Source organism: Bubalus kerabau, chromosome 2, assembly GCF_029407905.1.
Source record: "Bubalus kerabau isolate K-KA32 ecotype Philippines breed swamp buffalo chromosome 2, PCC_UOA_SB_1v2, whole genome shotgun sequence".
Taxonomy (NCBI): Eukaryota; Metazoa; Chordata; class Mammalia; order Artiodactyla; family Bovidae; genus Bubalus; species Bubalus kerabau.
In genome coordinates this window covers 164368564-164603906 of record NC_073625.1, presented here as the reverse complement: position 1 = coordinate 164603906, position 235343 = coordinate 164368564, and the positions used below count along the sequence as shown (strand labels likewise).

The 235343-nt window shown below is 39.0% G+C and overlaps 2 protein-coding genes and 1 long non-coding RNA gene across 5 annotated transcripts; 1 reads left to right on the top strand and 2 right to left on the bottom strand.

The window, feature by feature from the left end:
• The first annotated feature begins 13614 nt into the window (after window positions 1-13614).
• Window positions 13615-143422, top strand: RNF13 (ring finger protein 13). 2 transcript variants are annotated; one of them, XM_055569383.1, is made up of 10 exons: window positions 13615-13868; window positions 38400-38529; window positions 44858-44938; window positions 60119-60244; window positions 79661-79748; window positions 86148-86238; window positions 91256-91361; window positions 104722-104815; window positions 141737-141817; window positions 142060-143422. In XM_055569383.1, exons 2-10 carry the CDS (start codon window positions 38416-38418, stop codon window positions 142419-142421), a joined length of 1143 nt encoding a protein of 380 aa, XP_055425358.1. In that variant the 5' UTR covers window positions 13615-13868; window positions 38400-38415; the 3' UTR covers window positions 142422-143422. The 2 variants fall into 2 exon arrangements, with proteins under 2 accessions (XP_055425358.1, XP_055425359.1); XM_055569384.1 differs by lacking the exons at window positions 13615-13868; window positions 38400-38529; window positions 44858-44938 and having other exon boundaries at window positions 79661-79758.
• A 2937-nt stretch (window positions 143423-146359) lies between these two features.
• On the bottom strand, window positions 146360-153309 carry PFN2 (profilin 2). 2 transcript variants are annotated; one of them, XM_055569386.1, is made up of 3 exons: window positions 152883-153309; window positions 150599-150791; window positions 146360-147722 (listed from the first exon to the last, which is right to left on the bottom strand). In XM_055569386.1, the coding sequence occupies exons 1-3, from the start codon at window positions 153012-153014 to the stop codon at window positions 147625-147627; spliced, it is 423 nt and encodes a 140-aa protein (XP_055425361.1). In that variant the 5' UTR covers window positions 153015-153309; the 3' UTR covers window positions 146360-147624. The 2 variants fall into 2 exon arrangements, with proteins under 2 accessions (XP_055425361.1, XP_055425360.1); XM_055569385.1 differs by having other exon boundaries at window positions 146360-148045; window positions 152883-153303.
• A 14478-nt stretch (window positions 153310-167787) lies between these two features.
• Window positions 167788-168909, bottom strand: LOC129644975 (uncharacterized). Its single transcript, XR_008711096.1, has 2 exons — window positions 168729-168909; window positions 167788-167830 (listed from the first exon to the last, which is right to left on the bottom strand). It is a non-coding gene; the product is annotated as an uncharacterized LOC129644975 (long non-coding RNA).
• Between the last annotated feature and the right edge of the window lie 66434 nt (window positions 168910-235343).

Sequence of the window (235343 nt, the reverse complement as noted above, 5' to 3'; positions counted from 1 at the left end):
GCTTAGTGTCAGTACACTTGTGTGTGGGTTTGAGTCCTGAGCCCTCTGATGGACCAGGCTGTGTCCTATGGAGACTGTGGACTCAAGGGTTCCTTTAGGCAGCCTGCCTGTTGGTGGGTGGAGCTGTGTTCCTGCTCAGCCAGTTGCCTGGCCTGAGGCATCCTAGTATGTACTGGTGTTTACTGTACCAGTGGTTGGGGCTGGGTGCCAGTTTGGGTAAGCTAGAGGAAGGATTCCAAAATGGCACTTGCCAGCACCAGAGCCCTCCTGGTAGAATGGAACTCCCAAAGTGGCTATCACCAGGGTGAGCTTCAGCTACTCCTGACTCTGGGAGACTCTCCAAGATCAGCAAGTGAGTCTGACCCAGGCTCCTTTCAGATTACCGCTTCTGCTCTGGGTCCTGGAGTGTTGAGATTTTGTTGTACCTGCTTTAAGAATGGAGTCTCTGTTTCCTACAATCCTCTGGCTCTCCTGAAAATAAGCCCTCTGGCCTTCAAAGCCAAATGTTCTGGGGGCTCATCTTCTCAGTGTGGGAACCCTGGGTTGAAGCCTGATGTGGGACTGGAAACCCTTGCTCCCCAGGGAGAACCTCTACAATTGTCATGATCTCTCATTTGTCAGTCACCTGCCCAGGGGTTTTGAATCTTGACTATAGTGCATCTCTACCCATCTCCTTGCGGTTCCTTCTTTATATCTTTAGGTGTAGACGATCTTTTCTGCTAGATTACAGTCTTTCTCATCTATAGTTGCTCTGTAAATTGTTCTAATTTTGGTGTGCTTCTGAGAGGAAGTGAATTCAGGGTCTTCCTACTCTACCATCTTGGTCATTTAGCCAAAATGTTCGGACAAGAGAAATAAAATTGAAAAGAGCAAGTAAAATTACCCCATCATAGAAGACATAATTATAAACCAATAAATCATGGCAATCAAAAATTTTAAAAATATTTATTTATTTATTTGGCTCTGTCGGATCTTAATTGCAGCAAACGGTATTGATCTTTTGTTGAGGTACACAGACTCTCTAGTTGTGGTGCATGGGCTTAGTTGCTCCGTAGCATGTAGGATCTGAGTTCCCTGACCAGGGATTAAACCAGTGTCCCTTGCATTGTAAGGTGGATTCTTAACCACCTTCCCTGGACCACCCGGGAAGTACTGAACTTTTAAGACTACTACAAATAATAAAGTAATTCAATTAGGTGGCTGTGTTTATATTAATACACAGAAATTAATAGTTTTCTAGAAACAAAAGACTGATATAGAATATAATGGAAGAAAATACTCCATTTAGAAGAAGAAAAAAAAGATAATATGTTAGGAGTAAACAGCAGGAAACATGTAAGAAATGTATAAAATTTAAAACTTAACCAATAAACATAAAAGACTTGAAGAAGTGGACTGGCATACCATGACTTCAGAAGAAAGGTTCAAAACCATTAAGTCATCAATTTTTCTAAAGTGAAAAGTCAAGTGAAGTTGTTAGTTGCTCAGATGTGTCCAACCTTTTTACCATGGACTGTAGTTCAACCTATGGACTGTATCCCACCAGACTTTTCTGTCCAGGGGACTTCCCAGGCAAGAATACTGGAATGGGTTGCCATTCCCTTATTCAGGGGATCTTCCCAACCCAGGGATTGAACATGGGTCTCCTGCATTGTAGGCAGATACTTTACCATCTGAGCCACCAGGGAAGCATTCTAAAGTTAATATAAAAGTAACTTCCTGAGCTAGTATATAAATTTAAAACATAAATTTAAAAATCCTAACACGGGCTTTCCCCAGCTTTATTGAATGTAAAGGTGTAATGGTATATGTATATACCATTTTGAGATGATTACCACAATAAAGTTAGTTAACACATCCATCATCTCATACACTATTTCTTTTAATAGTGAGAACATTTAAGATCTACTTTTAGCAACTTTCAAATATATAATACAGGACTTCCCTAGTGGTCTAGTGGTCAAGAATCTATCTGCCTGCCAATGTAGGGGACACGGGTTCAATCCCTGGTCTGGGAAGATTCCACATCCAGTGGGCCATCTAAGCCTATGTGCCACAAGTACTTGAGCCTGTGCATTCTAGAGCCCGAGCCCTGCTACAAGAGAAATCACCGCAAGGAGAAGCCTGTGCATCACAACTAGAGAGTAGCCCCCTCCCACCGCAACACCGCAACTGCAGAAGGCCCTCGCACAGCAATGAGAATCCAGCACAGTCCCCAAAATATACACAGCAATATATATGTGTGTGTGTGTGTATATATATATATATATATATATATATATATATTTAATGTCACATGGTAAATAGTATTGTAAAGGAATGCTGAGTAATCAATGGTCCTCTACAGTAAAATTTACCTTAGTAGTATAGGCTTTGGGTTGAAAATTCTCAATGCTGATGTGTTGAGAAAAACTGATAGCATCTGTTTTTAATATACAATTATGCTTTTATGGTTGTAACTTAAAATATGTTACTGAATTCCATTCTTTTCATTATGCATTAATATGCATTAATAATACATTATGCATTAATACTTTTCATTTATGCATTAAGAAAGCATAAATGTGCACTTGAATTACCTGATAATCCTCTTAATATATGGATTTTCATTGAATGGTTCTCAAGTGGGCCTGAGATTTTCAATTCTAATTCAATTCATGGACCAAACTTTAAATGGCAAGGAACTGGAAGCTATATGGAGAATTTTTAAAAATAATTATAAAGAAAAACATATTTTGATTCAGCTGCCTTCCAATTAAATATAAAGAAAATCAAAGGAAAACTATTATTTAAAATTTCACTAGAAATAGTCTTACAAAACAGATTTCAATCTTGCATTCCTTAGTTTTCTTGAATATGGTAAAAGACATAAGCCAAATCCATTGTTATATGACTGATATCAATAAGCATTTTTCATTTGTAGTTTAATAAAAGTAAAATGAGCTACCTTAAGTTTAAAATTCATGAGTTTTTAAAATCATATTTATTAAAAAATAAATATAAAAGATGCAAGCTTGTTTTGACCACAAAGCTTGTTTCATATTTCTTAACCCCTGAGAAGTTTAAGAACCAGTAGTCTTTGTTACAACTATGAATAGATGTGATGACTTACTGTACTGCTACCACTTTTGAGTAGCTCTTGATAACTGAAAAAGGCTTTCACAGAAAGCATTTGTCTGTAGTGACAGGTTGCACTTTATGTTTCAAATAGGCCAGCTTTTAGAGAATAAAAACAAGTTTGAAAAAAGTAAATAGACTTCTTAATTCTAAATATTCTTCCTGTCCTTATATTATTCCTGATTCTTTTAAGGTACTGTTTTAGTTTTTTTAAGAAAGTAATTTATGATTATTTTTATTTTAACTGGAAAAACAATCATGTGCATTTGGGCAACCCTAAAACCCTTAGATATATTTAGCTAAATATAATACATCTTCATAAGCACAGAACTTGCAAGGAAGTAAGGAATATCCTCTTGGGTCAGACAAAGAGGAAACTAAAAATCAGATCTTACTGTTTCCCAAATTTGCTACTTAGCAAAGAAAAACAAGAAAATAATCAAAGATGAAAGAAAATGGACTTAACTCTAAAAGAAATGGATGATTTAGAAGTTTGGTCTGGTGATCAGCAGTATCAGTATCACCTGGGCACTTGCTGGACCTAGACTCTCAGGCTCCTTTGCAGAACTGTGATGGAACCAGAATCTGCATTTGGATAAATGCTCAGGTGTTTCTATGATAGTAGTTTAAGGATCACTGGTCTACGAGATGTCATAATTGAGGGGTACTAGGAGCCTGGTGGGCTGCAGTCCATGGGGTCGCTGAGGGTCAGACACGACTGAGCGCCTTTACTTTCACTTTTCACTTTCATGCATTGGAGAAGGAAATGGCAACCCACTCCAGTGTTCTTGCCTGGAGAATGCCAGGGACGACGGAGCCTGGTGGGCTGGCATCTATGGGGTCGCACAGAGTTGGACACGACTGAAGCGACTTAGCATCAGAAGCAGCAGCAGAAAGATTTCCCTTGACCATCAAGTTTTTCAATCATTCTTTTCATTATCTAAAATTTTGTTTTCATTTAAGATGTGGTTTTGAAAGCTGCTTTATAAAACATGCAACTCCAACAAGGCTAGTACTACTGTATTCATTTTCTAACAAGTTTTCTAAATGATAGTTAACTGGAAGTGGAGCTTTGAAGATCTAAGGTAAATTTTAGGTATTCAGAGAGAAGCATACGCTCAGATAAGTGGTGCTATTAGGCAGGACAGCTAGGCATAGACAGAGAATGTGGTGGAATCTATGAATAAGAAGTTGCATTGATGCCCCAGATTATACAGGAGAGAGTCATTTGGTTCCAACTTGAGCCCTCTCTCTCCTGTAATACTGGCTACTCATTGTTTGTCATTTCAGTTCAAAGTTCAGGCTCTGAAACTTTTGGATGGACTTGCATTCAAGTTCCAGTTTCAGAGCCCAAGAGGTCTATTTAATTTCTCACAGCTGTGTGTGTTTGGATGAGTTATTTAATTTCTTGGAACCTTACAGTTTCCTGATCTGTGAAAAGGAATACAATAGTAGGACCTAAGGTTGTTATGAGATTTATAACATAGCATATAAAAGAGCTTAAAATAGTGGTGTTGCCACTACTGTTATTGTTATTATTATTAGTGAAGGGAGCAGGGGGAACAAGGAAAAGTCTGGGAATATTTTAAGAGCACTGATCTCCTGGGGATAGAGAGTTTGATATGGGAAATAACAATGTTGAAAGGAAAGACTGGAAAGGTTTAAGAGTAAAGTGTGCCTAATTAAAAGTTTTACTTGGCACCAAATGTGAAGAGATCAATGTAAGGTCCTTATACAGCTCTCCAAAAAAGACAAGCAGATGGCCAATAAACACAGGAAAAGATGCTCAACATCACTAATTATTAGAGAAGTGGAAATCAAAACTATTAATACAATGAGGTATCACTTCACACCAGTCAGAAGGGTCATCATCAAAAAATCTACAAACAATAAATGCTGGAAAGGATGTGGAGAAGAGGGAACCCTCCTACGCTATTGGTGAGAATGTAAACTGATACAGCCATTATGGAAAACACTATGGAGATTCCTTAAAAAAGTAGGAATAAATTTACCATATGACCCAGCAACCCCATTACTGGGCATATACCCTGAGAAAACCACAATTCTAAAAGACACATGTACTATTTACAATAGCCAGGACATGGAAGCAACCTAGATTTCCATCCACAAATGAATGGATAAATAAGATGTGGTACATATAAACAACGGAATATTACTCAGCCATTAAAAAAACCAAATTTGGGTCAGTATTAATGAGGTGGATGAACCTAGGGCCCGTTATACAGAATGGAGTCAGAAAGAGAAAAATAAATATCGTATATTAATGTATATATATATATGGAAACTAGAAAAATGGTATCGATGAACCTATTTGCAGGGAAGGAATGGAGATGAAGATGTAGAGAATGCACTTGAGGGCACAGTGGAGGATGGAGAGGGTGGGATGAATGGAGAAAATAGCATCAACATATGTACACTATCATATGAAAAATGGATAGCTGGTGAGAAGTTGCTGTATAACACAGCCTAGTCTGGTGCTCTATTATGACCTGGAGGGGTGGGAGGTTCAAGTGGGAGGGGATATGTGTGTAGTTGTGGCTGATTTGCTGTGTTGTATGACAGAAGCCAACACAACATTGTAAAAATTAAAAAACAACAACAAAAAGTAAAGTCATTATGAAGTAGCAGAGAGGTAAGCCAGAGAAGACTGTAAGTAAAAATTGGAGAAAGCTAAGGACTTCACTCAGAGAAGGCGATGGCACCCCACTCCAGTACTCTTGCCTGGAAAATCTCATGGATGGAGGAGCCTGGTAGGCTGCAGTCCATGGGGTCGCAAAGAGTCGGACACGACTGAGTGACTTCACTTTCCCTTTTTACTTTCATGCATTGGAGAAGGAAATGGCAACCCACTCCAGTGTTCTTGCCTGGAGAATCCCAGGGACAGGGGGACCTGGTGGGCTGCCATCTATGGGGTCGCACAGAGTTGGACACGACTGACGTGACTTAGCAGCAGCAGCAGCAAGGACTTCGCTGGTGGTCCACTGATTAAGTCTGCAAGCTTCCACTGCTGTGGGTACAGGTTTGATCCCTGATCAGGGAAATGGCAACCCATTCCAATATCTTGCCTGGAAAATCCCATGGACAGAGGAGCCTGGCAGGCTACGGTCCATGGGGTCGCAAAGAGTTGGACACGACTGAGCGACTTCACTTCTCTTCAGGGAATTAAGATCCCACACACTGCGTGCCTACATGCTCATTCGCTTCAGTCATGTCCAACTCTTTGCGACTACATGGACTGGAGCCCACCAGGCTCTTCTGTCCATGAGATTCTCCAGGCAAGAATACTGGAGCAGGTTGTCATGCCCTCCTCCAGGGGATCTTCCAGTCCTAGGGATTGTACCCACTTCTCCTGCATGTCCTGCACTGCAGGCAGATTCTTTACCCATTGAGCTTCCTGGGAAGCCCCATATGCTGTGTCTCAGGGCCAGAAAAAAGAAGAAAGGCTAAAAAAAGCAATCAATTCAAGCAATTCTCATATACTATCTGTCTTTTTTTCCCATTTACTGGTTATTATTACTATCTAACATGGTGGTGGTGGTGGTGGTTTAGTCGCTAAGTTGTGTCCAACTTTTGCAACCCCATGGACTGTATCCTGCCAGGCTCCTCTGTCCATGGGATTTTTCAGGCAAGAATACTGGAATGGGTTGCCATTTCCTTCTCCAGGGGATCTTCCCAACCCAGGGATTGAACCCAGGTCTCCTGAACTGCAGGCAAATTCTTTACCAACTGAGCCATAAGGGAAGACACTAACATACCTAGTGCTTTAATTGGATCATCTGAACACATGCACGTGTAATTCAGTGGTTCCCCCACATCTTTATTTTTAGAAATGAACAAACTAAAGGCTGATGCATTTCATTACATTGCCAAGTTGATTAGATTTAGCCACAATCACGATGGAAGCTGGGAGAATTTCCAGATTATAGAGCTCGTCACCAGATGCTAAGCCTCTATCAAGGAAGTGAAATTGTGTGATTGATGGCTGGAATAAATTCATGCGTGAAACAGGAAATAACAAGCAGTGAACAGAAAAGAAATCTACAATCTGGGAAAACAAGCAGTATTGGAGGAAATAGCAATTATATAACAGCGTATTGTCAACTGAAACAGAACAAACAGTAGGCTAATTAAAGTACTGTTTAAGTACCATTGTGTTAGTTGGAGTGTTTTATATCATGACAGAATTTTAAATTAAATTCTAACTTTAACTGCTGCCCCATTTAGTAAAATCAAGGGTATCATGCCTGTCTCTCCCCTTCTGCTGGTACATGGTATTGTTTTGTCTCCTGTTCTGTGTCTAAATTGTGGAGAAAACTTTGACATTTTCATCCAGGCTCCACAGATGAGGACAGTGCTGTCTCAGATCTGTGTTCTCATCTTTTCTGTTGTATTTTCTCTTCTGTAGAGTATCCTTCTCTGCCTGAAAAATGTATTTGATCTTGCAGTTTGCAAGAGAGTGGCAGGGGAGGGGAGAATTTGTGAAATATGAGGTGTCAGTGGCTGACAATGAAATCTCCAGTATCCACTCTTCTGAGTCTAAGGAAAATAATTAGTGCATGAATTGAGGATTTCATTGAAAGGGTTCCATATGGAAAAAACTGGGGGACATGAGCCAAGGATTCTCAGAATATAACATGTAGATGGCAAATATTAGTTTAGTTGTTTTTTTTAAAGTACTGCAAAGGAGGCTGCCTGTAAATGATTTCATACACTCCTGTGTATTTAATGCTACTTTTACAATGAAGATTCCTAAATTTATATCTGCTGTTATTATGCCCCACTTTACATTCAGATGCCTCCTGGACATCTCCATTTAGATATCTCGGTCTTAATATATACAAAAACGAATGTGTGCTTTTTCCTCTCCGATTTTTTCTCTTTATCACCCAGTTTTCTCTGTGTCATAAATGGTACCACCAGTCACGCAGCTGCTCAAATCAGAAACCTGGCAGTCATCGTTTTTCCTTTTTCTCTCAGCTTCCACACCCATCATCAAATCCTCATTATTTAAACTCCAAAATATATCTTCACTCTGACTTCTTTCCATCTCTACTGCCACAACTTTGGTCCTGCCTATTATTATCTTCTTGGATTATTGCAGCAACCCCCTGACTGGCCTTCTTGTTTTCGCTCATGTCTTTCTTCAGTCTCTTTCCTACATAGTTGCAGGGTGGTTCTCTTGAAATGCAAATTAGATCATGTCATTTCTTGGCTTGAAATTCCCAATTGCCTTAATGATAGAACTGGAACCTTTTGAGAATTCCCTGGCAGTCCAGTGGTTAGAACTTGGCACTTTGATGGCCTTAGACCCAGGGTTCAATCCCTGGCGGGGGAGCTAAGATCCTGCAAGATGCATGGTGTGGTCGACTCTCCCCTTCTACCCCCTCCCCCTGCAAACAAACAAACAAAAGACAACAACTGAAAAACTGGGACCTTTATTATGCTCTACACACCTCCACATCAGTGATTTTCAAATGTAAGCATTTTAAAGAATCACTTGGAGTTAAAACACAGATCCCTAGGCCTGACTCTCAGAAAAATCTGATTCTCTGCCTGGGCCTGAGAACTGAGATTTCTAACAAGCTCCCAGATGAGGCTGATTTGGCTAGTCGAGAAGCTCGCCTTGAATAGTAGTGTCCAATTAAACCTCTTCTTTTACCTCCCATCCCTTCCCTCACTAAATTCCAGCCCCAGTGGTTCCCATACCCTCAATTATGCTAGACTTGCTCCAGCCTCAGGGCCTTTGAATATGCTTTCTAGGTGCCCTTACTGGGATTTATTCTATCTTTTTCTGATGACATCATCCCAATTTCCTTACTTCTCTCCTGTGGTGTGTGATCTCATGAAACAGTTAATTAAGGCATCAAGGGATGAACATGTGCCTCAGGATAAGCCAGTGGAAAACACAATTCAAACAATTGGAGTTTGAATTGTGAGCAGAATGATGAAAATGGCTGGAGTAGTACTGCCTGAGGAGGCAATGGCACCCCACTCCAGTACTCTTGCCTGGAGAGTCCCATGGACGGAGGAGCCTGGTAGGCTGCAGTCCATGGGGTCGCTAAGAGTTAGACATGACTGAGCGACTTCACTTTCACTTTTCACTTTGATGCATTGGAGAAGGAAATGGCAACCCACTCCAGTGTTCTTGCCTGGAGAATCCCAGGGTCGGGGAAGCCTGGTGGGCTGCCGTCTATGGGGTCGCACAGAGTCGGACACGACTGAAGCGACTTAGCAGCAGCAGCAGCAGTACTGCCAGGATGACAATATTGATTCAGTGGGACAATTAGAGCCACTGGTTATTGACCTTTACAAGACTATACTTCAGGCATCCCTTTAATCCTGTAAGTATTGTCATATTCTTCAAGTAAATTGCCTTTTTTTAACTTAAATTGATCAGAATTGGTTCCTGTGAAGTTCTGTTCTTTAAATTTTGACTTATGTCAGCTTTTCAGAAAGTTTCTTTGATAATTTTGTACAATATAGGTCCCTCCTTTAATTCTCAAATGATTGTTTTGCATATATTAAGATAAACTTTTCAGTTTAAATATATTAATGTGGTGAATCGTAGCAATCAATTTTATAATGTTATCTTAAATTCAACATTTTTTGGTCATAGTATTTATTTTTAAAGCTTTGCTAGTTTTATTTGGGATTTTAGCAATATTCATTCAAAGTGAGACTGGCCTATGATTTTTCTTTACCTGTATTGTCTTTGTTCAGTTTTTAAAAAGGGGGTATTTATTTATTATAATTTTATTTGTTTATTTTTGGCTGTGCTGGGTCTTTATTGCTGCATCGGATCTTCTCTAGTTGCAGTGAGCAGAGGCTACTCTCAATTTGCAATGCGTGGGCTAATTTCAGTGGTTTCTTTTCTAGAGCACAGGCTCTAGAGTGCACACTTCAGTAGTTGTGGAGCACAGGCTTAGTGACCTCGTGGCATATGGAATCTTCCAGATCAGGGATCGAACCCATGTCTCCTGCATTGATAGGCAGATTCTTTACCACTGAGTCACCAGGGAAGCCTCTGCCCTCATTTTTAAATGATGGCTTAACTTGACACAATAAATTCTAGGTTGATAATTGTTAACTATTTATTTTAGTATTTGAGAATATTATTTCATTGACTCCTGGTTTCTTGTGTGCCTATTGAGAAGCCAGCTGCCATTCCTTTGCATTTCATTTTTCTGTTTATTTAAGAATGTCTACTTTTTTTTCCTTTAAATTTCCCCACAATGAACCTATTATGAATTTATTTTGTGCCTCTTTAGGGACACCTAGATAGGAATTGTTGTGTCATATAAAATATTACTTTCCAGTCTTTTCAGATAATGCCAAATCGTTTCCCAAAATGACTGTCTTGATCCATATTCCTGAGTTCTTACATCTTTATATTATGTCATCTGAATTTTCATGTGCTTATTTTTGTGATAATTTTTTTAGCAAATGAAGGAAGACTGCTTCTCAATGACCCAACTAAGAAAGGAAAAGTTGAAATTGTATGTCAGTCATCTGCAACTCATCTTAAGGGAAACAATGACCAGATCATTTTTTAAGGCATTTAGATTTAAAAAGAACTTTTTTGGGGTCTGACCTTTCTTAAATCCTTGAAAATAAACTTATTGAAATACCTTTTAATACCTGTTTGTGTGTGTGTTCTGAACTTTTCTTCATTAGATTAACTTATTAATTAGTTTAGAATTTGGTAAAGAAATGGGAGACTTTCTAATCTTTGGCTAAAAATTTCCTCAAGCAATTTTTAGAAGTCCTGTTTAGTACTTTTTCAAATGTGGGTATTCCATGCATATATGGATTCCTATGGATGCTTTATGGACTTCCCAGGTTGTTCAGTGGTAAAGAATCCACCTACTAAGGCAGGAGACTCGGGTTCAATCCCTGGGTGGGGAAGATCCCCTGGAGGAGGAAATGGCAAGCCGTTTCAGTATTCTTGCCTGGGAAATCCCTTGGACAGAGGAGCCTGGCGGGCTACAGTCCATGGGGTCACATGACTTAGCTAATGAACAACAACATTAACAATGGATTCTAATCCTTCTTCTATCACAGTAATAATTTTACTTTCTTCTTTTCAAAAATCGTTTTATCTGAATCAAAAATTACTTTTTTTCTGATTCTAAATATAATAACAATTAGAGTAATTTTAATGTCTCTAGTTGATCTTAGTGATTAAAGAAACTGCCTGCATTATTTTCATTATTTAGGAAAAACTACTTCTAAACCATTTTAGACAATTAGGTTGTTTGGTATCTTTTTTTTTAGTTGTTGCTGTTTTACACTATATTTTGTCTAGTCGCTAAGCTGTGTCTGACTCTTTGTGACCCCATGGTCTGTAGCCTGAGAGGCTCCTCTGTCCACGGGATTCTCTAGGCAAGAATACTAGAGTGGGTTGCCATTTCCTTCTCCATACAGTATATTGGAGTTAGGAAATTCTACAGTTTTATATGCTATTTGTACTTTTAGGAGGATATAAAAAATAAAAAGCTGTCAGTGTCTGACTTTTCTTTTGTCTATATAAGGAGATAATTAGTGGCTATTAATATCAGGTGCCACATTAGCCCTTCATGCTCTGGAAAACCATAATTAAGATGTTTATCAACCTTACTGTCTAACCTACTTAAACAAATTAGTACATTTTCCCAATCTATTTTCTTCCAGTTTGCCTTCATTCAACACAGTGGGGAGAATAAATGCTTCTGCAGGATGTAGCACAATTCATCTAATTGCAGAATAATACATTACCTTGTTTGTAACTGAAAGAACTATATCTATTGTGATTTGAAGAGCACAATAAAGTCAGATTAAAATGTTCTGTATCCAGTGTGTCTTTATTTTTAAAAAAGATTTATTTGGCTGCATTAGGCCTTAGCTGTGGCATGTGGGATCTATTTCCCTGACCAGGGATCAGACCCCAGCCCCCAACAAAGGGAGTGCAGAGTCTTAGCCACTGGACCATCAGGGAAATCCCCCAGTGTGTCTTTATTTAAAGAATGAACAAAGCTATTCTTTTTAACCTGTAAAATGTGGGCATTATTATTTTTTACTTTTCTTTGATGTCATGCAAGGAATCTCTGATTTAATATAAAGCCAGATTGGGATAATTTGATGAAAAAATGCTTACAGGGATATTCTAACTATACTTACACCTATTACACTAGCCTTCATAATACTATTCCCCATTCTGACTTTTCCTTATGACTTTCTTAAAGGCAGGACTGTTTATGAAGTATTGAATGTCTTTACAACTGATGAGAATCTAAGAATATATAGAATGTATAGTCAGGGATACACTGAAGAGGAAAGTACCTTTGATAACCTTTATTTTATTGCAACTTGATTTAGACTTTTTGTATTTAAATTTTGAGTGGGTATTACTCTAAAGGTACAAAAGTTGAAAGGCACAAAAGGATACACAATAGGGAGTCCTCCTGTTCCTCAGGTCTCCCCAGAGCAATCCAGGTAACAAGCTGCAGCCAAGGGTATTCTGCAGGTGCTCCAGGGCATAACTCCCTCTCGGCTCTCCTTTTTCTAAAACTGAGGTTGAAGAAGTGAAGACTGTCACTGGCTCTTAGAGGCGCCTTATTTTGAAGCAGAAGCAGAGCCAGAATCCCTGGCATTCTAGATCATAACTCTTTGCAATCCTTGCAGTAAGCCCACCATTACCTCTTTACAGTGTCTAGTTGTTAACTGGCTCATCAGCGTGGATGTTGGATGTTTCAATCCGGATAATTCAAGTTTAAAAGTAGCTTGGTTTAAAACCGGAGTACTTGGGGCAAGGAAGTCTTATCAGAAGGCAACATTTTTGTTGTTGTTATTGTTGTTCATTAAAGGAAAGAAGGGTTTTAAAAGGCTGACCTAGGGTTTAATCACACGGTTTGACTTTTGTTGAGTCTCGGGGATGGCGCGTGTCAGACCCAAAGCGCAGACGTCAGCACGGTTTCCACTCTGGCATCGGGGGACTAGTGTTCAGCCCAAGGGCTGCTTGCTCCTCTAACAAGGCGACCGGGACTCTAAGGCGCTGGCCTTGGCTCCATCCTTCTAGATCTCGGCCTGGACGTGGTGCAGAAGGGATAAGGCGTCGTCCTCGCCTCTTCCACTGGTCCGGTGAGTGCGGCAACAGGAAAGAGTCGCGATGGCTCCAGAGCAGGCCCGCCCAGGGGGAGCCCGCCAGCTGGGTCTCGGGCTCCTTCGGCCCAAACAGCCCGAACGGTCTAGGCCAGCCAGCTCTGGTCGCTCGGTCCGATCCCCTCCTGATCCGCGGCCTCCACTCCTGGGGGGACGCAGCAGGATTCCATAGCCAATCTCCTCGGCCATGCTACCCCTTTCCCCGCCAAAAGTAGATCCTTCTGCCTCGCTCCACAAGCCAGCCCCACCCTGTCCTGCCCTTCCATTCCAGAGAGGAACGGTCACGAGGCCAAGAACGCGACTCCGCGCACTAGACATCTCTCGGAGCTGGACCCGAGCAAGCAGCTAGACTCTGCGAGAGAGTGGGAAGGAGCCTTAGCGAGCAGTTCTATGGCCCAATGGCTTTCCTCTACCTTCGGGTGCGGGCCAATGAGGAGCAAGGGGCGGGACTTCCGCCTCGCCTTCGGTGTTGTCGTACGCGCTCTGACTCTGGGCTGTGGGGGTCGGTGCGGAGATTCAGTCATGAAGTCGGGGTAGAGACTTCTGCAGCGACGCGGCTGGTTGCCTGTTTGTGTTGCAAGGTCAGCTTCCAGGTAAGAGCCTCTCCTGCGTCTCGACGGCCGGACTGCAGGTTTCCCCTCCGTGGGGCCTGCCGGGGAGAACACACCCCCTCGCCCGCCCTGAAGCTCGGAGGCGGCCCCGCCGCCGTGCTCTTGGCTGCTCCTCAAGCTGGTTGCGGAGGAAATTAGTTTAGTTTTGTTTTGTTTTGTAGAAGATAAAATAAAAAACCCTGCGCTCAGAGGCCGAGTCTCCCTTGCATTCCTGCGCCATGAGTTTGTGTGTATCTAAAGTTGTTGGGTTATCTGTTTTGCTTCTTGCATTCCACTCTTGAGGTGTCTTGAGCCTGGGAAGCTGTGCGGAAGTCGTCTCTTTCCGGGCGTCCCCGGGCGAAGTCGCTTGAATTTAGTTGTGGGCTTTAATCTTTGGGAAAAAAGAGGGCAGTCGCCTCTTTTCTTTCTAACCTTCCTGCCACCCCCACCCCCACCCCCACCCCGGAAGCTCGATAGAAGGTGGGATGTGATTCTGCTAGGGACAGATAACCACGTCCCTGCCCCCTAAAGTTGGCAGCTCTGCCGGGACGCCTATTGAGTTGACCCGCACTGATGACAGGACTTTATCTCAGAGAGGGAGAGGGCAAACACCGAAGCCAAGCGATCCCAGAAGCACTCATGCATATTTGGTGGCAGTCACTGAGTGTTCTCTGTCAGCTTTTGGGTAAATTCCTCTATTTTGTCCTAATTTGGCAATAGTAGATTTCCAAAACCATCGTTTCATCTTCAGTTTCAGCACCGTGGGCAGCTGCTTAGGTTCTTTGTTGTTACCCCAAACTAGCCTGACAAGTGTTCCTCAGTGATGCTGCAGGAACAGGGAAAACTCATGCATTCCTTTCCACAATGATCTGTTGTTCTCCAAGGAGAACATCTGCAGTATTTGATACAATGTAAATAAATAAGATGGGTGTGCTGTCGGAGAGTTCTAGTTAGAGATACATCAATTCAGGGTTTAAGGAAGGGCTTTCAAGGATTTAATCTTTTTAGGGATACATTTTAATGGGTCTATGAGATTAGCTTCATTTTGGAGTAACAAAACTGGGCTGTAGTAGCAGGTTTTTTGTTTGTTTTTGTATTTTTGATTGAACAGCATGTGGGATCTTAGTTCCCGTACTTTATGGTAGCAGTTTAAAAGAACTTTAAATAGTAGATAAGAAATGTAGTGGGCGTCTCTGGTGACTCAGTGGTAAAGAATCCTCCTGCCAGTGAAGGAGTCGCGGGTTCGATCCTTGGATGGGGAAGATCCCCTGGAGGAGGGAATGGCAACCCACTCCAGTATTCTTGCCTGGAAATCCCGTGGACAGAGGAGCCTGGCGGGCTACAGTCCATGGGGTCCCAACGAGTCAGGTGAGACTCAACGACAGTAACAAGTGTAGTGCAGGGCTCATGGGAATTTTGAAATCAATTTAGTGCATTGACATTAATGTTAGAAAAAAACAAATAGCATAGGACATCCTATGGAGTAAGAGTAAATATTATTTCATGAAGCTTTTGTTTCAGGTTTTAAAAAATGTATGACTGTGAAGAGGAAGATGTAAATGTATACCGTATTATTGTGGATTGTGGCAAAACACTGGATCCCAAATTTGGGAGTCAGACTGGGTTCAGCCTTCAGCTCTGCCATTTACTAATTCTGTGACATTGTTTGTGAATAAGGGAAGAATTATAAGAATTAATTGATATAAAATATGTCTGTTACATAGTTAAGCCTCAAAGTAGTTGTTTTTGTTGTTGTTATTTTTTGGAAATGTTGGCTAGAAGTGCAGTTAATTCTCTCTGTAAGGAATGACAACTACTGTTTTAATAATATATTTTTTTTTACCCCTGCCTTTATTTGAAGCCAGCAAGCTTCATGTCTCCGTGTATAACAGTAAATAATGTGGACAAAAATGTTAATTTGCAGCGTTTAATATTGAAGGATTGGGAGTAAGTTCTCATCTATCCTTGTTTAAAGCTCATTTCTTGTAGGCATTTTGCAGGGGCCTAACTGTTACGGCATTCAGCACCCTTACTTTGATGTTTTTCTGCATCCCAGAGTAACATAGATTTATCAAAAGTTTTCCAGGCACTAATTTTAGCAAAGTAAGGGCAGGACTAAGGGTATGATAGGTTTGTGTCTTTGAACAAAATTGGATAGGAAGGCATTTTATGTTTTATAGTTTTTGCCATAAAGATATGTGAAATAGCATGGTCAAATATCATGGTGTACTTATTTCATGTTGGTATGACCTAAAAATGGTTGATGTTTAAGTAAAAAGTGTGGTTTTGGACATTTTGAAATCTGGGAATGTTTAGCAGAAGTCAAAATGAGTTTGGATCAAAGTAGTGTTTTGTACCATTTGACATATTACTGCCATATGGCATTGCATATGGTAATTTCACATGACATAAAAAAGGGAAGAACTAAGGATTGTTAGTTTTTTCAAAAGAAGAAACAGAATTAATAGACATTTCTTTTAATTAGGTCATGGTGGATAATCATTGTTTCAAAATTCATGTATTCTACAAATATTTATTGAGCATTTATCAAAAATGCTAGTTTTCATAATCCTTTTACATTACATAAAAGCTAATTTAGGAACAATGAGAATGTATAATCAGTATTGTCAGTTTACGTATCATAGTACATAGATAAAAATCACAGTCATAATAACTAACATTGTTTACTACAGGCAGACAATTTAAGCACTTAATATTTGTGATTCTCTTTTTATAGATAGGGAAATGAAGGCATCGAAAATACATAACTTTCTGAGTTCACACAGGTTGTTAGTGGAGTAACTGAAATTTGAATCTAGGCATTCTGATTGTAAAGCCTGTCTTGTATAATGTTTTATTAAAAAATACAAAATGCTGAGGAGTTATTTTGGATTCTTGCTTATTTGGATGACTTTGGGTAAGCTCTTTTGATCCTTGGTTTCCTCAGCTCCTTCCTCAAATATATATTATTAAGCCATTATGTTTTTGTGGGGTAAGGATAATTTGTAAAGTTCTAGACAGAGAATGTGTTCGATAAATCATATGCCTCAGCCTTTTCCTTTCATATTGAGGATGTGGCCATTTGAAAGATTGTTAGCAACTGGAGGAGGACGATAGAAGAAAGAATTTCACCTAAGGACACTGCTGAAGCAAAGGTATGGAAGTAGGAAAGCAGAGAACATTTGTCAAGGTAGTATGTTTAAGGAACAGGCTGTTATAAAGATAGATGGATAGAGTTTACAGGAATCCTTAAAGGAACCAGGTTAAGGATTTTGTACTTGATTCTATAAAGAGGAAGAATCCCTCTTTATAGATACTAGTCTGGAACAAAGTCCAGCGAAGGAATGGAAGCCTGGAGGTAGAATACCCCCAGAGTTTAATAACAGTGGTTGAGGCAGGAAGTGATGATGGTGGGGTTGTTGTGAAGGGTTTGGGTTGAGAATGTTAAGTGACCCTGGGAATCCACAGAAGTATGAGCTTTATTTTTGGGGAGGGTATTATGATGAAGAACAGATGTTGATGGTGGAAGGGGATTTAGGAGAAGAATTCATGATACAGTCTTTGGCTTTGGAGCTGAGGATTAGTTCAGATGTTTAGAAATGTAAAATGGAACCTGGGAGCTCTGTGTACTTCATAAAAAGAGAAGAGACCAGTTGCTCACATTGTGAGGAAGTTGTCTAAAGCCACAGTCCCCCGTGGGTCAGTTTCACAGGAGGGATGTGACTCCAGAAGACCCTCAGAAATGCAGATTTCTCACTTTAGATAGAGTTCTACCCATTGTTTTCCCTTGTAATGTTTTTTTGTGTCCTGGGAGGATAGGGGTAAGGTAGTGGGGAGGGAAATTTTTGGAAAATTAGCAAGGCTCTCATTTATTATTTCAAAAGAGAGCCAGTAAATTGAAGACTAGGGATTCTCACATTAATAATTTGGAAAGCTGCTGTGATTTTTATATAGTACCAGACACTTATACACTTGTGTTGTATGTTGCATTGTAACATCTCCAGATTTCTTATTTTGTGTCATCCCCTCTTTGTTACCCTGCATTGATTAATAGCAAAACCTTTAAAATCAGAGAATCTCTGCGCTTGTTATGGGTCAGCAATGAAGAGGGAATCTAGAAAGACTGTATTCTACTTAAGCTGAGACTGTGGGAGAAGCAGCTCAGAGGATGAGAGGAGAAGGCTGCCTGGTGTGGTAGGAAGTCTAGCAATTCTGTGAATTTTTGAACCCATTCTCTGGCTTCAGTTTCCTTATTTTGTAAGATGATTATGATGATAACACCAGTTCTGTCTTGTTGCAAGGAAGAAACACGCCTAGAGGCCCTTTTATAGCTCAAAAATGGAGAAGGAAGTGGCAACCCACTCCAGTATTCTTGCCTGGAGAATCCTGTGGACAGAGGAGCCTGGTGGGCTGCTGTCCATGGGGTCTCACAGAGTCAGACACGACTGAAGCGACTTAACATGCATGCACACATTGGAGAAGGAAATGGCAACCCACTCCAGTATTCTTGCCTGGAGAATCCCAGGGATGGAGGAGCCTGGTGGGCTGCCTTCTATGGGGTCGCACAGAGTGGGACACGACTGAAGCGACTTAGCAGCAGCAGCAGCAGCAGCAGCATACTTCAAAAAGGGCTCAGATCTAAGTAGAATGGCCTGTGGTTTCCTTTCTTGGCAGATTTTCTAGAGTTTGGTGCAGTTAGGTAGTGGCATGATATTAAATTAAGCAGTATAGTAATTTACTGATCTCTGAACTGTTTTTCAGTTTCCTGTAATGCAAGGCCCAAGTAGCTGGCCAGTCAAATAAAAAATTGGTCATTAGGCATAAGCATTAAGACAAGGAAGGTTTATATAATCTGTTACTCCATTGGTGGAAACATTACTTGGACTCCACTACTTATGAATTTTTCTATCACAATCATTCACTCAACAAATATTGAGGTATTTTTTATATCAGGTGTTGTTCTAGGCATGCGGAGTATGTTAGTGAACCAAAAATAAATTTAAAAATAAAAAATCCTTGTCCTCATGGAGCTTATTTTAAAATAAGGTTAATTTTAATAGTTGAAAGTAGTTAGATTTTTCTTGTATTCTGTGTTTAATATAAAGTCATGATTCTGAACAGATAAAGTACGAGTACTGTAGCAGATTGTAACTAATTTTGTAGAGCACTTTAAAGGAAGGGACTGCATCATTCTGACTCATGCATGTCTCCCCATTTCCCCTTTTCCTAATGAAATGACTTTAATGTATTTAATACTCAGCAGATGTAGGTACTCATTAAATATTTATGATGGGGAGAAGGAAGTTGTGTTAAGGCAAGGGCCGGATCTTAAAGAGAGAGGAATCGGTTGAGTGTAACAAATATTAAGGGACCCGTGTGCTCACTAGATTGAAGATACAGAGAAAGACAAGTGTGCTGTGAATTGCATTGCCTGGCTTATGCATTGCCTATGAGATTGAAGTGGAAATACAGTTATATTGTAGCTGAAAGCATCACCATTAAAAGAATTTGGGTATCTGGGTGTTCCCCAACTTGCCCAATAAGTAGCTTGGTGACTTTGCATAAATAATTTGACCTCTCAGTTCATTTCCTCACTTGTAAAATGAAGCACTTTGAATTTTCCACTTAAAAAAGTCTGCTTTTAAGACTTACAAAATGTCTTCTATCATTTCACTTTACTAATATTGATAAAACAGAGCCAATCATGAACTTCCATTGAATAATAATCACACTGAATTTATGCTTTTAGTTAACAAACTAGATGTTTAAAAAGGATGTCTGCAAAACTAGTGCTACCTATTTGATGTTATTTCCTAAGAAGACTACATTGTAATTTTAAAAAACAAGGCAAAATATAGCCTAACGTGTAGTTTCCCCTCTTGCTATTATGAAGGAAAAATAAGCCATAATATTTTAGACCCCAGTAGAGGATGTTACTAGTTGTTCATACTTTAGTTTTACAACAGCCTTTGATTACTGTGCTAGGTGCTAAGTATCTCAAATCTGAAACCACATAGTCCCTAACTTCAAGGAGTGATGAACAAATTAAATGTTTCATTATACCGAGATGGCCCAGAGAAGGCACATAATGAGAGTCTGAGAGAAGAGAAAGTTCAGACAGTTAGAGGTTAGAGGAGACTGAGGAGGAATGGCAAGGGACAAAACTGGAGCAGTTGATGAACTTTTTAGTTTTCAACTTTATTCTAAAAGTTGTTTAATCTATTAAGGAATTTTAGGCAGGGAGAAATGTGATCAGGTATCTTTATATCTATTTTTATATTCCTTTTAAGAGAATGATCCATGGGGAAGATATTTATCTTGCTTCCATTTATTTCAGTGGTATAAATCCTATTTGAGGAACTCTGTCTTTTATGCTGAGGAACAATGTTAATTGTGTGGTTTTAGGGTATCAGTAACCTTAAAATATTTGGACATTAAAACTTACTTATGTCCATAGCCACATTAATGTAAATTGAGAAGACAGCTGAAAATTAAAGGTATTCTGCTTATTGAAATGAGAGAGCTTCTGGTAAGAATTTGACTTAGGGTTATTTCTAAGGGGCTAGAAAATTTTGTCAAAGTTAGATTGAATATGACTCTAGTTTGGGCTCATTTTCTAATGATCAGTATATCCAGTTAAACTTTTAGAGGGAATGTATCTTCAGGGAAAAATAATCCCACCTGATGATAGGTAAATATTTCTAAATCAAGTCATAAGAGAGTAGGAGTTGAATTTCTGCTTTGCTTAGGTGTAAAACACCTCATTGAAGAATAATTTGTCTAATCACTGTCCTTGTAATTTACATATTTGACCTTCAAAAAAGAAGAACTGTGCTTGTAAGTTATACATTTATATAACAAGTATTATAAATATTAATCGCTTAACATTTTTTGAGGTGAAGTTCATACAACATAAAATTAACAATTTTAAAGTTAATAATTGGGTGGTACTTAGTAAATCACAGTGTTGTGCAACCACCACTCTCTATCTAACATTTTTATCACTAGAAGTTAAAACCTTGTACCCATTCTCTGCTGCCACCAGCCCCTGGCAGCACCAGTTTGCTGTCTCTATGGATTTACTGGAGATCTCATTTATTCTGGAAATCTTATATAAATAGAACCATACAATATGTATGGTTTATTGTCTGGCTTCTTTCACTTAGCATAATGTTTTCAAGGTTCTGCAAGGTTGTTGCAAGCTACATTGCTGTATGTATGAATCTTTCCTTTTTACAGCTTAATTATTTTATTGTATATATGCAGCATCTGTTGAAGGACATTTGGGTTCTTTGCATCTTTTGACTATTGTGAATATTGTTGCCATGAACATTCATTTACAACAGTTTGTCTGAGAACTAGTTTTCATTTTTTCTGGGTATATGTAAGGAATGGAATTGCTGGATCATCTGGTGATCCTATGTTTAGCCTTTTGAGTTCTTGCTAAATTATTTTCCACAGTGACTGAACCATTTTACATTCCTACCAGCAACGTATGAGGGTTCCAGTTTCTCTTCATTGTCATCAACACTTGTTCTTTCCCAGTTAAAAAAAAAATTAGTGCTATTGCTAACATTTGAATGCAGAGTTCCAAAGAATAGCAAGGAGAGATAAGAAAGCCTTCCTCAGCGATAAATGCAAAGAAATAGAGGAAAACAATAGAATGGGAAAGACTAGAGATCTCTTCAAAAAAATTAGAGACACCAAGGGGAACATTTCATGCAAAGATGGGCTCAATAAAGGACAGAAATGGTATGGACCTAGCAGAAGCAGAAGATATTAAGAAGAGGTGGCAAGAATACACGGAAGAACTGTACAAAAAAGATCTTCACAACCCAGATAATCACAATGGTGTGACCTCTCACCTAGAGCCAGACATCCTGGAATGTGAAGTCAAGTGGGCCTTAGGAGGCATCACTGTGAGCAAAGCTAGTGGAGGTGATGGAATTCCAGTTGAGCTATTTCAAATCCTAAAAGATGATGCTGTGAAAGTGCTGCACTCGACATGCCAGTAAATTTGGAAAACTCAGCAGTGGACACAGGACTGGAAAAGGTCAGTTTTCATTCTAGTCCCTAAGAAAGGTAATGCCAAAGAATGCTCAAACTGCTGCACAATTGCACTCATCTCACACAATTTTGAGCAAGCTCAAAATTCTCCAAGCCAGGCTTCAACAATACGTGAACTGTGAGCTTCCTGATGTTCAAGCTTGTTTTAGAAAAGGCAGAGGAACCAGAGATCAAATTGCCAACATCCTCTGGATCATGGAGAAAGCAAGAGAATTTCCAGAAAAACATCTATTTCTGTTGTATTGACTATGCCAAAGCCTTTGACTGTGTGGATCACAATAAACTGTGGAAAATTCTGAAAGAGATGGGAATACCAGACCACCTGACCTGCCTATTGAGAAATCTGTATGCAGGTCAGGAAGCAACAGTTAGAACTGGACATGGAACAACAGACTGGTTCCAAACAGGGAAAGGAGTACGTCAAGGCTGTATATTGTCACCCTGCTTATTTAACTTCTATGCAGAGTACATCATGAGAAACACTGGGCTGGATGAAGCACAAGCTGGAATCAAGATTGCTGGGAGAAATATCAATAACCTCAGATATGCAAATGACACCACCCTTATTTATGGCAGAAAGTGAAGAAGAACTAAAGAACCTCTTGATGAAAGTGAAAGAGAAGAGTGAAAAAGTTGGCTTCAAACTCAGCATTCAGAAAATGAAGATCATGGCATCCGGTCCCATCACTTCATGGCAAATAGAGGGGGAAACGGTGGACACAGTGTCAGACTTTATTTTTCTGGACTCCAAAATCACTGCAGATGGTGATTGCAGCCATGAAATTAAAAGATGCTTACTCCTTGGAAGGAAAGTTATGACCAACCTAGACAGCATATTGAAAAGCAGAGACAATACTTTGCCAACAAAGGTCTGTCTCATCAAGGCTATGCTTTTTCCAATAGTCTTGTATGGATGTGAGAGTTGGACTATAAAGAAAGCTGAGCGCCAAAGAATTGATGCTTTTGAACTGAGGTGTTGGAGAAGACTCTTGAGAGTCCCTTGGACTGCAAGAAGATCCAACCACTCCATCCTAAAGGAGATCAGTTCTGAGTGTTCATTGGAAGGACTGATGTTGAAGTTGAAACACCAATAATTTGGCCACCTGATGCAAAGAGCTGACTCATTTGAAAAGACCCTGATGTTGGGAAAGATTGAAGGCAGGAGGAGAAGGGGACGACAGAGGATGAGATGGTTGGATGGCATCATCGACTAATGGACATGAGTTTGGGTGGACTCCGGGAGTTGGTGATGGACAGGGAGGCCTGGTGTGCTGCAGTCCATGTGGTCGCAGAGAGTCGGACACGACTGAGTGACTGAACTGAACTGATTGCTATCTGTGTGAATGTGAGGCAGTATCTCACTGTGGTTTTGATTCACATTTCCCTAAGGGCTGATGACGGTGAGCATCTTTTTATGTGCTTGTTTGACCAATTGTGTGTCGTCTTTGGAGAAATGTCTATTCTAATTTTTTGCCCATGTATTAGTTGCATTCTTTGTTTTTTTATTATTGTTATGTTTTATGTATTCTGAATACTAGATCCTATCAGATGTATGATTTGCAAGTATTTTCTTCCATTTTGTGGGCTTTTCATTTTGTTATTAATATCCTTTGATGCATGAAAGTTTTAAATTTTGATCAAGCTCAATTTATTTTTGTTTCTTATACTTTTGGTGTCATATTTAAGAATCCATTGTGGAATCCAAGATCATGGAGATTTACTCCTTTATTTTCTTCTAAGAGTTTTATCATTTTTGCTCTTACATTTAGGTCATTTAATTACTTTGAGTTAAATTTTGCATATTGTGAATTTAGGGTTACAGCTTCATTGTTTTGCATGTGACTATCCAGTTGTTCCAGTACCACTTGTTGAAGAAAGTGTTATTTCCTTGTTGAATGATCTTGGCACCTTTATTTCTAATCTTTTAGGCCATAGAACTATGGATTTATTTTTGGACTCTCAATTCTGTTCCTTTGGTCTATATGTCTATCCTTATGCCCATACCACATTGTTTTGATTATGGCTCTATAGTAAGATTTTAAAATTGGGACGTGTGAGTCCTCTAGCTTTGTACTTCTTTTTCAAATTTATTTTGAACTATTCAGGGCCCCTTGTGGTTTCATATGAATTTGACGATTGACTTAACCATGTCTGCGTTAAAAAGGCTGTTGGAATTTTGATAGGGAATGTATTAAATCTGTAGATTGGTTTGGGTAGTATCGCCATCTTAGCAATATATAGTCTTTTTTTTTTTTTTTTTTTTTTTGGTCACACCATGTGGCTTGCAGGGTCTCAGTTCCCTCACCAGGGATAGAACGTGGACCACAGCAGTAAAAGTCTGGAATCCTAGCCACTGGGCCACCAGGGAATGCCTCAACAATATTTAGTCTTATAATACAGGGGTTATCTTTCCATTTATTTAGGTCTTTGATTTCATTCAGCAATGTTTTGTGGTTTTCTGTGTACAAGTCTTTCACTTCCTTATTAAATTTATTCCTGGGTATTTTATTCTTTCAGATACCTTTATAAATACAATTGTTTTCTTTTGGATTATTCATTGCTGATATATAGAAGCATGACTAATTTTTGTGTGTAGCATTAATTTCTTTTAATGGTCATTTACCTTCTTCTTTAACTTTATAAGCTGGATCACATAGGTAAATAAGAAAGTGGGAAGTGGAACACTAAAGAATTTTAATCTCAATGATGTATGATTATTGTGAATATTAATAGTATGGGATGTCCTTTTAGCATAGTGTTGAATAATTATCTACTTAACACTTTTGCATTCCTGGTATCAGATTACATACCCTTGGTCATTATAATATAGATAATATTTTATTTAAGCTTGAAGAAAGGTGGGGATATTTATTTTTAAAGTCAATTTTTTTGCAACTGAATTCTGATGTTATGGAGAAAGCCTTAGGGATAAACCATATTTATCATTAAATCTAGTTCAGAAATCCATGAATAATAAAAGTAAGGCTGGAATGGTGGTTGTTGTTTAGCCACTGAGCTGTGTCTGATTCTTTTTGCGAGCCCATGGACTGTAGCCCACTAGCCCCTCTATCCGTGGAAATACAGGAGTATTCAGTATACAGGCAAGAAAACAGGAGTGGGTTGCCACTTTCTTCTCCAGCGGATCTTCCTGACCCGGGGATTGAATCTCCATCTCCTACGTTGCAGGTGAATTCTTTACCACTGAGCCACCAGGGAAGCCCTTGAAATGGTAGCTGATTTGAATATGTAAATTATCATTTATATACATTAGTTTACCTTTCTTAGTTTTCCTTGAAAGAGGGTTTCAAATATTTAGCCTTAAAATTTCATTATGAACAATTTCATCTGTTCAAATTTCATATGAACAATTTCAATCTCACACATAATTAAATAAGTGCAAATTTATACAGTAATCAGATGGTCTGAAAGGGTTGGCATTTCATGATATTCACCTGTATTTGAATCGTAGCACCATTATTTAAGAGGTAAGCATCGTTGGGCAAGTTACTTAAGAAAGTGAATACTTTTAATGTGCTTGCTATATCCTCAGCACTGCTATAAGCACTTAAAGTTATGTATCTAATTCTCAGTTTCCTATATTTGTGGAAAGATAGTAAGACCTTCCACCATCTATTGATACTGTTTGGATTATTAAAAGAAATAATGCATATTAAGTACATAGCCAAGCATTTAAAAAATCATTTACAGCATATATAACTTATTATCTAACACCAACAAAGATGAGAAAAGGAAAATCAGTGTTTGAAATGTACATTTATTTGGAATTATAAATATTAATAGGAATATTCTCTTTGGAAAGCAATTTGGCTACATGTATAAAGTTTTAGATTGTTTCCTTGGCATAGTGATTCCACATTTAGGAATCTATACTAAGGAAACAATCTGAAATATGGAAAGAGATTTATATTTATAATGGAATTATTTATAATTGCAATAGGTAAATTCAACTTAATATTAAACAGTAGAGAGATAGAGAAAGTCATGATTTATATAATGTAACATTCAACATTTGTTATAAATAAAATGTTTATGAAGAGTTTTAATAACAAGGGAAAATGATACAACTTTAATAAAAAAGCATACAAGTCATAATACAATAAGTATAAAAATGATAATAAAATATGGATTGGAAAAAAAACTGATAGTAGTGGTTGGATCAGAGAAGTAGAGCCAGTGTGAATGATGTGGGTGATACAGAATAAGGGAATAAACTTTTAAGAAATTGTGGTATCTGATTAAGGAGTGTATCGATCACAGTGCTCTTGCTGTTGTGCCGTAATATGTTAGCTTGGCTGGGTGGTGGTGAGGAAGGAGAGCTGAAAGGTTGGAGAGCGAGGGTGTATAGGGACCTGGGAGAATGAACCGCAGCACATGAGGATGAACTCTCCTGTCATCTGTGAATGTTAACCTTTGGGTAATCAGTATTTTCTTCATATCTTCTACTGAGCATTATTTTTAATATTAGAAAAAACCATAAACATTTTATTAGATAACAATAAATGAATAATGTATAAGGATTAGAGGCTGATTACAGTGACCTTAACTTAAATCAGTAAATGGTGGATTTACCGGGCTGAGAACTTTGATCTGTATTTTACAACTCTCCTCATAGTCTTTGCAGTTCCAACTTCAAAAGCTGAGTTCAGTTCGTGAGGTTCTGAGAGGAATCACAGTGATTTTTATAGCTGGTAAATTTTCATTCATCTGTACGGCTAGTATTTAGACAAGCCTCAAATAATTTGTTCTGAGCTTTGGAAGAAATTGTGTTGATTAATGTAAAATATATATGTGTATATTTTAATTTTGAAATGATCTCATTTCTAGAACAGTACAGGAACCTTTTCTTTCCTTCCTTAATCATTTGAGAGTAATTTGTTAACCTCATATTCTGTACTCACCAAAAACTTTAGTGTAAGATCCTACAAACAAGGATATCTTCCTTTGAGAAGTGACTGATTTGGGGGCTACAGCAAGGAAAGTGCAAGATGGGACAAGAAAATCTTGTGCCAGGAAACAGAGACATGCTCAAACATGATGTGATTGTTGTTGGTTAGTCGCTAAGTCATATCTGACTTTTGCAACGCCATGGGCTGTAGCCCGCCAGGCTCCACTGTCCATGGGATTTTCCAGGCAAGAACTCTGGAGTGGGTTGCCATTTCCTTCTGCAGGGGATCTCCCTGACCCAGGGATCAAACCTATCTCTTGCATTTGGAGGTGAATTCTTCCCACTGAGCCACCAGGGAAGCTGGGGGTTATTCACATAGGCCCAGTGTAATCACATGATTTCCTGAAAGTGGCAGAGGAGGAGTTTGGAATGAAGTGATATGAGAAGGAATTGATATACCATTGCTGGCTTTGAAGATGGGGCATGGGTCACCTGAGTGAAGGAACGTGGGCAACCCCTAGAAACTGATAAGCATAACAATCAGTTGTTGCATAATTTAAAACATTTTGTTTTAAAACATACATGGATAATAACCTAGACTAGAATAAGAAATTTGTGTGACTTTAGAAATAAGTGATATGTCAAAGACTGTGGGTGCTCTTTCAGATTCTGCACCAGTGGCCATGATGAAGACTCATGGCCATGTACTCACTTTCCTTTTTCCCTGTTATTAAGTGAGAGAAGCACTGGCTCACTTAAATACTGTTAAGAGCAGAAAGATAACTGTGTAAATTATCAATTCATTTTCTTTCTGCTCCAGATTCACGCTTCAGTACCTGCTCTGCAGTAATGGACTGGACTCGAACCATTTCTCCTTTACAAAGAGCATGATGTTAAGCTTTACTAGGTGCTACAGGGGTCAGGATGCTGGAGGGGAAGGGATTTTTTTCCTTCTTAGTTTCCTAGTGTTCCTTTCCTAGTTTCCTCAAGACCTTTGTGTGTCCTGTTCCCCTCTCCCATTCCCTGGGGACATCTGTGCTCTGCCTCAGCCACATGCCCAGAGTAAACGCCCTCACTGGTCCTGCAGTCCCGGTCCAGACCTGCTTTGCCATGGCTCTTCTAAAGTGGACACCATGTACGTCAGGCCTTGTGCAGGCAGTGCCTTGACTCCGTCTGCATGCCTGTGCACCAACCTTGGCTTGCTTTTACCCAGGGGATTGTTTCCTGCAGTTCTCTTCACACGAGTACTGTGCATTCCAGGTCTTGTGCCTGTAGCAGTGTCCTGATTACCTCTGCACACTTGCTCAGCAGCCTCATAACACCTGCATTCCAGAGAATGGTTTCCTGCTTATCTGGCAGTGTTGGACCAGCTCTGGTTTGCACAGTCTGGTGAAATCATTATTTCGTGTGCTGCAACTGTACCTTCGCCAGTGAGAAGCTCTGGGTTTGAGGAGGGGACTCTTCTCCCAGGTTAGTCTTTTTGGGTACTCTCCCTCAGCCTTATTTTTCCCCTCAGAATTTTAATTATTTTTCTTTAAAAAATTACAGATGGCTTTATTGACTTACAACTGGCAAATAATACATACTTAAAGCTTATGCTTTTATTAGCTTTGACATATTTGTATAACTGTGAAACCATCGCCATACTGAAGTTAATGTTTTTGTTTGGTATATGTTATATAAAATGAAATAAACTTTAGAAAGTTTATTTTGAAATGTGCAGGTAAGTGTAAAATAAAATCATGAGAGTCCCACCACCCAGAGTTTACACATACATGTTAACAGGTTGTTTTATTTCATAGTATTTATGCATCTTATTAATGTAAACATGAAATATTTTTAACAGTAATACACAAAAGAAGCCAAGACCCGAGTCTTGAAGTGATATTTTAAGAAGCAATTGTTATTATCAGTGCGAATGGGATGCCTTAATCTGGCACCCCATACTCTTACACCATTGATTTAGTAGGATAAATTTCATGCCCCAAACAGTGTATGGGGCATTGGGCATGCTCAGCTTTTTGTTCAGAAATTATGCATAAATTAAAGGAAAAGGGTGGAGTGGGAATAATGGATATGAGAATTGGTTCATTTATTCTAGTATTTACACTTAAAAATTGAGTCCCCTAAAATAGGAAACTGGAATGATAATACAAGTTACTTTTCGCTGCAGTGTTTTTGTTTTACTTGACAGGGTTGTTCTGAGGATTAGATGGAAAAACATTCACATCAAATACTTGGCAGAGTGCTTATGTCAAAATTAGTAAGTTCTCTACTGATCTGTGTATAGTGGTGATACTGATATTTGTGTGAAGCATCATAAAAAAATTTGATTCAGAAGATTGATATTTTGAAGTGTAGATACACTGGGCATGAAGTATTGATGCATTTTTTAAAATATTTATTTATTTGGCTGTGCCCGGTCTTGGTTGTGGCATTGGGGATCTTCAGTTTTAGTTGCAGCATGTGGGACCTTTAGCTGTAGCATGTGAACTCTTAGTTCCCTGACCAGGGTGCATGGAGTCTGAGCGCTGGAAGCTCACAGTCTTAACCACTGGACCACCAGGGAAGTCTCTGCTGGGCCTGATTTGATACCCTAGAAAACCATAATTTTCTAGAATGTTTCTCCAAATGATGCTTAAGAGTCTAATGTTAGGAAAGCAGTTCATTGTCAATTGTCTCTCTTGTTTGCTGCGTGGCTTGTTGCTGGGGTTGGCATTGGCACTGGTGACAACAGTGGTATTGAAGAGAAATATGTTTATTTTTTGTTTACGTTCCTACTTCCCTCCCTGCCTTCTTTCTCTTCCTCCCTTCCTTTCTCTCTCCTTTTTCTTGCTCTAATTTGACCCTCTACCCCACTCCTCTTTGACTTACAAGAAGTTTATAAATAATGACTTGCTATAGTATTTGCCAATCTATAGTTGAGAACAGTGTTTTTCAGATTTGGTTTGATCATGTGGATTCACTAGGGGACGTTTTTAAGAAGTAAAATTATAAGTCTTCTGTCTGAATCTCTGGGGAGGGACCTGGGAATATTTATTTTTACACAAGCCCCTGGATGATATGTACTATAGACACATTGCTAAGTCGATTCAGTCGTGTCCAACTCTGTGCAACTCCATAGACGGCAGCCCACCAGGCTCCCCCCGTCCCTGGGATTCTCCAGGCAAGAACACTGGAGTGGGTTGCCATTTCCTTCTCCAACGCATGAAAGTGAAAAGTGAAGGTGAAGTTGCTCAGTCGTGTCCTACTCTGTGCGACCCCATGGACTGCGGCCCACCAGGCTCCTCTGTCCATGGGATTTTCCAGGCAAGAGTGCTGGAGTGGGGTGCCATTGCCTTCTCTGATAGACACATTACTAGATCCCATCTCACATCCACTGAATGAGAAGATAACAACTCTGGGTTGAACATTCTGGTTTTTAGTAGTTGCTTGTTGTTTGTTGATTTGGTATGTGTGATCTTAATAGGCTTCTGCTCGCTAGCTTTCATAATATCTCCATGTCATCAGAAAAACAAAGCAAAACAGTCTTCTTTTAAAGGCAAGCTGCTTTATTTTTGCTTTTTTTCCTTTTAAAAATAGAGGGAGATTTCCCTGGTGGTCCAGTGGTTAAGACTTCGAGCTTCCAATGTGGGGGGCATGGTTTTATCCCTGATTGAGGAACTAGGATCCCACTTACAGCATTGCGTGGCCAAAAAAAAAAAAAAAATTCGATATCATAGATAGAAGAAAATGCATAAAACATTTGTATATGGCTTCAAGAACAATTATAATGCAAATTCCCATCTCATCACAGCCCAGGTTGAGGTGTGGACTATTGCTGGCATCCCAGAAGCATCTGTTTCTTGGTCACACCCGCTTCCTTACCTTTCTTGCCCTCAAGGTATCACAATCTTGATTTTTATGATGATAATGTCCTCATTTTTCTTTACCTTTTTACCTCTTAAATATGAATCTGTACAGAATATCTTCTATTTTGTCTTTTAAAGAACTTCATGTGAGTAGAATCATAGTGTTCGCCTTTTTGTGACTTGCTTCCTTTGCTCAGGGTTATTCTTATGAAATTCATCTGTATTAGTCATACAGCTGTGATTTGTTTTCCTTATTGTAGGGAACTACATTATATGCCCATGCAAAAATTTAATTCTACTTTAATGTATAATGCTCAATAAAGTTTATTATCAAAAAGGATAACTCATTGCTTATGTCTGTATAAGGACAAGGGAGGTAATAGATTGGAGGAAGAACAGGACCTGACTTTTCGCCACTTAATAGTAGAAATATCCTTGATTATATTATGTCGATGTATTTTTAAATTGAGGTAACATTGGATTATGCTTACATTATATTTCATGCTTACATTATTTTTTGATCTCTGTACATAGTACAGGATGCTCACCACTGAAAGTTTGGTTTTCATCTGTCACCTTGCATTTGACCCATTTTCCCATTTTGTCTTTCCTCAGCCCCTTTCCACTCTGGTAACTACTGATCGGTTCTCCGTATCTGTGCATTTGTTTTATCTTCATTTGGTTTGTTCCTTTAGTTGGTTAGTTACAATCCACATCGCGTGAAATCATATAGTACTTCTCTTTCTCCATCTGACTTATTTCACTTACATAATATCCTCAAGGTCCATGTGTCTTGTTGTAAGTGGTAAGACTTCATTTTTTTTTTTAATGGCTTAGCAGTATTCTGTATGCTTACCAAATCTTTTTTATCCATGTGTTGCTAGGCATTTAGGTTGTTTCATATCTTGGTTATTATAAATAATGCTGCAGTGAACATAGGGGTACATATATCTTTTTGAATTAGTGTTTTCATATTCTTTGGATAAATATCCAAAAGTGTAGCTGGATCATATGGTAGTTCTCTTAATTTTTTGAGGCCTCTCCATATTATTTTCCATATTATTTCCATAAAATGACTGCATCAATTTACATTCCCAGTAACAGTGTTTGAGGGTTCACTTTTCTCCACGTCTTCACTAACACTTATTATTGCTTGCCTTTTTGATAATAGTCATTCTGATGGGTGTGAGGTGTTATCTCATTGTGGTTTTGATTTGCATTTCCCTGATAATTAGTGATGTTGATCATCTCTTCATATGCCTTTTCGTCATCTGTGTGTCTTCTTTGGAAAGATGTTGCTTCATATCCTGTATTCATGTCATCTGCAAATAGTGATGGTTTTACTTCTTCCTTTCCAGTTTGGATGCCTTTTATTTCTTTTTCTTGCCTAATTGCTCTGGCTAGGACTTCCAGTACTATGTTGAATAAGAGTGGCAAAAGTGGGCATTTTGTCTGATTCCTCATCTTAGAGGTATAGCTTTCAGGAATTTTTTGCTGTTGAGTGTGATGTTAATTGTGGATTTGTTTTTTATAACCTCTGTTATGTTGAAATACATTCCTTCTACACCTATTTTATTGAGTTTTTATGTAAATGAGTTTTGAATCTTGTCAAATGCTTTTTCTGTATCTGTTGAAATGATCAAATGACTTTTATCTTTCATTTATTAATATCATGTAATTGCATTAATTTGTAGATGTTGAACCATTCTTTCTTCCCTGAAATAAATTCCACTTCATTATGGTTTTAATCAATATGGTTTGAATATGTTTTTAAATGTTGCCGCATTCAGTTTGCTGGAATATTGTAGAGGATTTTGTATCTGTGTTTTATCTACCTATCTATTGGCCTATAACTTTTTTTGCATATATGTGTTGTCCTTGTCTGGTTTGGGGATCATGGTACACGCTAAACAACGGGAATAGTTTGTATGAGTCCCAGAGGGAGAAACCTGTTTGCCTACCTCTTAAAGTTTTGGTTTGTTTCATTTGTTTGAAAAATCAATTTGTCATGGGATCTGAAAAAAGCTTGCATTGATTGACAGTAAAAGTAAAAAATCTTAGGTGAGGCTTGCTTTTAGTTTAGATGACTTCATGTTAAAAGAAATTAGCCAGGCAACCTTCAGCTCCTCTGCAAAGAACTATTGAGTATCTTATTTTTGCTTAAAAAGTTAAGCCCTGATGTTGTCATTTTTTTCCCCATTGTAACACTTTTGCTCATGATAGTGTCTCAACCATTTCTTTAAAAGCATTAAAAAGTATGCTTTATGGGAACTTAACTGTAGATATCGGAGAAGGCGATGGCACCCCACTCCAGTACTCTTGCTTGGAAAATCCCATGGACGGCGGAGCCTGGTGGGCTGCAGTCCATGGGATTGCGAAGAGTCAGACACGACTGAGCGACTTCACTTTCACTTTTCAATTTCTTGCATTGGAGAAGGAAATGGCAACCCACTCTAGTGTTCTTGCCTGGAGAATCCCAGGGACGGGGGAGCCTGGTAGGCTGCCGTCTGTGGGGTCGCACAGAGTCGGACACGACTGAAGCGACTTAGCAGCAGCAGCAGCAGCAACTGTAGATATGTTCAGTAGTTCTCAGTTGAACTCTTAGAAGTCATATTATGAAGTTATTGATATATTCACTTGTATGAATTGAGAACACTGTTCTGGAGGAAATTTTATAGTATAATAGATAGGTAAACAACATGACGAGCACATTGGGTTTTAAAATTTTTTTACAAGTCTTTACTAAAATGTGATTTGGCTATTATAAATTTTACAGTAAAATAGTTAACTAGCTGTTTCAGATTTTTTTCTGTTAGTGCTTTCTATAGTACATACTCTTTTGATGTGGTTTTGAAGTATAAGATACATTTTTGGAGAAAAATAAATTGAAATTACTACCTAGTAAATCATTTTTCAAGTTAGGAAAAGATTACCATTATTTTAGCAGTGGGTTATTTTGGTCAAGTTTTTGAAATCCTAGTGATACGCAAGAATAGTTTGAGAACCAATGGAATATGAGCTTATTCAGAGTCATTCTTATGGAGATGGTTAGCTGTTTTATGAGTGTTTTTTGGCACTGAGCCAGTTGATGTCAGATATGTCATCTTCGGAGTTAAAGGTTGTTTGAAAAGCAAATTCCTGAAAGTAATGTTGGTCTTAAACACTTACTAAATGCATCTCCATCTGTAACATTTAGAATGTAAAAAGTTTATAATGAATTTTTTATAGATGAGTTGCATGGTATTGTCACAAATTTAAATGTGAGGTTAGGATTTATTCTACTGCTTGGGGAAGTTTTAAATTTTGCAATTATCAGAATAGCATTTGATGAATAACTGGCATCTGTGCTCTTAAGCCATATGGATAATCACATGTAGCCGCCAAGGTACTCAAATTCAGAAGGCCAAGAGAAAATTAACAGAATTAAGGGTTGGTTCCTCAAAATTAAATTATTAGTGTTATTACTCTTTTGGCTGTGCTGCCTGGCATGTGGGGCCTTATTCCCCAACCAGGGATTGAATCCACACCCTCTTGCTTTGAAAGTGTGGAGTCTTAACCACTATACCACCAGGGAAGTCCCTGGTTAAGAACTTGTGCATCAAAGGACACTATGAAGGGTGAAAAGAAAACCCATGGAATTGGTGAAAATGTTTTTCAATCATATATCTTACAAGGGAAATACATGCAGAATATATAAAGAACTTTTACAGCTGAACAGCAACTACTACCCAATTAAAAATGGACAATGAAGCAGTCTAAGTGTCCATTGACAAATAAATGGATAAATAATATGTGGTATATGTATATACAATGAAATATTGCTTAGCTATTAAAAAGAATGAAATAATGCCATTTGCAGCAACATGGATGGACCTGGAGATTGTCATATTCAGTGAAGTAAGTCAGAGAAAGAGATAATATTGCTTATATGTAGAATCTAAAAAAAAAAAAAATACAAATGAACTTTTTTACAAAACAGACTCAGACTTAGAGAACATACTTACGGTTACTGGAGGAAGGGTAGGGAGGAGGGGTAGTTAGGGAGTTTGGGATTGACATGTATACTCTGCTGTATTTAAAATGGATAACCAACAAGGACTGACTGTATAGCACAGGGAACTTTGCTCAATATTCTGTAACATTCTAAATGGGAAAATAATTTGAAAAAGAATAGGTACATGTGTATGTTTAACTGAATCACTTTGCTTTACACCTGAAACTAACATAACATTGTTAACCAACTATACTCCAATATAAAATAAAAAGTTTAAAGCAAGAAGCTAATCCAGCCTCCAGTAATGGGGATTCCATTAAATCTATTACAGAATATCTGTACAAGGTATCTTGTGGTCATTATACGTCACGTTTTAGACCAGTAATTTTCATTTTATATATCAGTCAGATATGCGGACCCAATATATGAAATGATTTTAAAAGATTTGAAAGGGGTGGAAGCCCTAGAGGGCCTCATGTACTATTAGGGTTCTTGAGGGGATGTTAATGGTACAGGGTTCGTGATTTAATTTTTTTTTGGATGTAGTAATTAGGAGAAGGCAGTGGCACCCCACTCCAGTACTCTTGCCTGGAAAATCCCATGGACAGAGGAGCCTGGTGGGCTGCAGTCCATGGGGTCTCGAGGAGTCGGACACGACTGAGCGACGTCACTTTCACTTTTCACTTTCCTGCATTGGAGAAGGAAATGGCAACCCACTCCAGTGTTCTTGCCTGGAAGAATCCCAGGGATGGCGGAGCCTGGTGGGCTGCCGTCTATGGGGTGCACAGAGTCGGACACGACTGAAGTGACTTAGCAGCAGCAGCAGCAGCAGTAATTAGGAAAATACTCATAAGGCAGTAAATGAAAATAATAGTTAACAAAACATGTATAGTGTAGTGTATTCCAGTTTTGCTAAATATATATGTTTAAATTTGCATATAGCTAAAAGAATGGGAGGTTATACCTCAAAATATAGACACTGGTTATTCTTTTATTTGGTGATTATGAATGATTTCAATTTTTCTCCCATTTTCTACAGTGGAATTAGAATAAGAATTAGTTTTGTAAATAGACTTTAGAAACTCCTGAATGTGTTATTTTGAAAAAGGCGGCAAAAGCAAAAACGAATAGCCAAAACCTACTTGATGTTATTAAAAACACACACAGACACACACACAGCAAAAGAAGTTGATACCACAGTGACCACTGTGCCATGAGCATTGGACTGAAGTCCTTGAGTGCCTGTTTGAGCATAGGTCCATTCCTCTACCTTTTGGACACTGGCCTTGGGTATTGATGCTGTTTTCAGTTGGGCTTTAGCATGTAGACTTCAGAGGCAGAGTGCCTGGGATTGAATACTGGCTCTGCTATTACTCATTGTTTGATCTTGGACAAGTTACTTAATAGGGCCCGAGTTTTCCCAACTATGGAATGACACCTAATAGTGTGTTGTTAGGATTAGATGAGTTAAATTCAATAACATGCCTAGAGCAATGCCTGGCACTTAGTAAGTGGTCAGTTATAGTTGTTGGGATTATTATTATTCCTATCATTAGAGTTATTTTCCCTCTAAACTCTCTCTTCCTCTCCCTCCTCTAAAGTTAGCTGGGAATTCCAAAAATTTACGAGTGAAGTCATACTTCTTATTCACCTTTGCCAAACAGGTCAGTGGTCAGTATATTGTATACTAATTCTTTCTAGTAAAATTTAGTAGCAGCCACACTTTATTTTATAAGGATTTTTATGTTTTTATGGTGTGATTTCTGCCCAGAAATGGTATACTGTGGTTATGATGGGGGTCCCCAAGACCACCCCCAAGTTCACTGCTTCGCTATCTTAGTGGACTTACGGGACTCAGCATATGACTACTCATGATTCTGATTTATTACAGTGAAAGGGTACAGAGCAGAATCAGCAAAGGGAAGAGGTGCATGGAGTAAAAGTCCAGAAGAAACCAGGCGTGAGCTTATAAGAGTCTCTGGAGTCACAGGGGATATGGTTAATTTCTCAGCAATGAGTTATGATGACACATGTGAAATGTCTACCAAGGAAGCTCATTAGAGATTCAGTGCTCAGGGTTTGTACTGAATGACGGCTGTTCAGGTAGGCGCCCTCCACCCAGCATGCACCAAATTCTCAGACTCCCAGAAAGGAAGAAGGTGTCCACCATAAACCACATTGTTTGCAGCGTTTAGACACAATGAGCTGTTCTTATCAGGGACTGATAGCAATCCTCCTGAAATCTTAAGTTCTCAGATGCCAACAATTGGCCAACCTTGCAAGCAGATCTTTCTAAGGACAGCAGTCTCAGGCCTGCTGTGTTTAACTTTTTTCTCAACAGAGATATATTATAAAAATGTATTTTACCTAAGACATTCATATTAGTAAATCTATAAATCTTGAAAACAGCTTTATTGAATTATATAATACACCATAAAATTTACCCATTTAAAGTAAAAAGTGCAGTTATTTTTAGTAAATTTATAGAGTTGTGCAATCATCGGCCCAGTCTTAATTTTAGAACATTTTCATTGTCTTGAAAAGAAACCCCATTTTCATGAGCAGTCATTTCCATTCCTGTCTGTCCCCCTGTCTCCCTCTTAGCCCCATCCCAGGAAACCACTAATTTATTTTTTGTCTTTGTTGAACAAATCTATACATTTAATATATTTTTACCTTTATTTAATTTCTGCTATTAATGGCTTTTGCAAGACAGTAGTTCAAAAATTATTCAAGAATATTTCTCTTTCAGTGTGTTTGAGAGTCAGAGTTTGAGTCTATCTGGTAGACTCTAAGTCTAAAGCCTTACAAGCATCAGTCGTCATCAGAATTGTTATTTTATGAATTGTGATAGTTAAAGAAGTAATTCATTATATAGGCTCTTGTCTTTGCATACTTCATTCTCACCATTTAAAAAATATACTATACAGTTGGTTGAGGCTTCCCAATGAGAATTTTGATACTTAACCATTTAGTTCTTTCATGGCATCTTTTTGCTGTAAGATAGATAAAGATTCGTGTAGAAAATTGGATGAGGTTGGGAGAGGTAGCTACACTAGTGCCATTGGGAGATAGAGAGGCAAAAAGGTGTGTTATGTATTGTTACGAGGGAAAGGACAAAAAGTATTACTTTATAATAAATGGCTATTTTTTCAAAAAATTCTCTAATGTGGGTATAATATTCAAAGATACGTAAAACGTACATTTACAAATTATATTTTAAAATTACCGTAATTCTTTAAGATTGTAAAAAATGTTAAGTAAAAGGTGCTTGTGTATTTTTCAATCATTATTTTGATTGAAATCTAGTTTCTCCCACAATTGAGTTAGTAGACAAGCTGTACTGTACCCACTCCAGTATTCTTGCCTGGGAAATCCCACCGACAGAGGAGCCTGGTGGGCTAGGGTCACATAAAGTCAGAAACGACTGAGCAACCAATACACACTATAAACCGAGAACTGCGGGAAGGTCTTTATTATGTAGCTAAAACAGAACTTCCTCTCCATGAGTTAAGTAGGTATTAAAACTGAGTGTTTACTTAAATGTCCAAATCTGTGTAAACAGTTACGCTTTTGAAATACTAGTTTCATTTTAATGTTAATCCATGTTTATAATTTAAAAGATATTTTTGGGCATCGGGAATGAATCTATCATATAACTTATTTTCAGAGACAAAGCCCCAGAACTTACTGTTGCTCCTCTGCTTCTCTTATAGGTGATTTTACAGCGAGATGCTGCTCTCCATAGGGATGCTCATGCTGTCGGCCACACAAGTCTATACCATCTTGACTGTCCAGCTCTTTGCATTCTTAAACCTCCTGCCTGTAGAAGCCGACATTTTAGCAGTAAGTAAATTTAAACAGTAAAATTTATTCATGTCTAAAAACATCCCTTAAAGAAAGTTTTTTTTTTTAAGTTCTAAATGATAGAGTGAATAATGAAATAATGAAATCTTACAAAGTGTTTACCTACAAACATGTAAGTTCATACACATATTTGTTACTTGCGAGTGTAAGTGCTCATTTTTTAGTTGGTTGATCTCTAACATAAGATCTCATGTACAATAAGTACCTGATAAATGTTGCTTGTGAGAGTGTTTGCACTCTTTTTGAGTGCTGGTGTCCACATTGATTTACATGCTATGTGTTTACATAGAATCTTGCTGTTTTTTCTTGCTCACTAGTGTATCTGTAATGACTTTGATAGTGATATTTTAAAAAATTGTACAAATGGCCATAAATGTTTTTAACTTAATGTTAATGAGTCCAGAGGAGAAGCCTAATGATTTTGTCTTTGATGGTGGGTAGAAAAATTTTTAGAGAAGAAGGCTGCTCATCAAAATCTTTTAGTTCTTTCTGAGCTACTGTCTCACTGTCCTCTGTACTAGGGAGTGTATATACTTATTATTTCTCATTTCTGTGAAGCTAGAAAAAGAAGAATTAACTGTATCTGTACATGTGATATGTTTGTGTGGATACACCTATACTCTTGGTACTATGCTAAGGATTTATTGGTTTTTCTTTCTGGGCACAAGCAGTTTGCTTATTAATATTAGGTAAGAAAGAGAAGGGCCAAAGTTGTTGCTGACCAAACTTTATTGTGGTCCTCAGCCATGCTTCTTCATACTGTGGCACTTGTGGAAGGGCCTAAAATCACTGCAGAACTTTAGAGAGCCAGGCTGGTTTCCATACCGTTTTTCCCCTCTGTTTTACTGACATCTGCCACTCCTTGTCTTTCTTTCTTTCTTTTTCACCTGAGGTAGAAGTGTTAATTGCTCAGTGGTGTCCGACTCTTTGTGACCCTATGGGCTGTAGCCCACCAGGTTCCTCAGTCCATGGGATTCTCCAGGAAAGAATACTGGAGTGGATTGCCAGGGGATCTTCTCAACCCAGGGCTCGAACTGGGGTCTCCTGCATTGTAGGCAGATTCTTTTTTTTTTTTTTCTTAACCTGAAGTGAATTGTTCACCTATTCTATGGTTCAGCTGTGTGAAAGGTTAAATGATTTTCAGTGGATTGCTCTGGGAATATGACTGGCTATGTGATATGGATCAAAATACTTGGTCATTCTAAATGCCTCCATTTTTAATCTTTTAACTGGAGTGTTATAATGATTAAATAAACTGTTTAGAATAGTATCTACACATAGTAAATGTTTTATCTTTTTATCTTCATTAGAATTATCATTCTCATCATCTTTCAGTCACTCCCTTGGTCTTATGTTACTGTTTAAGTTGTATGTAAAAATATGTATTTATTTATTTATTTAGCTGTGCCAAGTCTTAGTTGCCGTGTGTGGGAGGGAGCTTTCATTGCAGTATATGGGATCTAGTTTCGCAACCAGGGATGGAACCTGTGCCCCCTGCATTGGAAGCACGGATTCTTAACCGCTGGACAACCAGAGAAGTCCCTTAAATAGTATTTTTTAATTTAGATGCAGCACAAAATATTAGAGAGAGAAGAACAAGCAGTCCTTGCCAGCAGTGCTGCCTGTGCCTCAGGCAGGTTAGTGTGGAATGTATGTTGCTGTCTTCTTGTGAAGGAACTGTTCAGCATGAGAGCTACTTAAATCTGGTCTTTATATTGACATTAACGATAGAGGCTGACAGGAATGCAGAGATAGCTGGTGGGGAGTCAGTTGTGGGGTTATGTGTCTAGGAAAAAAGGGGAACTAAAAATTGAGGCAGAGGAACCAGATGTGGTAACACAGTCATTCAGAGGAAGTGAGTTAAAAGGTTGAAAACATTAGCTCTTTCTTTTAATTGAATAAGAACATCACTGTAATCTGTATCTGTAATAATAAAATTTAAGTAAGTTGGAAATCAGATTGATTCTGGCTCCATTTTGGACAGGTGTTAGAATGTTGCTTTTGAAAAGCTATAGTCAGTGTTAAGTCATGCTGTTTGTATGCCAGATGATTTTGTTTTTGGCAGTTAAACTCTCCCACTTGACTGTTAATTTGCTGGCAACAGTTTTGTCCAACTAGTTGGTGAGTTCTGAGAGGATATGGGGGGCTTCCCTCATGGCTCAGTGGGTAAAGAATCTGCCTGCAGTGCAGGAGACAGAGGAGACGCGGGTTCAAGCCAAGGTCAGGAAGGTCCTCAGGAGGAGGAAATGGCAACCCACTCCAGAAATCCTGCCTAAAAAATCCCATAGACAGAGGAGCCTGGCAGGCTACAGTTCAAAGGGTCGCAAAGAGCTGGACACGACTGAGACTGACACACACACAGGATATGGAGATGCTACTGTATCGTGTATCGCTGACTGGTCAGTAAGTGCCCCAGGTCATGGGTATGTGGAAGACAGGACTCTGTCCTACTAAACTTTATGTTTCTGGTACCTGGTAAGAGTCACACAGTAGGAGTTCACTAAATATTTGAGTTGATTAATAGTTTTTTCCTTGGAGATTTCCTTCTTTTATATATTTTTTAATAGCATTTATTCCTTGGAACTCTAGATTATTGTTATTTTTACTAGCAATTCATTCTCTTTTCATCTATCTCTTTTCTCTTTTCTTTAACCCAAAAGGAAATATGAAGTTATTAATTATGTAAGTTTATATCTAGAAACATGGAGCTTTAGAATTGGCAGGGACCTTATACTTTAGAGACAACCAGATAAATGTTGAATGTTCCGAGGTCTGTAGGCTACAGTGACTAGTTAGCTTCAAGCTGGACCATGATCTTGTTGAGAAGTAGTATTCATCTTCTGTATTTCAGAGAGTCAAACAACCCAATTTTGTTTATTTCCAATCTGCCCTTTGATTCTGTTGTAGAGATTTGTTAGAGACATTTCATTGCTTGGTAGGTGTCCGGGGGTCAATGGGCAGAGTTGGGAGAGAAGCCCCTAGTGCTTTGTAAAGTGGATGGATTGGATCCTCCAGAAAGGTAAGTTCAGAGCTCCAGCGATGGAATTACAGTCTGGGCTGAATTCCACTTCTACCACTCTGTGACTCCATGTCCTTGGACAAGTGATATAACATCTCTTAAATTTCACTTTACTTATGAAAATGAGATTGGAGAAGAGACAGTATAGGGCAGTGGGTTAAAAGCCAGGGATCTGAGGCCAGACTGCCTGGATTAGAATCCTGGTTCTTCTTATTTACGAGAGCAAGTTATTTTCAAGCAGGGTATTTTATTCTATAGTCAGTCTGTAAAATTAGACTGATGATAATAATAGATGACTTTATAGTATTGTCCTAAAGATTAAATAAGTGAATACCTGAATAAATGTTTAGCAGGATGTCTTAAATGTTCCATAATTGTTAGCCATTTGTTGCTTTTTAAATTGAATTAAAATACACTGATGCTGGGAAAGATTGAAAGCAAAAGGAGAAAGGAGTAGCAGAGGATGAGGTGGTTAGATAGCATCACCGACTCAATGGATATGAATTTGAGCAACTCTGGGAGATGGTGGAGGACAGAGGAGCCTTGCATGCTGCAGTCCATGGGGTCACAAAGAGTCAGACACAACTTGGCGAGTGAACAACAGAATTGAATTGAATTTCTGTTAGGGCTGCTGTCAAGGAGAACTAGTTAGGAAGAGGCTTTTTCAAAATAAGTAGATTAAAACTAAAGCACAGTAATCATTGAGCCTGAGATTCCAGAGAGGAATAATTTTATTTCTATTTTAACAGTGAGTGTGTTTTAATTTCATGAGCAGTAGTGGCCCCCTTGCTCCCCACTGTACTAAAAAAGTAAAGCACTTTTGTACTAAAGATTTTTCTGTTTGTCTTGTTCATGATAGAAACTTTTTTTTTTTTTTTTTTAACAATGTGATTGTAAAAAGCAGTGTAAGCAAAGTAACATTTGCTTTCCTGAGGAAAGGCAAAGCAATTTCAAAATGACTCTCACTCACTAACAAAACTTGGATTCCAAGTCCCAGTATTACAAGTACTATATATAGTTCAAGCTAGATATTTTATTTCTGAAATTCTAGCCAAAAGCATGAAACTCCTCAGTAATAGGAAGTTATAAAAGAGTACTTGAGCACAGCTGTAGGTTTTTCATTTCCTAATCTTAAAAGTACACTTTAGAAAAAGTACTGCCTGTACACATCTACCTTTTTCTTTGTGTTGATCTAGATCTGTTTCCTTAAATAGAGGCCAAGTGTGTTTGGCCTTGGAGGAGTTAAATGGCTGTTTCAAGCTCAAAGCTGATCAAAATTTAATCAAATCAATTAAAGAAGGATGTTTTAATTAAGAGATTAAATGATACATTGTGATAATGGAGGTAAAAGCACTTTGTTGACTAAAGCACTTTGTAAACCATAAAGGGAAGTCACTCAGTCGTGTCCGACTCTTTGCAGCCTCATGGACTGTAGCCTGTCAGGTTCCTTGGTCCATGGTACTTTGCAGGCAAGAGTATTGGAGTGGGTTGCCATTTCCTTCTCCATATGTAAACCATAAAGCACTCTGCAAATATGAATTGTTTTTAAAATAAGAATTTACTCTGAAGCATTGCTGGCTTTCAAGTATACTTCCAGGCTGATTATCCCAGAGGTAACAGAATAAATAGGTTCAGTGATCAAATTTGGATAGTTGAGTTACAATTTATTGAATTTATTACAAACATACAGTGAGAAGCATAGATAAAAGATGGGTATGTTAATACACAGGATAGGGTGAAGAGTCACACTACCCGAATCCTGTGTTTTCTGATATTAGTTTGTCCAGTCTCTATGCTGGGCTTCCCTGATAACTCAGTGGTAAACAATCCACCTGCTAATGCAGGGGACAAGGGTTTGATCCCTGGGTTGGGAAGATCCCATCGAGAAGGAAATGGCAACCCATTCCAGTATTCTTTCCTGGGAAGTCCCATGGACAGAAGGAGCCTGATGGGTTGCAGGCCGTGGGATCACAAAGCATCTGACACCACTTAGCGACTGAACAATAACAAGTCTGTATGCTGCATCCACTTTCCCTGGTGACAGTATGTTTACAGTATAGTTGAGGATGAACAAGGGGACTTAACAGATGGAAAGTGTCTGGATCCAGTGTTTGCTTGCTCTGTTGGAGAGACCTGAGGTATTTACATCTGAACGCAGCTGTAATTTGCTGTTAACCTGCAGAGCTGTTGATCCACCTGTCTCTGGCAAATGACACATGAGGCTAGAATGAGGATCCCCAGTGGGTGTTTGATTTAAGGACAGCAATCTGGATGTGTGATCTAATCCATGTTGTGAATATTTAAGATTTGCATCATCCTTCTGTCTTGCGCTGTCTATACATAGCACTCTTGCTTTATTCCATCCTTTTAATCTATATTCAAACTGACTGTGTTCACTTTTTTCTGTCTCTGGCCTACAGTTTACTGACAGCTACCTTAACTTTTGTTTCACTGTTTAAATTTCACCTATGTTTCAAAAGTTACTTATTTACCATTTTTGTTTAGTTTCATGTCTTCCTTGTTTCTTTTGTTTTCCTTAAAGCACATTGAACACAACATCTTAAATAATACAGTAAGCTCACTTTACAATTATCATTACTGTTATCTTTCATTATAAAAGTATAGCAGATCCTTGTTTTGTTCTGTTTTGGTGGAGGACTGAAATACTGTAGAATAGGAATCTGTATCTATAAGGAATGGGGGGGGTAGTTATTAAAGAGATTGAATACCTTCAGCTTTCTGTGTGTATGTATTTCATTGAGTTTAGATCTTTCATTTTCAGTCCTGGACAAAAGTGTTCAGATTACGTAAAAAATGGCAGTCTTAAAAGGATGGTTTGATACTCCTTTCTCTGGGGAAAAGGCATCTTTCAAAGCTAGATCCAGAAATCCAGTAAATCACTTGCTTTATATCTAGACCCTTATAATATAGAGAAAATAAAATGGAATTCTTGCTGGAAAATAATCTGTCTAAAAAATTCCTTGCTAGGGAATTGTCTATGGGGAAAAAGTGAGGAAAACAGTAGGTAGTTAAATGTTAACAGAATTATTGCTTCTGTTTAATAATAATTACATGAAATCAGAATCAATTGAAACAGTTGTATGTGGAGTAAATTTTATCAATATATTCCTTTCTTAGTGGATATGCGTTTACAAAGTTGAATTGTGATAAGCTGTGATAGTAAATCAGAATCGTGGAAATGACAATTTAAATAATTTAACAAACTTTTTGTTTTTAATGTTATGTGTACATTGGTTGTAACCTGATTGTTTTTAATTTTATATTTAGTATAATTTTGAAAATGCATCTCAGACATTTGATGACCTTCCAGCAAGGTTTGGTTATAGACTTCCAGCTGAAGGTTTAAAGGTAAGAAAATAGTAATATATGATTAAAATTACAGGATATTTAATAAAGTTATCTTTATTGCTCTTTGTTTAAAGAATGAAAATATTTCTTACTGTTACTTATAAAACCTATATGTATTCATTCATAAAGGGCTCAGACTATTGACAAGGTATGAAAAAGAAAGTGAAAATTACTTGTGATTGTATTTTATTATTCTGAACTAGCTGCTATTAGCATTTGGCATTTGCTATTTCAGATCTGTTCTTCTATGTGCTATGTGTTTGTTGAGATATATGTACGAATATTTGTGCATATATATTTATGTACATATAATGAACCTATGTTTAATACTAATAGAAATATGTCACTTGGTTACCTGCCGTTTTTAATTAATTGTAAACTAGAACATCTTTTCATGCTAATAGACAAGGATCTGCCTTTTAGTTTGCTGTGACTGCATGGTTTTGCAATATCATGAAATACTATGGATTTTTGAATAATTTTGTTTAATTTTTTTACTGTGGATATTTAGCTTGTCCAATTTTTGCTAATGCACTTTGCCCATTTTTAAATTAAAATGTCCATTCGTATTGCTATGTAAGAATATATATTGAAAGTATTAATCTGTTATTTGCCTTATATGCCTCAGATCGTTGTCCTTCATCTTTTAACTTTAAAGTTTCAGAAGTTATATTTGTGTATTATAGTTGCATATTATTATCTTTCTCTTCTACCTCTGGAGTCATGCTTAAAAAAATCTTTCTGTGCTCTAATATAAGGTTTTTATGTTATGTAAGTGAGAATACATGAAATTGCGTATATATGTACCACAGAATGTTTTCAGTTTGTTCTAATTTTTTAAAATTCCGTACTTAAGTGCCATAAAAATGTTATTCTCAACTAGGATACCAGGCATCTCTGGGTAGGATGTACCAGTTTTTAAGTTTTTCAAAGATTTTAAATTATTAAAAAATCCTAGTATTATACAACTGTTTGTCATTGTAAAAATATTTATTTATTTATTTATTTATTTTTGTAAAAATATTTAAACAGAAAAGAGGTATGTAGAGGGAAAAAGGAAAAAGCTTTGCTGTACCCTCTTCCTCACCTATACATATTTCTTCTTTAGAGTTCATTATCAGGTTGTTATGTGCTCTCACAGTCTTCAGATCCTTTTCTAAATATGTAGTGTTTTTTAGTTCATACATTTATGAACTTGTAAAGTTCATAAGTGGTTATCATTATGTATATGAAAGGTTTCTTAATTTTTATAATGAAACCCATTCTAGCTAATTTATCCAGAAAGGAATTTATGAAGGGATAGAGATGTTGAGAGTATCGTAGCCTGGAGAAGCAGTTTCCAGACTGTTTCAGCAATAAAACCCAGAAGTGCCTCGTAGAACTGCCATGATAAAAGATTGATGGCAGCCACTGACCGCCAGAGAAAAGCACAGACCCTTGTCTCTGACCAAGAAGCTTCTGTGGTCTTAAAACAATCTGCTTCTATGTCTACTCAAGCTGGTCAAAGAGATACCCTTTGCCAAACTGTTTCCTCAAATCTATCACCTGGATTTTTCTAATTGACAGACTCTAGACCACACAGTCTAGAAAAGCTATGCAGACGCTTTAACGTCTGAGCCACCAGGGAAGCCCATGACAAACTTAGACAGCATATTAAAAAGCAGAGGCATTACTTTGCCGACGAAGGTCCGTCTAGTCAAAGCTATGGTTTTTCCAGTAGTTGTGTATGGATGTGAGAGTCGGACCATAAAGAAACCTGAGTGCTGAAGAATTGATGCTTTTGAATTGCAGGAAATTCAAACCAGGTTTGAATATCAAACCAGATATTCAAGGAAATCAGTCCCAAATATTCACTGGAAGGACTGATGCTGAAGCTGAAACTCCAATACTTTGTCCACCTAATGCGAAGAACTGACTTGTTAGAAAAGACCGTGATGGTGGAAAAGATTGAAGGCAGAAGGAGAAGGGGACGACAGAGGATGAGATGGTTGGATGGCATCACCAATTCAATGGATATGAGTTTGAGCAAGCTCCGGGAGTTGGTGATGGACAGGAAAGCCTAGCGTGTTGCAGTTCATGGGGTCACAAAGAGTTGGACCCAACTGAGCAACTGAACTGAGATCACACAGTTACTAGCTATATATTAATACTTTAGCGAAATACCTGGCTGTGAGGGAGGCTGGATAATATAGTTGTTGTTATTGTTATTTTTGTTGTTTTGGTCTACTTTGGGAAGGTAGGATCATAGTGTGGGAACAGTGGTTTCAAAAAATATGGGCACTATGAAAGAAAGGTATCCACTATAGTATTCACATTTGATTCCCCCACCTCCCCATATTAGCATTATGTCTTAGAGATCTTTGCGCAGCCTTGCTTGGTATTCTGTAACATGAATGACCACCGTTTATTAGTCATATTCTATTAATAAATATTCAGATATTTTGGTTTCTTATCTAAGCCAGTTATTTTGCTAAGATAGAGGTTTGGACGTGTAATAAATGAGTGCATGGGTATTTATATATAAAATTTTCTTAGATGCACTAAATTACTTTTCTAAAAAGCTGTACTGATGGGTATGAGAATATCCATTTTCCCACACCCTTGCCAATCCTGGATATTATCAGTCTTTTAAACTTTTGCCAATGTGATGGGCAAAAGAATTATCTTGTTTTAATTTGTATTTCTCTGATTATCAGTGATTTTGAGTTGGCAGCCTTTCTTCCATTCAGCATAAAGAGTCCAACCATCTCTTTTCACTGAAGAACCTTTCTGCTTAGTAAGCTTGTTTTAAAGAGTTTCATTAACTCCTGATAACCATAGTCTTATTGTAGCTCTTCTGTGCTATTGTAAATTTTGTTGGTTAGTCAAAAAGTTATGTCCGACTCTTTGCGACCCCATGGATCATAGCCTTCCAGGCTCCTCTGTGCATGGGATTTCCTAGACAAGAATATTGGAGTGGGTTGCCATTTTCTTCTCCAGGGGATCTTCCAGACCTAGGGGCTGAACCAGAGTCTCCTGCTTTAGCAGGTTAATTGTTTACCACTGAACCACCGGGGAAGCTCATTGTACATTTAGTTTACGTTTAAAAGGTATTTTGACAACTGTGTTTATTCATTGCCTGGGGAAAAAAAAATAGTGTTAAATATCTGCCTGCTTTTACCCTGTAATTATAGGGCAAGCCCAATAGGTGAAATACAGTGATAGTAAAGAGAGTATTCTAACAAATTGCAAATTGTTGGATCATTATGGATAGCTTTTATAGTTGCATGACTGGCTTGCCATTGCCCAGAATCAGAATTCACAAATGCTAGCCTACTTCTTATTGTTTACAAGGAGGACTTGACGATAAAGTGGACATGGCTCACAGTAGTGTAATGTCTATAAAACTGATTAAACAGATGTGTTAAAAATATAACCAAGTTAATTTAAAAGTATTGTATGGTTATAGCATTAAGAGACATAGCTGAGAAATATTATTACTTTTGAGCTTTGTCCAGAGTGTTTGGTTGGGATAGTTTTTGTAGGCTTATGTTCTGTAGATAGAATCTGTATATTTTATAATAGTATAAAATATTAGTATAAAATATAGTAAAAAATTCTGTAGATTTTATAATAGTATCACTGAATTCCACCATTTATAAAAGCTTAGATATGTATGATATAACATATCAATTGAAATTGTTTGATTCAATTTACATATGCACCAATTAAGCTAATAGGGACAAAAGAAAATTTTAGCTTTAATGTAAAAATGTGAATCTTACAAGAATTAAAATATGTCTTGTTAGTGTTGTTGAAGTTTTAAAAGAAAGATTTGATATTTTTACCTGGGGGAAACTCTTTGTTTTTGGTTATATATTTTAATTGGCTGTTTTAGCCAGTACCTTTAACAGAAAACCTTTTTTTTTTTGAGACCTTATTGGCTGTGCCTCAGATCCAAAAGGAAGATGTATGACATCAGTATGTTCCTTTAAGTCTGAATACATTATGAGAGACCTGACAATGACATATTGTATGGTGTGTTCATTGTCCAGAGTTAGATTCTCACAAGAAGTTCCTAGACACTGCAGAAAGTCTTTAACCTCTCAGTTTGATGTTGTAATTCCATTCTCTCTCCTGCCTCACTAAAATAAAAACTTACAAGTAAGCGTTACTCTTTTGCCATATTCTTGCCAAGACTTATTATCAGAATTAAAGGATTTCCAACTTGATGGGGTATGAAGTGCTATCTTACTGCTTTTACATGGGATTTCTTGAATAATTAGTGATAGCAAGCATTAGTGAGATGTGCGTGTATGTGTGCTAAGTTACTTCAGTCATGTCTGACTCTTTGTGACCCTATGGACTGTAGCCCACTAGGTTCCTCTGTCTATGGATTCTCCAGGCAAGAATACTGGAGTGGGTCGCCATGCCCTCCTCTTGAAGGTCTTCCCGACCCAGGGATTGAACCCACATCTCTTACGTCTACCTGCATGTAGCATTATATAATTATTAGTGAGATATAGCATTATTGGTCAAGCAGGCTTTTAGTTTGTCTGTTTTTTAACCCATTTTTGTATTGGTTTGTAAATTTTTTATTTTTATTGACTTTTAGGAGTCCAGACATTAATCTTTTAGTTCAGTTTAGTCCAGTCGCTCAGTTGTGTCCGACTCTTTGCGACCCTATGAACAGCAGCACTCCAGGCTTCCCTGTCCATCACCAACTCCCAAAGCTTGCTCAAACTCATGTCCATTGAGTTGGTGATGCTGTCCAACCATCTCATCCTCTGTCATCCCCTTCTCCTCCTGCCCCCAATCCCTCCCAGCATCAGAGTCTTTTCCAATGAGTCAACTCTTCGCATGAGGTGGCCAAAGTACTGGAGTTTCAGCTTTAGCATCATTCCTTCCAAAGAAATCCCAGGGCTGATCTCCTTTAGAATGGACTGGTTGGATCTCCTTGCAGTCCACAGGACTCTCAAGTGTCTTCTCCAACACCTCAGTTCAAAAGCATCAATTCTTCGGCGCTCAGCTTTCTTAATCTTTTAGTTACGTTGCCTTATAAATATTTTCTTCTTTGTGCTTTTTAACTTAAAATTGTCTTTTAAAATTATGCCTAAGTTTAAATTAATGTAGACATCTTTTTTGATGTTTTGAGTTTTCTGTATCTTAAGTAATCCTTCCCTACCCTGAGGTCTTGAAATATTTTTCTCTGTTTACTGCAAAATTTGTAAATTTTTCCCATGCCCTTCACTCCATGCTTGGGAGGTCTTTAATCTGCCCAGGATTATTTTATTGTATAGTGTAAAATAGGCCCCTATTTTTACCTTTTTGAAAGAATACCCAACTACTGAAGCATCATTATTGCATAGTCAAGATTTTATCATGTAGATTAGTAATGCTAGCAGAGTTTCTGATTAGATTCTCTGTATATTATCAGTATCATTGGAATAATTCAGTTATACACCAAAGGCCAGTCTCAGGGGGATCAAACTTTTCTAGGTTTCTTGTTTCTTTGCTTTTAAGAAGTACCTTGACAAGTAGAGGGAACAATAATGATTATTAAAAATTCAAATCAAGATTATCTCTGAAAAGTAAGCCTAGTATTTGGGGTTTCCGGAGATCCAACCAGTCCATTCTGAAGGAGATCAGCCCTGGGTGCTCTTTGGAGGGAATGATGCTAAAGCTGAAGCTCCAGTACTTTGGCCACCTCATGCAAAGAGTTGACTCATTGGAAAAGACTGACGCTGGGAGGGATTGGGGGCAGGAGGAGAAGGGGACGACAGAGGATGAGATGGCTAGATGGCATCACCGACTCAATGGATGTGAGTTTGAGTGAATTCTGGGAGTTGGTGATGAACAGGGAGGCCTGGAGTCCTGCGGTTCATGGGGTGGCAAAGAGTCAGACTCGACTGAGTGACTGAACTGAACTGAACTGAGTATTCCTGTCAATGGCAAATCTTGTTTTCAGCAAAACGCCTTTTGGGCTGGATTTACCATGATCGTTTTTTGTTTGTTTTTTTTTGACATATATTTATTTATTTGGCTGCGTGAGGTCTTAGTTGAGAGAGATAAACTCTTAGTTAAAGTATGTGGGATCTAGTGCCCTAGCCAGGAATCGAACCAGGGCCCCCAGCACTGGGAGCACAGAGTCTCAGTCACTGGACCACCAGGGAAATCTGGTACCATGATGTTTGTATACAGTGTTTTTGTAACCTGATACCAGCCTAAGTTCTTCATGTGAATGAGAAGACAGAGAGGATAAAAATGTTGGCAGGCAGATTCGTCCTTGACTGCCTTTCCTCATACATAGACAGACAAAGGTACAAATAAAAGGATTTCCTCTTACAATTAGTTTTTTTTTTTTCTGATCTTTATTCTTAAATTAGTGCCTTATAGCATCATTACCAGTTAATTTTTCACAAACTATACTATTCTTTGAAAATAAATTTACTAGTTAAATTTTAGGATTATTTTATAAGAAATCATTTTGTTTAATGTAAAGATGAGGTTAGAAAAGAGTGGGTGTTTTTTGTTTTTTGTTTTTTTGCTGTGAAGGAAAATGCAAATATTGCAAGGAAATGTGTGGTTGTTTCTGAGACTTCCTTTGCTTCCTTTGCAGCAGATACTCAAGACAGATTCAGGACTGCTGCTGTGTTTTTCTTCCCAGACACTTGACAGTTTTGTGATAGGAAGAAGTCTTGGTTAAGGCTGAATGTGCATGGCTGCCTCTCTCCTAAGAACTATGAACAGTTGCAATGTCACCTTCAATTTGTTGGCTAAAACAGAGGTCAGAGTTTCCTATTTGAAGGAAAAATAAGGAATTAGGGCCATCAAAATAAGGAATAAAACCACCTGGCTATACATAAAAGGAGAATTCTAAAATACAAAGGCATTTTCAATTGTACAGACTTTGATCATATTCAAAGAATGCTTCTTCAGTGACTTTTGAACATATAAAATAAGCCTTTACCTGTTAATTTCAAAGGTGATGATTGCTTATTCATGTATTACTGAATCAAGGAATATAGAATCTCGTTAGAGATAGAAAATAATGAAGAATTATTTCATTATGGTAGCTTATCACTTAGATGTGGGGCAGCTGGGAGAGAGCATAAAAGGGAGGGCCTGAAAAGAGTGCATGAGAAAATCCATGGCATCTCACCCATCTTATGTGGAATTCCTAAAATCCAACCTTGGTTCCTTTCCCTTGTTCCACAGTTTGGGCCCTCGTCTCTTCCACCATCCTTGGACCCACTCGCATTGTCCTGTTTGTTCTCTTGCCACCTTGGAAGTGAAAGGAGGCTTAGGTTCTGATACTGTAAATCAACGTAGTCAGCCTACATGCATCCCTGCTTCACTGCTGGGCATTTCTGTTGTCGTTCACTTAGTAGTTTTCATTAGATTTTCTTGCTGGCTTTATCAATTTGATATGGTAAAAATTGGTAATTACCTAAAAAGTACTTTTTTATTCCTTTGCCCATGAAAACCTATTTTTCTGGTTATAAGAGTTAATATATGGTCACTATACAAATTAAGATGATGTAGGATGTGAAAAGAAGAATTTGAAAATCATCCATTTGTATATATTACTTTGCAACTTCTTAAAATTTGGCAATATCATAACATACCCAATATCATGGGTATCTTTTCATGTAAAAATATATGTATTCATAGCATCACTAGAAATTCTGTAATTTATTGCAGTACTGGAATTATACCATAATGTACCAATCCCTTGTGTCATAATACATTTAGGTTGCTCTTAATTTTAAAAATTATGAAATATTGGAAACAGAGTAGGGAAACAACAGAATATCCAATATACCTACTACTTAGATGCGAATAGTTTACCATTTTTTAAAGAAGAAATAAAGTGTTACCAATACCACTGAAACATTCTTTCTATGCTCCCAATTAGGTTCCCTTATCTTCCCTCTCATAGATAATAATTACCCTGAAATTTATATTTCCCATTTAATGTCATAAAACATGTTACCTTATAAACACTGTTGTGCGTGCTTTTATATGTTTCATGAGGCTTTTAAACTTGCCTTTTTCATCCTACAATGTATTTGAAATTCATGTTATTATATAGTCTTAATTCATTTCAAAGAATAGTACTTCATTTTATGACTATGCTATAATTTATTTTTTTATTCTTTTGTTGGTAGATATGTAAGATTCCCGTTTTTAGCTATTATAGTGTTACACTGAGTAGCCTTAAAATTATCTCCTTGCGTACAGTATAATTAAAGGTTGTTTCACAGTCATCAAATCAGTGGGGAAAAAAAAAGTCTTATCAATGGCTGACAAGGAAATGGGAAACCAAGTATTCTTGTGTATGGCTGGTATATGAACTTCTGACCACTTTGGAGAGATTGATAGTATCAAGCTTCTTTAAATTAGAGTTTGCCATGGTGAAATAATTTATTTTTTCCCATACTTAACTGTATTTTTTATTTCATTTAATAAAGAAATCGGTGATCATCATCTTTGAAGTTAACCAAAAATCCAATACCAATACCAACACTTATTATTTTGTATTGTTCTCCTTAATTTTATCTGTGTACCTGCACCACCCCTTCCTGCTATTCACCATTCTCTTTGAATACTGTATACTGAGACAATTTCAGTAGTTAGGATCTGACCATTGCTATCAGTAATTTTAAGTTCTGACCCCCTTAATCAGCCTGATAACCAGATTATATTCAACTTTAGTTAACTAGATTGTGCTCAACTATAACTGAGTTATTGTAGAAGGAAATGACTACCCACTCCAGTATTCTTGTGTGGGAAATCCCATAGAAAGAGGAGCTTGGCAGGCCACAGCCCATAGGGTTGTAAAGAGTCGGACATGACTTAGATACTGAGCACATGACTGACTTGTGATAATGACAAATTGTAAACAGTTATGATGACATATTACTCAGGATTCACTTTGGTTTGTAAAACTGAAGGAGAATTTCTTTGCTGTCTTTTAAGTTTTCACAGATTTACTTTCTGTATTTGTTTCTGAACTTTTTGTTATCAAAGATTTTGTTAAGAACTGTGTAATTGATTAACACATTTAAAGCTTTTATGTTCTTAGAGGATTTGCCAAGTACTACGGACTATAAAATATGAATAAATATTCCTTACTGATGTGTATTGATTATATGGCAATATAGAAGACTGTCCTAAAGGACATATAATTACAGTGTAAGCTCAATTCACTTAAAATTCCTCAGTTTTAAAGAAACCATCTTGTTGGATATATCAAGTCCTGCAAGTGTACCAGTCTTTTGAGCTTTTAATTTTCCACTTTGTTGATTCACCGTATGTGTACTAAAGTCACTTCCGTCATGTCCAAGTCTGTGACTCTGTGGACTACAGCCAGCAAGGCTTCTCTGTCCATGGAGGTTCTCCAGGCGAGAATACTTAAGCGATTGCCGTGTCCTCCTCCAGGGGATCTTCCTGACCTAGGGATCAAACCTGTGTCTCAGTATGTCTCCTGCATTGGCAAGTGGATTGTTTACCACTAACTCCACCATGTAAACCTCTGTTTGTTCAGACTGAAGTGACAATTTTTAATTTTTCTTAAGAATGATAATGGTATGAGTGGGTATTCTGGTGAAATAGTATGCAGCCTATTACTAACTAAAAAGCATTGTCCACCAGAGGGTGCAGTGATTTTGTTTTCTAAAATGTCAAAATACACCCCCTGAGTGAAGCAATATCTCTGCATGCTGAATGAGAAGCATGTACCAGGTGACTTTTCCTCATAGAGCTTGAGAGTTACAAAATCAAAATCCTGACAAATAACTACTTCTATGTTAAGTAAAACTCAAGGCAACAGTCTTTACATTTTTATATATTATGTTGTTATTTTTAAGAATTAAATTTGATACTAGAATTAAATCTGCCCTTAAGTCTTAAAAGATAGGTTCTGAAAAGAGAAGAAATATAGCTTAGTAGCAGCATGTCAAAATTTTGTTGAAAGGACTGTAATGTGTTTGTCAGAAACCTAATTTGGTTTTATGGCACATCAATTGACATATAGTATCTAGAAAAGGTTAAATTTAGTGTGATATTTCCTGTCTGTTGTTGTATTGGTCAGATCACTTATAGTAGTATATTAGGTTTGGGCACCAGACTGAACTATAGTAAAGTTTAAGAACCAAGTCAAACATCACCTTTTCTGTTACTGCCTCACATAGAATAATTATCTCTGATCTGTGCATTTGTACTTCATGTTGTTTTTATTTTGTTTTATCTTATTGAACTTAATGAGTAATGGTTAAGGGGTGTTTTACTGCCTAAGAGGAGAGTAATCTCCAGCAATTTGTGAAAAGGGAATTAAATGTACCTTGTATGTGAAAGTTACTGGTAGATTTTAGAAGAATGGTCTAACAAAGCATTAGAGAAAATGGCAGTGGATCTTTTTAACATCCTAGAAACAAATTAATCTGTCACACATTAGGAAAATGTTAGCTGATAAAGTCTGATTGATCAGTGTGACTCTTTTTGTCTGTGTTTGAATGTAAAAGTTATGACAGGTTCTATTGACATCTTTATGATTTGAAATGGTTGTATTAAATTTTGGAATCAACCTTAACTGCCTTTTAGATGAACGATTTGTTCATTTTTGTAAATGTGCCTTTCTCTTCTTATTGCCCATTTTGTTCTTCACCTGGTTTTTTTTTTTTTCTGTCCAGCAGTGGGGGTATGGCAGAGTGGTTGAGAATGTAGGGTCCGGAGCCAGACTTCCTGGGATTACATGCCTGCTCTGTGTAACCTTAGACAAGTTACCTAACTCTTTTGAGACTCAGTTTCCTCCTCTTTACAATAGGGATCTAACAATAGGAGTTACCTCATAGGGTTATTGAAAAGATTAAATGAATTAGGGCATTTAAAGGGCATAGTGCATGACACACAGTGCTCAGCGCCATGGCTCAACGAATGTTAACTGCCTGCTATTACTGCAGTTGTTAATTATTAATAACCTCAGGTATTCACTAACAAAACAGCTCACCACTTTTTTTTCTTCATGCTTTTACTTTTATATTCTTACAAAGGGAATGATGCTCTGTTCCCTTGCTTTCAGCATTTTTGTTGACATTATCATTGCATATACTCTCCTTAACCTAGGTCAAGAAGATTCCCTGGAGGAGGGCATGGCAACCCACTCCAGTATTCTTGCCTGAAAAATCCCATGGACAGAGGAACCTGGTGGACTACAGTCCATAGGGTCGCAAAGAGCTAGACATGACTAAAGATACTGAGCACACACACATACTCTTCTTAATTTTGTTCATTGTATGGTTGCCATTCAAACTGAAGGGAGGAAAGTCTAAGGCTTTTCAGCCTGAAACAGTCTTTTAAATAAAACCATTTTTTAAAATTATCCGTCTCTTTTTTACTTCATTAACAGTGTAATTTATCAGCCAAAGTAATTCTCTCATAACACTTACCCTGCAGTTTCACAGTTCTAAATACTTTGAAAGTGTTAAAACAAAATTATATTCAGTATGATTTTTAAGTTTAGGTTATTTGAATATTCCAGTTAAAACATGGTAACTCAGACCACTTTGGAAAACTGAATTACTTGGTGGTATTTACTAAAGCTTGAAACTGTGATCCAGCTTGATATCCTATGGTTCTTCTTTGTACATAAACATCATGCGCATGTGTTCATGAAAGTACTTGTACTGGAAAGTTTATAACAGCACTGTTTGTAATAGTGCCTACTATAAATTACCCGAATGCTCATCAGTAGAATACATTTTGGTATATTCATACCATGTAATACTATAGAGAAATGAAAATGTAAGATCTGCCAAATACATCTTAACAATATGGTTGCTGAAGAGCAGGAATGAGTCTGAGAAATACAGTACTGAGAGAAAGAAGTCTAAAAGAGAATCTGCTGTATGTCTGGTTCTGCTTATGTTAAGTATAAAATTAGGCAAAATCTGATCTAAGCTCTTCAAAGTCCATGTAGTGACATTGCTGATTGGTTGGGGGGACGGGTAGTGACTGACAGGGATGATGAAGGGAGCTCATGGAGTGCTGTTAATACCTGTTTCCTGATACAGGTATGTTCAGTTTGGGAACACTCATCAAGCTGAAAAACCATCTTTTGTGCACTCTGCTTCATGTATTGCCATAAAAGCTTTTTAAAAAATCCATAAATATATATACCACAAACCTATTCTGTTATACATTTGATGATACTGAGGTGCCAGTCTGAATGCACTATTTTTGTCCTGACTCCTTGTTTCATCATCAGAGAATTACAGCAACAATGGTAAGAAAGATGGGCATCCCCTCTGAGTCTCCTCGACATTGGTAGTTTTCTTGGGCTTCCTACATATTGGTGTAAACTGCCCCATCAGTAAATAAGGATAAGGAGGATCCTTGATCACAGAGCAAGCATCCTTTTAATAAAAAGGAATTGGCTGTAGAGGGAAACTTGAGGCATGTGGACCTGGAATAAAGCAGCACCTTCTTGGCCACTCTTTAAAGGACTAGAGAGTTCTGCTAAATTAATTGGCAAACTCCATTACACTGCCTTGTAGACTTTGTGGATGAAACAAAATAAATTTTCACTGTTTTAAGTGACATATCTGGGGGAGGGATAGGAACTGGTAGGCTATTTTATCAAGTTACTGTTTTTAGCATAGTCCACAGGAAAAATAATATTCAATAATTTTAAGACCTGTTTTGGGGAATTCCCTGGTGGCCCAGTGTGTGCTTTCACTGCCAGGTATTCTGGTTTGATCCTTGGTTAAGAAACTAAGATCCCATGAGCCATGTGCCCCCCCTCCCCAAACAAAACAAAACAAAAACCTGTTTTTTTTCTTTTTTAGGCTTCAGTTTCTGTTAATACAAATAGATTTTTTTTTAATTTTTAGCTTATGTGTATTTAAGTTTTATAAATTATCTTATGTCTAAAAATAATACATAATAATAATATATACATTATAATACATACACAAAATAATACATAACAGATTCATCAATACAGAAATGATTAAAAAGCAAAAGCCTTTTCCTGGTTCCACTCGTAGACCTTTTTGTGTTCCTGTACGTACTATACATTTATTGATTCTAAAGTGAAGTTGCTCAGTCATTTCCAACTCTTTGCGAACCGTGGACTGTAGCCTGCCAGGCTCCTCCGTCCATGGAATTTTCCAAGCAAGGATACCAGAGTGGGTTGCCATTTCCTTCTCCAGGGGATCTTCCCGACCCAGAGATCGAGCCTGGGTCTTCCGCACTGCAGGCAGACTCTTTACTGTATGGATCACTAGGGAAGTCCCATGTTGATACATTGATTCTAAGATTCTAAGCCCCGTATTGATTCCAAGATAACACTTTATTACCCCATGTTTTAACGTATCTGAAATTGGGATGTGTCTTTCACTGTTATCCGCTAGATGGCGATCATGATGGAGTTGTCCTCACAGGAAATTTGGTCATAGCTGTTCATATTGTCTTCACTTCAGTTGAGTTATATACCCCCTTGCCGCCACATGGCTTGAGTTTAATTGCTGTTATAAGTGTCTTGAAAAGAACTGTGGTATGTGATTTGGTTTTAAGACATAAAGTTAGTTTGTGTGCAGAAAGGCACAGGAAAGGCAGCAGGGAGCAAATTTAATATGAATGAAGTAAGTATTCTTTGTTGGGAGGATAACCACAGTTCTGTTTCCTTGCAAAGTAAAAACCAAGTGCTTTATGGAGTCAAGAAAGGGAGTTATTCTTTGAGTAAGTGAAGGTATGCTGTATTTTATTCCTGAAACATGTGCAAAAACATTCTCTCACAAGCCAGGCAATTCATTTAAGTCAGGAGAAGTTACCAAATCCTGTAGAATAGATGGTTGGTGCAACCAGTTCATGTACCATACAGGACTGTTTTAAGACACTGTATCATAGCCTTGATTATTCAGTTCAGTCGCTTAGTCGTGTCCAACTCTGAGACCCCATGGACTGTAGCACGCCAGGCCTCCCTGTCCGTCACCAACGCCCGGAGCCTACTCAAACTCATGTCCATTGCATCAGTGATGCCATCCAACTATCTAATCCTCTGTTGTCCCTTCTCCTCCTGCCTTCAGTCTTTCGCAGCATCAGGGTCTTTTCAAATGAGTCAGTTCTTCGCATCAGGTGGCCAAAGTATTGGAGTTTCAGCTTCGGCATCAGTCCTTCCAGTGAATATTCAGGACTGATTTCCTTTAGGATGGACTGGTTGGATCTCCTTGCAGTCCAAGGGTCTCTCAAGAGTCTTCTCCAATACCACAGTTCAAAAGCATCAGTTCTTCAGCGCTCAGTTTTCTTTATGGTCCAACTCTCACATCCGTACATGACTACTGGAAAAACCATAGCTTTGACTAGACGGACCTTTGTTGATAAAGTTATAAAATTACTCACTTCTTATAAATGAATTTGAAGACTTTGATAATATCTTTATGTGTTTATTCAGTGTTTTATATCTATTATTTTGGTTTTTCTGTTTTAAACTATTAATATAGCATTTTATATTAATACATTTTAGATGTCAAACCATTCTGTATTTTTGGGAGAGCAACTTGCTGTTTTTTTTTTTAAATTGGTAGTTATTTTGTGAATGCCTTTTCAGTTTAATATGTATAGATTTATCTTATTCCTTTTAGTGATTCTATTATTTTCCACTGAAAGAATATATTATAATTTCTTAAATGGCTGCCATATTGATGTGCATAATTTCTGGTTAAAAGCAATGTAAGAGGGAACATCTTGCTACATACACCTTTATATACCCAGACTAGTGATTCTATAGAATAAATTCCTAGAAATGCTGTGCATTTTCATTGTTTGATGAAAGAAAATCAATAGTTAACTTTTTAAAAAGTATTCACTTGATTTAGAAATGTGAATCATTGTTGGAAAATATATCAACATACTAACAGTGGTTGTCTCTGGGGTGATGGACTTATGTGTCCATTATTTTTTTTTATGTTTAATAGTAAAAATGGAATTTTAAAAAATGCTTAGGAAACCAAATACTACTTTAGTAGTTCTGAGGTTGTGAGCAGTTTGCAGGTAGAAACTGTTGTAGTTGCCAGATAATTCATCTAGCGTAATGCAAAATGTGGGGAGCAAATTCAAAAGGTGTTTATAGAAGTACGTTGAATTCTTTTTTTTTTATTTTTAGTTTAACAGAAAACTTACTGCTAATTCTTTTTTTAGGGTTTTTTGATTAACTCAAAACCAGAGAATGCCTGTGAACCCATAGTGCCTCCGCCAGTAAGAGATAATTCATCTGGCACTTTCATCGTGTTAATTAGAAGACTTGATTGTAATTTTGATGAAAAGGTAATGTTTCTGTTTTCATTTTTTGGTTACTGTTTGTTTAGCCAGCTAGTTTAAATTCTCTCTTGTTTCAGAAAGGATTTAAGAAAGTTTACACAATTCATTCAGATTAAATAAAGGAGTAAGGACAGAAACAAAATGAGACAATGAAAGGAAAGACAAGAATGAGTTTACTTAACTTTTATTCATTTGCTATAAAATTTAAGCTTTTAGCTGCCAGTACAAAGAGGAAAACACCATCAGTTTTATGATTCGCAGTTTTACCTAATAACTATTCATTCTAAGACTTTTCATGTGGTTATTGGGCATCTTAAACTGTGGTTTAATAGTGGTCTTGCTTGATCTAACCTAGAAATGGAAATGTTAGTCTTTATGTCTTCACCCTCCAGTATGATTACAACTTCTGTATCTATATCTTTGTTGATGCTGGGATTCTCTTTTGTAATAAGCTGGCTGTCACATGTATAAAGTTTGTCTCCATGAAGTGGGTTACGCTGGCATTTCAAATAGTTAAAGTTTGCCATAGGACTTCCCTCACTATCATCAATTCAGCTCTAAAGATGTGAGATTTTAAGGTTTGTTTTTTGTTTTTTTATTTATTTTGTTTTTTTGTTTTTTAATACTATCTTTAAAAATCTGCTTTTGGATTGTCTCCTTGTAAGGCGAGCCAGATTGAGGCCTGTTACTTTTATTGAACCATCTCAAACTTGAGTGTCTTACATGTTTAGAGAAGAGACGTGGGATATCATTTCATGTACTTTCCATGCTTGATCTTAGATGATTTATCTGTTAAGTAAGGCTACTCTGACTCCTGCTGTGCCTGCCTTTTTGTCTCTGCTCCTTTCATTTCATGAAAGAAATTACACTTCCATAATAAACTTTTTAAATGAATAAAATAATAACTGTAAAGGAGTTTGCAAATGTAGAGCACTTTGTAAATAATAAATGTTTTTATATTGTATATTAGTTCCAAATTTAAACTCTCGATTGCCTTTAAATGGGAAATAGAGCTTGAAGTCAAATGTGTTAGATTTCCTTCTCTTTCTAATTGTTATGCTTTTATAGTAGTTTGAATTTAAACTGTTTTAAGATTTGATCTAGAACTAAATTATAATAATTACAGATTGTTCCAACAAAAATGATTATATTTTTTAAAATATTATATTAATAATAAAAATTATATTAATATTTGATAATTTCATGCCACTAAGAAATGGAAAGTAAGCTAATTCTGCTGATTTCAAGGTTTATTGCATCATTAAGGTATGTAATATTTGTCTTAGTCCAGTCTTTGGTAATTCAAAACTAAAATACCTTTTATTTTTTTAAAGTAACTTTCTTTTTAGGTGGTGATGGGAGGTGTTGCACTACAACATTTAGGGAAATACTGTCATTAAATAATTATTTTGGGGGTTAAAACCCAACTCAGGAATGGATAGGAGGGCTTGTTTGTCCTCCGATCCCTTCAGTGGATCCTCATCACATACATGTCTGAGTATTTCTAATGGAATTTCCTGATTTAGCTAATATTCCAGCTCATCACTTTCCACTTCCTGTCTTGAATTTTGTGCTGTAGCCATATCACCTACTGAAATCTCTCAACTTGCTGTGTTTTTGTGCCTTCACACATACTGTTTTCTCTGTCCAAGATCTCTAAGATGACCTTTATCGCCTGTATTTCTGGCCATTTCATTTAAGTGCTAACTGAGACCATTACCTCTTCTGGAAGCCTTACTTTTCTTTCTCCCCTCCCTCGGGCAGAACAAATCATTCCAGCTCAATGTGCCTTTATATCTCTTTATCACATTGTTGTTTTCTGTTATATATATTTCACTTATATGCAGGCTTACTGTGTTTAGAATTCATGTTTTAACTATATTTAAATATCTAATTTGTATTATAGTGCATAGTAGGAGAGCAATGAAAGTTTGTTAAACTATGTAGTATAGTAAGTCTTCTACTTGTGTGTATAATGTATTCTTTAAAAGCACTTGCACATAAAGAATATGTAAAAACGTTTTAATTTAGGATTCTAATCTTAGAAAAAAAACGTTAAAATCTTTCTTATATAACTCATTGTGTAGACAGTCTTAATGGATAAAGTTCTATTCTGTACATATTCTTTAACTTCGTTAATTTTCCTTCACAAATATACAACAGAATATATTATAGACATTTAAAGTGAAAGATTTCTTACTCATATTATTTCTAATGATTTATTTCAGTTATATTAAATTTACAAGACATTAATTTACTGAGGGAGACATATTAGTTGTATTCAAGATCTGGAAACAGATTGCATACATTTGAATCACATCTTTATCATTTATAGTAGTGTGATCTTAGACAAGTTATTTTTATCTGTGTGCCTCAATTTCTTTATCTGTAAAATATAATTATAAATGTTCCTAGAATTGTTACAAGGATCAAATGAAATAATCAGTGTTGAATGCTTGTCAGACAATGCCTTGCACACAGTGACTAAGCAGTAGTTATTAACCATCAATGTTTTATTGATTCTTTCATTATTGGTATAAAATAGAATAAGGGTAAAGCTGGCAAAGGTGCTGACTGTACTAGGCTGAGAGGTCCTGTAATCTACTGTCTGCAAGCTGGATAACTAGGAAAACCAGTGGTGTAATTCAGTTAGGGTCTGAAAGCCAGAGAACCAGGGGATCTGATGGTATAATCCTAGAGTCCAGAGACCCAAGAACTAAGAGCTCTGAAGTTTAAGGGCAGGAGAATGTGGATGTCAAGAACAGAGAGAGGGAATTCACCCTTCCCTTCATCTTTTGTTCTGTTTGGAACCTCTAGGAATTTGATGATTCCTATTCACATTGTTGAGGGTGGATCGTCTTTCCTCAGTCTACTGAATGAAATGATAAACATTTCAAAAACCCCCCTCACAGACACCTGCCTAAATATTTTACCAGCTCTCTGGACATCTCTTAGCCCAGTCAAATTAACACATGTATTCAGTTCTCACCTTTCAGAAACTAATCATTGGCTGATAAGTCACACTGTGATATCGTAACTCATGTCAACTGATGTGTAAAATTTTTAATTTGGCTTATAAAGGACAGTGTTATCATGCCAGTGTATAATGTATACAAAATAAGTTTCATAAATACACAAGCTTATGAATTACAGATCACCTGTCAAGGTAGGGTGAGTGGATAAAGTCATCATGATTACTGGGAAAACAACTGGAATCTCATTCCAAAGAAAATTTCTTTTCTAATGGTGATCACTGGTAAACAGGCTATTAGCTTTATTAGCTATAATCTTCAGATCAGAAATCCATGACTGTACTTTTCTGACTTCCAAATTGATGATTAAGTTTTGTAGTAAGTGTGTTACAGAAACCAATCATTTACAATTTATATATGGTACTTCTTTTCTGAATTGCAAATTAATAGCTCTTTGTGGATACTCAGTAGTGGTTCATTCATGTGTAGCCACAATTTTTTATGAATAAATTGACTTAAGAAAATAGTTGGAAAAAGAGCTCATTTTCTTATTCCTGATGTAGCGTGCTAGGACTGAATACTGACAAAAGCTTAATTCAGCACCATACCGTATGCTACAGTATATTGAGAATAGTTACAAAGTGGTTTTTTTGCTATGCCTCCTATCCAAAGTGAAACCCAAATTATCTCAGACAAATGAGAATTGGCACCATCTTACAGAGCTTTCTTTGGTGAAACGAGCCCTTTCCATTGTAGATAGCAGAAGAGAAAAGAAGTAAAAAATATAATTCTCTCAAGATTCTTCAAATGATTAATGGTGGTGGGTATTTCAAGGTTTACTTATTATAAATCTTTAGACTTTTTTTGAAGAACATTATGCTATAATTAAAGAAACCTAAACTTCTCTTATTCCCTCTTAAAAGTAAAAGAGTGAAAGCTCTATGTTACAATAAAGGAGATGACAGATTTTCTACGCAAACTATCCCAAGTGGTTTGTGACTCAAGGTAGCTAATAAGACACTGAAATGCAATTAACAGTTTTTGGAAGGTAGAAAATTGAATTGTTTGTACCATTTTAAAATAGACTACTGTTTTAATTTTTTTTTTAATCTTTTGTCAAAAGAAGCACATTTGAGCCTTTTAGTCTTCTTGCCCTGGAGAGATAATAGCAGAACCCATACTCAGAATTAGTATTTGGATATGTGGAATGTCCAGAAGGCCAGTAATAACTATTGATTACATGCCAGCTGCTTAATCTGAAAACAGTCACTTTTACTTACACTGACAAAAACTGTATCTTCTGAGAAATACAGCTCTTTAGAGGAAAAGCAGAACAATGTTATTTTGTTTATCTTTGTGCACTTGTGCTTCACTGTGACAAAATATAATTGTTTGAAAATGTTAGTTTTTGGTGAGTGTTTGAAATTAGGAAAACATTTCTGGCTTTCTGGTAAATAAATTAAGGCTTTATTAAATCTTCTAGTTAGAAAAATGACTTCATAGCATTCTGAGGCAGAGAGTTCTCAAAAGACTTGAATTGGCATCCCAGTGGGAAATAACATTTAAAAATTTTTGTAAAAATACTTGGTTATTTCAAGAACATTAAAATAATCACTTAAAATAGAACTTTTCTAAACTACACAGATTTCTGTGTTTATAGTAAAAAAATCATTAGTTATCAAAAATCTGTTCATTGCAGTCCAAAATGTTACCTTGTGGTTTTAATGCTAAGTCAACTTCTTCAAATAGTTGATTTGCTTTATTTCAACTGAACTCAAGGGAAGCTTGGTAAACAGAAATGGTGTAGTGCATGTACTTCTGTTGAATCTTATTACTGCTTAATGCTCTAGTGATTATTTTCGAAAAATGTAGCTAGCTGCAGGAGGCTGAAAGGACTTAGATATTATTCCCTCCATATTTCAGGGAGGGGGTTCATTAGATTGGATTGCAGATGAATACAATCCAAGGAATATGTTGGTACTCATTTTCTGTTGGATTGAGACTTTTACAAAACCTAACTGGGGCACAAACCCCTACTTGACCTGTCTTCTGTCTCTGTCAAGTCACATCTGTACTTTGCCTGTCCCCCTACCTTAACCATGAAGAATTTACAAGTCCCAGTAGGTGCTGAGCAGTCTCTTCCCCTCTGTCTTGGTTTCTACCGTGTCCTTCATTTGAGTATCTTCCCTCGCTTGTCTGCCTGGCTTGTTTTAGGTCTCAGATGAAGTTTCATCTCCTACCTGAAACCTTCCCTAATCTTCAAGGCAGAGCAGATCACTTCTTTTATATATTGCTTGTTTAATCCTCTGTCAGCCTCTGTGAGGGAAAAGATCATGTTTTTGTTTCTACAACTCAAATTCCTAATACATTGTGTGGCACTTGGTAGATGATTAATAAATATTTGCTGAATTTAGAATATTTAGAAAATCCTAATGGCTTAAAATTAAATTTAAGTAGATTAGGGAATAAACAGTATTATTGGAACATTCTGTTGGCTTCATTTTCATTTCACTTAATGTTCTTGGAATGCCCTTGTAAGTATTTCTAAATCTAGATAGTCATGTATCCCACATTTTTCTCTGGGTCTAAATATTTTATGATAATTAAAAAATTAACTTAAACATTTTTGGGTTATTTGTGTGATCTTATTATTATAATAACAAATAATAAAAATTTTGGAGTGAAATTCGGTCTTCTTACAAAATAGGCATCTAGTTTTTCTTTCTAAGCTTACCTTTCATTCTCCTCTCTCAGGCCTCCAGGCTGATACAGTATATGGTATTCTCAGAATTGCACTTTTATTTCAGGAGTACTAAGCAAGTAGATATGAACTTAATTAGAAGTTTAACTCATATATTGAAGTCATCTATAATATCATTATTTAAATTTTCTTACTCTTTTCTATATTTCTATAAAGTAACCTATAATGTTTGTCACTAATCTACTTTGGAATCCTGTATAAAAGATTTCACCAAAGAAACATGTTAAATAATACTCAGTAGATGGAAGCATTTCTACCCATATAGGATTCAGATAGCTCTGTGCTACTAGTGCATTAATTTTTTCATTTCTTTCTTCCACCCTTTGGTGAAAATATCTGTGTGTTAATAATTAGGTTCCTTTATATAAAAATTCATTCAGTATTAAAACAGTGAAACATTCTCTTCTTTTACAAGGAAAGTAATATTTAATGAAAGAAAAAGCTGAAAAACAGTAAATTACGTGTACTTTATCCTAACCTAGTGAAAACATATAATGCCAGTAACTGCATTTACATAGCTCTTTAACACACATTCTTTTATTGGAAGTATAGTTGATTTACAATATTATATTGGTTTCAGGTGTACAACACAGTGATTCAAAACTTTTAAGAATTATACTCCCATTTAATGTTATTATAAAATATTAGCTTTATTTTCCTGTGCTGTACAATATATCTTTGTTGCTTACCTATTTTAATCCCATATCCCTATCTTGCCCCTTCTCTCTGCAATCAAGTGACCAACTGAAGTGGCTCAGTCATGTCTGACTCTTTGCGACCCAAGGACTGTAGCCTACCACACTTCTCTATCCATGGGATTTTCCAGGCAAGAGTACTGTAGTGGGTTGCCATTTCCTTCTCCAGAGGACCTTCCCGACCCAGGGATTGAACCCGGGTCTCCTGCATTGTAGGCAGACGCTTTACCGTCTGAGCCACTGTCTACTGATATTTTGTTATATACATTCGTTTCATTGTTTAGATTCCATACATAAGTGATAACATAAAGTATTTGTCTTGTTCTGTCTGAGTTATTTCACTAGTATTACACTCTCTAGGACCATCCATGTTTTTGCAAATGGGACAATTTCATTATTTTTTCATTTTTAGTTGTATACTGCATCTTCTTTAGCCATTCATCTATTGACGGACATTTAGGTTGCTTCCATACCTTGGCTATTGTAAATAATTCTGCTGCAAACATTGGGATGCATGTATCTTTTCAAATTAGTGTTTTCGTTTTTTTCAGATATAGTCCCAGGAATGGGATTGCTGGATCATATGGTAATTCTATTTATAGTTTTTTGATGAGCTTCCATAGTATTCTCCATAGTGGCTGAACCAATTTACATTCCCACCAACAGTGTATGAGGGTTCCCTTTTCTCTACATTGTTGACAACATTTGTTACTTGTAAACTTTTTGATGATAGCCATTCTGACAAAAGGGGCTTCCCTGGTAGCTCAGCTGGTAAGGAATCTGCCGGTAATGCAGGAGACCCAGATTCAATCCCTGGGTTGGGAAGATCCCCTGGAGAAGGGAATGGCTACCCACTCCCGTATTCTGGCCTGGAGAATTCACTATACAGTCCATGGGGTCACAAAGAGTCGGACACAAGTGACTTTCACTTTCATCTTTCCTTCTGACAAATATTAGGTGATATCTCATTGTGGTTTTTATTTGCCTTTCCCTTATAATTAACTATTATGAGGGAAATTGAGCATAATTGAGCATCTTTTCATGTACCTGTTAGACATTTGTATGTCTTCTTTGGAAAAATGTCTATTCAGGTCTTCTGCCCAATTTTCAATTGGGTTCTTTGTTTTTGATACTGAGTTGTATGCAGTTTATATACTTGAGATATTAAGCCCCTATTGATCATATCATTTGCAAATATTTTCTCCCACTCAGTGGGTTATCTTTTTGTTTTAGCAGTGATTTCCTTTGCTATGCAAAAGCCTTAAGTTTAATTCAGTCCCGTTGGTTTATTTTTGCTTTTTATTTCTTTTGTCTTAGGAGGCAAATCCAAAACACCATTGATCTGATTTATATCAAAGAATATTCTGCTTGTGTTCTCTTCTAGGAGTTTTATGATTTCAGGTTTTAAATCTAGGTCTCAAGTCCTTTTTGAGTTTATTTTAGTATGTGGTATGAGGGGATGTTCTAATCTCATTGTTTTCTGTGTAGCCGTCAAATTTTCCCAGCACCAGTTATTTATGAGACTCTCTTTTCTCCATTGTATATTCTTAACTCCTCTGTCTTAGATTCCACACACATTGTTTCCTTTAAAATAAAGTTATTCAGATTATTCAGGTACACATTAAATGAAGAATGTCTAGTTAAGAAGATGGAATCTAAAGAAAGAGGGAAAGATGGCTTATGTCACTGAATTCCTTTTAATGAGAGTGAAAACATCAGACAGATAGATGATACTCCGTGAACACCGTACACCCATCCCCTGCAGATGCCCCGTGTTTCTGATGTTACCCGCTCTCAGGTGAAGTAGCTCTTCCAGTGTGTACTGTAGTGATTCTGAAATATGTGCTGGAAAGAATGATGTTGGATTTAATCTTGGTAGGATTGCCACAGTTCTGGATCTTATTTCAACAATTGCTTATTCCCTACTGTACTGTAATGTTTCCAGAAATTTTTATCCTATAGATAGAATTAACAGTTTTTACATTAAACCTGAATTGCCTACTGTTGTTTCATTCTCATCGTCATTGATTTGATCATTTGACAAAGAAATTTTACTTCTTGATTTCTTCTTACTTCTTCAGATGAAAGAACATAGCTACATTTTGACAGTTATCTCTGTCCTCTAAGTCTCCTCTATGAGTTTCTTTACTTCATCTCTTTCCCTTACAGGGAAAACAGTTTCTTTCCCTGTGTTAGATATCCACATTGGGAAAGAGTGTAGTTTGTGTCCAGGCTGATGGTTGAGTTATTGTTGTTTCCTGTTGGCAATTCTGAGAGAAAAGAAAATCCGTTTTCCAGAGAATTTTTTTTTCAGTTGGCATTTGGAAATACTTAGAAGCAGAGTTACACTACATTTTCTGCAGAGGCTCTATAGAGGCTGGACAGTAAAGTAGTGCTCCAGTTCTCAGATTACAACTGGAAGTGCCAAAACCCACTGTACAGCCAGGGTGGACAGAAGAGTCCAGGCTCCACAACCACCCAGCATCCGTGTGATGCTTTTTTGACTTTTTACCTTTTGTGTTTTCAAACATAGCATAACACAGAAAAACTGTTCATAATGTATGTATGTACCATTTAAGTTGCAATTTAAATAGTAAAATAAATATCTGAGCACTCACTATTTAGCTTAAGAGAGACCTGTTACTTACTAACGTAACCAGACTTCATTGGAGACTTTGTTAGGTAAATCTTTTAGATTTTATTTCATTTACAGATTATATTAGACTTGTATTAATAGCTTGTTTTCGTGCAGGAACTTCCTATTTGGAGAATTCTTATGATAATTTCAGATGTTTTAATAAAATGATGTTAAGTGTACCACAAAGTGACTGCTAATTAAAACTGCTCATTTTCTGTCCTGTGTTTGAAAAGTTTGTGATAGGAAAGATTCTTGGCTGAAGCCAGAGCAAATCCCAGCCAGCATTACTGTGCATTTCCTCTTTCTTTAGAGATTCTTTCTTTTTGCCCCATAATATTTTACCCCCTCTTGCTTGATTCTAGCCTAAAAAAAAAAAAGCCCCATGGGTATATCTTTTCTCACTTCAGTTTCTTGGGAGTAGGACTTATATTTTTATGCAGATCTGTGTGCTGAGCTTACAGTATAGTGCTTAGAGCCCCCAAATGAGTAGGCAGTAGAGGGAGGAGTATATGCAGAGATCTGTCACTAGGGGGCGCTGAGCACCAGAATTCATTCCTAGTAGGCTGATAGCAAGTTTAGATTTATCCTTTTGTTTCACAATAATTTCTTCCAAAAAACTTTATTAACCGTGGTGATTGGGTTAAAATGGAGCTACTGCTGTTGTTAGGATGAGAAATAAGATTTGATTGGAATATGAATCCTGTTAGTATCTAAAAAATCGGAACTTAGTTTGGATCCTTTGTTTTAATATGCACTTTAATATACATAGATAACTAGAGGATACTTTAGGGATACTTTTGTTAAATTTAAATTGCGATTCTCAAAATTAAATATTTAGGCAGCTTTTAACTAATATAGTTTAATTGGTATAGTTCATTATATAAAAGTTTTTTAAAGAAAAGCTTCTTTAATAGCAAGCATCAGAAATAGCTACGTAAAGGTTTATTTGGGTTTTCTTAATGACACCAAGAGAAAAGCATCACTTTTAGTTTTAATCTTTAGTACTAATCATGTGCTAGGTATAATATTAAAACTACATTGGAAACCGCCACATTCAACGACCTATACATTAATGACTTTGATTTTGTGATGGTATGCTACACAATAATATTGTTGGAAAAGCACAATCTATTTTCTGATTGCCGACAATCTACAGAACATTAAAAACTCACTATATGGGTTTCAAACTTTTTTGACTGCAATCTATATTAAGAAATTTATTTTTACACATGTCCCCCTAGTATATATATAGCACACAGCCTATAATAAATTTCATAAAACAGTACTTACCTATATTAGCTAAAATACTTTGGTATATGAAATTTCCTTTTATTAAAAAAAGTTCACCCAGGTTCACTAAATTATTTTATTATCTACAGTGTTCAGTACCTTCAGTATTTAGAATTGCTTTCCCATGTACAAAGATTGACGTTAAAATCTATCACAAGGATATAACATAAGATCTTTAATTAATTTTTAAAGTTCCATGGATTCTGGCTTGTTTTCTGGTCTACTTGAAACGAGTAAGTATGGCTTTGCTGATTTTGCAAATTTTACCAGCCCTGCACCCCCCCAAATTTTCTAATGAAACAAATTCAATTTATCTCTCAGCCTAAGTAAGAAATAAACTTGTTTGTTTGTAACATGCCATTTATCAAAAGGTCAGTGCTCTTAGTATATAACCTAAAATAAAAGAAGGAAGCATGCCTTTGTACCACCATAATGTCATAAAATTCCAGCTTTTAAAACCATGTACTTTTCCTGATGACTTTTTCTTGGAACTTTTTCTGTACTTTTTTTTTTTTTTTTAAGAATAGAATTCTAATCAGGTTTTCTCCTTTGCTTCTGTATTGTAGAAAAGAATGTAAGAGTGGAGCAAGGTTAATGACTACTAGTTGTCTAAATACAGAGAGAGAGGAAGTGACACTTAACATTGAGGAGAAAAACCAGCTAGGATCTAGTAAAGATGTTCATGATGATCCCAAGTCACTGGAAAAGGTCAAATCACATTTGTTGTCTTTTAATTGAGACAGCTAGCAAGATGCAAAATATTTCAGAAAAATTTTTTATCCACAATGACTGAAGTAAAATTTTTGGTATGTTTTTAAGAGGGAACTAAGACATAAATGCATTTTTATGGCATATATCTTTCTGGGTAGGACTTGATAGATAGTTGCCTTAGTTATGATTTAGTTTGACTAAATAAGTATTTATCTAGGCTGGAGATACATGCTAGTGAACAAGATGGTTCCTTAGGAAACATGAAGTCTGGCATTCAAAGAGCTCTAAATGTTATTTTATCAGATCTCTTATTTTTCAAGGTGATGTCAGGATTAATTTTCTGATAATTAATTCTTTTTATTGACACACATGAAACAATGATCTTTTGTTAATTTTTAAGGTAATACTTTAAATTATCACAAATTTAGATTTCTAATATTGTGATTTCTATTAAGACAGCGGGACTTTGGCTTTATTATATTTTTGAGAACATGCTGAGATTAGTGTACATTTATGTCATTTAATGAACTGTGGAAGTTGAAAATTATTCTGTGTAAGGTTAATTATGTGACATTGGCTTGATTAAAATGTATCAGGTTGTTAAAGTACCCAGATGGGTATTAAAAACATAACTCATTCAAGACAAAAGCTTGTGGTGTATATAATAACAAAGATGAAAACAGAGGTATCCTGAAGAAGTTAACATTGTTAATAATTCCCAAGTATTGATATTTTGTCTTTAACTATTTTAAGAGTTGAATCTTTTATGCCTTATTCCTCTCTTTCCCACAGCAGCATTCTCCTCCATGTTCACAAAATGCAGTTACCATGCTTAGGAAATTTATTATTGATAATTGATGAATAACTATATCTAATAATATAGAGTATTAGTATATATGTTTTGTGTGTGTGTGTGTGACATGCACATAATTAGGTAGTATATCCTATCTGATTATATGGAGTACATACCCTTTGGCAGGGAAGCAGATTGAGAGCAAGAAGAAAATACAGTGCTTTTTAATCACTGAAGGTATCACCTGATTGATGGGAGTTTAAGAATATCTCGTCATTCTCTTCCTGGTGTTAATTAAGCAGTCAATTACATCTCTAGATAGATGTATTTTTCTTATTTATACATAAGCCAGAATAGTTGAATTTCCCTAATATTTATTATGTCTTTCTCTACTTCTGTTCTTTCTTTCTTTCTTTTTTTTTTGGTCCTGCTGTGCTGCAAATGGGATTTAGTCCCCCAACCAGAGATCAAACCCACACTCTCTGTATTGGGAGAGCCAATTCTTAACCCCTGGACTACCAGGGAAGTCCCTCTACTTCTAGTCTTATTACTTCTTTAGTAAATAAAACTATAAGTCATCACTGAAATTTCCCCCTAGATCACATTTTTGTTTTGTTTTTATTAAAGTATAGTTGATTTACAATGCTGTGTTAATTACTGCCATATAGCAAAATGACTCAGCTGTACATATACACATTCTTTTCCATTATGGTTTATCACAGGATATTGAATATAGTTCCCTGTGCTCTGCAGTAGGGCCTTGTGTTTATTCTATATATACCAGTTTGCATCTGCTGATCCCAAAATCCCCATCCATCCCTCTCCTACCACTCTCCCCGCTTGGCAACCACTAATCTATTTTCTGTGTCCCTGATTCTGTTTCTGTTTCATAGATAGGTTCATTTGTGTCATATATTAGATTCCACATATAAATCACATAAAAATTTTAATTCTGCATGAATTACAATCTGAAATATTTCAGTATAGTATTTTCTTTCAACCTCCTAATTAAAATTAATGACCTTTTAACACTTAATAAAAATGTTGAAATAATGAACTAAAGGTTGTATTATCATTCAAATTAGAAGAGGATATATTTTAAATGGCTACTACTCTCAAACATCTTTTGCCCGGCACCTGAAGGCAGATAACATCAGAAACACGGGGCATCTGTAGGGGGTGCATGTACGGTGTTCATGGAGTATCGTCTGTCTGAAATAATCTTGGTTTTTAGCTTGCCTTTTCACTATTGTTCAAACATTAAAATTATTCCTTATGCAAGGGAAAAATAACACTAGAATTCAGTTAAAGACTTCAGAACTTTAAATACATTTCAAATAAAAAAATGTTTCAAATGTGTCTCATTTTACACGAACATCCAGACTACTGTCTGATATAATAATGAGGTTCTTTTCATGGTTCTCTTTCATCAAGAAAAGTTACCTCATAACATTTTTAGCATTCTTGCAGGTATACTAGAAATAAGTATACACAGATTTACTTATTTGTAGTGTATCCTCTCAGGGGAAAATTAAAGTGTACTTAAGTTTAGTTCATGTATAGAACTTAAAGGACATTGAAGACTGTAAGATATATAAAACTGAAGGGATGATATTTTATTAGAAGTTTAATTATTTTTCACAACCAGGCAGCAATCTTTATTCCAGATATTTGTTGAATGAATTAATTTGCTGAAAATATGTACATTTAAATCTCAGGTCCTGATATTTTATATTCTACCTATATAGAAACCTCCCTACCTCTCAAATTTAGTGTACTCAGAACCATTCTCTTGTTTTTCCTTATGAAAACAAGCTCTGTTTCTCAGCTTTCACATTTTTGGTTAAGTACATTCCTAAGTTCCCTAGATTCAAAAGTTGGTTTTGAAGAAGAATGAAAATATTGTTCTTTCAGATCATTGCAATCATCCTGCCTTGTCAGAACAGCTTCCAAATCTTCAGTCTTATCTTCTCCATATCAAAGTATTACCAGATTGTTCTAAAACATTGTTTTAGCCATGTCACCTCCTTATTCAAGTGCCTGTTGTGAACCTTTAAGGTTCCTGGTGACTCAGATGGTAAAGAGTCTGCCTGCAATGCGGGAGACCTGTGTTCGATCCCTGGTTGAGAAGATCCCCTGGAGAAGGAAATGTGAACCCTTAATGGGGAAGACCCCACATCTACTTTACTGAATGGCCTTCAAGATACAGTACTATCTGTCCTTTTTTCCCATCTCTCCTAACCTCTGACTTTCCAACAGCAGCTGTAAAATTGAACAGCAATGACAGTAATCATAACTAGCACTTATTTAATATGTGCCAGGCACTGTTTAAGCACTATTTTAAGTGCTTGCCATGTATTTAGTAATTTAATCCTCAGAATGACTCTTTGAGTGTATTATTATGCTCATTTTACAGAAGTTATTTGCTTAAGTTTATACAGCTTGTATATAACAGAGTCAGAATTTGAATCCAAATAATCTCCTTCCAAGAGTATAATTTTAACTCCTCTGCTGGAATTAGAGAGTCTTCCTTTCTGTAACACTCTTTTTCACTTATTAAGGTCCTTCTTTGTGTTTTGTTTTTAGTATGCCTTGCTCAGTCCTGCCTTTTGCCTTCTTATTTCTCTCTTCCTCTCACATGAGAAATTTCCCAACAACTCTTTCCTGTTGACGCAGATTTCATCTCTATTAAAATGTTTCAGGTCCTATAAAATCTGCCATAGGTACTTCAATATAACTTTTCCCTCTCTAAGTTTTTATAAACTCTACCACACTATTTGAGCACTTTTCTTTTTGGCTTATACTCTGATTTGTATATGTTTTATTTTGCCCATAAGATTTTAAGATTAATGTCCTGTGAGTTTTGGTACTTTCTTAGTATCAAAGAAAGTAATCCCTTAAAGTGATCTCTTTCTTAATCCCTCTTTTTAGACATTTGTAAAATGTTAAACCAGGTTAGTGATCCTATTTCTCATTCTGATTCATTGGGAAACTCCATGCTTCTCTATCTAATCAAATAAAATTGTTTTCAAATCTCAGCTCTGCCTAAGTGTGACTTTAGGGTATATTCATTTCTAGAATATCGAAAAGAATATCTACATGGTAGAGTTCTATCAGATATTAGAGATAGTATATGTAAGGGACCAGCACATAGAGGCTTCTTTTATTCATAGATAGAGCCTTTGGTCTGGAACCTTGTTGTATATATTCTGTCAACAGTTTCCTCCACCTCCTCATGCCTGTGTGTCCCTTAAAAAATTTCTGCTTATGATCATCTTGACAGCACAGTGAATTCTTTCTTCTTACAAGGTCTGTTTATTAGTGTCAATATCACCAGTTCGTCCAATCTGGAAATAAGATGAACTATTATTTCATTCCCAGGATTCCTTTTAGAACCTGTCTCATTGAAGGTTCTTCCATTAGCAGTCGCTGTCTTCAGGTATACCGGCTATTTACAATAACAAGTCGGCAGTCCCATATTTCTTTAAAATTTGTGGTCAGGTGCTACCTGGTCTACATAATTTAGTTGCAGTTAATTGGTTGATTAGATGTAAACTAGTACATTTAGCACAACTTGAGTCTCCTTAAAAAGGCACGTTTGCAGTTCAATTCAGAAGGTCTTTTTGTGCAATTTTCTGTTTGATCGCTATTTTGAAATTTAGGTTTGTTCACTGTGTCTGCTTTTTATTAATGAATCTTTGAGTTCTCTGCTTCCATCTGACAACATGTTTGAGATTGCATTTTATGAATGTGAAACCTTGCACATGCTTACTGATGATTTAGGCCTTATTTCTGCCTCCTGTGTTTTTGAAAATACCAGCTGCTGTATAGTTAAAAATGTAATTTAATTTGATTGACACATGATTTTTGCAGTTCATAACATGCATATATTTTCCTTGTTTGTATTCGTAAGCCCATTGGTCCATATGTTAATGTGTTTCTTTGATTTAATTTCATTATTTTAAAAATCAGTAACAACAACAACAAAAGTCTTGGGGAAGCCTTCTTATTAAATTTTTGAAACATGTTTCTATTTTCTGGAATTCACACTTGTGCTTACAAAACTCCTTCCTATTTTAGTGGTTTTCTATTTTAAGAATTTTATTTTTTAATTAGAGAACAGCTTTTGATATTAATCTAATTTTATATTGTATTTATGGAACCAATTGCATTTTGGATACGTGAAAGAAACATATTTCCTCAGTTGCTCAATGCAGTTTTCAGAAACTGCTGGCTAGACTTAGTTACACACATAGCAGATTGCTGTAAAGCCATTAATTTATATTGGTGATTTTTAACAATGCAGTTCAGAAAGCCTCTTTTAAGAGTAATGATATTTTGTCCCTTCTTTACACATAGACAACTGCAGAAGATTAAAGAACCCCATAAAGCCTTGTTTTATAAATGGGGTAGTATGTATAATGCATAAATATAAGATACTATAGAAGATCTTTAAGAACAGTATAACAGGTATAAATACCAAGTGGGAAGCAGCTATATGGGTGCTTGGGACAACATGTGGACCAGGGCATTAGAATAGGGCATGGAACAGGACAGGCTTCATGGAGGTAATGGAATTTGAAGCCTGATTAGGGATTCAGAACCCGAAGGCTGTTCCAGGCAGAGATGGTAGCTTGAGCAAATAGAGAAGCTAGAAAGCACCTGACCTGTTTGGATGTCCAGGAGTATTGAGTCTCTTTGAGGATAATGATTGTTTCTGATTCACCTTTAAGTTCTGCATTGTGCCCAATACACAGTACCTTACATGTTATGTAAATTCAACAAATATTTACTAAACTGAACTATGTTGTTTTACATACACTTGATCATGGTTCCCGGGACCACTTTTCTCTGTATCCTAACATGTTGTATCTTTGCTCACAAATACATATTTTTCAGGGAAACAAGTCAATTTGTAATATCAGTGACTTTGTGTATTAGTTGGCTTTAAAAAGAAAAGTAAAAGTTAAGTTTTATATAAGGAGAGAACAGCTTTTGATATAAATTTTGTATTTCTTAAATTGTATCTCTGGAAACACTTGCTTTTTGGATTTGTGAGAGAAATATTTCTCTGTAGTTACTTGTCTAGCTTTTTTAGGAACAATTAAATGGTCATTAAAGCATCAGATAAATTAATAGCAACCCCAACCAAGTATACTTTAGTTTAAATAAAAGCTAAGTGAAGTCTGTCCTGCTATGAAAATGTAATGAATAAATAATAGGTTAATAAATAAGTAGCAGATAAGGTTTAGAAACTATTATGTCCTTCTTGAGAGATTTTTTTTTTCTTCCCTTGGAAAGCAATAAAATCTATGGGTAAAAGACTGTAGAGGTTGGCGTTTTTAAAGTTTTAGTTGGGTAACAAAATCCACCTAAAATTAAAACATGCACACACAGGCAAAAAGTAGTAAACTTATTTATTTATTTATTTATTTTTGGTTGTTGACTTTTCCTTGCATGACTACAGAACATTCCTTGTAACGGTTCTGTTGGCTGGTTGGTTTTCTTGTCATTATTCCAAACATCAGAGCAGTAGGTCCTATGTTGGTGAACTATTTATGCTATTTTAATTCATTAAAAAAACTTAGAGTCCCAGGTTTGATCCCTGGGTCAGGAATATCTCCTGGAAAAGGAAATGGCTGCCCACAACAATATTCTTAACTGGAGTATTCCATGGACAGACAACCCTGACCGGCTATAATCCATGGGGTTGCAAAGAGTTGGACACGACTGAGCAACTAACACACACACACAATTTTCTCTCTTGTATTTGTAATGTTATAATATGAGCTATTAATTTAAGCACTTACACATTTTCTCATTCTAGAAATATTTAATGAGTGCTTACTCTGTGTCAGCCTGCTATTTCATAGGAGTCATAGAGACTATAAAGGCTTCCCTAGTGGCTCAGTGGTTAAGAACTTGCCTGCCAATGCAGGAGATGTGGGTTTGATCCCTGGGTCAGGAAGATCCCCTGGAAAAGGAAAAGGCATCCCACTTCAGTATTCTTGCTTGGAAAATCCCCTGGGCAGAGGAGTCTGGTAGGCTACAGTCCATGGGGTTTCAGAATCAGACATGTCTTAGTGACTAAGCGCACCCACAGAGAGACAAAATATTAATTCTTTGAGGCATTTGCAGCTTTATATTTTTTTTTGTTTGGTGGTAAGATAAAATTATTCTGATTAACCCACATTATTATCTCTTTCAGAATTCCAACTTTCATTGGTGAGGTAGTTTTAGAGTCAGGGTAATGTAGAAGGGAATTTTACTCTCGCCTGAGTAGGGTTGACTACATGAGCCTCATTTCTCTCACCTACCATTCAAGTCCAGTCTGCTGAACACTTGGGCATTCCTTTTATTCTTAGGAACTTGACTTTTTGGGCTTTCCCTTAGTCTTTGCAGCTTGATGCAGGTCTTTGTTGAATTACTGTAGAATTTTGAATCATTGTTATGCTGATACCTAAAACAGAGCTAATATTAGACCTTCTGGGAATTATTTTTAAAATTAATTTTAGAAGTATTGATATTATAAAGAAACTTTGAGACATATCACTATGCAGTGATTATAAGGTGATATATTTCAAATTTCTTGCCATAGTAAGTATTTAGAATTATATGTATATAGTTTTCAAAGTATTCAAAACTATTATATATATTTACATACCCAATTTTCATTTTATTTAACCAGTATGCAAATAATAACCCTCAATTTTACCAAATGGTTGAAAGGTGGTACAATAAGGGGTTAGTCTGTGTTTATTTTTATTTAAAAAAAACTGTTACTTTAAAAGTGAAGTGTGGTAACATGTGTTAGATACTTTTCAGATCTTTGTTTTAAGAAAATTCTACTACATATCTAGCCATATTCTTATGGTGTGAAACTATTAATATTTCGGAAACTAGTTTTAGGAAAGATTATATAGCTAAATAGAACCAGAGTAAGCAACTTCAGGCTGGAGTATTTTTATTTTTAATTTTTTCAAAGCTTTAGAAAAGCTTTCTAAAGAAAATGGTTGTTGATGAAGCTAATAAGAATAGCTTTTATTTTACCTATTTCTTTGTATCATCATGGTGTTAAGCATTTTAAAATTATTTTACATATGAGAAAAATATTGTTGCTATTTTGTCTTAAACTTGGGGAAACTGAGGATTAAGGAAGAAAAGCAATTTGCTCCAAGTTTATTGCACTAAGTAGTGGAGGTAGATTTGACTTCTCAAGGGCTGATGGCTCTTGAGTATGGTCCCAAGTCTGTATCCCGTTAGAGCTAGACAGGGTTAGTGCTTTGGATCCTTTTGGTAGGTAGCTTATATCTCTGTCCTTTATTTGCCTCTCATTTCACTTAATACCTTGAGTGAAATAAAAAAGATATCTAAAGAAGTCCTTGATAATCAATTGTAAAAGGTTCTGTTTCAAGAACACACTTGAGATCTGTTTATATATATATATTATATATATACATAATCTAGTCTGTCCTTTATGGAGTTGTTGATCTATGTTCGTTGAAGTCGAGGGACCTTATGGCACTTTCTTCCTCATATCATGACTGTTTTCTGACTTGCAGGTTTTAAATGCACAGAGAGCAGGATACAAAGCAGCCATAGTTCACAATGTTGACTCTGATGACCTCATCAGCATGGGATCCAACGACAGTAAGTACAGGTATCACTTTTCTTCTCTCCTGTTTGACCAATCGTTCGAAACTAAAATTTACCAGAGTCTCTCTTCTTTGATTTTCTGTTTTAGAAAGCAAAATTTCGTCCCCATCAGAAAGATAATTTCCACTTCTTAAACCTCTTGGGATAATTTTGCTCACAGTATAAGTGGAATTGACTTGTTCTTTTCTGAACAGTTTGTTGTTGTTGCCGGTTTGTTTTTTTTAACCTATGTGTTTCATTTTTGAGGATGTGTTGTTATTTTGGTAAAAGCTAAAGGAAAACCAAAGCTTTAAATAGAGATAAGCATGTTGAGTTTAGGATGCCATAGGAGAATTTTTGTGATTTATTTAGAGATTCACAACGTTAAATTTTAGAATACGCAGAAATACTAAGTAGCTGCTGTATTCCTGTGGAGTGTCAGAGCCGCGTACTTGTCCTCTCTTACACCAGTTGGTTATTATTAGCCCCTTAATATTTATTGGCATGCCTATAGCTTTTTGTTCAAAATGGCAATATCTTTCCTTATTCTCTATGAAATATTAGCTTGTAGGGAAAATGAGCCAATTTTAATGAAATAACTGGCTTTAATCAGACTGATTTTTAAGCTGTATGCTTTCACTTAATTTATTGAGAGTGATAAAGGTGTCTCCTTTATGTTAATGAGGCTACTTTTGGGCCCCACCAAATGATGGGGCTGGTTGCTAGGAGAACTAAGTAGGTGATTAGAGGATTGGAACTTTCAGTCCTACCCCCTAACCTCAGTGGCCAGTGGTTTAATCATTCATGCCTATGTAGTGAAGCCACCATGAAAACCTACAAGGACAGGTTCAAAGAGCTTCTGGGTTGGTGAAGGTGTGGAGATGCTGGGAAAGTTGCACTCCTGGAGAGGGCACAGAACCTCTGCATCCCTTCCCATATACCTTGCCCTATACATCTCTTTCATCTGCTTGTTTCTGAATTATGTCTTTTCTTAATAAACTGGTAATCAAGTAAATAAAATGTTTCTTTGAGTTCTGTGGACTGCTCTAGCAAATTAATTGAACCCATGGGGTAAGGATTGTTGAAACCTCCAGTCTATAACTGGTAGGTCAGAAGCAAAGTCAACAACTTAGACTTGGTGGCTGGCGTCTGAAGTTGGGGGTGGGAATTCTTGTGAAAGCATACCCTTAGCCTGTGGAATCTGATGCTATCTCGAGGTAGATAATGTCAGAATTGAATTGAGTTGTTTGATGCTGTGGGGAAGATGCCCACATACGTTGGCAGTTGGGATCAGAATCCAAGATACACTAAATAAACTGCCAACATTCATGATTAAGTATTTTGTTTTTCTTTTTTTTTAGTATATATCCATAATACCGCTTGTTATTAAGTTGCATTGAGTCACATATGCAAGAAAGAGTTTGCAGCAAAGAGCAGACATATCAGGCATGGATTAATATACTCCACTGAAATGTATTTAGGACTTTAACCGTATCCTCAACAGGAAATTTGTTGGATTTCTCGACCAAAAAAATCTTTTTATAACCTTGGACATTATTTGTTGTTGCTGTGCTCAGTCGTGTCCAACTCTTTGCGACCCCATGGACTGTAGCCCACCAGGTTGCTCTGTCCATGGAATTTCCCAGGCAAGAATACTGGACTGGGTTGTCATTTCCAACTCCAGGGGATCTTCCTGACCCAGGGATCAAACCCATGTCTTCTGCAACTCTTTTCCTTCTTATGCCTAATACAATCTACGGTAAAATTACAATACATAAAAAGTAAAACTTAGTGATAAGTTCCTTACTTTCTTTATATTTTAAATGATTATTTTAATCTTCTGGCTGGTTAAATCGTAACTGTAGAATGCATGAAGTGTCCATAAGAGCTTCTGGCACTTCCCCGAAAGTTTAACAACCACTGATAGGAATTAGAGGAATTGATTAAGGGATTTTACTTATCAAATAAACTAGTACTGTTGGTACTGCACACTTGTTGGTACTCCTCCTTTAATCACCTCCCTTAAAAAATGATCCTACACCATACCTCCACGTTAGTCATTTTTATGACCCGTACACGTTACTGACAAAATGGAAAGCATAGACACTCTGATAAATAGGCCTGAATTCAAGTCCAAGCTCCTGCTTGAATTGACTGTATAATTTTGAGCAAGTTACTTACTCTGTGTGTGTTTTGCTGAAAACCTGGGCTTAGGGTTTAGCAACCCTCAAGACGTTCTCAAGGGTTATGGGTTGAATAAAATAATTAGTATTTGTAAGCTGTTTATTCTTTTAACACGCTTTTAATAAAAAGTTTTCAAGTTGAAATTGTCAGTTCCCTTGGACACCTGGTTTGTCTTCATGTCAATAATAAATCCTTTTTGTGATAATCATGTCAGTTCCTAAGGAAAGTATGCTAAATATTAGAAGTAGCACATAACCATGTAATCCTGTTGTTGCTATGGTAATGTTCCAACTGAGTTATTTTATTTCAAAGATTGTTCAGAATTTTGGTTCTTGACTTTATTGCTTTGATTACTTTCCATGACATTTTGCTCTGTCCTTGAGTATGTATGTTTTTGAACATTTCATATATCCAACACACTGTAAAGATATTTCCCATTTTCATCTTTGCTGTCACTGGTAGAGGAAAGAAAGCATGGATTTATTAAAATAAGCATGTATCTGTCACTCTTTTTAGGTTTAGATATAACCACAAGGAAAATACTGCATGTATACTCCTAATACATGGTTCTGACATCAGGAAACAAAAGGAAGTTTTAAAGACCTCTTGTTGCCAGCATTTCACACAGGAATGTGTCTGTTTTTTTTATTTCAGGTAGGACATAGGATGAGTTCACTTTGAGTCAGTCACATTTGTCATCTTCAGGAGGCAGGAGAATGTGATGACGATGAACTTCAAGACTAGGAAATGTGGGTTTATTTCAGTCTAGTTCATAAAAGTTACTAATCTTTCCAAGCCCTTTATTTTCATCTGTAAAAGTGTGAATAGGTTTAATTTTTTTTAACCCAACAAGATTGTGAAGATCATATGAAAGAAGGTATATGAGAAAAACCCAAGATAAGGCAGAGTGGAAGGAGTCTAGATTAGGAGTCTGAGCCTCAAGTTTGGGTCTAGGTTGTGCAGATTGCTGTATAAACAGGGCAAGTTATCAATATGTCTGGGCTTGTTTCTTTTTTCTTCCTTGCTTGCTTGCTTCATCAAATACTTTTTGGTAGCCTACTCCGCATCAAGTACTCTCTTAGGCATCAGGACTACAGAGGAAATAATACAGTTTTAAGGCTTGCTCATACTTTTCATTGAGGTAGCAGAATGGTGTAGTTAAGAGTGTGGTTTCTGGGTATGGTCTTACAAGGTTTGAATCCCAGCTCCACCACCTACCAGTTGTGTGGCCTTGGGAACATTACCTAACATCTCTGTGCCTCACTTTTCTGATATGTTAAATGTGGATAATAATAGTATTCAAGTCATTGGTTTGTTGCTTATGACATATAAATATCTAGATGACTTCCTGGTTCTTAATAGCCATTTAATGATCCTTTAGCTGCTATTAATTATTATTGCTGCAGTTACTGTCATTACATTCTAGAGTGGGAATAATACTCAAAGAGGTATGATATATGTCAAGTAGTGAGTGGTAAGTGCTATGAAGAAAAACATGCCAGGTTAAAGGGATACAGGGTGACAGGGATGAGAGGGGGAGAATGGCTGTTCTAGATAGGGTATTCAGAGAAGGTTTCTTGAGGCTTTGACATTTGAGCATAGGTCTGAAGTGAAAGGCTACACCATGCAGATTTCTGGAGGAGGATATTTCAAGGAAAGGGAACAGCAGACAAATGCAAAGGCACACCTTTATCAGAGATAAAGCAGGTGTGACAGAAAATCATGGTGGCTGCAGTCAGAGTGAACAAGGGAGGGAGAGAATTGTAGGGGATGAAGTTAGAGGGGAACCAGAGGCTAGAGCATGTTGAGTGTTGTAGGACTTTAGAATTTGTTTTATATAGGTTCTGAATAGAGGTGTGAGATGATCTGACAGTTTTAAAAGGATCACTTTGGTTGTTCTTAGGAGAACAGACTGAAGGTGAAAGATGAGCAAGAGTGCCGGCTGAGAGGCCAGTTAGAACATTGTTGCAGCAGCCAGGCAAGAGCTGACGGCAGTGGAGTACTAGCAGTGACTGTGATGGCGAGTGATAGAATTATGGATGTATTTTGAAGTTGATAGGGTTTGACCTAAGGATAAAAGGGAGGAGTAAAGGAGAACTCCAAAATGTTTAACTTGAGAAACTAGAAGAAAATAGTTATGCTGTTTACAGAGACAAGGAAGAGTAGGACTGATGAAGGGAAAAGAGATATTGAGAGATTTTGAGAAACATTAAGTTTGAAACATCTATTGTGCATTCAAATGGATATATTGAACAGGCAGTTGGAATATGCATCTAGAGAGGTTGGGGTTGACCACTTAAATTATAACCTGTCTATGGTATGATAATACTACTTGGCATGTATACTTTACAGTTATTTTGTGGATCAGAATTAAAATTAGTATTTTTAAAGTATTTTGTGAATGAAAACATTTGGTTTTGTTTTCAGTAGATAAACAATGTGGCAGAATCTCCAAGGTGGCTATTCATATTTGTGTACATCATTTCCCTCCTCTTCCTAACTTTCTGACTGAAGTGAGGAGCTTTTAACATCTCATTAGATATCATAACTCAAAGAAGTTATGTTACTTCCAATAATTATAAGCCAGTAGTTACAAGCCAAAATTTCCTCCTTGAGTTTATCAGAATATCTTTCTGAAAGAGTAGAACATTTTACAAAGGGTATTCAATTCCAAACTTTAATTACCGAATAAAATAAAATTTAAACTGTTATGTGAAGGAGAAAGATCTCTTAGCATGCAGCTATTAAAAATTATGAGGTGGATATTTATTTAGTGACATGACAGGATATCTGAGATATACCATTGAGTAGGAAAAAAAACCTATACTTTTTCCCGTTATTATATGATCCCATTAATACAAAATTTTAAATATTTATTGATCTTATTAATATAAAGATAGTGATTAAATATTGCTCTGCTAACCATTTTGGCTCCTTCCCTTTTAGGGCTTATATGATGTTGGAGTATGTGGGTGTATGTGTGTGAGAGAGACAGAGACAGACACAGTGTGTGAAATAGATGATTTTATTTGCGTAAATCCAATCTGAAAACGAAAAAACATGTATTCTATTAAGGATACTAATATTTTAAAACTAAAGAAAAATATATCAGTGGTTGCTGAGGTTGTGGTGAGGGCTTGACTGTAAAGGGGCATGAGAGAATTTGGACGGATGATAACGTATTTTTTTTATCTTGGTTGTGCTGGTTACATAATGGAACCTATTTGTCAAAGCATATAGAACTGTTTCTGTTGCTTCAAATAAAGCCTTATCTTTGGGTGGGAAGGGTTATGCTTGTGTTCTGTTCTTCTTCATGTGTATCCACCCCCCTCTTTTAAATAAATAATAAATATGCAGTTTTTAAAAGAAATGTAGAACAAAGTTGTTGTGCAGAATGTAACAAAAGAAAACAAATGGACTTTCTCTAAAGCCAAATGTGTTAAAGTAACTCATAGTTAAAAGTATGGCTGTTTTCTGTGGTGACAGTAAGATGATTGTTTTTACTTCTCTTCTTGAGTAATGGGTAATTTTTACAAAGTTCTTTTTTTGTTGGCATTTGATTTTGGGTTTTTAATATAGATAATAGAAGTAAATTTTGTAAGGTACTGGTCAAAACACAATGCTTTAACATGCACTCTGAGCTTAGGAGGAAGTAGAAATTTACCAAGCTTCCCTATCCAGTGCCCTTTCTGAACTCTTGTCAGCCCTTCACTCTGAAAACCCTTAGATGCGTGATGTCATTTTTCAGACTGTTGTAAAGTGGTCTTTTCTTACATTCTTTGGCTTACACCTCTCCTGGGAATGGGTATGTAAAAAAAGCTTTTTCACTTTTTAATTTAGGAATTAAGTTATGTGTGGAAAAAATACTTTACATTTCTTCCTCTTATTTCTTTTCTAATAGTTAAGTATGTCTGTACGGGAATAAATCAAGTAAATCAAAATGGAAATAGAGTAAGATTTATATTTCAATCTCATAGGACTATTGAGATAGTGTGGTAGTGTATATATGCAAAATGTTATTAGCTTTTGTTGTTGTAAATGTCATCATGTTTCTCAGCCATTTGGATCTTGGTATAAATCTGCAATCTGGAAAATCAACTAACAGACAATTCAAATTGATTATAGTTATTTCCACCTACATTGATATTTGCTGTTATTATAAAGAAAGTTAAGTTGATTTTACACTAAGTATGGGCTTTGAAGAATAACTTTTACTATTGTTTTATACAGTTGAGGTACTAAAGAAAATTGACATTCCATCTGTTTTTATTGGTGAATCATCAGCTAATTCCCTGAAAGATGAATTCACATATGAAAAAGGGTAAGTAATGGATATATAAAATAATCATGTAGCTTAAATTCTTTTCTGGGTGAGGGTAGAATTATATAAGATTAGTTGTAATCAAAATTATGTTTTAGAATGTACTCTATTGTGCTAAATTATGTCTTCTTAAGTCATGATTTTAAGACTTTACTTTTCTTCTGTGTATGATTACATACTGAAAATATATTTATGCTAGAGAGATTAAGGCACCCGTGTTGCTAAAAAGAGAACTTTCCCTTTTATAGTTTAGTCAAACCATTGGTATTTAGAAGCAATGTGATTTACATTTATATGATACTTTAAGACATATTTGTATTTTATTAAATGGAAATGTTTTATAAACAAAGAATCTAACATGCGATGTGTTTGGTGACTAACTTTTACAAACACAGTTTGTTTTCAAGTTTAAAAAGTTTGATTTGGATTTTAAAACTTCCTATGGAATTTCTCCCCAAATTCTCATTACCATGGTAAAATTCAGACTGAAACTAACCTAAGACACAACTGTCTTATCTAATATAGAAAACAGTGCAGTTCAATTAACACTTTAGAGCTTCTTCTAAAAAACGAGTACCAAAACATACTGGACAGGAACAGTCATTTGACCAAGGGAACAATAGTAATAATAAAAGCGGTAATATTGTAATATAATAAATATCAAGGATTTAGCAAGTGCCAGGCACTCATGAAACAAAGCTTTTATATTTGTTATCCATTTAATTCTAACAACAACACTCTAGAAGTTATTATTATTATCTCTTAGCATCTACATTTGCCAGAAGAGGAAACTGGCACAATGAAATGCAATTCTAATTATTTGGGGGGCGGGGGGAATGCATGATTATTTGAGTTTGAATATGAATTAAAAAAAGAGAGGGTAAGAGTGTCTGTTTACATTTTTTGACCTTTTCCCTATATGGTTTTGATATTTAGAATACTGTTCACATATTTTGTGCTCAGAACATATTTATTAAGTTAGGGAATATAATTTGGGATATTGTATTAAAAATAGTTAAGCAAGATCCTATTTTGCCAGCCATATTTGTGTAGTTAATGGGGGTGAGGAGAACTACAACTTGCTTTTATCTCAGTATTATTCCCTCGTATAGAAAAATTGTGTGTATTTTAAAGAGTCTTTTTGTTTTATTTATTTATTTATTTTTTTTTTTTTGGAGAAAATAAAATTCTGGTTTATTATTTCATAAAATGGAATAATATTCTGAAGATAAAATGACTAAACTGGAGCTAATCAATTCTAAAGCAACACTGCTTAAATGCATACTTATTACAAGGGGGAAGAGACAGCACAGTATAATGCAGTTAATACAAAGCTTAAAATTTCCAAAATACTGTATATTGTATAGGTCGATGCAATATACATATGCTGTAAAAGTATAAATATGTAAGTAGGCACTGACTTTATCTGGGGAGAAAGGGAAAGGAATGTTTGGTCAGGAAGATAAAGTAGATATAAATTATACTAGTAAATCTTTCATTTCTGTAATAATAAAATACAAATACAGCACAATGTCAACGTTTCTTAAACCTGGTGACAGACACATGGAATTTATTGTTATTCTTTGCATGTTTTGTGTATTTCAAGTATTTCATAATAAATGAAACAAACATGGAAGGAAACTCTAGAACACCAGGAACTGCTGACAAGTAAGAAGTTATCTCTGAACCAATGTTCCTAGCAAATGCAAACAAGGACTTTACCAGTAATTCTTGCCCTGTACTAGGAGAAGGGATTCACAGAATTCCTAATTCTTTGCATTCAATTCTCTGTTGCAACCTAGGCTAATTTTCCTATCACTTTGACTTGTAAAACCATTTCTTTTTAAATTAAGAAGTAATAGATACCTGCTGATAAAATATGGAAAAATTCAGAAATAGAAAACATTTAAACAAAAGTCCCTATGATGCTCTTCACTTACAGCTTAATTTTTTCCCCATGTTTGAATGCTGACCTTAACTAGAGATACCCTGCTCATAAAACAGTGCCTTGTAATACTCAGTATTTTGTTACATACTTTATTTACTTAATATTTAGACCCTTTCCATGTTAATGCAAGGCCACAAAATCTCTTATCCCAGCTCTTTGGGACAGATATAATGTGGAATTGAAGCATTTTCAGATTTTTAAAAGTTAAGTAATATTCCAAGGGATAGAATTTGAGGTTTGAGGCAGCATTCTATAATCAAATAACACATATATCTGTAATAAATGTATGAGTGTTTGATCATGTCAGTTAGGTTCAGGTTGACTATCAAATGAATTGCAAACATTACTTTTTAAAGCTTTTTAGGTTTCAGAATTCTGCTTGAAGGATTGTAGACCTGTGCAGACTGGCTTGTATCATCTGTCTGTTGACTGGCCAGTTGGTCAGCCTGCTTGCCTACCTACCTACCTATTAATTTATTATTTATTTGTTTAGTTTAAAACTAGAGATGGGTATGATGAATATCATTCAGTCTCAGAATTATCAACTATGGCCAATTTTGTTTGGACTGTCCACTCTTTAAGTGCCATCTTCCCATTTTTCCCCATGCCATGATTATTTTAAATCAAGTGCTAGATACCCTGTGATCTAAACTGTAAACATCTCAAAAGATATCACTAGAAAATAAAGTTATATATAAAAAATATAATGGCATTTTCATTATTTTCAGTTCAGTTCAGTCGCTCAGTCATGTCTGACTCTTTACGACCCCATGAACCGTGGCACGCCAGGCCTCCCTGTCCATCACCATCTCCCGGAGTTCACACAAACCATGTCCATCGAGTAGGTGATGCCATCCAATCATCTCATCCTCTGTCATCCCCTTCTCCTCCTGCCTTCAGTCTTTCCCAGCATCAGGGTCTTTCCAAATGAATCAGCTCTTCGCATCTGGTGGCTAAAGGATTGGAGTTTCAGTTTCAACATCAGTCCTTCCAAAGAACACCCAGGACTGATTTCCTTTAGGATGGACTGGTTGGATCTCCCTGCAGTCCAAGGGACTCTCAAGAGTCTTCTTCAACACCACAGTTCAAAAGCATCAATTCTTCGACGCTCAGCTGTCTTCACAGTCCAACTCTCACTTCCATACATGACTACTGGAAAAACCATAGCCTTGACTAGACAGACCTTTGTTGGCAAAGTAATGTCTCTGGTTTTTAATATGCTGTCTAGGTTGGTCATAACTTTTCTTCCAAGGAGTAAGCATTTTTTAATTTCATGGCTGCAATCATTATCTGCAGTAATTTTGGAGCCCGGAAAAATAAAGTCAGCCACTGTTTCCACTGTTTCCCCATCTATTTGCCATGAAGTGATGGGACCAGATGCCATGATCTTAGTTTTCTGAATGTTGAGCTTTAAGCAAACTTTTTCACTCTCTTCTTTCACTTTCATCAAGAGGCTCTTTAGTTATCCTTTTTTAAATTAAGAAAAGTAAACATTAATTCAATATCAAGACATTTCAATCTTTAGATTTGTTTCAGAGCAAATAAGGACATATGACTACCCTATTTTTAATCTATAAATTTGCTGTGCCTCTTTTTTTTTTTTCCCCTACGCATTTATTTATTGAAGAAACAGGGCCATTTGTCCTGTAAAATTTTACCACTGTCTGGACTTTTCTGACTGCATCCTTGGTGTATTGTCTAGAGATTTCCTCTGTTACTTATTTTCCCTGTAAATTGCTAGTTAGATCTAGAGGGCTGCTCAAATTCAAGTATGGCTTGGGGACCAGGAGGATAGATAAGGCAAGAATAATTTATATGTATTATTATGTATTTTCATCAGGAAACATAATATTTGGTTCTCTCTTTGTGATGTGAGCAATCATTAATAATCATTGTCTGAAGCCATTGGTTCTTTAGGATTTGCAAGTAGTCTTATTTTATAATTCCTCATTAATTTATTATCTGAACTAACTCCATAAAGAGGAATCACACCTCATCAATTATTTGATTACCTTGATGTACAGTGTGTGATACAAAGTCCCTGGAGTCGGTCCCTAAAAAATCACCCAGCTGTGGATAACAATATAATGTTGCTGACACGATACTAGTTGAGTAGCACAGGAGTACAATGGGGAAATCAACCATCTTAGTGACCACTATACAGACCCTTCCCTAGGCTGAGGAAATTTTCTATTGCAAGATTTGCTGCTATATAAAATTTGCTCATGTAGCACAAATAGTGTGCTTATTCTGTTCAGTTTCATTTCTTGATTCCCTGTCAATTTTTATAATACTAGTATTGTATAGTTGATAACCATATAACTGTATTAAACATGGTTAATAACGAGGAGACTAGGGCCTTTGGTTATTTTCCCCCCCAACCCCCACAGTATACACATTTTTGTAGTTTTTTTGCCCCCTTTTTTTTTTTTTTTCAGTCAAGCAGTGGAGGTTTAGAATAGAAAAGAAGCTAGAACTCTTGTGAATTTCTTTGCCAGTTTTCCATTCTGTATCTCACAGATGAGTGTGCAGTATGGGGTTATATCCATTGTACTTGGTACAACAAATTCCCATAAAGCATAAAAGGAATAGGGAGTTCATTTTTGTCAGTAGTGGCTCCAGAGTTTTTTCATGGGAGAAACTGATGAAAAGTAATTTGGTGTGTGTGTGGGGCGTGTGGTTCTTGTTGACATACTGCCTGACGTACTGCCAGTTTTAAATACGGATGTTTGCTTGTGAAATATGCTAACTTTCATCCAGGTTACTAAATTCAGTAAACACGTGTTCTTAGGAGGGACACAAGAAGTATTGCTTAACTGATTTCCTCTAACCAGTCTAAAAGTTTCTTTTAATTAAATGGCAAATTATTTTGGTAAATATGTAAATCTGATTTAAAAATGGAGAAAACATCCCTTAACTTAATGGAAATCATCTATTAGAAAATGAGATGGGTCTAGTGGATTAAATTGTAATGTCTAAATGCTTTAAAAATATTTTTCTTTGTTTTCAATTAACATCATAATTTGACAAGTCAATATTTCCTAATTATTAATTTTTGTTTTCTTGCAGGGGCCACATTATCTTAGTTCCGGAATTTAGCCTTCCTCTGGAATACTACCTAATCCCCTTCCTTATCATAGTGGGCATCTGTCTGATCTTGATAGTCATTTTCATGGTAGGTAAATTAATTTTAAATACTTAAAAAAATAATGAGTGGCTCTAAAACACATTGTACTGAGAGGCCGTACATAGAAGAGTACATGTTGTATGAGTCCATTTACGTGACTCGTTCTGGAAAAGGCAGAAATAATCTGGGTTGAAAAAAACCAGAACAGTGATTTCTTTGGGGGGCCTAGGTGCAGAAAGGAAAGGAGGTGAGGGATTTACTCAGAAGAGTATGAGGGAATTTCCTGGAGAGTGAGAATCATGTTGTCTATCTTGTTTGGGTTGCACAATGTCTCATTCACCAAATTGCATACTTAAATTTTGTGCATTTCATTGTATGTAAAGTTTACCTAAAAGAAAAATAAAAAAGAGCTTTAAAAAATACTAAACTCTAAGTAATGAGTTTACATGCTGAACTATTTGAGGGAAAGTATATTGATATTTGCAACTTACCTTGAAATGCATTGTAAAAAATAAAGAGAAAAAATATATTGATGGGTAAATAGTGGGATAAATAGATATGTGATTAAAAAATATAGTAAAATGCTAATTGTAGAATCTAGGTAGGAGATATATGCATATTTATTATAAAAATTCTCTTAACTCTTCTCTGATTTGGAGTTTTTCATATTAAAATGTAAATAAAGAATACTATGAGGCCTCAAGGTTAAAAGGGTGACACATCGTTTCCAAAGTAGTGGTTATCAAGTATGGTCCCAGGACTCTTGGTGGGTCTGCAAGGTCAAAATTATTTCCATAATGATGCTAAGCTATGGTTTGCCTTTGTCACTCTCATTCTCTTGGGGTTTATAGAAGAGGTTTCTAGAGGCTACATGGTCTGAGATATCAAAACAAATTGAATGCAGAAGCACATGTGAGAATCTCTCTGTATTCTATTAAGATAGATATTAAAAGAGATTTACAAAAATAGAAAACAATCCCACTATTGTCCCTAACTTTTTTATTTTTCATAAAGAATATTTATAGTAACATCCAATGAGTTTATTATTATATTGAATTAATAGAATAAAGATTAAACACTGTCTGAAATAGTCTTCCTATGATGTGGTATTTATTTTCATCTGTTGGTTTTTCATATCCATAAGTTTAATAATTTTTTTCTGTAAACATTTATCATGTCTTTTGTTAGATTTTTTTTAAAATTATATTTTCTAATTAGATATTACTGAGGTATAGGAGCGTTATTGATATTTTAAACTTTTAATTTTGTAATAATGTTAAGATTCACAGAAAAATTGCAAAGAAGAGAGTTCCTGTGCTTTCCTCATTTAGTTGTCCCCATTGTTAACATTTTACTTTACCATGATACATTTGTCAAAACTAAGAAACTAACACAGTTAACATTACTGTTACCGAAGTCCAGACTGGATAGATTTTACATTTTTCCATTAATGCTTTCTTTCTGTTCCAGGACCCAGTCCAGATTACCACATTTTTTTGTTATCATGTATTCCCAATCTCCTCTTAATTTCTTAATCTCTCCTTGTTTTTCATGACCTTAATAGTCTTGAGGAGTCCTGGTCAGGTATCCTGTAGAATGTTCCTCAATCTGATATTTTTCTTATGATTAGAATGGGTTGGTTATAGGTTTTTATAAAGAGTATCAGTAAAGCAAATTGCCCTTCTCATCCTAACATGTCAGCCAGGGGTACATGATACTTGCATTACATCACTGATGATGTTACTTAGTTTAGGTAATGTTTGCCAGTGTTTTCCACTATGAAGTTAATATTTTTTTCTCTTTCTCTATTCTATTCTTCCTTTGGAAGTGAGGCACTAACTATAGCCAGTCTTAAAAGTGGGGAGGGGCAGGAATTAAGCTCCACTTCCTGGAGGGAGGGAAGTATCTACATACATTATTTAGAATTCTTTTGTAAGGAAGATTTGTCTTTTTTTGGCATTTATTTATTTGTTCAATCACATTTATATTGGTATGTGCTCTGTATATTTCTTTTATACTTTGGGTAATAATCCAGTACTACATTATTTTTGTTGTTTAATTGTTTGAGCTTTGGCCATTGGGAGCTCTGCGGTCTGGGTCTTGGGTCTCGTTCCTTCTGTTTCATAGTATACTTCTTTAGTGTTTGGTCCTATAAGAAACTCCAGGCTCATCATTTCTTTTCCTTGTCCTAGCCCTAAAATCAGACATTACCCCCAAGGAGCCCTGGATTTGTTTTTTTTTTTAATTGAAGATTAGTATTCACGAAACCACTATTTGGACAGTGGACAATTATTGATTTTTATATGTTAATTTTATCGCTACAGACTTACTGAATTCTCCTATTCCGGTTTTTTGAATTTTTTGATTCCCTTGAGTTTTCAGTGTATAAGGAAATATGGAAAGTTAGAACAACAAAAAGTATCCTTGGCAAATTAGGAGTAAATACCTTTAAGCCAATAAAGATTACTGACTAAAAACTTAAATGAACAACATTATGTAGTGAATTATTAGAAGCCTTCCCATAAATGTTAAAAAAAAAAAAAGATGCCTATTGTACTTCCTGTTTAATGTTGTGCTATATTTTCTGTTAAGAAAAAAAAGGTATAAGAATTAGAAATAAGGAAACAAAATTTTTCTTTGCCATCTTTTTAAATAAACAATGAGTGATGCCTCATACGTCTTTTTTTCTATCATGATGATCATTGTTTTTTCTTTTACTCTATTCTTATGTTGGATTACATGAATTTGTTTTGTAAATTCTAAAAACCCTTGTATCTTATGTACACTCTTTTGACTATGATATATAAATTTTGCCTTTGCATATTGGGTTATCAAATTTCCAATATGGATCAGCCAGTTTTACACTTTGGACATAGGTGCAAAAATCCTAAATACTAGCAACCTGAATGTCCAGGTAAGAGAAATTTAGTTTTATGGGACTAGAGTAATCTTGACATCAAAACTAGATAATCCCTTGAGCACTGCTGGTGGGACTGTTAAATGGAGCTATCGCTATAGAAAACAAACAGTACAGCAAAAAAAATTGAACATAAATTTACCATATGATCTAATTCTAGCTCTGGGTATATACTCAAAAGAATTTAAAGCTGGAAGTTAGATATTTGCATGCTTATGTTCATCACAGCATTATTTCAATAGCCGAAGGTGAAAGTAACCCAATTGTCCATTGATGGATGTATAGACAGACAAAATGTGGTATATACATGTGATGGAATACTGTTCAGCCTTAAAAAGGAAGGAAGTTCTGACAGATGGTACAACATTGATGATCTTTAAGACATGTTAAGTGAAATAAGCAAGTGCTAAAGGACAAATGCTGTATGATTCTATTTATGTGTGGTACCTGGAGTAGTGAGATTCAGAGACAGAAAATAGAATGATGATTGCCAAGGGCTATGGAGAGGGGAGGTTAGGCAATTACAGTTTAATGTGTACAGAGTTCCAGTTTTGGGAAATGTAAAGAGTTTGGTGGATGGATGGTGGTGATGGTAGCATAACAATGTACTTAATGCCACAGAAAGTGAAGTTGCTCAGTCGTGTCCGACTCTTTGCAACCCCATGGACTGTAGCCTACCACGCTCCTCTGTCCATAGGATTTTCCAGGCAAGAGTACTGGAGTGGGTTGCCATTTCCTTCTCCAGAGGATCTTCCCAACCCAGGGATCAAACCCAGGTTTCCCACATCATAAGCAAGACGCTTTACCGTCTGAGCCACTACAGAACTCTATACTTAAAAATGGTTAAGATAGTAAATTTTATGTTTTGTATATTTTGCCATAATTTAAAATAACTAGACAAGATAAGTTTGAGCATTCTTTGGCATTGCCTTGAGAAACCTATATGCAGGTCAGGAAGCAACAGTTAGAACTGGACATGGAACAAAAGACTGGTTCCAAATAGGAAAAGGAGTACGTCAAGGCTGTATATTGTCACCCTGCTTATTTAACTTATATGCAGAGTACATCATGAGAAATGCTGGGCTGGAAGAAGCACAGCTGGAATCAAGATTGCCGGGAGAAATATCAATAACCTCAGATATGCAGATGACACCACCCTTATGGCAGAAACTGAAGAGGAACTAAAAAGTCTGTTGATGAAAGTGAAAGAGGAGAGTGAAAAAGTTGGCTTAAAGCTCAACATTCAGAAAACGAAGATCATGGCATCTGGTCCCATCACTTCATGGGAAACAGATGGGGAAACAGTGGAAACAGTATCAGACTTTATTTTTTTGGGCTCCAAAATCACTGCAGATGGTGATTGCAGCCATGAAATTAAAAGACCCTTACTCCTTGGAAGAAAAGTTATGACCAACCTAGATAGCATATTCAAAAGCAGAGACATTTCTTTGCCAACAAAGGTCCATCTAGTCAAGGCTCTGGTTTTTCCAGTTGTCATGTATGGATGCGAGAGTTGGACTATGAAGAAAGCTGAGCACCGAAGAATTGATGCTTTTGAACTGTGGTGTTGGAGAAGACTCTTGAGAGTCCCTTGGACTGCAAGGAGATCCAACCAGTCCATTCTAAAGGAGATCAGCCCTGGGTGTTCTTTGGAAGGAATGATGCTAAAGCTGAAACTCTAGTACTTTGGCCACCTCGTGCGAAGAGTTGACTCATTGGAAAAGACTCTGATGCTGGGAGGGATTGGGGGCAGGAGGAAAAGGTGACGACAGAGGATGAGTTGGCTGGATGGCATCACCGACTTGATGGATGTGACTTTGAGTGAACTCCAGGAGATGGTGATGGACAGGGAGGCCTGGCGTGCTGTGATTCATGGGGTCGCAAAGAGTCGGACACGACTGAGCGACTGAACTGAACTGAACTGAGACAAGATAAAGCTAGTCCCATAAAACTAAAATTTTCTTTTACTTTTTATTTTCTAAAAGGTTTTTTTTTTGTTTGTTTGTTTTTAAATAAAATTGGGATTGTCTTTTTCCTGGAAGTTTTGGTGAAGGTTGCCTGTAAAATTATCTAAATCTGCTGGTTCCCCCCACCCACACATAATTACATGGGTATATAAATGGTTGTCTTCTTCTTTATACCAAATTATATTTCTAAGAAATTTTCTGTTTTGTCTGTTTTCAAGTATTGTATAAAGTGATTTATAACATGTATGTACTCCTATAGCAACTTAAAGAGAATTCCTACTAAATGTGGGATGAGTTCTGGTTTATTCATATCCACCCATGCCTTGCACAATGTTGTCAGAAGTTTGTCTTTGTCTTTTAGAGGAGTGGATTTTGCGATTTTCTTTTTTCCTTTCATTCAACAAATGGTTGTTCTGCACCTCCAGACCTAGCCACTCCTCTAGGGTCTGAAGTTTCCTCAGTGAATAAAATAGGTAAAAATCCCTGATCTCAAGCAGCTTACATTCCAGTGGGACATGTATTCTAATGTCCTTACTCTCCTTTTTAATCCAGGTGGTGAAGGGACATGCTGATTGTGGTTAAAATGTATAAACTTTCCCCATGTGTGTGCAAAGCATTGTAGCGTGTAAAATTTTATATATGTCCATTAACTTGAGCTTGTGTATTTGTCTTGTCTAGCTTTTTTTTTAGTATTTTGAAGAGAGTTTGAGATATACTTCACATAACATAAAATTGGCCCTTAAATTTAAATCATACAGTTCAGTGGTTTTTAGTATATTCACAGAATGGTGCAACTACAATGTGCAATAATCATTGCAGTTGTCTGCAGTTTTCTGCACTCCTCTGTCTTCTGAAGAAGTGCTCTGTGATAGAATGATATTGTGAGCCACATTTACTGTAATTTAGAATTTTCTGGTAGCCAAATTAAAAAAGGTAAAAGGAAATATTTCTGTGAGATTAACTTAATATTGTATTTATTTAACTTGGTAAATCCAAAATAGTTATAAAATATATTCTACATCCTTTTTGTACTAAGTCTTTGCAGTCTGGTGTATATTTTATACTTTCACAGTAAATCTCAATTGAGATTAGCCACATTTCAAGTGCTCAGTAGCTGCCTGTATACATTGGTTGCCATAGTCGGCATCTTGGCTCTGTGGTCTTTACTTTTTTTTTTGTCTGCTTGACCTAAAAATTACCAAGCTTGTGAATTTATGTATTCTTCCACAATTTTGTCATTTTCTAGGTGAAGTGTCCTTTTTATCATTGTGATAACTATTTCCTAATGATGACTTTTGTCTTATACCCTACTTTACTTGATAAACCAAATTTTACTTGATATTATCATAACTATCTACCCCTGTATTTTTTACTTTTATTTTTGTCTTAATGTGTCATTAAGTTTTAATCTTGTACCTTGTAAATAGCATATGTTGGGATTTTTTCTTTATCCAATATGATACACTTTAAATTTTAAAACTGATGAATTGAATCCATTTCAGTTCAGTTCAGTTCAGTTCAGTTGCTCAGTCGTGTCCAACTCTTTGTGACCCCATGAACCGCAGCACGCCAAGCCTCCCTGTCCATCATCAACTCTAGGAGTTTACCCAAACTCATGTCCATTAAGTCGGTGATGCCATCCAGCCATCTCATCCTCTGTCATCCCCTTTCCTCCTGCCCTCAATCTTTCACAGAATCAGGGTCTTTTCAAATGAGTCAGCTCTTCGCATCAAGTGGCCAAAGTATTGGAGTTTCAGCTTCAACATCCGTCCTTCCAGTGAACACCCAGGACTGACCTCCTTTAGGATAGACTGGTTGGATCTCCCTGCAGTCCAAGGGACTCTCAAGAGTCTTCTCCAACACCACAGTTCAAAAGCATCAATTCTTCGGTGCTCAGCTTTCTTTATAATACAACTCTCACATCCATACATTACCACTGGAAAAACAATAGCCTTGACTAGACGGACCTTTGTTGGCAAAGTAATGTCTCTGCTTTTTAATGTGGTGTCTAGGTTGGTCATAACTTTCCTTCCAAGGAGTAAGTGTCTTTTAATTTCATGGCTGCAATCACCATCTGCAGTGATTTTGGAGCTTAGAAAAATGAAGTCAGCACTGTTTCCACTGTTCCCCATCTATTTGCCATGAAGTGGTGGGACCGGATGCCATGATCTTAGTTTTCTGAATGTTGAGCTTTAATCCAACTTTTTCACTCTCCTCTTTCACTTTCATCAGGAGGCTTTTTAGTTCCTCTTCACTTTCTGCCATAAGGATGGTGTCATCTGCATATCTGAGGTTATTGATATTTCTCCCAGCAATCTTGATTCCAGCTTGTGCTTCTTCCAGTCCAGCGTTTCTCATGATGTACTTTGCATATAAGTTAAATAAGCAGGGTGACAATATTCAGCCTTGACGTACTCCTTTTCCTATTTGGAACCAGTGTGTTGTTCCATGTCCAGTTCTAACTGTTGCTTCCTGACCTGTATACAGGTTTCTCAAGAGGTAGGTCAAGTGGTCTGGTATTCCCAACTCTTTCAGAATTTTCCACAGTTTATTGTGATTCACACAGTCAACCCTTTGGCATAGTCGATAAAGCAGAAATAGATGTTTTTCTGTAACTCTCTTGCTTTTTCCATGATCCAGCGGATGTTGGCAATTTGATCTCTGGTTCCTCTGCCTTTTCTAAAACCAGCTGGAACATCAGGAAGTTCACGGTTCATGTATTGCTGTGATTTTAACTAACTTCTCTTGTTGACTTTTTATTCTGTTTTTTTCTACTGTGCAGATTTGGATTACCCAACTTTTTTTCTCTTTAGCCCTCTCTCCATTTTCCTGCTAGTTTGAAAGCTTATATTATATTGTTAGTCTTCTAGTGGTTACTATTAAATTTTTAAAATAAACCTGTACTGAAATATAATTAATATATTAATAAACTGAACATACTTAATCATACAGTCTGGTAAATTTTGATATACATATATGGATATGTATGAAACTCTATGATTAAGATAATGAAATATCAACTCACTCAAAAAGTTTCCTTATACTCTAATCACTTTCTTTTTACCCCTTCCAAATTTCTCCTTCATTTCTTCCCTTCCCACCATCCCTGGGCAACCACAGATTGGCTTTTGGTCACTAAGATTAATTTGCATTTTCTACAAGTTTGTATAAAGGGACTCATAAATTATGTACTCTTTTGTGTCTGCCTTCTTTCTCTCAGAATACTTATTTCAGGACTCATAAATGTTATTGAATATGTTGATATTCCATGGGGACGGTCTTGATCCCTGTCTCCTGTACAATGTCACGAACCTCATTCCATAGTTCATCAGGCACTCTATCTATCAGATCTAGGCCCTTAAATCTATTTCTCACTTCCACTGTATAATCATAAGGGATTTGATTTAGGTCATACCTGAATGGTCTAGTGGTTTTCCCTACTTTCTTCAATTTCAGTCTGAATTTGGCAATAAGGAACTCATGATCTGAGCCACAGTCAGCTCCTGGTCTTGTTTTTGTTGACTGTATAGAGCTTCTCCATCTTTGGCTGCAAAGAATATACTCAATCTGATTTCGGTGTTGACCTTCTGGTGATGTCTGTGTGTACAGTCTTCTCTTGTGTTGTTGGAAAGGGTATTTGTTATGACCAGTGTATTTTCTTGGCAAAACTCTATTAGCCTTTGCCCTGCTTCATTTCGTATTCCAAGGCCAAATTGGCCTGTTATTCCAGGTGTTTCTTGACTTCCTACTTTTGCATTCCAGTCCCCTATAATGAAAAGGACATCTTTTTTGGGTGTTAGTTCTAAAAGGTCTTGTAGGTCCTCATAGAACCGTTCAACTTCAGCTTCTTCAGTGTTACTGGTTGGGGCATAGACTTGCATTACTGTGATATTGAATGGTTTGCCTTGGAAATGAACAGAGATCATTCTGTCGTTTTTGAGATTGCATCCAAGTACTGCATTTCGGACTCTTATGTTGACCATAATGGCTACTCCATTTCTTCTGAGGGATTCCTGCCCGCGGTAGTAGATATAATGGTCATCTGAGTTAAATTCACCCTTTCCAGTCCATTTTAGTTCGCTGATTCCTAGAATGTCGACGTTCACTCTTGCCATCTCCTGTTTGACCACTTCCAGTTTGCCTCGATTCATGGACCTGACATTCCAGGTTCCTATGCAATATTGCTCTTTACAGCATTGGACCTTGCTTCTATCACCAGTCACATCCACAACTGGGTATTGTTTTTGCTTTGGCTCCATCCCTTCATTCTTTCTGGAGTTATTTCTCCACTGATCTCCAGTAGCATATTGGGCACCTACCGACCCGGGGAGTTCCTCTTTCAGTATCCTATCATTTTGCCTTTTCATACTGTTCATGGGGTTCTCAAGGCAAGAATACTGAAGTGGTTTGCCATTCCCTTCTCCAGTGGACCACATTCTGTCAGACCTCTCCACCATGACCCACCCGTCTTGGGTTGCCCCACGGGCATTGCTTAGTTTCATTGAATTAGACAAGGCTGTGGTCCTAGTGTGATTAGATTGACTAGTTTTCTGTGATTATGGTTTCAGTGTGTCTGCCCTCTGATGCCCTCTTGCAACACCTACCATCTTACTTGGGTTTCTCTTACCTTGGACGTGGGGTATCTCCTCACCGCCGCCCCTTCTGACATTGAACGTGGAATAGTTCCTCTAGGCCCTCCTGCGCCCGTTTACCCACCGCTTCTTGGAGGTGGGGTTGCTCCTCCCGTCCGCCACCCCTGGCCTCGGGTGTGGGGTAGGTCCTCCTGGCCGCAGCCCCTGGCCTCAGGCGTTGGGTAGCTCCTCCTGGCCGCTGCCCCTAGCCTCGGACGTGGGGTAGCTCCTCTCGGCCGCTGCCCCTGACTTCGGACGCGGGGTAGCTCCTCCTGGCCGCTGCCCCTGACCTTGGACGTGGGGTAGCTCCTCTCGGCTGTTCCTGTGCTGTCACAGCCTGGCACTCTCGGCCACCGCCCCTGACCTTGGACGTGTAGTAACTCCTCTTGGCTGCCTCCTCTCGGGCATGGGGTCTTCCCGGCCTCTGTCCCTGATCTTGGACGTGGGGCAGCCGCCCGCGCAAAATGCGCCAGTCACAAAGCCCACACTAAAAGCCTTACAAATAGCTGTGAAAAGAAGAAAAGCAAAAAGCAAAGGAGAAAATAAAAGATATAAGCATCTGAATGCAGAGTTCCAAAGAATCACAAGAAGAGATGAGAAAGCCTTCCTCAGCGATCAGTGCAAAGAAATAGAGGAAAACAACAGAATGGGAAAGACTAGAGATGTCTTCAAGAAAATTAGAGATACCAAGGGAACATTTCATGCAATGATGGGCTCGATAAAGGACAGAAATGGTATGGACCCAACAGAAGCAGAAGATATTAAGAAGAGGTGGCAAGAATACACAGAAGAACTGTACAAAAAAGATCTTCATGACCCAGATAATCATGATGGTGTGATCACTGACCTAGAGCCAGACATCCTGGAATGTGAAGTCAAGTGGGCCTTAGAAAGCATCACTATGAACAAAGCTAGTGGAGGTGATGGAATTCCCTTTGAGCTCTTTCAAATCCTGAAAGATGATGCTGTGAAAGTGCTGCACTCAGTATGCCAGCAAATTTGGAAAACTCAGCAGTGGCCACAGGACTGGAAAAGGTCAGTTTTTATTCCAATCCCAAAGAAAGGCAATGCCAAAGAATGCTCAAACTACCGCACAATTGCACTCATCACACACGCTAGTAAAGTAATGCTCAAAATTCTCCAAGCCAGGCTTCAGCAATTCATGAACAGTGAACTTCCAGTTGTTAAAGCTGGTTTTAGAAAAGGCAGAGGAACTGGAGACCAAATTGCTAACATCCGCTGGATCACTGAAAAAGCAAGAGAGTTCCAGAAAAACATCTATTTCTGTTTTATGGACTATGGCAAAGCCCTGACTGTGCAGATCACAATAAACTGTGGAAAATTCTGAAAGAGATGGGAATACCAGACCACCTGAGCTGCCTCTTGAGAAATCTGTATGCAGGTCAGGAAGCAACCGTTAGAACTGGACATGGAACAACAGACTGGTTCCAAATAGGAAAAGGAGTACATCAAGGCTGTATATCGTCACCCTGCTTATTTAACTTATATGCAGAGTATATCATGAGAAACGCTGGGCTGGAAGAAGCACAAGCTGGAATCAAGATTGCCGGGAGAAATACTGATAGCCTCAGATATGCAGATGACACCACCCTTATGGCAGAAACTGAAGAGGAACTTAAAAGCCTCTTGATGAAGGTGAAAGAGGAGTGTGAAAAAGTTGACTTAAAACTCAACATTCAGAAAACGAAGATCATGTCATCTGGTCCCATCACTTCATGGGAAACAGATGGGGAAATAGTGGAAACAGTGTCAGACTTTATTTTTGGGGGCTCCAAAATCACTGCAGATGGTGACTGCCACCATGAAATTAAAAGACTCTTACTCCTTGGAAGAAAAGTTATGACCAACCTAGATAGCATATTGAAAAGCAGAGACATTACTTTGCCAACAAAGGTCTGTCTAGTCGAGGCTCTGGTTTTTCCAGTGGTCATGTATGGATGCGAGAGTTGGACTGTGAAGAAGGCTGAGCGCCAAAGAATTGATGCTTTTGAACTGTGGTGTTGGAGAAGACTCTTGAGAGTCCCTTGGACTGCAAGGAGATCCAACCAGTCCATTCTAAAGGAGATCAGCCCTGGGTGTTCTTTGGAAGGAATGATGCTAAAGCTGAAACTCCAGTACTTTGGCCACCTCATGCGAAGAGTTGACTCATTGGAAAAGACTCTGATGCTGGGAGGGATTGGGGGCAGGAGGAGAAGGGGATGACAGAGGATGAGATGGCTGGATGGACGTGAGTCTGAGTGATCTCCTTGAGTTTGTGATGGACAGGGAGGCCTGGCGTGCTGCGATTCATGGGGTCGCAAGGAGTTGGACACGACTGAGCAACTGAACTGAACTGAATGTTGATATTCCTTACTTTTTATTGACAAGTTGTATTGTATGACTGTACTGCAGTTTTGTTTATTCACTTACCTGCTGATGAACATTTGGGTTGTTTGTAATGTGGGGCTATTAAATAAAGCTGACATAGACTTTTTTGTACCTTTGTGTACAAGGTGTTGTATGGATATACACCTTCATTTCCTTTGACAAAATATAAGGAGGAGTGGAATGATTAGGTCATTTCGTAAATATGTAGTTAAATTTATAAGAAACCACCGAACTGTTTTCTAAAATGGTTGTACACTTTTACAATCCTTCCAGTAGTGTATCAGTGTGCCAGCCCTTCTGCTTGCCTGCCAACACTTGGTATAGTCAGTCTTTTTCATTTTAATAGGTATATAGTGTGTGTGTATATATATATATACACACACACATGTATCTATATAATAGAGTAGTGTTTGTGATTTTGAATTTTCATTTTTATCTTGACTAATAATGTTGAACATCTTTTCAAGTGCTTATTTGCCATCTGTATATTTTCAGCAGTGAAGTGTTTATTCAAATATTTTACCTATTTTCTGTTGGGTTGTTTGTGTTCTTATTATTGTGTTTTGAATTCTTTATATATTATGGATAGAAATCGCTTGTGAGACATGCAATTTGCAGATATTTTTCCCAGTCTGTGACTTGTCTTTTATCTTTAAACAGTATCTTTTGAGGACGGAAGTCATTGATGTAGACAGAAGTCTACTGATGTAGTCAAATCTGTCAAAGTTTTCTTTTGTGAATGTTGTTTTTGACATTTGCTTCTGACCTCATGTATTTATTTTTATTCTTGTAAGCATAGCAATTTATATTTTGAAATGTTTTGTATATTTTTATCTGATATTTCTGTATATTTATAATACAGGTTATCTGTATTAGTTCTGTCCATTTTGCTACTAGAACCACTGAAAGTACAGTTTAATGCCTGTTATGTTTGAAAATGTTATTAGTTTGTAACTTACAGAAATTTCAACTCACCCATTTTTGATTTAGTGAAGTCTTTGTAACCTAGAGTCTACCATTTATATTTTTGCAAACAAATAGTTACATGTTATTTATAATGTTTCTGTCAGAGTGAAGTAAAGATAATTTAGGTCAGTGAATAAAAATTCAAAAGAGAATTTATGGGCTAACCACTAATAATAATGATACAGCTATAGTGTTAGACCCATGCCCCTCCCCAGCTCTGTCAGTACTGGCGATATGACATTAAATTTTTTGTCTTTCTGACCCTCTATTTCCTCATATACAATACTCATTATAAAATTTGAAAATTTTATTAGTTTGTAACTTATAGAAATTTCAACCCTCCAGTTGACAAAGTTCAATACAACTAGTCAATACATCTAATCATAGATATTTTAGCTAATAAACCTTGTGATTAGGGTTTAAATAAATTGATTTGTAGCAGCTATCTAGAAACTTAAAAGGCATTTATGATTTTAATAGTCATTTTCTATTTGCATGTTTAATATCTGATTCTCTTTATGTTTCTCTTTTATTTTTAGATCACAAAATTTGTCCAGGATAGGCATAGAGCTAGAAGAAACAGACTTCGTAAAGATCAACTTAAGAAACTCCCTGTACATAAATTCAAAAAAGGTAAGTGATTATTTTCTAAATAACCACCATTAGTTTATTTAATAATACATGGTGATCATACTTTAATACTACCTGCTGAGTGCTTGCCGTACCCTATGCCTAATTCTCAGTTAGTAATTAATGAGTGAATGTAGAAGGTGGTCTTTTGCTGTGGTTTATCCTGGTAAAGGCAGGAACAGTCGGGGCAGGGGTGGGTACACAGTCTTCAGAGATTTTAAAAACAATAATGAAACTGAACAAAATGCTTTTTATTATCCCCATGTGCCAGAAGTTCAAAACAGCAGTGGATAAAATATTTCTCTGCGCCAGGTGGTCTGCTCCCATTGATCCTCCTCCTACTCTCTCTCCTCCCTACATCACTGTGTTAACATTGTGTTAACTAAAAACATATAGTGTTGGGTTAACTAAACACAATAGGGTAGCTGTTATGTATCCATGTATTTTAAATGTATCATCTCATTTTAATTTCCATATTCCTATGAAATGGGTACCATAATGGTTATTATATATGAAGAAATAGAGGGTCAGAAAGGCAAAAAATTTAATGTCACCTCGCCAGTACTGATAGAGCTGGGGAGGGGTCTAACACTCTAGCTAATGTAGTTTCTCCTGCTTAAGCTTAGTGAGCTTTCAATGCGGGTACTTGCTAATTAAATCTTTTTGGCCAATAGTTCCGTAGAGTTTTCAATTTCTATGCCAGTAAAAATGTTCTGTTTTTTAATTCAGTAGAGAAAATGCATAGAGTGGAAAGGAGAAAAAGAAAAGGCATTAATAATTCTGTCAACTATACTTCAATTAAAAAAAATTAGTTCTGCAAAATTTTTATTTTTCCAAGTAACTATTCAAAAAACCTACCAAATATAATAACCATTACTTTATGAATATAAAGTTTAACAACAAAAAAAAAATAGGAAAATCACATGTTAAATAAATGTCAACATTTATAAAAATGCAGTGCACTGTCATTACCCAGTGTGGGTTAATTAAAAGTTATTCATAGGCCAATTTGAGGACTGGCTTTAGGAATCACTTTTTAAGGCTCCATTTTGTGTGTTTATTTTGTGTTTTCTAAAACGAGGGGGAGTGGAGGGAGAGTGAAAAAAAGAATGATGTTTCTCTTGTCCTAGGCTAAAAAAGAGCATGCATAGTTGGCTTTTCTTCTGAGTAAGATGAGTAGCCATTGTAGGATTTTGAGCAGAGAAAAGAAAAGATCTAAATTAAAAGTTAAGTGGATCTTTCTTGTTGCTGTGTTAAGAATAGGATGTAGAGGGTCAAAGGTATGAGTAGAGAGAACAAATAGGAGGCTGTTGCAGTAATCCCAAGTGAAAGATGAATGTGGCTTGGACTTGAATGGTAACAGTAGAGGAGAGGAATATATTTGTAAAATGGAATTACTGGATTTATTGATGGACTAGATGTGGGGAGAAGAAACAAGGACAACTCCAGATTTTTTGGTTTCAGCAGTGAGGGAGGCATTGCCTTAAAGAAATAAGGATGGTTAATAAATGGTGGCACAGGTTTGGGGAGAAAATTTGAGAAATCAGTTTTGGATATGTGGAATCTCAGATGTCTGTTAGACATTTGAATGAATCAGGACTTTCATTCCTCAACTGGAAGTATTGGTATAAATATGTATTTAAATCATGAGACTGATGATATTACCAAGAGAATGAGTATAAATGGACAGAAGAAAACCAAAGACATTTTGGGGCAGCCTAACACTGAGTAAGGAAGAAGTGGAATCAGCAGTGGAGACCAAGAAGGAGTGACCAGTTATACAGGGGAAAATCAGAAAATAGTGGTTTATCAGAAACCAAGTGATACCAGTCTCTAAAGAGCAAAGAGTAATTGATAACCTGTGTCAAGTGTTCCTGATAGATGAGAACTGATTGAATATTGATTATCATCATGTGCAGTTTTGACAGAGTGATCAGTCCAAAAACCTGATTGTGGTGGGTTTGAAAATGGAAGGAGAGGAATATTAACTATAGACAACTTTTTCAAGAAATTTAACTATCAGATCAGATCAGATCAGTCACTCAGTCATGTCCGACTCTTTGCGACCCCATGAATCGCAGCACGCCAGGCCTCCCTGTCCATCACCAACTCCCGGAGTTCACTCAGACTCACGTCCATCGAGTCAGTGATGCCATCCAGCCATCTCATCCTCTGTCGTCCCCTTCTCCTCCCGCCCCCCAATCCCTCCCAGCATCAGAGTCTTTTCCAATGAGTCATCTCTTCGTATGAGGTGACCAAAGTACTGGAGTTTCAGCTTTAGCATCATTCCTTCCAAAGAAATCCCAGGGCTGATCTCCTTCAGAAAGGAGAGCAAAGAAATGGTGAAGCAGCTGGTAGGGGAAATTTCATTGAGAAGTAATGGCATATTTGCTGAAGAAAATTGATGCTAGAGGGGATAGATGGGAGAATTGCTATAATGTGTGTCTTTGTGAAGGCAGGAAGGCATGGGACCTGGTGTACAAATAGGTGGATTGGCCTTAGATAGGTGCATGGAGAGCTAAGCTCAGGGAAAGTAGAATATGTGGGCCCCAAATCCTGGCAGTGGTCAGGCTGTGGAAGCATTCTTTACTTCTATGGCTCTCAGTGAAGTAGGAAATAGAATCATCAACCAAAAGACAAGATAGGGGAGGAGATGTTGGAGGTTTAAGGACAGAAAGGTAGGGTCTATTATTCTAGGAGAGTAGATGGGCAGATGGAATAGGGAAATATGATTGCCTGGGAGCCTGAACCTCCCTTTCAGGTTCATAGTTATGAACCAACCAGCATAACTGTGTAGCCATGTTCATCTTTATGGAGTGGTGTTTATCCTTACTGTACCTTCACATTTTTTAGAAATGTGAAGTATAATGTGTATACAGAAAAGTATATAAGACATTTTTCTGAAACTATCCAGTTCAAGAAACAGAACCTTATTAGTATTGCAGAAAATACTGTGTCCCCTTCTAGACTATAATCCTTTCCTCCTCACTGGAAGTAATCACCATGCTGGCTTATGATAATCATTTCATTGCCTTTCTCTTAAGTTTTATCACCTATGTATGGATTCCAAAACAATATGATACAATTTTTCCTATTTTTGAATTGTATTCTTTGGTCCTTCTTCTTTTATTAACATTTTTTGGATGCAATTAACCCCCTTTATTGCATGTATGTGTAGTTCATTCAGTGTCATTTCGTTGTATAAGTATATTGTATATCCATTTTACTATTAATAGACAATTGGGTTTTTGTTTTGTTTTTATTTTTTATTGAAGTACTGTTGATATACAATGTTCTGTTTCCCCAGTTTGAGGGGATCTTTACAGACCATACTTTTAAGAACATTCTTGTACCTATATCCTGGTATATATGAGCATGGATTTCTTTATAGAGTATATACCTAGAAGTAGATTAGCTGGCTCATAGGATATGCATATCTTCTATTTTATTGGATAATACCAAATCTGTTTCAAAGTGATGATGTTAACAGTTTATATTCCCATCAATATGTATAGTTCCTCTTACCTCACATCTGAACCAATATTTTGTACTGACAGACTTTTAAATTGTAGCCAATCCAGTGGGTTTATAAAAATAGCTCATAGTGGTTTTAATTTACATTTCCCTCATCAGTGAGGTGAAGTGCCTATTTTTATTTAGTAGTTAGATTTTCACTCCATGAAGCACCTTTCATGTTATTTTCCTGTTGGGTTGTCCTCCCCTGCTTTTTACATGTAGGAAGAATTCTTCAGATATTCGCACAACAACCACCGCCCCCCCTACCCCACCCCAAGAGTGGTGGGTGTGTTGGTGAATCAGTCCTTCACTGATTTTATGTGTCCTAACTGTCTTTTGGTTTCATTGCTTATTTTTTTTCACAGGACTAAAGTTCTGTTATGGTAGCATTTTGCATGTTTTAAAAGAACTTCCATACTCTAAGATCATGTGGATATTATCTAATGAAAGCTTTATAATTTTTCCTTTCATGTTTGGACATTTAGTCTGTCTAAATTGATTCTGTAAAATGAGGGCCCAATTTGTTTCCAATTTGATATTTTGTATAAGGATATACAGTTGTCCCACAGCTATTAAACATATACTGTTTGTAGTGTCGGTCAACTGTGACACAATCAAGTGTCCATGCACGTGAGTTTGTTTCTGCACTTCTGTTAGTCTTATTCTTTTCTCAGTTACTACAGATTTATGGTAAGTCTTGATATTCTGATCGAGTTAGTCCTTCTGCCTTGCTCTTCAACAATTTTTTAGCTATTCCTGACACTTTGCATTTCCATGTAAATCAGCCTGTCAAGATCACCCTGCCTCCAAATACACACACACACACACACACGCACACACATACAGTTATTATATTTTTTGTAATAAAATATACATAACGTAAAAGTTACCATTTTAGCCATTTTCAAGTGTAAAGTGACATAAGCTATATTCACATGTGCGGTCAACACCACCATCCATCTCCAGAACTTTTCCATCATCCCAAACGGAAACTCTGCACCCAGTAAACAGTAACTCTCCATTGCCCCCCTAAACAGTCCATGGCAACTACCATTCTGCTTTCTATCTCCATGAATTTGGCTAATCTAGTCATGTAGTGAAGTGTAAGTCTCTCAGTCGTGTCCAACTCTTTGCAACCCCATGGACTATACAGGTCATGTATATTCTGCAGACCAGAATACTGGAGCAGGTAGCCTTTCCCTTCTCCAGGGGATCTTCCCAACCCAGGGATCGAACCCACGCCTCCCTCATCAGGCGGATTCTTTACTAGTTGAACCACAAGGGAAACCCTCTAGTCTTTTTAAGTAGAATAATAAATAACTGGCTTGCTTGACTTGGCATAATGTCCTCAAGGTTTATCCATGCTGTAGGTTCATCCATGTTGTAGTATATGTCAGAATCTCTTTCCTTTTTAAGGCTGAGTAGTATTCATAATATTCTGTGTATATACCTCATACTGTTTATCCATTCATGTGTTGCTAGAAACCTAGGTGCTATTGTGAATAATGCTGCTATAAACATAGAGGGACATCTGTCAGTCTCTGCTTTCAGTTCTTTTGGGTGTATATCCAGAAGTGAAATTGCTGGATTAAATGGTAATGCTCTGTTGAATTTTTTGAGGAAAGCTATACTATTTTCTATAGTGACTGCATCATTTTACATTCCCACCAGCACAGCACAAGGCTCCCAGTTTTTTTACATCCTTGCTAACACTGTCATTTTCTGGTTTTGTTTTTTGATAGTAGTCATCCTAATGGATGTGACATGATATCTCATTGTAGTTTTGACTTGCCTTTCCCTGATGATTAGTGATGTTACGTATATTATCATGTGCTTATTATTTTTTGTCTATCTTCTTTGGAGAAATTTCTATTCAAGTTCTTGGTCCTATTGTATTCATCTTTAACCTTTTGGGAAATAATTTCAAACTTAGAAAAACTGTCCTTCAAAGTTTAAAAACTTTTGTTCTGAGAAAGACTCTGTTAAGAGGACAAAAAAACTGCATGATTTCTACAAAACCACCCATATACCTTTTATTCAGATTCACCTATTACTTACAATATTAGTTTCCATCAGATCAGATCAGATCAGATCAGTCGCTCAGTCATGTCCGACTCTTTGCGACCCCATGAATCGCAGCACGCCAGGCCTCCCTGTCCATCACCAACTCCTGGAGTTCACTGAGACTCACATCCATCGAGTCAGTGATGCCATCCAGCCATCTCATCCTCTGTCGTCCCCTTCTCCTCCCGCCCCCAATCCCTCCCAGCATCAGAGTCTTTTCCAATGAGTCAACTCTTCGCATGAGGTGGCCAAAGTACTGGAGTTTCAGCTTTAGCATCATTCCTTCCAAAGAAATCCCAGGGCTGATCTCCTTCAGAATGGACTGGTTGGGTCTCCTTGCAGTCCAAGGGACTCTCAAGAGTCTTCTCCAACACCACAATTCAAAAGCATCCATTCTTCGGTGCTCAGCCTTCTTCACAGTCCAACTCTCACATCCATACGTGACCACAGGAAAAACCATAGCCTTGACTAGACGAACCTTTGTTGGCAAAGGAATGTCTCTGCTTTTGAATAGGCTATCTAGGTTGGTCATAACTTTCCTTCCAAGGAGTAAGCGTCTTACAACAACACCCAAATCCATTAAAACCTCATCTTGACTTGATTACATCTGGAAAGAAATTATATCCAAATGAGGTAACATCCACAAGTTCTGAGTGGACATGAGGTTTTGTCTGCAACCTATTGCTTTACCATTTTGCTCTCCTTCTTTATATATGTATGTAAAATTTTCATTGGAATAATTTGAGAGTAAGTTATATACATCATGATCCTTTGTGTCTAAATATTTTCACATGGATTCTTAAAAATAAGGAGATTCTTTTGTGGTACTGCATTTAAGTCACCAACGATAGGATATTTGTTGATGGGCTATTTTAATCTAATTCATTGTTGTTTTTCTAGTTTAGTTGTTTGTTCCAGTAGGTTCGTTTATAACAGTAGTAACCAGGCTGGTATCATTTATTGCTTGTAGTTCTATTTCTTTGGGTTTCTTTAATTTGGGCTTCTTCTTTAGCCTTTGTCTTATATGACATTGACATTTAGAATAACAGTGTCCTGGCTTTGTTAAAAATATACTTTAGTTTTTTAATTAATAGATTTCATTTTTAGAACAGTTTTAAGTTTACAGAAAAATTGAGTAGAAAGTATGGAGGTCTCCTATATGCCCATCCCCTTCATAAAATACCCCTAATATTATCCTCTTTCATTTGTGTGGTACACTTATTACAAATGATGAATAAGTATTGATATATTATTAACTAAAGTACATAGTTTACATTAGAGTTCACTCTCTGCATTGTATAATTCTACACATTTTGACAAATTGTATGCATTTTGACAAATGTCATGTAATATATCCATAATTATATCATACAGAATAATTTCACTGCTTTGAAAATCCCCTGTGCTCCATCCATTCACCCCTTTCTCCTTCCTTCCCACAAACTTCTGGCACCAACTGATGTGTTACTGTCTCTATAGTTTTATGTGTTGCAGACTGTCAACAGTTGCAACAATATAGCTGGAGTAGCAAATATGTGTGAATAAGTTCCCTTCATGTTTTGTGGCTTGATGGGTCATTTCTTTTTATTGCTGAATAATACTCCCATTGTATGGCTATACCAAAGTATGTTTATCCAGTTGTCTATTGAAGAAGATCTTAGTTGCTTCCAAGTTTTGGCAGTTAAGAGTAAAGGTGCAGTAAATTTTTGTGTGCGTATTTTTGTGTGGACATAAGTTCTCAGTACATTTTGGGTAAACAACAAGGAGCATGATGGCTGGATTATGTGGTAATACTGTGTTTAGCTTTGTAAGAAACTGCTAAACTCTTCCACAGTGGCTGTACTACTTTGCGCTCCCAGCTACAATAACTGAGAGTTCTGCTGCACATTCTCCCCAGCATTTGGTATTGCCAGTGTTTTGTATTGTGTTGGGGAGTCTTTAACAGGAGGATTCCTACATGCTGTTTCTCACAACTCCTTTGTTTCTTTTCAAGCAGAGCAGCATGCTACTCCCAGGAACTGAGGTCATTGTGTGAGACAGGCTTGAATCTCCTTTAGTAAACATTCTCTTTAAGACAAAACTGCTTAGTCTCAATCCCCTTTCTTGAGATATGGATTATTTCCTGACCTTGTGACCATTATTAATCCCTTGTTCCCTTGGTAATGGTTTCTGTATGTTTGGTTTTCTCATCTTTATCATTGTCGTAAGAAACTTCTTGCATCACAGCCTATATATACTCACAGAAAGATCAATAAAGCACCTTTGCTCCATCAGCGCTTGGATCCCCATGTCTTTCTTTCTTTCTTTCTCTCTCTCTCTGTCTCTCTCCGGCTAATTCTCTGGAGCGTAGAAACCCGTCATGCTCACTTTCCTGCCTGGGCTTCTAAGACCCTCTCAAGAAGGCACCCTGTGCTTTCACCCCCTCAAGAGGGTGCCTGGTGCCTTCATGAGCAATGCAAGCCCTGTGTCAAGGGCTTTATTGGTTCTCTGCGTAAACCAGGGAATATCAGCCTCTTTTTCTCTTTCACTTTCTTATCTTCGACTCTGGACCACCAGGTTCCAGTCCATTAAAGGACCCCAACAAGTAGCGCCCGAACAGGGACTCTGGTATACATGGCATTTCTGGCGGAGTGACTCAGGGCCTATTGAGGTCAATAAGTACTAAGACACAATGACTAGAAAGCCCCATCATTTCTCTCTTTTACTTCACCATTTGTTTAAAGCTCAGGGACTTTTGGTTTCACACCAATGAATAGAGGCTTGCTTTCAAACAGTGGTTAAATGTAATCCTTGGTTCCCTGATAAATGCAGTTTTGATTTAGAAATTTGGCACCGGGTCAAAGAAAATGTTGAACAAGCTACCAAGCAGGGAAAATATATTCCAGTTGATTTCTGGCCCCATGGGCTCTCATTAAAGCTGTAATTCTGCCATTTCAAGGTAAATTCTAGCCCTCACGATATTCGACAACAGACAGAACACTTATTGCTTGAATATGAATTAGATGATGAAACTTTACAAAAGACCCAATTAGAACAACACAGAATATTTCAAAATTTTCCTACTAGCCCTGCTCCGGCTGCTCCAAATGCTCCTCCTCTGCCAGCAGGCACGAATCCAGAAGTCTCTCCTTTGTTAGAACCTAATGATTCTAATAACGACTCTCCTAAGATGTTTTTTGACACCAAAACTGGCAATGCTCTTCTGGACAATAATGATAAGTCCTTGGCACAGACTCATATTTGCAGAAAATCAGTACTTAGTTGCTCTCCTCTGCAACAGAGGCTTTCTGAATTAATGGCTTTGCCATCACAAATTTCTGACGCCAATGGTTTCTCCGTCTTTCTAGTTTTAAGAAATCCTGACGCTCAAGGGCACATAATACCTCAATATGATGATATTAATCTTTTTTACATGCAACAAATGAAAAAGGCTATAACTATGTATGACCCACATTTGCCTTTTACTAAAGAGCTTCTAAATGTTGTAGCATCTTCTATTGGCAACTTTATTCTCTACGATTGGCAAGTTTTAATAAAAGCTCTCCTTAAACTGGAGAATATCTTCAGTGGACAATGTGATTTCATGATATAGCCAGAGATCATGCTAACAAGAATACTCGAGCTGGAACTCCCCAAAACCAAATTATTTTTGAAATGTTAACTGGCACCAGACAATTTGATACCATAGAAGCTCAAACACAATGCCCTCTCTTATTGCATGAACGATTTAAAACAGTAGCCCTTGAAGCTTGGGATCGAATTACTCCTCAAAGAGAGCCTACAGGTAGCTACACTAAAATATTACAAGGACCTAATGAAAGTTATGCTGATTTTTAGCTAGATTAGAAACTGCTATTTCCCGTACTGTAATCGGAGAAGAAACCAAGAAACAGCTAGAGAAATTACTTGCTTATGAGAATGCAAATCGGGAATATCAAAGAGCTACTGCTCCAATTCGTGAGACTGGGACTACTATTGATTATTTGGAGGCTTGTCGCAATCTAGGATCAGAAACTCAAAAGATGGTAGCTGAGGCAATGGCTGCCACCTTTAGAAAGGGAAATGAAGGATGCCTTACATGTGGAAATAAAAACCAGTTAAAAAGGGACTGCCCTAAGAAGGCTAATAAAAAACCTCCAAGAATTTGCCCTCGCTGCCATAGAGGAATGCATTAGGCCAAAGATTGTAAATCTAAATTTGATATTAAAAGAAAACCTATTCTAAGAAACTCCAAACAGGGGACCCCCCCAGGTCCCCTACAACAAAAAACAGGGGCAGATTCTATCTTTTCCCTCAAACCCTCAACATCCGGCAGTGCTACCATCGATATACCAGCCCTATATGATTTTTTCCTTTACCCTCAAGCAGTCCCTTCTAGAGTACCTACCGGACTTTTTAGACCTCTGCCCCCACAAACCTTCGGTCTTTTACTTGGCTGATCTAGTTTGACTTCTAAAGGAATTACTGTTCACCCTGGAATAATTGATTCAGATTATAAAGGAGAGATTCAAATTATGATGTCATCTCAGATTCTATGGCAAACTCAGATACACAGTCCACATTTTTCCTAAGGGCCACTGCTCATTTAATAAACAAAGCAATCATTAAAATAACTTAGAAGAATGATGAACCTATTTGGACAGAGCAATGGCCCCTTATGAAAGATAAATTACAGGCTACTAAAGAACTCATAGACACACAATTAGAATTAAAATATATTGAGGAATCTTGCTCTCCTTGGAACTCTATTTTTGTTATAAAAATGAAATCTAACAAATGGCATCTCTTCAGTTCAGTTCAGTCACTCAGTCGTGTCCGAATCTTTGCAACTCCATCAATCGCAGCACGCCAGGCCTCCCTGTCCATCACCAACTCCTGGAGTTCACTGAGACTCACATCCATCGAGTCAGTGATGCCATCCAGCCATCTCATCCTCTGTCATCCCCTTCTCCTCCTGCCCCCAATCCCTCCCAGCATCAGAGTCTTTTCCAATGAGTCAACTCTTTGCATGAGGTGGCCAAAGTACTGGAGTTTCAGCTTTAGCATCATTCCCTCCAAAGAACACCCAGGACTGATCTCCTTTAGAATGGACTGGTTGGATCTCCTTGCAGTCCAAGGGACTCTCAAGAGTCTTCTCCCACACCACAGTTCAAAAGCATCAATTCTTCGGCGCTCAGCTTTCTTCACAGTCCAACTCTCACATCCATACCTGACTACTAGAAAAACCATAGCCTTGATGAGATGGACCTTTGTTGGCAAAGTAATGTCTCTGCTTTTTAATGTGGTGTCTAGGTTGGTCATAACTTTTCTTCCAAGGAGTAAGCGTCTTTTAATTTCATGGCCGCAGTCACCATCTGCAGTGATTTTGGAGCCCCAAAAAATAAAGTCTGACACTGTTTTTACTATTTTCTATTTCCTGTGAAGTGATGGGACCAGATGCCATGATCTTCGTTTTCTGAATGTTGAGCTTTAAGCCAACTTTTTCACTCTCCTCTTTCACTTTGATCAAGAGGCTTTTTATTTCCTCTTCACTTTCTGCCATAAGGGTGGTGTCATCTGCATGTCTGAGGTTATTGATATTTCTCCTGGCAATCTTTATATTCCAGCTTGTGCTTCTTCCAGCCCAGCGTTTCTCATGATGTACTCTGCATAGAAGTTAAATAAGCAGGGTGACAATATACAGCCTTGATGTACTCTTTTCCCTATTTGGAACCAGTCTGTTGTTCCATGTCCAGTTCTAACTGTTGCTTCCTGACCTGCATATAGGTTTCTCAAGAGGCAGGTCAGGTGGTCTGGTATTCCCATCTCTTTCAGAATTTTCCACAGTTTATTGTGATCCACACAGTCAAAGGCTTTGGCATTGTCAATAAAGCAGAAATAGATGTTTTTCTGGAACTCTCTTGCTTTTTCGATGATCCAGCGGATGCTGGCAATTTGATCTCTGGTTCCTCTGCCTTTTCTAGAACCAGCTTGAACATCTGGAAGTTTATGGTTCACGTATTGCTGAAGCCTGGCTTGGAGAATTTTGAGCATTACTTTACTATCGTGTGAGATGAGTGCAATTGTGAGGTTGTTTGAGCATTCTTTGGCATGCCTTTCTTTGGGATTGGAATGAAAACTGACCTTTTCCAGTCCTGTGGCCACTGCTGAGTCTTCCAAATTTGCTGGCATATTGAGTGCAGCACTTCCACAACATCATCTTTCAGGATTTGAAATAGCTCAACTGGAATTCCATCACCTCCACTAGCTTTGTTCATAGTGATGCTTTCTAAGGCCCACTTGACTTCACATTCAAGGATGTCTGGCTCTAGGTTAGTGATCACACCATCGTGATTAATAGACCTTAAAAAAAGGTTAATGCATCTATGAAAGCTATGGATACATTACAACCAGGGATCCCATCACCTACTCCTCACCTATTCCTCAAAATTGGCACATTATTATTACTGATTTACAAGATTGCTTTTTTAATATACCTTTACAGTCTTTAGACCAGGAAAAATTCACTTTCTCTCTCCCTTATCCTAATCATATTGGGCCTCATAAAAGATTTCAGTAGACTGTGTTACCTCAAGGTGTGCTTAACAGTCCTGCTGCTGCTGCTAAGTCACTTCAGTCGTGTTCGACTCTGTGCAACCCCAGAGACAGCAGCCCACCAGGCTCCCCTGTCCCTGGGATACTCCAGGCAAGAATACTGGAGTGGGTTGCCATTTCTTTTTCTGCTTAACAGTCCTACTATTTGTCAAAATTTTGTAGCCAAGGCTTTACATCCAATGTGACAGCAATTCCTGCATGCATATATCATTAATAATTTAACTACAAAAAGGAGAAATGATATTTTTGACACTGAATGGCCATGCTATTCTTTAGACTCCAGAGAAAACTGATTAAAATAAAATCTTTTTTGAAATTGCAAAACTGGTTCTTTTTACACATGCAGTTAGAAAAAGGTCAACTTGTTAAAGTACTTTTTTGGAGCTCCAATTCTGCCTAAGAAACAAAAACAGGCCTAAGAAAAACCTAAAGTTAACTCTTATCATGTCCTTGGGATACACAGCCCACTCTATCTAGGACTCCAGCCATAAACAAGCTGGTGGAACTCAGGAAAAAAAATTTTTTTTAATTTCAAGCAGAAAACTATGCCTATCTAAAATTATCTATGTCTCAATATATGTCTTTGTTTTTGGATAATATGAAGTTAATAAGCTCTATTTAAATTCAACTTCACATGAACTGAAAAATATTCAATATTAAATATAATGTTTATTTAAATATAAATAAATTTAAATGTAATTATTTGCTAATCTAATTAAGACATGTCTTAAGTCATCAACATTATGTAATACTTTTATTATGCCTAGGTTTAAGGTAAACTAAATTTGTTAACAAATATGTATATATATAAAACTTTTAGATAAACTCTATTAAAAATAATTATATTTTTAATAGAATAATCTATTGTTATAATCTAAAATAATCTCTTAGGATTGGGGTAACTTAAATTTATAGAGTTACACTAAACTAAGTAATAGAAGTTTATTAAATAGCTAGGTCATTTCCAAATAACATAAGATTTTAAAACATTAATTACTGAACATTAACTTCCTCTTACAGAAAGCTTTTCTTACAGAAAAACTAAAGAGATTTTAAACTAGTAATAAATATATAATGTATAATATATATAAATATAATTACATATATTTATATATAATAAATATATAATATGATATAATAAATATATTCACCAATCTATAAAATGCTAATATATGATACTTCATAGTTGCTAAAGTAAAATATATATTTTTAATAAAAAGATATAGGAAATGGCAAATAAAATGAACACAAAAATATAAAAAAGGTTTATGACAAATGAAAGAGAATTTTATGGCAAATGGATGAAACTCATTGCCTTGAACTTTATTCCTCTTCCTTCTTACATGTCTCGATCGATACAAATTCTTCTTTTATATGGGCCACACCTCTCCAAGCTGAAACTACACGTTATAACCGATCTGATAGCTTACTTTACAATAATGAGAACACCTAATTCTATAAAAACAGACAGTGGCCCTGCCTATATTTCTAAATAATTCAAACAATTTTTACATGCATCCTCTATTAAACAGATTACAAACATTCCTATAATCCACAAAAACAAGACATAATTAAACAAACATATTACACACTAAAACTACAAATAAAAAATTAAATAAGGGGAAATACACAGGAATACTTTTATCTTCCTAATCCAGGGCAAACTTTACTAGATTCTAACGCGATATATTCTTTAAGCCTATAACTATTGTTAATATAGCTTTATTTTTGTTTCCAATCTGTAAGATTCTTAAAACAAAATAACATCAACTTCAGTGCCTATTTCACAATAGAAAACAAAAACAACATAAAAAGACACCATTTGCCAATTAAGTTATTTGTTTCTAAGAGTATCAAAAGTGCAAAATATTCACCTTCTTTTCAGGTCTGTCTTGAAAGTATAATCATCTTCCTTAACACACTGAACAGAGAGATTCAACAGCTGCCAGGCTGTGTTTCCTTCCCAGGGACAAGGTCAGGTATTTGGATGTGAGCAGCATTTCATTTGTCACGTTGTTCTACATCAGCTTTTCAATAATTTCACTTTGGAAAAAATGTTTGAGTGTTTGCTCCTAATCCTTTGCCCCAAATAACACAAACCACTTAAAACATAGTCAGATCCCATTTCTTTTTATATCAGGAAAAATGTATGTACTGAATGAGGAGGAAATCAACCTGTTAATTCAAAACCACAGCTAAATACCAGTCCCAAAACAGATCTCTAGATGATTTTTTTTGGACTGAAATATTTCCTAGGAATGTTTTCATTGTTACCGCTTTCCTTTCTTTCTGTAACTATTGTTAATATAGCTTTTATGTTTTAAATTTTTAAAAACTTACCACAAGGAGATATTTTGACAAAAGCAGAAAAACATTTAGAGACATTGAAAGATACCTCTCTTCCTTTGCCCATTTGGTATCAAGACAGGTTAACTAATCAATGGAAATCTAAGAAACTAATCTTACAGGGAAAAGGGTATGCTTCTGTTTCTCCAGATGGATCCAATGAACTCACATGGCTTCCTCTTTGGAATATTCAATCTAAGAGGGCCCCCAACATTCAAACTAGAGACGAAACAACAAAAACCCCAGGAGGAAGAAATTCCAGTACAAGCCATGGCAGCTTTAAAAATTTCCAAAAAACACCGCACTCAACGTCATCAACTTTATAATCTCCCTACTTGAGGACAGATAAAAATCCTTACTAATCAAGCTGAAAATCTGATTTCTCAACAGGGAATGCCTCAAAATCCTGAAAATATTTTTTTTCTTTTTTCACTATGCTTGCTTTGCTTGCTTTTGCTTCCCCCACTCAGGCTGACTTGATTGATCACACTTATTGGACTTATATACCTAACCTCCCTTTTTTATTGTAGGTTATAAAATGGACAGATATAGGACCAATTGTATCCACTAATGACTCAACACATATGCCCCCTCCTTGGAACTTGGAGGGGCCCTCTCATCCTGAGAAAGAAGGAAAATTAATTAATATTTCTCTAGGCTGTGAAATCCTTCCTTTATGCATGGGCCCAGCAAAATTATATATTAATGTTAGTCGACAAACATGGGCTTTTGTCCTGCCTCCAAAGAGGACTTTCAGACACTGCTTGGATTATTTACTGCCCTTTCTTTGTCCATGAACCATGTTTATACTACTGAAACTTTAGGGAAAGAGTTAAGGAAAGATCAAAGAACACTATGCAAAGGGTTTACTAATAAGAACTTTAAATATATTCCTTTTCATTGGGAAAAATGTCAGGCCAAATCAGGAAAATTAATGTTTATGGATAATCATAGAGTTGTCGATTGGGGACCCCATGGTATATGGTTATCTAACTGTTCAGATGATATTAACAGCACTGTGTGTGATTATGTTACTCAAGTAGCATGGCAGGTTACTAATACTGCAATGGAGCATTACCATGACAGAGGACTTCTTAGGTGGCTTGACGGTGGAATGGGCCCACCTCGTCCTCGAATCGTCCTTGATAAACAGATGGGGCCTAAACAATGGGAATCTGGAAACTTGCTGCGAACACTGAAGAACTTAGGACTTGGACTGGACATTTCACAGGGACCAATCGTAGTCATAGAAACTATTTCTTTTGTTATAATCAATCATATTTCATACAAACTTGTGTTCCACTTCCTTTTGTTATAGCTATAGGAAATTTACAATTCAGTAAGACTTTACGTTCTGTAACTTGCATAAATTGTAAATTATATACTTGTCTTAACTTCTCTATTTCCTTGAGAAATGACTGTCTTTTGATTCTTTGATCTCATCGTAATCTGTGGTTACCAATAAATCTTCAGCGGCCCTGGGAAGAAGGTCCCATGGCTGGACTTGCTTCCCAGTTACTTACTAAATTGCTCCAACAATCTAAACGATTCATTGGATGGCTGATTTTTGGCATTTTGGGATTAATAGCTATATGCATCACTGCTGCCGTCACTGGCGTTACTTTACAAACCTCAATTCAAACACATAATTTTATCCAAAATTGGACTAAAGATGCTCATACTATGTGGGCCACTCAGTTTCAGATAGATGAGGATATTCAACATGAAATACAGGAACTAAAAACAGTCAACAAATGGGTTGAGATCAACTCATAGAAGTACAAAAACGTGATGCTAAAATGTGACTGGAATTCTACTTAATTTTGTGTTACTCCTGTTCATTTCAATAATAGTGCCTACAACTGGGAACAAATCAAATTTCATTTACAAAACATACATGATGATGCCTCTCTGAATGTACAATTATTACAAGAAGAAACTTTTGAAACCTATTCTAAAAATCTGTCCTCTTCCACTAATTTGAAAACTTTAGCTGAACAACTAGCTGATCAATTATCTGGGCTAGACCCATGCGGATGGTTTCAAAGCATTACTTACAGCATTGGGTCTGGAACTGTAATTTTGGTGATTGTCTTGACAATTACATTTGTCATCTACCATTGCCTTCAGCAAAGATTGTTAAAAGTAAACAAACTCTAATGGTCAGAACTCTTTTTACAAATTTTAAATAAATAAGGGGGAACTGTCGGGGAGTGTTTAACAGGAGGATTCCTACGTGCTGTTTCTCACAACTCCTTTGTTTCTTTTCAAGTGGAGCAGCACGCTGCTCCCAGAAACTGAGGTCATTGTGTGAGACAGGTTTGAATCTCCTTTAGTAAACATTCTCTTTAAGACAAAACTGCTTAGTCTCGATCCCCTTTCTTGAGATATGGATTGTCTCCTGACCTTGTGACCATTATTAATCCCATGTTCCCTCGGTAACGGTTGCTGTATGTTTGGTTTTCTGATCTTTATCATTGTCGTAAGAAACTTCTTGTACCACGGCATATATATATATTCACAGAAAGATCATTAAAGCACCTTTGCTCCATCAGCGCTTGGGTCCCTGTGTCTTTCTTTCTTTCTTTCTCTCTCTCCTTGGCTAATTCTCTGGAGTGTAGAAACTCGTCGTGCTCACTCTCCTGCCCGGGCTTCTAAGACCCTCTTGAGAAGGTGCCCTATGCCTTCACCCCCTCGAGAGGGCACCCGGTGCCTTCATGAGCAATGCAAGCCCTGTGTCAAGGGCTTTATTGGTTCTCTGCGTAAACCAGGGACTATCAGCCTCTTTCTCTCTTTCACTTTCTTATCGTCGACTCCAGACCATCAGGTTCTGGTCCATTAAAGGATCCCAACAGTATTGTAGGTATTCTAATAGATGTGTAGTGGTATCTCATACATATATTGTTGAGCAGCTTTAATATGCTTATTTGTACTTGCCATCTGTATATCTTCTTTGATGAGATCTTTTAGTCATTTTTTAATTGGGTTTTATACCTGACTGAATGTTTGTGTTCCTCCACAATTCAGGTTAAAGTCACAATACCCAGTATGATGCTATAGGTAGGCCCTTTGGGAAGTGATTAGGTCATGAAGAGACACAGGAGAAATGATATCTCTTTCACCTGAGGATACAGCAAGAGGGCAGCCATCTGCAAATCAGAAAGAGGGTGATCACCAGAATGAAACTGGCGAGCCCCTAATCTTGGATTTCCTAGCCTTCAGAACTATGTGAAGTAAATGTTGTTTAGAGCACCCAGTCTATGGTTTGTTACGGCAGCCCAAATTGACCAAGACAGGTTGTTTTCTTATTTGGGTTTTAAGAGTTCTTTGTACATTTCATATAACAAGCCTTTATCAGATACGTATTTTGCAAACATTTTTGCCCAGGGTGTGACTTGTCTCTTCACTCTAACAGTGTCTTCCTCAAAGAAGAAGTTTTTAACCTTGATGAAGTCTCTCCTGTTGGTTTTTTCTTTCATAGTTCATTCTTTTGGTGTTGTACCTAAAAACTCACGATCAGATTCAAGGTGAGCTAGATTTTCTATGTAATCTTCTACAAATTTTACAGTTTTGCCTTTTCTGTTTAAGTTTGTGCTCTATTTTGAGTTATTTTTGGGAATGGTATAACATCTGTGTCCAGATTCTTTTTTTTTAACAGATCTTTTTATTCTGGTAAGTATGTATATAAAATAAAATATGTCATTTTAACCATCTTTAAGGGTACAGTTCAGTGGTTTTAATTATATTCACAGTGTTTTTGCAGCCATCACCACTATCTATTTCTAAAATTTTCTAATCACTGTAGAAACTCTGTACCTCTTGAACAACTACTTCTATTCCTACCTCCCAACAGTCTCTGGTAACCTCTAATCTACTTTCTGTCACTGTGGATTTGCCTGTTTTAAATATTTCATATACATGGAATCATACAGTATTTCTCCTTCTGTGTCTGGCTCATCTTATGTTTTCAAGGATTATTCATAGTGTAGGATATATCAGAACTTCATTGTTTTTTATCAGTTCAGTCGCTTAGTCGTGTCCAACTCTTTGTGACCCCATGGACTGACTGCAGCATGCCAGGCTTCCCTGTCCACCAACTCCCAGAGCTTGCTCAGACTCACGTCCATCGAGTTGGTGATGCCATCCAACCATCTCATCCTCTGTCGTCCCCTTCTCCTTCTGCCTTCAATCTTTCCCAGCATCAGGGTCTTTTCAAATGAGTTAATTCTTCACATCAGGTGGCCATAGTACTGGAGCTTCAACTTCAGCATCAGTCCTTCCAATGAATATTCAGGACTGATTTCCTTTAGGATTGACTGGTTGGATCTCCTTGCAGTCCAAGGGACTCTCAAGAGTCTTCTCCAACACCACAGTTCAAAAGCATCAATTCTTTAGCAATCAGCTTGCTTTATGGTCCAACTCTCCTATCCATACATGACTACTGGAAAAACCATAGCTTTGACTAGATGGACCTTTGTCAACAAAGTATTGTCTCTGCTTTTTAATATGCTGTCTAGGTGGTCATAGATTTTCTTCCAAGGAGCAGTAATATTCCTTTCCATAATAATGTGGTATGTTTTTACCACATTTTGTATATCCCTTTATTTGCTGATGGATACCTGAGTTAACATCCACCTTTTTGCTATTGTAAATAACACTGAAAATTGATGTAAAAGTATATTTGAGTTCCTGCATTCAGTTTGGGGTCACAAAGAGTAAGACACGACTGAGCAACTGAACTGAACTGAAGAGAAGTATTGCTGGGTCATATGGCAATTCTGTGTTTAACTTTTTGAGAAACTGCCACACTCGCTTCGAAAGCTACTGCACTGTTTTACATTCCCAGCAACAATGCACAGGGGTTCCTATTCCTCTACATCCTTGTCAATGTTCTTTGAAGCACAAAGGTTTTTAATTATGATGAAGTATGAATTCTGTATTCTTGTTTTTGTTTATGCTCTTGGTGTCATAGTTAAGAATACATTGTGAGTTTTATGGTTTTAGCTCATATTAGGCCTTTAATCAGTTTTTAGTTAATTTTTATACATATATTGTGAGGTAGGGCTCCAGCTTTATTCTTTTGCATGTGGAAATGCAGTTGTCCTAGCCCTAGCACCACTTGTTGAAGTGACTAATCTTTCTTCTTTGAATGGTCATTTACCCTTGTCAAAAATATTTGCCCCAGATAAATGGGTTTATTTCTAGACTCTTAAATCTATTCCATTCATCTCTGTGTCTGTCCTTATGCCAGTACCACACTGTTTTTGATTACTCTGGATTTGCACTGTATTTTGAAATTGGGAAATATGAGTTCTCCAACTTTGTTCTTCATTTCCAAGATTGTTTGGCTATTTAGGATCCCTTGCTTGCCTGGTCTGAGAAGAGTTGGATATAATTCTTATCTTTGTTCCTGTAAAGGTATAGTCCTCTCCCCGCCACGCCCTGCTCCCCGGCTTCTTTCAAGACTTCTTTTTAGTGAGCCTGTGGCTTTGGGCTGGGAACTTCACAAATGCCTCTCAGTTTTTTTCTGCAGCCTTTAAGTGTGACTTGATGGCTGGAAAGGTTGAAGGTGGGTTTTCCCCTTCCTCCATGTTGGTTAGACTCTGAAACCTAAAACCCCAGTAGGTTATGACCTGGTTAGATAGTTTATTCTTGAGGGCAGGCTTGTGAAGAACAGAATGCTGTGGCATACTTCAAAGTGGCCACTTTTCCCCTTCCCTGCCAGAAGCCCGAGGGACTTTTTCTTCTCTATTCACTGTGAGAACCTAGTAAAGCTCCACAAGATAAAACTCACACACAAAAAATGTTCAGGCTCCGCTGAAGTTTAAAACTCTGACTTGTACACACTGGGCCTTTGGCAGTTTATCAATTACAGTTTAGTTTTCCCTGCCCTGGTACTGGTCCTTGGGGAAGTCTTTTCTAGGGGTTTCTGCTCAGATGAGCTGTGATTCTCTGTATCTACCCGTTTGTGTCTCTCATTTGTGTGTGTGGCGGGGTGGGGGTGGGGGGGAGGTGAGGGGCGGGCGGTAGGCAGCAGTTTGCCCTGTGAGTTAGTTTCTCTGATGGAGCTAAGAAGAATTGTTGATTTTTTCAGTTTGCTTAGCTTTTTACTTGTTGTTATGGGAAAATGGTGACTTTAAGCTTCTGATATCCTGGACTAGAAACCTTCTTCTAGAGTTTTAACTGTCAAAAACATCCACACTGAGCACCAGCCATTTATCACTCACAGTTTATGATTGTCTATCCAGTACTATTGCCCAAGCGTGTTCTGCTCCTGGGCTTCTGCTCCAGCAGGTTGTGATTCTCTCTATCTGCTTATCTGTCTGCCCAGTTTGGGGGCAGCAGATTTCTCCATGACCTTTTCAACAGGTCTAAAAAGAGATATTGATTTTCAGGTTTTTGTTTTTGTTCTTTTTTTAGCTTTTTCGTTGTGAGCACAGGAGTGATAGCTTCCAAGACCCTTATCTGCCACACCAGAACCTGGAAGTCTCCCTCTGTCCTTCTCATCCTACTACTACTTCTGCTTCATACCATCATGGTTATACATGTTTCTCTAGGTCGTATATTTGCCTAGGAGTGAAACGGCCAAGTCATAGCATTTATGTATATCATCAAATTTACTGCATAGTGCTAAGTTAATCTCCAAAATGTTTATACCAACTTACCATCCTACAAGAGGTAAATGAGAATTTCTGTTACTTTACACATTTCCAGATCAATCCAGTATTCTTAGAAAGTTGTGGGTCTGATCGGATCTACCTGTCTTCATGAGGTCTTCATTTAGTTTAGTACCAACAAAATTATTTGTTAATATTATTTTTGATTTATACAGACTGCTTTTTAAAAATACTGCCCTTAAGTAACTTATACAGTAACTTAGATGGTAAATTCCAGATTTAAATAATCATTCATTCATTCATTTATGGGTACTTGCTGTGCTCTAGACACACTGTTCTACCTAACATTGGGGATGCAGTAATGAGCATAAATCCAAAAAGAACTGTCATTCCACATTTTACTAAAAGACCTCACACTGGTTTATTTAACTATTGAGTTAGTAGTTTAGAAAACATTTTGGCTTAATGCATCTTTTTTTGTGAATTCCTACTATATTAATGAGATGGGCCTCACATTTTAAAATTATTTGTTATTAGTCAGCATCTTAAAGATATTCTGTTTTGCATAGGCTGTATTTTTAACTTTTAAAAACATTCATACCTAGTATGGCCCTTATTTAGTAGGAATTCAGATATTTGCTACTTGCTCTAAATTATAATTGTCACAAGCCATTTAAATTCAGTTATCCTTGTCCTAAAAATATTAAAGTTTCCAGCAACTGTTAGATCCAAACCTTTACTATCATGCTTTCTGTTGTATACACTGACGGTAGTTTTTCATTTGCACAAAAGGTTTGATGGTATAAACCTTTGTTATCAGCATACCTGATCATTACATTGTAAGCTGAATTATGAGAAGTCTAGAACCAAGCACTGGATGAATTTTTTAGGAGTATCAGACTAAGTACATTTTGATAGTTGTTATTTTGTCTGTGAAAAAGTCAAACTATTTGTCATAATTATGAAAAGGATAAAATCAAAATGGTTTTCATATGAACACAGCATTGGAGACCATTAAAAAAAATTTTTTTTAATTAATCTTTTGCCAAAAACTTTAACCATGAATTCTTTTTTAGTCCAGATGCTTAGGGCCACACAGTTTGAAGTAGGAAAAGCCTGTCAAGTTCACCACTGTTAAAGGATAATGATAGTGTTGAAAACTGATGCTCTCTCTGTCTTTCGAGTTTAAAGTCTGAAATAAACTAGTTTATCCAAAAGAAATCCCATCCACTTTTTCTTATTTGTGGGAAGTTATCTCACCAAGAGTTCTGAATCCAGGCTGCAACATACGATTGTACTGGTTGTACACTGCATAACTCTGGGAGGTTTTCACTCATTCTTCATCATCAGAGATTTATGTTATTTGTGGTAACAATTATATGGGGGCAAAGAGCAATAATGACCTTGAATTGCCTTTTTTCTAATTTGCTCAGGGTGTCATTGAGCCAGTAGAATTTTTAGTCTGAAGATACAATGATTGATATACTGCTGTAGCCATCTTAATCTGCTGTGTAATCAACTGAATCTCAAATGCAGGCAGATTTATAGGAGAGATGATCCATTTCTTTAGCAAATAAGGTATACAAAGGTGGCAGGACACACAGTTTTAGATTAAGACTTGTAAGTCATCAGCCAGATGCAGTGTTTAAACCTTGTTTAGATCCTAGTTTGAATAAATCATCTGCAGAAAGAGTTTTGAGTAGCTGAGAACATTTGAGTATGCCTTGGGCTTCCCTGGTAGCTCAGCTGGTAAAGAATCTGCCTGCAATGATGGAGACCTGCGTTCAATCCCTGGGTTGGGAATATCCCCTGGAGAAGGGAAAGTCTACCTACTCCAGTATTCTGGCCTGGAGAATTCCACGGACTGTATAGTCCATGGGTTCATAAAGAGTCAGACCCGACTGAGCGACTTTCACTTTCACTAGGTATTGAATGGTATTAAGAAATTACTATTTGTTTTGTTAGGTGTGATCATAGTATTGTGATTACATCTTTTAAAAGTCCTTATCTTTTAGAGATATATACTAAAGTTCATTTCAGTTCAGTTCAGTCGCTCAGTCATGTTCGACTCTTTGCAACCCCATGAATCGCAGCACACCAGGCCTCCCTGACCATCACCAACTCCCGGAGTTCACTCAGACTCACGTCCATCAAGTCAGTGATGCCATCCAGCCATCTCATCCTCTGTCATCCCCTTCTCCTCCTGCCCCCAATCTCAGCATCAGAGTCTTTTCCAATGAGTCAATTCTTCACATGAGGTGGCCAAAGTACTGGAGTTTCAGCTTTAGCATCATTCCTTCCAAAGAACACCCAGGACTGATCTCCTTCAAAATGGACTGGTTGGATCTCCTTGCAGTCCAAGGGACTCTCAAGAGTTTTCTCCAACACCACAGTTCAAAAGCATCAATTCTTCGGCACTCAGCTTTCTTCACAGTCCAACTCTCACATCCATACATGACCACTGGAAAAACCATAGCCTTGACTAGACGGACCTTTGTTGGCAAAGTAATGTCTCTGCTTTTTAATATGCTATCTAGGTTGGTCATAACTTTGCTTCCAAGGAGTAAGCATCTTTTAATTTCATGGCTGCAGTCACCATCTGCAGTGATTTTGGAGCCCAAAAAAATAAAGTCTGACACTGTTTCCACTGTTTCCCCATCTGTTTCCCATGAAGTGATGGGACCGGATGCCATGATCTTCGTTTTCTGAACATTGAGTTTTAAGCCAACCTTTTTACTCTCCTCTTTCACCTTCATCAAGAGGCTTTTTAGTTCCTATTCACTTTCTGCCATAAGGGTGGTGTCATCTGCATATCTGAGGTTATTGAGATTTCTCCCGGCAGTCTTGATTCCAGCTTGTGCTTCTTCCAGCCCAGCATTTCTCATGATGTACTCTGCATATATACTAAAGTATGTGTTGGTAAAATGATATATCTCAGAATTTGTTTTAAATACTTCAGGAAAAAAAGCAGAGGAAGGTAGATCTAGCAAGAAGAGAGGCTGAAACTCAGTGATGGTACACGAGGTGGTATAATGATATTTGTTGTGTCCTACTCTGTGACCCCATGGACTATAGCCTGCTAGGCTCCTCTGTCCATGGGATTTTCCAGGCAAGAATATGGGAGTGGGGTTGCCATTTTTTTCTCCAGGGCATCTTCCCCAACCCAGGGATCAAACCTGCATCTTTTGCATTGGCAGGCAGATTCTTTACCACTGCGCCACCTGGGAAGCCTGGTATAATGGTATACCATTATACTCTTGTGTATGTTTGAAACTTTTCTAATTTAAAAAAAGTAGAGAAAGTAACTAGCTGTCACTAGCTCTTATGTTCAAAAGGAAAGCCGATATAAGTCAGTGAGGAATGTTCATCATTTTCTTGCTGCAGGAATCATTCCATTTTAGGAATTATAGACAGCTCTAAAATGCCACTGAAATCACAAGTCATTTCCTTTCCTATAGCTGGTTCCTAGTCTTCCTTCTACCACAGATAAACTTTATTAGTTTGAGGGGTCGGGGCTTATAAGTAATGTATCAGTAAATTGCTCTTATGAACCCCATAGCAGTGAGGAAGTTAGCAGTTAACTTTTAGAAGATCAGCAAAATGTTACAGTGCAAAGAATACAGGATATGGAACTAAAAGACCTGATTCTTAGTGATCAGCTCTGTGGCTTTGAGCACTTAACCTCCCTCTCTGGTAATACTTGCTGAAAGTAACTCACTAAGATTTGAGAAGTAACTTAAAACCTTGTCTTTTCAAATACAAATTATTATAGACCCAAACTAAGCAAGTTTAGTATCATGCTAGCCATAAAGTCTATACAGTTTCATAGGCCAGCTTAGATACTCAGGATGCCTTAACTTCTGAAGAAAAAGAAATCTGGAGTTGCTATATAGCAGTGTCTCCTTTGTGTCCTACTAGATTATTTCTTATAGTTAGACTCTTGAGTTTTTTTTTTTTCAGTACTGTTATGGGAAATGCTTTCACATATATATTGCCTCACTTGGCTTATTATCTATGATCTGTAGTTGGACTTTTTATTTAAAGATGTTTTCCCCAAAATGGTATTAGCAAATTTTCATAGGCTGATCATCCTCTAAGACTCATTTTAGTAATTTAACAAATGTTTATTAGTTTCTTGGTGGCTATGCTCTGAAAGAAGCAATGAATTATTTTATAAAGTTAGTTTACAGTCTCTGCCCTCAAAAAAAAAAAAAAAAAAAGGTTATGGCTCAGAAAGTCTCACCATTTTTCTGCTTCCCTAAAATTGACATATGCAACTCCCTGCCACCAGTAACTTCTCTTCTATGCCATATTTTTCAGTGCTGGGTGGGTGTAGGTGGGGTAGGCATCACGAACACTGCTGTAGTCAGTCATCAGTATTTTGAGTCCTCTTCTGTAAAGTGGGACTCTCCTTTGCTGCCATTTATTCTCTGGTTCACTGCTTACTTAAAAAATAGCACACATTTGATGTATGGGCTTTATATCAGGTAATGATCTCCTTAGCCCTTGTCTCTTTCTGGTGAGCTATTTCCTGGTGACTTCCATACTTTTATCTCCCACCTTTCTCTTGAGCACTAGTTCCATATATCCAGTTAATAGACATCTGTGCCTGGATATACAGTCAAGTTCAGTATGTTCAGAACTATTTTTCCTTTTGCATTTAGTCAACATTTGTTTGACCAGCGACTGTGCTTGGTGTTAGAGATAGCAGCTTACTGTCTGTAACTATATACAATAAGAGAACCTCTATAGTTTATTCTGAGAATCATTTTTAAAATTTCTTATTTATTTATGGCTGCTCTGAGTGTTCAGGCTTTCTCTAGTTGCAGCAACTGGGGGCTACTCTTTCTGCGGTGCACGGGCTTCTCACTGCAGTGACTTCTCTTGTTGCCACTCTACTTTCAGAGATCAGAGCAAACCTTTTTGTATGTCTTATATTACAATAAAGTGTGTGGTCCAGGAAGAATAGATACTCTGTCTTTGCAGAGATATTATCGATACATTTTGACACACTGTCGTCTAAATAAACTACACACATACTGTTCAGGCTATAATTAGTCTTTAGTAGTAGTTACATTATTTTAGGATAAAAGATAGTCACAAAATATTAACCACTTCCTTAACATTTAGAATTAATTTACCAATTCTTATATTAAAAAAAAATTACCAGCTTGTATGCAGTTAATTTTCTCCCAGCCCCTATCTTGTTCCTTTTATATGTTGTATCTTAATAATGTCAAATAAAACACTTAAAAGTTGTTGGATTTCTGTTAAATGAAAATAGCCATTATGCAAGATTACATGTTATCTTCAATTTACCCCTTCTTTTTTATTACCCATGTCTAGTCTCCTAATGCAATGAGTTAGTTGTTCTTCCAAAATGATTACTGGATCTGATAATTTCTTTCTTTTGGTCACTTTATCATGCAAGCCAACATCAGTTTATTGCTTGATTTTTGAAAGGACTAAACATTAGGTCAGTTTAACCATCTCTAGGCTGACCTGTACATCCCAGGCGCAGGTCCCTTCAGCACCCTTATGAAGAATTTTTAAGATGCTGTTTCATACATCAATTATTCCTCTGCTTGAAAGATTTCAGTTGGCCTCTACTGCCTAAGAGATGCCAAGATCAAGGCTTCATCTCGGTGTTAAAAACTTTCAGAATTTGACTCCACCAAACTCATCCACCTTTACTTCCCACTGCTTTTTATTTCTGGCTTTGCATAACTTTGATCTTGCCATGTTTCCATGTTTATTTCTTCTTTGCCACAGTCTTTCAACTGTTACTTTCCCAATCCTGTCTTTTCCTCAGTTTTTTTAAATTCAGTTTACCTGTAAGACTGGACCTTAGTGCCTCTCTAAGCACTCTTCTCTAGTGTCTCTTGGTACAGTGAACTCCTCTCTTCGGGGATGTCTTTTGTCTATCAGCAGACACGGTGTTGAGTGTTGCCACTGGGCAAGCAGAGTATTCCTTATGTGCTTTGTTGCATATTGTCTTCTGTTGTCTTGAGAGTTGGCGGGAATATTCAGCATGGAAGTAGGAAGACAGGCCACTTTAACTCTATCAGCCAGGCTCTATACAGAATTTACCTACATTATTAGCTTTTTGTACTTAGATCTATCTGATTAGGTCCTCTGATAAGAGTTTCAGGTAGAAATCAGGATTTTCTGGGAATAACTTATGTAGTTACTTGTACATTCTTCCAGCAGATACTTACTGAGTGATTTTACTGTGTGCTAGGCACTGTTCTGGGTGGGAGTGAAACAGCAATAAATAAAATGGAAAAAAAAAACAAAAACCCTCATGCCTTTGTGGAACTTTGTGGGGGCAAAAAGACAAGTTAAAGCAGTAAAGTCACATGGCAGGATGTGCATTGAAGAAAAACAAATGAGCGACAGGGCATGGGGCAGGATGCTATTTTAGATAAGACAGGGAAGACCTCTCTGAGAAGGACACCCTGCAAGAGACCCAAATGAAGGGAGAGAATAAACAGGGGGCAGGAGAGAGGGGAGAACAGTGGAGGCAGAGAAGGAACAGCAAGTTCAGGGGCCTTGAGGCAACAGTGTGTTTGATATAATCAAGGAAGAGTAAAAAGAACATGTGACTAGACTATATACAGTGGCTTAGAGCGCGAGTGGTTAGAGATGAGGTCAGAGAGATGCATGGGGAGCTAGGTCACACCATAGTGAAGGACTTGTGATTTTATTGTGGTAAAACCTGGATGGGTTTTGAGCAGAAGAACGCCATGCTAAGATTACTGTGGAAAAGGAACCCTCACACTGGTGAATGGGGAACAGACTAGAGGTGAGCAGTAGAGCGGGAGAGCCCGTGTGCCAGGTCTAGGTGAGAGATAGGTGCTTGTTAACCATCCCTCAGGACATGAACAAAGGCTCTGTGGCATATATTACTCTGCGTATGTTTTTTGGGAGCCTACTGTCTACTGGGCACAGTATTAAACACTAGGGTGAGGAAAAGACATAGTCTGTCTCCTCATAAGTTAAGAATCTACAACCAGAGTTTAGTCCAACCAATGCTGGTAGGTATGTTTTCCTTATTGAACTATTTTAAAGGAAGATGCTCTGAATTTACTCTTAAAAACGAATCTGAAAAGGGAATATCCTCAATTCCTCGAATACTTTTTATAATGGCCACAAAGCAGTAAAATAATGAGGTTCCAAGTCAGGTAGAAGCTACTGTAATGGCTGTGGCTCCTCAGCGATCACTGTTTTCCTGTTACTTGAAAATGAACTGTTTTATTATTTTAGGCCCAAGGTCTGCACTGTAGTCTTGAGACAGACTGAAGGGGATTGAGAGAGTTGGTCAGGTTGATTTATAGCATGGCACTGTTGACCTTATCATTTGTCTGTAGATGTGATTGCTACAGACAACCATACCTTCAGTCTATTAACTGACTTCTCACTGAGTAAGTCAGTGTCATTTATACCAAATGAGTTAAGCAGTATTAAATTGGATTGGGATGGACACTACACCCAATTAAAATATTGATAATTTTCTATTTTAATCTTATATAATACACCTATTATATAGTATAAAAGCAAACCATGCACCTTGCATAATTGATCTCATTTAGTTCTCAGAACAGCACAATTAGGAAAGTATTGTCATGACAATTTAATAGAAAAAGAAAATGAGACTCAGAAGTGTCAAGTAAATTACCTGAGTGTGCATAGCTAGGTAAGTAGCAGGCTTTTGACTACAACATTACAATTATAAATACTACCCAAGCCTGTCTTTCCTTTTCAGTCACTACCACTTCAAAATGAAATAAATTGCCTTCTAGCTTTAATCCACCTCTTCCCCTTCTCTAATCTTTCCCCAACCCCTAGCTGTATTTACCCTCACCAACTCAATTCACTATGTCAAAGAGACAGAACATTTTTGAGAAAAAACTAATTTCCTAATGGTTCAAGTCTACCAGCATACTCATTTTATCATATTCTCCATTAACAAAGTAGATTACCTGTTTATATTTCTGCCTTTATAACCTGCCTTGTCCTTTGTTCACATTTCTTTTGGGATCTCAGTGTTTTCTTACCAAACTTGTACATCCTTTTTAGGAGGAAATTTTATGTATGATTTTTTTGTAGTCATTTTTACTACACTGAGAGTTGTAATAAAAAGTAGCTCAATCTGGTCAGCGGGCAGAAGTCATCTAGAAGGAATTCTGCTTTAAGCAAAAATAATGTGTCCTGTTGCTTCCTCCACGTTAAGCTTCAGGTATACCTGAGGCTGCTCAAATTTTTCATTTAATTCCTTGAGGAGAGTGAAAAAGTTGGCTTAAAGCTCAACATTCAGAAAACTAAGAGCATGGCATCTGGTCCCATCACTTCATGGCAAATAGATGGGGAAAGAGTGGGAACAGTGGCTGACTTTATTTTTTGGGGCTCCAAAATCACTGCAGATGGTGATTGCAGCCATGAAATTAAAAGATGCTTGCTGCTTGGAAGGAAAGTTATGACCAACCTAGACAGCATATTAAAAAGCAGAGACATTACTTTGCCAACAAAGGTCCATCAAGTCACAGCTGTGGTTTTTCCAGTAGTCATGTATGGGGAGGTGAGAGTTGGACCATAAAGTTGAGCACCGGAGAATTGATGCTTTTGAACTGTGGTGTTGGAGAAGACTCTTGAGAGTTCCTTGGACTGCAAGGAGATCAAACCAGTCAATCTTAAAGGAAAGCAGTCCCGACTATTCATTGGAAGGACTGATGCTGAAGCTCCAATAATTTGGCCACCTGATGCAAAGAACTCACTCATTGAAAAAGATTACGACGTTGGGAAAGATTGAAGGCAGGAGGAGAAGGGGACGACAGAGGATGAGAAGGTTGGATGGCATCACTGTATTGATGGACATGCGTTTGAGCAAGCTCTGAGAGTTGGTGATGGACAGGAAAGTCTGGTGTGCTGTAATCCATGGGGTTGCAAAGAGTCAGACATGACTGAGTGACTGAAAAGCACCGTTCATTTTTATGTTAGAGGAATCTGTAACATTTAGGAAATATAGGAAATATTTGCCAACAAACAAAAAAAGAATTTGGCATTTGAAAGTATTTCATAGACACTTGTAATCAAACCCACAGAAATTAGCAACTTGAGGCTGTGGCACAGGTAAAATGTCTGTAAAGGTTAGTCAGCACTCTCATTCATTTACGGTATTGTGGGGACAAGATCATCTTAAATCTTCCTGTCTTGGTGTCCTTCATCTTTGTCGCTTGTTCAGAAATGTTTATGCTGAGTAACATTTAAATGTTTAAAATACTGATTTAGCTATTTCTAGCACATGTAACGGAGAAGGCAATGGCACCCCACTCCAGTACTCTTGCCTGGGAAATCCCACGGATGGAGGAGCCTGGTAGGCTGCAGTCCATGGGGTCGCTAAGAGTCGGACAGGACTGAGCGACTTCCTTTCATGCATTGGAGAAGGAAATGGCAACCCACTCCAGTGTTCTTGCCTGGAGAATCCCAGGGAGAGGGGAGCCTGGTGGGCTGCCATCTCTGGGGTCACACAGAGTTGGACACGACAGACGCGACTTAGCAGCAGCAGCACATGTAAGGGCTTCCCTGGTAGCTCAGTTGGTAAGGAATCCACCTGCAATGCAGTAAACCCAGGTTCAATTCCTGGGTGGGGAAGATTCCCTGGAGGGGACATGGCAACCCACTCCAGTATTCTTGCCTGGAAAATCCCAAGGACAGAGGAGCCTGGCAGGCTACAGTCCATGGGGTTGCCAAGAGTTGAACATGACTTAGTGACTAAACCATCACATACAAAATAATAATAGCCTTTTATTAGTTATTGTCTTGATTTTGAAGCAGCCAACTTCCTTATAAATTTCATTATTCACTATTGTCCTCAAAAATACCTCTTCAGTTGACATTGTGGTTTCCTGAGTTTCCTGCATCAATTGATGCATTTTCTGTAACCATCAAGACTGGTTACCACATACCATGTTTCATAGCAAATGAAAAATCCTTGTTTTCCCTTAATAGTCTTTCAACTAAGCATTTAAGGCAGTCTCCATGGGAGCTGTCTCCCTACCCCATTAGTGTGTGAAGGAGGCAAATCCCTGAGACGTAAAGGATGAAAAAGTGGGTTTTATATTTGAAGTTTTAAGTTACCAATATTTTTCCTTTATAGCTTAATCACTGAAGTTTCCTAATCATGTTTAGAAGGATGAAGCTTTTCAGAGATTGGAAAAATGCAGTGTTATATTTTATAGCAGATCACAAAACAGTGGGGCAGTATTTAACTTTTTTAATTTTTTCTTATATCTATTTATGAAGACATCCTTATTTTTTATTACTCTGTTTAACTGCCTTTGAAGTGAAATCGCTCAGTCATGTCTGACTCTCTGCAACCCCATGGACTGTAGCCTGCCAGACTCCTCTGTCCATGGAATTCTCCAGCCAAGAATATTGGAGTGGGTAGCCTGTCCCTTCTCCAGGGGATCTTCCCAACCTGGGGATTGAACTGGGGTGTCCTGCACTGTAGGTGGATTCTTTACCAGCTGAACTAACTGGGAAGCCCTAACTGTCTTTAATCCAACCTTAAAAGTCAATATTTGTTCCTTTGCTCAGTGTTTAAATATAATCAGGAATAATTCTTAAGGAAATCTGGCTTATGAAATATTTTATCCAGTTTTTCTTATGTTCACATTTCTTAGGAACAGATATGGAGGAGGGGAAAACAAAAGATAAGATTTATTTATTTAAATTTGCTAGAAAGAGCTGCCATTGTTTTCTTTACTGGCAAAGCAGAGAATGAGTGGCAAGGCATTTTCTTTGTAAGATCAGTAAGTTTTGATTTGAAGCTCATGGCTTCAATGCTTTATCTTCCCTGGACATATTATTTAAAATATATATTCATTTCTCATGAAAATGGTATGTGTTTAGCCCTGAACATTCATTCTCTTTGAGGAAACCTATTCTAGCTGACTTAAGGTGGACTAGTTTGTTATAAAATTGAACAGTTAAGGTTTGCATCAATTTTTGTATGCGACTAGATTATTTCAAATAAACTTATTTTTTTTTCAAATAAACTTATTTTTTGATTGAGGTATATTTTCAGTATCATATAACTGTCAGGTGTACAATATAGTGACTCACTTTTTAAAGGTTATACTCCATTTATAGTTATTTTAAAATACTGGCTATATCCTCTGTGCTATACAGAATATTCTTGTAGCTTATTTATTTTATACCTAGTAGTTTGTACCTCTTAATCCTCTACCCCTTTCACTCCTCCCCTTCCCTCTCCCCACTGATAACCATTAGTTTGTTCTGTGTATCCATGACTCTGTTTCTTTTTTGTTACATTTATTAGTTTATTTTTTAGATTCCATATACAAGTATATCACACGGTATTTGTCTTTCTCTGACGTAGTTCCTAAGCATATCTTCCAAGTCCATCCATGTTGTTGCAAATGGCAAAATTTCATTCTTTTTTATAACTGAGTGGTATCTCATTGTGTATATATATACACTATGGAATATATACACACATACATAATGGAATATATATACTACATCTTTATCCATTGATCTGTTAATGCACCAGTTGCTTCCTTATCTTGGCTATTGTAAATGCTGCTGCTGTGAACATGGGGTGTGCTGTCTTTTTGAATTAATGTTGTTTTCTTTGGATGTATACACAGGAGTGGAACACTTCTGGATCATATGGTAGGTCTGTTTTGTTTGAGGAATCTCTATACTGTCTTCCACAGTGGCTGTACCAGCTTACATTCACACCAGCAGTGTACAAGGGTTCCCTTTTCTCCCCATCCTTGCCAGTAATTTTGGTCTTTTTGATGATAGCCATTCTAAAAGGTGTGAAGTGATATCTTATTGTGGTTTTCATTTGAATTTCTCTGATGTTTAGTGATGTTGGTATCTGTATGTCTTTTTTGGAAAAATATCTGTTTAGGTCTTACTTTGTTTTGATGTGAGCTGTTTATATATTTTGGACGTCAACCCCTTGTAAATCAAATCATTTCCAAGTATTTTCTCCCATTCAGTAGTTGTCTTTTCATTTTATCGACAACTAGTTCATTTTTAAGTTATCTTTGTTCAGGACTGAAAGAAGGCCAGTGTGACTGAAGTGTGACTGAAAGGGGATAGAGTGATGTGAGATGACCAATCTGTACATCAGATCATATTCAGCTATATGAAGGCCATGACAAAGCGCTCAGATTTTATTGTAAGTGAGATGGGGGACTGTTTTTAAAATATCCCTTTTGCTGCTATGGAGAAAAACCACATAGGACAGGAAAAGAAGAGGCTCTTCTAGTAATCAAGGCTAATGGATTAGTGTAATTGAGGAATCAGAGAGACCAACTGAAGATGTTTTACAGAAAAAAGCGTATAGGATGTGGTGATGTTGAATCTAAGCTCTAGGGGAAAGAGGCATCAAGGACATGCCCAGGCCTGGTAATCAGTGTACGCCGCTGCAGTGGCTGCCTTCAGTCTTGTGTGTTTTCTCTCCTGATAGGTCAGTGCCTTTGCTGTATCTGATGACCCAAGGTTTGGGGAAAAACTAGGGAGAAACAGGTTTAGAGGGGAAAATCAAAGTTTTGTCCACTTACATATTATAACGTTCCTATATTGATGAGATTTCAACTCTCTTCTTGAAACTTTTCTGAAACATTTAAATAACAATATAACAATCCAGATAGAAGTGTTTCCATATGGTCGCATATGACAGACATGAATCTCACCCCTCCTGCAGCCTCTGAACATCTATCCATTAGTGAATTAGCAGTCTTTGAGAAAGCCTGGAGGGGTGTTTATATCAGGTTCTCTCAGCCTTCTCACTATTGGCATTTTATATGGGAAAATTCTTTGAGGGACTGTCTAGAGCATTATGGGCTTGCCTGGTGGCTCAGACAGTAAAAAATCTTGCCTGCAGTGCAGGAGACCCAGGTTGAATCCCTGGATCGGGAAGATCCCCTGGAGCAGGAAATGGCAACCTAACTCCAGTATTCTTGCCTGGAGAATCCCATGGACAGAGGAGCCCGGTGGACTGTAGTCCATATGGTCGCAAAGAATAGGACATGACTGGGCGACTAACACTCACTTTCACTACAGCATTATAAGCTATTTAATAGCCTGCCTGATCTACTCGATGACAGCAGTACCAGCTCCCAATTGTGAACACCAAAGATGTCTCCAGATACCACCGAATATCCCTGGGGGCAAGGGGACAAAATTATCCCCTGGTTGAGAACCACTGGTTTATAAGCAATGGAACTTTCTAGCATGGTGCTGACAATAACAAAACTAACAGCCGTTAGCACTTTTTATAGCCCCTTTATCTCATGCTACCAGAATCACTGGACAATATTGGTTAATTTTTAAAATCTGCTAAGGTTGAAAATTACTTTCAAAAATATATAAATGCCTTTATCTTTAACTTAAATATAAAACCACTTAATAATTGTTTAATGTTGGGCCATTATCTTGAATATGAATCCACTGGCTGGATTTCTAAGTTGTCATATAATACATTTTCTACCATTTCTAATTTTGTGTCTTTTAAAATGGGACAGAAATTTGATTGTTTTCCTTTTTGCTTTTTTATTGATATATAACTTTGTCTGTTTTTTAGGTTTCTCACCATACCACATTTAATCACGTTTTGAGATGTGAGAGGGATTGGGGGAACACTTTTATCAGGTGTCTACCAAACCTAGCTTTCAAATAAAACTGGAAGTCATATACACTCACAGCTCAAGGGCTGCTGAATACTTAAATTACAGAATTACCCCAAGTAGAGCCAAAAGGTTCATTGACCATTGCCACTAGCTCTTTGCTACTAACAGAATCACATGGGGATATCAGAGAGCAGATTCCTAGCCACAGCCTTCATAAGCCAGTATGCCTACGAGGTCAGTTTTATCAGGTGGAGACTGGCTAAGAAGTACTGTTTGTGCCACACACTCTACTTGCATTCTCTTTTAATCCACAACAATCCAAAATCATAGTATGTTAGTATTTTTGTTTTGCCTTTGAGAATACTGAAACATAAAGATGGCATCTTGCACATGGTTGGTTATGTAGGTAATAAATAAAAGTCACGATGTGATTTACCATTTCATCACACACACCATGGGGGTTAATTCTCTACAGAACACTAGGCTCCCTTCTGGTCCATGATCACAAATTACACCTTTCAGTGTTGACCAGTTATCATCAAAGTAAGTATTGTGCCTAGAAAATATGGGTGATCAACATAAATCTATCACTTGAAACACTTGAAAGCATCAATTCCGTATGTCTGGTGTAACCCCGATAAGCTCAGCTGGTGAAGAATCCACCTTCAATGCAGGAAACCCAGGGTCGGGAAGATCCGCTGGGTAAGGGAAAGGCTACCCACTCCAGTATTCTGGCTTGGAGAATTCCATGGACTGTATAGTCCATGGGGTTGCAAAGAGCCGGACATTATTGAGCAACTTTCACTTGCAGGCTAACCCTACTACTACTTACACATTTCTTATTGCCGTGGTGACAAACGTAAAGCCGCAAACTTAATGGCTTAAAACAGTACAAATTTATTATTTTAGTTTAGTAGGTTTGAAGTCTTACAGGCCTCACTGAGCTAAAACCAAACATTCTTTTCTGACGGCTCTAGTAGGGGAATCTATTTGGCTTTTCCAGCTTCTAGAGGCCACCATGTTCTTTGGCTTATGATCCTCCTCCCCTCCTGTCTTCAAAGCCAGTAATATTGTCTCTCTCTGACACAGTCACATCTCCCCCTCTGACTAGAAAAGCCTCCTCCTCACACTTTTAGGGACCCTTGTGTACATTGGGCCCACTTGGATAATGCAGGATAACCTTTCTACCTTAGTAAAATGAGGCTTAGAGCTGTGGTACAGCTTCGGACTGGTTCAGTCCTGTTCAGTTATATTAACTGAATCTGTTTTTAATGGGCATTTTCACAAAGTCGTAAGACAGAAAGTTTGATTTGTATGAGAAATCAGCATGATTGAATTCCTTAATATATTAGAACTATCCTCAAAGCCCAGGTAAATGGAACTGTGTAATTACAGATAATTATAGATATGTTGGAGTCCTTTAGTATTTTAATAGTTTGAGATAGGTAAAATCAGTTCCAGTAAATCTTAAAACAGGTTATAATAGAACCCTGTATTTGTTACAGAATGTATTTGATAAGTGATACTACAGTAACCACATTCAAGATACTGAACAAAAATTTTCATTAAAACTTTCTATTTAGACTTCTCCTCAGAGAAGGCAGTGGCACCCCACTCCAGAACTCTTGCCTGGAAAATCCCATGGACGGAGGAGCCTGGAAGGCTGCAGTCCATGGGGTCGCTGAGGGTCAGACACGACTGAGCGACTTCACTTTCACTTTTCACTTTCATGCATTGGAGAAGGAAATGGCAACCCACTCCAGTGTCCTTGCCTGGAGAATTCCAGGGATGGGGGAGCCTAGTGTGCTGCTGTCTATGGGGTCGCACAGAGTCGGACACGACTGAAGCAACTTAGCAGCAGCAGGACTTCTGAATGTGCTTAAATGACTACAGATGTTAAAGGGATTCTTTCAGTTGGAACTGTTATTCTTTTCAGTATGCGTTATATTCTTCCCACCTATCTATCCAGACAATGGCTTTATCCTGACATGCTTCCTGATGTGGCTGCCCTATGTGTGAGATAGGCAATGACTTTGTCTTTTTTTAAAATAAAGGTCGTAAGTTCAACAGTAAGGAATTAAAAAGGGATGTTTTAATTGATTTTACTATTTCTATCATAGGAGATGAATATGATGTATGTGCCATTTGTTTGGATGAATATGAAGATGGAGACAAACTCAGAATCCTTCCCTGTTCCCATGGTATGAATAATTACATACTGCTTTGAATTTATACATAATTTATACTTAGGTTCAGTATTAGACAGAAAATAGTTATTAGCACATCATAAGCTCTCATTAAAGGATGAAGATTTATAAAAATTTACAAACTTTTGTCTTGTTCGTATATGATGCATACTGATCAGAACATGAATAACCATGGCAGGAGATTATGTTCTCAACAGAAGTGTACTATCTAAAAGATGTGTATTTTGCTTCAACAGCTTATCACTGCAAGTGTGTAGATCCTTGGCTAACTAAGACCAAAAAAACCTGTCCAGTCTGCAAGCAAAAAGTTGTTCCTTCTCAAGGCGATTCAGACTCTGACACAGATAGTAGTCAAGAAGAAAATGAGGTGTCAGAACACACCCCTTTACTCAGACCTTTGGCTTCTGCCAGCACTCAGTCATTTGGGGCTTTGTCGGAATCCCGCTCACATCAGAACATGACAGAATCTTCAGACTATGAGGAAGATGACAATGATACCGACAGCAGTGATGCAGAAAACGAAATCAATGAACACAGTGTTGTGGTCCAACTGCAGCCTAATGGTGAACGGGATTACAACATAGCAAATACTGTTTGACCTTCAGAGGATATTGGGTTATTTCCTTTTAAAATGTTTATTTAGGCATATAGTTTGATTTTTTTTTTTGCTCCCTTCAGAGATTTCTGTAGAGATAATTTATTTTTTATTCTACAGGTTAATCAAGATTACTGAAACAAGTTGTTTTGATCTGGTATTTATCTGCAGGAGTGTATTTCATTTCACTAATAATAGACTGGTGCTGTAACTCAAGCATCAAATCGACTCTTTTGGAATGAAACATAGCCAAACATCAAGCGATTCCTCAGTATAGCTTGCAGTTAAGACCTAGATCACAGTATGCACACGTTTCATGTTTTTACACACAGGGTCAGTGCTGTGGCCACCGAGCATGAGCTGAGCCAACTCCCATCTCCATAAAGTTACCTAGAGTTGTTGAGCTGGAATATGCTTGTTCTGGTATTTGTCCAAATTGCCATAATTAGCAAGAGGCGACTATCAGCACCACAGAGAAACTCAAAGCTTTTTCCTTTCTATTGCCAAGTAGTCTTACCCTGATAGGAACAGTCAGTACTAGGGCAGTTTGCAAAATGTTTTTATTTTTAAGGCTTTTAATACTCTAGTGTCATGTATGAACTTCATTTATCAGCTTAAGTAATGTCTCTGACTTTACTTACTGAATTTCAGTATCCTTAAGGATTCTGTGTGGTGATCAAAACATAAACAAAATGCTGTATAAAAATACCAAACTTCAGTAATTGTTAATACTCAGATTATATACCTCTTAATAAAAAGCATCCTATGCTTATTAGCCCTGCTAAACTATGTACAGAGGAAACTGTTCAAGTATTGGATTTGAAAATGTTGCTTATGTTTAACAGAACTAATGATGTATTTAAACAATGTATTATGAAAAGCTAAATTACACATTGTTAACTATGTAGAAAATATAGGCTTATATATATAATCAAAATGCTAAGAATTTTTATATGGCCTTGTATGAAGGGAGTTTGAATGTTAATAAACACGTTTTCCACTTTGTTTGTTCTCCTGTAGTATTACCCACATTAAACTTATTTATGTGCATAGTGTTTTTTAAAGTTATAATGATTAAGGTAATTTAGGGCAGATAAACACACATTACCTTAGGATTTTATACAAAGTAACCGCTTACAAGCAATTAGGGAATCCCCCCAAAAACTGCAGACCAAATCATTCCAACAACAGTGTACATTATGGGACTGTCTTATAATTATGGTACATCTTTAGAGTAAACTGCTGTACAGCCCCAAGAGGGTAAATAGCTAGATTTATCTGTATTAACATGGGAAATTAATAGTGAACAGAAGCATATTAGAAAATAGTTAAGTATACCAGTTAGCCTTCTGTTGTAAAAAAATTTAATACATTTTTAAAAAATGTAACACTATTGAGTGAAATTTCACTTTTTGAACTGCTTTAAAAAAAAATGCTTATAAGCAACAACAAAAAGTGAGTATTTCCATTTAGGAAAATAAAAAATTGAATTCATTATTCTCCCACCCCTACCCCACAGAAATAAGACCTGAGAAACAGAATTATCAGTTTACTATGGTAGTTAAAACAGTGCTATGGAATGTGACACACTTGTTTGATCCTAACTTTTCCAAACCTGTCTGGTTATTTGTGTAATTCATTTATCCTAAGGTAGGGTGTAAGGTCCAAACACTGAGCTCAGTGTCCAGAACATAAATATAATTGTTTTTATAATTATCGAATAATAAGAACATCATACCTAAAATATAATTTTTTAAAGGGAAAAAGTTAATCACTGTTAAGTGTATTAGATGTTATATTCCCTCAGCCTTTAATCCACAATTCAAATCAAGGACTTGGTTCCTTCAAATTTGTTAGGAATTTTTCTGAGGCAAAAATAATTTTCTTTTCAAACTCTATAAACTCTCAATTGTTAAAAATATGTATACTTAACAGCACTATCTAGGACTGTTACTAGTTCTAACAGTCACTTGAAATCTTTTATAATTTCTCTATGGTATAATTACGTAGCTTTTTTTAAAAGGCCACTGAATAAAATTAAAATCCCATTTCCACTAAAAAATATCTTCCTAATTTAAAAATCTTCTGATTATAAAAGTATTGTTACCTAGAAACTTACCTGAGAAAACTTTGTATTGTGCCTTCAGAAATACATATGTAAAATACATTATACATGATACATATTTATCCCATTATATAAAATACATTGGTGAGCACTGTCTTATGTAATTCTTCAATGACTATCTTCTGAACATAGTCATTTATTCGACTCATAACCCTGAAAGTCAAATCTTGTAGTTTTCCAAGTTTCGTTATAAGTAATGCTTGTGGGAGTGACATTCTGCTATACAAATTTATATAGCTCCACTTCTTTAGGTTAAATTCCTAGAAAAGTACAAAGCAAAGATACATGTATGTATTTTCATAAGTGCTTTTCTAATGAAATTATGGGAAGAGGGCCAATGACTAGTTTCATTCATTATTTTAGTGATAAAGTTGCCATCTACTGTCTTCTCTGGTGGCTCAGGAGGTAAATAATCCACCTGCAATGCAGGAGACCTGGATTCGATCCCTGGGTTGGAAGATCCCCTGCAGGAGGGCATGGCAACCCACACCCCAGTATTCTTGCCTGGAGAATCCCCCATGGACAGAGTCTGACAGAGCTGGACACAACTGCGGGATTAAGCAATACAGCACAACTACGGTCTCCTCCCCCCTTACCCACACCTCTGCCACGGACACATCCCCTTACCTACTCAGAGGTTCATTCAGTAAGGGTTTCACAAGTCTAGTCACTGCTTTCTAATTAGTTACCCTAAAGTGTAAATTTACATTACTATAAAATCATAAACCATCACAACCCAACCACCAAATTTCCATCTGACAAATCTCTTGTTCCTAACAGGGATCTTAACAGGTCAAGAAATTTTTTTTTTTAACCTTTCTAAGGTGTGCCCAACTATCATAGCAGCCCCAAATCCCACATCTCCCATACCTTTACATCCCTGTATAGCCAATCAAATTCATAACAACACTGTCAAAAAAATTTTAGTTATGCACAGTGTATCTTAAGAGATTACCTTCTATTCCCTAACCCACTCTTTCTCAAAGGGTAGCATATAGTCCACTTAAAATGAATCAGACTGACCTAATGATTATTTCTAAAATGACCTCTGGAAACTTCATCTCCAGGGTAGCATTCCAGAGCCCATAATCTGAGTTATAACCAGTTCCCCAGTTTTGCTTAGACCCACCAAGTTTTGAGCTTGGACCTTCCACTTGACAGTTCATGATAATCACTTACCTGAATAGTATTAAAACATATTTACTAAAATTGAGTACATCTCCTAGGTGTATTCAGTACATCTCCTAGACCTTATGACCACTGGGATTAAACTTGGCTATTACATAGTCATAGTTAACATGTCACTCCACAGACAGAAACTGCAAGACATCCCAATCCCAGTTATCTTTTATGCTGCCTAAGGAATGTCTTCTCTTACGTGCCAGAGTCCCAGCTGACTTCAGCCTGCAACACAGCCTCCAAATCAAGAGAAGTCATATGTATGACAGTTCAATACCGAAGAATCCACAAATGCAGAAACCCTTCATGATATTGGGCCCCTTACCGCTCACTAGATTTTTCATTTCAAAACATCAGCAACAAAAGAAAAGTATTTAATTTCTAGTGGATAAATCAATTTTTGCCTCATAAGCCTGAAGATGCACCCAAAATGACAAGCCGTTTTTAACAGGGCAAACAAAGCTTATTAAAAATAAATTCCTAGGCACTCATTTTCTTTATAATACTAGAGGAAATGGAGTAGGCCACCAGCTGAAGTTTTTGAAAAATTTTATGCTTGCAGCAGAGTATTCCCATTGTGTCAAAGATCAACTGTAACAGTAAGCTAACAATTTATATAAATAACAGGAGTCTAGAGTATTTGGTTGGAATAAATTTATTTCATCTGTCTGTAAACAAGGTGTTTAATAGTTATGGCATTTTTTTAAATGCATATTAAATCAGATGAGTTAGACTGTATCCCAGATGTAACAAAGTGCAGGGAAAGAAATGGACAAATCAGCAACAAGATTTGTTTTTAAATCTGTACATTATCCACAAGGCCCAAACAATAGAAGCAAATACTAGAATGTCCCTAAGGTAGTGCCATTCGAAAGAAACCTTTAATAGGTCAGTTAAAATCCATCTCACAATAGCAACAGTTCATTTTAACAATAGTATGGCACAGAATACATATGAGAAAAATTCATCACAAGACAGCCAAGTCCACAATAATGCAACTTCATATAAAAACTCAAGCTGCAAATAAAAGTTGGTCCTATGAAGAACAAACTGGACACACTCCAGATGGTTATGCTGGGATACCTAATGTCCATAATGGCAGCCTTTTACAATTTTACTAAAGAGTAGAGTTGGTGTGCAAAGAAAAAGACAGGAACAAAAATCTGAGCTATTGCAAAGATGGAATGTCCCTTGGGATTCAATCAGTATGGTTACTATAAGGTCATGGGAGGAAGTGCATTTTGCTCTTGTTTTGCAGTTGCACTTGTCATATGTCCTGTGGACACTATGATAAAAGGTTTGTCTCTACTCAAGTGCAACAACAATACTAAAAGCAAACTACTGCAGCTCTCAATAGCTCATCAACAAAAGTGATATTAATTGGTTAAATAAACCAGGCACTGTATAAAAGAAGATGGAAGCAAACCAAATACCTATGTGCAAAGGGAGGGGGTGGGAAAAGAGGAGTGAAGGAAAGATACATGCACTTTTTCCTCCCAACCATGCGCTATGAAAGGAAGACTAGATGAGCTAAGTAAATGCTCAAAGTGCTGAAAGACATTGATCAAATTAGAGATTGTACAACCGGCACCTTGCTTAATATTAACTTATTTTAGTAATCAATATCCCATTAATTGCTAAGACAAAGTGATGCCCAACTTGGCATGCCCCTCCCCCCAAATTTCAAGGTATCATGCAAATCATTATTGTGCTGCAATTATGTTGCCAGATAAGGTTGGTTACATACAGTGGTTAACATACAAATGATCCACTGGGCAAACAGGAATTGTGACATTAGAAAATAGGCAAAGGAAAATTAGCTACCATCTATAATCTGGTAGCTCTGCGACCATAATTGGGGTGATGATGAAGACAGTTGCTAGGAAGATGGGGAGAGGCTGCTTACACATCAGACCTCCTCAGGTATAAAGCGAGTTCATATGCTTTCTTGTTAAGTGTGCCTCCGTGGACACCTTCCTTTCCCATGACTATAACCAATGCTGGAGTACACAAGGAAACAAAACAAAAGTGAACAGAATTATTTAAGGGGGGGGGGAGCAGAAAGAAAGACACCTTTCCCCACCAACAGAGGGATACAAAGGAGACACAGGTTCATACCCCATCACCCTGCATTGCTAATAAAATTTCCAGAATTAAGACTCAAGCTTACAGCTAGGAAAGTTTAAGAGCAATTTTCCCCTAATACTTAACAGTCTGCCTAGCAGCTAGAACCCAGAGTCTCTCAAGTATTTTGCCATTGAGTATGCCTTCTTATTCAATCCGCCTCCATGGACCCCTTCTTTTCCCATTACAAAGACCAAGACTGAAAGAGAAAGAAGAAAAGTGTTTCAAAAGAAGTGTTAATCAAGAGAGTCACATAAGTTTTAGCAGACAGAACCCCGATTAATAAGTTAACATTAAGTCAGTTTTTCATGAACAACGAAGCACTGAAGTCAGCCAGGTCTCCAAAAAGGAGAACTTTCAAACTAGTAATATGCTGAAAACATTTTGACTATTAACTGCATCTTGGAAGTCCAATCAGTGCAGCTGCAGTGCTCTATAACAATATCTTTACACTAGCTGGGGGAAAAGAGTGTGATTATCTTGCCTTTTTTTTTTTTTTTAATATCGGAGTATAGTGATTTACAAATGTTGTGTTAGCTTCAGGTATATAGCAAAGTGATTGGTTATACATATACATGTGTTTATTCTTTTTCAGTTTTTTTTCCCATTTAGGTTATTGAGTAGAGTTCCCTGTGTAGGTCCTTATTTACTTTATATATAGTAGTGTGTATTTGTGGAGAAGGGAATGGCACCCCACTCCAGTACTCTTGCCTGGAAAACCTCATGGACGGAGGAGCCTGGTAGGCTGCAGTCCATGGGGCCACTAAGAGTCGGACACAACTGAGCGACTTCACTTTTACTTTTCCCTTTCATGCACTGGAGAAGGAAATGGCAACCCACTCCAGTGTTCTTGCCTGGAGAATCCCAGGGACAGGGGAGCCTGGTGGGCTGCCGTCTATGGGGTCACACAGAGCCGGACACGACTGAAGCGACTTAGCAGCAGCAGCAGCAGTGTGTATTTGTTACTCTCAAACTCATAATTTATTCCTCTTCCCCAACTTTTCCCCTTTGGTAACCGTAAGTTTGTTTTCTAAGTGTGTGAATGTTTCTGTTTTACGAATAAATGCCTTTGTATCTTTTTTTTTTAAGATTCCACATATAGGTGATTTATCTTTCTCTGTCTTTTATTACTTAGTACAATCTCTAGGTCCATTCATGTTGCTGCAAATGGCATTCCTTTTATGGACATCTATCTTAATATAGAGAACAAAAACCTTCTGATTAGCATGACAAATACACATTAGACTGGTCCCCCAAAAATAAATTTTAAAAAACGTACTTATAAAATTCTTCCCTAATTTAACTGCTTGATTAAGTACAAACTGTTAAGTCTTACCAGTGAGGCTAAATGTGTATTAATTACTTCCAGAGAAAAACCAAGACTGAATTTTAAATAGCATTTTCAGTGCCATTCAGAAGAGCGCAAATGAAAAGTTCTGAAGGTCTGTGCTTACTGATATCCTCACTGTGTTAGCTTTGTTTCTAATTGAGTATAAAACCCTAAAATAAACTTATTTCCAACAACAGGTTTTTCTATGGTGCAGTTCAAAGGTCTATCCTCAAAATATGTGTATGTATATATCAGATTTTATATTTATTGCCACTAGATGTCAGTAGTGCAGTGTGGCGCAAAAACATTCCGGTTTTTATGTCACATGGTTGATGCTTCTTTTTAATGTATTTATCTGAGCTCAGCTACTTTTTGAGATTTATCTCCTATTTCACAGCCATTTAATTTTCCTACAGAGAAATACTCATACGTAGCAATGCACAGCAGAACAGGAGGAACCTTTAGGCACTCCAGTTGGTAGGCCCACTGCAGCTCACAGTAGCTTCAAGTTTCTTCACATGGTAGATTTGGTCTTAACATTAGATGGGCCGAATCGGCTCTCTATTAGGCTATAACCAGCCTTCTGTATTTACAAAACATTTTCACAGGTTAACACATTTAAATGTATTTGTAAACCAATTAGATGTCATAATAAATCTCAACTTTTAAAGTTTCTTTCAAAAACGCAGTGAGACTTATTTAGTACAGTAAGAATTTCTGCAATGTTGATGATAGTCAGGAAACACAAGAAGTTCTGGATCAGTATATAAATGAAATATAATTTCCTATTTTTCAAATAAATCATGCACATATAGTCTTTGAAAATATTTAATAAGTGCAAAACTTACTCCAAAACCCTCATTCTAATTATTTCTCTCTTCTCCAGCAATGTTTCTAATAGAAATGGAAGCCAGTATTAATTTTTCATTTTTTATGCTGAATAGTGAATGACTAAAATGTGAGCAAGAAAGAAAAGGAAGACATTCAAAAGTCAAAAACCCAGAGGGACTAAAATAACCAATTTGAATGATTTAACAATCTGAATAGCAGTTGAGACAAAGTGATTTTATTTAACATTTTATTTTAAAGTATAGTTGATTAACAATGTTAATTTCAAGTGTAAAGTGGTTCAGTTATACATACCGAAGAGACAAATTTAGATTTTCAGTTTACTAAAGTTGGAACTGAAGAGCTGATATTAATATTCTATTTCAGCATTAACTCAGGATCTCAGAGGTGAGGCTGTATATGCAGCTGCTGTAGCAAGTGAATCTAAAGCAGTGCCTCCTTCAGTGCTGGGCAGTTCACAAAAACCACCTTAATAGCCATTATGGACTAACACTTTATTCAAAATGTTACAGAAACTGCTTAATAAGTTGTAATGTGACTTGCAACGATTAACCAAAAGGGTGCTGTACTCACCTCTACCAGCTCTGCCCACGGCCACGTTGTACGTTGGCTCCCCACCTTGACTCTTTGTCCGGATGTCCATTGTGCAGTCACCGTCCACGTATAGGCTATCTCTGATCACTGAGCACTTCTTTGCGCCAAGAGTCAAACCATTGGTAAAGAAACCTTCCCGGTCTTTTCCTACAATCATATCTATTTCTACTGGCTGCCCCCACCCCCAACCACAAAAAAGAGAGAGAGAGAGAAAACAAAACAAAAAGTTGCAGTTAATTTCTTGTCTTGGTGTAACAGTAAAAGTGTCAGGTTTGTACTACCGCTACAAGACATCCGCATTTCATTAATGTAAAACCAAGTTTCAGTCGTTTCTAAAAAACTACTTAATCTTACAGGATGACATTTTATATGTCAGTTAATTTCACAGTTAAAGAGAGTGGTCTGTTAACTAAGCCCAGTCTATGCAAAGAATCTCCAGTTGGTAGATGACACTAGATAAACTACAAACTTAAGTGTTATTTATAAACTTGTTTCAAGTCAGGTGGTACACGAAGTGCTTATGTAATGGTAAAAATTCACCTAAAAACTTTCAACAAAATCTTATCACAGTCACGTAACAGTCTTGTCATATCAAACTTAAAGTTGTTTGAAAGTCTCCTAAAACAAAGTCCATGCTTGGCAGATGTGTTTACATCTACTCTGCTTCAAATAGCTTGACATACCCCCTCTAGTATGAACTTCAAGCCCTGAATCTCAGCGCATCCCCAAATTCATATTTCCCTCCTCTTTTATTTTAGCCGCTACTCCCTCTCCAACTTTCCTTCCCCTCCCTCCTCAGTAATCAGTTTTCTTTCTGGGCAAATGCAGGGAGGATTCTGTCTGTAGCACTGCAATAGGCAATCATAAAAGAATAGAGAAAATGGAGGGAGAGTGGGAAAGAAACTGAGGTAGCGACCAGAACCGGAAAGGAGAAAACGTGCATTCTAACATTCCATGAATAAGAAGGAAGGCGTCGCCCCCATCAGAACTGCAGAGTCATAGCAGGCCCCAGCCATTTCCAAGCACACTCCCGCAATCTTCCCAGCCAGACAGCGGGAACTCACACACAAAGACAAGAGGACTGCAGGAAAAAAGTTGATCGCCAGACGCCAATTCTCTGTAAGAATTGTAGTCCACTGCGGCAACAGAGAGCCTGAAAGTACCTGGATGAGGAGTTCTACACAGTTAGACCTTAAACCATGTTAAGTAGTACAAGAATAATTAGTAGCACCCATAGTAAGGGGCCTGAATTTTGGCATTTGATAGGAAGGGGGCGTGAAGCTTAGGAAATTAAGAGAATGTTCCTGTATTTGATACAATGTCACCATTTTAGACCCTTGTGCAGAAAGAGACAAAACAATAAAGCAGCACTGGAGGGCTTATTGACAATTATTCCCCAAACATGTGGCAACCGAGTCAAACCACCAAGTGACAAGAAAATCAGGCGCCGGGAAGCATTAATCTGCACTAGTTCCCTTACGAAGATCACTAAAGAGGGAGGGACTTGGAGAACTGAAGCATCCCCTCGGTCTTCGCAGATTGAAAGCCCCAAGCACCCCCTTTTTTTAGAGCTCTGTTGCGTAATTGGGGATAACGGTATATCGATGAATCTCCATAGGAAAGAAATCAATGGCAGATCGCCATCTTGGAGAATTTAAAAAAAAAAAATCCTATGGAGCCAGAGATTCACGAATCCACCTACGTTGTCTGCGTTCATTTCTCGCAAGCCCAAGAGGCCTGGACACCGGCAAATCTACGCCAAGTGGCCGCGAGGATGCTGGGGGCCGGGCAGCCGCCGCCTCCCACAGCTCGCGGCGCGGGCGGCGCGCCGTCACCGGAGCTAGGGGCGGCTCGGCCACCCGAGGACCCGCGCCCCAGCCCGGCTCCTCCGGTCCCCGCTTCCACCCGAGAACGTACAAAGCAAACCTCAGGGCTTCCAGGGGACCCCGGGGCGGGGGCGAGAGTGGGGAAAAGGGCCCCCCACCCACGAACCGGTGCGTGCCCCCTCCCCCAGCCTCATCCGGACAAGCACTGGGAACGCCGGCGAGCCCGGCCGCCGCCCCCGCCACTCAGCGCAGCCCCGGCGAGGGGGCGTCCCCGGGCCTCGGCCTCTCCGCCCGCCCGGTAGCCGCATCCTCGGCGCCCGCCACCCGTCACACCTGCCGGCGCGGCCCTGCCCGAGTCCGGCCCCGCGCTGCGGCGCCCCCACGGCCGGCCCCGCATGGGTCCGGGGCCGGGAACCCAGGTCCCCGCCGGTCCTCACCGTAATGCTCTGGAAGACGCCCCCGGCCGTGGCTGCCCAGACGTATTTGGCGTCGCAGTAGCCGACAATGGCGGCCTCCTGGCAGCAGCCATCGCACATCAGGTTATCCACGTAGCTCTGCCAACCGGCCATCTTCGAGCCCTTCGCACTGCAGCGGGGACGGCAAGGAGCAGCAGGCGCAGCGGCGACGGCGGTCGCGGGCGGCGGCGGCGCGGGGGGAGGCGGGGCGGGGGCGGAGAGGAGGCGGCTCTGCGCAAGCACCGACCGCCCCCCTCCCCGAGGAGCTGCGGAGGGAGGACGCGGGGACGGCGGTGAGGGACAAGCCGCGGAGCGCGCCCGGCCCGGCCGCCCTCCCGCCCGCGACCGCGGGGCTGATTAACTAGCGGCGGCAGGCTGCGGAGCGGCTGTGCCGGCGACGGCGCTGGAGACTACTTCTCACCGTGGCTCCCTTAGCTCTCCGCGTTCCGGCGGGGCGTGCGCGCGCGCCTGCGTGCGATCCTTCCGCGGCGCCCTGACTCTGAGGGTCCCAAGAAGGGAGGGGGAGACTGAGCGGGGGCGCGGGCGCGGAGGGATACTTCCCGGGGCAATCACGGCGCCACGTGCGGCCGGCGAGGTCTGAGTGAGGCGAGTTGCTGAGGGGTGGCTGAGCCTCGGACCCCGGGCCTGCGGAGAGGGCGTCTCCCTAGTCGCACTCGGTACCCCTGGGACGGCGGCGTCTGGGGCGCCTCGGAGTCCCCGCGTCCGGGCGGTGAAACGCCTGGGTACTGCGGCCGGCGGCTCGGGATGCGGAATCTTGCGCCTTGGTGTCGGATTGCAGAGTTGCCCTGGTGACGGGATGCGGAGCGTTAACTCGTCTTTGTGGTCCGGACGGGCGGGTAGCAGAGTCGGCCACTGTCATCTTAGGCATCCTCAGTGGAACCCTCTTCTCTGGACCTCTCGGTCACAAACGCTACCAGGCGGGCGCGCTCCGGCAATCTGAAATCGGAGTGGCATTCTTGGCTTTCAGGAACATTTCTGAGCTTTGCCGGTCTTTCATTGTTGCTTCATTTGGGTACCAAAGGCCTCTCATTGTGTGGGTTCCTTGACAGGAAGAGCCTCTCTTCCCCAGTCTTAAAGCGGCTAAATTGCTCGTAAATTCCGAAGGAAACAAATAGCAAGCAATGTAAAACTATTGGTTGGTAACTGGGAATATTACTGGTGGGTCGAAGAAATCTGAATATATAAAGAATTTAAAAATCTAAGAACGGGTTCGTTGTATGAACATGTTACTATTTCTACTCTCAAAAGCTAAACTAATTTCGGGACCCAGATCGGAGAATGGCTCGTATTTAGGTGGTAAAACATGGGAAGAGTCCCTGTGAATATTGCGTGGTCTTTAGTAACCGCTGGGCGTTATGACTATGCAAAGGATTAGGAGACGTCCCACGATTTCGATTTTAAATGAACTAAACGACCTGTCAATGAAGGGAAGAGAGCATCTCAAAGCGTTTTTGAAAAAGTTGATTTTCAACTTTAAAGTTATAATGTAAGGTCACAATTAGTGACAAGGAGGATTCCACAGATGTTGCTCAGGAAAGAAGATAAAAACGTTGCTACGTAATCTAATTGGTTCTGACGTTTTGCATTTTTTCTGATGTTTGCTTTGAAATGTACTACTTTTACCGGCAAGGAGGGGAAATCACCGTAAGCGAACTCCCAAGTCAGGCTCCTATCAGATTGAGATAATGAATTCTCTCAGGTTCTGATGATACATAGAATTTATGTGCTATAAAATGTGTGCCAAACTTGTTTCATTTTTGCAAATGTGCCGCCCACCTGATTTAGTTACACTTACTCATTCTTGTTTACTACTTTTTTTGTGTGTATGGTGGTCGTTGATGGTTTTAATCCTTCAGTTTTACCAGTTTAGCAGCCTCAAAGTTAATGAAACACTGTGCTGGTATCACAGTGCCAATGTAAGAATTCATTAAGCTGTAGACTTATTTGTGCTCATTATACAGGTTGTAACTCAGTAAATTTAAACAGTAAACAAAGGTAACGGAAAAAGAAAAATAAAATGATAGTTTGAAGTTGAAATTGACTTATTTATTAATCTACAATGAAGTTTTATTTGAAGTTTTTAAGATTTAATTTTTACACTATTCATATAGCAAAGCAATGCAAATAATTCTTGTTCTTTTATTGTCTAAACAGCAAAAGAATTAAATCAAGTGAATATTCTGCATATTCAATTCTCAAAAGATTCTAAAACACATAGGGTAAAACAAAAGAATTTAAAATTCTTATTTTTTAATATTTTTCAAAATACAAACCTAAAATTACTATTTTATTTTTCAAATGGTGTCATTTCTATCCCAGTATTGCACACAGAATTCCTCCTCCAGGGGATCTTCCTGACCCCTGGAGAATAAAAATAAAAAATAAAGTAGAACTATGAAAAATAAACTTGTATAATACAGGTTTTACAGTTTAGATTTTGAGATGATGCATTCGAAGAGTCTATTTACTGTCTCTTTTTGGTATTATAATAAAAGACTCCTAATGCCCTTTTTCTTTAGAACAAGCGTCAGAGCATGGGTGCCTTATTTTCTATTTGTATACAGTGATCTGTTCCTATTTCATTTAACTGTTGCTTATCACAAGGTGTTTCAAAAGGCATAAGTAGATGTTGAACACTGTTTTAAGAATTGCAATATAAGTCCAAGAGAGTATCAATATGAGAAAAAGTACCAATTTTTATCTTTCTCTGCTTTTATTCTGGGTAATTGATAATAGTGATGTCTGGGCAGAACCAAAGAAAAATAAAACCGCTGTTGTTGAAACAGATATCCAGAAGTAGCTAATAACAATCAATTGTAGCATATTTAAATATGGAATGCATTATTATTCATTGTTTCCAAAATATTTTATTCTTATTTAGAATAAGAATAAATAATAATAACTGTGGTAAGTCATATTTAATGTACAGTCAAGGAGTGCCTGAGCCATTTATGTCCACATGTAAAAAATCATTTGACATTTTAACAAAACACAAAGAAACAAGTTGAAATTAAGATGTATCCAACCTGATAACTGTGGTGTTGGCAAAGACTCAGAGTCCCTTGGACAGCAAGGAGATCCAACCAGTCCATCTTAAAGGAAATCAGTCCTGAATATTCATTGGAAGGACTGATCCTGAAGCTGAAACTCCAATACTTTGGCCACCTGATGTGAAGAACTGACTCGTTTGAAAATACCCTGACACTGGGAAACATTAAAGGCGCTGGGAAAGATTAAAGGCGGGAGGAGAAGGGGACGACAGGATGAGATGGTTGGATGGCATCACCGACTCAATGGACATGAGTTTGAGTTAACTCTGGGAGTTGGTGATGGACAGGGAGGCCTGGTGTGCTGCAGTCCATGCGGTTGCAAAGAGTCGGACATGCCTGAGTGACTGAACTGAACTGAACCTGATAAACATTGGGTTAAGAGCTAGAGAACTAACCCCAATACAGTAAAACTCTAATAATAATAACTAGACCCACCTCAAGTCCTCAATTAAGATTTTGACTTCTACACTTGGTTTTCTTCAAAGGTGTTTTAATTATAAAATTGTCACAACAATCAAGAAAGTTCAGAAAATGGAGCAAAAGCACCATTAATGCCACAAGCAATACAAATGTTATCTTTTAAATCTATTCACTTGTTTTATTTATGATTTTTACGGTTAAGAACAAGGAGTACCTACAATTCTGGATTTGTCAATTTTACCCTGAAACTATGAATTTTTTTTACTAGCTTTAGGTTATTTAATACAAGTTACCAGTATATTTTCTTTCTGATAAATTGAATTTTCGAGTAATATCCCTCTTTAGGGCTTCCCAGGTAGTGCTAGTGGTAAAGTATCTACCTGCCAGTTCAGGAGACATAAGAGATGTGGGTTTGATTCCTGGGTTGGGAAGATCCCCTGGAGGAGGAAGTGGCAACCCACTCCAATATTCTTGCCTGGAAAATTCCATGGACAGAGAAGCCTGGGTGGGCTACAGTTCATGGGGTTTCAAAAGAGTCAGACGCAACTGAGCACAATGGCCTTCTTTATTACCAGTATTGTTTTTTGTTGTAAAATCTTTTTTAATTGAAGTATAATTGATTTACAATGTTGTGTTAGTTTCTGGTACACAGCAGAATGATTTAGTTATATATTGTTATTTAGTCACTAAGTCATGTCAGGGGTAAAGTCTATTTTGTCAGCTATTAAACTATGTTACGCTTTCTTTTTTGTTTTTAAATTTTATTTTTGGCTGTACTGGGTCTTCGCTGCTGTGCGTGGGCTTTCTGTAGTTGGGGAGGGGGGTGCTACTCTAGTTGCGGTGTGCAGGCTTCTCGCTGCAGTGACTTCTCGTTGCACAGTACGGGCAAGCTCAGGTGCGCAGGCTCTAAGGTGCGAACTCAGTAGTTGTAGCACACAGGCTTAATTGCTTTGTGGCGTGAGTGATCGTTCCAGATCAGGGATCCAACCCATGTCCAGTGCATTGGCAGTCAGAATCCTAACCACTGGGCCACCAGGGAAGTCCCCTGCTCTCCATTTATTGATATATATCTAATATATCCTTCTTATCTCCCTCCTCTCTCCCGCCTCCCTTTTGCCTCCCTCTCCTTCTTTCTCTTCCTCCTGGTCCTCCCTCCTCCTTCCTCTCCATCTCTTACTCTTACTTTCTCTGTCCTTAAATTTTAATGTCTCCTTTTATATTCACTTAGCTACATTTTATCTTTTTGTCTAATATGCATACTATTTAATTTTTTTATTCATGTGGAACTCATATGTTCATTTTCTATTCTTTTAGTGTTACACTAAAATTTTACCATGAATATTTAATAGAACAAAACTTGAAATTAAATAATATATTACACCTTCCAGCCAGATAATCCAAGGGCCTTAAAACACTTTAAGTCTGGTCACCCCTCTTCATAACACTATTATTTTACACAGATGCTTCAGTTCAATTCAGTCACTCAGTCATGTCTGACTCTTTGTGACCCCATGGGCTGCAGCATGCCAGGCTTCCCTGTCCCATCACCAACTCCTGGAGCTTGCTCAAACTCATGTCCATCAAGTCAGTGATGCCATCCAGCCATCTCATTCTCTGTTGTCCCCTTCTCCTCCTGCCTTTAATCTTTCCCAGCATTGGGGTCTTTTCTAAAGAGTCAGTTTTCCCCATCAGGTGGCCAAAGTATTGGAGCTTCAGCTTCAGCATCAGTCCTTCCAATGAATATTCAGGACTGATTTCCTTTAGGATGGACTGGTTGGATCTCCTTGCAGTCCGAGGGACTCTCAAGAGTCTTCTCCAACTCCACAGTTCAAAATTGACAGTTCTTCGGTACTCAGCTTTCTTTATGGTTCATCTCTCACATCCATATATGACTTCTGGAAAAATCATAGCTTTAACTAGATGGATCTTGGTTGGCAAAGTAATATCTCTGCTTTTTAATATGCTATCCTGGTTGGTCATAGCTTTTCTTCCAAGGAGCAAGCATCTTTTAATTTCATGGCTGCAATCACCATCTGCAGTGATTTCGGAGCCCAAGAAAATAAACTCTCTCTATTTCCATTGTTTCCCCATCTATTTGCCATGAAGGAATGGGACTGAATGCCATGATATTCATTTTTTGAATGTTGAGTTTTAAGCCAGCGCTTTCACTCTCCTCTTTCACTTTCATCAAGAGGCTCTTCAGTTCCTCTTTTATTTCTGCCATAAGGGTGGAGTCATCTGCATATCTGAGGTTATTGATATTTCTCCAGCAATCTTGATTCCAGCTTGTGCTTCATCCAGCCCAGCATTTCACATGATGTATTCTGCATAGAAGTTAAATAAGTAGGGTGACAGTATTCAGCCTTGATGTATTCATTTCCCAATTTGGAACTAGTCTGCTGCTCCACGTCCGTTTCTGTTGCTTCTTGATCTCCATACAGATTTCTCAGGGGGCAGGTCAGGTGGTCTGGTATTCCCATCTCGTGAAGAATTTTCCAGTTTGTTGTGATCCACACAGTCAAAGGCTTTGGCATAGTCAATAAACCAGAAGTAGATATTTTCCTGGAACTTTCTTGCTTTTTCAATGATCCAACAGATGTTGGCAATTTGATTTCTGATTCCTCCGCCTTTTCTAAATATGGAAATCTTTTTTAAACATCTGGAAGTTTATGGTTCACTGTTGAAGCCTCGCTTGGAGAATTTTGAGCATTACTTTACTAGCGTGTGAGATGAGTGCAATTGTGCAGTAGTTTGAACATTTTTTGGCATTGTCTTTCTTTGGGATTGAATGAAAACTGACCTTTTCCAGTCCTGTGGCCACTGCTGAGTTTTCCAAATTTGCTGGCATATCGAGCGCAGTACTTTAACAGCATCATCTTTTAGAATTTAGAAATAGCTCAGCCAAAAGTCCTTCATCTCCACTAGTTTTGTTCATAGTGATGCTTCCTAAGGCCCACTTGACTTCGAACTCCAGGATGTCTGGCTCTAGGTGAGTGATCACAGCATCGTGGTTATCTGGGTCATGAAGATCTTTTTTGTATAGTTCTTCTGTGTATTGTTGCCACCTCTTGTTAATATTTTTTGCTTCTGTGAGGTCCATACCGTTTCTGTCCTTTATTGTGCCCATCTTTGCGTGAAATGTTCCACAGACATTCACGTACATTTATATGTTACCTGTTTTATTCACTTGCCATTGCTTCTCATATTTCAGACCATCATTTTATGATCCTTTTCTTATTTTAAAGTAAATATTTTGAAGTTCTTTTAGTGGAGGTCTCTTGATGGGAAATTATTTTTGTTTATCTGAAAATGTCCTTATATCACTTTCATTCTTAAAAAAAATAGATTGGATCTACAATGCAAGACTGACACCTTTAAGATGCCATTCTTTCTTTCTTTCTGATTTTCATCATTGCTGCTGTACTTATGATCTGTCCTTTGTCTCTGCTTTTGGGATCCTTTTGTCTTTGCTGTTCCATAATGATGTATTTATGCCTGGTTTTATTTTACTTGGAAAAGTAGATTTATATCTGTGATCACTTGTGGAAAATTCTCAATCATCACCCCTTCAATTATTCCTTTTCCCAGTTCTCTCTTCTTTTTGGATTCAAAATAAATGTTTCTTTTTCCTCTTCTTTTCTCCATATCTCTTAGCTTGTTTTATATTTTTCATCTTCTTACCTCTCTATGCTGCATTCTGGGAAATTTCTTCTGCCAAATGTTCCAATTCACTGTTTGACTATGTTTCACCTGTTATTAGACCCCTAGATTGAGCTTTGTAATTCCTAAAAATCCATGTTTTTTATTTTTAGAAATTCTATTTTATTGTCACACAGATCTTTCTCATTATTCCTGGTAGTCTCATCCTTGCCGAACTTTGTGGTTCCATACTTTATTTCTTTAAACATTTCTTACCTAGTTATTCTGTACTCTGTATATAACAATTTCAATATCTAAATAAGTTGTGTTAGTTTTTCTCTCACACATAGTGGCTTGCCTCCTGTGTACCTGGTGATCTTAGATTACGAATTTATATTTCCTGGATCTTAAATAAGTGGGAATCCTAATGGCTTAACTAGAGGACAGTTCCTTTCAAAGATAATTTGTATCTGCTTCTGCTGTGTGTCCAGGAGTGCTAGAAACCTGGGGCCACTTTAAACCTCTCTCTGTCCCCTATATGCAGGTGTCTCCTGAATGCAGGAGTATCAGATTCACCTCCTTGTCAGTAACACCTAACATGGCTCCTGAGCCGGTTAGGCATCACTGACACCTCCTCACACACAGCTGCTGTTGGCATTTGCACTCAGACCAACTGCATCTCTCCAGCATGCATGAAGATCCCTGCTCTAATTTCTCCTTATTTGGTATGAAAAGGGGTCTTTGAAGATTTTTTTAATTTCTGAGAACCAAGCAAAACATCAAAAAATGTTTTCGATCCAGATCTAGTTGTTTTGCAGCTGGATGATTCCCTCACAATATCTAGTACACTGTGATGCCAGAAGTAAAAGTCATACTCATAATTTTACATTTTCTGTGTTTCATTCAATAACTATAAATTGAACATAGGTTTCCAGCTTCGGTACTGCTTGGTGCTATTTACTGAGACAAGGAATATGGAAAGTTGAACAACACAAAGAAGGGAGACGTTACGCTTAGTTGACTTTTAGTGAAAATTGTTGCTTGGCAGTGAAATATAGAGCTCTGTAGTTCAAAAGAGAGGTCTGGGCTCAACATGCATTCAGAAATGAGAAAAGGAAGAGACATTCACCGTGAAAACAAAATGAATGGCCAGAGAAGTTAGGTGGGAACTCAGAAGCCAGTAAATCATAAATGCACAAGGAAAAGAGTTTCTCCAAATGGTAGGAATGGACAAAAGTAGCAAAACTTAGAGATCAAATAAGAGAAGGGTTGGAAGGTACTCAAATATGTGATATGACATATATGGAATCCCAAAATGATAGGAAAGGACTTATTTACAAAACAGAAATAGAAACAGACATAGAAAACAAATTTATGGTTACCAAAAGGGGGAAAGGGATAAATTGGGGATTTGGGGTTAACAGATACACACTGCTGTATATAAAATAGACAAAATCCTACTGTATAGCACAGGAAACTATATTCAGTATTTCATAATCTATAAATGGAAAAGAATCTTGAAAAGTATGTTATATATGTGTACATATGTGTATATATATATCAGAATCACTGCTGTATATCTGAAACTATCACAGCATTATAAGTCAACTATACTTCATTTTTCAGTGTAAAAAGAAGCACCTTGTGCTGTGATGATTCTCAACTTCATAAATAACATCCCAAAATCCATAGATGGAATGAGTGCCTTTAAGTACAGGGAGAAGAATTGGCCTTAGACAAAAGACTGGAAACCTTCATTATAATAGCAGTGTATGATTATAGTTTTTTCACTTTTTTACTGCAGTATAAGATACATACAGAAAAGAGAACCGATCATAAATGCATACCATGATGATTTTCACCAAGTGAACTCAACCGGTTAACCCACACCTAGATCAAGAAACAGGATAATATCAGAAGCCCAAGAATTCTCTTCTTGCTCATGTGAAGTACTACTCTTTTCTCAGGATTTTAACTACTTTCATGACTTTTCAGAACTCAGGATAATTTTGCCTATTTCTAAACTTTAGATAAAAGTCTACTTACACAGTAGGTCCTTTTTTGTGACTCTTTCTGGCTTCTTTCCCTCAAATGTTTGTGAGAGTCATCCATATTTTTGCATGTAATTATAGTTTGCTCATTCTCGCTGCTGTATGCCATTATGTGACTATATCATAATTTATTTATTCCTTACACTGTCAGTGTGCATTGGGTTAGTTCCTAGGTTTTGGCTATTATGAATATGAACTTCTCTGTGCATGTGTTTTGGTGAGCACATTCCTAGGAACAGGACTGCTCATAGATTTAAGGTCACTAGAAACTCTGCAACAACATTCTGAAGAGGTTTTATCCCAGTACTAGCAATGTATGGAAGTTTCAGTTACTCCACATCTTCACCAACATTTGGTATTCTATCTTTTTAATTTTAAACATTTTACTGGGTATGTAATGGCAATTTATTATGGCTTTAATCTGCATATTCCTAATGGCAAATGGTGAGCATCTCTTTCAAATGTTCGTCATTTGGACACTTTTGTGAAGTGCTTGCAGTAGTACCGACAATGCAGTCATTCAAGTAGATACATCCTAAGTCATCCTTTCTTTTCAAAAAATCAAATAAGTTGAGAAAGAAAGATAATTTAGTTGTGATTTGTCTGATGGTGAGCTTTCAAAGGCATGGGAATGATAAACACATTTGTAGAAAGATGTCTAACAGCAAAATTTAAAATACAAAGTATGACAATTCAGTTAATCTAATGGGTTAGATAGTACCAGTTTCTCCTGTTCTTCCTTGCTAACAGAATCATAAATTTACTTGGGGTGGGAGCGGGAGGTAACAATTTAATTTAAAATAATTCCAAAAGTTTGGTGAGCATCCAGTCCTCCACTGGCCAAAAATTGTCTAATGGAAAACTACTTTCTTCCTGATAAGTTAAAAAAAAAAAAAAAAAAGGCCAGTATAAGCTTTCTGCCTTTAATCTGCCTTCCCACTGGTCCAGATGGTGATGATGCAGTGCTGAGATAGGGCAGCCATTTGTGACTATGCTGAGGATGGTGGAGCAGCTGGGGAGAAGGGACCTGCTTTCTCAAGTGCTTCACCAGCCTTGCACCACTGACCCCAGATTCTTGTTACATTGGACAAATGAATTCCTTACTTGGTTAAGCTACTATATAATCAGCCTCTGTTAAGTGCAGTTAAACCGGTTGCTCACCAGAACATCCATTTTCCTAGCCCACCTCAGGTCCTTAAGGTTTATCCAGGGTCATTTTTTCCATTATGAGCTAAGCATTTGAGGAAATGCTTTAGTTATTGCATCCCTGTTGTAATAGTGACTGAATTGGCTATATCATGGAAAATTGCTCTACCAGTTTTGTTGCAATCCTACATTAAATTGTGACCTGGAGGCTTCAAGGATTCATGTCCTTTCCTAAGTGTCACACAAGCCCCTCACACAAGTTCTGTCACACAGAACTCCCTAAGAGTTTTGATTCATTTTCTCTGATTTTTGTTGTTGTTGTTCAGTTGCTCAGTCGTGTCTGACTCTTTGACACCCCATAGACTGCTGCACGCCAGGCTTCCCTGTCCTTCACCATCTCCCAGAGCTTGCTCAAACTCATGTCCGTTGAGCTGGTGATGCCATCCAACCATCTCTTCCTCTATCGTCCCCTTCTCCTCCTGCCTTCTATATTTCCAAGTATCGGGGTCTTTTCCAATGAGTTGGCTCTTTGCATCAGGTGGCCAAAGTATTGGAGCTCTCTGATCTGCCACATGCAAAAAGAGGATTCTTGAATCATAGCTGAAGCATCTCATTCCAAGGAAATTGTGCTTGAATTTGAGGGGTGGGTTGTAGAATTCCAGAGGAAGAGGGCAAGGCCTATAGAAGCACTGGCCATCTTGTTATCTGATATGTAAGAGAGATGCAGGCACTCCAGCACAATCCTCCCCAAAGAGATAACACATCTAATTTTTCTTGATCTCAGTCCCAGAAGGCAAGCAATGAAATTTAATTTAATTAAGTAGATAGCCTTCCCCAAATAGTATTAAAAGGAGGCTTTAAAATTTTGTGGTTGGTCTTCTCTAGTAAAGCTCTGATTTCACTTCTAGGGAAAATGTTTCTAGGTCTACAAACATACTGATGAACAGAGAACTAAAAATGTAAATTAAACAATTATGCATTACATTTAAGAGTAGCTCTTAAAGTGAATATTAAAATATGGGGGAAGGGGTAAATTAGGAGTTTTAGATTAACAGATACACACTACTAAAAATAAGCAACAAGGACCTGCTGTGTAGCATAGGGAACTATGCAACAGCCTATAATGGAAAAGAATCTGAAAAAGAATATATATATATATATATATATATACACACATATATACATACACAATATCTTGCAACAGCCTATAATGGAAAAGAATCTGAAAAAGAATATATATATATATACACACACACACACGTATGTGTGTAACTGAATCACTTTACACCTGAAACTAATACTTTATAAACCAACTATACATCAAAAAATTAAAAATACATATGTGTTTTTAAAATATCATTTGGTATTTAAAGAACATTGGCTTCGCTGGTGGCTCAGTCGGTAAAGAATCTACCTGCCAATGAAGGAGACATGGGTTCAATCCCTGGGTCGGGAAGATCCCCTAGAGAAGGAAATGGCAACTCACTCCAGTATTCTTGCCTGGGAAATCCCATGGAGAGAGAAGTCTGGCAGGGTATAGTCCATGGGGTTGCAAGTCGGACACAACTTCCTAACTAAACCACCACCAGCACATCATCACCACCACCACCTGCAGCACCCTCACCTTTATGGAGAAGCAAATAGTGGGAGCTAACTGTGGACAGAACAAGACTCTCAAAGACCATGTTAATGCCCTACATGGCCTTGCCATTTCAGGCTTGTCCAGACTTATGTCAAGTGACACCTGTGAGAAACGTTGGCAAAGATTTGAATGTGCACTTAACAAAAATGGTTTGCAAGGTCAATAACCACAGGAAAAGGTGCTCAACTGCTTTAATCACCAGGAAAAGGCAAATTAAAACTACAGTCTACCATCTTACACCCATTAGGATGGCTACAATTTAAAAAACAAATGTTGGCAAGATTGTTGGGAAATTGTAACCTTTGTGCACTGGTTGGTGGAAATGTAAAATAGTGTAGCCACTATGGAAAATAGTATGGCAGTTCCTCAAAAAATTAAAAATAGATTTATCACATGATCCAGGAATTTTACTTATGGGTATGTACTCAAAAGAACTGAAAGGAACTTAAACAGATATCTGTGCACCCATGTTCATAGTAGCAATATTCACAGTTACAAAAAGGTGGAAGCAACACCTGTTCATCAATGATTGAATGGATAAACAATACGTGGTATATACATACAATGTACATAAGGAATTTCCTTCCTAAGGAAGGAAATCCTACAGTATCAATGAACTTTGAGGATATTATCCTAAGTAAAATAAGTCAGTTATAAAAGGACAAATAATGCATCCTTCTACTTACATGAGGTACCTAGAGTTGTCAAATTCAGAGACAGAAAGCAGGATAGTGGTTAACTGGAGTTGGGGGGAGGGAAATGAAAAGCTATTATTTAATCAGTACAGAGTTTCAGTTCTGCAAGATGAAGTGTTCTGTGGAAGAATGGTAATGATGAAAGTAGCACAACACTCTAAACGTACCCAATACCTCTGAGCTGTACAGTTAAAAATGGTTAATGGAACTCCTTGGTGGTCCAGTGGTTAAGACTCCATGCTTCCCATATATATGGAATCTAGAAAAGTGGTACTGATGAACCTATTTCAGGGCAGGAATAAAGATGCAGACAGAGGATGAACGTGTGGACACAGCAGGGGTCGAAGAGCGTAGGATGAACTGAGAGAGTAGCACTGACATTTATACCCTCCCATGTGTAAAGTACACAGCTAGTGGGAAGCTGCTGCAGAACACAGGGAGCCCGGCTCAGTGCTCTGTAATGGCCAGAGTGATGGGATGGGGGTGGGGTGGAAGAAAGATTCAAGAGGGAGAGGGTATATGTATGCTCACTGCTAATTCACATTACTGAATGGCAAAACCAGCACAACATTGTCATCCAATTATCCTCCAACTTAAAAAAATCAGTCTCTTTACAATAAATATATTCAGTTCAGTTCAGTTGCTCAGTCATGTCTGAATCTTTGTGACCCCATGGACTGCAGCACGCCAGGCCTCCCTACCCACCAATTCCCAGAGTTTACTCAAACTCATGTCCATTGAGTCAGTGATGCCATCCAACCATCTCCTCTGCTGTCCCCTTCTCCTCCCGCCTTCAATATTTCCCAGAATCAGGGTCTTTTCAAATGAGTCAGTTCTTCATATCAGGTGACCAAAGTATTGGAGTTTCAGCTTCAACATCAGTCCTTCCAATAATTATTTAGGACTGATTTCCTTTAGGATGGACTGGTTGGATCTCCTTGCAGTCTGACTCTCAAGAGTCTTCTCCAACACCACAGTTCAAAGGCATCAATTCTTCGGTGCTCAGCTTTCTTTATAGTCCAACCCTCACACCCAAACATGACTACTGGAAAAACCATAGCTTTGACTAGACAGAACTTTGTTGGCAAAGTAATGTCTCGGCTTTTTAATATGCTGTCTAGGTTTGTCATAACTTTTCTATCAAGGAGCAAGCATCTTTTAATTTCATGGCTGCACTCACCATCTGAATCTATTTCTCATGGAATATAAGTATATTATTATGACCTAAAAAAAAAAAAAAAGACTCCATGCTTCCACTACAGGGGGCACAGATTCAATCTTTCAGAGAACTAAGATCTCACATGCCGTGTGGTGTAGCAATCAATCATTTTTAGTTTATAAAAACTAAAAATGGTTAAGATGGCAAACTTTATGTGGGTTTTATTGCAATTCATTTTAAAACTAAACCCCCCCCCCACAATACCACTACAAACCTATCAGAATGGCAAAAAATAAAAAAAGATAGAAACTGCCAATCATTACCAACCAGAACTATACATATACTGCTAATGTGCTGTGCTGTGCTTAGTCGCTCAGTTGTATCTGACTCTTTGAGACCCCCAGGGACTGTACATCAGGCTCCTCTGTGCATGGGATTTACTAGGCAAGAATACTAGAGTGGGTCGCCATTTCCTTCTCCAGGATCTTCCTGACCCAGGGATTGAAACTGGGTCCCTTGAGTCTCCTACACTGGCAGGTGGATTCTTTACCACTTGCACCACCTGAGAAGACGCTATGAAGAGGTATGAGCATTTAATTAATGAGTTAACAGAAAGTGTAGAATAATTAAATAGAAAAGGGGCCAAACAGTTATTTAGCACCAGGGGTCAGTTCAGTTCAGTTTAGTTCAGTCGCTCAGTCATGTCCAACTCTGCAACCCCATGAATGGCAGCACGCCAGGCCTCCCTGTCCATCACCAACTCAAACTCACGTCCATCGAGTCGGTGATGCCATCCAGCCATCTCATCCTCTGTCGTCCCCTTCTCCTCCTGCCCCCAATCCCTCCCAGCATCAGGGTGTTTTCTAATGAGTCAACTCTTCGCATGAGGTGGCCAAAGTATTGGAGTTTCAGCTTCAACATCAGTCCTTCCAGTGAACACCCAGAACTGATCTCCTTTAGGATGGACTGGTTGGATTTCCTTGCAGTCCAAAGGACTCTCATGAGTCTTCTCCAACACCACAGTTCAAAAGCATCAATTCTTCGGCACTCAGCTTTCTTCACAGTCCAACTCTCCCATCCATACATGACCACTGGAAAAACCATAGCCTTAAACAATAGCAAAATAAAAAGCAGGCTTGGTAATGAATTCCAAGGTGATAAATTTCCCAAATATCCTGTAAAGATTTGCTTAGCAGAGAGACTCAACTTTCAGGGAATGAAATCCCAGTGGTTTCATGAATAGTAATAAACAGCAATAAGGACACACTTGATGTTTATAAACCTAATCAACCACACCAGCCTGTTCCAATATAGGGCAATGCATTGTGTAATCTTGACCAAAAGAGTTGTAAAACATATTATTTTTGGAGACAAACACCAACTTCTGGTGACAAACTTAAATCTAGAAAAATAAGTGGATTTAAAAAATCTAAGTAACCTAACAAGTTTTAGAATAAGAAACACATGCCCAGTACTGTAACAATTCGGTTGGATTTGAATCACCTGGGGAGAAAAACGGATATTTTTGTGCCCCAACCAAGGAATCATAAAGCATTCAGAAACTGAGTTTTGGGGTCTGTTGAGAATTGTAACTAGAAGGTATCAAACTTGTATTACTAGAACATTAGGAAGATGTCAAAACAAATTCATTCATAATCCAAGGGAGATACGAAACAAACTTAATGAAGAAATAAATTCAACATATGGTGTTTGATATTTAGAATAGTCTGAAGTTAAATATTGTAGTAAGCTTTGCTGTCATATGTGTTTTGCCTGCTATTGAAGGTGTTGAAGTTTTCAAAAGAATTGATCATATTGGATTTGCAATTTCAGTGTAATGTAAGGTAATTTAATAAAATTTTAGATCATGGGTTAAATGTTCAATCCATGGAGAGTTCAAATCATTGTGGGTGTTTCTCTGTGTGCAAAAAACCTCTGAGATACTAAAGACTAAGCCATATGTCCAGCACAACTACCCTCTGGGGAGAGAAGAGCCATGACTCACAAGGTCCCGGGCACACTGGAAGATTTCTGTCTTCATCTTCTCTGGCGGCCATAACAAGAACCACAGTCTAGGGGGGTTAAACAACAGAAATTTGCTTTCTCACAATTCTGGAGGTGACAAGTCTGAGATCAAGGTATCCGCAGGATTGATATCTTCTGAGGAACCTCTCTCCTTGACTGTAGATGGTACTCTTCTCCCTCAGTCTCCATTTTCCCTCTATGCCTACCTGCTTCCTAATCTTCTCGTAAATCTGCCATATTGGGTGAGGGTTCACCCGTATGCACTCATTCCACTTTAGTTACCTCATAAAGGCCACCTTTCCAAATACAGTTGCATTCTGAGGGACTTCAACATATGAATTTTGGAAAGACACAATTCAGCCCATAACAATGTCTAAAACTGTAGTCTGGGATTCACTCACTGCTGGCAGAAAGACCCAGCCTTGGAAAGTTGCTGAGGTGGCAACCTTGGGGGAGGGAGAGAAGGAACTGAATGATCAGAGGAGCTGGAATTAGGCAGGATGGGGTGTTTGGAGGAAGAGAGAGAAAATTGAGTCCTAACAGTTGTGACATGGAGACCTGTCACTGCACATAGGTCACTAGGTGCTTTGAAACATCTTGGTACCCAGGTTATGCCTCAGAACCATTAAATCAGAATGTCTGGGGGTGAGACTTGAGTACCAATTATTTGTAAATCTTCCCAGGTGATTCCCATTGTGTAGTTCAGGATGAGATCCTAAAGAGTTGATCAAATGTTCTTGACAGCTCCAGCATTCACACAAGGTAAGTTAGAGGGTATAACTCTCAGACTGCATGGCCCCTGCCGGACTGGAAGTCAACAGGTAGATCCTGTGGTCAACTTCACCCTGGGTGGGGAATGCTACGAAAGACCACTGGTAGTAATGGCCCCTCCTGACAAACACTAAGGCTAATACTTGGGTCTCCCAGACACTTTGTCCCTGATATTGAGCCCCCAGTGTGTTTCCATAACTGTATCCAGCTTTCCCCACCCCTCTTCACCTTCTGTTTCCAAGAAAAAAAAAGGAAGGAAGTGAGAAAGCTATTTTTGGATATTTCCAGATATACATATTCTAAAATATGCTGGGAATGTTTGAACCATGTGAATGGTTGAATACCACTACTCAATCCTTCAGGAATACTTCATCATGGAAATACTGTACTAGAACAACACAATATCACTGTGGACCTCCCTGACCTGTGCAAATATTAGTCTTCAACTGAAATGACCAAAACCAGATGTTTCATATCTAGAATGTTTTCTCACAGAGATTTTCAATATAAATATTTTAGCTCTCCAGATACATCCAAATAAAATATTTGGTTTTGAAACATTCTATTAAAAGTCAGTGAGTTATGACTGCATTACAACAGAAGTGTGAATCAGGGCCCTGTTTTCAGGGCCCTTTCTCATCTTCAGTCTGAGCAAGGGGGAACTGTGAAAACTGGTAAAATTCTGAACTCTAGTGATTTAGAGATGATTTTTCAAAAATATGCATCACTGAGGTAATGAAATTGAGAAATACCTGTGATATTTACTATAAAACCTGCTTGGTGACTCTTTTCACATATTAAGAGATTTGCATTGTAAAACCAGAAATGGCTTTCGATTATAAAAATTTGTCCCCAGGACATAATAAAATCATGCATGTAGTCAAATTGTAAAGTCACATCATCAGAGAAAATGTATCATTCTAAAGAGACATAATATCACCCAGATCTTAGTATTAATAACATGGTATATTTAAAATAAACTCCACAGAAAAACTAGAAAGCGAAAATACTCTACCACAATGCTTCAGAATCAACTGGAGATCTTATAAATTCTGATTCTGGTAGAGTTCAAGATTCCTCGTTTCTAGTAAGTTCTCAGGGGATGTTGCTGCTTCCAGTCAGTAGATCAAGGTTTCTGAAAGCTTAATTTCTGCCTCCATTAATTATGCCCACTCCAAAGATAATTTCTAAAGCCTTAATTCTTCACTAACATTTTCATCAACTTTGAACAGTCTTAACAGTTACAATTTTATATTTGTTAGCATTATCTATCCCCTCTTCCTAAGTTTTATTTTTTAACTTCTTGGGGAGGTCTCTTTGTAAACATATTGTCTAATATCACTCTTTTTAAACTTGATTATATAGTCTATAAACTATGCATAAAGCCATCAACTCATTATTAATTAGTAAACCAAGACTTCTCCCAGTGGACTGATAAGATGTGTACTAGTGAGACAATCAGAGAAGGCAATGGCACCCCACTCCCGTACTCTTGCCTGGAAAATCCCATGGACGGAGGAGCCTGGAGGGCCGCGGTCCATGGGGTCACTAAGAGTCGGACACGACTGAGCGACTTCACTTTCACTTTTCACTTTCATGCATTGGAGAAGGAAATGGCAACCCACTCCAGTGTTCTTTCCTGGAGAATCCCAGGGATGGGGGAGCCTGGTGGGCTGCCATCTATGGGGTCGCACAGAGTCGGACACAGCTGAAGTGACTTACCTTAGTGAGACAATTGCTAATGTTTAACAATGATCACCCACAGCACCTCTAGGAACAGTAATGATAACTATTATTGATTGATACTTACTATTTGTCTAACACAGTGGTCTAAGTGATTTATTTAATCCATCTTAATTGTTACAAGGACCTAATGAGGCAGTATCTATTTTATTTAGCAAACAGTTATGCAATGCTTTCTATGTGCCAGATACTAAGTGCTCTACAAATATTCACTCAATCAAGCCTCAGAAACTGTATAAGGTTGGTGGTATTATTATACCCATTTTTCAGATGAGAAAGCTAAGGCCTACAGAAGTTACGTAACTTAGTGAGAATTTACTAAGTTAACTTAATGAGAAGGAAGTGGTTTGGTTAGAACCTAAGAAGCCTGACTCTTAAGTCAACCTCCTAAGCAGAGGAGGAAGCAGGTAAGAAAATAAAAATTGAGCTAACTTGGCTCATGGCCAATAAGAGGAGATGGCAGGGGTCAAAAGAAGGATTTGTTGGACTCTGTACCCCCTTATCTCTGAACACTCCACATTGCCTCTATAATTAGCAAAAAATGCCACTATGGAACATTTGATTCTCATTGAGGGAATATGATCTCAGATCATTTGTTTTGCATGCTTAACTGCTCATTTTTGTCTTCATTAAAGACAGTTATAATTTCAAACCATGATTTTCTATGCTTAAGAAATGGTTTTAAATATTAGATCATGTCTAATATTTAAATGTGGTATATTAATACATATAGTTACGAAAGGAACAGGAAGTTATAGGAATGAATAATCAATTGGCAGCAGTTGAAACAAGAGTATTTCATAAAATCCCCAGATTCCATCTGTTCAGTGAGTTGTGACTCTTAGAAGAAACTGTAACCATTTAGTTGAACTGTCAAATACTTTAACCACATTTAGTTAAAACCAGGACTATTTCTAATTTCATGATGTACACGTTAGAAACATCTATTCAGAGATAAACTGGATGTTAACCTATCTCTTGTAGAGAGCATTTAGTTGGTTCTTGCTTTTTAAAAATCCAGCCTAATAGTTTTGTGTCTTTTAACTGGAGTGTATAATCCACCTATAATTAATGTGCTTATTGATAGAGTTGGATTTAGGTCTACATTTTGCTATTTCTTTTCTAGTGTCCCATCCTCTGTTCCTCCTTTTCCACCTTTATATGAGTTAGTCAAATGCATTTGGATATTCCTAAATTTAGATTCCTCCATTTATAAGATAGAACTCTGTCATTTTTTCTTGGTTGCACTAGGGATTACTTCATCTTAATTTATCACAGTCGATTTAAAGTTGACACTGTACCCTTCATTTAAGAATTTAAAAAATAAAATAATTTGTAACGGTATAATTCCATTTTTCCACCCATTCTTTGTGCTATTATTGTCATATATTTTATATTTATATAGATTATAAACCTTAAAATGGTATAAATTTTTGCCTCAAAATTTAAAATAAAGCAGGATAAGAAAAAGTAGTCTTTTATATTTACCCAAATATTTACTATTTCCAGTGTTCTCCATTCCTTCCTATAGATTCAGATTTCTGTGTGGCGAGGCTTCACTTCAGCCAGAAAAACCTTCTTTAACATTTCTTGTAGTACAAGTCTGTTAGTAACAGATTCTCTCAACTTCTGTTTATCTAAAACTGTCTGGGCTGGCAGTTTTTATTTACTTTCATCACTTTAAAGATATTATTTCATTGTCTCTGGTCTCTCTCTTTATCAGAAATAAGCTGTCATTTGTGTTGGTTTTCTCCTGTATGTAATGTCTTTTACCTCTAGCTGATTTTAAGACTTCAGTTTTCATTTGATTATGATGTTACTAGATGTGGTTTTTCTTGTGATTATCTGCTGAGAGTTTGCTGAAACTCCTGGATATTTAAATTGATATTTTTCATGATTATTTCTTTAAATATATTTTCTGCCTCAATTTCTATCTGTTTTCCTGAGACTCCAATCACATATATATTAGAATTCTTGATATTTCCCTTAGGTCATTGAGGCTTATTTTTCAATTTTTTCCTCTCTATTCTTCAGATTCGATGATTTTCAATTAGCGTTTCTTCTCCTACTTCCAAGATGCTATTAAGTAATTTTTTTCATTTCTAGATCTGGAATTTCTATTTAGTTCTTTATAGTGTCCATTTCTTTGCTAGTATTTCCCATATAGTAAATCATTGTGACATTTTGTCCTTTAAGCCCTCAAACATATTTATAATATCTGAAACAAAGACCTTGTCTGCTAATTCCAACAGTTAATCCCCGAGTTAATTTTTACTGATGGCTTTTCCTCTCAGTATTAGATTACATTTTCCTGTTTCTTTGTGTGTGTGTCTATCAATTTATTGTCTCTTAATTCCACCTTCACTCTTAGGACCTGCTCACTTTAGGACTGACTCTTTAAACAGTTCATATAATGTTAAGCTTGTTTAGTGGAGGAGGCTAGAGGCACATCGCAGGATAAAGAGCACTTCTCTTCCTAGTTCTGCTATGCTGCATTGTTTTCACTTGATCCTGCTGCAGAATCCATCAGCAGTGTGTGTGTGTGTGTGTGTGTGTGTGTGTGAATATCCAGCGGTACTCTCAAGCGTGTGCCTAGAACACATAGTCCTTTGGTAACTGGCAGTGAGAATCCCAGGGACGGGGGAGCCTGGTGGGCTGCCGTCTATGGGGTTGCACAGTCGGACACGACTGAAGCGACTTAGCAGCAGCAGGAGCAGCAGCAGTCCTATCCCAGTCCTGGTGACCACCACGCTGTTGCAAACAATAGCTCATTTCAGTCTTATACTAGGAAAGATACCCCAATTCCCTTTGTACCACTGCCAGCTAGTCTGTTTGCCTGCATCTCTGAGAATTGTTTCTGTTGTCTTCCTGATGCAGACACCACCATGCTTCAGACCTTGTACTGGCAGTGCTGCTCTGACTGCCTTGTCTCGCCTGCCCCTCAGAGTCAGTTCCTAAGATCCTTCAAACATGGACATTGCACACAGGCTACAACTCTCTGACTCCCTCCCTGTTTCTACCTGCCAGGATTGGCTTGCTTGTGTACTGGAAGGTTGACACCTGCTGCCTGCTAATGTGGACAAGCTCTGGATCGAGCAACCAGTAAAATTCTCTGCCATCTATTGCATTGAAACCACTCCTTCTCCAACAAGGTCTGAACCCTGAGGAAAACCACTTCCAAGTTTGCTCTTCCTTGAGTACTCTCTGTCAGCCCCAGAAGACCTTTCTAAGTTCTTTTTGCATTTTCATTATTACTGTGCTCTAATAATTTAATAACTCTTTATGTTAAGCTTTTTGTTGCAATTACTATGTGGTTCCTAGTCCCTGATTAGATCTAGACTGATACAACCTATCTGGTAACTTTTAAGTTATATTTGTTGCTGTTTAGTCACTAAGTTGTATCTGACTCTTTGTGACCCCATGGACTGTAGCCCTCCAGGATCCTCTGTAGTTTCCAGGTGAGAATACTGGAATGGGTTGCCATTTCTTACTCCAGGGGATCTTCCTGACTCAGGGATCGAACCCACATTTCCTGCTTGGCAGGTGGATTCTTTATCACTGAGCCACCTGGGAAGCCCCTTTAAATTATATATTGAACACTGCTACTGACATGTTATAGAGATTCTGGATTGTGCTGTTTTCTTCTGAATAGTATCGATTTTTGTTCAGGTCATCAGATTACTTACTTACTCATCACTTTGAGTTTCTATAGACCTGGTTATATTTTTTGTGAGGGTAATTCTTTTTCAGTTTTGCCTTTATTCCTAGGCAAATGCCCCAGTACTGAGACATGGTCATTTTACATAAATTATGGCTAGTCTGGAATTCCAATGGAAAGTTCAAGGTATTTGCCAAGCTTTTCTAATTTTGCAGGACTCAAACTTAAAATTCAGCCTCCCTATGCTATGCAGCAAAAGAAATATCTACTTAGCTCCATGAACTTCTGGCTGTTGCTTTCCACTGGGCTTCTTGAAGTCTCCCCCATATGTGCATAGTTCAGAAATTGGTTAAGGATTTGAGGGAAGTTTTTACACAGATTTTAGGATTCCCTCTCTCCCTCCTTTCTGAGATTTTCTCTCTTATTTCCAGATGTCTTAGTAGTTTGAACTCCATTCTTTGACATTTCAAGGCAATATTGCAGTTTTCTGTCTGAATTCTAGCCACTCTGCATAGTGTGGGCTGCGGTGTGCTTTCAGGGCAAAACGTATAAATGTGGCTTTCATCCTTCCTTATTCTCTTCTACGTCTGCCAAGTTTGGTTGTTCTCTGGTGCCTTATGATAGCAGTTTTTATGTTTTGTCTAAAGTTTACCATTGTTACATGCAGGAAGATTTGTCTGATAAAAGCTTTCTGCCATTACCAGGATCAGAACTCTATATTGGGAAGCCTGGTGTGCGGTATACCGTCCATGGAGTTGTGAAGAGTCAGACATGACTTAGCTACTGAACAACAAGAAAACATTATCCAAATAAGTAATTGATAGAAGTATTAACAATATTAATCCTGGACAGGATTGTACTAAACAAAATTAGAGAAAACATATTTCTGAGTCAATTTTTGATATTAAAATAGCAGGCCAATTTTGATTATTTTTAAAGAAAATATCTAATTTTGATTATGAAATACGACAGTAAATTGTGGTTATTAGTTTGCCTTCAAAGTGCCTTACACAATCAACAGATTGTGTGAAATATGTTAAGTATTCAAGGTTTTAAAAATAAGATTTAAACTAGGGAAGAAAGGGTGTCACTATTCGACAAAAACAGTTTTCTTGATAAAACTGGGCAGATTATGACATGTGATACTACATTTTGATGAGCATAGTATATGAAAATGTTATAGTCTGGACCAGGTTCTTAGGTACAAATGTTACATATTTATGATTACATTTCCCTGTCCGTATACCATCATGCTATCAACAATGAGGTTAATCTAGGGAATCAGTTAGTGAGGATATAAAATCTTTTATTTTAATTTTATTATAATTTTAGAGGTTACTTCCCTGGTGGCTCAGATGGTAAAGCGTCTGTCTACAATGTGGGAGACCCGGGTTCAATCCCTGGGTTGGGAAGATCCCCTGGAGAAGGAAATGGCAGTCCACTCCAGTACTATTGCCTGAAAAATCCCATGGACGGAGGAGCCTGGTAGGCTGCAGTCCATGGGGTCGCTGGGAGTCAGACACGACTGAGCGACTTCACTTCACTTTCCATTTATAATTATTATAGATTATTGGCTGTATTCCCCATGTTGTACAATACATCCTTAAGCCCATCTTATACCCGAGAATCTGTACCTTCCACTTTCCCACCATGGTATTGCCCCCCTTCCTCCACAGTGGTAAACACTAGTTCTCTGTATCTGTGAGTTTGCTTCTTTTTTTGTTAAAAAGCAGATACTTTTAATAAGACATAGGAACTTTGGAAATGTGTAAGAACCTTTGATAAATTTCAATTTGTTTCTTATCCAGTTGTTTGTAGAAATCAGAATGACTGTGACAAAACACAGGGTTACACTTAAAAAAAATTTTTTTTTTATTTATTTTTGGCTGTGCTGTATCTTTGTTGCTGAGCAAGCTTTTCTCTAGTTGCAGCCAGCAGGGGCTGTTCTCTTGTTGGGGTGCACGGCCTTCAGTAGTTGCAGCACGTGGACTCAGGAGTCGAGGCTTAGAGGACAGGTGTAGTAGTTGTGGATCAGGGGCTCATTTGCCCCTCGGCACGTGGGATCTTCCTGGACCAGGAAGCGAATCCATGTCTCCTGCGTTGGCAAGCAGATTCTTTACCACTGAGCCACTAGGGAAGCCCCAGGGTTGCACTTTTATTCTCTTTCTTTCTACCCTTTTTATGGTGGTATTTTGTAGTTGAGAATTTTTAAACCTATGAATATTCAAATTATGTGTGCTTAGTCGCTCAGTCGTGTCTGACTCTTTGCTACCCCACAGACTGTAGCCTGCCAGGTTCCTCTGTCCATGGGGATTCACCAGGCAAGAATAATGGAGTGGGTTGCCATCCCCTCCTCCAGGGGATCTTTCCAATCCAGGGATCGAACCCGGGTTTCACACATTGCAGGTAGATTCTTTACTGTCTGAGCCACCAAGGAAGCCCAAGAACACTGAAGTGGGTAGCCTATCCCTTTCCCAGGGAATCTTCCTGACTCAGGAATTGAACCAGGGTCTCCTGCATTACAGGTGGATTCTTTACCAGCTGAGCTACCAGGGAAGCCCATTCAAATGTATAGTGTATCTCAATAAAATGGTAAGCTACCAGTATTGATGGTAGATTTCTTTATTTCAATGTCTCTCTGCAATTCAATTGTTCACCTAATGTAAGATTGTCTCTGTTTCCTTGGGTTCCTAATATGTTATAAGTTCCCCATCCATGGTGCTGTTCCTGTCATTGTTGCTATTGTTGTTAAGTCGCTAAGTTGTGTCCTACTCTTTGAGACCCCGTGGACTACAGCATGCCAGATCTCCATGTCCCTCACTATCTCCTGGAGTTTGCCCAAGTTCATGTCCATTGAATCGGTGATGCTATCCAACAAGGCCAAGTTTATGTCCATTCAACAAGCCCAAGTTTATGTCCACTGTATCACTGATACTATCCAACCATTCAACCCTCTGCCCTGCTCTTCTCCACTTGCCTTCAAAGTTTCCCAGCACCAGTGTCTTTTTTAATGAGTTGACTCTTTGAATCAGATGGCCAAAGTATTGGAACTTTGGCTTCAGCATCAGTATTTCCAATGAATATTCAGGACTAATTTCCTTTAGGATGGACTGGTCGGATCTCCTTGTAGTCCAAGGGACACTCAAGAGTTTTCTCCAACATCACAGTCCAAAAGCATCAGTTCTTCAGCACTCAGCTTTCCTTATACTCCAACTCACATCCGTACATGACTACTGGAGAAACCATAGCCTTGACAAGACGGACCTTTGTTGGCAAAGTAATGTCTCTGCTTTTGAATATGCTATCTAGGTTGGTCATAACTTTCCTTCCAAGGAGTAAGTGTCTTTTAATTTCATGGCTGCAATTACCATCTGCAGTGACTTTAGAGCCCCCCAAAATAAAGTCTGTCACTGTTTCCATTGTTTCCCCATCTTTTGCCATGAAGTGATGGGACCAGGTGCCATGATCTTCGTTTTCTGAATGTTGAGCTTTAAGCCAACTTTTTTACTCTCCTCTTTCGCTTTCATCAAGAGGCTCTTTAGTTCTTCTTCACTTTCTGCCATAAGGGTGGTGTCATCTGCATATCTGAGGTTATTGATATTTCTCCCGGCAATCTTGATTCCAGCTTGTGCTTCCTCCAGCCCAGCGTTTCTCATGATGTACTCTGCATATAAGTTAAATAAGCAGGGTGACAATATACAGCCTTGACATACTCCTTTCCCAATTTGGAACCAGTCTGTTGTTCCATGTCCAGCTCTAACTGTTGCTTCCTGACCTGCACACAGATTTCTCAGGACGCAGGTCAGGTGGTCTGGTATTCCCATCTCTTTGAGAATTTTTCAGTTTGTGGTGATCCACACAGTCAAAGGTTTTGGCATAGTCAATAAAGTAGATGTTTTTCTGGAACTTTCTTGCTTTTTCGATAATCCAACGGATGTTGGCAATTTGATCTGTGGTTCCTCTGCCTTTTCTAAAACCAGCTTGAACATCTGGAAATTCATGGTTCACGTTCTGTTGAAGCCTGGCTTGGAGAATTTTGAGCATCACTTTACTAGCGTGTGAGATGAGTGCAATTGTGCAGTAGTTTGAGCATTCTTTGGCATTGCCTTCCTTTGAGATTGGAATGAAAACTGACCTTTTCCAGTCCTGTGGCCACTGCTGAGTTTTCCAAATTTGCTGGCATACTGAGTGCAGCACTTTCACAGCATCATCTTTCAGGATTTGAAATAGCTTAACTGGGATTCCATCACCTCCACTAGCTTTGTTCATAGTAATGCTTCTAAGGCCCACTTGACTTCGCATTCCAAGATGTCTGGCTCTAAGTGAGTGATGATACCATTGTGATTATCTGGGTTGTGAAGATCTTTTTTGTATAGTCCATCTGTGTATTCTTGCCACCTCTTCTTAATATCTTCTGCTTCTGTTAGGTCCATACCATTTCTGTCCTTTATTGAGCCCATCTTTGCATGAAACATTCCCTTGGTAGCTCTAATTTTCTTGACGAGATCTCTAGACTTTCCCATTCTATTATTTTCCTCTATTTCTTTGCACTGAGGAAGGCTTTCTTATCTCTCCTTGCTATTCTTTGGAACTCTGCATTCAGATGCTTATATCTTTCCTTTTCTCCTTTGCTTTTCACTTCTCTTCTTTTCACAGCTATTTGTAAGGCCTCCCCAGACAGCCATTTTGCTTTTTTGCATTTCTTTCCATGAGAATGGTCTTGATCCCTGTCTCCTATACAATGTCATGAACTTCAAGCCATAGTTCATCAGGTACTCTGTCTATCAGATCTAGTCCCTTAAATCTATTTCTCACTTCCACTGTATAATCATAAGGGATTTGATTTAGGTCATACCTGAATGGTCCAGTGGTTTTCCCTACTTTCTTCAATTTAAGTCTGAATTTGGCAATAAGGAACTCATGATCTGAGCCACAGTCAGCTCCCGGTCTTGTTTTTGCTGACTGTATAGAGCTTCTCCATCTTTGGCTGCAAAAATATAACCAGTCTGATTTTGGTGTTGACCATCTGGTGATGTCCATGTGTAGAGTCTTCTCTTGTGTTGTTGGAAGAGGTTGCTATGACCAGTGCGTTCTCTTGGTAAAACACTATTAGCCTTTGCCCTGCTTCATTCCGTATTCCAAAGCCAAATTTGCCTGTTACTCCAGGTGTTTCTTGACTTCCTACTTTTGCATTCCAGTCCCCTATAATGAAAAGGAATCTTTTTTGAGTGTTAGTTCTAGAAGGTCTTGCAGGTCTTCATAGAACCGTTCACCTTCAGCTTCTTCAGCATTACTGGTTGGGGCATAGACTTGCATTACTGTGATATTGAATGGTTTGTCTTGGAAATGAACAGAGATCATTCTGTCATTTTTGAGATTGCATCCAAGTACTGCATTTCAGACTCTTCTGTTGACTATGATGGCTACTCCATTTCTTCTAAGGGATTCCTGCCCACAGTAGTAGATATAATGGTCATCTGAGTTAAATTCACCCATTCCAGTCCATTTTTGTTCTCTGATTCCTAAAATGTTGATGTTCATTCTTGCCACCTCCTGTTTGACCACTTCCAATTTGCCTTGATTTAAGAACCTAACATTCCAGGTTGCTATGCAATATTGCTCTTTACAGCATTGGACTTTGCTTCTATCACCAGTCACATCCACAACTGGGTATTGTTTTTGCTTTGGTTCTGTCTCTTCATTCTTTCTGGAATTATTTCCCCACTGATCTCCAGTAGCATATTGGGCACCTACCGACCTGGGGAGTTCCTCTTTCAGTATCCTATCATTTTGCTTTTTCATACTGTTCATGGGGTTCTCAAGGCAAGAATACTGAAGTTGTTTGCCATTCCCTTCTCCAGTGGACCACATTTTGTCAGAACTGTCCACCATGATCTGTACGTCTTGTGTGGCCCTTCACGGCATGGCTCATTGTTTCATTGAATTAGGCAAGGCTGTGGACCATGTGATCAGATTGGTTAGTTTTCTGTGATTGTGGTTTCCAGTCTGTCTTCCCTCTAACGGAGAAGGATAAGAGGCTTATGGAAACTTCCTGATGGGAGAGACTGACTGAGGGGGAAACTGGGTCTTGATCCACATGGTCCAAGACAAGGCTGTGGTCCTAGTGTGATTAGATCGACTAGTTTTCTGTGATTATGGTTTCAGTGTGTCTGCCCTCTGATGCCCTCTTGCAACACCTACCGTCTTACTTGGGTTTCTCTTACCTTGGACGTGGGGTATCTCTTCATGGCTGCTCTAGCAAAGTGCAGCTGCTGCTCCTTACCTTGGACAAGGGGTATCTCCTCACTGCTGCCCCTCCTGACCTTGAATGTGGAGTAGCTCTTCTAGGCCCTCCTGCGCCCACGCAGCCACCGCTCCTTGCACGTGGGGTTGCATACTTATAAGTTATACATACTTATAAGTATCTATTAATATATATGGGCTTCCCAGGTGGCACTAAGTGAAATCGCTCAGTTGTGCCTGACTCTTTGCAACCCCATGGACAGTAGCCTGCACCAAGCTCCTCTGTCCATGGGACTTTCCATGTAAGAGTACTGGAGTGGGTTGTCATTTCCTTCTCCAGGGAATCTTCCCGACCCAGGGATCGAACCCAGGTCTCCCGCATTGTAGACAGACGCTTTACCGTCTGAGCCACCAGGGAAGTCCATAGGTGGCACTAGTATACTTCAATTTAAAAAACAAAAAAGAGTGTATTAGATTATATGTCCTTTTGTAAATTATATATTGATTTTAGTATCTTTGTTCTTGGTAGGTAAGACAAGATTCTACTCTTTAAGGTTCTTGATAAGCCAGTAAAATGTGTTTTGTTTGTATTTTGTTTATCTTCATACATGAATTTATTGTATTTGTTTACTACAATAATTGTAAAAATAAATCCTGAGGTGATATCCTAACTATTAGTCTTTATAATTTATATTAATTACATGGGTGCAAAAGGTGACCCCCTTCTTTATTAATTGCTTTGAGGTGTTGGGAACTTGGGAGAACTCAGGTCAGTGGTGATGCTCACTGGGCTGAGCAAGGGTGCCAGGTACAGTTTACAGAGATACCACACCCTTCGGGAGGTTTATTACAAAAGCATCTTCTTGCTTTTAGTTCTGTCTTTCTAATCTTGGTTTATTTTCTTGAAAAAAAAAAGAAGAAAGGAAAGAAAAAAAAAACAAAAATAAATATAGGCTGGGAATTGTCTTGACTAGTGAGGGTGGATGGAAGTTTTGTTAGGTTTTCCAAAGGAAATGAGAGTAGTTAGTACAGATGACACTCACTGATTAGACAGAATAAGCATGAGGAGACTTCCCTGGTGGCTCAGATGGTAAAGCATCTGCCTGCAATGCAGGAGACCTGGGTTCGATCCCTGGGTTGGGAAGAACCCCTGGAGAAGGAAATGGTAACCCATTCTAGTATCCTTGCCTGGAAAATCCCATGGACAGAGTAGGCTACAGTCCACGGGATCGCAAAGAGTCAGACACGATTGAGTGACTTCACTTTCACTTTCATCATAGAGAAGTAATGAGAAACATTCAAGGAAACTTTGAAAAAGTTACATGAATGTCTGAAATGTCCAGGCAGGGATTATACAGTCTGTCTCATCAGGTTTGATGAATGAAATGATCTCACATCACTCCACCTGTGAAAACTGATGAACTCTAGAAATGCACTATTACATGCTGGGTCAGGGTTAAGCCCCTACTACCAACTGGCAATTATGCTGAGGTGTTTGAAAGAATGCTTACATGAAAATTTACCTAGAAGCCTGGCAGAAATATATGTTTTTGAAAATATATTTAAGAAAACAGTAGTAATTATATATCAAAAGACTGTTTCTAGTCTTCAGAAGAAATGGGAGCCTTTCAAAAAGATCTGCTTTATTCACATTGATTAGGTATAGATAGTCCCACCCCCATGAAGTGAAGGCCTGATTGTTGAAAGATGTATCTGGATTCATGAGTCATGGGAACAGTCTATTGACTTTCTATTTAGAGATTAGATCATATCTGATATTCTTGGAAGCTCCAAGGCATTTGGAGCTCCAGTTCCTGTAAAGGAATGTAGGCCTTCCGCCTCACTGGGTAGCCCTCCCCCATGTAGAGACACACACACACACACACACGCACGCACACACACAGCTTGTTCTGTGCCTTTCTTTCCCTTTAGAATGAGAACCAAAAGAATGTGAACTATGCAGGAAAATGATACTCAAACTATTCAGAGGAAACTAATGTAAACAACATAATATGATCCTTAGCGCAGAGCAAACAAAGTTTTGCTCCAGGAATGTGCTTGGTAAGTTACCAGAAACACAAAGCACTGCTCTCTTTTGCTTCTATGGTCCCAAGAAGATGAAACCAAACAACAATGAAATGCTAGGAATCATTAAGGAAGACATGGGAAATGAAAAGAAACCCTATCCTGCCAGTTTATTGAACCCGGGGATGTCATCTGTTGCTCTGGTTCTTGCAGCTAAAGATATAAAACCAAACCATAGCAGGCTTGAAGAGTAGAGGACATTTCTGTTCACAAGGAATAGAGATCTCTGCCCTGCCTCCCGCCCCCACCACCCCAAAAAAAGATTTAGAGGAAGACAGGACTCACGAACAACAAGAGAGGGTATGGCTGAATTACCCAGACTCAGCAAGAGCATGTTTACCAAACACTCCCTTTTAAAGTTGGAGAAGGTGCAAACTAGGACAAATAAAAGGAAGGCTTACTCTGCACCAAGCTTAGTGTACTAAGAGTGCACTAAGAAATAGAGCGCTCAGGGTTTTCCTGATGGCTCAGTGGTAAAGAACCTGCCTATCAATACTGGAGACACAGGTTCAATCCCTGGCCATATGCTGTGGAGCAACTAAGCCTGTGGGCCACAACAACTGAAGCCTGAGCTCTAGAGCCCAGGAACCACAACTACTGAGCCCACATGCCTCGACTACTGAAGCCTGAGCACCTAGAGCCTGTGCTCTGCAACAAGAGAAGCCACTGCAACGAGAAGCCCACGCATCTCATCTAGACAGTAGCCTCCAACTCGGCGCAACTAGAGAAAGCCTGTGAGCAGCAGGGAAGACTCAGCACAGCCAAAGTGAATTTAACAAAATTTTTAAAAAGAAATAGAGCAGTCAGCAACACGGATGGACCTAGAGATTATCATACTTAGTGAAGTAAATCAGAGAAAGACAAATATTATAGCATATGATATCGCTTATATGTGGAATCTAAAACAAAAATAATAGAAATGAACTCATACAAAACAGACCCACAGACATAGGAAACAAACTTATGATCACCAAAGGGGGATAAATTGGGAGTTTGGGATTAACATAGACATACTGCTGCTGCTGCAGCTAAGTCGCTTCAGTCGTGTCCGACTCTGTGCGACCCCATAGACGGCAGCCCACCAGGCTCCCCAGGATTCTCCAGGCAAGAACACTGGAGTGGGTTGCCATTTCCTTCTCCAATGCATGCAAGTGAAACGTGAAAGTGAAGTCGCTCAGTCGTGTCCAACTCTTAGCGACCCCATGGACTGCAGCCTACCAGGCTCCTCCGTCCATGGATTTTCCAGGCAAGAGTACTGGAGTGGGGTATGAAATAGATAATCAACAAGGACTTACTGTATAACACAAATAACTATATTCATATTTTGTAATAACCTATAAGAGAAAAAAATCTGAAAAAAAAAAATAGATATAACTGAATCACTTTGCTGTACACCTAAAACTCATGCAGCATTCTAAATCAACTACACTTTAATTTTAAGAAAAAAGCAAAGAAATAGAGTACTAGTGGCAAACTTCCATGATGACAGGAAAGGCTCAGGAAGTGATGATGACACCAGAAGTAAAGGTATTAACTTTGGTGCTAGATAGTCTTGGGCTTCCCAGGTGGCGCTAGTGGTAAAGAACCTGCCTGCAATGCACAAGACATAAGAGACGTGGGTTCAATTCCTGGGTCAGGAAGATTCCCTGGAGGAGGAAGGAAATGGCAACCCTGCAGTATTCTTGCCTGGAGAATCTTATGGACAGAGGAGCCTGGCAGGCTACTTACAGTATGTAGGGTCACAAAAAGTTGGACAGGACTGAAGTGACTTAGCACGCACACACATAAACATTAGTTTGCCTACTGCTGCTCTAAGATAACAAGGGGGTTCAGAATAAATCACCCCAGGATGTGCTACTTTGGTACGTGCATTAGTTTAAGATAAAGACACTAAAGACCCAGCTGACTCAAGAAAAGCTGCTTTACTCCCCTTCGCCACCTCCTTTAACTGCCTGAAAGAAATGAGAAAGGGAGCCGATACCAGGAAGAAAGCTGTTACCAGATACAATTTTATCATCTGAGTGACTTCTCTGCCTGACAGGGCAAATTTTGTTTACCAAATACCTGCTCTTCTCATCCTCCTGTAAACTGCTCTCCTCCCCTGTGAAGCCTTAGCCTCTTATCTCAGGATGGAAAAGCCTATAGGCTTCTCCTATACCATTTCTTAGCTCAGGATGGTATGCAAGGCTCAATTGCTTGGGTGGCTTTGGGTCTCATATCTTTGTGGCGCTCCCATAGGTACATAATTAAATGTGTTTTTCTCTTGTTGATTTGTCTTTTAATTATGGGGTGGGGGGTGGTGTCTTGCCCAAGAACCTAGAAGGTTTGAGGGATAATTACTTTTTTTTTCCACAACAATAATAATTCAGTTCACTTGGTTCTGAGAATATTAAGAGCATTTCTCAATCTCTAGTTTGGTAACACTCTGTTCTCAGAGGACACAAGCAGTCTACTGCTAAATGTGCTGCCTGGAATCTCTGTATATGAGAAAGTGAACTAAAAATATCTTTTGAAAAGAACAGGAAAATTTCAGGATTCCATTGGAGATTCTGGCCACCTTTAGACTTGTATGGAGCCAGTAGTAAAGCAGTTGCCTGCCAATGCAGGAGATGTAAGAGATGCAGGTTTGATCCCTGGGTTGGGAAAATCCCCTGAAGAAGTGAATGGCAACCCCCTCCAGAGTTCTTGCCTGGAGAATCCCATGGACAGAGGAGCCTGGAGGGCTACAGTCCATAGGGTCCCAAAGAGTCAGACATGACTGAAATGACTTAGCACGCAGACCTGTAGATTAAGGCAAAGGAAAGTGAATTTGAATCACACTAAGAAAATTGTAATACATTGTCTCTTAGTGATAAGTTCTGCAAATGACAAATGTGAAATATTGTAGAAGCCATTGCCAATCTTATGTCTTTCCATTTGTAACTCAGTGGATTGTTTGACTGGAGACTCAGTTAATAAACAACTGAAAAATATTATGATTGTGAAGCCCAAGCTTCAGAAGGTAGCTCTGTAAACATCTTTTAAAATGGTCTTTCTCGTGACTAATGCTAGGACATCTGCAGAGATGTTTGTAGTGAAGGACAAAATTTATTCTTGATATTTCTGTTCATGTGCTTAAATAAAATTTCCCTTAAAATTGGAAACTGTAATTCTCTGTTACTACAGTGTTGTGGTGACTTGTGGGGGTAAGGGGAGAATGCCGCTTCCCTCTACAGACGTTCTACCACCCTTCAGAGTGAATCAGAGGTTCTGAAATCATCACGGCTGAGAGCAGGAAGCTCAGGGCAGGGTGGACAGATGGAAGGAGATACAGTGAAGGATTTTCTACAAAGCTTCATCCTGAATGTCATGATCTTTCCCTTCATCTACTGATCCATTCATGAGTACCTAGTGGCACCTCTTAATAGGCTTGGCATCCGCTTAACCTACAGGCACAGTACCCAGGACCTACAATATTTTTAAGGGTGGAACCCACTTCAAACCACTTCAAGTTGTAGAGCCAACCTTCAGGGGAGATGTCTGACCTAGGGCTAGCTGCACGATAAACAGTCTGGCTTGCTCTGGGCACTGTCCAAGATTGAGAGGGTCCCCTTGCTCATTGGCTTACAGGCTGCATGGTTTTATTGTTTTGCTTTGTTCTGATCTGAGCCTCCAAGATCACAGTTTCTGAAATGTAAATCCATTCCAGAAAAGATAGGAAGTCAGAGGCAGATATTAGGGATGGGTGGTATGAGTAGTGTACACAGTGCAGAGGGTCCCTACGCTCAGCTGCTCAGCGAGCTGCTCATATCACTCTGCGGAATCATCCAGCAACCCCACGTGGCAAGTGTCCACCAAAGCGACGGGAAACTTGGACAGCAGGGCTTCCTGAAGCCAAAGGACTGGACTATGACCTAGTCCTAAACCAGACCTCCTCGCCTCCTCTGGGGTGTAGAGACCCCAGAAACTGACCAGCAAGGCTGGTCTAGTGTCCACATTAGAGAGCAAACGGAGCAGTCACATGACAGCTTGTTAGAAGTACCTTCCTGAGTGTGTGTGTGTGTGTGATTTTTCTCTTTTACTAGAGTATGGAATCTTAATCTGAAGAATCACCATAAATGAGTCTCCTTCTCTCAGCAGATGGAAAAAGACACTCCGTGGAGATTTGGCAACAGGTGGCGTTTCCAAGAAAGCTGGTGGTGACAGCTCAATGGCTGGTTAGGGAATAGGATCCTGTACAGGGTCACAGTAAACAAAATAAGAAGGCTCATTGTCATCTCACCAATTTCCCAACATGTCTCATTTCCCAACATGCTGATGAAGGTTAGCACTGGAATCTCTAACCTTTGTATGTAAGTTATTATGAAGCATGTCAGCAACCTTTTCCCATACTCTACCTTATGGGAATGGAGATAGTTTGTAATTTTTTCCACGCAGTTCTCTACGCATTTACAGCCAGGAGTACTGTTCTGCGGTTTTCTTTAATCTAAGAATGATTCAGAAGTGTGTTTGCTGCTAAGTCACTTCAGTCGTGTCCGACTCTGTGCGACCCCATAGACGGCAGCCCACCAGGCTCCCCTGTCCCTGGGATTCTCCAGGCAAGAACACTGGAGTCGATTGCCATTTCCTTCTCCAATGCATGAAGGTGAAAAGTGAAAGTGAAGTCACTGGGTCGTGTCCGACTCTTCATGACCCCATGGACTGCAGCCCACCAGGCTCCTCCGCCCATGGGATTCTCCAGGCAAGTGCGTTTAGGGGCTTCCTTTTCCTGATTAGAGTTTGGAGAACTTGGGATTGGACATTTTGCAGATGGTTTCTAGGAATGATGATGCTGGGGTCAGGTGCCCACCCCCTCCTAGAATATCTAACAGGTCAATAGGTACTGCAGGTACATGGTCAATTCAGTTCAGTTCAGCCTCTCGGTCGTGTCCAACTCTTTGTGACCCCATGGACTGCAGCACACCAGGCCTCCCTGTCCATTGCGAACTCCCGGAGTTTACTCAAACTCTTGTCCATTGAGTTGGTGATGCCATCCAACCATCTCATCCTCTGTTATCCCCTTCTCCTCCTGCCTTCAATCTTGGCCAGCATCAGGGTCTTTTCAAATGAGTCAGTTCTTCACATTAGGTGGCCAAAATATTAGAGTTTCAGCTTCAGTGTCAGTCCTTCCAATGAATACTCGAGAGTGATTTCCTTTAGGGTTGACTAGTTTGATCTCCTTGCAGTCTAAGGGATTCTCAAGAGTCTCCTCCAACATCACAGTTCAAAAGCATCAATTCTTTGGCACTCAGCTTTCTTTATAGTCTAACTCTCACATCCATACATGACTACTGGAAAAACCATAGCTTTGACCAGATAGACGTTTGATGGCAAAGTAATGTCTCTGCTTTTTAATATGCTATCTAAGTTGGTCATAACTTTTCTTCCAAGGAGCAAGCATCTTTTAATTTCATGGTTTCAGTCACCATCTGCAGTGATTTTGGAGCCCCCCAAAATAAAGTCTTTCACTGTTTCCACTGTTTCCCCATCTATTTGCCCTGAAGTGATGGGACCAGATGCCAGATCTTAGTTTTCTGAATGTTGAGCTTTAAGCCAACTTTTTCACTCTCCTCTTTCACTTTCATCAAGAGGCTCTTTAGTTCTTCTTTGCTTTCTGCCATAAAGGTTGTGTCATCTGCATATCTGAGGTTATTGATATTTCTCCCGGCAATCTTGATTCCAGCTTGTGCTTCCTCCAGCCCAGCGTTTCTCATGATGTACTCTGCATATAAGTTAAATAAGCAGGGTGACAACATACAGCCTTGACGTACTCCTTTCCCTATTTGGAACCAGTCTGTTCCATGTCCAGTTCTAACTGTTGCTTCCTGATCTGCATTCAGGTTTCTCAAGAGGCTGGTATTCCCATCTCTTTAAGAATTCTCCAGAGTTTGTGATGATCCACACAGTCAAAGGCTTTGGCATAGTCAATAAAGCAGAAGTAGATGTTTTTCTGGAACTCTCTTGCTTTTTCCACGATCCAACAGATGTTGGCAATTTGATCTCTGGTTCTTCTGCCTTTTCTAAAACCAGCTTGAACATCTGGAAGTTCACGGTTCACGTATTGTTGAAGCCTGGCTTGGAGAATTTTGAGCATTACTTTACTAGAGAGTCAGATGAGTGCAATTGTGCAGTAGTCTGAAGACTCTTTGACATTGCCTTTCTTTGGGATTGGAATGAAAACTGACCTTTTCCAGTCCTGTGGCCACTGCTGAATTTTCCAAATTTGCTGGCATACTGAGTGAAGCACTTTTACAGCATCATCTTTCAGGATTTGAAATAGCTTCAACTGGAATTCCATCACCTCCACTAGCTTTGCTCATAGTGATACTTCCTAAGGCCCACTTGACTTCGAATTCCAGGATGTCTGGCTCTAGGTGAGTGATGACACCATCGTGATTATCTGGGTCGTGAAGATCTTTTTTGTACAGTTCTTCTGTGTATTCTTGCCACTTCTTAATATCTTCTGCTTCTGTTAGGTCCATCCATGCCATTTCTGTCCTTTATCAAGCCCATCTTTGCATGAAATGTTCCCTTGGTATCTCTAATTTTCTTGAAGAACCAGGATCCTCCTGGGGCGAGTCTATCACTGCCCAGACAATGCCATTCAGGAAGGCTGGTGAGGGTGGAGTGTAGAGGCAGGCCCAGAATAAGCTCAACTGCCATCTGGTATCGGAGAAGGCAATGGCACCCCACTCCAGTACTCTTGCCTGGAAAATCCCATGGACGGAGGAGCCTGGTGGGCTGCAGTCCATGGGGTCACTAGGAGTCGGACACAACTGAGCGACTTCACTTTCACTTTTCACTTGCATGCATTGGAGAAGGAAATGGCAACCCACTCCAGTGTTCTTGCCTGGAGAATCCCAGGGATGGGGGAGCCTGGTGGGCTTCCGTCTATGGGGTCGCACAGAGTCGGACACGACTGAAGCGACTTAGCAGCAGCAGCAGCCATCTGGTATGGAGAGAACATGGGACCACTGCATTATAGGCAATAGGCACAACCCACCCTTCCTCAGCCAGGAGCTTTCATAAAGACAGTAGCCTCCACAAGGTTATCAAGGGAGATCATAACACAAGAGACTAGCAATTTGACATCAAATATGAATATAATATGGGGCTTCCCAGGTGGCCCTAGTGGTAAAGAACCTGCCTGCCAGCGTAGGAGACATAAGAGACCCGGGTTCAATCTCTGGGTCTGGAAAATCCCCTGGAGGAGAGCATGTCCAATGTTCTTGCCTGGATAATCCCATGGGCGGAGGAGCCTGGTGGGCTACAGTCCACGGGGTCACAAAGAGTCAGACAGGATTGAAGTGATTTGGAGCACACACACATAAACATACAGCATTCTGGAAGGACCAAATGATGAGCCCAACCGGCTTTCTTTCTGATAAAACCACACTGTCTAGGTTGAATTTAATGATCCCTCCCTTTCTGTCTGTTTGAAGCAGACACTATACAGGGCTTTGGCTGTGCCATCCTTTCAGTATTTTCCCTACCCTGCCGTATTTGTTTTTCATCCATACGGACACCTGAAAACAGCTGTATGCTGAAGGGAAACAAAACCCAGCAAACATTCCACCTCCCAATCCTAGAAGAAGAAAGAGACTTTGTTTAGGGGGGTGGAGTGTGTCACAGATTAAATTTAGATCTTGACATTTCCCCCTGCCATCTAGTTTCAAATTTCCCAACTCCTGGACTTTTTAGAAGGTATTTTTCATGTAGTTCCCGGCCTGTTCATGGATTGTAAAATCACTTTCGTGGGGCATCAGCAATATTTTTGTTTTGCTTTAAATTTTGTATTATGGAAGACATCAACTATATAAAATATTAGAGAAAATAGTATAATGAACCACCATGTACCATGTGCCTCTCACCAAGTTTCAACAGTTATGAACTCATGTTCAATCTTGTTTAATCTATAGCTCAATTATTTTGAAGCAAGTTACAGACCTCAGATCATTTTATCTGTAAATAGTTTGTATCCCTAAAAGATGATGCTTATTCCCATTTTAAAATGACATACATATCAAAATGAATTGGCAAAACTAATACAATTATGTAAAGTTTAAAAATAAAATAAAAAAAAGAAAACAAAACAAAAAAATAAATAAAATAAAATAACAAAAAAATTAAAATAAAATGACATACATGGAATAGAAAATAGAGCATAAAGGTTAAATAATGTCTTATTAAACTTTTGTTTCAGTAGTGCAGTGTGTGTGTGTGTGTGTGTGTGTGTGTGTGTGTGCATGTGTGCCCTTGGCTGTAATGTAAAATGTATTTCTTACAGTGGGTCTCAAAAAAAGTTCATAAGTCATTGTTCTAGAAGAAACTTTGAAAGACACAGAAGCAGGCAGCCTCAGCTCTCCCCACCCCAACATTGCGATGTCAGAGGAGAAACTGGCTCAGTCCAATAGGAGACAAGGGTTGGGGGAGGTTGTTGGGTGGGCTATGAGTTTGGAAGGTGACCTGGATGGTGTGATGTCCTCTTGTTGTTTAGTCACTAAGTCATGTCTGACTCTTTGCAACCTGTGGACTGTAGCCCACCAGGCTCCTCTGTCCATGGGATGTCCCAGGCAAGAATACTGGAGTGGGTTGCCATTTCCTTCTCTAGGGCATCTTCCCAACCCAGGGATCGAACCCACATCTCCTGCATTGGCAAGTGGATTCTTTACCACTGAGCCCCTAGAGAAGCCCACGTCCTTTTCTTAGAGAAGAGAAAACCTTTTACCAGGCAGGATTTGTGATAGGGAAGAAGAGAAAGTCTAGTGTAATAAAAGTTTGCAGCCTCCCCCTTCCTTTCCAGGGAGGCCTTGGAGCCTGGCTTTCAGTTGCTACTGAGAATAAAAGATGATTGAAGGAGGCCTAGAAAAGCTAAATGTGTCTCCTTAGTGAAGAGCTGAGCAGAAGTGGGGAGGGGAGAGGGAACCGGCCAACCCTGGAGGAGTTTGCGCGGAAAGTTTGCAAAGAGAAGAGTGGGGAAAGGAGCCAGGGGAGATTTCTGCGTGGCTGCTGTGGAAACGACCCGGATGGCTGATGAGATATTTCAGGGTAAGCTGCTGTGACTCATGCAGTGTAGCTTGTTTAGACCCTGTTTTTAAAACTTGAGTAGAATTTAAAACCCTTGTCAGTGCTTTTTGTATGTTGAGTTAGTGCTTCCATTGAAAGGAAAGGAGGCTCATGTGGTGTGGGCCAGGGTGAAATGTGTACAGTCTCCTCCACTCCTGATTTTATAGATCTGATGCTTGCACTTTCAGCCTACAGCTTGGGCAGCCCTCCTTCCAGAAAGCCCCTTCTTGGTGCTCCCAAGAAGGTTATCACACTTCCACACTCCATGGTGTTTGAACGATGATTACAGGCTGGTCTCCTTCTACCAGCCTGTGAACAACTTGAGAGCCAGGGCTCTGATTCATCTCAGCCTTCCCTGGGACTGCTGGCATACAAGACAGCCTTTGTTGTTTCTCTGTCTTCAAGGAAATGAAGATCCTCCTGGGGAGCGGGGGAGTCTCAGGAAACAATAGGGAAAAATACAATTAGGAATAAAGCTAAGTATTACATTTGGGATGTGGACTATCCTGGGTACTTTCTGAGTTCAGGACAGAAAAGATGAAGTGATGATAGCAACGACAACAATAATATAAAAGCTTGTTAGCGCTCTCAGTGTACAGGGCACGGTTTTCAGTGCTTTATTATATTAACTCATGTAATCTTCACAAGAGCTTGATAAATTAGATACCATTTCTTTTCTTTTTTTCTTTTTTAGCTTTTTATTTTATACTGGAGTGAAATCTATTAACAATGTTGTGATGGGTTCAGGTGCACAGCAGAGTGACTCAGCCACACGTATACATGGATCCATTCTACTCCCAATTCCCCTCTCATCCAAGCTGCCGTATTACATTGAGCAGACTTCCATGTGCTATACAGTAGGTCTCTGTGGGTTACCCATTTTATTTTTTTAATTTTTTTCATGACCTATAGAAATAATTTTATTTTTTCTTATTTATCTTTATTTTTTAATAGAAATGTATTTATTTTAATTGGAGGCTAATTACTGTACAATATTGTATTGGTTTTGCCATACATCAACATGAATCTGCCACGGGTGTACACATGTTCCCCATCCTGAACCCCCCTCCTACCTCCCTCCCCATACCATCCCTCTGGGATAAATTAGATACTATTATTGTTCCCATTTTGCAGGTTAGAAAACAAAGCACAGGGAGTTGGAGTGGCTTGCTTGCTCATGGTTCCACTGCAGGTGTGGGGTGGAGCTGAGCAATTTGGTTTCAGCCCTAGAGCTCTTTATCGCAGCCATATACTGAGTGATGGGCAGATGTTCATTGGAGGAGAAGGAGGACTCAAGTGGTTGAGAGAAGAAAGGAGGTCATGCTGAGGTATGTGCAAAATTGTGGGAGGGAAGGATTTTGGTGTGTTCACTGCCCTGTGAAGCAGGAGTCTTTAGAAGGGGTTCTGGGTCAGGTTGGATGGGAGGTGTGGAACCTGATGATGGGGTTTAGAGAGTATGTTGCAGGAGCTAAGGGGCCACTGAGGTCTCTGGTTGGAGAAGAGTCACGATGAAGGCCACCTCCCAGGAAGATTTAGGGCAGGGGCTCCAGGCTGGTAGGATTGGTGTTTGAGTGTTTAGGGGGGTGAAACGGTGCAGCTAGAACCAGGGGGCATGGTCCCTGGAAGACTGACAGAGGGCTTCAGACAGAGGCTGACAATGAGCACAGGCAAAGCTGTTCCTCTCTGCTACGTGGGCACTGGGAATGGTGACCACAGAGCAGATGTGAGGGGAATTTGAGAGGGTGGTCAGCAGGACAGAGACCCTCCCTGAGGGGCATGACTTTCTGACTGAGAGGAAGCAGAGATGACCTCAGGGTTCCAGGACCCTGTGGGAGAACAGAGGAGCCCCTGGTAGAGGCACATTCACGAAGATTCCAGATTGAAAACAAGATGAGCAAGGTCTAGGCAGGACAGAGATGAGTGGCCTGAAAACATGAAAACCCTTCCTGCCAGCCTCTCTCCCTCCGAACTTCGCAGGTGCCCCAGGAGCCAGGCGTTTCTTGCCCTCAGAGACTTTCTGTGTGACCTTCTGCTCTCTTCCCTGCTCCCTGCTTTGCGCCTTTCTCCTTTTTACCCTTTGTGTGCTGTATGCTTAGTTGCTCAGTCATGTCCAGCTCTTTGCAACTTCATGGACTTAGCTCGCCAGGCTCCTCTGTCCATGGGATTCTCCAGGCAAGAATACTGGAGTGGGCTGCCATTTCCTACTCCAGGAGATCTTTCTAACCCAGGGATCAAACCAAGGTTTCCTGCATTGCAGGCAGATTATTTACCATTTGAGCCACAAGAGAAGACCTTGATCTTCACTTAAACTGCCACCTTCTCAGGAAAATGGTTCCCATTCCACACCTCTGAAATTAGGTTAGTCCAATCACCATCATAGGTTAGGTGCTCCCATAGCATCTGACACTCTTCTTCATATTCATCACACTACTGCTTGTTTCATTCATTCATCAACAAGCATTTATGCAGCACCTACTACAGGCCAGGCACTCTTTTGGAGCTGAGGAAGCAACAGAGAACAAGACAAAGCACCTGGCCTCATGGAGCTTACTTTCTAGGTGCAGGTGATGAAAAAAAAAATAAGTTAAAAAAACACATAATCATGAACAATGTCAGAGAGTAAGCAGTGCCATGCAAACAATTAAAATAGAGTGCTGTCATACTAGATTTGATAGTCTGAAAAGGAGACGTTGAAGCTGGAGGCTGACTTGCTAGTCAAGACTAGGGCAATAAATAGTGTAAAAGCCCTGAGTAGAAGTGAGCTCGGCCTGTCTCAGCAGGCAAAGAAGACCTCATGGCTAGAATGTGGTAGATGAATGCAAGAGTCACATGCAAAGAAGTCTGAGAGGCCAGATCACAGAAACAAGGACACAGAGTTTAGAAATAAGGATACAAAGACACAAGCTTTTCTAAGTACAACGTGTGCTCAGTCGCTCAGTCATGTCCAACTCTTTGTGACCTGATGGACTGAGGCTCCTCTGTCCGTGGAATTTTCCAGCCAAGAATACTGGGGTGGGTTGCCATTTCCTACTCCAAGGGATCTTCCCGACCCAGGGATTGAACCCACACCTCCTGCGTTGGCAGGTGGATTCTTTACCACCGTGCCACCTGAGAAGCCCTCTAAGTGCAGAGGAAGTCACTAAACAGAGGAATCACGTGATAATAATTTACGCTTCTAAAAGATACTCTGGATGCTGTAAGGAAAAGGGATTGTGGAGGGACAAGAGTGGAAATAAGGAGGCCTGAAATTTCAGCAGTCTGCTGGGAGAGGATGGGGACCTGCACCAGGATGGAGAAGCTGAAGCTGAAGAGTGAGTAGATTTGTGGATGTTTTGGAGGTAGAGTCATAGGGCTGCCTGCTGCATTGGAGGTGAGAGTGAAACAAAGAGAGGAATCCAGTATCACTCATCTGTGCTCGAGATGGGGTTGGGAAGAAGACATTTATTGGGACTGAGAAGCATGAGGGAGAGTGAAGGAAGCAGGTGAAACATCTAGAGCTCTATGTGGGTCGTGGTGTGTCTTTTGGACATATACCAGTCTGTGGGTCTGAGCAGGGATCAAGGTTGGAGAGATGGATGCCTGAGCCATCAGCCTAAAGATGGTATTTCAAACCAAGGGCCTGGTCAAGATCACTTGGAAGCTATTTGCTTTCTGACTAAAGTGATGGAGACGTCACTGTGAAGGACGGGATCCAGGGCTCAAGTGGATGGAGTAAACTCCAGAGACACTTCATTCAGAGAAACAAGAGAGAAGGTGGTGGAGAGTTCCACAGAGATGCTGGTGGGCTAGAAGTTTACATCCTAGGTCCCTAAGTGAAGGAATCCCTCCTCGATTATTTCCATGTCTCAATGGAAAGTAGAAGAATGTTTACCACCTGAGCATGAGAGCAAAGGAGGAGGTATTAGAAGTTTGAAGCGATTGATCAGTTGTTGTTCAGTCTTTCCTTTTGAAGGACTGTCAGCTCCATGAAAGCAAGAACTGGGTCTGACTTCTTCATTGTTTGTTTCTAGTACCTTGCAAGTTGCTGCACATGTAGTAAGGTTCAATGAGCAATTGCTAAGTGAATGAAAGAGTCAGCTATTGAATGAAATGTCTTAGATGTCTCTTCTGATTATTTATGATTCTAATTCTGATAAGCTCAACTGGGTAGTTTTCCCTTGGGACTGATTCTTTATAGGATTGCAGTCAAATGGCAGCGAGGGCTGGAGTTATGACTTCTTGGCTCATGTTTGTCTGGTATTTGGGCTGTGATGTCTGGGCCACTGGGGACCGGTTGGGTGTCACTCCCTCCACGTGACTTCTGCTTGTTGCTAGTATGGGCTTCCTGACAGCATGGAGGTCTCAGGGTAGTTAGATTCGCTCATGGTGGCTGGTTCCCCCAGGGCTGGCTCCTCTTAGAGGTAATGTTCTAAGAGACCCAAGTGGAAGCTGCAAGGCGACTTAAAACCTAGTCTTCAAAGTTCTACAGCGTCACATTCATTATATTCTGTTAGTCAAAGCAGTCACAGCCCCCCTCACCCGGATTCACTGGGAGTGAAGGAATAGGCTCCACCTCTCAAAGGGGGAAGAAATTGATGCAGCTTTCTTGACGACAAGCTACAACTACATCGATGTGAGTGTGTCCTGTAGACCTGGAAGTTAGGTGAAAGGATAGAACTAGAGACAGAAAATAGAAATCATAGACAGAGATTAGAAGTTGAATTCATGAGATAATTAGATCCCTTAAGGGAGAAACTAAAAGGGTTGTGCCTTAGAGGATGTTCCTGCCCACCTCCTCCCCTAATCAAAGGTAAAGAAGGGAGAAGAGGAGTGAGGGAGAGAGAGGTATAGAGGAAGGAGGAGGGATAGAGGGGAAAGGGGTGCGAAGGCAGGGCTGGGGGGAGAGACAGAGAGAGGATTTGGTATCTAACTGTAACCGAGCAAGACCCCATGGGGACTTCCTGGGATAGACCCCCTTCCTTAGATCCTCTGCGATAGCTTATCTCTGAAGTACCTAGAGAATAGTATTTAATGCACATTTCCTGAGTTTTTCAGATGCAAAAACCACCAACAATGGAAGACATTAAGTACTTGGTGATCATGACTAGCTACCCACCCAGGTCTCTAAGAATTGGTAATGTTAACTGCCCTGTTACCTCAACATCAACCAATCAGAGAATTTTACACACGAGATGACCATAAACCCCAAGGATGCGCCTCTATCGTCTGGTCTTTAAAAATGCTTTACTGAAACCCTTGGGCAATTTGGGCTTTTCTTGGGCACAAGTCTCCCATTCTCCTTGTGAGGCCCTACAATAAATCTGCTCCAATCTTTGGTATTTAGGTTTGTTTGGCCTCACTGGGCATCAGGCAAAATGACTTGCATATGATAATATAACTGTAGTTTGTGGCATATGTAAAAACCCACTTGAGTTGGACCATAAAGAAAGCTGAGTGCCAAAGAATTGATGCTTTTGAACTGTGGGGTTGGAGAAGACTCTTGAGAGTCCCTTGGACTGCAAGGAGATCCAACCAGTCAATCCTAAAGGAAATCAATCCTGAATATTCATTGGAAGGACTGACACTGAAGCTAAAACTCCAATAATCTGGCCACCTGATGCGAAGAACTGACTCACTGGAAAAGATTCTGATGCTGGAAAAGATTGCAGGCAGGAAGAGAAGGGGATGACAGAGGATGAGATGGATGGATGAAATCACTGACTCAAAGGACATGAGTTTGAGCAAGCTCTGGGAGTTGGTAATGGACAGGGAAGCCTGGAGTGCTGCAGTCCATGGGGTTGCAAAGAGTCACACATGACTGAGCAACTGAACTGAACTGAAGGGCAAAAATCAAGTCCACAAATCTTTATTTTTAGAGACTACTAAGTCAACCTAGTAAAAGGAACGGTGGTTGCTGCTTTAGCCCCACATGGAACAGAACTTTAAAGTGTTCTACTTGGGTTTTAGCTTCTAGTTAAACCTGAGGTTGTTCCAGTCTGGTTTAGGTTCAGGCCAGTGACAATGCAGGTTGATGCTCATAGTAAAAGTCCTCCTTCACATACCCCACGGCAGTGTTTGATTAAGTTTCACAAAACCTTCCAAAAGCAGTGATTTTGGTTCAGTACTGGGTTTGCATAAAAGATAATAGCTATGCTAGATTTAACACCAGGTTTGGCTGGGATCAGTTATCTGGCTCTTTCAATAATTTTCTTTTTTCTTTGCCAATTAAGCCAATTCCTGAGTATGCTCTGTATCTGAGTCTCAGTTTTCATTGAGAAATGAGATTTTTATCTTTGCAGAGTTGGAAAAAGGAAAATATAAAGCAGCGGGTCCTGTCAAAAGGAAAGGTGAATTCAATGTCAAATGATGGAAACACAAAATGAGAGAGCCAGAGGCTCTAATGAGGAGGAACTGAAAGGACAGAGAACAAAAGGGAGCAGAAAATGATGGAGCGGAGAGGAGGTCAAATGTCTCCGCCAATCTGTTTTCTCATAGAAACCTTTCCAGTATGTGGCAGTACTGTATGCATGCATCCGAGGAAAGTGCTTCACTTATCACTTTATTTATCATACACTGTGTGATTTAAAAAACGATAGCCAAATTAAAGTGCAGTTATAGTTCTTTTACATTAGTTGATGTCTGTAAAACCTCACATTCTAACAGAGATTCTTTATGCTTCTGCTCCTGGCTCATAGTTAAGACTGGGATCAGAGGCTTGAATTTGCCTTGAGTTTGTGAACTGTTTATGAAAAGCAGTTACCCCCACTTTAAGTTAAATTTCACATATTTAGACGGCCTCAACATGGGAAATTGAACACTGGTGCTTATTGTTGTTGCTGGAAGGTACTTCCAAGCTTATCCATCCCTAACCTTCATTTAACAGATGAGAACATGCAGCCACCTGGATCTGAGAGGTGAACTTTTTCATTTTCTTTAAAAGACAGTGCATTTCACAAGAGATTTTGTAGATAAGATTGTATAGATACTTTCAAAAAAATCATTAGTAGTCAATGTATTAATCCCCCCTACATCATCCAAATAATCTCATCCTTGTCATCAATCTTTTGAACTGAGCCACATCAAAATGTGAGACGTCTTTTGAACTTCCTTTTCAATGTCTTTGAAGCCACAACTCTGGGCTTTGTAAACTTCTTCACAAAATTAGCCCTTTAAGTCTGAATAGAAGATATCTAGGTGGCGACACTGTATTAATCAAGGCAGCCTCACTGCTGTAACAAATAAAACTCCTAGTCAATGGCTTAACACAATATTTTGGGAAGTTATTTAGCTTTGTTTCAATTTCCTCATCTGTAAAATGGGGACAATATTAGCATGTGCCAAAAAAATATTAGCATGTGCTTCAGAATGTTGTTTTGTGTATTAAGTGAGCTGATAGTTATATAACCCTTAGAACAGTGTCTGGCACCTATGCAGGTGGCTGTTGAATGGATAAATGAACAAATGTATAAGAAAATGAGTGAATAAAAATGCTCACTCTTCCTTTCTGTCCAGTGTGGGTGCTCCTGGTCTGTTGGTTTTCCATGGGCCTATTCAGGGTCCTAGTCTCCTTCCTTCTTGGGGCCCCACTCCCCTCGAGATGCTCAGGGCCCTCTTCATCCCCCCATGTAGCAGCCAGTCTCAGGCCTCTGGTGTGCTCTCCCCCTCCTGACATCAAATTTGGAAATGATTTAAAATTGTCTAACGGGAAAGATCCTGATTCAGCCACCTCTACATAAAAGAGACCTTAACTGAGAGACGTAGATAATGACCCACCTCATTAGGCTTTTTTGAGAATTACATAAAACAGCGTTTATAAAGTACCTGGCATTCAGTACCAACACATGACCGTCACTATTACTTTCTCATGGATTGTTTACAATTGTCTTTTGTATTTTAGCTGTTTTTCTATTTCTTTTCCTCCTCCTTCTAATTGTTACAAATAGGTCCCTGTATTTGACACCTTTTGGTTGGTGTTTAATGACATTTTCTATAGTGTTAGATCTTATTTCTCAAAATACCCCTTGCCTCATCTGTGTCTTCCCGATAGTTTGGCCTCTGGAAGAAAGTTTCTGGATAAGGATGAGTATAGTCCAAAGACATCCTCTTCATGAACAGAGGTCCAGATGCAGTTTGGTTTCCAGGCCGAATTCACCTTCATTCCTGTCTAAGCCAGCAGTCAGATTCCAGGTAAAGGATGAGAAGCAGTGATGGGGAGTAGGCAAGGGTGCAGAAATGTGAGACTTTATTTCTCAGTAATTTATCTTTAGAAATGTTTTCTTTCAATAGTAAAAGTATTTTATAAAAATACCAATGAAAATTTCATAATACCATATTTACAATTTCTTGGTTGCTTGATTGTATCCATTAAGTGTGGATTTAATTAGATTCAGACTCAAATGAAACATCTTTCTTTTTCTTTCAGGTGCTTGAGGAGGTCATACCTTACAACCAGGCTTCACAAGCCACCTATATTTCATGTTACCTTTTGTAGCATCTAGTGCTTCTTCTCGGAGAAGGCAATGGCACCCCACTCCAGTACTCTTGCCTGGAAAATCCCATGGACGGAGGAGCCTGGCAGGCTGCAGTCCATGGGGTCGGTAAGAGTCGGACACGACTGAGCGACTTCACTTTCACTTTTCACTTTCATGCATTGGAGAAGGAAATGGCAACCCACTCCAGTGTTCTTGCCTGGAGAATCCCAGGGACGGGGGAGCCTGGTGGGCTGCCGTCTACGGGGTCGCACAGAGTCGGACACGACTGAAGTGACTTAGCAGCAGCAACAGCAGCAGCAGTGCCTCTACTCAAAAGCAGTTTTAACACATTCACGTTATGAAGCACAAAGAAGTAAGACCACTTTCTTGGAAATCTTGCAATGCTCTTAAGATGACTAGAGATGCTGGGCCTTAGTGCTGCTGAGATGAATAAAGGAGTCAATAGCCAACAATTTCCCAGTTACCTCAATGATAGGGCAGCTGATGTGGCTATTATTTCCCCTTAAGAAGCAGCGTGATATTAAAAATTCCCTTGTTCAAGTCCCACCCAAGATTGATTACAACAGGCTCTCTGGAGGGGAGACCCAGGCACAGGCATGTTTTCATTCAAGTTCCCAATTCTGATGTGCCTCCAGGGTTGAGAACCACTGTGGTAGACATTCAGCTATTGTTGAGTCGCTCAGTCATGTCCAACTCTTTTTGGCCCCATGGACTGCAGCACACCAGGCTTCCCTGTCCTTTACCACCTCTCAGAGTTTGTTCAAACTCATGTCCATTGAGTCAGTGATGCCATCCAACCATCTCATCCTCTGTTTTCCCCTTCTCCTCCTGCCTTCAGTCTTTCCCAGCATCAGGTCTTTTCTAGGGTGTCAGCTCTTCACATCAGGTGGCCAAAGTATTGGAGTTTCAGCTTCAGTGTCAGTCCTTCCAATGAATATTCAGGATTGATTTACTTTAGGATGGACTAGTTTGATCTCCTTGCAGTCCAAGGGACTCTCAAGAGTCTTCTCCAACACCACAGTTCAAAAGCATCAATTCTTCAGTGCTTAGGTTTCTTTATGGTCCAACTCTCACATCCATACATGACTACTGGAAAAACCATGGCTTTGTTGGCAGACCTTTGTTAGAAAGTAATGTCTCCATTTTTTAATATGCTGTCTAGGTTGGTCATAGCTTTTCTTCCAAGGAGCAAGTGTCTTTTAATTTCATGGATGCAGTCACCATCTGCAGTGCTTTTGGAGCCCAAGAAAATAGTCTCTTACTGTTACCATTGTTTCCCCATCTATTTGCCATGAAGGGATGGGACCGCATGCCATGATCTTAGTTTTTTGAATGTTGAGATTTAAGCTAGCTTTTTCACTCTCTCCTCTTTCATCTTCATCAAGAGGCTCTTTAGTTCCTCTCCACTTTCTGTCATAAGGGTGATGCCATCTGCATATCTGAGGTTATTGATATTTCTCCCTGCAATCTTGATTCCAGCTGTGCCTCATCCAGCCCAGCATTTCACATGAAATACTCTGCATATAAGTTAAATAAGCAGATGTACGCCTTTCCTAATTTTGAACCAGTCCATTGTTCTGTGTCCCATTCTAACTGTTGCTTCTTGACCTGCATACAGACTTCTCAGGGGGCAGGTAAGGTGGTCTGGCATCAAGAATTCTCCCTAAATCCATATAGGAGGCACTTGATTATTTTATTTTTTCTAATAACAGAGAGTTTATTGACCATAACTATACACACATGACAGCATGTGAAGGTGGAAGACCCGAAGACAACAGGAGCTGGATGCCATGTCCACTCCCTAGGTCAGAAGTCCTGGCAGTGTTGGTACAGCCACCATGATTCACTTCTCTGAAGCCCAAGGTTGCCTAAGGGGGAGTTCAGATGCCCTGTGGGGATGAAGTTGGGCAATGCTGCAGGTGTTACCCTCTCTCTGAGGGTCCTCTGGCAGGTCCTCTATAGGGATGGAAGCCCATCACCATCACAGGTGCCTTAGGTTTAACATCCAAAATAACTGTGTTTTCTAGTTGTTGATGAACCCTCTTCCATTTTCCCTCACACTCTCACTAACCTCTCCTTTAACTGAGTCATTGTGATAAGCAAGGTTTACTAATTGCATCCCAACCAAAATTAGATCCTCTGAATTATTGTGTATAACTTGTGAAAAGGATAGATATGGGAGGGTGGTGGCATAAAGAGTAGGACATGTTGTTTGCTGATACAGGTGGATGTTTATACACTAACAGTTTGTAAGCACTGACATTTTCCAAGTCCAGACCTTGTGGTCAGGAATAAGATCAACAACATCTGCTAGAAATTCTAAATTTCAGGCTCCCCTATCCCCAGACCTACAGAATTCCCAGCTGATGAACATTAAAGTTTGAGAAATGGAAAAGAGCTCTAAGATGGCCGTCTGTAAGGAGCTTCTGGTTCTTGGCAAAGAATACTTTTTAAAAAAAAAAAAAAAGGTAAACACATGATCTAATTTGAAAAGATACATGTTACAATAGACAAGACAGGGAAACAAACTAAGCATCCATCAACAGATGAATGGATAAAGAAGATGTGCTACATATGCGTACACAATGGAATACCACTCAGCCGCAAAAAAGAATGAAATGTTGCCATTTGCAACACTGGATGGACCTGGAGGGTATTTTGCTAAGTGAAATAAATCACACAGAGAAAGACAAATACTGCATACCATCACTTATAGATGGCATCTAAAAGATAAAACAAATTAGTAAATAAAAAACAGATTACCAGATATAAAGAACAAACTAGTGGTTATCAGTGGGGATAGGAAAAGGGGGAGGCAAACCACAGGGTTAGGGGAGAAAAGGATTATTACGGGGTTATATGAAATCATGTGTGTGAAACTTTGGAAAATCAAACAGCACTATGGAATTTAAGGAGAAGGCAATACCAACCCATTCCAGTACTCTTGACTGGAAAATCCCATGGACAGAGGAGCCTGGTAGGCTGCAGTCCATGGGGTTGTGAAGAGTCGGACACGACTGAGCGACTTCACTTTTACTTTTGACTGTCATGCATTGGAGAAGGAAATGGCAACCCACTCCAGTGTTCTTGCCTGGAGAATCCCAGGGATGGCGGAGCCTGGTGGTCTGCCCTCTATGGGGTCACACAGAGTCGGACACGACTGAAGCGACTTAGCAGTAGCAGCAGCATGGAATTTAAAGAATCCTTCATTCAATGTTTTAAAAGGTAAAAACATGATCTCAGAAAAATGTATAGTGAACATGTGTCAAAGATTTAAGCCATTAATCATGAGTTTAACAAAATAGCAAAACCGGTTCAAAAGAGAATAGGAAAAACTGCTAAATTTGGTCAATGAGAAAAAAACAAAATGCTGGAATAAGATTGCAAAGCTCAGTACAAAACTGGTTTATGTCCTACAAGAGCCTAAAAACCTTAACTTTTGGATTTATTCATTAGTATTTATTTATATTGAAGTATAGTAGAAATTAAAAGACACTTACTCCTTGGAAGAAAAATTATGACCAACCTAGATAACATATTGAAAAGCAGAGACATTACTTTGCCAACAAAGGTCCGTCTAGTCAAGGCTATGGTTTTTCCTGTGGTCATGTATGCATGTGAGAATTGGACTATGAAGAAAGCTGAGTGCCGAAGAACTGATGCTTTTGAACTGTGGTGTTGGAGAAGACTCTTGAGAGTCCCTTGGACTGCAAGGAGATCCAACCAGTCCATTCTAAAGGAGATCAGCCCTGGGATTTCTTTGAAAGGACTGATGCTGAAGCTGAAACTCCAGTACTTTGGCCACCTCATGTGAAGAGTTGACTCATTGGAAAAGGCTCTGATGCTGGGAGGGGTTGGGGCCAGGAGGAGAAGGGGACGACAGAGGATGAGATGGTTGGATGGCATCACTGACTCGATGGATGTGAGTCTGAGTGAACTCCAGGAGTTGGTGATGGACAGGGAGGCCTGGCGTGCTGCGATTCATGGGGTTGCAAAGAGTCAGACAAGACTGAGTGACTGAACTGAACTGAATTGTTAGTTGATTTATGATATTATATTAGCTTCAGGTGTACAGCATAGTAACTATTTTTATAACTTATATTACATCTAGAGTTATTACAAAATAATGGCTGGATTCCCTTTTTTGTACCATATATCCTTGTTGTTTATATATTTTACACATAGTAGTTTGTATCCCTTAATCCCATACCCCTGTGGATTTATTTTTTGACTGGAAAGAAATAGTTAACCTCTTTATAAAGATACTGGAGAAGGAAATGGCAACTCACTCCAGTATTCTTGCTTGGAAAATCCCATGGATGGAGGAACCGGGTAGGCTACAGTCCATGGGGTTGCAAAGAGTTGGACACGACTAAGCAACTTCACTTTCTGTCTTACTAAGATACAAATCATTTTCAATTTATCAATCTTCTACAAATTAACATCTAACTCTGAACCTGGCCTCTAATTCTTAATAATAGAAAGTAATATGTCAAACAAAGTTACTTCCCCCTTAGGCCTGCATATGAGATAATACTTGAGTGTTATTTGAAAGGCTAGATGGTTATCTTAAATTTTGGGTAATTTTTCTTAAATATTCAGAGAAGAGACAGATCTAGAAATCAGGACTTGCAATAAAATATCATAGATAATGATGAAAGCAGCTCACACGTATGGAGCAGTAGTCACTGTTCTCTCATGTATTAGCCCTTTTAGTTCCTGTCCTAACCTTATGAGACAGGGGCTATTACTGTCCTCATTTTACAGAGGAGAAAAAGGAGGTAGTTTGTCTCTAGAACCTGTGTGCTTAACTGCTTCCCATGAAAAAAAACAGCTGAGGGTACAGGAGGATCCATGTATATTTATAAATTTGACAGAAGCAGGGATACAGACTGATGGTGGACTTAGATACATCCCCAGTTTTCATTTCTAATCTACAATTTGAATCCGGCAATGAGATATGACAATTGTCTGTTATGTGGGCTGCCTGGAAACCTAGGATGGTTTGAGTAGAATGCTTGATACATTTTGCCATTCAGAGCCGCTGCTCCTGGTAATCAGACCTCATTTGTCAGCTCATTAAACCATCACTTTCAATCCTAAACTGAAGCAGTTATGTTGGTGTGTCTCATAGAGACAAGGGGAGGGAGACTTGGGTGTATTTTATAATTCAATGGGATGGAAATGTCAGTGTTCTTTGTAAGAAAAAAAAAATCCATTCGAATCTGGCATTATCTGAGAGTCTGGGTGTTTAGTTAGAGGGGTCTTTGGCTTGATGTGGTATCTAGAACCCCTTTAGCAAAAGGCCAATGAGTAGCTGAGCCAAGTTGTTCTTTTCTAATTAAAAAAGTCTACAGTCTAAACCTCCCCAAATGCATTAGCAAACAGTGGAAGGAATGCTCCAGCTCACAGCACCCAGAGTGGGTGTTGGTACCCTGGCCCACTGTTCTGCCTTTTCATAGCTGGCACATGTTTGAAGTAGGAGTTATGATTTGATGAGCCAAATTGTCCTCCCCAGCCGCCTTTTGTTTTGTCACAATGAGCTGCACGTGCAGAAGTGTTTTCATCTGTAATTGCTCCCACGAGGGGGTAATTGCACCCCAAAGTGGTTGGCTGCACCAATGGTAGGAGCAATTAGCAACAAAAATGAAAATAATTGCAGGAATCCAAATTGCCCTCTTAAAAAAGGGACACCCAGTAGAAGCATGACTGAAGATCTGGCCACTCTCTTTTTCCCCACTGCAAGTATATTTGTTATTTGAAACCAATATTATAATCTCTGAACCCACCCTGACTTTCCACACATCTAGGGGCCTCTTGGAAATAGTGTACATTACAGGACCAACAAAAAACTGGACCGATCCCAAATGGCAGCTCATTTAGGACCTAGAAAATGAAGTAACTTAGAGTCAACATTATCTCTGAGGGAAACAAATGCATTTTTATCATAACTGTGAATCCCATTTCCCCACCCCAAACATAGGGAAAATAGGGTAACGGAATTAGTAATAAAGTCATTTTTTGTTGATTTAGCCTCTAATCACAGAACTCCAGGAATTATAGATACACATCCTTCCTATTCGCCTCTCCCCACCAAATTATTCCCGAATAGTGCAGGATCACGGCAGCCTCATGAGGCATAATCATAGCCTGTCTCCACCGCTTTGCTCCCTGCGACGTCCTCCTAGCCTTCTCCACCCAGGTAGCCCTGGGCTATGCCTGGTGGCCTTGGCTCCCTACTTCTCTAAATGGCAATGTCCCCTTTGAAGTGGGGAAATTACACTGCGCTCCATTTGTGTTGCACTCTGTAAGGTGGGCCACAAGGCTGTGAATTTTTTTTGCTCTCAAAGCCTTCCAAGGTTTTAGTGAAATACCTCTGTTGTATTGGGGCTTCCCTGATAGCTCAGTTGGTAAAGAATCTGCCTGCAATGCAGGAGACCCGGTTCAATTCCTGGGTTGGGAAGATCCTGTGGAGAGGGAAATGGCTACTCACTCTAGTATTCTGGCCTGGAGAATTCCATGGGATCACTATATAGTCCCTGGGGTCACAAAGAGGCGGACACAACTGAGCAACTTTCACTTCACTTCACTTCTGTTGTATTGCACCCCACAGGCCCACAAGTCTTGTAGTTGCCCAGCCTTGGGACCAACAAAAAGCCTGGAGACAGTGACAGAGACATGCAGAGTTTACTGGACACGGGGATCTTACACAAAGTCCTGGGGTGACAGCCCAATGTGTACAGCAGATGGTAGACAGGATGTGACAGAAGCCTTCACTACTCAGGGGAGAAGGATGCTTCCCTCTATAAGGGGAATTGACATCAGGTGGGCTCATCAGTTACTGGGGCCAACCATGCTTATAATTAAGAGGATTGGATAGTCATGCGAGTGAAGCCGGGCCTGGTCAGGGAGGGGATGTACAGAGAGCAAGAGAGCAGCCATCCTGAGTGATGGGACCATACTGCCTCTCCCTTATTTTTATATTTCAACTTCTCCAACTCTAGCCAGAGATTTGGGAGTGGGGTACAGGAGAAAGTTAAGTGTGGAGTGCATTGGGAAGACCAATCCAGAGGGCACTGTGAGCCCTGCACCCTCCACTGTACTCATAATCACCCCCACGCACATTTGTGCACACACCAATTCTTCCTTTAGAAGTTTCCTCTCATTAGGTTCTTAGACCCCTCAGGCAAAAGGATCTACAAATGGGCTCCACTTATTTGTCCACAGTGTTCCAGAGATCCCTGAACAGGCCTGAATTTTTCTGGAAACACAGCCTAAGCTGTCCTTGGGACCCCAGCTACAACGGTATTGGTTGACAGAGAAACATTGCCCTAAGGAAGACAGAAAGGGAGGGCAATGTTTTATAGCCAAGTGTTTTACAGCAACTTCTATTGATTACAAGCCCGTATGGGCCAATGTCACCAACAGTATGAAAAAAATTGACTCTGGTGATGTGTGTATTGTTTAGTGTTCTTGTGTCAGAAAAGTCTTTCCCCTGAGGAATAAGTTTGCTACATGAATCAATGCCAATCCAACCTGAAGACTGTGGAAGAAATAAAGGAATACATAATGGATTTCCTTCTGCTAGAAAAACCACACTTTTGTTTTGCTTGCAGGGTAGCGGTAGAACTCCCAACACTTTGGGATGGAAAGTGGGAGGGTGAGGGGTGAGCTCATTTGTTGACAAGGAACGATTTGGAGGAAACACTGGGCCACCTGTGGGCAGAATGTATTTAAAAACCAAAGGTTGGCCCAGCAGCAGAGATCTCACGGCTGCTGCTCTAGGCATGAATTCTTAGTCGATTTAATAATAGCCTCCTCCATCCAGTGCTGGGAAAGAAATGTTGTGTTCCATTTACTCCCGCTGTTTGTAGCATCTGGGATGCTGTTCCCCCATCCTGCCAATGTCATCCTCCCCTCTTTCATTGCTGTAGGCAGCCCTAGTCCAAAAGATTTACTTTGCAGATAAAAGAAGAGGCATTAAGTGGTCAAAAATGACTCAGGTGAGGGGTTATAAAGTGTTTTTGTTAAGACTGGGAGAGAAAGGATTAGGAAAAAAAAAAAAAAGAATCAGGCAAGGATATTTAAGAAGCTGCTCAAATATGGTGACATTGGATGAAATGTGATCGGGCCAACTATTTGGTTGAAGTAACCAGAGTAGGTGAGGTCATCCTGAATCCTAGTAAATCCCCTGGAGGAGAGTGGCTACCTCTGTGTCCCAGGCCTAAAAGAAACCCCATGACTGTTTGTGGAAGGAATTCTCTGTGCATAGGCTGTGGTCAGATTTTGGTTTCCTACCTTGATGATCTGGTGTGTGATCAGCGGAAGGGCTTGACATCAGTGGCTCTGAGTGACAATGGCTTGCCAAGGGAAAAATGGACATCTGCTGGAATTTCATGTTTCAAGGAGGGGGCTCCCTCCCTTTTGTCTATGCTCAAATTAATTTAAGCTGGGAATAAAAGCTCAAATGACTTGCTTAGACTTTAAATCCAAATATTATTGGGAGACAGTGCATTAGTGAAAAAATCACATTAAAATGTAGTGATTGGCGTGTGCATGTGTGCTAAGTCACTTCAGTCATGTCTGACTCTCTGCGACCCTATGGACCATAGCCTGCCAGGCACCTCTGTCCATGCGAGTCCCCAGGCAAGAATACTGGAATGGGTTGTCATGCCCTCCTCCAGGGAATCTTCCCCACCCAGGGATTGAACCCGAATCTCTTATGTCTCCTGAATTGGCAGGCGAGGTCTTTACCACTAGCACCACCTTTGAGTTCTGTTAACGATTGGCATGCTCTTCTAAATTAGAGGAAGGGCATGAAAGAGGGGAATCGCAAACAGACATGTACTCTGCTGAGAGTTCTGGGTAGACTGATGCAGAGCGATTGGGATGAGAGATGGTAGTTTCTGAAGAGCACGAATGAGAGGGATTTCTGGGTTGGCAGCAGGAGAGAGAGCAGAGCAGAGCATTTCAGGAGGTCATGGATGTTGGTTGATTTCACCTGATTGGTATTCTTTCTCCTTTCCTTGTGAGGCACCATGCCTCTCACACTCCATGTGATCCTGGAAGGACTAAGTTCTCCCATGACCATCCCCACCTCCCTATGCTCCTACCTGACCAAACAGAGGTCTTAATCCTTTAGGACACTGGCCTTTCCCATGACATGACGGGTGGACACTGGGAGAGAGAAGGATCTCTTTTATTCCAGGATTTCTAGTTGTAGGGATTGTGAAAGCCTGAAGGCAATTTCCTCAACAGTGTTGGAAAAATTGCCCATAGAGCAAAGTTATCACAAAGAAGAAACCAGCTCCAAGTGGAGAAGAGAGGCAAACACACAGATCTGATGGCATCACTAAGGGTGCTGGATCCAGCCACTCCTGAGAGGAGAACACTCTGTTACACGAGCCTCAACAGAACCCCTTTGCTTGAGAAAGTTTGAATTGGACTTTAAAACCAAATGGGAATCAGAGAGTAGGAGGGACCAATGGATTTTAATAAGAATAGCTACAAACTCTGTTTAGACTCTATATTTTTCAAAGGACCTACCAAGAAAAGACACAGAATGTTTTGTGTTTCTTTGAATGTGACTTGGCTCTGGGATGAAAATATGTAGGTTTTGGTTTTACCTGGGAAAGTTATTGAATTATTTTGTTTTCTCTTTTGTGATTTAAAATTGTAGTAATGCCTGCCTCTGGTAGGTTAATCTGTGCAGAAGTCTTACATGATAGTCATAGAGTGGAGACCAGCACATTGTAAGAGCTCGGGACATTTATACTTGCAGTTTCATACTCTGCTTGCATCTCCCTTCTCTCTTCCTTACCCTCCTTCTCTCATCCCAAGTCTCCATCAAACGTGGAGGAACCAGTCTGGTAAAGGCAGAATCTGGAGCTAGGAAATAGCTTGTCTGATGAAGGCAGAAGCCTCTACAGTGAAAGGGGATAAAAGAGAGTCTGACAAGAACACATTCTTTTTTTTTTTTTTTTAATTATTTTAAATTATTTTTAATTTTTGCTTGTTTATTTATTTTTTTAATTTTATTTTATTTTTAAACTTTACATAATTGTATTAGTTTTGAAAAGTTAAGTCCATCACTTAACTTATTTAACTGTGGACTAAACACAAATGAATACTTTCATTCGTACTAGCCCTTAATGTCTTCCAGGCCAGTGAAATTTCAACACCTGCATGTATCTCCTGACATAAGATTTTAAAGACAAATTGTGAAGCTGTAGAGAATTCACTTAATGGAATGCCCATGTTAATAACTTGAAGCAGTGAACCGAATGATCCTGACATGATACACAATATCAAGTAACTCAAAAAATTATAGGTTTTTAGGTTGCTGATACACTTTTTAATTCAGAGTTGAAGGCGCTTAAATGCAGAATATTTGAGATTTAAAGGGAAAAAATTCTTTTCCGCTAGCTCCATTATTATTTTTATACTAAAATAATGCTAAGGTCAAAGGCAGAAGCAATCGACCATGAAGCTAATGCAACTTAAACTTCAGGACCCTTCCATGCATGGCTTCTTCCAAGGCCCTGGAAGGGTATAAAACCGTATGTTCATGTATTTTTGTAAGATTTGTAAAATACTTCTGCATGTTGTTGTTGTTTTTTAAGAAGATGCCCAAGATGTCTGGAAGTAAGCATAAAAGCAGCACTGCTGTATTCATAGCTGATACTGCTAAGAAGCACCAATCTATAATGACGGAAACTAAAGTGAAAATAATGGAGAGAGCAAAAGGAAAGATGGAATTGGAGGCCCAGAGAAAAGAGACAAGAGGAAGAAGAAGTAACTGAAGAACCAGATTCACGAAGCAGAACATGGCAGAAAATGGCAAGGGGGTTTTCTTTGAGGAGGCACTGTCAGTTCTTGAGGCATGGAACTTGAACACAGAATGGTTCACAACGGCCCCAGCAGCCACTCAGAATGTAGCCCAGTGCTACCATGTCATCTACAGAAAGAAAAACAGAGCTACTCGCCAGACACCACTGGATCGTCTTTTTCCAGAGGGTGGTGGTGGTTTTTTATTGTTCAGTCACTAAGTCATGTCCGACTCTTTGTGACACCATGGACTGCAGCACCCCAGGCTTCCCTGTCCTTCACCATCTCCCAGAGCTTGCTCAAACTCATGTCCATTGAGTTGGTGATGTTATTTAACCATCTCATCGTCTGCCGCCCTCTTCTCCTTTTGCTTTCAATCTTTCCCATCATCAGAGTCTTTTCCAGTTAGTAGGTCTTCACATCAGGTGGCCAAAGTATTGGAGCTTCAGCTTCAGCCTCAGTCTTTCCAATGAATATTCAAAGTTGATTTCCTTTAGGATTGACTGGTTTGATCTCCCTGTAGTCCAAGGGATTCTCAAAATTGTTCTCCAGCACCACGGTTCTTCCAGGGGGTGGGTAGACTTGAATCCAGCAAGGAACCAGAGCCTGTGCCATCAATGTCAGGCATGAGTGAAATTGAAGCTTGCCCTCTGTCTCCTGTTGCTGATGATCCTTCAGTTCGACCATCTCCTACCTCCTCTCCCTCCTCTTGTCAGTAACTCTTCTAGCCTGTTCACCTGATGCCAGCCCTTGTATGCAAGCTGCTGTATTGTACTACTGCACTTTTCAAGATACTGCACTGTCAAATTGAAAATGTTTTCCTTATTTTTTGTGTTTGTTTGTTTTTATGTAGTATTTGTGTGAAAAGTATTATCAACCTATTACAGTACAGTACTATATAGCCAATCATGTTAGGTATCTAGGCTAATTTTGTTGGACTTACGAAAGTGCTTTCATAATGGAACTTATTCATATGTAGGGGACTTACTGTACGTAATACTAAAGAGGTTAATTAACCAAGAAGCTATAACAATTCTAAATATGTATGAATTTAACACAGAACTTCAAAATACATGAAGTAAAACTGAGAGAACTAAAATGAGATATAGACAAATCCACAGTTATGTTGGAATCTTCAACATTTCTATCTCAGTAAGTAATCAACAGAACAAGTAGACTGAAAATCGGAAAGAATATAGAGGCACAAAAACCTGTTCATAAATATTCATAGTAGCATTATTCATGATGCCCCAAAGTGGAGACAACCAAAAGCCACCAACTAAAAACTGGGTAAGCAAAATGTAACACATTTACTTGATAAAACCACCATACATATTGAATTGGTTAATACTGAACCATTATATCTAAAGGAAGCACCATGTTAGGTTATGAGTCTCTTGTCATAGCAATTTTGTCAACTGATCAATGCAGCATATATTTCCATGTTTTGTCTTCATTTTTTAAATACCTAATTTATGTTATTTTTGGTTGCGCTGGGTCTTCGTTGCCGCACACCGCCTTTCTCTAGTTGCATTACTCGTAAAGCAGGAGTAAAGCACCCGAGCTCTACTCGTGGTGCTTAGGCCTCTTACTGCAGTGGCCTCTCCCACTGCAGAGCACGGGCTCCAGCACAAGCTTCAGCAGTTGCAGTACACAGGCTCAGTAGTTGTGGTTTGTGGGCTCAGTTACTCCATGGCACGTGGAATTTTCCAAGACCACGGGGGTACCCATGTCCCCTACACTGGCAGGCGAATTCCCATCCACTGTATCACCAGGAAGTCCCTATGTTTGTCTTCATTTAAAGACAATCTGTTTATTTAAAGACACCTGCTTCATTAACACTGAACTCACAACCAATAGCACTATGACTTATGTCTGAATGATGCTTACTTATTAACACATGCATTTTCTCTGTAACACATTATAAGCTTCCTGTGACTTAGGTACACTAGACAGGACTTCAGCATTATTGTTGATACTTAGTCACTCATTCGTGTCCAACTCTTTGCGACCCCATGGACTGTAGTCCACCAGGCTCCTCTGTCCATGGGGATTCTCCAGGCAAGAATACTGGAATGGGTTGCCATGACCCCCTCCAGGGGATCTTCCAGGGACAGAACGCAGGTCTCCTGAATTGCAGGCAGATTCTTTACCACATGCGCCACCAGGGAAGTCCAAGAATACTGGAGTGGGTAGCCTATCCCTTCTTCAAAGGATCTTCCCAACCCAAGAATTGGACTGGTGAATTCTACCAAACTTTAAAGAAAAAAATAAGACCAATTTTACACAACGTATCCCAGAAAATAGGAGTGGACACTTCTTAATTCATTTTATAAGGCCAATATTACCTTAATACTAAAACCAGACAAAGACATTATAAGAAAAGAAAACTACAGGCTGATGTCCTACAGACCAAATTCCCTAGACACAAACGTCTTCAGCAGAATGCTAGCAAATGAAATCGAAGATATAAAAAGATAATACATCATGACCAAATGAGGCTGAAAAGGACTAAAGATCTATATGTTAATTATTCAGAGACAAAAGCTAGGATTTTCAAAAGGAAACTTGACTGAGAAATAAGAGGAAAGCACCTGAAGTCCAAAAAGGGAAGATACAAGAGCACAGAAACAGGTGAGCTTCCCAAGCACAGACTTTGCGTCCTAAGATAACTTAAAGACGAGTCACAGACTGGTATGACAGACACAGCCACCTGGTTACACAGGTCCCTTATTCCTTTTCTGTCCCACTGTGGTCTTTCTTGGAGGCCCTGTCAAGCTGCTCAGGCTAATTCCAGGGTAGGCTCCTGATAGCGTTACTGCTTCAGTTTGCCAGTCGCATTTTTAGGGACCCCTGAGGGGGAATTTTGTTCTATGCTATCTTCTGAGTCTAGAATGGCCTAAGTTATCAATTGTTTACTCTTTTGGTTGGTAAATCCTTGTCCAGTGGCCATTTCCTGTCTTCACATGATTCTACCTTGGTAGGGATATTCCATGCAATATTTGAGACTTACATTTTTTATTTGAACTTCAAATTTAACTAGGCATCCTGTATTTTAACTTGCTAAATGCGGCTACCCTCACCTCAGGCCACTTCCTCTAGGATTCCACCTATTGTTTGTCCGAGGTAACCCCTGAGAATATGTTTTCCACGAATCTTATCGCTTACAGTTTAGAGTGACAATATGTTTATATATCCAGGAACAAAAACAGGCTCCTGTCCAACAACCTGGAAGAAGAATATTGTCCCTTCAAGATTCAGGCTGCCATGGAAAGAATACTTTTCTTTGCATGTTTAGAGAGAAATAAAAATTAAGCCCTCACCTTACACTAGTAGCAATAAGTTAAAGATGTGACCAATCCAAAGATTGATTTGCTTCTTTTTCAACAACTCCTTTCACATACCATTTGTTAGAAAGATCTTATATGATCTGACTTTTTGCTAAGTGTGTCTGAGTCTAGCTTGAAGGCAATTTCATACCAAGAAAAACAGTGAATTGTGGCATCTGGTACAAGGACTAGGAATTCTTTATGCCTGATTAGTGCTCTAAAATGTCTTATTCATGAATAAGCCAATATTTTAAACTTCAAGCACAATCAACTTCATTATTTGAAATCTGAGATATCTTACATTTGCTATGTACTTGAGCATTTTAAAAATTCTTGGTGTTGAAAATGAGACAGTTAAGCTAAATGACATGACTAGGACTATATATGTTGATTATTACTGCACGCTTGAGTCAGAAACTCTTGCTTCTGCAATAGGTGATGAGAAATCTACCTCTCCATAACTATCTATCTATCAATTCTCTTCTGATTCTCCATTTCTCTCAATATCCTACAAACCCTAAATAAAAAATGTCTGTTACTTAAATATTTAGAAACTGGATACAAGTATTCATCCACAGATTAATTCGTCCCAAAAGCTATATTCCATAGACTAAAACCACATGGATGAGTCATGCCTATACATGTAAATATACTTCTTGTGTATCAAACTGTTGTTGTTTAGTTGCTAAGTTGTGTCCAACTCTTGCAACCCCATGGACTGTAGCCAGCCAGGCTCCTCTGTCCATGAGATTTCCCACGCAAGAATACTGGAGTGGGTTGTCATTTCCTACTCCAGGGGATCTTCCCAACCCAGGGATCGAACCCACAAACTCCTGCTTGGCAGGTGAATTCTTTACCACTGAGCCACCTGGGAAGCCCTGTGTATTAAATACACACGTATATATCCTGTTGAGTTACACATAGTAGACCTACATTGCTAAGCTGCTGCTAAGTCACTTCAGTCGTGTCCGACTCTGTGCGACCCAATAGATGTCAGCCCACCAGGCTCCACCGTCCTTGGGATTCTCCAGGCAAGAACACTGGAGTGGGTTGCCATTTCCTTCTCCAATGCATGAAAGTGAAAAGTAAAAGTGAAGTCGCTCAGTCATGTCTGACCTACATTACATACTCCTAAATGAGTACACATGATTGGATGAACAGATCGTTTCACACACTCCATTTCCTTTGCCTGTTTCCATCAGTGAGACACAGACCTCAGATTCAGATTCCTATAGCAAAGAAAGGCTTTGGGCTCTCAAAAGTACATAGAAAAAGAAACCTAGAGAATGAGTCTTCCCTTCAACTCATTGCTTCCCCAAAGATTCACAGGTTAGGGAGAGAGCAAAAGAAAGAGAACTGGAGAGGAGGGTAGGGGAGGTTAGCTAAACTCTAGAGTGATCTGAGAGGAGGTAACCAGGGGTTGCCCTCTCCTCCAGACTGAGGCCTTAGGCAAAAGGTGATGAAAAGAGTGAAAGAAATCCAGATAAGATCAGAGGCTCTGAGGATGATGAGCATCTATACTCTCTTGCCCCTCCAATCCACTAGAAAACTGGGAAGGCAGCCAGAACCAGGGTCCCCTGGAACACCTTGTGTGTGCTGGAGTGCTGGGTTCCTGGCCCCAGGCGGCCACACAGCTGTGCCCTGATCTCTGACACAGCCAAACCCTGGGAGCCTTACAGTCTCCCTGTATGAACAATGGAACATCAGACAGGAATGAGGACATTTCATCCACTGGATGGATATCCATCACTGGATGGACAATAACCCAGACCAGATGTACCCTCCCACCCCATGCCAGGGCCCACAGCAACTTAGACAGGAGGGTGAGCCCTCAATGAGATTATTTTCACAGAAGACATATTAAGTTTGGTTTTAAAGAGATTAAACAAAGTTATATATTTTATGCCACTAAGTTTGTGGCCAGCAATACATTTCCATTATAGATAGATATTGAATGTAATATTTTATATATTTAAATTATATGCATTCTCTGTTTTGGGTTTCGAAGTTTGGAAATTTGCTAAGGAAAACAATTAAAAGAGTGGAGTTTTCTATTTATGATGGAGACTTGAGAGACTTAGCAGAAAATTATTGTAGTGGTTAAAATAAGGAAAACAAAAAAGAAGTGCATGTGTGCGTGTGTGTGTGTGTGTGAGTGTGGTGTAGATAAATAGATAAACAGATAGACAGAAATACTGAGCTACTACCTCTCTGCCTAGAGCAGTTATTTCAATGATGAGGAAAAGCTAGATCACTGCTAAAGCTTTTGTATGAACCTGGACAACAGGTCTCCTGGGTTTTCCAGTCTACTTTGCCAGCCTCAGCTCTGCACTTAATCGTGTGGCCTGTTGTGCTTTCCCAGTGGACAGGCAGAATTCCAGCTGTAACTCCAGTGTTGGATCACACTTTCTGAAACAATCAGATAGTGGGAAATGCATGGGCTTAGTCTGGCCCAGCAAGGCTTTTCATCTATTAACAACAAAGCACAAATAAATCAAAAAACACCTTTTGTGAAAGTTTTGAGACAAAACACAGATCTTAGGCTTCCATTTTCAGGAAGAAGGAAATGATTACATTTCTTTATTAAAGAATGAGAGAACAAAGAATGTTTCTTGTTTCTCTCTTCATCAATCACTTCAACCAAAAAAGAGATAGATTGGTGAATATCGACTCAGCAGAGATTTTAAATATGAGGGGGCAAAATGGTAGACTGGCTGAAAGCAAGGACCCTGGAGTCAGATGCCATGAATTCAAATTTCAGTCTGGCTTCTGTACCCCAGTATCCCTCCTTGTAAAGTGGGGTTCATAAGGGTACTTGCCTCATGGGATTGTTGTGAGGATTAAATGAATCCTCTGTCTAGAACCTAGATTAGTAAACAATATGTGTGTTGCTTGTTATTATTTATTTTTAAAAGTTAACATGCCAGGATCACCAGCTTATTCTTCATCATGTAGGCAGAATTGGAGGGAACAATCTGGAAATCAATATAAGGGGTTCAGGTTAGGCATAAGAAAGAACATGGAAAGCTTTTGTTGTCTTAAAAAGTTCTGGAGTAGTACACCACAGAAGTTACAAGGGTTTGAAAAATAGATGCCTTTTAAGCAGGGTAGTCAATTACTCACTTGATCAGGATAAATTTGGTATAAATCTGTTATCCTAGAGGTACCTCAGATGAGCAGCAACCGTCTTGATCTGAATAGCTTAGAATTTCATTTAATTGTCTCTTCTGACTTTATTTACTTATTTTTAGCTGTACTGTGCAGCTTGAGGAATCTTAGTCCCCTAGCCAGGGATTCAACCCTAGCAGTGAAATTGCTGAGTCCTAACTGCTGGATGCCAGGGAATTCCCTTTACTAACTTTAAATTAGCAATGTTACTGGTAATAATGGTGAATGGTTTGCCATTTCCTAAAGGTACATTTGCCCTGGTAGTGGACTAACTGCATTAAGTCCCTAGAGAAGAGACTGCTACTAGAATACTGTTCAAGTCTTCATATTCCAGATGATGAAGATTTACAAAGAGCATGGCAACACTCCTGTGGCCATTCAGGATGATTTTCCACGGGAGGTAATGCTATTGAACAAAATAGAATGTGTCTTAAAATTTCCCGAAACCCAGTTGTGTGTCTTCATACATGCTCCCCAGTTGTTTGAAAAAATGTCAAGAAGACACAGCGCAGAACAGTTCAAATAAAAACAATTAAAAGCTAGCTTCTTGGGACTGTCTGTGAGCTGCTAGTGGTCTGCCAAAAACAAAACCAGGAACCGAAAACAATCTGTGGTCAGTCAATCTTTGGGCCACAACTAACTCAAAGGATGCTTTGAGATCTGGGGATAAAGCATTCCGCACCTTGGCGCCTGGTTGGTTTTATGGTAACTCTTTCCTCAAGGTCAACATACTGACGAACAAACAAAACCAGGCAGTTTGCAAGAGTTATAATGGATCCCGGTGTTGTCATCATAGAAAAAGTAACACAACATCCGATCTATATTGTATGCAGATCACAGAGTTGAAAGGACAATATCAAGGTCCACCCCTTAACCCCATTTTATAGATGGCAAAACTGAGACTCTGAGAGTTCAAGCGCATATACAAGATGTAACTGCTTGCTGGCGGCAGAGCTGAGATAGGAAATCAGAAGCCCTGCCTAGTCCTCCAACTTCATTTCACACCACTCTCCTCTTCCCTCCTTATGCTCTAGGTAAATTCGTCCCCATCCTCTTCTGCCAGGCCAGGGTTGATCCCACTTCTGGGCTGGTACTTGCCACTTCCTCTGTCTTTTCCCCCACACATTCCTGTGTCTCCTGTCAGTTGTCATCTCAACTATAATTCCCTAATTATTCCCTGGTAACCCACCAGTCACTGTCTATTGTATCACTGTTTAATATCTGAAACCTTCTTTATTCATTATTTCTTTCTCTGTTATCTCCTGCCATTCTCAGGTAACCCCCGGGAGAACTGGGACCTTACCTGTCTTGTTCCTTGCTGCATTTCCTGCTTCTAGAATGGGGTCTGGTACAGCGTAGGTGCCCAGTGAACGGTGCTGACTGCCACGAAGGAAGAAAAAAACTTTTTTGAGAGTCACTCTGGGACTTCCCTGGTGGTTCAGTGAATAAGAATCCACTTGTCAATGCAGGGGACATGGGTTCACTCCCTGGTCTGGGAAGATTCCATATGCCACGGGGCAACTAAGTCCACGCGCTACAACTACTGAGCTCGAGCACCTAGAGCCATGCTCCACAATGAGAGAAGCCACCACAAGGAGAAGTCCATGCGCCACAACAGAGTAGCCCCCACTCGCCACAAATAGAGGAAACCTGAGCACAGCAGTGAAGACCCAGCACAGCCAAAGATAAATAAATAGAGGTGAATGAAAAACAAAAGCGACTGTTTATCTGAATCTTCTGATTACATTACACTGTAACTTTTATTCCTGTAGCATTAATAATAGCTACTATTTAGTAAGGTTAGATGGCATCACCAACTCAATGGACATGAATCTGAGCCAACTCCAGGAGATAGTGATGGGCAGGAAAGCCTGGCGTGCTGCAATCCATGGGGTCATAAAGAGTTGAACACAACTTAGTGGCTGAACATTTATGAATGATGTATTTTCAAATGTTCTGTTAGGCCTTTTTCAAATCTTATTTCATTCAATCTTTGCAGCAACCCTAGGTAGTAATGGTTTAACTGTCCTGCTTTACTGATGCAAAAGCTGAGGCTCAGAGAATTTAAGGGGCTCAAACAAGTGGCATAGTAGCATTCAAATCCATGCTTGTCTGACCAAAAAGTAATCAAACCTAGAGTAAGCATACTTACAACATGCTTTATTTATCATATCTGTTCCCAAGTGTTCAATATCAGAACCATACCACTAAATACAATTACAGAACACTTAGCAGATTGTGAAAGCTCAGAACAGGTTTTAACTCCACATTAACAGTGAATCAGTCAGTTGAAAGTACAGAGATGTTTTTAACCGCATTGATCTTTGAATGCTCAAGTAAGCTCTGCCATTCTCATTTGTTTAGGTTTTAATGTGTTTGTTGTGTCTGCCAGGACTCATGAGAGGAAAGGAGAAATCACTGCTGTGAGGAGAGAGCTGCTGACTCAGGACTGATGGACCAGGAGGGGCTGGTGCCAAGTTTTGGGTTTAGCCTTGCAATTGTGCAGGCGGCCTTGACTTGTGGGAAATGGCCTTGAGACTGATTCAATCAGGCTATGAATCAGAATCTTAAGAAGACCTCAAAACAGGACCTACAACCTTAATCTTGTTCTGTGTTCTACCTGCTAACTACTGACTGCCCTCAGCTCCCCAAGCTGTGAATATGAAAAGCTGTGTGAATGTTGACTGACAGAGAGGTTGAGGGATAATTTGGTGTCATTTTGGGTTGGCAGACTTTTGGGGACTCTTTTCAAGGCTAGTATAGCTTTTCTGCCTTGATTTATACCCTGGCCATTCTTGGAAAAGGGAGATGGGACTCGGAGGAGAGTCAGTTGTTCATTCCAAGATCAGGGCTGTTGAGTGGCAGCACCGGGTGTCAGCTGCCTCTGTTCCCGGCCATGGTCATGGGCATCAGGCACATTCATGAGCACCTTCCGTGGGCAGGAACATCCCCCACAGGCTCTCTCCCTCACGCCCACTCTTTTTCCCCCCCCTTCACAGTGTTACCACCATCCCCTTCTGCTAGATTGTCTCCTGAAGTACACTGTGCCGAGTGTCTCTTCCCCAGCCTAGAGTTCTATTGCTAGAGGCACTTCCAGGACTGGAGCTTCAGAAAGGGTAGTGTCCACCATGGTTTTTTTTTTAATTGTTTATTCTTATAGAATTTTAAAGGTTACTTTCCACTGATAGTTTTTTCAAAATGTCGGCTCTGTTCCCCATGTTGTACTATCCATCCTTGACTCTATCTTATACCCAGCAGTCTCCACCTCCCACTCTCTCACCCTGATAATCCCCCCCCACCACCACTGGTTACCGCCAGCTTGTTCCCTGTATCTGTGAGTTACTTCTTTTTTTACTATATTCACTAGTTGGTTGTATTTTTTAGATGCCACATATAAGTGATATCATACAGTATTTATCTTTCTCTATCTGACTTATTTCAAATAGCATAATGTCCTCCAAGTCTATTCATGATGCTGCCAATGGCAAAATTTCATTCTTTGTTATGTTTGAGTAGTATTCTAGTATATATACCACATCTTTTTTTTTTCATTCATCTGTTGATGCACATTTAGATTGTTTCTATGTCTTGGCAATTGCAAATAGTGCTGCTATGAACACTGGGGTGCATGTATCAGTTGCACTAATGGTTTGGGGTTTTTTTTCCCAGTCATATTGTACTTCTGTTTTCATTTCTTTGAGAAACTTCCATACTGTGTTACACAGTAGCTGCATCAATTTACATTCTTATCAACAGTGTACAAGGAGTCCCTTATCTCTTTAAAAAAAAAAAACAACTAAGAGGCTGCTTGCAATATTTTATCTCTTTTTCCATATTTTATTCACTTATGTATTTATCTGTTTTTGGCCTCACCATGCAGTTTGTGGGATCTTAGCTCCAGACCAGGGATTGAACTCTCACCTTTAGCTATGAAAGCCCAGAGTCCTAACCACTGGACAACCAGAGAATTACTCTCCTTTTCTCACTATATTTGTTTTTATCCAAATATTCCTTTCAGAAAATCCCTGCATTGCTGGTCACTTATACTAACTCCCTTCTCCAGAGGATCTTCCCAACCCAGGGATCGAACCTAGGTCTCTCACATTGCTGGTGGATTCTGTACCAGCTGAGCCACAAGGGAAGCCCTACAGTCCATGGAATTCTCCAGGCCATAATACTGGAGTGGGGAGTTGTTTCCTTCTCCAGGGGATCTTCCCAACCCAAGATCAAACCCAGGTCTCCCATATTGCAGGTGGATTCTTTACCAGCTGAGCCACAAAGGAGCCCTATACTAACACAGGTGTGTACAAAACATATCCAAGGACTCAATGCAAAGGAAGAAAAATTAATTTTTATGCTCTTCTGAAGTCTTGAACATCTTTTGTGCAAAGCAGAACTGTGGAGCAGATCACAAGCCAGCCTTATACTCTGTGGTGCTGGGCACCACAGAGCAATGAGATGCACTGAAAAGTATAAAACTGGATTTTTAAATATGTTAATGATAAGAGGAAAGAATGCTACTTGTACATTAAACATTAAAAGAGAAGGGTGAAATATTTTTCTTCAGCAGTTTTAGGATGAAAATATGGGAGAAGAAAGTAGCGTGTGAAATTTTAATGAAATGTGGCTTTTAGGAGGAAAAACGAAGACAGCTGGAAGGAAAGCAGGATTTTCTGAATGAGGATGGAGGTTTATCTAAAAGGAGTGGTTTTAGGAGGCCAATTTAGGGAATTTCACCCACCAGAATCCTGGGGTACTACTATGCTTGGGGAGGCTATCTATGCATCAAAGTCAGGGAGTGGATGTGGGGCTCCAGTAGGAAAGGACTCATCTGTGCTGACCAGGATCTTCCGGTGACAGAGCCGGGGAGGACAGGCAGATTTTCAGGTAGATACACAGAGCACCTGCATCTTAGGTGATGGATCAGTCATGCGACTCATGGAAGAAGCACAAACACAGTTGTTCTCAAGGTTTAGGTAAGCTGTTTACTAAGGATCAGAGGAATGCTCAGCTGTGGGCTTGTCAGGCTGAGCCTCTGGTGTAGTTTGGAATGAAGTCTGGGTGAGGTGGGTGCCCAGACCAGGGTGCACCACACGTGGATGGGCAGCGGGCCCCAAGGGGACATGCAGAGGTTCATGAATCCAGATGCCTACAAAGAAGGAAGAGAAATTTGAACAGGAAAACAGGTCTGTGCCCTGCCTTCAGGGGTTTATTCTCATCCTCTCCTGGTTAGTGCTCATATCTGCATGGGCTGCCTCAGTTCAGTCAGTTCAGTGCTCAGTCGTGTCCAACTCTTTGCAACCCATGGACTGCAGGACGCCAGGCCTCGCTGTCCATCACCAACTCCTGGAGTTTACTCAAACTCATGTCCATTGAGTCGGTGATGCCATCCAACCATCTCATCCTCTCATCTCATCATCTCATCCCTTCTCCTCCCGCTTTCAATCTTTCTCATCATCAGGGTCTTTTCAAATGAGTTGGTTCTTTGCATCAGGTGGCCAAAGTATTGGAGTTTCAGCTTCAACATGAGTCCTTTCAATGAATATTCAGGACTGATTTCCTTTAGGATGGACTGGTTGGATCTCCTTGAAGTCCAAGGGACTCTCAAGAGTCTTCTCCAACACCACAGTTCAAAAGCATCAATTCTTTGGTGCTCAGCTTTCTTTATAGTCCACCTCTTACATCCATACATGACCACTGGAAAAACCATGGCAGAGAAATGAAAACAGCTGACTTGCTGAAGAAGCCCTCAGTAGACGAGCAAATATCATGCTTGTCACCAGTGTTTCTTTTCATTAAGGGGCTAGAGTTGGAAGCAAGGCAGCTAACTGGAAGGGACCCAAAAGAGGATGGTCTGGGACAGACTGGGATGGTTTATTTTTATGCTAAGCTATTAGAGTAACTGAGGAGGTGGGCCCATCCCTCACCTTACCACCCCCTGTCACCGTACTGCAGATGGCTGGATCTGAAGTTAGGTTACAGGGGAAAGCTAGAAGTACTAGGAGGGAGCTAGACAGATGGTCACCTCAAAATTAAGCTTCGGTCCAATGGGGCAAGCAATTGCAGAACTAGTCTGGGATCAGTGACCCAAGTTGTGTTCAGAAGAGATATTTAGAAGCCTAGGGTGTCTGCCAGGAGGGGCTCCACGTAGAAGGTTATAGCAAAGCAAAGGATAAGAGTTTAGAATTTTAGTCAGAATAACACTTATGACTAGGCTTGTCATATTTAGCAGGGAGATGGTCTCACTGTGGGGAAAGAACTGGGTTTACCTGTGGTTTGGGTGGCATTATTTCTGGGGCATGTAGACCAATCTGAGACAGTACAAGGTAAGATGCTTGCCAGGGCTTCTCAGAAAGAAACATTTTCTTTTCTATTTGTAAGATATTTTATTCTTGGGCAGTGGAATGTGAACATGTGAGTCCTACAGTTGCTGTAGCCATGGGATGAAGGGTATAGGGCCAGGTGGGCTGCAGCTCATGTCATGTGGAGCCCATGTTATGACAAGGCAGAAGTTGACTTTAGTGGCATTGTGTGAGCTGCTGGATCAAACCTGACCTGAAACATCATTACTACTGAACAAATAATTTATATTATTATTACTTTAGACAATTTGAATGGGGTTTTCTGTTTTCATTTTTCAACATAGTTTTAATTCATGCATTGCGTGTGTGCATGATAAGTCGCTTCAGTCGTGTCCAACTCTTCGCAACCCTAGGGACTGTAGCTCTCCAGGCTCCTCTGTCCATGGGATTCTCCAAGAATACTGAAATGGGTTGCCATTTCTTCCTCCAATCTTACCAACCCAGGGATTGAACCTGCATCTCTTATGCCTCCTGCATTGGCAGGTGGTGGGTTCTTTACTCGTAGCACCACCTGGGAATTCACGTCTTAGGGAGGGGCAAAAGGAACAGACCTGACAGGAGGAGTTATGATCAGCTACAAAGACCTCTCATTTCAGGAATCAGGTCTTTTAGAAAAGAAATCCTAATGGTTTCTCTAAGGATGGTGAAAAAGGGAAAGTGTTAGTTGCTCCGTGGCTTCCAACTCTTTGTGACCCCATGGACTATAGCCCACCAGGCTCCTCTGTCCATGGGATTCTCCAGGCAATAATACTGGAGTAGGCTGCCATGCCCTCCTCCAGGGATCTTCCTGACCCAGGGATCAGACCCAGGTCTCCTGCATTGCAGGCAGATTCTTAACCATCTGAGCCACCAGGGAAGCCCAAAGGATGATGGTTTTGAATATTACTTGAGAGCAGCCTCCAGGGATGAGGACTTCTCTCTGGAAGCAGCTGCTCATACTAAAAACTGAACACAAGCTGCACGAGGCCAGAAATGACGTCCGGAAGGCGAATGGTGACGGTGCCATCACTTTGTGTTTGATGTGTTTTTTAAGCTTCCCTAAAGGGTAGGAGGTAGGTCAGAATGTCTTGTACTCTGCTAAACATTGTGTTGAATTCATCTGTGAGGTTGGAGAAAACTCACAAAACTGGCCCTTCCAGATTGTTCCCTAACTTCTGAGAAAGTAAGACAGCCCCCAAATACCACAAGCTGGCTGAGTGTGGGTGGTGCCTGACTGAGGTGCAGAAGTGTTCCTGATAGAAGGCTCCCCAGTGCAATCTTTCCAGAAGAAACGTGCTCCTGGGATGAGGAGAAAAACCCGCAGCCTAACCTCCAAGTCTTGGGGGAGGGGGAGGCCAGGACCATGCCCTGAGGCTGTTCTTCCAAAGCACTCTTTGGTTGGGGTTCAAAAATAAGCACTCACTCATCCCAGGGAAAAGTCACCTGCAAAGGAAAGCTGCACAGATAGGCGGTCTCCTCCAGTGCTCTGATGTCACTAGGTGAGGGGAGCTCCCCAGCATCACTAATCCTCTTCCATTGCTTGTATTTTCCGCCATGTTAAATGGCAAATGCTGCCAAGGTAAAGGTATTTACCTGGGAAAAGAATGTCTCTGTGACCTGCCCTGATGTGAAGCCCCACCCCCTTGTAGGACTGACCTGGGGAAGAGCCTAAGAGAGTTCATTTTGGGGCAGAATCAAATGATGGTCATTATTTCTGGGGCGGAAATTGCTCTGTGGAAATGGAAGTCATCTGGGGGCAGCTACAAAATGCTGAAGAGTGTTCAGTACCTCCTAATCCTGGAGCCCCTTTACAAAGGCCTTCATTACAATTGTTCACCTCCGCATCAATGGAAAGAGCTATTTTCATGTTTCCAGGAATGGTAGGCAGGGGTCACATCATAAAAGCTTGGAGATGTCACGCTAAGGGAGTCAGACTGGATACTGCAGTGAATTGTTCCAGAAGTGGGGTGACTGGCTTACATATACATTAAGAGTTCCTTCAGGCATCAGGATGAATGGGAGAAAGGTGGGAGGCTCTTACAATAGAGAGAGCTTAGAGGGAAGGGATGTTAGGCTGTGACTGCGGGGGATGGAGAAGAGATGGTGGGTTCAAAAGAGAGGAGGAAAGGCTAACTCGTGTTGCTACTTAAATTGAAATGAACATATTGAAAATCAAGGAAGTTGATTTGAGACTAAAATGCTAAACCCAACAAGATTTTGCCTGGGATGGGTGGCAAAAGATTGCAAGTCAGGATGAAATGAAGGCTTAAGCTAAGCAGGAGGGCTGGGGATGGGGGGTGGGGATCCTAGTTAGGACTAAAGTCCCCACTCACTCTTTGATGTAGAGAACTGAGGTCTGCTCAATACTGTGAAAAGAGCCATGCAGATGCAGTTTCCAGCCTTCTCCTCCATCTCCAAACTCACTGGCACCCTGGCAGGAAATACTGCAGCTGCCTTAGCACTAAACATTCTATAAACTGCTGCATGGTTTTTGCAACAAGCATGGTACTCTTCAAAATGAAGATTAGTGACCCTGGCTTCTTGCTTACCTATGCATTAAATATGTATACCCTACTTTATAATCATGACCATGAACATGGAGGAATAGTAATAGCTAGACAGGTCACTTCTTGAAGCCAAGAACAGAAAAGTGTCTTTTACAAGGTAGGGTGTCAACCACAAAAGAACAACATCATAAAGGAGCGCTCATAGCTAACCTGTGACAGACTGTTTCCAAAAATAGCAGCTGAGACAACCATCGTAACTATGAAAATCCCTGTGGAAAGGAGAATGTCTTTTCTGCCCTCTCGAAGCCTGCCAGGACAGAGAGGCTGTGTCATAGATCAATGCCACCCAGCACCCAGGGCCGAGGACTGCTGGTAATTGCTGAAGCTTCACTCATTGTTTCCCAGGCATATCAGTCCTTGGCAGGGCTTGGCAGGTGCCACTCTCCGCTGTCTTTGAACCCTCTCTGGTTTCGCTCCGGCCAGTTCATTAGCTGCCAGCCGGCTGTGGCCTTGTGTCCCTGCTGCAGCCACTTGACACCGCTTTGGGCTTTGTTCCTGCCTTACTGGAACTCCGTGACAAAATCAGATCCAAGTCAGCATTATCACGGGGACTGCAGAAGCAGCCTGTTCTCAGGCTTTAAATGTTCCTCCGCGTTTGGCTTTTCTGTCTCTGTTCTCATCCTGGCCATCTCCCTGACCTGCTCTCTCTCTAGGGCTCTGACTTCTAACCTGTCCTCTGGAGACATACCATAAACTGGACTCTCTGTAGGGGCTTTAAGAGGCTCAGGGCCTAGTCCCCTAGCCTCAGGGACTAAGGCAAATCATCTGGAGAGAGGAAGGTGCACTTATAACAACCCCCACTTAAGGCCCACAATTCTCGGTCCTTTAGTCTCAGAGAAGCCTTCTCCTTGTGCCTGTATGATATAAGTGCCAATTCAAGGGTATGATTCAGGAAAATAAAACATTGCTTCTTGGGGGTCACAGAGAGTCTTCAGTTCAGAGTTTTTGGGAAAAGTGTAGACCAGTGTGGGTAATGTACACATGGCCTGTGTATAGTGTATAGGAAAGGGACAGAATACCTTTCATGATGGTTGGTCAGATTCATTTCTATGTCATATATATGCTAGCTGTGTGTTTCTTTTTGATTTTCTTATTTCGGGGTAGCTAGAGCCTAGCATTATAAATGGAAGCTCCAGGAAACTAGGTAAACGCAGGTGAGGGATGGAACAGAGGTCTAATTTCAGGGCACACCTGAACAATATGCTGCCAACGAATCCTACTGATTCTCAGTTTCTCGTACCTTCCCTGCAGCACAGGACAGAAATCAGCAGAAAAGATGAAGAGAACTCCCAAGGGGGCTTCTAGTTCTTCTCTTTTTCTTCCTCCACTCATCTCAGCACCTTGAAGAAATTATATTTAAGACCCTGCTGAAAGTTGGCCACGAAGCATTCCACTCAGACCTTTTGTCCTGTAAGACAGAAGAAAAAAAGAAAAAGAAAAACGCCGTTCCAAAGAGCTGAACTCACTATTTTGTTGGAGGCTTCTGAGTTCTGTCTGCCTAAAGAACAGTCTGCTAATTAGTCAGACAGCCGGTGAGTTAGGGCTGCTTAGTTTTTACGGAATAGGCGGCGTACAAAGTGTAAGCATCTCTGACAGTTGGGACTTCTGCTTTCAGTTTGCTGACGCAAACGTTCCTCTTTGGTGTGATCAAAAAGTTCCAGCCCTTCTGTGGTTCTGAGCAGCACCAAGGATTTGAACACAGGCCTGTTGGGGGGATGGAAGAGGAAACTTGTTGAGAGAGATCTGGGCCACACCGTAGGCCTGAGCAGTGAAATATAGACACGGCAGAGTGAATCAGAATTTCTTGGCTCATTCCCTCCCATCATCTGGGCTACACTGGCCCTTTGCCCCTGGTCACCTTTAACTTTCTCCCTCTGTTCTCATGCGACCCGTCATATACCAGGAAATCACAGCATAGGGCTCTAAAATCAAAGAGATGTGAGTTCCAAACCTGAGTCTCACTGCCTACTTTGGGTGAAATTTCCAATCTTTATAAGCCTCAGTTTCTTCATCTGTAAAATGGGGATAATAATAGCATACAGGGTTACTGTAAGGATTAACCAAAATAAAGTATAATGAGGAACTGGCCTATTGGCTCATCCACTGTAGGTGCCCAAGAGGTTATTTCCCACCCTGGTCCAGGCTTTGCCACTTAATAGCTGGGAGGCTTTTAGCAAGTAATTTAAATGTTTCTGGCCTCAGTCTTCCTTATCTTTAAATCGTGCAGAAGGCAAACACAACAATCACCGCTGTGAGACCTGACCAGTGGCTCAGGGGACGACTTCACAGCCACTGCTTTTGTGGGATGGAAGAGCGTCTGGCTTATGTTTGAGAGGCCACGGGGTGTGTCTCCTTGAGGTGAAACAAGTCTGTAGGCATACTCCTTGCAGGCGGACCTCCAAAACACAAACACTATATTGCTTTTCCTTTGGAAAGTGTGGTCAACTTTCATGTGTCAACTTTTCTGGGCATCCTGTGGCCCAGACATTATTTGAAGGTGTCTGTGAGGGTGTTTTGGATGAGATTAACATTTGAATGGGTAGACTGATCGATCAATCACCCCGCCCAGTTGTGATGGGCTGCATTCCTTCAGTGAAAAGTCTGAAGAGAATAGAAAAACCAGCCCTCAAGGGAGTGAGTAGAAATTCCTCCTGCCCAACTGTCTCTGAGCTGGGACATTGCTCTTTTTCTGCCTTTGAACCTGAGATGAGGCATCGGCTCTTCCTGCGTCCTGATTCCTATGGCCTTCAGACTGGAACTCACTCCATCTGCTCTCCTGGTTCTCCAGCTTGCTGATCTTGGGACTTCTCAGCCTCCATAACCATATGAGCCAATGCTTTACAATAAATCTATCATCTATCTATCTATATCCATCCACCCATCTATCCACCCACCCTACCCTCTACTGGTTATGTTCTGGAGAATGCTGACCAATACAGAAAGTCTCTCATTTGTCACTCTTTCCTCTCTAATTGCTTTCTGTCTTAATCCAGAGGCTTTTCATCCCAGAATATGAACAGCAGCAAAATCCATCATTTTGCTTTCAGCCCTCAGATGAGTCTTTCTAAAATTCCAATTACCTCCCATCTTTCTGCTGCTCAGAAACTTAACGGTGTCATCACCTGGATAAACTGAAGACCCCCTCAGTCTGATATACAAGACCCTCCTATCTGACCACTTTATCATACTTCCCACCATTCCCCTCATGAATTCCCTACTCATTCACTAACTTCTCAACACTATTTTCCAAAGATCATGTGCATATTTCAACTCAGCCTTGGTTCATGCCCTTCCTCCTGCCGAACATGCTTTTCCCTCTGTTTTTGTTGTTTAGTCGCTGAATTATGTCTGACTCTTTCGCCATCCTGTTGACTCTAGCCTGCGAGGCTTCTCTGTCCACGAGATTTTCCAGACAACAATACTGGAGTGTGTTGCCATTTCCTTCTCCAGGGGATCTTCCTGACTCAGGGATCAAACCCGTGTCTCCTGGGATTCCTGTATTGACAGGTAGATTCTTTACCACTGAGCCACTTGGGAAGCCCAACCTTTCCCTTTAGCCCATCCTAAACATGCCCTTCTTCCCTGGTGGCTTCTTGGGTGGCTCAGACAGTAAAGAATCCATAGACTACAGTCCATGGGGGTCACAAAGAGTCAAACATGACTGACGGATTAGCAAACATACCCTTATTTTTGCCAGAATCTGTTGTAGCCATTGCATACCATTGGTTTGGGAAGCAAGCAACTAAATTTCTGAGCTCAAGAATAGTTACAATACTTCCCTAGTGATCCAATGGCTAAGACTCTGTGGCCCCAGTACGTGGGGCCCAGGTTTGATCCCTGGTCAGGGAACTAGATCCCACATGCCACAACTAAGACCTGGTGCACCCAAGTAAATAAATAAATAAACTAAGTTAAAAAAAAAAGAATGGTTACAATCAATGAAGCAGGGAGGGGAAGCAGGTTTAATGGGGAAATGGTTTATTAAACCTTGGAGATGTCAAATCTGTGGCAGTAGGCTTTTTTTTTTTTTTGGAGGGGGGTTCTCCTTTCAAAAATCACACTGGATTTCAATGAGAGAAGTGTTGTTTCAGGAGAATGTTTATTAAAACTTTTTGTCTGATGCACATCTGACTATCTTCTTGTACTCTAATTTTAAAAGTAGAAGTACTAGATTTTTTTTTTTTCTAGTTAGAAAAGAGTAAAGAATAAAATAATTAAGTTTAAGCCCAGGGTCTGTCATCCAGGGTGAAGTAAGTCAGAAAGAGAAAAATAAATGTATATTAACACATATATGTGGAATCTAGAAAGATGGTACTGATGAACCTATTTTCAGGGCAGGAATAGAGACAGAAATGAAGAGAATGGACTTGCGGACATGGTGTGGTAGGGAAGGAGAGGGTAGGACAAAGTGAGAGAGTAACATTGACATATATATACTACCATATGATAGCTAGCGGGAAGCTGCTATATAACGCAGAGCAGCAGCTCAGTGCTCTGTGATGACCTAGAGCGGTGGGATGGTGGAGGGGACAGAGGGTCAAGAGGGTAGGGATATATGTATACATATGGCTGATTCGTGTTGTTGTACAGCAGAAACTGATACAACATTGTAAAGCAATTATACACTCGTAAAAAAGATATAGAGAAGAAATAATTATTTGCATTTCTAATACTCCAACTACGGCTGATATTTTAATGTATATTCCTACCCGTCTTTAAAAGGGCATTTTAAATTTTTTTGAAAAAAGAAAGTATGTCATACTTACTCCTTTCATAATTTTTATACATTATTTTTAACAATGGATTGTAAATATCTGCCACATCAATAAATATAGATCTCAGTAATAATTTTTAGTGATCATTTGAGGGTAGACTAAAATATAATATTTAATCAGTCCTGTATTGATGAATAGTTAGCTTATTTCAATTTTTCAGTTTCATAAACAACATCATATATTTCTATTCTCTTAAAAGAATTCCTCAATGTGTGACGTTATAATTTGTATAATTGGGTTTGAAAAATTGTATTGATTTTTAGAGACAAAATTTGCAGGTATTCATTGTGAGAACAGAAGAAAATAGAGAGGCAAGCAAAACAAAGATAAAATAACTTATAATTCCACCCCCTAGAGATAAGCTATAGCTAGCACTTCATCCTGGAGTTGACAGAACACTTACAGAAGTGTTCTGATCATTTCTTTCCATTTTCTTGTTTGCCCAAGTGGTTGAAATTGTATCTGGATATTCACTGATGACTTTACATTTTACATGTTGTTACTGTTTCTCTTTTGAGCTTATATATTAGGAGTTTCAGCAAAATCAAGATTAACTCTGACATGATACAAATGTATCAAGAGGGAAAGTCATACCTTTACTGCTTTATGTCTTATCAACTGAATATTTATTTATTTATTTATTTATTTTAGCTTCAGGCTCCTGCCTTGGAAACTGGATCTCGTGCCACAGTGCTGTGTCACTTTCCTGCAGACACGCAGAGTTCAGCACGCTGGGATCATGTGTTACGAAATTCCCACTCACCCACATCATCAGTTTTTTGAGGAAACAGTACTTCTCTCTGATTATTCCATCTCTTTACTTTTTATTCCATGCTTCTCGATTTCTCCCCTGAGTTCAAAGAGCCTCTCTCCCTCTTCTTTAGATTACAATCTGCATGGCACTGTATCCATCTTATAATAGCTGCTTAAACGAGTTTTGAAGCACATTTTCCATCCAGAATAATAAGAGTAGGACGATGAGAGAAATAGGGACAGATGATTTTCCTGGCCATTAGGTATTTTTGCATTCCTGGGACCTTCTTCCCTCCATCTAAAAAAAAAAAAAAAAAAAAAAGATTTTAAACCATATTTTGCAATTGCAGGTGACAAACAGGTAGGGCCCAGATCCTTGCAGGAGGGCTGGGGTCCCTGCCCAGGAATTTGCATTTAACCTAAAGGCTATGCGGAGAGTTGTTGGCAGGGATATGAGAATGATCGCAAAGCTGATATAGTAATGGAGGCAAGAAATCAGGAAAGTAGAGGAGATGGAGACAAGTGGGCAGGTTGGAGAGATGGTGAGGAACTTGGACCTGGTGTCCAAGTAGATGCTGGGATGAAGGAAAAAGAATGCAGGGATCATTCCCTGGCTTCTGGAACACTTTGATTTCACTTTCCTCCATGTCTTTGCACTGGCTGCTTGTTGCTTCTGACTGGACCTTTCTCCCCGCTTCATCCCAATTATTCTACTTTCCATTGCCACCTAACTTCTAAACTTCTCCCTCCAAACGTGCCATAACTGTCAGGATCTAGTAGGAAGGAGACACCATGTTATCACTGAGCAATTAGGGAGAATTAGTTTCCAAGGCAAACCATTCAGTATCACAGTAATCCAAGTCTATGCCCCAACCAGTAACGCTGAAGATGAAGTTGAACGGTTCTATGAAGACCTATAAGACCTTTTAGAACTAACACCAAAGATGATGTCCATTTCATTATAGGGGACTGGAATGCAAAAGTAGGAAATCAAGAAACACCTGGAGTAACAGGCAAATTTGGCCTTGGAGTACAGATTGAATCAGGGCAAAGGCTATTAGAGTTTTGCCAAGAGAACGCACTGGTCATAGCAAACACCCTCTTCCAACAACACAAGAGAAGACTCTATACATGGACATCACTAGATGGGCAACATCTAAATCAGATTGATTATATTCTTTGCAGCCAAAGATGGAGAAGCTCTATCAGCAAAAACAAGACCGGGAGCTGACTGTGGCTCAGATCATGAACTCCTTATTGCCAAATTCGGACTTAAACTGAAGAAAGTAGGGAAAACCACTAGACCATTCAGGTATGACCTAAATCAAATCCCTTATGATTATACAGTGGAAGTGAAAAATAGATTTAAGGGTCTAGATCTGATAGATAGAGTGCCTGATGAGCTATGGAATGAGGTTCATGACATTGTACAGGAGACAGGGATCAAGACCATCCCCATGGAAAAGAAATGCAAAAAAGCAAAATGGCTATCTGGGGAGGCCTTACAAATAGCTGTGAAAAGAAGAGAAGTGAAAAGCGAAGGAGAAAAGGAAAGATATAAGCATCTGAATGCAGAATTCCAAAGAATAGCTAGGAGAGATAGGGAAGCCTTCCTCAGCGATCAATGCAAAGAAATAAAGGAAAACAACAGAATGGAAAAGACTAGAGATCTCTTCAAGAAAATTAGAGATACCAAGGGGACATTTCAGGCAAAGATGGGCTCGATAAAGGACAGAAATGGTATGGACCTAACAGAAGCAGAAGATATTAAGAAGTGGCAAGAATACACAGAAGAACTGTACAAAAAAGATCTTCATGACCCAGATAATCACGATGGTGTGATCACTCACCTAGAGCCAGACATCCTGGAATGTGAAGTCCAGTTGGCCTTAGAAAGCATCACTATGAACAAAGCTAGTGGAGGTGATGGAATTCCAGTTGAGCTATTTCTATTCCTGAAAGATGATGCTGTGAAAGTGCTGCACTCAATATGCCAGCAAATTTGGAAAACTCAGCAGTGGCCACAGGACTGGAAAAGGTCAGTTTTCATTCCAATCCCAAAGAAAGCCAATGCCAAAGAATGCTCAAACTACCACACAATTGCACTCATCTCTCACACTAGTAAAGTAATGCTCAAAATTCTCCAAGCCAGGCTTCAGCAATACATGAACCGTGAACTTTCAGATGTTCAAGCTGGTTTTAGAAAAGGCAGAGGAACCAGAGATCAAATTGCCAACATCCACTGGATCATGGAAAAAGCAAGAGAGCTCCAGAAAAACATCTATTTCTGCTTTATTGACTATGCCAAAGCCTTTGACTGTGTGGATCACAATAAACTGTGGAAAATTCTGAAAGAGATGGGAATACCAGACCACCTGACCTGCCTCTTGACAAACCTATATGCAGATCAGGAAGCAACAGTTAGAACTGGACATGGAACAACAGACTGGTTCCAAATAGGAAATGGAATCCGTCAAGGCTGTATATTGTCACCCTGATTATTTAACTTATATGCAGAGTACATCATGAGAAATGCTGGGCTGGAAGAAGCACAAGCTGGAATCAAGATTGCCGGGAGAAATATCAATAACCTCAGATATGCACATGACACCGCCCTTATGGCAGAAAGTGAAGAGGAACTCAAAAGCCTCTTGATGAAAGTGAAAGTGGAGAGTGAAAAAGTTGGCTTAAAGCTCAACATTCAGAAAACGAAGATCATGGCATCTGGTCCCATCACTTCATGGGAAATAGATGGGGAAACAGTGTCAGACTTTATTTTG

Excerpts from the sequence above, each read along its gene's own strand:
- PFN2 (XM_055569386.1), bottom strand. The coding sequence starts at position 153,014 with ATGGCCGGTTGGCAGAGCTACGTGGATAACCTGATGTGCGATGGCTGC. Across the intron at positions 150,792-152,882 it reads GCGTCTTCCAGAGCATTACG|CCAGTAGAAATAGATATGAT; the intron begins GTGAGGACCGGC and ends GGGTGGGGGCAG. Across the intron at positions 147,723-150,598 it reads CGTGGGCAGAGCTGGTAGAG|CATTGGTTATAGTCATGGGA; the intron begins GTGAGTACAGCA and ends TGTGTACTCCAG.
- RNF13 (XM_055569383.1), top strand. The coding sequence starts at position 38,416 with ATGCTGCTCTCCATAGGGATGCTCATGCTGTCGGCCACACAAGTCTAT. Across the intron at positions 38,530-44,857 it reads TAGAAGCCGACATTTTAGCA|TATAATTTTGAAAATGCATC; the intron begins GTAAGTAAATTT and ends TTTTATATTTAG. Across the intron at positions 86,239-91,255 it reads GAATTCACATATGAAAAAGG|GGGCCACATTATCTTAGTTC; the intron begins GTAAGTAATGGA and ends GTTTTCTTGCAG.